Here is a 288,358-nt window from a genome sequence, read left to right as displayed (position 1 = left end):
GCACTGCATGTCCTCAGATACAGCTTAATCTCCAGCAGACAAACAATGAACAACACAATAGTGAAGTCACCAAACTACTTGAGAATAGCAGTCATCGCGGTAGGGCAATCTAAGAATTGATAAGTTACAATATTTTAAAGAAGAAGTTTAGGGTTGTTAAAAAAAAAAATAAAACAAACTTACTGTATATACTTACCTCCATTAGTCTGAAGCTGCATTTGTCCCCCACCAGCTCTAAGCCCAAGAACTGAGTGATCACATGACCACTGATTGCTTAGTTCTAAGTCAACTTTGAGCTTTCTGCTCTGTCCCTCCAGTGCTTATTGAAGTGCCAGACTGGTAAAGGGGGCAAGCACAGCTGGCTTTGGCTCTCAGCCAAGCGTTGAAAGTTTGAACCAGCTGTCAATAAGGCAGCTGGGTAGATCCCAACAATATGGTCAGGATCCTTCCAAAGCCTGAAATGGCTCTGTAACATCACCCAACAGCTTGCTTTAACCTGCTGTCAGCTGATTCAGGGTCACATTTTTTATTTTTGGGTTTTAGTAATGCTTTAACATGTGCAATCTTGTGTGAAATTTTAGTGATTCGGTTTATATTACTTTTAAGCTCATCTAAAGCTGTTTTTTGGTATTAGAGAGCACTAAGAAGATTTTCAATGCTTCCCAAGTTTTCATTGCTGTCCGTGTTTTCTTTTGGCAGATGCTCACTTTTCTTTCTGTTCTGTTGACCTTTGATTATACCCATTCCCTACTATTTTCAAAACTGAAAAAAAAAAAAAGCTTTGGCTTTAGATATACTTTAATGGTTTAACTTTTTCCTCATTAACTTAAGAACAGAGAAAGCAGTGATCCACAAACCCTAAAGGTTGCAAGGATATATAATCCAGTTTAGGTCGCCTTATTCACACACCATAACTAGTTTCTGTCCTACTGCATTTTTCCGTGTGTAGCTGATATTTAGATATCAGGAAATGTAAAGTCTATTGGTGTAAAGCGGAGCACTGTAGTCCCGTGTTTGCAAACAGGTGTACGGGTGCAGAGAAGACAGACTGGATTGTTCCAAAGTACAGAAGAAAAAAAAAGAGGAGGGGAAGGAAAAAAGTTAAAGGGTGAGGCAACAATCACACAAAGGACATACAATTCTCATGGTTAAAACAACGCTGAAAGACAGGAGCAGGAACAAAGTAAGTAGACTGCTGAAAGTTATCTATCCTGTAAGACGTCTATTTGACATTGAACGCATAAAACTATATTCAGACTGCAATATATTCACGTTAAAAGCAAAGTACCGTCTTTATCCCAATAAAGGAATAATGCTCTTATTTCTAAAAAAAATAAGAACATCTTGGATGTAGTCATAGTATTGTTAAGAACCTTTTGTATGTCTAAACCTTTTACAAATTGTTGTCTGGCTTTTTTTTACAAGGCTCATTACGTAGCTTTCATGATCCTTTTTTTCTTGAGAGATTTCAGATTTGTAAAAAAAATAGTTGAAAACTTCTAGTGGAAATGGGGATACTACCTCTGCCAGTTTTTTTTGCATCTGTATTCACATTGAGGAGATTCATAATCATTTCATGTCTTGGTGACAAGAAAGTTAGGGAACATCCCACTATTGACTCCAGAACAAAAGTCGTGGGGAAATCTCTCAACTGTCCAAAGTGGGATTTGTGCCTTCTCTGGACACTTATTTTTCCAAAGTTTGTGGCACAGGAAGTGAGGAGAAATCTTCCCAATTTGGACACATAGATTAAATAGAAAAACACGGCTTACAACTCTATAATAATATGTGTTTCTTGAGGGTTTTTTTGGCCCATTCACACCATATGCGTTGGGCTGCTTTTGGCAGCTTTACCCAATGCAGTCCCAATGCACAGACAAAGCAGTTTGCTTATGCCCTTGTACTTCAGCCCATATAATGAACTATGTTGTTGTGCACTACAAAAAAGTAGGACATGCTGCATTTTTACCCAGCACTGCAGCACACGGAAATTAAATACATTTAATTTCTTAATAAAATTTCATAATGTTGCATTTCAAAAAAGTTTAAAAAAACAGGTTTCCTGAAGATTTTAAGACTTTCTATAACTTTTTTCATATCTTGAAAATATTTACAAAAGGCTCTGCTCTAGACCGATTCCAGCAATATATAGGTCTGCTACAAGAAACAGGTACATTTTTCAATAAGTCGCTTGACTCTTAGACTTTGTGGGAAGGAGAAATTTTGCACAACCATTGTACAGTACTGCACAGAAGGAAGCAGAGAATGTCTATGTAATGACTTATTACTAATGAGTACATGCTATATATGCTTGATTTTTAAAAGTGTTTTGTAGTATTTTGTTGTTCTGTAAAGCATGAAGAAAAAAGGAAATTAAATTAATGTTTATCTACCTAATTTGTAAAAAAAAAAAAATATATATATATATATATATATACAGTGGGGAATATAATTATTTGATCCCCTGCATCTTTGTAAGTTTGCCCACTTACAAAGAAATGAAGGATCTATAATTGTTATCACAGGTGTATTTTAAATGATAGAGACAGAATTATCAACCAAAAAGCCTGAATAAAAATGCAGATACAAATGTTATAAATTGAGTAGCGGTTTAGTGAGTAAAACAGGTATTTGATCCCCAAGCAAAACATGACTTAGTACTTGGTGGAGGAACCCTTACAGAGGTAAGACATTTCTTGGTTACCAGGTTTGCACACATCTCAGGAGAGATTTTGGTCTACTCTTCTCTACAGATCTTCTCTAAATCCTTAAGGTTTCTTGGCTGTTGCTTAGCAACTCAAAGTTTCAGGTCCCTACATAAATTGTCTATATGATTAAGGTCTGGAGACTGGCTAGGCCACTCCATGACCTTTATGTGCTTCTTCTTGAGCCACTCCTTTTTTTGCCTTGGTGGTATTCTTTGGGTCATTGTCATTCTGGAAGACCCATCCACGACCCATCATCAGTGTTTTGGTTGAGGGAAGAAGGTTCTCATCCAAGATTTTACAATACATGGCCCTGTTTATTCACCGCTTAATGCGGTAAAGTCAGCCTGTACCTTTAGCAGTTAAACAGCCCCAAAGCATAATGTTTCCACCTGTTTAACTGTAGGAATTGTATTCTGTTTCTAATGGTTTGGTGACTGTGGTCCTAACTGCTTTGAGATCATTCACAAGCTCCTCCTGTGTAGTTCTGGGCTGATCCCTCATTTTTCTCATGATCATCCTTACCCCATGAGGTGAAATCTTGCATGGAGCTCCAGACCGAGTGGGATTGATGGTAATTTGTATTTCTTCCATTTGTGAAAAATGACTACACCAGTTGTCTCCTTCTCGACTACACCAGTTGTCTCCTTCTCACCAAGCTTCTTGCTGATGGTCTTGTAGCCCATTCCAGCCTTGTGTAGGTCTACAATCTTGTCCCTGGTGTCCTTTGACAGCTCTTTGGTCTTGCCTATGATTGCAGGGTTTGAATGGAAGAAAGAGATTCTGTGGACAGGTGTCTTTTATACACATTACGAGTTGTCGTTAGGAGCACCTTCTTAAATTTACAAGACTAATCTGTGTACCACATGAGCAAATACTGTAGCCAGTCTGTGGGATGCAGAATTATTGTTGGTTGGTAAGAGATCAAATACTTATTCTACTCACTGAACTGCAACTCAATTTATAACATTTGAATCGTGTTTTTTCTAGGGTTTTTGGTTGATATTCTGTCTCTATTATTTAAAATACACCTCTGATAAAAATTATAGTCCCTTCATTTCGTTCTAAGTGGGCAAACTTACAAAATCTTCTGGCGGTAAAATAATTATTTTCCCACTGTGTGTATATATATATATATATATATATATATATATATACACACACACACACACACACTGTATATACAGTACATGAAGCACCCCACATTTAAAAAAAAAACACCATATTGGTTTGGGGTCAATTATATTTTATATTTATATTTTAAGCATTTAATTTTCAAAATAAGGTTTTATATAATTTTTATTATATGTTCTTGTATTAAAGTTCAATGTATGAAATAGAAATTCCAGAACATTAGTTAGCTAAAAAAACAAACAAACAAAAAACAGCACAGCAGTAGGAGTCTGCCTCTTTGTTCACTCTGTCTGAATAATACAGATGAAGCTGTCCAATAATGGAATAGTATAAGGCTAAACTTGTGTTTATACATTTTTGGTTTGAGCTACTGATCTCTGTAAACAATAGGCTTTGTACAAAAAAGTGACAGAGGAAAACATAGAGCTGTGTCTGCTGGTTGGACAAAAGTCCACAAAATATTGTATACAATATTTGATATTTACTTGATTAATAAAAACTATAATGAGCTCCACAGTTGCTAAGTGGTGTCCGCCTAGCAGCACTAGCGCTGATGGTTCGAATTCCAATCATAGCCCTACTTGCATGGAGTTTACATGTTCTCCATGTGCGTGGGTTTCCTCCAGGTACTCCAGTTTTCTCCCATGTTCTAAAGACAAGCTGGTAGGTTAAGTGGCTTCTGTCTAAATTGGCCCTAGTGTGTGTGTATGAATGTGAATTAGAGACCTTAGATTGTAAGCTCCTTGAGAGCAGGGACTGATGTGAATATACAATATAGCGGAGGAAAAGTTCTGCCTAAACTGACAGTTGTATAAGTACCAGTAATAAATACATTTAAAAAAATTGTATGTTTGTTGTATTGACCATAGATAAAAATAAATACAACCTCCCTACTGTATATTCCTATAACTGCAGTGCGTGCAAATCCCTTATTATTCAAGATCCACAGCAATAATAAATATGAACTGTGAATGAATAAAAATAATGAAACCTCAAATTAAAGCTTAGCGCCAAGTAAACATACTTTAATGCGGCTCTCTATTGACAATTGCATCATTATTTTTTTTTTTTTTTTTTGTGCTAGTACATTTGACTTGATATCAGCCTCTTGCAATTCCTGTTCAGCAAAACCCAAATAGGGAGAACACTTCAAAAATGTTGAGCATTTTATGCAACAGCCAACAACTGTTTAGTAGGATAATATTATTATAATCAAACTACAGCCATTTTTTAAATACAGTTACACAATAAAGAATGAACTGCACACTAATGACCACTAATGACCTCAACATTTAGGAAACTTTACTGTTTCGGAAAGCATGCACATTGAAACACCACCTGAGACCCCCCTGTTCTGACAAGTTTTACCCTGGTACAAGCTTAAAACTAGAGATTTTACAATTAAGCCTATCCCAGGGTAAAACTCATCACCCTGGGGGATGTGTAAAGCCAGCCTTCCAAGTGCATGTTTTCCAGAACAATATGGTAGTGTTATTCAATAAGATCATTAGTGTGTGGCTGGTTTCCCATTGCAACTTTTCTTATTTGTTTTTTTTTTTTTCTGTCTGTGACTCAATTGGTCAGATATTACCCCAATTCCTGTCCTGTACCTTCTGGGCAAGAAAGGGGAGGGTGTGGTTGATATCAGGATTGGTAGGTACAGTAATAAAAACATTTTCAGAAATTCAAGCCTTTCCCCTATAGGATGTGATGACCAACCCGTCGATCTACCCCCAACTGGTTGATCTACCCTCCTTACATCAACTGGCTTCTGAAATCTGCCCAGGTTTACTCCGTGACAGCCCACGTGTATAGCACATGTGTATTTTCTGATTGGCTCCTGGTCAAGGTCATCAGATTGGAGGAGAAGTTGATATGGTCTATATATAGTAACACATCCCGAAATGGCACTTGGGTTCTCCACATGCGTGTTACAAGTCAACAGCTGCCATTAAAGCAGGGCCAGGACAAGGGGTGGGCAGGAGAGATGGCTGCCCTGGGCACTGTGGTATCATGTGAGTTGGGGGGCACTGCAAGGAGATTGGGGTGAAGAGATTTTCGTTAGGAGGGGGAATTTGAGAGGCAGCAGGGGGTAAGAATTGTGCTTGGAGGGTAAATTGGGGGGGTGCTAGGAATGGTGATTTAGGGGGATTTGTGTTGGGAGGGGGAATGGGGGAAGAGGATTTGTGCTAGTAGCGGAAATTGGGAGTTTTTTTTTCTAAAAGAGATATGGAAAAAGGTGGGAAGGGAATTGCGCTAGGTGGGGAATATTTGTTTTAGAAGGGGGGGTTTGTACCTAGTAGGGATAAATGGGGGGTGTTTGTGCTAAAAGCAATACATTGGGGGGGGGAATTTGTGCTGGGAGAGGGGATTTGGAGTGGGGTGCGGGAGCGGATGTGTACTCGGAGGGGAAATTTGAGGGATTTGAAGGAAAGAGGATTTATTCTTGGAGGGGCGATTTTTTGATTGGGAATTGTGCTGGGAGAGTTGGGGGGGGGGGGCAAGGATTTGTGCTGGGAGGGGGGATCTCAACTGGGAGTGGATTTGTACTGGGAGGAGGGGGAATTTTTGCTCAGAGGGTAAGCATGCACATTTGTGCTCAATTTTTCTTTTTTTGGAGGGGGATTTTTGCTGACACATAGTGCTCATGCATCTCGGGGGGCACCGTTTGGAAAATTTGTCTTGGGTTCTAGATAACCTTGCCCCAGCACTGCATGAAATAATCTGTCTATCACTGACACCAGGGCTCAGTACATACCTGCAGTAGTGTTCGCCCAGTGTCGCATGGGCACCCACGAAGATCTGCGGGTCATCTGCCCCACCTGTTGGAGATGCCTGTTCCACCTCCACCCACAGGCTCGCTGTCAGACCCTGGAACATGGACTTCTCTGTTGGAGCACTGCCAAGCATGAACTTTCCTCAAAGAGACTTACCTGTGCAGGTAACCTGGGGCAGTCACAGTTAGGTACAGTTAGGAAAGGAACATTATTGCATGTTTTACATTTTTTGCCAAGTTTACAGTAAAAGTTGATTCAACGGTTTAAAGCCTGGTCTGAAGTTATTCAAGGAGTGCATGTGAGGATTTGGCATATCATCAAAGAACTTGAGTACATAACCACAATATGGGTTATGTGTAACATCACTACGACAGAGGTTCAGAAATAATCGCAAGGAGAAACAGAAACCAGAATCCCTCCTTAGCTGTCTGTCTCTGCCAGTCACCCGGGATGGACTAGCCTTATGGACATCTATTGCCAGGGTAATAGATGTTAAGTGAGAGCATGTATGAGGTCTGCTCTTTGTGTGCAGCGGAACCCCATTCTGTTACTGGGAGTGAGATAAAAGAGGCACACTGACTGGTGGAGTGGGCAGATGCTCAGCCTGTCCCTCCGAATGCAACACATATATCAGTACAATTGTGTAGGACATGGAACAAAGCAGTTAAAGGAGTACCTCTGTACTTTGGGTATTGCACGTGGCTCATCTCTGATCTCTATGTTAAATGCACATTTAGACTTATGGAACTTTTTTTGTTGAAATAAATGGTCTGGTGACAGGGTTTTTTTAATTATGAAATGCAACATCTGGTATTATCACCTATATGCCACCTATTTTTGGAAAATGGATGTACTGCAGCCTCCTGTACTGCGGTATTCAGCATGGCCAATAGGATAGGTTCAAGTTTTGATATGTATTCTAGTTAGAGCAATGCAGTTGTCCAATGATGTATATATATATAAACCCCAAAACTGTACAGTCTAGCTTACAGTCACATTTGTCACAATTTAATAAAGGTCAAAGAATACTTTGGCCTTAGATTTAACTACAAAGCAGGTTTTCCCTGCCCATTTGCTTATCTGTAAAACATACAATCAAACATCCCCTGTCCACACCTTAAAATACTATTCAACTAGCAATTCATTATGAGTGCATGTCATAAGACTCGTAACCACCATTGTACTATGATCTATTGACTTACTAAGCACATAAACTGTTATGTATATTTGTTTTTCTATATACGCAATGAATGCATGCCACATATTCCTTTTGTAGTAAATATGCAAATTTTTAATATGTTTTACCTATCATTTAAAAGAAGGAGAGTAAATACTGTTTGAAGATTTCTTGAATGCCAATGTGCTTAACACTCTTGGTATTGCATTCACTAACCCTGCATCTCTCTAATACAGAAATGTAAAGAAGCTCATAAAATAAAATATGGATTTTACTCTTTTCACAAGCGAGAAAGGGGAAATGCCCAAGACCTACCTCCCAGTGGGGTCAAGGGAATTGGGGGAATAGGAATTGAAGGGGGACTTTCTCGATACAGTACAGATAAGATAATCCAAGGATAAAATACAAATTTTTATTTGATACACAAATTAAAAACAATGAGGACATATATTGCATACAGGTATTGTAACAGAGTGTTGAAACACTTATATGAGCATCAATGTAGTTATATAAACCCAAACCGGATTTTTCAAACTTCCAGATGTGTGTACCTCGACATGTTTCGTGGCGAACCACTTCTTTGGGAGGATATTTTACACACTATGCTCTTTCTAAGAGAATGATAATCAATTAGAAATAATGTAATACAATGTACATGATGACATAATATGTATACACAATTAGTATCTAAATATGGGAGGGCTATCTTACCTAGTGTTCAAGACTCGAATGGATCACAAACCCCTGTGCATGGCCACCAAATCCTCTCACCGGCGGACAAGGGAGACACTGGATTTTTTAATCAATTAAGAGGGTATCAAATAGTATGTAATTAGACTTCATAATAAAGGTTATCTTTCTATTTAATCCTATATAGAAACAGGAGAAGGCCAGAGGGGAAAACTCCAGTGGATTTGATGATATGGAAATATGACACCAGAATGGAAAAAGCTGGTGGATGAAAGAAGGAAAGGTAGGGAATAAAAGGGAAGAAAGGGAACAAAAGGGGGGAAAGGGGGGGGAATAGGAGGGAGGGAGGGAGGGAGGGAGGGAAGGGAAGGGAAAGGAGAGGAGGGGAGGGGAAGGGGGGGGCGGAGGAGGGGAAAAAAGGGGAGGAGGAGGAGGGGAGGGAGGAAAAAGGGGGGGCAAATGGAAAGAAGAGGGGAGGAGGGGGAGGAAGAATGATAATGGATTGAGGCCCAAACCTCTAGTGAATAGCCCACTGGTAATGAAGGTCCACAAAGTCCAAAAAAGGTGATATAAGGAGAAAAGGATTAGAGGAGGATCAACCTACCAAGATTTTAGACGATGATAAGATGGCTTATAGAATTCAAGGTCCCCATAAGACTCCACGAGGGCTCGTACAGAGAGAAAGAATTCCCTGACTGGGAGTAGCTATTGACGCCACCTGAGCATATAAAGCCTGTGGTGCGGATCAAAAGTGCTAATATATTCCAAGAATGGCAAAAACAGCGGTAAGCTGGATAATCTGTTCAGAAGATAAGGAGTGTATCAATATATAACTCTATAGCCGACATTGCCTGATCAAAGTCAGCCTTTAAACTGCGTCAAATAATGGAGTGCTTACCCGCCAGTAGTGGAACCAAACGTGAGCCCGAGTGGAGTAGGGGGATCGATAGCGTTTGCCGCCATGACTGGCAGCGGACGCTATTTCAGTGTCTGCCGAGCGCCCTGCGTCATCACGTTCCCGGAAGGGGCGTGACCACTAGCCGCCCAGACCATCAAGACCGCGCATGCACGAATCATCGCGCAGGCGCGGTATCGCCATGTAATCAAGAATATGGCGATGGTGAATGGCGTCATCAGATGCCGTCCACCTCGAGGTCACATGTCCGCCGGCTGAGTATCGGCCGCACCCCATGGGGAGGATCCAAATGAGTCCGATCTAGGGAAAGATAATAAATGCAATATGAATGACATAAATAACTTGAAATAATAAAGCCCATTACAAGGTTACAAATATGCAAATATAGAACAATATACAACAACATCAATATTTATTTGGTAATACACATTTTATATATAAACAAATGCCACAGTAGTGGCTGTTTTACAATTTGATTCATCTAAGACTCTATAGAATAAAATAAAAAGGAAAAATAAAATAAAAAGGAAAAATAAAAATAAAAGGGGGACATAAAGGGGATGGAAGGGAGGTGACAGGAAAGACAAGAAGAGGAGACAAAGAGGGAAAATGGAACAAGAACATAGAAGAAGAAATAATGTTGTTAGATATTTAGAAAAGGTTTATAGCTGTTAACCTCATTGATACCAGGTGGGATTACTGCATTTAATCTTTCGATCCAGCGAGTTTCGCATTGCAGAAGCTCCCTATCCCAGTTGCCACCCCTGGGGTTCGCTGGGATGACGTCCAGGACAAAGAACTTTACTACTTCAGGTTGGAATCTATGATGTAATCCAATGTGTCTTCCCACAGCTGGGAGTTTGCCACTATTGGAACAATATAGATGTTTATCAATTCCTATTCCCCCAATTCCGTTGACCCCACTGGGAGGTAGGCCTTGGGCATTTCCCCTTTCTCTCATGTTTCAACCCTATAGGGATGTTGGTACTATAGACCCTTGATTTCACCCACAGGCTACCCACATATTTACTCTTTTCACAAGCATTGTGCTCTATTGATGACAACTAAAGCTTTATATTAAAATGGACCTGAACGTTGTTATGGAGAACATCTAGAAAGTTAATTATGCCTAAGCAATACCCTGCAAGTCTACATTTTGTCTTGAATCCCTGCTGAAAAATAGTAGTGCAATGCCAAGTACAAAGGGGTATCTAGGCACTCTTGTGCCTGTTCTACAGCTTACAGTCATGAGGAAAGGTATTATAAACTCAAGAAGGCGGGCAGGAGTCATGTAGCAAAAGAACCTCTTGTTAAAGAGGAGCTTTAGTCTCTGTCCAAATCCTGTAGCTGCAGACTTTGAATATAAGAAAACTTCCCTGTCCAGGGGTCCAGCACTATCCTCACCCAAGCTAGTTTTTCACTGGGCTTTGAGTCCTTAGTGGCGGCATCTTAACTAAGGAAAAATGGCTGTGAAGTCCTGCAGCTTCACAGCCAGCTTCCTACTGCACATGTGCGAGCCGTGCTGCACTTTTTTAATGGTCCCACAGTCTTTTAGGACCTGTGATGTGTTCCAAAATGTTGCGGTCAAAGGCGGGGGGTGAACTTCTGTTTGGATCACCTAGGAGATCAAGGTAGAAGTGGAAGCGGGTATCTGTCATAACTAGGTGCCCACTCCCCCCCCCCCCCGCCCAAAAAAATATAACTGCCAAATGTTTAAGAAGGGGGAGGAGGAAAACAAGCAGAACTTCCCCTTTTGGTCGAAGCTGTGCTTTAAGGACCCTCGGATAGTGCCACAAAAAGTTAGATTCTGGGCATTGATTCTCCCATATAGCTCCGTTCATGTGTATTGAATCACCTCTAAACAATAAACTAGGGCTTTGCAAGCATTGCATACTGTGTTATAACAAATCTCATACATGTAGGAGAGGGAGAAGTTCAAGTGAAACTCAGGAAAAAAAAAGTGGAATGAGAGAGGAAGGGTCGGAACAGCTGTTTTTATTTTGCTGTGTATGTCCCTATTGGTGAGATTTCCTCTCACTTCCTGCCCCTGAAAGTGAGGTAGGAAGAAATCTCCCCGGGGGTAACAGATGTAACACTTAACTCCTTTTCCTGTAGTAACTGTAAACTTTAAATTGCATGCAATGACTGCCACCATATTTTTTTAGCCCACAGTTTAAAAGATCAGTAAAACAATAAATATCCTTGGCCAGATTAATAAACTATTACAATTCAATTCTACATATAATCCTAATTCAGAGCTAACATTTAAAAAGCTGTCAAACTTTAAAACATTATCTACAATTCATGAGGCAGAAACACATTTCAGGGCCACCAAACCCTCTAGCAAACAATTCTGTACAGAGCTCCAGGGCCACGGCTCAGTTTTGTCTATTTTACGCAGTCTTTCATTGTAAAATATCAGTTTAATGGTACACCAGTATTTTCTACACAGCAATAAAATCTGCTTGGCTGCCGATAAATTAATCTAATGAATTCAGAAGAAGAATGAGCAATCAATGGGAAGAAAGAAGTGTAATTTGTTGAGCAGGGAGTTCAGTGTGATAGATGACCTATATATCATGAACTGTCACTTCTACCCAAACTATTCCTGAATTCCTAATTCCAATACTCTATATTAAATAATATATTCAAACTTAAAGTGGAAATCTGGTTATTGCTATTTTGTGCTCACTCTATGCCATTTGAGTTTTTGTGAAATTATTGCTCTTCATTGAAACGTATAGTCCGTTTCTTATAGATGTCATCATCCATGACCGTTAAGTGACCCTCATAAATCATGGTATTATTCTAGGATAAAAGGTTTAAAGGTCTAAACAAGGGCACAGAAAAATCATTTTTTGCAAGTATGTATATTTACATACTTATGGTCAAATCTGCACAGTCTAGATCAGGGGTGTTGAACTCAATTTTACTGCGGTCCGCATGAGAAGTATGGTTGCCCAAAAAGGGCAGTTGTATCTGTAAGACTGTGTATCTACTCAGAGTTCAGGAGTGTGTTACGTACAGAGTGCAGGGTTTAGGGGTGCGCTACATACAGATTGCAGAGTTCAGGGATGTGCTATGTACAGAGTACAGAGTTCAGGAGTGGATAACGTACAGTGCAGTGCCTAGGAGTGCTCTATGCACAGTGTGAAACACCAAATCCCTCTCCCCAAAGCTTTGTTGCGTTTCTAGTCACTCCTACCTCTCCCTATGTAGACGGCTCTAGTACCTCCAATGTAGTCGGCTCTCTGTACTACACGTGTATTTGGTTCTTTATACCTCCCTGTGTAGGCAGCGCTGCCTTTCAGGGATATCTTTCTCGCTCTCACTTACAGGAGAGCTGTCTCCTACATGCCCTGGCATTAGGGATCTGCAGAAATCACTGAAAACAAAGCTGTTCTTTGTAAACACAGAAGGTTTCTGAATTTACAAGTGACAGCGGGGAGTGGGAGCAGAGGGTGAGAGATGGAGGTGGCAGAATAGAGTTCCACCACAATCCGGCTGCAAAACTGGGTGAGAGGGCTACATGACAAGACCTGGAGGGCAGGATTCAGCCCAAGGGTCTTGTGTTTGACATATGTGGTCTAGATGCTCAGTATGCAGACTGAATGTTATAAATCGCGAGTATACAGTGAAAGGGGTTGCATGTCACAGAAATAATATTTCCACAATACTTTTCACCTTGGGGGACCCAAAGTCCTAATCAAATTGGTGTTGGGGTCTTTGAAAAGAAGGATTTGTCAGGTGTTGCTATAAACCTGAACGAATAAATGTGTCTTGTGTCTTGTTTTGAAAACATCCAAAGAGGGTGCTTCCTGGATGATAGATGGAAGTGAGTTCCATATGGTGGATGCTGCAGGAAAGAATACACAAGGTCCAAAAGATTTTTGGATGACTAAGGAGCGAAGGGAGCATGTGGGAGTGTGGGTAACAAGCCATTCTGTCAGATAAATGGGGCCCAAGTTATTTAAAGCTGTACTGGTAAGTAGGCTCTTGAAGGCTATCCTCTATCGATGGCAGCTGATTGATACATTTTGCTTAATTGATAGGTCAGTTCACACCCAAGCTACAAACATGGTCTGAAGACATACGATTTTTATTCCAAAAATTTAAATCTGGGTCCAGTTTTAGACAGATACAGTTCATCCACTCTTGTATGTCAGTAAGATACGTATTGATCTTGGTCACAGGTGTCTGGTTTGAAAAGGAAGTAAATTTATGTTTCATCTGCATAGCACTGGTAGCTAAGACCTTGGTGTTAAGTGATATTTCCCAGAAGGATTCTGGATATAGCAAATAACAACAGTGACAGAATTGAGCCCTGCGGCATTCCATAATGTAGAGTGTGTAAAGTGAAGACCTGCTCCTCCTGTGCAGGTATGGAGGGGAGCCGAACGGCTCTATGAAGCATCTGGCCCAGTCCCAATGATGACCCCTGCGACCTGTGTAGTTACGCCCCTGATGTAGGCATCAGAGAGCAGCTTTAGGATATCCCTTGGTCACGGGCGACCATCCAATCGATATTTTACTCTTATTGTTATTTAACAAGAGGGTTAATGCTATCTTGTGAGTGGGGACCTTTACTTCACACATAGTGATTTAAAGACACCGAGTGATTATTACTGTTGCAGACACAGCACGGCATTATTTCATATGTTAAAAAGATTTTTTATCTCGGATACTACTACTACACCCTGTTGGGACTGAGCACTTTTTCATTTGGACTTTAATTACCTTTTTCTAGTTTAGAACCGTATGTTGATTCGTTATTTGTGTATGAATTTTTTACATGCAAGCGCTGTTTATCTCTGAGCCCAGTGATGGAAAGCCAGGGCCAAGTCGTAAGTATGACCTTTGCGATTCTGGAAGTTCTGCCACTGGTGTAAGTAGTCTTTATTTTTTTTTTACCATTTTATTTATATACAGTGGGTACGGAAAGTATTCAGACCCCCTTAAATTTTTCACTCTTTGTTATATTGCAGCCATTTGCTAAAATCATTTAAGTTCATTCTTCTTCCTCATGAATGTACACGTAGCACCCCATACTGACAGAAAAACACAGAATTGTTGACATTGTTGCAGATTTATTAAAAAAGAAAAACTGAAATATCACATGGTCCTAAGTATTCAGACCCTTTGCTGTGACACTCATATATTTAACTCAGGTGCTTTCCATTTCTTCTGATCATCCTTGAGATGGTTCTACACCTTCATTTGAGTCCAGCTGTGTTTGATTATACTGATTGGACTTGATTAGGAAAGCCACACACCTGTCTATATAATGCCCCGTACACACGTGCAGATTGTCGGCCGAAAAGATTCGGCCGACGACCGATCGGCCGATTTTCGGCTTGTTAGTATGATGCTTCCGACAGCGCACTTTCAGCCGAAAAGAATCTGTCGTGCAAGCATTAAAATTTTTGTATGCTGACACCAGAGCGGCCGATTGTTCGCCAGTCAATACAGAATTCGGCCGACAGACAGCAGATTTGCAAGACTGGGCATGCTCAGAAAAGAAAAAACACACGGAAAGTTAACCATCACATGACATCACTTCTGCAGTCGGCTGTAGTCGGTGGACAAAATTCTTGTGCAGTCTTTTGCACTTTTCAACAGACACGACAGCCCGGGGAAAAAAGACGGCCGATCGTTGGGCCGACGATCTGCACGTGTGTACGAGGCATAAGACCTTCCAGATCACAATGCATGTCAGAGCAAATGAGAATCATGAGGTCAAAGGAACTGCCTGAAGAGTTCAGAGACAGAATTGTGGCAAGGCACAGATCTGGCCAAGGTTACAAAAAGATTTCTGCTGCACTTAAGGTTCCTAAGAGCACAGTGGCCTCCATAATCCTCAAATGGAAGACGTTTGGGACGACCAGAACCCTTCCTAGAGCTGGCCGTCCGGCCAAACTGAGCTATCGGGGGAGAAGAGCCTTGGTGAGAGAGGTAAAGAAGAACCCAAAGATCACTGTGGCTGAGCTCCAGAGATGCAGTCAGGAGATGGGAGAAAGTTGTAGAAAGTCAACCATCACTGCAGCCCTCCACCAGTCGGGGCTTTATGGCAGAGTGGCCCGACGGAAGCCTCTCCTCAGTGTAAGACACATGAAAGCCCGCATGGAGTTTGCTAAAAAACACCTGAAGGACTCCAAGATGGTGAGAAATAAGATTCTCTGGTCTGATGAGACCAAAATAGAACTTTTTGGCCTTAATTCTAAGCGGTATGTGTGGAGAAAACCAGGCACTGCTCATCACCTGTCCAATACAGTCTCAACAGTGAAGCATGGTGGTGGCAGCATCATGCTGTGGGGGTGTTTTTCAGCTGCAGGGACAGGACGACTGGTTGCAATCGAGGGAAAGATGAATGTGGCCAAGTACAGGGATATCCTGGACAAAAACCTTCTCCAGAGTGCTCTGGACCTCAGACTGGGCCGAAGGTTTACCTTCCAACAAGACAATGACCCTAAGCACACAGCTAAAATAACGAAGGAGTGGCTTCACAACAACTCAGTGACTGTTCTTGAATGGCCCAGCCAGAGCCCTGACTTAAACCCAATTGAGCATCTCTGGAGAGACCCAAAAATGGCTGTCCACCAACGTTTACCATCCAACCGGACAGAACTGGAGAGGATCTGCAAGGAGGAATGGCAGAGGATCCCCAAATCCAGGTGTGAAAGACTTGTTGCATCTTTCCCAAAAAGACTCCTGGCTGTATTAGATCAAAAGGGGGCTTCTACTAAATACTGAGCAAAGGGTCTGAATACTTAGGACCATGTGATATTTCAGTTTTTCTTTTTTAATAAATCTGCAACAATGTCAACAATTCTGTGTTTTTCTGTAAGTATGGGGTGCTATGTGTACATTCATGAGGAAGAAGAATGAACTTAAATGATTTTAGCAAATTGCTGCAATATAACAAAGAGTGAAAAATTTAAGGGGGTCTGAATACTTTCTGTACCCACTATATATATATATATATATATATATATATATATACTATATATATATATATATATATATAAAACCCCTGTCAGTTTATTTTTTTGCCATCTGCATCCCTTGGGGAAAATTTATCTTCACTTCCTGTCTCTTAGCCAAAGCAGGACATGAGAGAAAATCCCTGCAACTGAAAGGAATTCCATGGGAACCCCCAGGTCACCAGAACTTGTGTCCCCATTGGAAAATCTCCCCCTCCATTACTTTTCTGGGGACAACCCAACATTTTCAGTCTTAAAGTGGTTGTAAAGGCAGAAGGCTTTTTATCCTAATGCATTCTATGCATTAAGATAAAAAGCCTTCTGGGTGCAGCAGCCCCCCTCAGTCCCCCTAATACACACCTGAGGTCCATCTAGATCCAGCGATGTTGCAAAAGTGTCTCAACTGTCCGGGACTCCCCTTCTTATTTGCTGAGACAGCGGCAAGGCGCCAGTGGCTCCTGCTGCTGTCAATCAAGGTCAGTCAGCCAATAAGGAGAGAAAGGGGCAGGACCAGGCCACGGCTTTGAATGGACACAGGGAGCTGTGGCTCAGCTTGGGTGCCCCCATAGCAAGCTGCTTACTGTGGGGGCACTCAACAGGAGGGAGAGGCCAGGAGCAGAGGAACCTGAGAAGAGGAGAATCTGGGCTGCTTTGTGCAAAACCAAAAAAAATGTACAACAAAAGGGGCGCTGTTCTTTAAAATTTCAATCCAACGACATCAAGGCAGTCATATGAAAAGCACCCTTTAGGGTGGAGAGCAGGTGTGACATCATTGCGGCTGGCTGGATGGGTGACACCACGGCTGGCTCAACTTACATGCTTTATTTCTTTGCCTTATTGTAAGGGTAGTTTTAATATTCCCAATAAATGTATCATACTGGTTACACTATGAGGTATTTCCCAATCTTTTTTATGTTACCTCTGTGAGTAATTCAAGTAGATATTTTCATTTGAAGACACGCTTTTGGTGATATTTCCGCTGTGGAGATACAATACAAGCTTTGGGGGGGGGGGGGGGGGGGTAAGCAATACAGGCTGTCTGAGATCTCTGAAATGGAGATTCATGTGGTGTGGTGAGAGGCCATACTTTTTGGAGCAAAATTGCCACATTTGGAGCACCTTTATGCTGATTTGGATCATGAAGCACTGAGCACTTTGGGCACTTCTTTATGGACTTTATATACATTTATGATTTGTTTAAATGATTGCTTTATATATATATATATATTTTTTTTTAATTTTTGCATTTGTTCGCACTTTACTGATTCCCTTGTGTATAGCAAGATTAATCCTGAAATGTATATCACATTTATTGGATTTAAAGGAACAGTACCTTATTTGTACTACCATTTTATTTCTTTTCATGACTGCCTTTATGTCGTCGGATTAAAATTTAAAAGAACAGTGCACCTTTTTTGTAAATTTTTTTTTCACTTTATTCATGTTTCCAGGATTTTTGGTTGCAGCAGTTCACATTATATACAGGGGTCTAGCACAAAATATGTTTTGATTTAACGTTCTGTGCAAAACCACTGGACAGAGCAGGTAAGTATAACATGTTTGTTATTTTTGCCTAAAAAAAAAAAAAACACTTTAAATTGAATGTATCTTGGGAAATAATATTTTGTCAGCCATCATCTGCCATCATTTTGGTGAGAACCACACATACTGCAGTTCGACTGTGTGTGTGTGTGCAAGCATGACCTCAGAATGATATTGTATCATGAAATTTAAAAATGTGTGACTGTCAGTGAGAATGTAAACCAACTCTGTATATGCAAGGTCTAAATCTGGCCCTGCAATGTATAAATCTGGCTCTACCTAGAGTTCCCCTTTAATATCTTTTAGTAAAGTATCTCTTTTAGAGCCTAAAAACGTTGGAATGCCACTTTTGAAGCGAAATAGCTCAAATATCAGATTGCATAACACCGTCTCCCTATAGAGATATAATACCTAATAATATTTGTTGCTTAGCAACATCATTCCCCTATTTTCAGAGTTCTCAAGGAAAAGCAGAAAATCCTTAGAAACAAATTCAGTAAGGATCATAACATATGCTCTCTCCTCATTCAGCACTAGTAATCTAAAATTAGAAATTCAGTAAGATAATTTACTGAATTAAAATAAATGGAATAGAAAAAAATCAAGTCTATACATTATGCAAATGAAAAATAAGATCACCTTATATGTTCCAGCTTTCCACAAAAAAAATCATTTGATTGAGAAAAAAAAAGTGAAATTTAGTGTTTCCTTATTGCTAATATGGCTCTGTCTTCAATGTTGTGCCAGGAACCCTTACTTCCCCATGGTATTGCTGGTCACATGTCTCTAAGATGGTGGTATAAAATATAGAAACATAATAACAACCAAATAATCAAATTTACTAGTACAAAAAGAATGTAGTATCTAGCATACGGCCAGATGATGGTCTTTGTTAGTACATTGAGCCAGCTTAAAGAAAAAATTCTAGGTATGGCATTTTTTACATAGCTGCATTGGTTGCATTGCATAAATAACACCTGTGGGATTTCTCTAGAACGGGGGTTTCCAAACTTTCTAAACAAAGGGCCAGTTTACTGTCTTTCAGATTTAGAGTGGCCAGAGTGGCCATTGGGAGTAGAAAATGCCCCAGCGTCAGCAGTGGGAGTAAAAAAAATTACATAGTGCCTGTAGTGAGTAGAAGGAGGAATAGTACACCCAACCATTGGTATTAGTTGGAGAAATAGTGCCCCATCATTGGTATTATTTGGATGAATAGGGCCCCATCATTGGTATTATTTGGAGAAATAGTGCCTATCATTGGTATTAGTTGGAAAAATAGTGCCCCATCATTGGAATTAGTTAGAGCAATAGTACCCCATCATTGATATTAGTTGGAGAAATAGTCTTTGGTATTAGCAAGAGGAATAGTTCCCCGCTGTTGGTGTCAGTGGAAGTAATGGTGCCTCCTTGTTGGTGTCATTTGGAGAAGTAGTGCCCCAAGGGCTGATAAGGGGCCACATTCGGCCCACGGGCCACAGTTTGGGGACCACTGCTCTAGAAGCTGGAAATCACTAGCTTCTGGGTCCTGTGAACAGCATGGGCGTCATTAGGGGAATGTTTTGCATTTTTTCAGTGAATGTAAAGCATTCTTTGATTGGTCCAGGTGGAGAGCCAAGGCAGTGACATCACACTCTCCACCTAGTCTAATTGGAGAACGCTGATAGAATTAAGGGAATTCAAAGCATTCTCTGAATGTAACTGGGGCCAAGCGGCTGCCCTACTGTGTCCACACTTCATCAGGACAGCTGCTTGACACAGGATCTGGGAAGCTAGTGGAGATCACAGCAGTAGTGGTGTATTCTACAGATATTTCCAGCTTCTATGGGAATCCCACAGGTATGGTACATGTTGTATTATGTCAAGGTAGTTAAACAAAGCATAAATCCATAAACAGACAATGTGAAAACTGACCCAAAGGATGACAATCAGCTGAACTGTAGTAAAAATGAAACCTTTTATAACTGATGCAAACGGGGTATCAGCTAACCCAAAAATAAAGGTACTCATGTGCACACTACACATATAGCCACAATAGTGGGTGGGTATTTACATCTCTGACAAAGAGGTAGCTCTGGAGGTGACTACAATTAACTGGCGCCTAATTGTCAGTATTAGCCCATGAAGCTTTCCCTTTAACAGTGTGTAGTGGAAAACTGCTAAGCTGATGAACAAGAAGCTGTCTCTACAACTTACTAAGTGAAAAATTTTAACCTCTGGATTTTTAGAGTACATTGTTTTTACAGTTTTTGCGTACCTTCAGTTTTCACCATTTCACCAAAAAAAAAAAAAAAACGCAATTTAAAATTTACAAATATTTGTTATTTATTAACTCAATAAAGTTTTAGCTTTTTTCTTTAGTAGGAATTTAGCAGGAATTCTGTAAATTTTGCCATGTATGTATTCACTAATAATGATGTTAGTGTATTTTTTAATGAAAATTGCAATTCGATGAACATTTATCCAACTATTGCGGGGCTTAAAAAAAACAGTAGCACATTTTTTAAAATTCTATAGGCCATGTGCTTTTAGATAATCTATGGTTTGGGGTGTCTTTTACAAATTCACCTCATACCTCCATTTGAAACATCAGAAATAAAGGATGACAGAAGTGTTATGATTTGTCTAACATAGAAGCCGTGGTCAGGTCTGCCAACCATTTAGATCATACGATATTACGATATCATATTTCTTTGGATAGCCCCCATTAACATATGTTTCTTTATATAAAGGCAGGTTAACACTGACCAAATGTTTCCAGAAGGTAAAGGAGGGAGAACCAGCCTTCTTCCAAGACATAGTTATGGCCTTGCGGGCATAGAAAAGTAGTAATCTAAGCATGGTACACCTGCCACCATGGGAACCAATGCCTCCACTAACCCCAACAGACACAGACTAACAGAAGGTTTTAAAGAAATCTTAGCAATAGAGTTGATAATAGAAATCCCTTCCTCCCAATAGTTGACTATAACCGGGCATCTCCAAAAACATGCAAAAAGTCAGCAGGGGAGTGATCACACCTCCAACATTCCTAAGAAATCGAAGGGTTCGATGTATGCAGCCTATGCGGAGTAAAGTAAGCCGTATGCACATTTTTAAATTGAATGAACTTGTCTCTTTGGGAGACCCGATGATGAAAAAGGAAGATCCCAAATATCCTCATCATCGAGCTCGGGCATATCTCTCTGCCATCTCTGCCAAAGATCGCAAAGGTCTGGGAGGGAGATCAACAGAAGGTGGTTATGTAACACAGAGGTAGATTTCTCTGAGCGTTCTGTTCGAATTACATGTTCTAACTCAGACTGTTTCAACCTTGGGGAGACAGTAGAAAACTGGCTACTGAAAGCATGGGACAACTGAAGGTATCTGAACAAGTGGGAGGCCGGGAAATTATAATCAGCAGAAAGGGATGCAAAGGACCGCAGGGAGCCATTAGCTACAATATGGGAGTTAAGCCTAATGTTATACTTAGCACACGCCTGTGGGTCTGTCAGATTACCCAAGTGTGTTAGAGTTGGATTGCACCACAGAGGGCTATTTGGGGAAATAATTTCCTGTGATATTACTTCATATGTTAACCCTGCTGCCCACGCCTCAATAGTGATGGCCATGGAAGGAGTCAGGAAGGAAGGGACCTTGAGACTTCTGAAAAGAAGGTGTTGCAGGGCCTCCAGGGAGTTTAATACTGCTGCCTCCAAAACTGTGGAGGTATTATTTCTGTCAGGGCACAGCCACCATCTAGCAGTGACCAGCTGTGATGCCAAGTAGTACATGTAACAATTCGGAAAGGCTAAACTCCCCCCTGGATGTAGGTCTCATGAGAGTTGTCAATTTGTACGTCAGTGGTTGAGATCCCCATATGAAGGAAGAGAAAAGTTGATTTAACTGTGAAAAGAAGGATCTTAGGATCCATTGGGGCGAATATCTAAAAAGATAAGTACGTTTTGAGAGTATTTTAATTTTTATTAAATTTATGCGTCTCAGAAGGGACAAAGGTAAGTTCTCAGCTGAGTCTTTGTAGCCTGGTACACTGGAAGGAGATTGAGCCCAAGATAATCCGCAGGGTCCTGAGACACCATCACACCTAAATATTTAAATTGCTTCACCCTCTACAACTCCAATGCTGGTGAAGCAGATTTATGGGCATCAGGGTCAATCGGGAACACCAGAGGCTTGGACCAATTAACCTTCAGTCCCGTAATGGAACAGAATGCTTCCAAAATCTGAAGTCCCCCTCCAAGAAGGGACCCGCATTTTTTACAAACAATAGCAAGTTGTCCGCATATAGGGTTACCCTTTCCAGCCAGGCAACTCTCAAACCACGAATGAGTAGGGATACCCGTAGGGCCTTGGCTCCATCGCAAATCCAAAAAGGGCTGGAGAGACAGGGCAGCCCTGAATGGTGCCTCTGTACAGGGCAACTTTTGCTGACAGGCCTCCACCCAACCTAATTACTGCTGTAGGGTGCTGATATATCGCTTTCAACCACCGTATAAAAAGAAGGGGAAATCCCATCCTCTGTAGTACTTTCCACAAATATGACCACTCAACGGTATTAAAGGCCTTCTCTATGTCTGAGGAGACAACCACTCTGGAGCTTATATTGTTATGTGGGGCATAGATATTTGCAAATCATCTCACAAGTTGACATCTGTGGCCCTGTGAGCCATGAACCCAGTTTGATTAGCATCAATCACTTAATGTAGAAGAGAAGAGAGTTCAATCGGCAAGCAAGAAGTTTGGTAAGTATTTTAAGATTGCAGTTCAATAAAGCAATCGGCCGATAAGAGGCACATGGGGGAATTTATATACAAGAATGACATAAGCCTCTCTCATGAAAGAAGAGAATGTATCTTTTGCTAGATATTTTGTAAATAGGGACACCAGAAGCGGGGCAAGAAGGTCTACATTGGCTTTGTAAAACTCTACTGGCAGACCGTCCGGTCCAGGTGCTTTTCCATTAGAAAAGGACTGTATGACTACACAAACCTCTTGTTTGTGGGTGAACTAGGATGGAACGTTCCTCATCAGAGAGACAGCCAAGGGACACAGTATCTAATAGAGAGGTAAGGCCTGGTGGATCAACATTCATTGGAGAGAAGGAGGTATACAAATTAGCATAGTATCTTCTAAATTCCTCTAATATGTTCTCTGAATAGTTTAGTATATTGGCAGAGAGGGATTTCATTTCAGGAATCAGCGTAAAGGGAACGTCATGTTAAGACAACAACGCTAAGAACCGACTAATTTTGTCTCCTTGTTCAAAGAATGTTTGTCTACAATTTAGGAGATTCAATCTAGTGATTTCGGCCAAATGTAAATGTAGTTCCCTTTTAACCGTTTCAGGAGAGTCAACGCTATCAGCGTTAGGGTTAGAGTTATAATGGCCTGTTTTCTCAAGTACCTTTTTTTTTGTAGAGACTGCACCTCAGAGGCCTGGTCTTGTTTAACAGCAGCTATGGAAGAGATATAATGACCCCTCATAAAGGCTTTAAAAGCATCCCATTCCATGTCCAGAGAGGATGTTCCCAAATTGATTTCCCAATTGATGGGGGGGTGTCTTCTCAGAAATGTCTGAGCGGGAAACCTAGTGGGCTCCCAATCGCCACAGGGACCCGTTAGGATGGGGTCTAGTACGAATGGGCAGTGGTCTACTGATCTACTGCTAAGGGACAGTGGTCAGACAACCTACTAGGCAGATAAGCAGCACTTAAAACATCAACCAAGAGGGAGGTATTGGCAAAGGCTAGGTCAATGTGGAAGAATGTTTTGTATGAGGAAGAAAAGCAGGAGTATGTTTTCATGGTAGGATATTTCCACCTCCACACATCTGTGCGGCCAGCTGCCAGTGCCCAATCAGACAAGTCCCCCGAGAATTGTTTAACTGAAGTGGGTCTATCTAAGGTAGGAGACATAGTAGAATTGAAATCACCCATGATCAACAATTTGGCCAGACAATGGGGGACAATCCTCTCCAGAATGGTATACAGAATAGCAGATAAAACAGGAGGGGGAACATACAAGCCAGTTATTACATATTTGTGTTGCCCTAATGTCATCTTCACAATCACATATTTCCCATAGGTATCCATATGGACATGGTCAATGACACAGGGCAATTGTTTATTGAGGAGCACTGAGACTCCTCTGGCAGAATTTGAGAACGTGGCATGAAAGGCCCTTTGAATCCAGGGCTTCTTCAATGTCATAATATGGCTGCACGTGAGATGCGTTTCTTGCAGTAGGATTATTTCGGGGGCCTGAAGCTTAAGGTATGGGAACATTAGTGCCCGTTTAAATTTAGATTTTAGACCTCTGACATTCCATGATATAAATTTGAACTCTTCAAAAGTGTGTGAAGTCATGATGGAATAGGGAGAAAGAAATGTGAGGTATGAGTGAGCCAGAGACAGGGAAGCATCCGAAAGGCAGCAAAATAGACATGAGCCATCGCCATACCAATATAATGACAAGTACCAAAACAGAAGAAGAAAAAGAAAAGAAAAAAAAACAACAAGGAAACCCAAACAAATTGGCACTGTGGTGCCAGCCCTATCCATTCCTGAACCTCCCAACATGAGGAGGAACAGGTAGGGACCTAATCCCAGAACAGTCAAACAAACTTAACTGGTTACATCCAATACACTACTGTATGTCCAGTGGCAGTAGGGGAGGAGGACCAAAGCCCAAGTGGGCAACACTGTCAGTCAAGAGGAAAAAAATAATTAAATAAATACATTTTTATAATAAGGGAGATGTCTGTATTGTCCCAGGCGATTTAACTTGTAATAAAAGTAAAAATAGTAATGATAGTTCTGGGGAGGCACAGTACCAAGCTCCTGAAATTTGGGCTCTCCACATGTCAGGACATAGAGAAGTAGAGCATGAGCCCGCAGATGTGGACACAAAAGGAATATGGCCAGGAATCATGGGCTCAAAAAGTAGTTCCTCCATGGGCAAATAGTGCCAAAAGAATGAGTATGCTCCTCAAAGATAACAAAAAAAATAGAGAGATTAAAAGCAACTGAGACATGCAAAATGAATGCGAAGGTAGCAAAGATGACAACAGGACATCACCAAGCACAATAGGCAGCCCAAGGCTCAACGAGTATCCAGCCAGGTGGAAGTATTTTCAGGGGATTCAAAGAAGCATGTACGATCTCCATCCACAACTCTGAGCCTGCTAGGGTACAACAGGCTGAACTTGATAGCTTTTTCCCGAAGGCGCCTGTGGACCTCCGTGATTGACTTGCGGAGTTGCTGGTTCTCTGGGGAGTAATCCGGAAAAAGAAGAATTTTGGAATTTTCATACTGAAGATCCGGTTTGTTCCTGGCAGTCGCGAGTACCCAAGCCCAATCTCTGTAATTCAGCAGATGAAGTAGGAAAGACCACGCTGAAGCTTTTGGGATCGTTGGAATGGGGGGGGGGGGGCCCTATGGGCCCTTTCTACCACAAATGTAGGTTGGAGATCTTGTAGGCCTAGTAGTTTTGCCAGGAAGGTTTCAGCAAACTCCGCTGATCTGGAGCTCTCTGCACGTTCCGGCAGGCCCAGGATCCAGACTTAGCTGCGGCGTAAGCAGTTTTCAGTAGCCAAGATCTTTTCCTGGAGCGCTCTCACCTGCAGCTGTAAGGCATGAAGTTCAGTGGAGTCAGACCGGACCAGATCTTCCACCAGCGAAATACGATTCTCTGCTTCTGACACATGAGAACGGAACTTATCCCGGAGGATGTCTGCGTAGCTGTCAACATAGTTTGTGGCCTTGTGCCCAAGATGGCCACGGAGGGAGAGGAGCAGGAAGTACCGACCTGAGATCATGTGGCTCGTGGCTTGCCCTGAGTGATCTGGTCGCTGGAGAAGAGAGATTCCACTGGGGGGTCCCACTGTGAAGACTGAGGCAACAAGAGAGGAGGAAAAGAGCCCAGATGATATGGTAGGATGTCGGCAGGATCAGAGCTGAAGTGCCATACATGTGTCCTCGATCACATCCCAGGTACGCCCTGCTAATAATGATTTGTAGCGAATACATTTTTTTTGGTAAACATTTGTACAAATATCATGGGGCCTTAAAAAACTGTAGCACCTGCGCGGTCAGGAAGTGGTTAAGTAATTAGGAAAGCAAGCAGATATTCGCTTCACTAATCCCCTGTTGTAAAATGCTCAACTGTAGTAGTCAGTAACTATACATTGCTGTCTATCTTTTCTTGTAGAATCAAAAACGTCAGTGTATTTCATAAGTTCCAGGCTAATAATGGTACAACCAGAAAAAGGACATATTTATCTGTATCAGTTAATTAGAAGCATTTTAAGCCCGAACACTACTATCCTAAGAGGTACTGGAGCAAATTATGCCCATAACCTCGCCTAGGTGAAGTCCCTATATAATACCCATCATATTTGAATTCATTTAAAAGGAAATTTCATGTTGGAAAGTAAATATACCAGTTACCAGAATGCAACCTGTACGAATTTGAAGATAATAATATCTGTAAAAAACAGTATTGTAGGGATTGCCACTTGGTCATGGACACAGTGACATCCTGTCTGCCACCCCTCAGACCTCTTAATTGGTCAGATACTTTTTGTCAACACCCTTCTCACAGACAGGAAAAGAAAAGCTTAATTCACAGTCTTTAGCTCTCCTTTACCATCAAATCAAGCAACACCTGTCAAGACTTATGAGAGACACTGAGCCTTCTTGCTTATTGGTTGCACTTTGCTGAACCAGGACTTATTATGTATTTTTAATTCTTCAACCCTTTTTGTTTTCTGGTATGGTAAATCTCTGGATATACCTGTCTGTGGTGACAGTGATGTTTATTTTTAAGTCATAATTGCTACTGCTAATATTGTGAATGTTTGATTTTTTTAAATAAAAATATCTGGTGGCAGAGTAAAGGGTTACTTGCTTAGCTAACAAAACCCAGTGGCAGTCAAGCTCTCTCAGTCTGTTGGCACTTGGATTGTAGTCCAATGAGCTGGAAAATCTTCAGGGTGCAGGGTGAGGCTGAGAATGGCATTGTTGTGTAAGGTTGACCAGCCATTTTTCACAAGTTGGCGAAGGTGGCAGTGGTCTAATGCCGTGTCACGTACCTGACAGGAGGCTGAAGTGACAAGAGGGCTTCCCTTGTGGCTGAGTGCAGAGTACCCCTCAAGGTTGTGACAGAGGGTGCTATGCCCAAAGATGCAGGTGTTGCCTGAAGGTAAAGCTGCCTGATGGTTCCAGATGTGAGGACACCCAAGAGCAGAAAAGTAGTAATAGCAAATAATTCTCTGGAGGTGCTGGCAGATGGGTAAAGCAGGAAACAAGGTCAGAAACCAGACCAGGGGTTAAACACAGGAAGTCAGTCAGGAGCAGAGGCAGAAACATGGTGGAGATCAAGTTGGGGGTTAAACACAGGATGTCAATCAGGAACAAGGCAGAACCTAGAGGGAAGCCAGAGCAGGTCAGGAGTAAGCTGGGTCAGTAACGTGTAATCAAGCAGATGCACAAGGCACAGGAACAGGAACAAAAGATACAAGGCTGATGATAATTTCTGCAATTTGTGAGAGGAGCTGCTGTCCTTATATAGGCCAGTGGACGCTGGCAATCTGTTCGCTAATGTGCATGAGCAAATTAGCGCAGCCATACTGAATATTTTCATATTTCCTAGGTCTTCTCAGAATTCTTCCCTGACATGCCGCAACCATCACACCAGTGTTTTGAGGCTTCATTCACACAGTGCAGCAGTTGAATAACTGAGTAATGGATTTAAGTGCTGTTTGACACACATTTGACACATTCTGTATGATAGCTTTTTGCTTGTACAAATTATCCAGAAATCAATTAAAATTATGAAATTATGGGAAAAAAAATTCTGTTTAAAACTAGCTGGATTCCGCCATCCACACAAGCAAGATGGATAGAGGAATCTTTCCAACTGAGACATTGTATTCTGACAGCAGGGAGTCCCTGCAGCCCATTGGCTTCAGCTGCTGATCAAGAATAGTTTTCCAACAAGTGCGTTCAAGTTGCTCATTGAGTGCCAGTTGTCACATATGGGTTAAATTCAGCCGATCCCTGTGAAACCGGGCAAATTTGTATCCATCTATGACCAGCTTAGGACATGACAATTATGAAGTTCTTTAGCAGGGACACCTACATCAATAAAAAACTGGCTGAGGTTCTTTCCTTCTGCCAATTTACTAAAAAAGTTTTTTTTTTTTTTATATGTGTCCATGTTTGAGATTTTTCTGTGCTAATGACAATACTATCATTGGAAGAGGAAGTGAGGTGAAATAATCCCCAGTGCAGTCACAGATAGCAGAAAAATAAGACTACTTTCCTATCATTGTTTTGATACAGTTTTATATAGCAACTTTGCATGTGTACAGATTTTTCAGTAGATAAGGTTTCAATTATTTTTGCAGAATTGTTTTTGTGTGAAGGATCTTTCACAAGTCTGGTGAGCAGTGACTTCTGCTAACCACAGGCCCTACAATTCGCTGAGAAACCCCTGTTAAAATTATTACATAAATATACACAAGAGAATCTTATATGGCCAGTGTAATATTCATTCTAAGCTCAGTACAATTATTTGCTTGCAGGCAATTTTGAAAGAACAGCTTCCACTTCTCATAATGGAAATACTGTATATGTTGGGTGCTTGCCTATATGCTCCACTCGTTGCACTAAATAATTAAAGTATGAGCACTTAGCTCATTTGGTCTGATGAAAAAAAAAAATCACTTAATTCCCTGGTAACGCCATTTCCAGAAATCTTTTAGGATAGTGCGCTAGAAAAAAAAGACTCACTTACTAGATAGGAAACTCAACCCCTAGAATACTTTAAAAAAGACATCTTATCAATATAGTCTTAGCCTAAGAAACATATAATCATAAGCAGGAAAACACAAACATATCCAACTTAAAGTGGTTGCAGAGGGTGAAGGCCTTTTACCTTCATGCATGCTATACATAAAGCAATGGACATGCAGGATTTCTTTTTCAAGGCAGAGTGATGTTCAAAGGTGTGCTGGTGAAGATCCCTATTTTCCTATGATTGCATGATGGAGCCATCCACCGATTCACTAACAGCACCATATACAAACTGGAGGTGGTGCTGTAAGAAGTGTGACAGATACAATACAACTTCTTTGTAATTCACTTAAATTAGGCGCATATGGCAGTGGTACCACCTGCCAAGTGCAAAATGCTGTTTAAATTTCACCAATGTGTACAGACATGTCAGCCACCAATTGTAAAGTGGTTGTAAAACTCAGTTATGAAATATTAACCACTTAAGCCCCAGCCCTATTTCGGACACTTTTTGTTCACAAATTAAAACCAGTATTTTTTCCTAGAAAACTACTTAGAACCCGAAAACATTATATATATTTTTTTAGCAAAGACTCTGGAGAATAAAATGTCGGTCATTGCAATATTTTTTTTCACGCGGTATTTGCGCAGCGGTCTTTAAAACGCCATTTTGTTTGAAAAATTTTGAAAAATCACATTTCACTGCATTTAAAAAATACTAAACAGTACAGTTAGCCCATTTTTTTTGTATATTGTGAAAGATGATGTCACGCCGAGTAAATAGATACCCAACATGTTACGGTTTAAAATTGCGCCCCCCCGTGGGATGGCGACAAACTACGGTCAATAGAGATCTCAATAGGCGACCCTTTAAATTTATTTAATGGTTACCAGTTTAGAGTTAGAGTGTAGCTCTTTTTTTTAATTATTGCTCACGCTCTGGCGATCGCGGCGATACCTCACATGTGTGGTTTGAACAGCGATTTCATTTGCTGCTCGACTTCCGTATACGTTTTTTTTTTGTGTGCGAGCTAACGGTGACGGGGGCGGCTAAATTTTTTTTTCCCATTTATTTTATTTATTTTTTTAACTTTATTACAGTTTTTAAAAAAAAAAAAAAATCTGATCACTTTTATTGCTGTCACAAGCAATGTAAACATCCCTTGTGACAGCAATATGCAGTGACAGGTACACTTTATGGAGGGATCGAGGGTCTAAAAGACCCTCGACCCCTCCACTACACTTCCATGTATGCAAAACGCCGAAAATGGCGTTTTTGCATACAGCCGTTTTTCAAATTTGCCGCCTTTTGCAGCACAGTAACCCAGAAGTGACGTCATGGACGCCGCCTCCGGGTTACATCATCGGAGACCCGATCAAAGCCGTTTCCAGTATTGATCGGGACTCCATCCAGCTGGCGGACGTGTCGGCTGGGTGCTCGGGGCTCCCGGTGGGACGGAAGCCCCGGTAAAAGCCACGGAAGGCGGCGGGAGGGGGGGGGACGTCCCTTCCCACCCCCCTGGGTAACGATCGAGCGGCTCCTGAGCCGCATCGGTCGGTACCGACGGAAAGCCAACCGTCGGCTCTAAACCACGGTACTAGGATGATGCCTCTAGCTAGAGGCATCATCCAGGTACACTTCCGCAAAGTTTACAGACGTAGTACTACGTTAGTATGCGGTAAGTGGTTAACAAAACACAGGGTGGATAAAAATCAATGATTTTTTTTTTTTTTTTAAATCGAAAAAATCTGTTTTTTTTTTTTAATATTTTATTTTTTTTAAATTAGATTTTTGATTTTTATCAAATTTTTTTTTCTTAAAATGCTTTTGGAATATAAATCTATCTAAAGATAGATTTCTATTTAGGATACATTAATAATTTTGCTTATTCAGCATGAAATGGAGCTTAGGTATGTAGCATGAGGCTGTATATACTACAATATTTACATTTTTGGTAAACTCATTTAATGAATCCAAGCTCTGCAAGCTAAGATAACATGCACTGCATTGATGCATTGACACAATTTCACAGTAACCAATCGATTGTGATATCGCTGTTTTACTAACCTGACAGCTTAATATTCTAAATAGGAAACCGTCATTTTGTTTGCAAATATTAAAGATTCTAACTACCAACAAGAATAAGGCTTTACATTTAACCACTTAAGGACCAAGCCTATTTCTGACACATGTTGTTTACAAGTTAAACTCAGTATTTTTTGCTAGAAAATTACTTAGAACCCCCGAACATTATATACTGTATATATATATATATATATATATATATATATATATAGATATAGATATAGATATATTTTAGCAAAGACTCTGGAGAATCAAAAGGCGGTCATAGCAATATTTTTTGTCACATGGTATTTGCGCAAACTCAATTTTTTGGGAAAAAATACACTTCATTGAATTTGAAAAAAGCTAAACAGTAAAGTTAGCCCAATTTTTTTGTATATTGTGAAAGATAATGTAAATAGATACCTAACATGTTATGGTTTAAAATTGCGCACACTCTTGGAATGCTGACAAACTACTCCATAGGCGACGCGTTAAAAAAATTTAACAGTTACCAGTTTAGAGTTACAGAGGAGGTCTTTTGCTGGAATTATTGCTCTCACTCTGACGATCGCAGTGATACCTCACATGTGTGATTTGAACACAGACCTAAAAGACCCCAAACCCCTCCACTGCACTAAAAAGTATTCAAAACGCCAAAATCGCATTTTGAATACTGTCACTTTTTTTAGATTGGCGCCATTGGCAGCCGAGTAAACTGGATCCGGGTTACTTCATCGGAGACCTGATCGAAGCCGAATCCGGCTACGTTCGGAACTCTAACCAGCCGGCAGATGTGCCAGCTGGTCGCTTGGGTCTTCAAGCCGACGCATAGGTACATCGATTTGCGGAAACTGGTTAACCACTTCAGCTCCGGAAGGTTTTACCCCCGTAATGATCAGGCCATTTTTTGTGATTCGGCACTGCGTTATTTTAACAAAAAATTGCACGGTCGTGCGATGCTGAACCCAAATACAATTGATGTCCTTCCCCACAAATAGAGCTTCCTTTTGGTGGTATTTGATCACCTCTGCGGTTTTTAGATTTTGCATTATAAACAAAAAAAGAGCGACAATTTTGAAAAAAACGCCATATTTTTCACATTCTGCTATAAAACATTCCCAATAAAAAAAATAAAAAAATCCAATTTTTTTATCAGTTTAGGCCAATTTGTATTCTGCTACATATGTTTGGTAAAACAAATCCCAAAAAGCTTATTTTAACTGGTTTGCGCAAAAGTTATAGCGTTTACAAACTATGGGATAGTTTTTTGGACTTTTTATTTATTTTTTTGCTTTTATTAGTAATGGTAGCGATCAGCATTTTTAGCGGGACTGCGACATTGCGGCAGATACATCGGGCCCCTAACTGACATTTTTGACACTTTTCGGGGACCAGTGTCATTAATACAAGTAATCAGTACTAAATAATATGCACTGTTACTGTATAAATGACACTGGCAGGGAAGGGGTTGACACTGGGGGTGATCAAAGGGGTTAATGTATGCATAAATATGCCTGTTGACTGTGGGGGATTGGTTCTGTGACAGGCACAGAGAGATCGCGGTTTCAGCTTAGCTGAAACTCCTGATTAGGGATGATCGAACGGTTCGGGTCCACCATCGGTTCGGCCCGAACATTGGGTGTTCGAGGTTCGGCCGAATTTAGAACTTTTTGCCCAAAAAGTTCGGAATTCGGCAGCCAGAACCGACCAAAATGCAATGCTTCAGGAAATGGGCTTTAAAAGCCCGTGATTGGACCAGAACCATTAGTAAAAGCCAATTGAGGGGGCAGAAGAATGCTAGGAATGTGATTGGAGTGACTAGGGGGTCCCTAGACCAATCATTAGTGAATACGCCCCCCAGTATATAAGATCGCCCCCGCCATATTCCTAGCATTGTTATACAGGACATGGAAGAGAATGGAAGCAGTTCTGTTAATTTTACTTAAAAAGTGTCATTTAGCTATTTTTAGTGTGAGGAAAGGGATATCTAGTGTAGTTAGAGTGCTCCTTTTACACTTTAGTTAGCTTCAAAAATTTAGTTTCTGTAGGGAAAGTGTTAAGTGTAAGGGGACCGTAGTGTAGTGTAGGGTTAACTGACAGTGACTGCTATGGAAGGGTGACAAAACCCTTCCATAGCAGGGTGACCGCTATAGAGAAATGATCATTTCTCTGAGTTGCTTCGGCACAGGCATATGGCTTCTCACCAAGCAAGCATTTTTTATGCTGCAGGGGTTTCCACTGCCAGTGCTTTTTTGAGGACATGTTTGATGTCAGACATGACATCTGAACATGTGTATAGGGGGTATATATACACATATATGTCTGTATATATACCCCTAGACATATATAGGTGTGATAGTAGCAGAAATATATGCTTGCGCTAATGAAATCATTTACAGTAATATATTTCTGCTACTATCACACCTATATATGTCTAGGGGTATATATACAGACATATATGTGTATATATACCCCCTATACACATGTTCAGATGTTTTGCCTGCCTCAAAAGAACCCAAAAAAATGCCCCAAAAAACACTAGCGTCAAAAAAAAATGCCCAGGTGTATTTTTGCTGGCATTTTTTGGGGGTTTTTGGAGGCAGGCAAAACATCTGAACTTGTGTATAGTGGTGTATATACACACATACATATATTTATATACACACCTAGACATATATAGGTGTGATAGTAGCAGAAATATATTAGTGTAAATGATTTCATTAGCGCAAGCATATATTTCTACTACTATCACACCTATATATGTCTAGGTGTGTATATAAATATATGTATGTGTGTATATACACCACTATACACAAGTTCAGATGTTTTGCCTGCCTCAAAAGAACCCAAAAAAATGCCAAAAAAAACGCTAGCGTCAAAAAAAAATGCCCAGGTGTGTTTTTGCTGGCATTTTTTGTGGGTTTTTGGAGGCAGGCAAAACGTCAGAACTTGTGCACAGTACCACTATACACAAGTTCAGATGTTTTTCCTGACTGCAAAGAACCCAAAAAAATGCCTGCTATTAAACCGGCAAGGTGTGAAAACCGAGAAGCCAACCTCCTGTGCTGAAAGTGTTCTAATACAAACAATCTTTTTTTTTTATGGTTCTGGACATGCTACAGAGCTGAAACTTCACATGTACACTTTTTAGACCCCCCAGATACTAAATCCAAAGTCAAAAATTAAAAAATCTCTCTCTTTTTTTTTTTTTTTTTCAATAATTGGCTTTTTTTTATCAAAAATGACAATTTTTAAGAACTTTTTTTTGTGTGATTAATAGTTAATGGGGCATGACCCAGAACCCTAGGCACTTTTTAGGGGCATTTATTGGGTTTTAGGGCTTAAAAATGGTGTTTTTTGATTACCGAAGTTCGGGTCCCATTGATTTCAATGGGGTTCTGAAATCCGGGCCGAACTTTCGGGAAGTTCGGATGTTCTGGCCGAACCGAACTTTTCAAAAGTTCGATCATCCTTACTCCTGATCTCTCTCTGCCTGTGTGACAGAAGACCAGTCTGCTTTGCTTACATAAGCAGACGGGTCTTCTGTCAGTTTATCTGACGATTGCGGGAGGACGGCGGCAATTGCCGCTGCTCCTCCCATGGCCTGCCTCCTGCTGTGTTTAAACACAGCGGGAGTGCGGCACTGGCACACGTGTCGCCGATACCTCGTGCACGAAATCACGTAGTACTACGTGATTTTGCACAGCCGAGTCGCCCTGCTGCAGTAATACTATGGTGGGCGGTCGGCAAGAGGTTAAAGAGCCCCTGTCATTTCAGCTGCGTCATGGCAACGTCTGTTAGCGGGCATCCACTCACCTGCTGCCGCCACATCCCTCACCTTGTTGTGTCACTGCCACATCACCAGCCATCCAATAAAGTGAATGGGACTGTTGGTGAGTCAACAGCGGGTCAGAGGAGAAGCCGTTGCGAGAAGAGATGACAGTTGCTCTTTAAAAATTACGATTTAAATTGAGTTGATTTAAATCAAGCCTTTTTACTAGTGATTTAAATCCTCCGTGACAAAACATAACCCTCTATAGTGTGTACTTGTCTCAATTAAAAGCACTAAGTGTAATTTCTGTCTGCTGCTTTGTTCCTCTGCTATCAGCATAAATCTCCCCTGACAAGTTTTTCTGACACCAAGAGAACAAAGGTAACAGGAAGGGAGCTCCAGCTGATCGACAACCTCAGCTATGTTCCTGTGTGCTGTGTGGAGGGGGTGTGTCTCTGTCCTCCAATCAGCTCTCAGAGTTCTCCTCACTGAGCTCTGCAGAGTATAACTTTGGAACTCTCATACACACTTAGAAATTCAGCAATTTGAATGGCAGTAGGGAAGAGAAGAGCGCAAATAGATACAACTTCTGTACTGTAGAATGATTTGTTTAATCTCCATGTATCACCTGAGGATATTCTCTTCTCTGGGTATGGTATATGTGAGGGTTTACAATCACTTTAACTTGCTAGTGGGCAGTTGAGGGGGTTTGGAGAGTAGTAAAAATGTGGCTCAACCACCTGTTATATATCTGCCACCTGTGTGAATAAGGAATAAATGAACATTGTGATCTGCATTCTAAAACCTGTCAAGAGAGGCGCAGGATCACTGTACATAAAGCTCCATCTCTTGAGTGGCATGCGGACGCGGTTGACATTCATGCTGGCATGCTGACTTTTTTAGGATCACAAGTGTGACATGGGCCTTAATTCAAACACTGACATGATGAACATACAGTAAATATGTCAATTTATTAAACCACTGCATCTTGCATTTGAAACTATAAATGTAACCCCAATATTTTTTATTCTCAACAAAAAATAGCATTATTATAGAGCAGCTGTTACAAATGTGTTACAAGGAAACAGCTTATTTGGCTAATAATACAATTAGTTATTGTTATATCTCAGGTATACAGTCTGAATCATAATCCTTTGCCATCAGCAGTAATTTACATGACATGGTCCAAACATGGATCATTTTAGGCAACAGGAATGGTTAAAGAACACAAACAACAAAGTCAGTAAAGCCATACAGCAAACAAATTGGAATGATTGATTATACTCTTTTCTCATCACCCCTGGAATCACCTGTGAAATATTGGATGCATTTTTTTTAACAGCATGTGTTATTTATCATAAGATCATTTTCTAATTATAACCTTCAATTCACATACAGAAATACTTATAAACTATATTAGTTTGGAATTATTAATACTGCATATGTACAGTATAGGATTATTACTAAAAGCCTTTATAGCTAGTGAATCTGTATTTCATCTCACTAATTTATATTTTTATATTGTTGCTTAGAAATGCTTCCTTGTGCTTTCCATAACACGCACCTCATCATACCACACAGTTAAAGAGGTTGTAAACTTGTTTAAAATTTTTTTTTTTTTTAAAACCTGCAAGAGAAAGACATAATGAGCTAGTATGCATCGCATACTAGCTCATTATGAAATACTTACCTTAGAACGAGCCCCCGCCGTGCCGCTCTCTTACCTGTATGACGGGCGACATGACATGTCGCTCGTCTTCCGGGATCGCGGCATCCGGTCATCTGATTGGCCGGAGCCGCGGTGACGTCACTCCCGCGCACGCGCGCGGGAGCCGACGGTCACGGCACGGGGCTCTGAAGGAACGGCACGATCAGCCGTTCCTTCAGAGCGCATGCGCCAGTGACGTCACTGGCTGCATTAAAGGTAAATATCTCCTAAACGGTACATGTTTAGGAGATATTTACAGTACCTATAGGTAAGCCTTATCATAGGCTTACCTATAGGTACAACTTCCTGAGGAGGGTTTACTTCCTCTTTAAAGTAAATTAAATGTATTTTGGCAAAGTAATATGTATTTTTTTTTTTTTTAATAGAACATACTGTAGTACTGATTTTCCATCTTCTTTTTACCCGAGTGCTCCAGCCCCTTTAATTGGCTTCCTGTCTACGAGCACTTGCTACAGCAGATTGTATAGCGTTCTTCAGACAGAGTTTCTTTATGGCAACAATGGTAGAGTATGCCTGCTTATTAAAACGGAGTTCCACCCAAAAGTGGAACTTCTGCTCTTTTGCACCCCCCCGGTGCCACACTTGGGACCCTTCAGGGGGGAATTCCCCACTTCTGGAATACGGCGCCGTGGCGCCGTCCCTCTGAAGTTTGGCCCCCTCCTCCTTCCCCTGCCGTCGAGCCGATAGGAATGCGCAGCATGCTTCGCGCATGCGCAGTAGGGACCCGCCTGTGAAGCCGCAAGGCTTCACTGCAGGATTCCCTTACCGTCAATGGCAGCGGCAGCACCCAACAGCCGATGGAATCATCGGTTGTGGTGCTGACATCGCTGGACTCCAAGACAGGTAAGTGTCCTAATATTAAAAGTCAGCAGCTACAGTATGTGTCGCTACTGACTTTTAATTTTTGGAGGGGGTGGAGGGGAATGTGGAACTCCACTTTAACTGTATGCTAGGCAACTTACAGTTTCTACTGTGAGCTCATTTGACAGGGTGCCAACACAGGAGCACAGGGATATAATGTTAAAGAGTTACTAAACCAGCAGTTACAGCAGTAAAATATGTGCATATGCAGTAAAGCATGCTTGTTATACTCACTGTGGAACCTAAGGGGTTAAACCTCTGCATTGTGCAAAAAGGGTGTTCTTCCTGTCCTCTCTGATCATCCCCTTCTTCCGCTGACTCCAATATAAATCCTGATATTTACAGAGCCAGGGGACAGGCTGCACATGCTCAGTTTGGTATGTATTGCTAGAGAGTTTTTTTTTCCTTAGAAGGATGCATGTGATCAGCACAGGACCAATCAGCACTGTCCAGAGAGTAAGGGGTCCTGCATCCTGATAGTACAATCATGGGAGAATTAAAAGTCCTCCTACAAACTTTAACCAGGCATTGATAGAAGTCACAAGACTGCTATATACTGCTGATGAGAAAAGGTATTTAGCAGTTTTTTATTTACTAAAATATTTGCATTTCCATGTTCTGTGTACTGTGTTGGTGTATACAATCCCATTTTTGTTTCATTGATATTTTTATTTTCATTTTTTTTTTCAGCATTAGGTTCTGTTGCTGCAATATAAGTACTCCCCCTTCTGTGTCGCAGGTGCTATTAGTTCTGCGTCAGCAGTGGGTTTTTTATTTTGTGGTGCAGCAGCACTTTTAATAAGGGCGAAATTGCTGTCCCTCCTTTTGTGTCACAGGTGTTATTCCTTCTGCGTCAGCATTGGGGGTTTTTTGTGGCGCAGTCGCACTAATTGTATTTAGGGCATAATTGCTGTCCCTCTTTTTGAGTCGTCGGTGCTATTCCTTCTGTGTCAGCAGTATATATATATTTTTTTTTTGGCGCAGTAGCACTAATTGTATTTAGAGCATACTTGCTGTCCCCCCTTTTGTGTCACCAGTGCTATTCCTTCTGCGTCAGCAGTGGGTTTTTTCTTTTTGTGGCGCAGAAGCACTAATTGTATTTAGGGCATAATTGCTGCCCCACCCCCTTTTGTGCCGCAGGTGCTATTCCTTCTGCGTCAGCAGTAGGATTTTTTTTGGGTGCAGCAGCACTAATTCTATTTAGTGCATAATTGCTGTCCCCCCTTTTGTGTCACAGGTGCTATTCCTTCTGCATCAGCATTGGGTTTTTTTTGTGGCACAGTAGCACTAATTGTATTTAGGGCATAATTGTAGTGGAGCCATATCAATTAAAAAAAAATGGGATTGTATACACCAACACTTCAGTGGCCCCACTACACTGTGTTGCACAAGAATCACAGCACAGCAATACACTGACTGCACTACACTGTGTTATACAAAAAATCAGCCCTACACTACACTGCACTCCAGTACACTGTGTCATACAGGATGAATCAGCACAGTACTACACTACACTACACTGACTGCCCTACACACAAGAATCAGCACAGTACTACACTACACTGACTGCAGTACACTGTGTTATACAAGAATCAGCCCTACACTACACTGCACTGACTTAAATAAATATGAAAGCACAATCCACAAATTACCTACCTAATCTCCACTCCTAATCTCCACTAACACACTACACACGGCCTCCGTCTAAGCAGCCTTATATCGTGTGGGGCGTGGACTTAGCCCCTGAGCCATCCTGCCTTTGGCCAACCATGGCTCTGACAGGACATTGTGCTGTGATTGGCCAAAGCATACAGGTCAGGGGCATGCTTTGGCCAATCACAAGCACTTAATGCACTGCAATCGCGCAGTGCATTATGGGGCGCTCATCGGCTGGCGAACTTCTCGCCAAGCGCCACATTTGTTCATGTGTTCAGCGAATCCCATCCCTATTTGTTACCATTAAAGTGATTAAGTCATTAAATATGCAAGCTTTCGGGATAACATATCCTATCTTTAGGATTTCTATAAAGTCTGAGAGAGGGGTCTACATTATCAAAAAGCTTGCATCTTTAATATTTAAGTTAGCCAATAATGGGTATCACTTAAACTCAAAGTTCTTCCATAAAATATATTGCAAAAAATGATAATATACCATGCATATGGTAAATTTAGCTAATACACATCATAAAATACCATTAAAGAAAAAAAAGATTGTGTTATGCTTTAGTAAATTGACCCTAAAGTCTTATTTATCAGTGTAAGCTACATATGCAGAGTTTGTATCAACCCAATCAGATTCAGACTTGTACTAGAAAACAAGACTTGGAGAATGAATGTTGAATCTGATTGGCGGATGTGGGGCAATGATGATAGTACAACACACATGGATGACTAAATCGGATCCTTATGCTAGCATTGACTGGTTTAACAAGTCAGAGAAGGGTGGAGAGCAGAAACGAGTGACCCCTCTGGTTTCCACCAATCTTCTTGGGTATACTAAAGAGAGGTAATACTTACAGTAGATAAGGCATTTGTCAGGAGGTGGCACAGAGAAAGCACATAGAAAAGCATTTCTGCCTAAGGAAACAGCGTCATGTACAAGGACCATCAGAACAGAGAAATAGATTACCGACAAGGTATACATTAACTATTATAACTGATTGGAAAAGTTTATTGTTTTGACTGGGAGCTGCTATAAAATAGCAATAATAAACTGTTCATCTTATTTCTTCCAGCAGGAAACAAAAGTCATACAGTCAATGTGTCAAGGTTGCAAGCATATTTGATGTTATGTGAACAACGACTATGTGAAAACCTTTTTTTGGACTAGGCACCTGTAAAATGGACCAGGCAGCAAAGAAAAAAAAGGTATGAAACTAAAAAATGTTTACTGGGAAACTTGAAGGGAAGGGTCATACAAATATGAATATAAAATATGTATGCCTTTTAAAGTGGTCCTTTTTTTTTACCTTAAAGTGGTTGTAAACCTTTGGGTTTTTTTTTAATAAAAAATAACAAACATGCCTAATAGTTTTGCACAGAACATCCCCGATCCTCCTTTTCTGGGCTCCCCCGCTGGCGCTCAAAGCCCCTCCTCTTCATCAGGTGCCCCAAAGGAAAGCCACTTTCCCTGGGGGCACCCGTGCTGGCCCACTCTGCTTCTCAGGTCCTGCCGCCGCCATCCAGGGTAAGGAAACCCAGCAGTGAAGCCTACTGCACATGCGCAAACCACGCTGCGCTTTGTAATTGGCCCGGCGGCGGAGGAAAAAGGAGGGGGCCTAACTTCCGTGAGACAGCGCCGTGGTGCTGTCTCCCGGAAGTGGGCAAGGGTACCTGTCAAAAACAGGTACCCGTTCCCCCCTCCCCCCTGAAAGGTGCCAAATGCGCAGGAGGGGGGGGAGGAAGCATAAAGGTAAAAAAAACTTCTGCAAGGTATATTTATGTTTAACTGAGCTCAATCCAGAGATGTGCACGAGAGCAAAGGCTTTGTTGGCTCTCTCTCTCCTCATTAGACATAGAGGGAGCAGTGGGAGCAATTGGCTATTGCTGTTGTCAATCACAGCCATTAAGGAGGGAGCGGTGGGCGGGACTGAGCCACACTCTGCATGTCCCATAGACACACATTGCCAGCTCAGGAGCAAGCAAGTGGTTTGCAATGGGGGCATTCGGCAGAGGGTAGGGGCCATGAACACCGGCGAGGACCTGAGAACAGGAGGATTGCACAGTAAGTATGACACGCTTGTTATTTTTGAAAAGAAAAAATAGCCTTCAGAATAACTTGGCTAACAACAGCTAACTTACCTTTAGAATAACTTGGCTAACAACAGCCAACTTTTTTTTAAGTTTGTATAGAGTAAAGCCCCGTACACACGTACTGATCGTCGGCCGAACGATCGGCCGTCTTTTGTCCAGGGCTGTCGTGTCTGTTGAAAACTGCAAAAGACTGCACACAAAGTTTGTCGGCCAACAACAGCCGACTGCAGAAGTGATGTCATGTGATGGTTAACTTTCCCTGTGTTTTTTCTTTTCTGAGCATGCCCAGTCTTGCTAATCTGCTGTCTGTCGGCCGAAATCTGTACTGACTGGCGAACAATCGGCCGTTCTGGTGACGGCCAACAAATATTTTAAAGTCTGCACGACAGATTCTGTTCGGCCGAAAATGCGCTGTCGGCTGTCGGAAGCATCATACTAACAAGCCTACAATCGGCCGATCGGTCGGTGGCCGAATATTTACGGCCGACAATCGGTACGTGTGTACGGGGCTTAAGAGCTCAATTTGTTGTTAGTTTTTTTTTCACTTCTTGTCTCCGTAATGCTCGTACATAGAAAAATTAGGGGAGTCATTGTTACTTGGATAGGAAGGCACTTAAAAACTCTTCACTGCTATACTAAAGACCTATCCTTTAGGGCATGTTAACACAGAAGCTGGCACTCAATGTTGTGGCCTGTGATGCGAAGCACTGTAAACAATGCACCACACTTGTTGTTAGAGCTTTATTAAAATGTTAAAAAGTGACAACTGATTTAGTCATATTGGCCACAGTGTGGTGCAATGCAATGGCTTGCGTCACACCACGCTGTGCTGAAATAAACAGTACTGCATGCTGTACTTTTCTTCAATGCATACCACCGCAGCACATAAATGGGCTGTAGACAGCTGAGACTAATAATGAGCTCTATCTATCAGTAAGATATGGACCTAGGAATGAGGCCTACACCTCCACACTTCAGGACCCAGAACAGAACTATCAAGATTAAGAAAATACAAAAAGTTTGTTTTTTCAACGTCAACCATAAGGCCCCGTTCACATAGGGGCGACGCTACTTCACACCGCGACCTCCGAGGTCGCGGTTGCGAGCAGCGCACCGCGACCTCGGAGCGGCCGCCACGGACTTCATAACATTGAAGTCTATGGCGGTCGCCTCCTGGTCGCCCCAAAGAAGCTCCGGACCCTTTTTCTAAGTCGGAGCGACTTGCGTCGCTCCTATTAGAACGGGTCCGCAGCTTCCCTATGGGAGGCGACCTACGGCGACCTGTGAGGCGACCAGGTCGCCTCACAGGTCGCCTTAGTGTGAACGGGGGCTAAACCCTGCTGCCCCCCCACCATGAGTATGCGAGAAACCTAGGTGACACCTATACACCATCCTCAATCCTGCCAGCCAGTGCCTCACATAACCTTCCCCTCTGCTCAGACCTGTGGGACATTTTTCCAATATACTGTGGATGTGTGACAGTCCATTTGCATTCCCCTGCTAGTTCCCTGGTCAGTGTTTTATATAGAAGTTAAAAGCCTTACAGAGCCAGAGACCATCTTGTGAAACTTGCATTGTTCCCTCTGTTACAATCAATGTAGAGGAGAATGATCTGTAATCAAAAGGAACTGTTTCCCGAAAAAGGTAATACCTTAACCATCTGACCTCCCAAAGGTTTTACCCTCTTTATGACCAGCGCATTTTCTGCTATTCAGCACTGTGCCACTTGGCAATTGCTTGGTCAGGCAACACTGTATGCAAAGGAAATTTATATCATTTTTTTCTCACAAATAGAGTTTTCTTTTGGTGGTATTTTATTTTTTGCAATATAAATGAAAAAATACCAAAACTTTTGAAAAAAATGTGCTACATTTCTTTGGTAAAAAATAATCCAAATCAGTGTACAGTAGATCACAAAAGTGAGTACATCCCTCACATTTTTGTAAATATTTTATTATGTATTTTCATGTGAAAACACTGAAGAAATGACACTTTGCCACAATGTAAAGTAGTGAGTGTACAGCTTGTATAGGTGCCCATTCACACTACTGCGACTTGTCCGGCGACTGGTCAGCCTGACAAGTTGCGATCCATGCAGTGCTACTGGAACCATTCTAATAGGAGCGACTCAAGTCGCTCCGACTTAGAAAATAGTTCCTGTTCTACTTCGGGGAGACATCGGAGCGACTTGCATTGACATTCATTATATGAAGTCCGTGCAAGTCGCGCCGAAGTCGCGGTGCACGCGACTTCACAGGTCGCCCCCGAAGTCGTGCCGCGGTAGTGTGAACCGGCACTAACAGTGTAAATTTGCTGTCCCCTCTAAATAACTCAACACACAGCCATTAATGTCTAAACCATTGGCAACAAAAGTGAGTACACCCTTAAGTGGAAATGTCCAAATTGGACCCAAAGTGTCAATATTTTGTGTGGCCACCATTATTTTCCAGCACTGCCTTAACCCTCTCTTGAGCATGGAGTTCACCAGAGCTTTACAGGTTGTCACTGGAGTCCTCTTCCACTCCTCCGTGTCAACATCACGGAGCTGGTGGATGTTAGAGACCTCGCGCTCTTCCCCCTTCCGTTTGAGGATGCTCCACAGATGCTCAATAGGGTATAGGTCTGGAGACATGCCTGGCCAGTCCATCACCTTTACCCTCAGCTTCTTTGGTAAGGCTGGCCATACACCATACAATTTTCTTATTCAATTTCCTTTAGATTTACCTTCAACTATGTAGTGCAAGGGCCTGTCTGATTGCATACAAATTGAAAGTGTTCAGGTTTGAACTTATATTATATGGTTTTGGTAAATCTAAAGGAAAGTTGAACAAGAAAATTGTATAGTGTATGGCCAGCCTAAGGTAGTGGTTGTCTTGGAGGTGTGTTTGGGGTCGTTATCATGGTGGAATACTGCCCTGCGGCCCTGTCTCCAAAGGGAGGGGATCATGCTCTGCTTCAGTATGTCACAGAAAATGCTAGAAGAGCTGACTTCAAAGCATGGCGCTGTTGACCTCTGCATACAACAGTCGGCGGCTCTTAAGGATTTGTGCAAAGCCACCGACATTTCAATGTACTTCCTGGTGGAAAAGCTGGCAGCTGGGCAGAATGCTACTGGCCTCTGCCCACAACAATCAACTCTGCAGGAGCTCCAGGGTGAGAATGCAATCTGCACCTCACAACTGCAGCTTGAGCTGATATCAGTGGATGGGACTGCGGTATTCACTGACAGCAATTCAGCAGAAGAGCTGGCAACAGGGCAGAGTGCTGCTGGCCTCTGCCCCCAACTACAGAAGATGGATTTTCTCTGATAGTGGATGGGACATTGGTTTCCACTAACACAACCCCAGAAAAAGGTCTGGCATTGGGACAGGAGGATGTCAGCCTTGTTGTACAATCACTGGCGGATTTTCATCAAGAAAAAGTGTATGAGACTACGGTCTCGACCTGGATACCCCAGGGATGCTGGGTAGTCGGCCCAGACCCCAAACAGCATGATGGTGTGAGCCCAGCCACTCTGTCTTCTCTCCAGCGGCTAAATGGACTCCAGGGAGAAGGACCAGTCCACACTTCTCCCCAGCAGGGCTTATGTTCTACGAGAGAGGCAGAGGTTGGCTGGGTGAGTAATGATCTGTTCCGGACAATTTGTTTGGGGTACTGTGTGGGTGCAGACATTGGGGGACTGGAACTACGGGCTAACTTCAAAGTCAACCCGTTTGGGTTCTCCTGTGTTAGTCTCCTGCCGAAAGGGGAGATATGTGACGTGAGTCACTTTGGCTGGGGGGCTTGTGGAACCCAGATTACTTTAAAGAGGTCAGGAAACTCCTTGTCCAGCTTCCCCAGCCCCTCTTATGTGTATGTCTCTCCCTTCGCCCCCCCCCCCCCCCCCGCACCAGAATACAATACACATGCTAATCAAATGCTGGTTTTCCCGTAGGAACGTTCAACAGAAGCCAGCTGTTGACCCGGCTTCTGATGAACAGATAGCGTTACACATGCACATGTACGTGTGTACCGGTCTTTCATTTCCGGCTGAGACAGCTCCCATGCATCAGAGGCATCAGTTTTGTACAATGAATTATTGACTGAAGTTTTAGGGTAGTTATAGCACTAACCATTCACACAATACTACCTTTAGCTCTTGAAATGATCTTTCTAGCTCATCGTTCAATTTCACCATGTTGGACCTGGCCCCTTTGGTGGTGGGATCTGTAAGTGGAGGCTCTAAAGTATCAAAATTAGGCACAAACATTTAGAAGTATCCTACAATGCCTAGAAAGGATCTAACGGGTTTCTTTGATACTGGCTGGGTCCATCATCTTGTCCATTAGAGGCAACCACCTCTCCTGTAAATATCTGCTTCTTCCTTGTGTATTGACTTTTTTATTTTAATGGAATCTAAAACTGTCTGGACCTTCTGTAGCTTGGAATCTCAGTCAAGAATAAAAATAGTACGGTACCATCATCTATGTATGCTGAAGCATTGGGGCCCCTTGTAAGCCCCTTGGTAAGATTCAGGGTGGTAATGTATACCTGGCCAGAAAGCCTTTCTATTAAAGTATAAGTAAAGGCAAAACTTTTTTTTTTCTTTATTTACTACACTGGAGATGGAATTCAATACCTGTCAGGTTTTTATTGCCACCCCTGCCCCCGTTAGGGTGATTCCCTCTCTCTAGTTGTCCTGTTTACCCTTACCATCAAAAATGAAAATAAAAGACAATCCCACATTTTGGGTTGCCCCCAGAACAGTGGTAAATGGGGAAATCTTTCCATGGGCGCACTAGTAGGGGCCCCAATGAATTCCCCTAATTTTCATGGATTTCCTCTTACTTCCTGTTTCAGCTATGGGACAGGAAGTGAAGGAAAATCTCCCCAATGGGACACAGATAGCAAGAAAAGCTGTCAGGGATATAAACCTCCCTTACAGTAATCAAAATGAAAAAAACATTTTACCTAAAGTCCTACTTTAACTTATTCACTTGGGGCTTGGGATAAGAATCAAATGTAGATATTCAATTTAGTTTCCCTAAAATCATTGCAGAACCTCAGGCTGTCATTCAACTTATGAATCAGCACTTAACCTCTAGCTGTTACATTCCCCTTTACCTCAAGGACCAACATTTTATGTGCCTCTGTTGAAAATGCTGTTCTCTGAGCTTCAGCATCTTTCTTCGCCATAAGTTTCAGTCACAATGTCATGCTAAAATATGTTATTTTGGATTGATAATTCTAAAAACACCTCTTGGTTTTTGTACAAGAATTCTCTCAACTCCTGAATCAGAGTCTCTGTAGACAAGGTCTCTGTCATCTCTGTGCATGCGCAGCTCAGTGTATAATTTCGACATCTGCCGAGATAAATGAGCTCCCGCGCGTGAAGACCGGCTGAAGATGTCAGTGCCCGGTAAAGGGGCTCCAGGACACTGCAGTAAGTATAGTTGTACTTTAGACCCCGTATACATTGGTGCACTTTTCCAGTGCTAAAACTCATCTTTTAACCACTTGCCGACCAGTCACGTTGACTGTACTGCGGCAAAGTGGCTCGTTCCCGTCCAGCGACGTAGACCTACGTCGCTGGACTCCTCCCCTTGTGGGCGGCGCGCGCGCGCCGCCGGAGGCTCGCTCCCGCTGTATTCAGTCACAGCGGGAGTCGGGCCAGGGGAAGAGCGGCGGGGATCACCGCTGCTCTTGCCCGATCATCGGGGAATCGAGTCTGGAGATCCGCCCGCTTGTGTAAACAAAGCGGGCGGATCTCCTAAGTGACAGACAGGGTCAGATTGCAGGGTTCAGCATAGCTGAACCTGCGATCCATCCCTGTGTCACTCAGTCACCTCCCCCCACACACGTCAGTAAGCACCAGGCATACATTAACCTCTCCCTCTCCAATAAAATTAACCCCTTCCCTGCCAGTGTCATTTTTACAGTATCAGTGCATATTTATAGCACTGATTACTGTAGTAATGTCACTGGTACCCCCAAAAGTGTCAAAAATGTCAGTCAAGGGTCCGATCTGTCCGCCGCATTGTCGCAGTCCCGCAAAAAAAAATGCAGATCGCCGCCATTACTCGTTAAAAAAGCCCACCAAAAATGACAGAAATTTTTCCCTTAGTTAGTAAACACAATAACTTTTGCGCAAACCAATCAAAATATGCTTATTGTGATTTTTTTTTACCAAACATAGGTAGCAGAAAACAAATTGGCCAAAAATTTAAAAAAATTTTGATTTTTACATTTTTTGGGGGGAATTTCACATAAAAAAATGTGAAAAATATTGTTATTTTTTCAAAATTTAAGCTCTTTTTTTGTTAATAGCGCAAAAAGTAAAAATCGCACAGGTGATCAAATACCACCAAAAGAAAGCTCTGTTTGTGGGAAAAAAAGGACGTAAATTTCGTTTGGGTATGGCGTCATACGACCGCGCAATTGTCAGTTAAAGTCGCACAGAGCCGAATCGCAAAAAGTGGCCTGGACGTAAGACAGCAAAATCCTCCGGTGGTAAAGTGGTTAAATGCAGCAAAAGCGCAGGAAAAATAGTCCTTTTTACATCCTATGTAACTGTTCACATCACTGAGCTGTAGGTCCTCTGCATTTTAAAAAGTCACCGGTTTAAAAACCGCAGCAAAAAAGCACCTGCTATTGAAATGTTTAGAAACATGTGCATTTTTTGAGTCACATGTCAATTTTTACTCACGTAATCAGGGATGAAGATACATGCAAAACCAATCTAAAACCTTTAAGCGTTTTAACGCAATGCATTATTATGCATATTTAAGCGCAACAGTGTGAATGAGCCCCTCGAGTTTCTGATTTTAGCAAACCAGTTATAAATTCTGGCCTGCGCCTCTTTGGCTTGCTGCATATGTAATAGTGATGAGCTTGGATGTGTTTGGACAAGGATCTGAATCCACATGTGCTAGCCTGCTAGGAAGCTATCATCTGTGTGAGTCAATCATCTGCACCAGAGCATTCCCTTCCCCCCTGCATGTAGGAGTGCGGCTGCAGGGCGGGGAATGCTACAGTGCAGATGATTGGCCCACACAGGTGACAGCTTCCTGGCAGGCTAGCACATGTGGATTCAGATTCTCGTCCAAACACATCCAAATTCATCACTGTTCCTAGTCTATGGGCATGACTGCTGCTATCCTATCCTGCATCTGAGCAATGTGTTTGATGACACTTGTAGGGTGTGACCTTCTTCTCTCATGTGTCCTGGGCTATTTTAAGGAGTTTCTGGGGACGTCCACCATACAAAAGTAGAAACTCGGTGGGGCAGTTCACTTACTAAAAACGTTAAGGGCTCTTTCACACAGGCGATCCGATCAGAGCCGCCTGACAGTTTTTTAGGCGGATCTGATCGGATCCTCCATGCAGCTCTATGGAGCAGCGGATGTCAGCGGAGACACCTCCGCTGACACCCGCTGACATCCCTATCCGATCCTGTCCATGAAATCCGTTCAGGAATCGGATCGGATGAGAGCGGACAGGCGGTCCGCTCTCATCCGATCCCCCATAGAGAGCAGCAGGGGCTGTGACACCTCCCTCTCCGCACTGCAAGCGGAGACGGAGCTGTCATCCACCGGCTCAGCGGGGATCGGCGGATCCATCCCCGCTGAGCAGCACGGATCCGCCTACGGAGGCGGACCATGTGAAAGAGCCCAAAGGGTCAATTTGCACTGAAAAGCCATCCACAAATCTTCCTCCAGCTAGATCACTAATAGGGATGGGCTCAGGCATGTTCGGATCCTAGTCCTAACCCGCTAAGAAGCTGTCACTGCAGACCACCAATCATAGGCAGCGTGTGTGTGTGCAGCTGTGGGTCGGAAATGCCTCACTGCCTATGATTGGCGGTGTGCAGTGAGGGCTTCCTGGCGGGATTGTTCAGGTGGGTTGGGACTACGGATCTGCACACGCCTGAGCACACCTCTAATCACTAACCTAGTCTCAAAATACCAACCTAACCATTCTCTTCGTTCCTCCCAAGACCTCCTGCTCTCTAGCAGCCTTGTCACCTCCTCCCATGCTCATCTCCAGGACTTCTGCTGAGTCTCTCCAATCCTCTGGAAATACCTACCCAATCTGTTTGACTATCTCCTACTCTGTCCACTTTTAGAGGATCCCTGAAAACCCTTCTCTTTAGAGAAATCTATCCTGCCTCTACCTAATACTGTACTTTTATTTTCTCCATTAGCTCATTCCCTACAGCTATTGCCTTTTGTATGTCTTGACCCTCCCTCTTGAGGGCTCATGCACACTGCAGATATGCAGATAAAAAAAAGCTGCTTTTACAGGCATTTGAGCCTTTATTTCAGCTTGAGGAAGCTTGTGCTTTTTTGTGCTCTTTTGTTTGTATTTATTGATCTTCTTCAAGTTATTTTGAGCTCCTTTGAGCTTTTTTAGAGCATGAGCATTTTTTTCCACAAACCCTCCTAGATAGTATTTTCTTAACCACTGTATAAACAAAACAAAAAGCTGGAACATTTTTGCGTGTTTTCAAGCTTCTTTGAGCTTTTTTTTTTTAGCTCTTTTGAGTTTTTTGGGGCACTAGCTCCTCTAAAAAATGCGAGTTTGGTGTTTTTTTTTTCTGCCTGTAGGAGTAAATGCCTGAAAAATCCTTAAAAAAAAAAAGCCAAAGTGTGCATGGACACATTGGCTAACATGTTGGGGGAGTTTCTAGGCAGAAAGAAATGAGAGCTCAAAAGCCAGTAGGAGCCACTCCTTTGAGCTGCAGTGTGCATGAACCCTAATGCCTCATACACACGATCAGCTAATCGTAAGAAAAAAATCGCTTTCGAGTTGATCGCACGATAATCTGATCGTTAGTACAAAGCTTTTGACAGCCGATCATGATATTTCTTCCAACAAAATCTGAAGGGACAAACACAAAACCTTTGTCGTACAGTAGCCTAGCGAACGACAGTGGTTTAATCAGTACAGTATGCGTTCCCTAAAAATCGATAGACAAAGACCACACATGATCAGAAACATAACCTGGAAAAAGCCTGGCTACCATTGTTTTTGTTTTTCACTATCTGATACGTAGCTACGCAACCAGGAAGCTTTTCCAGAATCGTACGAAAAAAAAATCATACGTTTAGTACGCATTATTGAATTTGATATTAGTATCATGCAACAAAATGCGAAAGATAAGTCGTCCGATTTTCTGATCGTGTGTACGAGGCATTAGATTGTAAACTCTAACAAGCAGGGCCCTCTGACTCCTCCTGTATTGAATTGTATTGTAACTGTACTGTCTGCCCTTATGCTGTAAAGCGCTGTGTAAACTGTTGGTGCTATATAAATCCTGTATGATAACAAATGAATGGGTTCCAACACGCATGTTCCTGTGCAATTCCTGTGATGTCCGCCGGTCACTTGCGATTGTGCGCCGTGAAGGGAGAAAGGCAGACGACTAATGTAAACAAAGCCGCCTGTCATTCTCCCTGGTGTAAAAATGGAGATCACACGGTTCTATGTAGGACCATTGATTTCTGTTCTTACACCAGTAGCCATGTCCAATGACAGTTAGAAACACGCTCCTAGGGACATACTTAACTCCTCCTTCCCCAATAAAGTTAACCCCTTCCCTGCCAGTGTCATTTTTACAGTAACAGTGCATATTTATAGCACTGATTACTGTAGTAATGTCACTGGTACCCCCAAAAGTGTCAAAAATGTCAGTCAAGGGTCTGATCTGTCCGCTGCATTGTCGCAGTGCCGCAAAAAAAACGCAGATCACCGCCATTACTCGTTAAAAAAAACCAACAAAAATCACAAAAATCTTTCCCTTAGTTAGTAAACGCAATAACTTTTGTGCAAACCAATCAAAATACGCTTATTGTGATTTTTTTTACCAAGCATAGGTAGCAGAAAACAAATTGGCCAAAAATGTTAAAAAATTTAGATTTTTACATTTTTTTGGGGGGAATTTCATATAAAATATGTGAAAAATATTATTTTTGCTAAATTTTCGCTCTTTTTTTGTTTATAGCGCATGATCAAAAAATCGCACAGGTGATCAAATACCACCAAAAGAAAGCTCTGTTTGTGGGAAAAAAAGGACGTCAAATTCGTTTAGGTACAGCGTCGCACGGCCGCGCAATTGTCCGTTAAAGTCACGCAGTGCCGAATCGCAAAATACCCCCTGGTCAGCAAGGGGGTAAAATCTTCCGGGGCTTAAGTGGTTAAAATGCGCCACACCAAATGGTACTGCGGCACTGCGTTTGGATGCTGTTAACATGACATTGGTACCCGCATGCAGATCTCAAGAACAGTGCGACTGAACGTGGTGCCAAAATACGCACAAAATGCACTTTTCCTGCACGGCGTTCTGGTGTGAACCGGCCCTAAAGCTGAACGCCAGAAATTAGACGCAAGCACAGCTAAGTATACATTCTAAAGGAAACAGTGATCAGGCAGGTTAGTTTGTTTTATTACAGGAGGGACATAGCTTGTGTCTCATCAGCAATAATCAACCCGCTCACATTTTTGGGGATTTTTAACCCCAGTTCCCTTTTTTACACACATGACCAGCAGACCACCGCTACAATATTAAGCCTAACAAGACTACATGCATAAACCTATTTGCAAACTGCTATTGTTACCTATTGTATATAGCTGATATCTATGCTACAAATAATAAAAAAAAACTTTTCAGTAACAGTTAGAGTTTTGCCCTCAACAATCATGGCGCCTGCGCACCTGCCAGCTCTTCCTTTCTTACGCCGACACCGTAATGACGACAGCGCGCCCCTATGGGTGAGGCGACGTTTCGCTAAACGACAGTAGACCCCGCCCAGCTCCGTGTGACGACAAGGAGGCTCCGCCCGTTCCCTCCCCGTCGTTCGCTGCTCGCTGTCCCCCTAGTACGAGGCTGCAGCGGGTCAGTGTTGGAGCGTCCTCCTCCTTCCAGCCGGAGTGTGTAGTCAGCGGACCAGCCAAGGCAGCTCAACCCTCGTTCTTACCAGACAAACCGACCGCCGGACACCATGGTGAGCATGTCAGGCACCGCCGTGTCAGGGCCGCATTGCAGAGGCGGCTGAGGGGGTGCTCGGGCTGTGCGTGCACCTGGCAGACTGGGCCCCGGGGAAGCCGAGGAAACCCTGCCTGTCTCTTCCCGTCACCTGAGAGACTACAACTCCCAGCATGCCACGCCAGCCTACACCACAACAGCTCGGAGTGTGTAGGCCTGGGGGAGGGGAGTGGGGTTGTTACCTGTGGTAACCAATCCTCCTCTGCACCCCCCCCCCCCATGTCTGTGTACACTGCCAGGACATAGGCTGATCCTATGGGTGACCCCCCCCCCCCACCCCCCACCCCCCACCCCCCACAGCCGTGTGCCTCCGATCACAAGGCTCCTCCAATATGTATTCTATTATCTCCATGTTATATCATGGGGGGAGGGGATCATGTATTATATCTCCATGTTATATCATGGGGGGAGGGGATCATGTATTATATCTCCATGTTATATCATGGGGGGAGGGGATCATGCATTATATCTCCATGTTATATCATGGGGGGAGGGGATCATGTATTATATCTCCATGTTATATGATGGGGGGAGGGGATCATGTATTATGTCTCCATGTTATATGATGGGGGGAGGGGATCATGTATTATGTCTCCATGTTATATGATGGGGGGAGGGGATCATGTATTCTGTCTCCATGTTATATGATGGGGGGAGGGGATCATGTATTATGTCTCCATGTTATATGATGGGGGGAGGGGATCATGTATTCTGTCTCCATGTTATATGATGGGGGGAGGGGATCATGTATTATGTCTCCATGTTATATGATGGGGGGAGGGGATCATGTATTCTGTCTCCATGTTATATGATGGGGGGAGGGGATCATGTATTATGTCTCCATGTTATATGATGGGGGGAGGGGATCATGTATTGTCTCCATGTTATATGATGGGGGGAGGGGATCATGTATTATGTCTCCATGTTATATGATGGGGGGAGGGGATCATGTATTATGTCTCCATGTTATATGATGGGGGGAGGGGATCATGTATTGTGTCTCCATGTTACATGCCCCCCACCCCCATCATATAACATGGAGACACAATACATGATCCCCTCCCCCCATCATATAACATGGAGACATAATACATGATCCCCCCCAATCATATAACATGGAGACATATCTCCATGTTATATGATGGGGGGGAGGGGGATCATGTATTGTGTTAACATGTTATATGATGGGGGGGAGGGGATCACGTATTATATCTCCATGTTATATGATGTGGGGGAGGGGATCACGTATTATATCTCCATGTTATATGATGGGGGGGGAGGGGGATCACGTATTATATCTCCATGTTATATGATGGGGGGGGGAGGGGGATCACGTATTATATCTCCATGTTATATGATGGGGGGAGGGGATCACGTATTATGTCTCCATGTTATATGAGAGAGTCACTTGCAGAAGCCGGGCTGGGAATGACTGCAGATTGTCAGCCCATTGGGAGATATTGGGTGCCGCTGCCCTGTATATACTGTACATCAATATTTATATACGAGGGGTCCCAGATATACAATATATATATATATATATATATATATATATATATATATATATATATATATATATATATATATATGTGTATGTACTGTATATTAATATGAATGTATGGTATGAGGGGGCCCAGTATATACTGTACATTCATATTTATATACAAGGGGGCCTGGTATATACTATAGATACATATTTATGAGGGGGCCTGGTATATACTATACGTCTGTAATATATACGAGGAGGGCCCAGTAATATAAAAAAAAATATATATGTGTGTGTCAGGGGGTGGAGTGTATTCCATACATTCCTATTTATGAGAGGCGCCCAATATTTACAATAATCCATATTTATATATATGAGGGGGGCTGAATATATACCATAAATTCCTATTTATGTACAAGGGAGGCCCAGTATATACTATACATCTGTATTTCTATACTGTATGTAGACTGTCAGTAAGGGGCTCCATATATACCATAAATCCCTATACTAGGGGGGCCCAATATTTACCATAATCCCTTTTTCTATACTAGGGGGCCCCAGTATTTACAATCTCTATTTATATACGAGGTGGGGGGGGCAGTATAATACCATACATGCCTAATTTATATACAAGGGGGTCCAATATATACCACAATCCTTTTTTGTGTATGAGGGGGTCCAATATATACCATACATCTCTATGTGCGAGGGGGGGCCCTGTTATATACCATACACCCGTATTTATGTGATGAGACAAATGGGGTGGGTTAGTATATAGATCCTTTTTTCTTCTTTTACAGCCGGATCACATTTATGCGGCTGCGGCGTTCGCATGTAATGTCGGAGCGCACTGCTCCTTCATTACATGCGATCTGCTGTGCGGTGCGAGTTTAGCCATAAAGTTTGTATGGCTAAATTCGCACCGCACCCGCAGCAAACACGCACAGGGACCCTTTTTTGCAGCCGCATCAGGATCGGATCGCACATCGGTTCACACTTGTGCGATCCGATCCTGTGCGAACTGTAAGATCGCACTGCGATATGCGATCAAACTGGGGGTGTCGTTAAGATTACATTGACACCCCCAGCGTATGGCAGTGTGAACTGCCAGGGGTGCGTTTGCGATGCGGGAACAGGCTGCAAATTCGCAGCCTTCCCGCATCGCATAAGTGTGAACCGGGGCTAAACGAAGGTGCTCTGTATATACTGTATGTGTGTATATGTGTGTGTATGTATGTATATATATATATATATATATATATATATATATATATATATATATATATATATATATATATATATTTTATAATGTGTGTGTGTGTGTGTGTGTGTGTATATATATGTATATATATATATATATATATATATATATATATATATATATATATATATATATATATATATATATATATTACTTACGACAGGTCTGAGGAGAGGAAACTCGTATACCATGCATTTGTATTTTATATATGCAGGGAGCCCACTATATGCTATAAATCTGTATATACCATAGATCTGTTTGTATGGTGAGAATGGGGGCCCTGTATATACCATAGATCTGTATTTATATACAGGGGGGCAGTATATACTATAGTTTTGTGTTTATATACTGGGGGGGGCAGTATATACCATGTATCTGATGTCACCCATGGAGCCTTTTCCTATGTAGAACGTTATTTACTGCAGGCCGCCGCAGCCTCCACTTTATACTGATGTATAGAATAAAATAGATCTGTTACCTATAGGAACCAGTCTGTGCCTCCTGAGTCCTTTGGGGGGATTTGTAGTGAGGTATCCTGGTGTATATAGTATGGATCTGTATTTATGAGACCAATCTGACAAGCCTGTTGTTCTTTTTTTTTTTTTTACGTTTTCTCATCTTAAATAATATACGCATGTTCTCATTACTGTAGGGAGTGGCTTCCTATTAATACTGATGAAAATCTGCAGAATGGATGTCACCTGTAGGATCCAATCTGGAAGTTGTAGCTACTCAGCCCATTGGGGGAGGGGGTTGGATTGCAGCTGCCTGGTGTATAGTATGGCTATGTAATGTGTATATACACTGTACTATCCAACTGATAAGACAAGTGCAGTCTTTTCCTGTAAAAGATTCTCCCATATTTAATACAATGGTTTTTGCTGTGTTATATTACTGATATAAAGGAATACAATTGGGTCTTGCCTGTCTCTAAATCATAGTTTCTCTGTTCATTGTGATTTGCTAGTGTATACTATGGATCTGCATTTCTATACTGTGAGACTAATATGACAAAGGCAGCCAATAGGATTTAATTTTGTCTTGATGAGATAAGAATTTTATGAGTTGCTATGGGCATCGTCTCCATTCTTGTTCTTTTGCACCCATGCACTCCATGCCTCCAGTCTCTGAAAGCTGATCTATGAACCCCATTTTCCTGTTATTGGGTTGTTTATTGTGGATCGGTCTTCAGGAATTAGTGGCAGGTGACAGCTTTGTTTCTCTATTCTGTGTTTTAGACAGATCATCCTGGTGTGTGTAGACTGGTGCAGTGTATGTGGAGAAGTTGGCTCAGCCCATGTCTCCCACTCACAGGCGGGGCGCTGGGTCATGTGGATGATGCTTTGCAGTAATCTACACCCTGTCCGTGTTGATGTTATTTGCTTCAGTATGCCTTTATAGAAGCCCTCCTCTCCTTGATTGACATGGACTCTGGATGCACTCGCTGCTCAGGGTTGGCTGGAGGGGGTATTCCCCTCTTCTCAGTCTCCCTCAGTGTCAGCCAATATGCTGTCAAAGGATTTAAGCACTGAAATGTTAAAGGATTATATAAAAATGAGGCTTATTTGCTGGTTCTGTAACCTATATATGGGTCAGTCCTTTTTATGGAACCAGTGTGATGCAACTGAACGTTTCATATTAATTTTTGATGTCCAGGAGCATTAAACGAGAAAATTTTGTCTTGATGATTGTATGACAGCATTGCATCTACGGACCCCGCTTGATTCCAATCTGATATTTAGAGAGCTAACAAAGGGAATACCTCAATTGACATTGGACAGGGAGCTTGTTTCTCCTCCTGTCAAGCTTGCAGTCTGTACTGTGAAAGGGTTAATCAGTAAAATGGCGCAGGATTTGTGAACAGAGGATGCAGGAGAACACAGTAATGAGGCTTATTTGCTGATTAGTCCTGATGTCCCTCCCATTAACCTGAGGGGCTTTAATTATCGCCACGCTTGAGTGACAGCCCCCCCCCCCCCTTCTTCGTGAATGCGCATAGAAACAGGACTGCAGTCTGCATGCTCAGGGATATCCTCTCTGATCTGTCACCTATTGATTGGGCTTTACCCTGTCACTTGGTGCAGACCCCCTCCCCCCACCTCCTCCTGGCTATGTAATGCTAGGAAATTAGGCTGTAGTCTGTATAAATCTAAATGCATGTGGGTGGGGAGGATATTGTAGCTGCATATGTCTGGGATTGCAAGAGCAGTGTTTCAACATGTTCATTCTGTCACTCTTTAGTGTGAATTGAATATTTAAAAACGGAAATAGCTGATAAAGCTCGTGCAGAATTCAGATATGTAATGGTGATTGCTACTGTACATGTTATAAATTGCAGAAGCTAATACCAGAGTGTAGAAGCAGTCTGTACTCTCATATAGGTGAATATAAAACTCAGTGCTGAGAAATCCGAAGAAATCTTCTCAGTCATACCATTACTGAGAAGTTGTTTTATTGGTATGTAAAGGTCCAATACACATTCAGCTCATGAATCAGGCATGTTAGTGCACTGTTACCTCTGACGCAGCAATTACATAATGTAGTTAATAATATAATTACTATTGCTCTGAAAAAGTAGTGGTTTTAAGGCTTGAAGAATCAAATGGATCTTATAGTTTTTATATAGCTTTGTTGCTTCCTACAGTACTAATTATTTACACATTAATTGGTGTGACGCCGACATCTTTGTTTGGTCTTTATATTTTTTTATGTAGTCAGGCAGCATTATATGTGTGTGTGTGTGTATATGTATATGTGTATATATATATATATATATATAATTTATTTATTTTTTTTTTTTTTTGCTATGTTATCATGGTTATCTACCCCGGTTGGCCATTGTAGATAAGGATGTTTCTTAATCAGGTTTCAGACTTCCGCCTGCAAATTTAGCATTGATAATGTTTTTCGATTTGACATCCTTTCTTAGACCCCTTTCACACTGGGGCGACCTGACTTTCGGTGGCGACCTGTGAAGTCGCGGTGCCCAGCTCGCACCGCGACCTCGGAGCGGCCGGCACGGACTTCATATCATTGAAGTCAATGCAGGTCGCCCCAAAGAAGCTCCGGACCCTTTTTCTAAGTCGGAGCGACTTGTGTCGCTCCTATTAGAACGGGTCCACAGCTACTCTATGGCAGGCGACCTACGGAGACCAGGTCGCCTGACAGGTCGCCCCAGTGTGAACAGGGTCTTATTGTTAGGTTTAGAAATTGATACAGTTTGACTGTTGAGGGTGTAAAGTGGTTGTAAGCCCCCGTTCACACTGAATCCGACATTGAAATTGTGTGACTTCAGTTGAAGCTGCAAGATTTCAATGGTGCAGGTCAGTGCGACTTCAGGTGCAACTTTGCTGACATCTATGCGGCTTCATGCACATATGCCTATGCATTTTGCACCTGAAATTGCAAAAAATAGTGCAGGAACATTTTTTTATAAATTGGTGCTGTACCGCAAAGTTGGAGTTGCACCGATTTTAAACAGTTGTATTGCCGATAATAGGGTGCGACTTGTCATGGGATTTGGACCTGTCAAATCGCATGACAAGTTGCACCAGTGTGAACAATGTGCATGGGAGCCTCAGCTATCCCAGGTCTCTCCTACTGCTGTCAATCGCATCCAGTGAACCAATGAGCAGATGTATAGAGCGGGCTCAGGAGCAAGCATGCACCAGTGCCCGCATAGCAAGCAGCTTGCCATATGGTCGACTGGTCAATGGGGAGGAGCCAGGAGCTTATGAGGGGGACCCGAGGAGAAGAGGACTGGGGCTGCAAAACCATTGCACAGAGAAGGTAAGTATAACATGTTTGTTAATAAATAAACCTTTTATCACTTTAAGGTGATCCTAAACATACATGTTTTAACTGCCGTTATTCCTATTATTTATGAATAAAAATCATCCCACTGTATTTAATATAAAAAAGCATCTTGGTGCCCTATTTAATCATTGCTGTTCAGAGATCACATGACATCTCCCAGGTTTCTTCCCATCCTCAGGGAAAGATTGAGGGGGGAGTTTTTTTTTAGTACTCTGTTGGTGTATGCTCTACAGCAGCAGGACGTCTGGACTCTGAATCTGTGTCTGCACAATGCTGATTGGTCACATGACATAAAAAAGAACAACACTTCTCTTAGAATACAGAATCAAAATCTTATCAATGTGTTTAACACTCATTACAAATCTACATTAAGAGCCCATTCCGACTAGCGAGACACGACTTTGGGGGGCGACCTGTGAAGTCGCGTGTACCACGACTTCGGCGCGACTTGCAGAGACTTCACATAATGGAAGTCTATGCAAGTCGCCTCCAGGTCGCCCCAAAGTAGTACAGGACCCTTTTTCTAAGTCGCGCTAATGTGAATGGGCTCTAATACAAATGTTTATCATTGTTTGGGAATCCCTGGTCTACACCATGTTCTTGCAAACTACGGCCCTGCAGTTGTTCAGGAACTACAATTCCCATCATGCCATTGCCTAGTCATGTATGTGAATGTCAGTTTTTTAAAGCCTCATGGGATGTGTAGTTCTGCAACAGCTGCAGGGCCATAGTTTGGGAGTCCCTGGTGTAGACAGTCTGACTGACAATGGCTTTAACTTGGTCACACACATGTGGAGAAGGTTCTGCCAATCACAGGCTGTGTCACACCACTCCAGCCTATGTCTATGGTGCATGTGCTGGGACTGACAGGGAGGTGAAGCCTTAAATCCTGCCCCATAGTGTTTAGCAATATGAGGACATGGAGGAGGGTCAGTCATTCAGTTAAACGCCTCGCGAGGTTGCATACTACCGGGTCTCGGCCGGAGTCGCATTGTTCCTCCTGGCCAACGCCCCCTCGCCCCCATTTAGATTAAGAGGGGTTCTGTCTGGAGCAGTGCCCGCCTGGTTTCTGGTTTGGCGAGTAACTGTCCCCTCTCCCACTGGAGGGTTTTGGGGCGGACGTGGCCCCTTCTTTAGGACCGTTGGACCCCCTGGTTCCCCCCCCCCCCCCTTGCTGAGTCCTCCGTCTTGCCCCCCCCCCCCTCCACATACACTGGGGTTGCTTGGTGTTCTGGCTACTTTCCAGGGGTGGGGGTAGGGCGCTGACTGGCGATGGGGGGATGCACTGCTGGCGACCGGGCGATCGACTGTGCAGGGGGTGGGTTATACCTGGCAGGGGCTCCTGCCAGGGCCTCCCTGGATTTCTCCTTGACGCCTGGTCCCCCAATCCTGGGTCCCTAATTGCCTTGTAATGCTGCCATTTTTTTGTAGCCTGTGTGTTCTATATACAGTGGCCATGTTTGTGTAGTCCAGCAGCCATTTTTCTGTGGTTTGCCATTGAAAATAGCGGCGGCCGTGACAGTGGAGCCCTGTGGGCGGGGATTTTCGGCGGTGGGAGCCCCCCTCATCCCCTGGTGCTGACTACTGGATCATTTTACTTCCTGATCGCCACACGTGTAGTGCAGCTTATCCTGGGGCTGCAGGCGCTTGTCTCTGCGGGTGGTGAGTCTGGTGGGGTCCTCTCGCTTGGTGCTTTGTGCCTGGCGGCCGGGTGGTGCTGCCAGCACAGTAGAGATTGTCCCTTTAGTAGTGTTAAACTGTTTTGTAGGGTCCCTCTGGTGACTCAGTCTTTGGAGCACATTTTCCCACCTGGTCCCTTCTCTGAGGCTGCGGGTCCCAACCGTCCATCCATGCACTGACGGCGGTCCTGGGGTCACTTGTGTCCTGGGTGGAGGTGGCTAGCGGGCAAAGGGCTGGCAAAAAGCAACCTCCGTCTTCCTCTGCCTCAACTGTCTCATCAGATCCTGAATCAGATTCAGCCGCTGCGGGTCACCCTTCAGGATCTGAAACCATGTGCCTGGAATCCTCTGAGAGGATGATTTCTCCACATCTGCGACTGTGCACCATAAGGCTTGGTGGATGCACTGATTGTGTCTCTGCGTGAGACCCTGAAGATGGAGGATGAAGCTGTGATAGAGGCGCAGGTATCTTTTGACACTTACAAGCCATCCAGAGCGGCAAATGTGTTTCCTTTCCCTGCCTATTTAGGCAGACTTGTCGCTAAAGAGTGGGGACAACTAAAGCGTCGTCCATTTACTAGGCGTTACCCCTTTTTGGGGAGTCCCTCCTTAAGAAGTGGACTGTACCCCCCCGGTAGTGGACCCTCCTTTTTCCAGATTAAACAAGGCACCCATGATTCCGGTTGAAGAGTCCCCAGCCTTTAAGGATCCGGCTGACCGAAAGGCAGAGGCTGTGGCCCACCATATATTCACTCTGGTTGCTTTGGCAATAAAGCTGGGATTCACCATTGCCCTAGTGTTGCAAACTCTGACCGAGTGGGCGAAGCTGTTACTCCGTGACCTGGAGGGGGAACAGCTCCCCCCCTGCCTTTTGCCGAGCTGGGGGACCAGCTGGTCCAGAACTGCAGTTTATTTGTGATGCCTCTTTGAATGCGGCTCCCCTGATGGCTCACCTTTCTGTTTTGGTGATGGTCCTTCGGTGTGTCTTTTTGGCTCAAGTGTCTGCGGTGCAGACTTCAAAAAAGATCCTCCTTTCCAAGGAGATCGCCTGTTTAGCGCTAACCTGGATGACCTCATTAAAGGTCTCACAGGGAGGGAAGAGTACATTGACGGGCACAGCTCCTATCATTCTTGACCATTGGGCTATACTGCCCACTGCAGAAGCAGGACACTGGGCAGAAAAAACTTGCGTAGCTACACCCATGGGCAGTCCCAGGGGGCATACTCCCTCTACCTGCTACAGTCACTCAGTTTTTTTTGTTTTTCTGCCTAGTCAGGAGTAAGCACCTAGTTCCTTGCTGGGATCTTTGGTCCTGGCAAAAAATTTTTTCCTGTGAGATCTATCAACTGCCAGACTGGGGAATGGGCTGGATAATCTAGATCCAGTGGTCATCCCAGTTTGGCCAGCGCAGGCCGCGGCATAGCCCCACTGGAAGGAGGCTGGCCCTGGGAGTTAAACATCTTGTAAGGTCGCATACGGCCTAGCCTCAGCATGAGTCGCAGCGTTCCTCCCGGGCCGACAGCCCTTCTCTTTAGATGAAGAGGGGTTCTGTCTGGAGCGGTGCCAGTCTGGTTCCTGGAATGGTGAGTAGCTGTTCCCCCCTCTGCCCCTGGAGGGTTTTGGGGTAGATGTGGGCCCCTTCCTGGGACTGTCGGGCCTCCAGGTCCCTCTCCTTCACGCAGGCATAGTCCCCTCAGCAGCCAATAGGCAACCATTAATTTTGAAATAGAGGCAAAAAAACGCTGCTAAAAGCGAACGCGCATTAATGCCAATGGAGAAAGCTACTAAAACATGGTTTTACAGCTGCTTTTTCCTGCCGTTAGTAGTAGTGGCTCTGCAGCTTTTTTTTTTTTTTTTTTTTTTTTTTTTTTTTTTTTTTTTTTTACTCCGTGTGCATGAGGGTTTAAAATCTGACTTGAGCACTAATGTGAGGTTTGTAACAATTTGATAAGACTTCAGTGCTTCTTTAGTGAGACGGGCTGTCCTTATCACATTGAGGAGCAGTGATGTTATGAACAAAAGTTTAACTAGCAAAGGGTTAATATTTACCTTCTTTTAGGGCTCAAGTAATGCTGATATAGACACAGGTATGATTTTCCAGCACAATTTACTTTATAGTCTATGGCAGTGAAATTGCACCGAAGTCCTGAAAAAGTAATACATGAACTACTTTTTAAATCGTACTACTTAAAATTAAATTTCTTAAGGCACTGCCATAGAAACACAGATGCTACTACAGACATGATTTTGTAAATCATGTCGTGATCGATGGGTCGTACCGGTGTGACCGACGGGTTAATACCCTTTCTCATCAACAGTATATAGCAGTCCTATTACTTTTCATCAGTGTCTGGTTAAAACTTGTAGGAGGAGTTTTCATTTTACTCTGACTGTCCTATGAGAGGCCGCTGGACCCCTGACTGTGTGTGGACAGTGCTGATTGGCCCAAAAACTATTTAGCAGTACACACCAAACTGTGCCGAGTGCCCCCCAAGGCCCTGTTATATCAGGAGATGGTTTGGGGACTGTGGAAGAAGGGGAGGATCAGAGAAGACAGGATAAAACTGCCTTTTTTATACAATGCGCAGGATTATCCCATTGGGTTCCACAGTGAGTATGGCGAGCATGCTTTACGGCAAATACAGATTGATTTTACTGTTGTGGGTTTAGTAACAATTTAACTGTTTTCCTGTCCGTGCTATAGCTGTAAAAACAGCTACAGCGCTGGCTTAGTTTGCCAGGAGGGCGTATGTAGTCACCTTCCCCTGCTGCATGGTCTTTGATTGCTGAGTCCTTCGGACTCAGCTAATTAAAGATCTGGCTTAAAGCGGAGTTCCGGGCACAGAAGTCATTTTTTACTAAACGTACCCCCGGGACAGTCAGGGCTAGCACATTCCACAATGGCTAGCCTCTGATCTGTCCTGGTTCGCACTTACCTTTTAGAAGAAATACTTATAAAATTTCTTCCACAGCGTTTCCATCTCTCTTGTGGGCAGCTGAAGCCGGCGCGGTCCTCTTCTGTGTCTTCTTCCGCGTCTTCTTGTCCCATAATGCGCCTGCACCGGTCCCTCTCGTCACTTCCGGTGCGGCGCCGCATTCCTCCACAGCTTCTGGGCATGCCCAGAAGCTGTTTAGCAGGGGAATGCGGCGTCGCCCGGAAATGACGAGCGGGGCCGGTGCCGTCGCATTGATTCCTGGGAGCTATGACGTTCAGCTCCCAGGAATCATAGCGAGACAGGAAGTGACGGGGTGAGCCGCGGCTCCGAGGGAGGAAGTACTCTGAGGTGAGTATCTTCGATCTTCAATTGCAAGGTAAGTAAACAAAAAAAATAAAAAATAACTATCAAATTCCTTTTCAGGTGAGGTCTACCTAGCGGAGGGGCACAAAAAAAATATAGTTTTTGTGCCCGGAACTCCGCTTTAAGGGCCTTTACCACCTGATCAGCTGTGTCCAGTGACCTCTGATCACGGATGTTAACACAAGCTACTCTGACAGCATTTGAGAAAGGGAGCCGATAACCGGCTTGTGTTAGAGGGACATTAGCACTGGTTATGAGTGCACATCAGTGAAGGAGAAAAATTACCCATTTGCAAAATTATATAACAAAATTATGAGACCCCGTTCAGACAGGGGCGACGCGACTTGCTGGGGCGACCTGTGAAGTCACGGTGCACAGCGTGCACCGAGACCTCAGCGCGACATGCACGGACTTCATATCATTGAAATCAATGCAGGTCGCCTCCAGGTCGTCCCAAAGTAGTACAGGACCCTTTTTCTAAGTCGGAGCGACTTGTGTCGCTCCTATTAGAACGGGTCCTGTGCTAATCAATGGCAGGCGACCCACTGCGACTTGTCAGGCGACCAAGTCGCCTGACAAGTCGCACTAGTGTGAATGGGGTCTTAAAATGTGTGGGTTTTTTTTTTTTTTTTTTGTGGTTTATGAAAAAAAAAAAACCCAGCGGTAATTTAACTACTTGCTGCCAAATCATGTAGCTGTAAATAGGGCTGGGCGATATGGCTGAAAACTGTATCACGATATCGGTGTTTCATATCGGTCGATATCGATAATTATTGATATTTTTTATTACCCATTTAAAATAAGGACCCTAGGGTGAGAATGCAGGGCACTGGCATGGTGCAGGAGATGCAGTGCTGTGGGCATGGTACAGGTAGACCATGCCCGCAGCATTGCATCCCTTGTAGTGTGCCCGCAGCCCTGCATAATGGCAGGTAGTGAAGCTGTTTCACTTACCTGTTCCAGAGGTGCCTTCATTTTAAAAATAGCGCCGCCACGTCATTGCGCACGCGCCGCCACCGCTCGTGTAATTTCGGCTATTCCCGGCCTCTCCCGAGCGGCGGCGGCGCGTGCATACACGTCACCGCGCACGCGCCGCCGCCGCTCGGGAGAGGCCGAGAATAGCCGAAATTACACGAGCGGTGGCGGCGCGTGCGCAATGACGTGGCGGCGCAATTTTTAAAGCTTAAACCCGTCAGAGCGGACTTATCGTTCAAAGTCTTTTATTGCTATCGAAAATGTCACTATCGCGATACATATCGGTATCGTTTTATCGCCCAGCCCTAGCTGTACATCATTGGTTTCGAGTAGTTGTACCATTTTTCTAGAGCAGATGGTCAGCTTTCTAGTTATAACAACCAATGCAGCTAGGCAGCTGCTTGGCTGTTATTACAAGCAGCGGGAGGGGACGATCGGGTCTTGGATGTAGTAATCACAAAGTGACATCATGTCACTTGAATTTTACTCTGGAACCAAGGGCGCCAGTTTTCAAAAACGCAGATCCTGTTGTGTTTGAATACTTTTTTATAGACCCCAGATGCCTCCATAAAGAGTACCTGTCACTGCCTAATATTGTCACAAGGGATGTTTTACATTCCTTGTGACGGCAATAAAAATGATAAAAAAAAATTTCAAGTGAAGAAACTTTTTTAAAGCGCCCCATCCCTCCGTGCACCCTAAAGCGGACGCAAATGTAAACCTTGTTCAAACCACACGTACGGTATAGCCACAGTCGTTGGAGTGAGAGCAAAAATTCTAGCACAAGATCTCCTCTGTAACTCTAAACCGGTAATTTAGAAAAAAAATTTAACAAGTGTCGCCTACGGAGATTTTCAAGTATCCTAGTTTGTCACCATTCCATGACTGTGCGCAGTTTTTACAGTATGACATGTTTTGTATTTATTTACTCGGCATAACCTCATCGTTCACATTATGCAAAAAAATTAGGCTAACTTTACTCGCCCACCGCAGATATACGTCAGTACTTTGATGTTAAATACCGGGGTTATGGCAGCAGATAGCTTCTGGGTTCAAATGCTCTGGCCGTCTCTTCCGGCCTGACATCTCTTCTGTGCATGGCAGTCATGGCAGAAGCCCTGCTGTTTCTTAGTGTGAATATCTCCTTGAGGGCTCTTTCACACTGTCCGTCGGACAGACTCCGTGTATCTCAGCGGGGGATCGATCCGCCGATCCCCCGCTGAGCATGAGGGTCACAGCTGTCAGTTCCCCATACATCTCTATGGGGGAATCGGTCTGTTCTCATCTGATCCGATACTCTGGACAGATGAAAAATAGGGTTTCCATCCATCCAGATTTGATGAATCTGATCGCTGACATCTGATGCACCATAGAGAGGCATGGGGGGACCGGACCGTTCAGATTCGCCAAAAAAAACTGACGGGGAGATCTGAACGGTCCGCCTGTGTGAAAGAGCCCTAACTGTGCAGGTTTAGGAGATATTCACTGCACCTACAGGTAAACCTTATAGGCCCTAAAAAAGACTTCCAATTTAAGGTGGTGATGATCGTGTGGAGATATATATGCTTATGAAGGCATTTGATGCTTAGATGGCACAGTTTAGGCCATTTCTTTTTTTGCGTCTGATTTTTGGCTAGGAAAAGTTGTTTATCTTTTAAGGATTGTAATCTCCTATTCTTCATGGCTGGACATTGCAGTATGCACATTGTCCATCTGTGGTCCTCATGCTGATCCTCCTGTATTTTATCTTCAGAGAATGGGGTAGGCTGTGAGGGATAGTGATCTGCCGATGCCATCTTGGCCCCAGCCAAGACAGCTTTTGATTAACCTGTTTTGTTTGCTTTGGGAGTTGAGAAGCACCATAGCTTTTTGGGAACTCATTAGGGCTGCTGGTGTGTGTGTGTGTGTGTGTTCAGGTGGGGGAAAGTCAATTATTTCTTTAGTGCTATAGCCGGGGCATTATGGAGCTCATCTCAGATTCATCTGGTATCGGTGGCTGCTTTCATGCACCCCCCTCTGTATTCTTTCAAATGTTTTTTTTTTTTTTTTCTTTTTTTTACAAACTCTAAGGAATAAAATGGTGATGGTTACAATTTGTCGTATGGCAATTAGCGATTTTGCAAACACAATTTTTTTTTTTTTTGGAAAAAAATACACTCTAAGCTGGGTTCATATATATATGCCAATTGGATGCGTTTTACACAGCATCCAATTGGACTGGCTTTCAGTGGAGCTGGTTTACACATGTCTGGGGTGGCTGCATTGCAAATTTCAAAAGGATCCCCTGCGTATTTGTGTCCGGTTCAGATGCGAATTCAGGGAAAAATTTTGCCCTGAATTGCTCCTGAACCTGTGAACAAAGTGCACTGGACTTCGGACTGCAAATCGCAGCTGATCATATGTGAACCCTGCCTAAATTAATAAAAAACACAATGTATACCCCAATTTTTTTGCAAGATGTGAAAGTGGTTCATGGAATGGCGAAAAACGATGGTACTTAAAAAAAATAAATAAAATAAAATCTGCTCTGACTCCATCCAACGATTGTACTACCTGGGCCTGACTTTTGGATTCAGCCTGTGTGTTCGGGAGGCGAAACTGCTGAAGTTGCAACATGCGATTCTGCTCCTGTTATCCAACCATCGGTCATCTCTCAGGGCTTGCATGCAAGTGCTGGGTTTGATGGTCTCCACCTTCGAGACCTTCCATTTGCTCAGTTCCATAACAGACCTCTGCAAAAGGAGATTTCCAAGTGGGACAAGATTCCTGAATCCCTGGAAATCGGATCTTGTCGGGCCAGGGTGCGAGGGGCTCCATGATATGGTGGCTCTATTCCCCGATGCTTCGGCAGGGTATGTTCTTTTTCCGCTTGTACTGTACAGTGGTCTACGTTGAAGCCTGATTGTCCAAGTGGGAAGGTGTCTTGGGCTCCTGGAGATTCGGGCGAAAAGGCTTTGCCTGTCCCTGTGGACGGATCCTCTGCCGGTAAGGATTAAATCGGACAATGCCACGGCCGTGGCATATGTCAATCATCAAGGAGACACAAAGTGCCTGGCATTCTAAGGTGGACAGAACGATATGTTCCAGCCTACTCTGCTGTGCACATTCCAGGGGTGGAAAATTGTCAGTCCAACTACCTTAGTTGGATGCGGGCGAATGGTCTCTTCACCCAGAAGTGTTACAACAGTCTCTGGTGGGGGACCCCCGATGTGGACTTATTGGCCTTTCGTCTCAACCGGAAGGTTCGGAGGTTTGTGGCAGGGTCTCAGGATCCTTTGGCTGACACCACCGATGCTCTGTTGGCCCTGTGGGGTCAGTATCATCTGATTTACGCTTTCCCTCCAATACAACTACTGTCAAGACTTCTGCCTCGATTCTGTGCAGAAGGGATTCTGGTGGCTCCAGAGGGGCCTCGTCTGTCTTGGTACACAGGCCTAGTAAGGCTGGTAGCTGATGCTCCTTGGAGACTCCCTCTCAGAGCAGGTCAGGTCTCAAGGACCAATCTTCCATCCTGCTTTACGGTCGCTGGCTTTATCGGCTTGGCTATTGAAAGCCAGGTACTGAAGGAAAGAGGGTTTTCGGATTCGGTGATTCCTACGCTGGTAAAGGCTAGAAAATCTAGTTCAAGGAAAATTGATCATCAAGTCTGGAGGGCATACAGTTGAGTTCTTGGTGTGAGTCTCGGGGGTTTCTCCCCATTCCTTTTCAGTGTCCCGTCTGCTGGAGTTTCAACAAAAGGGTGTAGATCAGTGCTTAGCTCTGGGCACCATAAAGGGCCATATTTCAGCTTTGTCAATTTTTTTTTTCCAACTGCCGTTGGCTGCAAATTCCTTGGTTCACACTTTCGTCCAGGGTGTTTGCCATTTGGCTCCTCCGGTGAGGTCCCTGGTACCTCTGTGGGAATCTTAATTTTGGTGCTATCAGTTCTTCAAAAAATGCCTTTTAAAAATATTTGTGACCTTCGTCTGCTTACTCTGTCACAGAAGGTGGCTTTCTTGGTGGCGATTACTTCTGCACGCAGCGTGTCGGAGTTGGCTGCATTGTCCTGTCGGTCACCTTACTTGGTAGTTCACAGGGACAAATCGATGTTGCATCCCTGTCAGTCGTTCCTTCCTTCCTAAGGTTGTCTCGGGTTTCCACCTAAATTGTGTTGCCTTCTTTGTGCCCGAAGCCGAAACATCCTAAAGAAATTGCCTTACATTCCCTTGATGTGGTCTGGGCAATCAGGGTGTACTTGGCGGTGATTCGAAAATCAGATTCTTTGTTTGTCCTTACGGATGGATCTCATAAGGGGCAGGCCGTATCTGCTGTGACCATTTCCAGATGCATCAGGCAGACGGTGGTGCAGGCCTATTCTATCAGGGGTCAGGTTCCCCCTTTCCCTGTTAAGGGGCATTCTACAAGGGAGCTTAGTGCCTCCTATGCCTTCCCTCATCAGGCGTCAGTGGTCGAGGTGTGCAAGGCGGCCACATGGTCATCTGTACACACATTCACAAAGTTTTTCAAGGTAAATGGATGTACTTGCATCTGCGGATGCTGTGTTCGGCCACAAAGTTTTGCAGGCTGCTGCTGCAGAGGCCCCTGCCTCTTGAGGGTGTATTTTTCCAACAAGCTCCAGCTTGTTACTGGTCGAGCTTCTGGTTTACCTGGTTGGCTATGTTTAGCCTTTTTGGAAATTATGTGTGTTGCTGTGTTTCCCACCGCTCATATTGAGACTGCTTTGGAACGTCCCAAGGGTCAAAGAAGATATGTAGCGGTCAGTGCACGAAAGAGAACTGGATTTTTAAAATCCTTTCGTAAAATCCTTTTCTCTGATGTTCATTGACAGACACAACACACACCCCTGTGAGTTGGATTATGTATTCTTCTGACACTGCTTGTTACAAAACTGAAGTCCTATAGCAGGAATTGGGAGTATACCCCCTAGGACTGCCCTATGGATGTAGTCAAACTTGCTTCCTCCTACTCCTATGGAGCGCAGCATAACCCATGGGTCAAAGAAGATATAGAGCTGTGTCAGTCAATGAACATCAGAGAAAAGGGTTTTTACGGTATGACAAAAATCGTTTTTTTTTTTTTTTTTTTTTTGCTTTGAGAAGCATTAGCACATCATTCTGCTGCCCCATACACAACAAACTGATGCCAATTTTTTTTTGTCTGCTTTTGATACCAGCTTCAGGGACAACATGCTTACTAGCTGCCTAATATATCCCAATAACTTTCAGATGCCATTGTAACAAGCTGATCCATGTTATTCACTTGTCAGCGTTCATAAAGTTATGGCTGATCCATGTGTGTTTTGCTGTACAAGGAATTGCAAGACACTGATACTAGGACTAAATAGGAAACCTGCAAGAAAAGACATTTAAAGGAGAAGTGTGTGTGTGTGTTTGTTTTTTTTTTTTTTTTCCCCTTTTGAGTTATACTTGGGTTATCCTAGGTGGATTCTGCATCTGTCCCCTGCCGACTCTTAAGACTTGGAATGGAGCGATCAAACACTGCTGATTGCTTAGTTCTCAGAGCTCCCTGAGCAGACTGCTTGTTTCCATTAGTCACTGGCTTTCTGCTCTGTGCTCACTGGAGCACTGGGCTATGGAGGGAGCGGGAGCAGCTGGCTCAGGTTTTCTGACGCTCGCTGAGAAGCTGAGCCACCTAACGGTCCAGGCATGTAGGTGGATCCCGACCATATGGTTGTGATCTTGCTGAGCCTGGACCAGCTCAGTGACATCAGCCGACAGCAGGCTTAAGCCTGCTGTCTGCTGAAAACAGGTCACAGGAGTGCTCGCGTGCACAGTCCACATAAGTACAGCCAAGGAGCTGTGTGTGTGTGTATGTGTGTGTGTGTGTGTGTGTGTGTATATACACTATATTATCAAAAGAATTTGGGAGGCCTGCCTTTACACTAATATGAACTTTAATGGCATCCCAGTCTTCGTCCGTAGGGTTCAATATTGAGTTGGCCCACCCTTAGCAACTATAACGGCTTCCACTCCTCTGGGAAGGCTGTCCACAATGTTTAGGGAGTGTCTATGGGAATGTTCGACCATTCTTCCAGAAGCGCATTTGTGAGGTCAGGCACTGATGTTGGATAAGAAGGCCTGGCTCGCAGTCTCCACTCTTAATTCATCCCAAAGGTGTTCTAAATCGGGTTGTGCAGGCCAGTCAAGTTCCTCCACTCCAAATTCACTCATCCATGTCTTTATGGACCTTGCTTTGTGCACTGGTGTACAGCCATGTTGGAAGAGGAAAGGGCCATCCCTTAACTGTTCCCACAAAGTTGGTAGCATGAAAATGTCTTGGTATGCTGACGTCATTAAGCGTTCCCTTGACTGGAGCTAAGGGGCCAAGCCCAACCTCTGAAAAACACCCCACACCATAATCCCTCCTCCACCAAATGATATTTGTAGGGGTTGCTCAATACTTTTGGCAATATAGTGTGGAGTGAGTGAGTTTGGGGGGGGGGGGGGGGGGGAACTTGACTGACCTGCACAGTGTACAGCCTTCCCAGAAGAGTTGAAGCTTTTATAGCAGCAAAGGGTGGGCCAACTCAATATTGAACCATACAGACTAAGATCCGGACGCCATTAAAGTTTGCGTGTGTAAAGGCAGGTGTCCCAATACTTTTGACAATATAGTGTATATGTATACTGTACATATACCTATGGAGGTATGTATATGTGTATGTATGTGTGTGTGTGTGTATATATATATATATATATATATATATATATGCATACATACACTAGAACTGCACTATTAATAGTTCTAGAATCGCAATCCCAATTAACCCCCCATAAGGAATCTCCATTCCGAATATCGGCGATTCTGGGGAAAGGGTAGGGGAAGCCGTCAGCTTTGGTGGAGCCAGCCCGGAACGCAAATGGCGCCGCCGTTAGAGAAACGGACGTCAGCAGTGAGAGACCACATCCACTGATGGGGTGGTACCTTCAGAGGCCCCATGGACGCTGCACTCCAGCCCTCACATGGCATGATTAGCTTTCTGTCACGTGAGGTACTTAACGGGGGGGGTGATGATCCCTAAAACATAAATAGTATATTATAATGAATGATATATAGATCTATCATTCATTCTAATATACATTTCATTATAGTTTAGGGAGTGAATATAAGTGTGTGTGTGTGTGTGTGTGTATATAATATATATATATATATATATATAATTAGTAAAGCCTTGGTTTGAGAGTAACTTGGTTTGAGAGCGCTTTGCAAGACCAGCAAAATTTTCAAATAAATTTTGACTTGATATACAAGTAGCCTCAAGTCACAGCTAAGTATAAAAGAGAAGAGAGGCGCCTCTAAGTGTAGCAATATGGTTAAAATTAATGAAGGTACAACATTTAGCAACTCGCATGGTTGATGATTGGAACAGGCACATCTAAGGATGCAGACATCCAGGCTAAAGCTGTCCACATAGTCCATCCTCCGCACCGTCATCTCATCATCCTTTCCATGCTGCCCCTCGCTTTCAGATCGCTTTACTGCAGGGTGGTCTTCCCGGTCAGGATTACAGACTGACAGCTGGCGGTGCAGAAGATAGTCTATGTGGACAGCTTTACCCCAGAAGCCTGCATACTTAGATGTGCCTGTTTTATTCATCAACCATGTGAGTTGCTAAATGTTGTACCTTCATTAAATGTAACCATATTGCTACACTTAGAGGCGCCTCTCTTCTCTTTGATACTCTGTAGCTCCTGCTGGATTTTGCTTCTAATCCCCTTATGGAAGCGGCTATTTGTGGATGGACATTTTATGCAACCTATCGCAATGCTATAATCTTTTTATATGGACTATAAACTGAAGGACTTATGAATAAATGGTTGTGGAACGAATCATCTGAGTTTCTATTATTTCTTATGGGGAAATTCGCTTTGATATAAGAGTGCTTTGGATTACAAGCATGGTTCCGGAACGAATTATGCTCGCAATCCAAGGTTTTACTGTATGTATATATATATATATATATATATGTGTGTGTGTGTGTGTGTGTGTGTGTGTGTGTGTATATATATATATATATATATATATGTGTGTGTGTGTGTGTGTGTGTGTGTACATATGTATATGTGTGTGTATATATATATATATAATATATACACACACACACACACACACACACACACACACACACACACACACACACACACACACACGTGCGTGGTTCTCCCACTTTTTTTTTTTTTTGGAAGTGTCATTACAAGATAATGCTTCAATCAAGTTAATGTACAATGACATGCTGTGAAGTGTGCGGTGACTGTGATACAAATATCTTTTTTTTTTTTTTTCTTTTTTTTGCACAAAGCACCACAACCTACCTCATCACAATGTTATGGTGGGTACAGACCAGGACACACAGAAAATAAATGTGGTCTGGGTGCCTTTGCGTTAGGCCTGCAGTGCACCACTTACGGACCATCCACTGGTCAACAGTATTGACGTTAAATACCGGGGTTATGGCAGTAGATAGCTGCCATAACCCCAGTATTTTTTTTAAAATGGCGGGCAGTCTGCTTTAACATAAGTTTTGGTCCCAGCGGCGGATTCACTGCGGGATCACCCTTATGGTCAGCAGGAGAGGTGCCCCCTTCGCGGTCGTTCTCTGCGCTTCCCGGACCCATCGGTAGCGGGGAAAACGATCCGGTCCACTGTCCTCGCAGGCAGGAAGTCGAGTGAGGGCAAGATGGCCCTCACTTGACTCTATGGCCTTGGAGGACTGGAGCGACGTCGTTTGTTTGAAGCAAAGAGTGTTTTGGCTTATTTCATTGCCATCTTGTTCGATAACCATTAATGTTCAAAGGTTGTAAATCTTTAAAATAAATTAAAATTTTGAGAATCGTGATTTTCATTCTAAGCCAAAAAATCGTGATTCTCATTTTTGCCAGAATTGTGCAGCTCTCACACACACACCTCAAAAAAATTAAAGGAACGCTTTTTTAATCAGTATAGTATCAAGTCAAACTTCCTGGGATCTTGATTGATACATGTGGAGGCCACTGAAATTTTTTTTCCCTAATCTTTTCAGATTTTCTTTAGTTTAGTTTAGCATTTGGCTAGGGTCAGTGTCACAATTGGTAGCATGAGGCAAAACTGGACCCTATAGAGGGTTGCACAGGCATTCCAACTCCTTCAGGATGGCACATTAATGTGTGTCTTTGCCAGAAGGTTTGCTCTTTCTCACCACAGTCTCAAGAGCATGGAGGAGATTCTAGGAGACAGGCAGTTACTCTAGAAGAGCTGGACAGGGCCAAACAAGGTCCTTAACCCATTAGCAGGACCGGTATCTGCTCCTTTGTGCAAGGAGGAACAGGATGAGCACTGCCACAGCCCTACACAATTGCCTCCAGCAGGCCACTGGTGTGAATGTCTCAGACCAAACAATCAGAAACAGACTTCATAAGGCAGGCCTGAGGGCCCATGTCCTTTAGTGGGCCCTGTGCTGACGGCCCGGCACCATGGAGCTCGATTGGCATTTGCCATTGAACACCAGAATTGGCAGGTCTGCCACTGGCACCCTGTGCTTTTCACAGATGAGCGCAGGTTCACCCTGAGCACATGTGACAAACGTTAAAGGATCTGGAGAAGCCGTAGAAAATGTTATGCTGCCTGTAACATCGTTCAGCATGACCATTTTGGTGGTGGATCAGTGATGGTCTGGGGAGGCATATCCATGGAGGGGGGGGGGACAAAGACCTCTACAGGCTAGACAATGACACCCTGACTGCCATTTGGTATTGGGATGAAATCTTTGGACCCATTGTCAGACCCTACGCTGGTGCAGTGGGCTGTGTGTTCCTCCTGGTGCACAACAATGCCTGGCTTAATGTGGCGAGAGTATGCAGCCAGTTCCTGGAGGATGAAGGAATTGATACTATTGAATGGCCCCCACACCCGTCTGACCTAAATCCAATAGAACACCTCTGGAACATTGTTTTAGTCCATTTGACGCCACCAGGTTGCACCTCAGTCTGTTCAGGAGCTCAGTGATGCCCTGGTCCAGATCTGGGAGGAAATACCCCAGGACACCGTCCGTCCTCTCAAAAGCAGCATGCCCCGACGGCATGGGTACAAGCATGTGGGGGGCCATACAATTTGATTTGCTGCAATTTCAGCAAAATGGACTAACCTGCTGCATCATTTTTTCTCTTTTGATTTTGAGGGTGTATTTGAATTCAGCCCTCCTGTAGGTTAATAATTTAATAATCTTTCCATTAAACAATGTGGCATCTTTTCGTTAAACGTTACCCAGTCCATATCAGTATAGATATCCAGCATGATATTTTTCTCCCATGAGATCTCGTGTGTTTTTCAAATGAGTTTCTTTAATTTTTTTTTTTTTTTGAGCAGTGTATACAGGTGCATGTTTTTAAATTTTATATGAATGTATACACACAGAGTGATATATTTTAAGCATTTCCTTCTTTAAATTTTGATTTATGGCTTACAGCTAGTGAAAACTCAAAATTCAGTATCTCAGAAAATTAGACTATTACATAAGACCAATAAAAAATAGGTTAAGGTAAGGTTTTCATATTGCATGGTCCACAGTTATACCAAGCATTGGGAGCCTAGAAGAAAAGATTTGATAGGGAGATAACTTACATTTAAAATCTAACCAAAGGCTAAACTTCTTTTTTTTTTTTTTTTTTTTTTGGATAATGTGTAGTGCTTTTTGTTCTCTTGACCGTAATGTTCAAGAACTGAATAGGGTAAAAAAACTTCAAAAATAGTGTTTTTTTTTTTGGCCTTGCTGGAGTGGTGCCAGGAAATAATTAGTAGTGCCCATTGTTATCTTGCACACCTTTCAGAGTGTAAATGATAAACGGTAAACATCCCAAGGCCTGCACTCTCCTGCCTCCTGTGTTTACTTTGTTAGGATAATACCAAGGTCGATGAGCTCACGTTTCCTTAACAAACCACACTTGCTATTTGAAGCCATTGAACCCTGTTTTTAGATTTCTTTGTGACCGTACAGGTTTAAAAACAGAACCACAAATGTATAATATTCCATGTTTGCACACCGTATTCAGAACTGATCTGTTCACATTAATCAAACACTCAGTTTTAAAGCGGTATCAACCACTTGACCTCCAGAAGATACACCCCCTTCATGACAGGCCATTTTTTTGCAATATGGTACTGCATTACTTTAACTGACAATTGCGCGGCCATGCAACACTGTGCATAAATGTCCTTGGAGGAAGCATACAGACCCACTGCTCCCTGTATCTCTTCTCTCACAGGCGGGAGTGCATTTGATATCACTCCGCCTGTGACAGGACAGAGCCGGAACTACACAGGAAGCATCGGCTCCGTTCTGTCACAGCTGACAGACACTGTTCTTTAGCCTGACATCCAAAGGCTCCTGTGAGGTGTGGGAGTGGCACTTGCGGGTGTCAGAGAGCCGCAGCCTTCATGCGGGAGACTCCCACGACTCGCAGGAGACTTGGGATGTCTGCCGTCAAAACCCCTCCGGCAGTGAAACCCAGCCACCAAGCCGCTAATTCTAGTCGCCAATGGGACCTGGCGCCCGAGAGTTGTCGAGCCCTGGTGTAAAAGTTCTAACCTCTGCAAATATGTGATATATATATATATATATATATATATATATATATATATATATATATATATATATTTTGTATATGTGTGTGTGTGTGTGTGTGTGTGTATATATATATATATATATATATATATATATATATATATATATATATATAGTATATGTGTGTGTATATATATATTGTATATGTGTGTGTGTGTATGTATATATATATATATATATATATATATATATATATATATATATATATATATATATAGTATATATATTTATTTATCTTTTCATGTGACCACACTGAAGAAATTACACTTTGCTACAATGTAAAGTAGTGAGTGTACAGCTTGTATAACAGTGTAAATTTTTTGTCCCCTCAAAATAACTCAACACACAGCCATTAATGTCTAAACCGCTGGCAACAAAATTGCGTACATCCCTAAGTCAAAATGTCCAAACTGGGCCCAAAGTGTCAATATTTTATGTGGCCACCATTATTTTCCAGCACTGCCTTAACCCTCTTGGGCATGGAGTTCACCAGAGCTTCACAGGTTGCCAATGGAGTCCTCTTCCACTCCTCCATGACGAGCTGGTGGATGTGACCTTGCGCTCCTCCACCTTCCATTTGAGGATGCCCCACAGATGCTCAATAGGGTTTAGGTCTGGAGACATGCTTAGCCAGTCCATCACCTTTACCCTCAGCTTCTTTAGCAAGGAAGTGGTCGTCTTGCAGGTGCGTTTATGGTCATTATCATGTTGAAATACTGCCCCGCGGCCCAGTCTCCGAAGTTAGGGGATCATGCTCTGCTTCAGTATGTCACAGTACATGTTGGCATTCATGGTTCCCTCAGTGAACTGTAGCTCCCCAGTGCCGGCCGCACTCATGCAGCCCCAGACCATGACACTCCCACCACCATTCTTGACTGTAGGCAAGACACACTTGTCTTTGTACTCCTCACCTGGTTGCTGCCAAACACGCTTGACACCATCTGGACCAAATAATTTTATCTTGGTCTCATCAGACCACAGGACATGGTTCCAGTAATCCATGTCCTAAGTCTGCTTGTCTCAAGCAAACTGTTTGCAGGCTTTCTCGTACATTATCTTTAAAAGAGGCTTCTTTCTGGGACGACAGCCGTGCAGACCAATTTGATGCAGTGTGCGGCGTATGGTCTGTGCACTGACCGGCTGCAGTAATGCTGGCTGCATTTGTACATCTATTTCCCAAAGGCAACCTCTGGATATAACGCTGAGCACGTGCACTCAACTTCTTTGATCGACCATGGCGAGGCCTGTTCTGAGTGGAACCTGTCCTATTAAACGGATGTATGGGTCTTGGCCACTGTGCTGCAGCTGTTTCAGGATCTTGGCAATCTTCTTGTAGTCTAGGCTATCTTTATGTAGAGCAACAATTCTTTTTTTTTTTTTTTTTTTTTTTTTAGATCCTCAGAGTTCTTTGCCATGTTGAACTTCCAGTGACCCAGTATGAGTGAGTGAGAGAGATAACACCAAATTTAACACACCTGCTCCCCATTCACATCTGAAACCTTGTAACACTAACGAGTCACATGACATTGGGGAGGAAAATGGCTAATTGAGCCCAATTTGGACATGTTCACTTAGGGGTGTACTCACTTTTTTTTGCTAGCAGTTTAGACATTAATGGCTGTGTATTGAGTTATTTTGAGGGGACAGCAAATTTACAGTGTTATACGAGCTGTACACTCACTACATTGTAGCAAAGTGTAAATCATTTAAAAACTTTTTTCACCTTTTTAATGTGACTTATAAACTGTATAACTCTATTGAACAACAAACTGAAATCTGTTTGATGGAGGGAAGTAAAAATAAACTAAAATAAAATAATAATGGTTGCATAAGTGTGCACACCCTTAAACGAATACTTTTGTTGAAGCACATTTTGATTTTATTACAGCACTGTCTTTTTGAGTATGAGTCTTATCAGCATGGCACATCTTGACTTGGCAATATTTGCCCACTCTTTGCAAAAGCTCCAAATCTGTCAGATTGTGAGGGTATCTCCTGTGCACAGCCCTCTTCAGATCACCCCACAGATTTTCAATTGGATTCAGGTCTGGGCTCTGGCTGGGCCATTCCAAATATTTCATCTGCTTCTGAGGAAGACATTCCTTTGTTGATTTGGATGTATGCTTTGGGTCGTTGTCATGCTGAAAGATGAAGTTCCTCTTCATGTTCAGCTTTCTAGCAGAAGCCTGAAGGTTTTGTGTCATTTCGTATTTGGATTTGTTCAGAATTCCCTCTACCTTGAATAAGGCCCCTGTTCCAGCTGAAGATAAATGACCCCAAAGCATGATGCTGCCACCCCTATGCTTCACTGTGGGTATGGTGTTCTTTTGGTGATGTGCAGTGTTGTGTTTGTGCCAAACATATCTTTTGGAATTATGGCCTAAAAGTTCAACCTTGGTTTCATAATACTATTACACATTTTTCCACATGGATTTGGGAGACTTAAAGCGCAGTTCCGGCCTCAAAATGCAGTTTGGGCCATCCACTTGCTCAGTGTCACCTGTAAAATAAACGAATAGTCACGATTTTTGTTTTTTTTTTTTTTTTCTAGTTTCAATGATTTTTATTGAATTTTAAGAAACAATACAAACATGAACATTTAAGCGATTTCGACACAGCATTTCAAGTAAGGTCAGAATGCAAGGGACAACATAAAAGAAAACCTGGTTAACAACATACCATTACATTAACTTTATATGTGGATAATGATATCAAGTACAAAGAAAAAAAAAAAAAAGGTACCATCACCACACCTAGTGCACCCAAAAGGGAACAAACTGTGCCCCTTGGGGGGTGGGTGACAGCCGACATTAGCACCAGAATCCACACTGTTATATTAATTGCGGTTGGAGTTTGTCAGAGACATAAACCGAAGTGATCAAGCATAGTAAACGAGACACCTCAAACTGTATTACAGGACCATTAATCACAAGTATAGGAAAAAAAAAACAACAAGACAATAGAATTAGAGCAACATGCACCCTATTGGACAAGTCTAAAAGACAGCTAATTTCATTCATTAGATTTTTATTTTTTTTGTTTACTTACCTTGTTATTGAAGAAAATATATATTTGCCTTTCTTCCACTTCCTCCCTCTGCGGCCCACGCAGTCACTTTCTGCTTGTATTGATTCCTGGGGGCCGAACGTCATCGCTCCCAGGAATCAATGCACCGGCCCCACCCGTCACTTCCGGTGCAGGCACGTCATTCCCTGCTAAACAGCTTTTGGTACGGCTGGTCACTGATGCTCCTTGGAGACTTCCTCTTAACACCTGCTGTCCCAAAGGCCAATCTTCCATCCTGCTTTACGGCCAGTCTTCCATTCTGCTTTACTGTCACTGGCTTTAACGGCTTAGCTGTTGAAAGCCAGGTGCTAAAGGATAGATGTTCGTCTGAATCTGTGATTCCTATGCTGTTAAAGGCCGGAAAATCTAGGAAGATCTGCCATCGTACTTTGAAAGATGTACATTGCGTTGTGTGAGTCTATTAGGGTTTACCCTTGCTCCTTTTTGGTGGCTAGGATATTGGCTTTCCTCCAATGGGGGGTTGATCAGTGCCTAATCTGGAGTACCATCAAGGGCCAGGTTTCCGCTTTAGCGGTTTTCCTTCAATGTCCATTGGCCACACATTCCTTGGTACGCCCCTTTATCCAGGGAGTTTGGACACTAGGCTCCTCCAGTGTGGTCTCCATTACTGCCGTGGGACCTCAATTTGATGCTGTCTGTTCTTCAGTAGCTTCCCTTTGAAAATCTTCTGGAGGTTCCCCCTGCTTACGTAGTCTCAGAAGGTGGCCTTTTTGGTGGTTATTCTGTGCGTAGGGTGTCGGAGCTGGCGACGTTGTTTTGTCCCTTACCTGGTGGTACACAGACATAAAGTGGTTCTTCGTCGTCGTCCTCCGCCGTGTGCCTTCCTTCCAAAGGTTGTCTGATTTCCATTTGAATGAAATGTTGCCTTCCCTATGTCACAGGCCTAAACATCCTGCGGAAATTGCCTTGCATGCCTTGGACGTAGTTCAGGCAATCGGGGTATACCTAGCAGCTACAGAGTCTTTTTGGAAGTCACACTCACTAGTTGTACTCACGGAGGGCCCTCAAAGGGTTGGCTGCTTCTGCTGATACCATTTCCAGATGGATCAGACAGACAGTGATTTAGGCCTATTCACTTAAGGGTCAGATTCCTCCTTTCCCTGTTAAAGGCGCACTCTACTTGGGTGATTAATGCCTCCTGGACCTTCCGTCAACAGGCGTCAGTGCTGCAGGTTTGTAAGGCGGCTACCTGGTCGTCTGTGCACACTTTCAAAATGATTTATAAGGTGGATGTGTTGGCATCTGCGGATGCTTCTTTTGGGTGCAAGGGTTTGCAGGCTGCTGTTTAGAGGACCTGGTCCTCTTTGAAGGTGTTTTTTTTTTTTTTTTTTTTTTTCCGGGTGAGCTCCAGTTGTTTATGGTTGATGGTTATGGTTACTCCATGTTACCTGGTTGGCTACAGTTTTAGCTTTGGGAATTTATTTCTTGCTGTTCCCACCCCCCATGTTTGACACTTCTTTTGGGACGTCCCAACTGTTAAGAAGATAAGAAGCTGTATCTGTCAATGAACGAAAGAGAAAATGGGATTTTTGACTTACCGTACAATCCATTTATCTGATGTTCATTGACTGACACAGCACCGACACAGGGTGGGAGTATAACCCAACTGTCGAAGATAAGGAGCTGTGTCCGTCAATGAACATCGGAGAAATGAATTTTACTGTAAGCCTAAAATACCCCCCCCCCTTTTAGGTGAACAAGGTAGGGTTAGAACCCCTGTCAATTTTTTTTTTTTTTTTGCCCTCTGTATCCCATTGCAGAGATTTCCTGTTACTTCCTGTCCCAAGGCCAAACAGGAAGTTAGAGGAGATCTCTGTGAATTAGGGGAATTTCTTGGGTCCCCCAGGTGTCCCTAGAACTAGTATCCCCATTGGAAGATTTCCCCCTTTATTACTTTTCTAGAGACAACCCACAATTTTTTAATTTTCTTTTGCATTTACTTTCAAGAATAATGGTACACAGGACAAATAGAGAGGGTACTTCTCCCTATTGGGGGCACAGACGGCAATAACAAACCTGACAGGTGTTCTAACCCCTCTCCACTCTATCCAAAACTTAAAAAAAAAAAAAAAAAAAAAAAAAAAATTGCCTTTTAGTTATACTTTAATCTCTCAACCTCATGTCCATAGGTGCCTACGCATACCTGCAGCTGCCTGGAGAGCTGCCACTATACCTTTTTGATGGTTGTAAAGCTTGGTCATCCTGTTAAGCCTCATGCATATTCCTGTTGCCCAGTAAGTAAAGCCCATCAAGGTGAAGGAAGAATAGAACCATGTGAGAGATGGGAGTGGGCAAGCTTCAACACTACCCGGTAAGGCCCCTTTCACACTATCTGTACGTCCGGATGGACTCCGTTTATCTCAGCGGGGGATCGATCCGCCGATCCCCCGTTGAGCAGGAGAATGACAGCTGTTCTCCGCGCTGTGCGCGGAGACACAGCTGTCAGAGCCCCATACATCTCTATGGGGGTATCAGATGGGAACGGACCGTCGGTCCGTTCTCATCCGATCCGCTGGACGGATGGAAAATAGGGTTTCCATCCGTCCAGATTTGACGGATCGGATAGCGGACATGTCTCCGCTGACATCCGATGCCCCATAGGGATGCATGGGGGGACAGTTTTTTTTGGCGGATCTGAATGGTCCGCCTGTGTGAAAGAGCCCTAATATTTGAGCTTTGTTATCAATATGACGGCATTTGGGCATTGCAGCCAAATGACTGCAGGTTGCTTCAGATATTAAACTTTTTACAGGGTCACTTTAGTGTTAGTGACAGTGTTTAATTGTAGTATGCTTTCAGCACTTGTCAGATGTATGTGCTGAATATTTTGCCACCGATGCGGTTGATCCAATTATCAGAAACCATCATTACCGTGCCTCACAAAAGCCTTCGGAATGTGTAACCTATCAAATGATTAGTAGAAATATTTAGTCTGATCAGAATCGTGAAGTTGGTTATAGATGAAATTCGTTTGCATGGTGCCATGATGGATATAAATGACAAACGACCTCCACATTAGTTCAGATTCCCCCTACCTTCAGCTGACTGTACGTGATTTCCTTTGACAACAGTCTCAATTCTATTATGTCTGCAAAGTAACATTTTTCCATTGTGTATTGCTGGATCACTACAGTGCTGCTGTATAAAGCTGTCTTCTCTCATTAGGTTGAATAAGGCAGCAGGGAGTGCTCGGTATTAAACTAGTAATGTGCGTTGGTGGAGCAATTCCTTTGCAGTGTACTGTTATATTGCAGTTTTTATTGTCTCTACACCCACCTGCAGGACAGCAATAATAAACCTTGTGCAATGCCCTACGCAACTTCACAAAGGCAACACAGAGCATTTTTGCTCTCAGAACCCAGATTAGTTCTAGCTTCAGCTGCAATTGTGTTTTAATTTTTGTTTATTTAGATGACTGTAGACCTGACTTACTAGGTCTTCTCTAGCATCTCTTTTGCACTCCAATGGCAAAGTATCTGTTTTCCCAATTTGGCCATGACACATTTATCATGTCCTTCTACATGGGGGGGGGGGGGGGGGGGGAGCGCATGGATGACACTAGGACTTTTTTCACCTATGTGTTCTCTGAGAAATACAATAATTTAGCTGATTTAGCCAGAGCTGAAATTTTTGACTGGAGTTAGTCTTTAGAATGAAGATAGCGTTGGGAAGCTAAACGTCAGGAAAATTTGCAAACTACATGATTGGGATGCATGTATTGGTGTTCTTTACCTTTCATAAAATGTAAACCTGAGATGTTCAGAGCCCTGCCAGATAGCACAACCTTCCTAGTGCAAGAGAATCAGCACTTTGACTCTATGGCACCCAGGGATACTCGAGACGTCAGAAAGATAGTGTAGGACTTGCATTGGCGGCCACTTTCCTGTAGTCTGAGACAGTGCTGAGGCTGTGGGGGCCTATAGTGTCAGGTCAGCGTTTCCTCTTCCTATTTCCAGCAGTGTGGCAGATCGTATTTTTTTTTTTTTTTAATAAAATGTTCTATGCCAGGGCTTCCCAAACTTTTTTGGGCCGAGACCCACTTCTGAATACAGTTATTTTTTGGGACCCACTTGCTTGTAATTGAATATTGTAAAGCGCTACGGAATTTGTTGGCGCTATATAAATGCAAATATTAATAATAATGCATATTTTAAAGGGAGGGGGATGTTAAATTAGAAATATCAATCAATTTATTTTTGAATATACTTTATTTAAATATAAGGCTATATAGCACTCACCCTCCTTCCTCTCCCAGCGGTCCATAGTGAAGGTGAAGCCCCTGTTTGCCCTCTCCAGGGCCCAGCATACCTCACCCAGTCTCCATGATCAGGAGCTCTATGCTTGTCTTGGTGTCCTGGCTCTTCTCCTACAGATCCTCTACTGGCTCACAGAAGCTGCCATGAACTCCTGACCCCGCCAGGCCACCTGGTCCTCCTATGGCACCAAGGCTGCTGTCTCTGTCCGCTATAGCTGAGAGAATCCTGCCGACAGTCTAGCCACCACCGCTGCTGCCAGCAGGACTGAGGAGCTGGCTCTGCACCCCTTGAACATATCCTACATAACAGCCCACAGACGTACTCACTGATGCAAGCATTCTCCTCGTGGGAAATGCAGACCAGCCTCCATAAACTGCATAGGCGGGGTTCTGAATCCATCGAGATTTGACTGTTCTGGCTCTCTGTAATTTGCGCAGGCTCGCACAGCAAAATTTAAGCAGGCCCGCTCTTAGTGATTTCCAGCTCATCGCGACCCACTCAAATGCAGCTCGCGACCCACCAGTGGGTCCCGACCCACAGTTTGGGAACTCCTGTTCTATGCACAGCGCGGTTCTGCTTCACCCTTTATGGTCATGGAGCCTGGGGAGCTTGTTTCACCACCCGATCCACTCCTGGAAGCTGCGGGACCCTTTGGGTCTCAGTCTGTCCCCAGTCTCAGCCCATGATAGCAGCCCTGCAGTCACTATTATCCAAAGTAGATATGGCCCTGCAAAGGAGATCTGGCAAGAAGCACCCCCCCCCCCTCACCTTCACCTGAATCCTCTGCTTCCTTGCGCTGGTGGAGGCCAGCAGGAAACTTTAAAGTTGGAGGACTCAGCTGCTGCTGAGTCGGCGACACTGGTGCAATTTGACACCCGCAAATCTTCCTAGGTGAAAAGGTTTTTCCCTTTCCTGCCTATTTTGACAAGATTGTCACTAGTCAGCGGGGTTCCCCTGAAACGCATGGTTGGAATATCAAAGCATTTTGCTAGAAGACATCCCTTTAAGGAGTCTTCTTAGGAAACTGACGGTTCCACTGTCGAACTCTGATTTCCAGGCTGAATAAGACCACACTTTTGCCGATGGAATATTCCCTGTCTTTTAAGGACCCCGTGGACAAAAGAGCTGAGGCTCTGGTTCAGTACTTTTTTTTTTTTTTTTTTTTTTTTCCCCCACTGTGGCTGGTCCAGTTTTAGGACTGGTGTTTGCGATCACCTTGATATCTCAGACCTTAACGGAATGGGCTAAGGTTTTGCGCCAGGCTCTGGAGGGGAGTCAACATCCTTCTGAGCTGGCGGATCAGTTGATCCAAGGGTACAGTATATTTGTGATGTGGTCCACCTGGCCGGCAGGGTTTCTGTGACAGCAGTGATCCTTCGTCGCATGAACCTGGTAGAAGTACAGGCCAGCTGATCAGGCTTCTAAAAAGGTACTGAGCGATTTTCCCTTTTTGTAGGTGACCGTTTGTTCGGTGCCTAAATGGAAGAGATCATTAAGGGCCTTACGGGAGACAAGAGTACCTTGCTCTTCCTCGGGCTGCTAAGGGCAAGAAACTTTGCAGTAAGTGGAGTCCCTTCTTTTCGGCTCATAAGCAGCCCTTGCGTCCAGCTGGCTCAGGAAAGGGGCTTAAGATCCACCCGTAACTTCGCGGGAGGCTCCAAGAGACCCTGGAACGGTAAGTCCAAATTGGGCGCTTCTAGTTCCGCAGACAAGCCTTCCCCAGTCTGAAGGGGAGCCCTTACCCGCGTCTTGGGTGGGGGGACGTCTTTGCTTCTTTCTTGATCCGTGGCCCTTGCTCATTCAGGACAAATGGCTCCACAAACTGATTTGGTTCGGTTACAAGATTGAGTTTCATTTCTTGCTTCCGGCAAGTCTCTTTCCTTCCAACTTATGCCTGCCTGGCTGCAGAGCCTTTACGGAGCAGTGCAGGACCTTTTTAGCACAAAGAGTTATTGTGCCGGTTCCAGAGTAGGAATGTTTCCAGGGTTTTTATTCAAATCTGTTCACCTTTCTCAGGAAGAAAAGCAAGGTTCGTCTGATCTTGGATCTCAAGGCTCTGAACCACTTTGTGCGGGTTCAGAAATTTAGCATAGAATCCATCCGCACAGTAGTAGCTTTCCTTTATCAAGGAGATCTGATGGCTTCTATCTATCTAGAGGACGCTTACCTTCATATTCCAATACGTCAGGCATCAGCATTTTCTTCGTTTTGCCATTGGCGAGGAGCACTTTCAATTCGTGGCGTTACCCTTTGGTCTGGCCTCAGCTCCTCAAGTGTTCACAATGGTTTTGGCCCCATTGTTGGCCTTATTACGGCAGAATTGGATCACGGTACTGGGTTACCTGGACGATCTGCTTCTGTGTGCAGTGTCTTCCTCGGCTCTAGAAGCCGACTTTGAGGTTACGATGCAAACTCTGGAGGAGTTCAGGTGGACACTGAATTTTTCAGAAATCTGCATTTACTCTGTCCACAAAGCTGGACTACTGGGGTCTGACGCTGGACTCGGCGTCAGCCTGGGTGTTTCTTCTTTAAACAAAACTGCTGAAGCTACAGGAGGCTGTTCGGCTCCTGCTGTCCAACCATCGATTATCTCTCAGGACTTGCATGCCAGTGCTGGGTCTGATGGTCTCCACCTTCGAGGCGGTTCCATTTGTGTAATTCCACACCAGACATTTGCAAAGGGAGATTCTGATCAAATGGAACAATGATCTGCCGTCATTGGACAGTCTGATTCGGTATTGTTGGGGTTCCAGGGAGTCTCTCCTATGGTGGCTTCACTCCCCAGCCCTTCATCTGGGAAAATCCTTTCTTTCCCTGTATTGGACTGTAATCACCACGGATGCCAGTCTGTCCCGATGAGGAGGTGTCTTTGGGGTTGTGTTCGGCCCAAGGTGTCTGGACTCAGGAGGAGTCCAGTTTGCCGATCAGCATCCTAGAAATTCGGGCAATCAGACTTTCTCAATGGGCGGATAGTCTGCAGGGACGCCCTGTGCGGATACAATCTGACAATGCTACGGCTGTGGCATATGTCAATCAAGGGGGCACAGTGTCCTGGTGGCCCGGCAAGTGGCCGGCATCTTGAGGTGGGTAGAACAATATGCGCTGGCCCCCTCTGCTGTGCACATTCTGGGGGTAGGGAATTGGCAAGCTGACCATCTCACTCAGCAGGCGTTGGATCTGGTAAAATAGTCTCTTTACCCGGAGGTATTTCATCTGTGTCTTCGGTGGAGGACCCCCGATGTGGACCTGCTGGCTTCCCGTCTCAACAGGAAGGTGCAGAGGCTCGTGTCAAGGTCTCAGGATCCTCTGGCTGACGCCGCAGACTCCCTGGTGGCCCCTTGGGTTCTGGATTGTCTGCTTTACGCCTTTCCTCCAATACAACTTCTGTCGAGACTGCTACGCAGAATCGAGGTAGAAGGGATTCCAGTCATTCTGGTGGCGCCAGACTGACATCGCCTGTCTGGGTACGCAGGCCTAGAAAGGCTGGTAGCAGACGTCCCTTGGAAACTTTCTCTCAGGGAAGATCTGTCTCAGGACCAATCTTCCATCCTGCTTTACAGTCGCTGGCTTTAACGGCTTGCTATTGAAAGCTGGGTGCTGAAAGACACGGGAGTCAGGGAATCCTATGCTGTTGAAGGCTAGGAAATCTACTTCCAAGAAGGTTTATCATAGTTTGAAAGGCGTACATTACCTGGTGTGAGTCGCGGGGGTTTTCTCCTTGCTCCTTTTCCGTGTCTCTCGTGTTGGAGTTTCTACAATTGGGTGTAGATCAACGTTTGGCTCTAGGCACCATCAAGGGCCAGATTTCCGCCTTGGCTATTTTTTTTCCAAAGGCCGTTGGCGACGAAGTCCTTGGTTCACACTTTTGTGCAGGGAGTTCGCCATCTGACTCCTCCGGTGCGATCCCTGGTTCCTCCGTGAAATCTCAATTTGTTTCCATCGGTGCTTCAAAGGCCTTCCTTTTGAAAATATTTGAGAAAACCCTCTGCTCACTTTGTCACAGAAGGTGGCTTTCTTGGTAGCTAACTTCCGCACGTCGTGTGTCTGAGTTGACTGCGTTGTCCTGTCGGTCACCTTACTTGGTGATTCATAGGGACAAAGTGGTTTTGGGACACTGTCTGGCGTTCCTTTCCAAGGTTGTCTCGGGGGGGGGGGGGGGTTCATTTGAATGAAGACGTGCTACCGTCCCTATGTCCTAAGCCTAAACATCCTAAGGAAATTGCTTTGCATTCTTTAGATGTGGTAAGGGTGATTCGGGTGTACCTGGTGGTAATTGAACCGATTTAAGAAATCTGATTCCTTGTTTGTTCTTACGGATGGACCTCGTAAGGGACAGGCCGCATCTGCTGTGACCATTTCCAAGTGGATCAGGCACATGGTGGTGCAGGTATACTCCATTAAGGGTCAGGTTCCTCCTTTCTGTTAAAGCGCATTCTTCGAGGATGCTTAGTGCCTCCTGGGCCTTCAGTCATCAGGAGTCAGTGATTCAGGTGTCCAAGGCAACTACTTGGTCGTCTTTAAACACATTCACAAAATTTTATAAAGTGGATGTACTTGCATCTTCGAGTGTGGCATTTTGCAAGCTGCGGTTGCGGAGGCTTACGCTTCCTGGGGGAAAAATGTTTTCCTGGTGCTGAGCTCCAGTTGTTCCTAGTTGAGCTCCTGTTACCTGGTTGGCTATGTTTAGCCGTGTTGGGAATTCTATGTTTGCTGTGTTTTTTTTTTTTTTTTTCCCATCCCTCATGTTGCACTGCTTTGGGAAATCCTAATGGTCTGAAGACTTGAAGCTGTGTCGGTCAGTGAACGAAAGAGAAAACTAGGTTTTTGTCTTACCGTAAAATCCTTTTCTCTGAGGTTCACTGACAGACACAGTACCCGCCTCTCTGTTGGAGTTATTTGTTCTTCTGACACTGCTTGTTACAAACTGGAAGTCCTACAGCAAGAAGTGATGGTATACCCTCTGGGACTGCCCCAGGGGGGTAACCAAAAATGTTTCCGCCTAGTCCTACTCCTAGAAAGGGAGAGCATAAGCCCAATGGTCTGAAGACTTGAAGCTGTGTCTGTCAGTGAACCTCAGAGAAAAGGATTTTACGGGAAGACAATCCAGTTTTAGTTTTTATAGTTCTTCCACATCAAGTGTTGCACTTTAATGTGCAGCTCCACTTTGAGTAAGAATGCCAAGCCATGGGTGGCCCTCTCCGACACCTGGCTTGAAAAGTTAAATCTGATCAAAGGAGCCGGGCAGCCAGAACCATAACTGCAACCAATTTGATGCACTCACTGTTCGGGTGTTCTGAATATAGAATACAAAAACATCCTAATTTAGTACAGTCTTGGAATATCTCAGGAGTCTGGTAGGCAGCTTAGTTTGGTTGGCTGGTGAGCAGCTGTCTTAAAGAGCCAGCACATGAATACCAGCACCAACCAACTGTAACGATTTAATTTTGATCAACAATCTGAACTTTTATTGAACTTGTGTTGATCCTTCCATTTTTATCTCATTACCTAGGAGGATTAGCCCCTTTCTTCATTGCACCAGTATAATAAAACAACCAAACTTAGTTAAAAACATAAAATAATCAGAGTCTAATTGTACCTAAATGCATCAGATCCAGATTCCAATATATTCTGTTCTATGGAAGTTTTTTTTTTTTTTTAAATCTTCAAAATAAAAATAGGTACAAAACCACTATACTTTCCTTTTTAATGGACAGAGCAACTGAAATAATGGCTCTTTCACACTGATCAGTTTTTCAGTCAAAAAAAGGAAGAAAAATGCATCCCTTTTTTAAATCTAATGGAACTCTTCACACCGGTTAGTTGCATTTTTTAAAGTCCTGCTTGCTGCATTTTTGGTGCATGTTTAAAAAACATACTTCCCTATTGAAATAAATGAAAAATGCTTGTTGGATCTTTGGTGCATTTTTTTTTTGTCACATGTCCATGTTTCACAGGTGCATGCTGGGAGTCAGGCAACTAAAAAATGTATGGTTTTTGATGCATTTTTTTAAGTGAAGCAGTGTAAAAGCCATGTGGGACGTCCCAATGGTCAAGAAGATTCTGGAGCTGTCTGTCAATGAACGGAAGAGAAAGTTGGATTTTTGTCTGTGAAAAAAACCTTTTCTGTTTGACACACAGCACCCACCCCTCTATTGAGTGGGGTTATGTTTCTTCTGACACTGCTTGCAAGTTGCTACAAAACGGAGTGCCTATAGCAGGGAGAGGAAGTAAATCCCCTGGTGTGGTAAGGGTTTTTTTTTTTTTTTTTTTATCCTGCCTAGTGTCCGACTCTTGTAGGGGGCAGCAAAACCCAATGGTCAACAAGATTCTGGAGCTCTGTGTCCATCGCTAAACATCAGCGAAAAATTATTTTACGGTAAGACAAAAATCCAATTTTTTTTTTCTTCTATATAGAATCAGTATAGCCGCTGTGGGTAGCTGCTGCACTTTTGTTACTTTTTTTTTTTCTTTTTTAATGTAGCCGTTATATATTTCCCATACTCAACAATTTTCCAGATATAGGAAAATGGCATTTGTTACTCGAATTGGGTTTCTTTTTAAAGTTACTGCATCTTTAAACCGAGACATTACAGCATGCCTGGAGAATCTCCCCTGAGCCTGAAACACGTGTTCCAGATATGTCGGCTTGAACAGGATACTTGAGAATGGTGAGGGGGTTCCCTGAGATGTAATGCGCTGTTAAGTCTGAGCCTTCACCTCTCCAACACAGTATACATGTCTCTTGTGTGAGGCCACAGCCTCTTTCATAACATGGATCACTTTAACGTGCTTATTTATATAATGTTTTTGAGTGGGCGATCAGACCATTTGGGTGTTTTACAGCTGAAAATTCCATTTAACATGCTGCCTGCAGGGCGGTTCTCTTGGGCTAAAACAAAGGTGCTTTCATTGCTGAATGATGTCAGTTAAGTAGAATTACAAAACTGCACTGTCTTCATTTTGTCTTTGAACGTGTGCAGATATCTCTCTAGTACGCTCCTTGTGCGCTGTGCTGACTTCCCACCGGCTGATGTGGCCTTTGGTGGAATGCACTACTCAGTGTTTGCCATTCTTCAAATGATGGCCAGACACCATATGGAGAATGTTTCACATCTTCTGATCTGATAGATTGAATCACCCTTTGGTAGTGTTAAATACGTGTGCACATATAAAAGGTAATGTAAGACTTTTAGGACCCTTTAGATGACTACAGACTTTGTGGTAACCAACCATGCTTTCCCTATAAAGGCAAACTGTATCTGTGCCTCTAAAGGAGGGAGTTGTAAGGGAAAGCAGAAACAACTGACCAGGAATATTCCTCTTGGCCAGTTGGCTACATCTGCAATGGCTTTGCCCAGCCATGTCTGCTGGAGATGTGGATAACCTATATTTTCTGCTGCAACTGCAATACATCTGGAAAGATTGAATTTGGTCTTATCAGCTTGTCACCCATTCTTGTGGCTAACCTTAAATGAATCTGGTGTTTTAGCTGTAAAGTTTTGATTATTATACAGGATTTATATAGCGCCAAACCGTTTACACAGTGCTTTACAATATACAAAGGGAGACAGTACAGTTGCAATACAATAAAATTCCAGGGGTTTAAGCCCCCATTCACACTAGCCTGACAAGTCGCGGTGGGTCGCTCGCCATTGATTAGCACAGGACCCGTTCTAATAGGAGCGACACAAGTCGCTCCGACTTAGAAAAAGGGTCCTGTACTACTTTGGGGAGACCTGGAGGCGACTTGCATTGACTTCATTGATATGAAGTCCGTGCAAGTCGCGCCGAGGCACCGTGACTTCACAGGTCGCCCCACCAAGTCGTGTCGCCCCTGTCTGAACAGGGTCTTAGAGGTCCCTGCTCATAAAAACTTACAATCTATTAGGGTGGGGCAAGTGGTACAAAAAGTTATAACTGGGGGGGATGAGCTGATGGAAGTAATATTAGTTGAAGGCGTGATAGGCTTCCCTAAAGAAATGAGATTCCAGGGATCGCCAAATGGCAGAGTAGGAGATAGCCGGACAGATTTAGATAGAGTTCTAAAGGATAGCAGAGGCTCCGGAGTAGTCCTGGTGACAAGCATGGGAGCTTGAGAGGAGCGGAGAGGACTGTTTGGGTCATTATTTGGAGACAAGATTGGGGATGTAGCTTGGGCAGAGTTGTGAATGGCTTTGTATGTTAGTATTTTGAATTTAATTTGCTGGGCAATTGGAAGCCTGTGTAGGGATTGGTGGAGAGGAGTGGTTAGTAAGGTAGAGGAGTCTGGCAGCAGCATTCATGATTGACTGAATAATGTATAGCCTTTGGATAAGTAGGCCTATGAGAAGGGAGTTGCAATAGTCAAGGTAAGATATAACAAGGGAGTGAATTAGTAGCTTGGTGGTTTCATTAGTTTAAAAGGGGTGAATTTTGGTGATGTTACGGTGGTGAAGTCTACAAGCTTTTAATTAGATTTGGTGCTGAATGGACAGGTCAGAGTCAAATACACCTAGTACCCTGGCATGAAGGGAGGGATTAATGGTGGCGTTATTGATTTTGATGGAAAAGTCATGGAAGGGGGCAGGGCGGAGAGGAATATTATCAGCTCAGTTTTAGAAATATTTAGTCTAAGAAAGTGGTGCGACATCCATGCTGATATGCCAATAAGTTGATAGTGTGAGAGGAGACTGAAGGGGTGAGGTGAGGAGTAGAAAGATGTATTAGGGTGTCATTGGTGTAAAGAATGGTATTGGAAGCCGTGGGAGGTTAAAAGTGGCCAATGGAGGAGGTGTAGCAAGAGAAGGGGTACAAGAACAGTGCCTTGGGGGAGCCCTACCAAAAGAGGAAATGGAGAGGAGGAGACAGTTGTAGGTAACACTGAAGGAGTGATATGATAGGAGAACCAGGCTATATTATCGTACCACAATGTATAGCATGTGCATGGTATTGCTCTGTAGCAGAAGTGCTTTACCATATATTGTATGCATTTAGCAGCACAAAATGCATATACCCTAGTAGTTTTATTGGGCTTTTAAAGAAGAAAAGTTTGATGCTATCATCGATCAAGTTTCATGAGATTCTCTATATAAACTGTTGTTGCTCCTATCAAACAGTCCACAGAGTGGCATATACCTTGTTGGACTTTACCCATGTAAGCAGCACATTTTAAATGGTGAATAAATCCTAGAATTTCTAAGACCGTGGTTGTCAGCTTACAAGGTTACACTTGCAGCCCATGGCATAGCAATAGGGACACTAGTTTTGGTGACCCCCCCCCCCCCCCAGGTTTCCCTAAGATTGGAGGGATTTCCTCTTGCTTCCGATTTTGGCTATGGGACAGGAAGTGAAGAGGCTCCACAAAGGGACACAGGTGGCAAAGAAAAAAGAATGTCCAAGGTTACCTTCTCCATCTTTATCTAAAATGAAAAAAAAAAGGTTTTACCTTTTAGTGACACCTTAACCACTTACCCACAGGGCGCTTAAACCCCCTTACTAACCAGACCAATTTTACATTTTTAGTGCGCTCACATTTTGAATGACAATTACTCAGTCATGCAACACTGTACTCATATGAGATTTTCGTCTTTTTTTTTTTCACACAGATTTATTTTGGTGGTATTTATTCATCATTGGGTTTTTTTTTTTTTTTTTTTTTGCGCTATAAAACAAAAAAAAGAAAAGACCGAACATTTTGTAAAAAAAAAAAAAAAAAAAATGCATTTTTCTTCGTTTGCAAATTTTTAGTAATTTTTCTTCATAAATTTTGGCCAAAATTTATACTGCTACATATCTTTGGTAAAAAAAATAACCCAAATAAGTATAAATTATTTGGTCTTTGTGAAGGATAAAGACTTAGAGTCTTCAAGCTATGGTGCTAATCATTGAAAATTGACCATACCTGATGTACTGACGGCCTATCTCATTTCTTGAGACCCTAACAAGCCAGTAAAGCACAAATACCCCCCCCCCCAAATGACCCCTTTTTGTAAAGCAGACATTCTAATGTATTTAGTAAGAGGCATTGTGAGTTTTTATTTTGAAGTTGTAATTTTTTTTCACAATTCTTTGCAAAATGAATATTTTTTTTTTTCCTCTTTTCACAAAATGGTCATATTACCAAGTTATTTCTCGCACGCTGTATAGACATACTTGCAACTACACCCCAAAATACATCCTGCTACTCTTCCGGAGTATGGTGATGCCACATGTGTGGGACTTTTTCACAGCTTGACCTCATACAGAGGTCCAACATCCAAGTAGCACCTCCAGGTGTTCTAGGAGCAAAAATTACACAACCTATCACTTTTGAAGGCCCCGAAGCACCAGGACAATGGAAACACCCACAAAATGACCCCATTTTGGAAAGCATACACCCAAACACATAATCTAGGTAAGATTATGCATCTTTTGAATATGTAATTTTTTTTCCACAAGATTTTACACAAAGTTGTCCATTTATAAGATATTTCTAACACATAGCATGTACATAGCAAAAATGACACCCTAAAATGCATTCTATTACTGGTATGGTGATACCACATGTGTGAGAACTTTTCCACAGCCTAGCCACATACAGAGGCCCAACCTTCAGGGAGCCCCATCTTCTAATTTCCCATTACAATTTTGTGAGGCACTGTAGTGGCACGGAGGAGCACTGAGATGGTATGGAGAAGGCAGGGGATGGGTGCAGCTGCAGTCTCTCTCCTCACACGCTGTACCGATCGCTGTGTACAGCATGCGAGGAGAGATCTAAACCGGACGTGCTGGGTTGTTAAGTGCTCCACATGATCGCTCCATCATTGGATGGAGCGATCATGTGGTAAAGGGCCGCTGTCAGTGGTCCTTTACCACGATCCGTGATGCGCCTGGGACTGGGTGAGCACCGACACTTCCCGTGTGCACGCCCCAGGGGATGAATGAGCAGGAAGCACGATTCTGGGAGCACATCGTAGTACGCCCTCCCAGAAAAAAGCCGAAGGCGCTGTAGCCGTCATTCGGCTATGGCCCGGTCTGCAAGTGGTTAATACATTTTTACAGCAATGTTTTGCATTGAAGTACCCAGTAACTAAATAGCCATGAGTACATAAAATGCAAACGACCATCAGGATTCACATGTAAACTGCTTTGTTTACAATGCCTGTAAATCATGAAACCGTAGGAAGGAGCTTGGACTTGAGATGACCACCTTACCCACATTTAACCACAGGAAGCAGGCAGAACTGGAGTTTTGCAACAAACATTTTTATTGGTCGCTAAAATCCCCCTCTGAGGGATGCCGCCACCCAACTATTTGATATATAGAGCTGCCAAATCTTCATAATACAGGGAAAACTGGCCCTACAGGACTAGCAACTTATCTGAGCATAGGACAAGCTGCCAGATTCGTCCATCAATTTGTTTATAGATGCATACTGAAGAAGAACTTCGGAAATGCCTGCTAAAAGCTAAATTATTAAAATGGAAGAAGTACGACTTGGGCCCCTTTCACACTTATGCGACACAATTTTACAGCAATTTTGCTGCGCGATTTTGATGCGACTTTGCAGCGATTTTGAAAGCAATGGCTCAAAATGCAATCAAATTGTGGCAAAGTAGTGCAGGAACTACTTTGAAGTCGGTGCGACTTCAAAACGCACTGATATGAATGGGGCTCATTGAAAATAATGGAAAACGACTTGTCATGCGATTTTGCGGTCCAAAATCGCGGGACAAGTCACACTAGTGTGAATGGGGCCTAACCTCAAATTATTTATTTTTTTAATCCGGTTTCAAAAAAACATACAAGTCAATTACTTAAAATTGTGCAGAACTAAATGCAAAATACATAAACTAATCCTGTAAAAAAACATCAAACATGTCTAACAAAAATCACATCTCTAACAAAAATGAAAATTAAGTGAAAAATTATGCAAAATATGTAATAAATCAGTGTCCAAAGTGTTCAAAAATAATGACCGTATCCCAAACTGTGAATCCACCATGTTGATTTCTTCTTTCACAAACTTTGCCTATTCTGAAGCAGCAAGTCAAAAAAAAAATGGGCTTTTTTTTTTTGATCGTCCATGAAGTGGCATATGTCTCTTTGGACTTAACCCATTGTAAGCCAGAACATTTTAAGGTGACTTAAGTTTTAGCGTTCATTATAAACACAAATACCATATGCTTTAGTGGTTCTACAGACTCCTCTCGCTTGCTGTGAGGGGAAGCAGGTGGAGCTCTGTGGAAACTTGAGGTTTCAAGAGTAAATGTCCCTGCTTCACATTCTTGGTTAGTTCATTAATGAAAATGGACATGATTTTTGGCAGTGGGCGAAAATGTGGTATACTTTTTGTTTCATTTTTGTCACTGTAAAAATGCCGCTGACGAAAACCTTGACAAATGTTTTTGTTGACGAAATTAACACTGGTTGAGAGACAAATCTGATGCAGTTTTTTGCATTAACACAGCATTTTTTTTTTTTGTAGTTTCCCTGTAAAAATTTTTTTTTTAAGGGTCCATTTACACTAGCGTGACTTTTCAGGCGACTTGGTCACCTGACAAGTCGCGGTCGCTCGCCATTGAATAGTACAGGAACCGTTCTAATAGGAGCGACACAAGTCGCTCCGACTTAGAAAAAGGGTCCTGTACAACTTTGGGGCGACCTGGAGGCGACTTGCATTGACTTCAATTATATGAAGTCCGTGCAAGTCGCGCTGTGCACCGCGACTTCACAGGTCGCCCCACAAAATCCTGTCGTGGCAGTGTGAATGGGCTGTTAAGCTTGTCATTTTTTTCTACTTCCTATAATAGGGTGTCAGTACTGTTCTGTAGAAAACACACAGCAGAATTGTCACCCTGTAACGACAAAGTTTACATTTGTGATATTAAAGTTCAGAACATGTAAAAACATGAATGTGTTGAATTTGGATAGTCTGGGCACAGACCTTTTTAGAGCAGATGACTGTAACATTCAAAAGTACTTTCCTTACAAAGTTTATTGGCAAGCTATTAGGAATGGAGCATTGTTTTGCTGGGTAGGAAGTCATGTATGTATGTGGAGCTATAGGTGTGAGGGATGCATGAAGTTCTGTAGTCCAGCCGGACGCACTTGTTGAGATTACAGACAATAAGTTGGAAGCATACTACATTTTGTGACAGCTCCGCAGCTATTCAGTTCTTGCTGTGTATATAAAGAGAATAAAACATGGAAATGTGCTTGTATTACAGTGGTGGTCTGAATGTGTGTCCCAGTCAGAACATGGCTCTGAAGAGGCTCCATATAGGTGGTAGGTGTAGGCGTCTGTCCTTAGAACTTGCTGTGTATGTGCAATCCCTTGGCCTTTTGCACAGATATGAAAAGTGATATGCTGGGGGAATCCTTTTCACATAAGAGGATCGATCTTGTCAGCTGGGTAGAGAGGCAGTGTCTGCTCAGACATCTGTTAAGTCAGTTAAACATAAGTTTGCTTGTAGGCCCTCCTGAAGCAAATAGAAATATGTACAGAATGCTTATTCCCAGAACATATTCTTTATAAACACAATTTACATTTTTTTTATAGGACTGCATGCATGCAATTGCAGCCTTCTGGCATTAAGCTGACTTATGTTTTTTTCCTACCGTGGCATTTTTTGTATATATTTTAATTTGCATAGAATCGGGTTACATTGTTGCAGAATTTTGATGCTTGGTCATAAAAGTTCAATGTTTAAATAGGAGGAACCTGATCTCTAAAACATTTAAAAACTAACCAAGTTTCTCTGTTCTCTTTAGATTTGTCCCAGTATCCCAGGAAGCCCCCATGTATCTTGCATGCACAGGCATATGAGAAAACAGATAGTGGAGGCATTGGGGGCCAAATAGGGACAGCCAAAGGGCCACAATTTGCCCAGGTCCGGTGTATGGTGTGCTTTAGTTTTCTGACTTGCACTCCACAAAAACTATATATATATATATATATATATATATATATATATATATATATATATATATATATATATATATATATATATATATATATATATATATATATATATATATATAGTAAAACCTTGGTTTGAGAGCGCTTTGCAAGACAAGCACATTTTTTAAATACATTTTGACTTGATATACAAGCGATGTCTTGATATACAAGTAGTGTCATGTATAAAAAAGAAGAGGAGCCTCTAAAGTGTAGCAATATGGTTACATTTAATGAAGGTTTAATATTTAGCAACTCACATGGTTGATGATTAAAATAGGCACATCTAAGTATGCAGGCATCTGGGGTAAAGCTGTCCACATAGACCACCCTCTGCACAGCCATCTCCATCATCCTTTCCCCGCTGCACTCCATGAGTGATTCAAAGCCTCACTTTCAGATCACTCTACTGCAGGCTATTCTTCCCAGTTATGATTGCAGACTGACAGTGGTGAAAGCTGGTGGTTCAGAAGATGGTCTCTGTGGACAGCTTTACCCCGGATGCCTGCATACCTAGGTGTGCCTATTTTAATCATCAACCATGTGAGTTGCTAAATGTTGAACCTTTATTAAATGTAACCATATTGCTACACTCTCATCTCTCTTATATTCTGTAGCTCTGCTAGATTTTGCTTCTAATCCCCTTGGGAAGGCTGCATATTGTGGATGGACATTTTATGGTTACACAATTTATCACATTGCTATAATCTTTGTATATAGACTATAAACTGAAGGACTTGTGGAACGAATCATCTGAGTTTCCATTATTTCTTATGGGGAAATTTGCTTTAAGACTGCTTTGGATTACAAGCATGTTTCCAGAACGAATTATGCTCGCAATCCAAGGTTTTACTGTGTGTGTATGTGTATATATAATATTTTTTTTGTTTTTTTTTTTTTTTTTAAGGAGCCTGGAAAGAATTGCACTATAATCGCAGGTGGCATGCAGTACTCCTGCGGACTGTCAGTGTAAGCTGTGTGCCCGTACATGGTACATCATACGTTGTGCCTCGTGCGGGCAGGTAGAATTTGTGAACTAACTTGTTCTCAACTAACACTGCTCAACATCGTTGTGGTAGTTCATTAAAAACTACAAGCCGACGGCCACAAAGATGTCGGTACTTATAGTGCATTCATTCACAGAACTCTGAATGAACGACAGCCATGTGGGCAGAGCCCTGCATGGTCACCCTCTTTTCAAAAAGTGACAGCGGGTGTGGATAGCTTCTCCCCGTACTGCTGTCACACCAGGTGCTTGGATCCTGAGCAGCTGCAGGAGCGGTAACATATTACATTTTCCACCCTAAAAAACAGGTGGAACATTTCCCTGAAGGTGAACTTATCCCTTAAGAACTCAATTATATTTGCCTTCCTCTGAAGATCGATCCATGGTGGGAGGGCATTTGAACAGACAAGGACTCCTGCTCGAGGTGGTGTAATTGCCTGATTACTCACACAGGTGCATGCCCCGGCTCGCCTCCGTGAAAACTTGATAAAAGAAAAGGAATTGGCAGCACTCCAGGTTGAGTCAAAATCCAGATTTATTGACTGGACATCCAAATATGACAATCGTGACAAGGTAGACGCGTTTCACACACTGACTGTGTGCTTAATCATTACCTGTGGGAGGGCATTTGATGGGCAGTGAACTGCCTATTTTACCCCATTAACCCCTGCACTAGTGCAGGGTTAGTAATAATGGTGTCTGCATTTGACTTCTGTGACACAAACTAGATTTGTGATAGTAAACTTTTTCTATTCTATAAAATTGTATCTGTGTGATTGTGATGACTACTTACGGACCACCCACAGTGTATTTACATCGGTACTTTGACGTTAAATAGCGGGGTTATGGTATTTTTTTAAACGCGGGCGGTCCGCTTTTACTTTAAGGGTGATTCGCCGCAGGATCACCCTTATGGGTGGTGGGATATAAAGAGCCCATTTTTTTTTTTTTTTGTGTAGATGTGAGATCTGAGGTCTTTTTAACCCCAGATCTCACATTAAAGAGGCCCTGTCATGCTTATTTCTATTACAAGGGATGTTTTAGATTCCTTGTAATACGAATAAAAATTATTAAAAAAAAAACAAAAAACTGTAAAGATAAAATAGGAAAAAAAATTAACCGCCCCCGTCCTCATTAGCTCGCATGCAGAAAGGAATGCATACCCAAGTCATGCCCACATGTGTAAACGGTGTACAAACCACCCATGTGAGGTATCACCGCGATTGTTAGAGCGAGAGCAATATTTTGAGCCCTAGACCACCCCTGTAACTCTAAACTGGTAGTGTGTAGAAATTTTTAAAGCGTCACCTATGGGGATTTTTAGGTACCAATGTTTGTCGCCATTCCACGAGCGTGCGAAAATTTGAAGCATGGCGTGTTTGGTATCTATTTACTTGGCGGAACATTAGCTTTCACATCATAGAAACAAATTGGGCAACTTTTTTTTTTTCTTATTTTTTAATTCAAAAAGATGGATTTTTTTTTTTTTAAATTGCGTTTGGAAGACCGCTGGGCAAATTCTATTAAAGGCCTCCATTTTATTCTCAAGGGTCTCTGCTAAAAGAAAATAGTGTTTGGGGGTTTAAGTAATTTTCTAGCAAAAAATACTGATTTTTAACTTGTAAACAACAAGTATCAGAAAAAAGGCCTGGTCCAGAAGTGACTAAACAAATCCAGTTATGTCAGAACTTCGTGCCCTGCTCTACCAATGTAGGTTTTGTTTATACACTAGACACCTGTGTTCCTTGGAGGCTCTGTGATTCATTCCTACCGCTGGGCAACTCCATTAGTGGCTGTTGGCCTGTTGTGGCCAAACTAAATAAAAGTTTGGCAAGCAACCCTTCCAAGCAGACTTATGTATGTGTGTTCAGCTGAAGAGCCTGCTTTGTTAACTTAGCTTTGGCCACAATTCCTAACAGTTTTCTTTTTCTTCTGTTTACAGGGAAATGAGGCAAGCTACCCGTTGGAAATGTGCTCACATTGTAAGTCATTTTGTTTCAAACATCTATACAGTAATGACTGGAACTGTGTGATTGGTTATGATACAAAAGCACATGAATGCAAAAATGAATAGTGGTATAGAGTTGTTGTGTGTGTTCATGCATCTGTTTGTGGTGTGATGGCCATCCTGGGACTGGAGGCCTTTAACAGAGCTGCAACCGTTAATATAAGACTGTGATCTGTCCATGAACAAAACCTTTTTATTTAAATTATTTTTCTGGGTACCTAATGGAGAAGTATGACCAAAGTTTTTTTGACTATACTATAGATCATAGGAGTACAAGTTCGTTTTGGCAACGGGCTTAAGTCTGCTGTCGAATGACCTCGGAGCCAGTCCAGGCTCTGAAAAGATCTCGACCATATGGTCAGTATCCACCCAGAAAACTGGATCCGTAGCTGCTTCCGTCCAGTGAGTGCTGAATGGACAGAGCAGAGAGCTGGTGACTTGACAGTCACCAACTCTCTGTTGACTGATTACTTGAGCAATCAGCTGTCAATCTTCTAGATGACGGGTAATAGATGCAGCATTGGAATGATGCTGCTTCCACCTAGGTATCATAATTCTTTGTTTTTTTTTTTGTTTTTTTTTTATAATTGGTGTAAAAGCTTAGAATGTACACATTTTTACAGATTTGTGACCCTCTGTTAGACACTTAACCCCATTTCCGGTCTCCATGACTAATGGCAGGAAGCGAGGGACATTTCTAAGCGGAGAGCAATAAAAAATACAAAATAAAACCCCCCCCCAAAAAAACAGGCAGTCTAGCCTACCCTACCCTAGAAATTATGAGTTTTTGGGTGCATTTTCACCTGAAAATGCACCCTGCCTCCAATTAGAAGCGAGAATCCTAGTGGTTAGCTGAAAGGCAGCCTCATTGAAGCAATGGGAGACCGCTGGCCCTCGCAGTTAATCGTGGCCGCTCGCATGTAATCGCTCACGCAATGATCACATACGACACTGATTGGAGGCATGGTGCATTCACAAGTGTGAATGCACATTTTATCCCTGCAATACATTGATGTGCCAAACAAATTTTGTTTGGGGTTTTTTTTTTTTGGGGGGTTGCACTTTTTAAGCCATTATATTAAGTGGGCTGTCTTTTTAAAAAAAAAAAAAAAAAATGCATCAACATGCAAACAAAGCAAACATTGAATTACTTCAAAGCTGAGGAAAACTGCAAACACATCTAAGGCCTCATGTACACTGCGGCTGCTAAACTCACGTGTAGGAGCAGTTGGGTTTCTTTTTTTTTTCAGCAGCCCTTGAACTCTCCTCAATGTTATCTTATGTGTACATGTACACTCAGTCATTAATAGTACTTTAGACGCAAGTTGAGATTACTGGCATTTTTATTTTAATGCAGAAAAATCACGTTTAGGACTGTGGTTTACTGGCATTTCAAATGCTAAATGCTTGTAAACGTGATAACCCGGGTTTTAACCACTTACCCCAAACTGACGTACCCGTACGTCGGCTGCCTTTGGGGGGTTTTACCGGGGTAATGCCTCTAGCTAGAGGCATCATCCCGGTATTGTTTAGAGTCGGCTTTCTTGCGGTAACGACCGATGCGGCTCGGGTGCTGCTCGATCGTTACCCCGGCGAGCGGGAGGGAACCCCCTTCCGTGGCTCTGCCGGGTCTCCAGTCCCACCGGGAGACCCGAGCACCCAGCCGGCACGTCCGTTGGCTGGATGGAGTCCCGATAAAAGCCAGAAGCGGCTTCGATCGGGTCTCCGATGACGTAACCCGGAGTTGGCGTCCATGACGTCACGTCCGGGTTACTCTGCTGCTAAAGGCGGCACATTTAAAAAACAAATGTATTCAAAAATGCAGTTTTCGGTGTTTTGAATACATAGAAGTGTAGTGGAAGGGTCTAGGGTCTTTTAGACCCCCCTCTCCCTTCATAAAGAGTACCTGTCACTGCATGTTGCTGTCACAAGGGATGTTTACATTGCTTGTGACAGCAATAAAAGTGATCCGATTTTTAAAAAAAAATAAATAAATAAATTTTTAGCCGCCCCGTCGCCGTTGGCTCGCGCACGAAAGAAAACGTATATCGAAGTTGAGCCACGAATGAAATCACTGTTCAAAGCACACGTGTGGGGTATCGCCACGATCGCCAGAGCGTGAGCAATAATTAAAAAAAAAAAAGAGCTACACTCTAACTCTACACTGGTAACCGTTAAAAAAAATTAAAGCGTCGCCTATTGAGATTTCTATTGACCATAGTTTGTCGCCTTTCCACGGGTGTGCGCAATTTTAAACCGTAACATGTTGGGTAACTATTTGCTCGGCGTGACATCTTTCACAATATACAAAAAAATGGGCTAACTTTACCGTTTAGTTTTTTTTAAATGCAGTGAAATGTGATTTTTCGTAATTTTTCCAAAAAAATGTCGTTTTAAAGACTGCTGCGCAAATGCCGCGTGACAAAAAATATTGCAATGACTGCCATTATATTCTCCAGAGTCTTTGCTAAAAAAAAAATATATATATATATATATATATATATATATATTTGGGGGTTCGAAGTAATTTTCTAGCAAAAAATACTGATTTTAACTTGTAAACAAAGTGTAAGAGGAAAACATTTCTGATAATTTTTTTAACATATAAAAATTTTGAAAAAAATACAAATTTCACCACATGCTTTTGCCTGCATCAATGGAGAGGAGTCCAACAGCGATGAACTTTGGTCCTCTCACTTTCGAAGCAACACCAGGAGCATTTTCTCACACATGCTCATGATAGGATCTATGAGCAAAACAAAAAAAGGTGGCTAGCTACACGCTCTCTGCTGCTGCTCTCTTCTCTCACAGAATAGCCTAAAGTTGTTGTAAAGTCACTTTTTCTACTTACTAGAATCCCCTTTGTTATATCCGGTTATATTGCTCAGTGCCTTTGTTTTTTTAAAAAATGATGTGGCGCAATACCTCTTTTTGCAGTGCCCCTGTGTAGTCAGCTGATGTCTCAGCGCTCTCCTGCCCCGCTCCTAGGACTACAGAGAGGGGCTGATTTTCCCTCTATCACTGGGAGGAGAGCCTCGGGCAGTCACGTGACCACTTAGCACCGGTCTTCAATAAGGTATTGCGCCGCATAATTTTTATAAACCCAAAGACACTGAACGATATAACCAGACCTAACAATATTTTATATATATATATATATTATTATAAAATTTTGGATTTGGGTTACAGACACTTCAAAAAGTAATTTGTTTTTCATGCATTGGCACATTTGGGAGGGTCTCCTGAGGTTCTCTTTTAAAATGCTTCTGACCTCGTATGCTCATAACTGCTGCTTAACTGGCATATAAACTCAGTATGTAACAGTTGTAAAACCAACTTTTTTCACCTTCGATTTCTAGCTGCGTTCAGAAGAGGTTTTCAACTGCCCTTTGTACATGAGCCCTAAAGCTAATATGATGGTGCCTGGAGTTTTGCTTTAAGATGTGCTACTTATGGGTTCCTTTAAACCAGAAATCCCTACTATTGTAGCTCCCCACTTACACAGTACATCTTGGCATGTATTCCCATAATTCTTCTGTTGTCTGAAATCCTCAAAGCACTGTGGTTGTTTTGAAGGTCCTATGTTTTGACAAATATTTACCATTTGATTAGTGCATTCCAAAATGTTGAATGGATTTGTCAGTTTTGTACATAATTTAGATTTTTGGTCCTTTTGCTGACGCCAGAAAGAGGGTTTTCATTGTTAAAAAAAAAAATGCTTCCAAATTACTTTTTTATTAATTTTTTTTTTTTTTTAACTAGAGTTTTAGGATTTGTTCTTCCATCTTTCCATGCAGGGAGGTTCTGCCCCCTCTATTCAGCCTGTTTACTGTTTTTATAAATCAAAAGTGAAAGTAAAATGATCTCAAATTTTGGGTTGACCTCAGAACAGTAGTAGAGGGGAAATCTTCCAATACGGACACTAGTTCTGGAGACACCATGGGATTTCACTTTGAAAGAATTTTCTCTCGCTTCCTGTTTTTCTGCTTATTCTATTCAAAATAAGGGGGAAAAACGTTGCCTTCAGTTACACTTTAATGTGCTAATGCCTCCTTCCTCATTTCGTTGGCTGAAATATAGTAAGCGTAGTGAGTGGGTGCTCTCTGGCTGCCTAGTTCTCAGATACTATGAAGTGAAACGTTTTGTCCTGCAATGGTTGTATCAGTTGCAAGCACACCCAGTGTATAATGTGGTTCTAAAGGCAGAACATTTTTTTTTTTATCTTAATGCATTCAGTCATAGGAGTGGCAGCAATGACAGTGGAGCCTCTGGGGCAGCAATTTATGGGCTGTGGGGGCCCCTCCTTTTTCCCTGGGTTTCCTTTTCCCCTGGACGCCGCACATGGATGCCTGGCTATCTCTGATGCAGATAGGCCCTCCTCTAGTGGGGTGATGAATTCTGCATTCCTCTCTCTGCTGCAAGTTGCGGTGTTCTCTGTTTTCAGTGCCCTTGTGGTGATCTGGGTGCGGTGTCTTTGGTGGGTGAGCAGTGCTGGACCCTTTTTTTCAATGGGTTCTCGTTTTGAAATCATTGAGTTTCAGGAGCATGTTTTCCCACCTGACACCCTCTGAGACAGCAGGTCTCTCAGGGTCCCAGCCTTCTATTGATGCACTGACGGCGCTCCTGGGGTCCTTTATTTCCCGGAAAGCCCCCCCACCCTTACCTGCCTCATTTGTCTTGTCCGATCCTAAATCTTGCTTTGCCGCCATAGAAGTGGCCCATCCTTTTGGGGCTTGTAGCTACGCTCCCTGATCTCTCAGATAGTGAGAAGGATTCCTCCACAGTTGTAGCTGCGCACAAGAAGGCGCTGGTTGACGTACTGATTACATCTGTGTGGGATACTTTGAAGATGGAGGATGCAGCTGAGGCGGCTGCGGAGGTAGCCATCCTTCTTGGCACTCACAAGACATCTCACAAGGCAAAAGTGTTCCCCTATCCCTCCTATTTTGACTTTGTCTACGAAGATTGGGAGTGTCCAAAACGCCCTTTTGTGGTTCCTAAACACTTTGCGCTGAGGTACCCCTCTGAAGAGCACCCATCCCTCTATGGAGTTTGATACTTCTGACACTGCTTGTTATTAAACTGAAGGCCTATAGCAGAGAGGGAGAAATATTCCAGCTAGGACTGCCCATAGCATAGCCAAGTTTTTTTTTTTTTATTTTTTTTTTTTATTTCTGCCTAGTGTCCTCCTCCTGTAGGGGGCGATATACCCTACGGTTCTGAATATGAAGCGCTGTCTGTAAAACTATTGTTACCAGTGAAAAGTGCATTCATTTATTTTCTTTTTCCTCAAGCACACGTATGCAACCTGTTCACCGATCAAGGAGCTTTGAACAGGTTGTCCTTTGGAATGAATGTAGTTTGCTCTCTGCAGCCATTAATAAGCAGGCTATTGGTGTTTTGAGAGGAAGACTGAACCCTAAAAGTTGTCACTTACAATACCCTCTAAACAAAAACCTTAATCTTTAAAGCATACACAGGCTTATTAGTGTATATTTCCAAATGCAAGCCTACACCTGTGCTCAGACTCATAGCCCATACACCTTACAAGAATGCATATGAGCAGCATGCACCTAATAGGCCTTCCATTGTAGTGATTAGTGGCCACACATACACGGTGTTCTCCCTGATCGGCTAGAAAGATTTTGGAGAAAGATTGTATGGTCAGGTCACCAAGGGAATCCCTGCAGAAAAGTATATCCTGTTTAAGAAATGCTGAGCGCAAAAAAGGTGGCCACAAAGGATAAATGCTATTTAAACGTATCCATTAAGGTTTTAGGGTAGATTTAGGGAGCATTTTCATACTACTTAGGTTTCTATGATAGGGTATAACAATAAATGTCAAGTAACGAAAATTGTGAGACTGTCAAAATAAATACAGTAATCTGTTCAGTCTGATCATACATCAGAGGGGGTTATTCATTATCCATCAAATAACAATTGATTCATTATATCACTATCAATTGAGCAATGTATGCACTCCATTTAGGAAGCATTTTAATGTCAAAGTGCTACATTTAGTTTGATTTAGATGAAGGGTTGATTTTAATGAGTCTTTAAGGCTTTAAACTATTACGATATGGATTCACATATGCATGCCATCCTGTTCACTCTGAATATCACCCCAGTGCACCTTCCAAATGCACCAGAGTTGCAGCTCACTGCAACACACTACCGTTTTCTATGCACTAGATCCCCTAGGGGGGTCCCATAAGGATTTCAAATATGTAATGAGACTTTTCATGTTAGGATAAATTATATTTAAACCCTTGGTGTGGGTACAGTACGTCAGTACTGCAGTACAATACATGTTAATGTAAAAATAAAACTTTCCACATACCTGCTTTTACACAACCTCCTACTGTTCCCCTTGCACCTGGGTTCACACTTGTGCGATCAGACATCGACTGTGATTCGCACTGCATTGCTGTGCAGATCACATGCAATGTCTGTGCGATAATATACAAGGATATTGGCACAAAACTGGGAGTACTGATGGACCCAAATGGTTCTGAGTACAATCTGTGGGTTAAAAACCGTCTATAAAAAGTCCATATGTAGGCTCACTTGAAAGGCAGCTGTGTGGAAGCAAGAAGGGACTTGGAGATGGCTAAGGAGAGAAGGCAAGCTCCGTACGAAGTGCAGCATATATGGGGTTTAATGGAAATCACAAGAATGTTACTCACAAAACATCAAAGGCATGTAGTTAGCACTGCAAATTCATCCCTGTCAGTGGAGCGATAGGTCAGGATGGCCTCTTGCGGCTGAAGCTCACGGGGACGCTGCCGGTGGATGCCAGCACTTCCTGGGGCCCTGCTATGCACGGGCGACTCGTCCTGACGTCACTTCCAGGATATGATGGGATGTTGTGGGCGACGTGTTTGTGGAGCATGTGCTCCTTCTTCAGGTCTATTGCAGCACCATTTTTTAGATGAGGGCTTATATGGAGATGGAAGGTAGCAGTTGGGTCCTGCAGTTCCGGCAGCTCCTCCGGGTATTGGAAAATTCATGACGCGAAGGTCACTATAATCAAGGAATCCATAATTTTTTACATAGTTACATAGCAGGCGAGGTTGAATAAAGACAATAGTCCATCCAGTTCAACCTGTGTAGGTGTGTGCGGCCGTAATCATCTTGCATACCCCTGAATGTTCTGATTCTTGAGATGTACGTCTAAGAGTCTTTTGAAAGCCACCATACTTCCCGCAGAAACCACCTCTTGTGGTAGAGAATTCCATAATCTTGTAGCTCTAACAGTAAAGAACCCCCCTCGTTGCCTGAGGTTAAAACGTTTCTCCTCCAGACGCATTGTATGCCCTCATGCAGTCCTTCCGACTGAATAGCTTTTTTTCTATGCTGAGATCACCATTGAGATATTTATAAATTGCTATCATGTCCCCTCTCAGGCGTCTCTTCTCCAGGGAGAATAAATCAAGCGATTGCAGACGCTCTTCATAATTAAGGTCCTCCAATCCCCTAATTAGTTTAGTTGCCCTTCTCTGGACCTTCTCAAGCTCCAACACATCCCTCCTGAGGACCGGCGACCAGAACTGGACAGAATACTCCAGATATGGTCGGACCAGAGTTTTATAAAGTGGAAGGATTATAGTTTTATGTCTGGAATACATCCCTTTCTTTATGCATGCTAATATTCTGCTGGCTTTGGCAGCTGCTCCTTGACATTGCATGCTATTGCTTAGTCTATCCTCTACCAGGACTCCCAGATCCTTCTCCATTTTTGATTCCCCCAAAGGTTCCCCCCCTAAAGTGTATTGTGCTTTTATGTTTTTAGTCCCCAAGTGCAAAACCTTACACTTCTCCACATTAAACCTCATTTACCATGTTGTTGCCCACTCTGTTATTTTGTCCAGGTCATTCTGTAGGATATCGGTTTCATGCTGTGCAGTTATTGCCCTGCCCAATTATGTGTCATCTGCAAAAACTGATATAGAGCTACTTCAATGCTGTTTATGAATAAATTGAACTTGATTGGTCCCAGGAATGAGCCTTGGGGGACCCCACTTACCACCTTTAGACCAGTCTGAGTATGCGCTATTTATTACCACCCTTTGGACACGCCCTTTTAGCCAGTTCCGTATCCAAGAGCAAACCTTGCGGTCGATGCGTGCAGACCTTATTTTATAAATTAAGCGCTTGTGGGTAACTGTATCAAACGCCTTAGCGAAATCCAGGTACACCACATCCACTGGTCTCCCCCTATCTAGCTCACGGCTCACCTCCTCGTAGAATGTTAAGAGATTGGTTTGACATGAATGCCCATTTGTAAACCCGTGCTGGTTACTGCTGATGATTTTGTTGTCTTTAGCAAACTCTACGATATAGTCACTTATCATCCCCTTCAGAAGTTTACATACTATCGATGTCAGACTGACAGGCCTATAATTTCCCGGGATATGCCTCTGCCCTTTTTTGAATATCGGTATCACGTTAGCTTTCCTCCAATCCCCTGGTACATTTCCCATCATAATACTGTCAGCAAAGATCAGGAACAGTGGTCTAGATATAGACTTACTAAGTTCTTTGAGTACTCTCGGATGTACGTCACCCGGGCCTGGTGATTTATTTGTGTTAATTTTATCCGGCATTTCCCTAATTTCACCCTCTGTTAGCCATAGCGGCAAGTCCTGTGTACTACTACTAACCATACAGTCGTGGTCAGTGTACCCCTCCTTTTCCTAAGTAAAAACTGACGTTCAGCACGGAAAAGGCGTTCAGCACGGTTGCCTTTTCAGTGTCCTCTGTAACCATCTTCCCATCATCGTTAATTGTGTGCAATATGCTCTCCCCTAGTTTTTTTGCTGTTGATATATTTAAAGAATTTCTTTGGGTTCTTTTTACTGTCCTCCGCTATTTGTCTCTCAAAGCTGATTTTAGCCATTTTGATTTTGTTTACATTTCTTATTTGCCTCCTTGTATTGCTTGAAAGCCGATACTGTGCCCTTTGATTTATAATTCTTGAAGGCCAATTTTTTTCCCTAAATACGTTTTTTTAACATTACGGTTTAGCCAGCCAGGTTTTGCTTTGTCTCTTCTAAATTTATTTCCCATAGGAATGCACTGCGAGATGCATTTGTTTAATATGTTCCTAAAGCATTCCCATTTTTCCTCCGTGGTCAGTGTTCCCAGGGTTTGGTCCCAGTTTACCCTTTCCATCATGGAGCACAATTTGGGAAAGTTTGCCCTTCTGAAGTTTAGGGTTCTTAAGTTCCCCACTTGCCTTGTTATATTGTTATTTACGCTAAATGTGATCATCCTGTGATCGCTAGAGCCCAGGTTGTTCGTGACTCCTACCTCCGAGATTAGGTCTGGGTCATTGGTGATCAATAGATCCAGGACTGCATTTTCTCTAGTAGGAGAATCCACCAACTGTGACATGTAGTTATCCTGTAAGGTTTCCAGGAATAGACGGGCCTCCTGTGAGTGTGTAGTCCCCTCTTCCCAGTCAATGTCGGGATAATTGAAGAAAATATTTTGAAAATATATAGTAAAAAATAAAGAATATATATGAGCCCATTCACACTAGCGCGATTTGTGAGGCAACTTGTGTTGCCCCAGGTAGCTTGACATAACAAAAGCAATGTTAATCAATCAGTGCCGTCTTAATTGGCACTACTGAAGTTGCTCCGACTTCAGAAAAGGGTCCTGTACTACTTTGAGGCGACCTGTGATCCGACTGTCCCATATACTTCAATGGGAGTCGCCTCCTTATCTTAATTGACACGACTTGTTATCAGACTTTCCAGGAAGAAGAAAGAGATTAGCCAGGCATTCCCCACAGACAAAGTCGCCTGTCTCTTCCCAAGTCTCTTCCCAAGTCTCTTCCCAAGTCTCTTCCCAAGTCTCTTCCCAAGTCTCTTCCCAAGTCTCTTCCCAAGTCTCTTCCCAAGTCTCTTCCCAAGTCTCTTCCCAAGTCTCTTCCCAAGTCTCTTCCCAAGTCTCTTCCCAAGTCTCTTCCCAAGTCTCTTCCCAAGTCTCTTCCCAAGTCTCTTCCCAAGTCTCTTCCCAAGTCTCTTCCCAAGTCTCTTCCCAAGTCTCTTCCCAAGTCTCTTCCCAAGTCTCTTCCCGTCACGGGGCGACTTTCTGCTAGTGGTAGTGTGAACCAGCTCTAAATCATATAAACCACTCTACGACCGCTCACAGTAATACTACTGCGGCAGAGTGGTTCGTTATCGTCCAGCCACGTAGTATTAACGTGACTGGACACTCCCCCCTTCTGGGCGGCGCTTGCGCGCCGCCGGAGGCTCGCTCCCGCTGTTTTCATTCACAGCGGGAGTCGGGCCAGGGGAGGAGCAGCGGCGATTGCCGCTGCTCTTACCCGATCGTCGGGGATCGAGTCTGGAGATCCGCCCGCTGTGTGTAAACACAGCGGGCGGATCTCCATAGTGACAGGGAGTGACAGATCGGACTGTTCAGCATAGCTGGACATCCGATCTGTCCATGACTCACATAGTCACCTCCCCCCCTACACGTCAGTAAGCACCAGGCATACATTAACCCCTCCCTCTCCAATAAAATTAACCCCTTCCCTGCCAGTGTCATTTTTACAGTAACAGTGCATATTTATAGCACTGATTACTGCAGTAATGTCACTGGTACCCCCAAAAGTGTCAATGTCAGTCAGGGGTCCGGTCTGTCCGCCACAATGTCGCAGTCCCGCAAAAAAAATCGCAGATCGCCGCCATTACGCGTTAAAAAAAAAACACCAAAAATGACAGAAATCTTTCCCTTTGTTAGTAAACGCAATAACTTTTGCGCAAACCAATCAAAATACGCTTATTGCGATTTTTTTTTTACCAAACATATGTAGCATAAAACAAATTGGCCAAAAATTTTTAAAAAAATTGGTTTTTACATCTTTTTTGGGGGGAATTTCATATAAAAAAATGTTAAAAATATTGTTATTTTTTCAAAATAAACGCTCTTTTTTTGTTTATAGCGCAAAAAGTAAAAATCGCACAGGTGATCAAATACCACCAAAAGAAAGCTCTGTTTGTGGGAAAAAAAGGACGTAAATTTCGTTTGGGTACGGCGTCGCACGACCGCGCAATTGTCAGTTGAAGTCGCACAGCGCCGAATCGCAAAAAGTGGCCTGGACGGAAGACAGCAAAATCCTCCGGTGGTAAAGTGGTTAAAGTGCAGCATAAATAAAATTTAGGGATACCATTATACACACTGAGAATATATATGATGGTGTAACAAGATATCATAGACAACAATTGATAATAAAATAGGATTACTCTGAATCCAATTTTAAAAGTTGTTCACAATTGTAAACATAATAATTTTTGATAACAAAAAATTGAACATTACGGTTTAGAATAACCGATTAAAGAAAAAAAAAATTAAATAAAAATTCTCAGTTTGAATGCTCTTTTATAGGACTTGTATAATATATGGAAATATTTTAAAAAATTGGGGCTCCTAGGTGGTGTGCATAGATGGGAGGGAGATATGGATTGTGGAAGAAAGGGAGAAAAAAGAGAAATGGGGTTCAGATTAGCGTATTGACCTCTATCTCCTCATTGAGCCCATCTGGCAAGAGAGTATCTAGGGTGTAAATCCAAAAAGTTTCCCTCTGACAGAGATGTTTGAAACGCTCTGTCATTGGGAAAGTGCCTTGTATGGATTTGATGACCCACACTCAAGTCCTGTTGAGGATTTCGTGGTGTTCTAAAAAGTGTCGGGAACGCTGTGCTTGTCATCACCACCCTCTACGAAGCGACGGTGTTCCCCCGAACCTCTTTGTCAAGGTACGGATAGTATTCCCTACTTAATATAGGCCACAAGGACAAGCCAGGCCATAGACTATAAATGATGTGGAACAATTAAAGTTCTTAATGGAATAAGGTTCGTCTTTTTGATGGTGAACTCTTTTTGGCCGTCAGTGAAATGTTTACACGTTAGGCATAAAGCATTGCGGCATTAGTACATGCCTGTTAACAAAATGAGGCATCATTTTTGTGTAAGTGGCTTTGCTGTACGTTTTGCGCTTGCTGGGGGCCACTATACTTTTTACGTTCCTAGCTTTCCTATAGGCAATCTTGGGTTTCGATGGCAGGATGGTTTTAAGGTGTGGATCTTCCAAAAGGATTGGCCAGTGTTTGATCAGTACCTGTTCCATTCTTTTAAATTTTGTATGGAATGGAGTCACAAGCTTGCCCCACCCAATCTTGCCCCACCCAAGTGTTCTTGAGAGTCTGTGTTTGACCTGTCAAGTATGTGGTACAAGCTTCATCTAAAATGGGTTCAGCAAAATCTTCTTTTTCAACAAGTTTTTGTTCCAGTAGAGCACTTTGTTATACGTAGTTTTTATCACTGGTACAATTCCTACGCAATCGGCAGAACTGGCTCTTAGGAATATTGTTGAGCCATCGGGGGTGATGGCAACTTTAATAGTGCAAAAATGAGTTGCCGGCCGTGGGTTTCCTGTAATTTTTGGCTTGAATTTTACCTTCTTGGTGGTAAAGCATAAGGTTCAAGAAGGCTAATTGAACTGAATTGTGTACAGAGGTAAATGACTGACCATATTTATTGGCATTGCAATGAGTCACAATCTAAAAAGATGGGCTCTGGGTCATCCCAGATGACAATGATGTCCTCTATATATCTCCCATAAAAAATATTGGAGGTATGTGTGTTATGCCAGATGTAATTGGCCTCCCAGAACCCCATGGTGAGGTTGGCATAGCTGGGGAGCAGAATTGGCCCCCATTGCTGTGACATTTACCTGTAAGTAAAAGTCTAAATGTGGGTTAGGCAGAACTTGGTGGCTTCCACTACAAATTGTGTCTGCTGTGAATTGAGTAATAGATCTTCCATAAGGAATTGGGAAACAGCTCGGAGACCTACTGTATGGGGGGATGGATGTGTACAATGAATTTAATTCCAAAGAGGCCCACATGTAGGTGGGTTCTCACGTGTAATGTGCTAGTTGTTCTAAAAGATGAACTCCATCCCTAATGTATGAGGGAAGGCACATTGGCATAAATTCAGCCATACAAACTGTATGGCTGAAGTCGCATTTGCACTATTAACTTTACATTGAGTCCTGGTTCACACTTGTGCAATATGGGAAACCCCGCGATTCAGTGCCGGTCAATGTAAAGTTAATGACACCCCATATCGGTTCGCAGATCAGTGCGAACTGTCAAATGGTCCAGGAATCGGATCACATAGGTGTGAACACACATGCGATCTGATTCCAGTACGGACCAAAAAAAGGGTCCTGTACCATTTTGGTGCGAATGCGATGCAAGTTCATCCATACAGTTTGCATGGCTGAATTCGCATCACACAGGCATCACGTGTTCTGCGCAGTAGTGTAGTGAAAATCACGTGTGGTGTTTGTGATTTCACAAGTCTGTACCCAGGTTGACACCCCCAGCAGTTTGCTGATGTCAGTGAACCAGTGTTCAAAACTGGTGCGATGCGGGAAACGGCACTGAATTGCAGGGTTTCCCCGCATTGCACCAGTGTGAACTGGGACTGAAAGTTCAACTGCAAATGTCTGTCAACGCTACCAGGGTCTGAACTCCTGGATAGTGTTGACAGAACAGGGCAGGAAGCTAGGAAAGAAGGAAGGAGACTGTCCGAATCCAAGGAAATTCTGGCTTCATTTCAAGCTACAGGAAAAAAAAAAAAAAGCTAAGATAGGTTAGAAAAATATTTTAAATTTTAAAATGTATTTTTATTTATTTATTTTTTTTCCATTTGCTTTTACTGCTAAGTTAAGCTAAAATGAAAAATGTACCAGTGAGTAGGTCTCCTGTGTTGGATTCTTTTTATTTCAGGAGAAACCTTTCTCTGTCCATTGCTTCATTTTAGGTAAATTAAGGGCTCAATCACACTGCCAACACACTAAACGCTGACTGTTTTGGGCTGCAGTGAGGCGTGGTAGGGCCGGTGTAATGCACGTTTTAGATCATCACAGGGTGGATTTGATTAAAAAAAAAAAATTGGATTTAAATCACTTGTAAAAAGGCTTAAATTTAAATCAACTTGATTTAAATCATTTTTAAAGAGCAACTGTAATCTGTCCCTCGGCGGCTCCTCCTCTGACCTGCTGTTGACTTACCGACCGTCCCATTCACTTTAATGGGATGCCTGGTGATGCAGCAGTGACACAACAAGGTGAGGGACGTGGCGGTAACAGGTGAGTTGATGCCTGCTAACGGGCGCTGCCATGATGGAGCTGAAATGACAGGTGCTCTTTAATGTAAGGACTCATTCTTGTTGGTGGTTTGGTGTGAAATTGTGTGAATGCTTTTATGCAGCGCTTGGATTCATTGAATGAGTTTACCAAAAATGTAAATGTTGCAGAATATACAGCCTCATATAGGTAAGCTCCATTTCATGCTGAATAAACTAAATTAATAATGCATCTTAAATTGAAAACTAGGGAAGCACTGATACCATTTTTTTTATTTTAATACCGAGTACTGATACTTTTTTTTTTTTTTAATGTACTCGCCAATAACCATTACTGATACCCATCGCCTAAAAGATGAGGGGAGAAGCGCCACTGGAGTGCAGTATAAAAAGGTTTTATTGATTAAGAACAAGCAGGATTCATAACTCACATCTGGGATCGAGTAAAAACAATCACTGTGGTGCCCTCCGTGGGATGGTCAGATGGCTGGTCGCCTTCTCTGTGTCCTGGTGCGGTCCGATCGTCCGGGAGGGGTCCGAGGCTGATCTCAGGCTTCCGAGTCGGAACAGCTGAGGAGATGCAGAGAGCTGTGGTGGCGGCGGCCGGCAGCGTCTGACGTCACGGGCAGTCTGGGCTTAGTGGGCGTATCCGGGCATCACTACATGTTTCGGAGCATGCGCAACATGCCGTGGTCGAGCATGCGCACTCCTTTGTAAAGTGTCATTATCAAGACACTTGACAAAGGAGTGTCAAGTGGGCCCAGATACGCCCACTAAGCCCAGACCGCCCCACCCCCCAGGTTTAACCCTTACAGTGGCAGCTCATGCATTCGCCATACACTATGGCCCCTCCATTCTCATGCAGAAGCCTAAAGAGCCAGATGGTAGAGGATGAGCAGAAAAGTTGAAGACCAGCAGCTCCAGCACTCCTTGATGCTGGAGGAGCTCCAGAGTCTGGGAAGACATTGCTGTCCTGCCCTGCCCTGCCCCATCTCTGCCAGCGCTGCCCTCACTCCAGACCACACTTCAGGCTCACTTTCATAGCCCCGCTACAGCAGTCATAGCCAGCAATGAGCTCCAAGGAGGGGCCTCCCGCCCACTTGCTCAATAACTAGGAAGCTCGCTCTCATCTTGAGGCCCGTGCTACATGGTGGGAGCTGTAGTTCTCAGCTGCCTGTTGGTGCACAGCTGGTCTATGAGCATAGGTTGGGATCCCCCCTCCAAACCTACCACAGTGCTACTTAATATTGTCACCGTATGACAGGTGGCTGAAATTTCTTTGGTTAGGAAAGCAGCCAACAACCAATCATTTGCCAGCATTCTTTTCATTTCAGCTGTTAGCAGGGAAATCACGCTGACTGTTGAAGGAAAAAAAGAACCCAGAAGGTATCGGTATATTTGCACGAGTCCTGATACCCATGCAAATGCCTAGTATCGGCACTGATACTGGTATTGGTGCAACCCTATAGAAAAGGATCTTTTAGATAGATTTTTATTCCAAAAGCATTTTTATTAAAATTGGATAAAAAAAAAAAAGTTGTTTTCCACCCTGGATCATCGCATCATTTTTTTCTCTTTTAATTAGAAGTGCACAAAGTGATACTTCATTCATGTCTCCACACATCAGCACTAATGTTGCAATGTGCTGCTGTCTGGTGATGTGCCTAACTGTGTGCTATTATAAAATGTAGCATGTCTGCATTTTGACGCAGCTCTGGGCTTCTTTGCAGTGGGAGCATGGCACATAGAAAACAGTTGATTCTATGTGCCCTAGCAGTGACTAGCATTCATCCAGTGCAGAAAAACTCCAGTTAGCGCACTGTGTAAACACATTAGTCTTTAAATGTTTGGCAGGAGTTAACTTATAAGGCAAGCACAATGCAAGTAGCTCTTGGCAAGGTAAAAAATACTTTGGAGGTTTAGCTGTCATCAGTACAAACCTAAAGAGGGCATTTACAAAACACATGCACGTGGAAAATGTAAAAGGAAACCATCTATTTCAACAGTTACTTTAATGTTCTACAGCTTTTTAGCTATTCTGTTCAGCACAAGACAGAGGTTCTTTAATCACGACTACTGCAGGTTATATGCAACAACCTAAAAGCGATTGGGCACTGTCAGAAGGCTGCAGGGACACCCCCTCCCCAATGTAAATCGTCCCACTTCTAGCTAGCTTCAGTTTTGTGTCAAGCAATCGTGAGATCCACAAGAACATAGGGCAGTGACCTGAGTCTTGTACGATAGAACATAAAATGGATTTTGAGAAGAAAAAGCTTACAGGACATGAGCTCTTTAATCATTTGTCTTGGACATCCCAAAGCAATCCAACTGAGGGGTGGGCAGCATAACAAACAACGCCAATAGGCCTGGATAATGAATCAAGAAAGGCTCAACAGACTCCAAGTGTAGCACATTGAGCTTGAAACTGCCATCAGAGGAGGTCTGAATCACACACACGCGTGTTAAGTTCTGCCAGATGAATAAAGAGCCAGAGTCCTTTTCTATACTCCTTAGCAACAGATTTTACTAGTGAGTAAAAAATCCTTATGAATAAAGCATTGTTTTGATGCCAGGGTATGACTTTTGACTTGAAGCCCAGAGAGTTCCAGGAGATTGTATGAGGTGGTGGGTTGTATGACAAGGTGGTCAAAACAGTCTTGCATCTTAAAGAGGAGCTCCAGGCACCTATAAAAATATAAATAAATAAGTCGGCAGCTTCAAAAAGTGTAGCTGCTGACTTTTAAAAAACAGCCACTCGCCTGTCCCACGGTCCAGCGGTGAGCTCACCCCAGCAGTCTTCCTCCCCTGTCCTCCCTCGACGGCGCCAGCATCTTCACTTGGCTGTGACAGCTTGCAGCTTCACAGCCGGGCACCCACTGCTCATGCACGAATCGCGTAGCGCATCCTGGATTGGTGGACGCAGTCTTCTGGGACCGGTCTGTCCCAGAAGACTGCAGAGGGTTGAAGGAGTACTTCAGAACTGAAGTGGGATCAGGTACCTGTCAAAATTGGGTACCTGGTCCCCCCCTCTCAAAAGTTTCAATTGTGCAATAGGAGCAGGGGAGGAGTCCTTAAAGTGGAACTTCCCCTTTTTGGTGGAGTTCCACTTTAAGGCTCCTGTGTTAGTGTGAGCATGTCCCAAACCCATTTACTATATGATGCACAAGCCTCACAAAGTGAAGAAAAATAAATTTTTTAGCTCCTTTGAGTCAAATCTTTTTTCCTTTGTGCTTTACTGTACATCCTTCACCAGAACAGACACTGCACCTCAGTTTGCAGAAAAGGGCAGTGCTGCCAATCCGGATTAAGTGTGGTCAGGTGCCGGTGGACAAGCTACATGCTGGTGATTCAACAGTGCCAATACCCCCTGTGACCTCTTATTCCACTATAGCACAAGCAGACGCCACCTACACGAGTGTCAACTCTGCTCTTAGAGGGGCAAAGAGTAAACACAGATACAAGGCCATAGTTCTATTTTAATCCTTAAAGTGCAACTTTATGCCAAAATTAAAAATGGACAGAGGCAGGAATTTAAATGGAGAAGAGGCATGCTTTGTCTCTTCTGCGTTAGTTACCCCTGTGCAGTGAGCAGCGCACATGCTGCTCACTGTACCTATTTAGCAATGCCAAATCTGACAGGGCCCTCATGCATGTGCAGGAGTGACATTGCCCCCGCCCACCGATCGAGACCTAGAAGCCAGCTGCTGTAAGATGTCAGTGGCCGGGCAGGGAGCTTGGGGATGCCACATCGCTGGAAAAAGTGAGTATAGTTCTGCTGGGCGCAAAAACTTCCAAAAAGCTTCCATTTACTCCAACTTCCTGCTATATGCACTCATTCTTTTTTTTCCCTGTCTAGTCAGGAGTAAGGAACTAGTTCCTTGCTGGGATGTCTGGTCCTAGCATTTTTTTTTTTTTTTAATTGATTTTTTTCTTTTTATTTTCTGTTCCTGTGAGAGCTACAATCAACTGCTGGACTGGGCAACACACTGGATATTGTAGATCCTTACGATCTCCCCAGTCCGGCCAGCGAGTGCGACCTGATCTCAGCTCCATGCTAGGTCAGCTGTGACATGGCCCCACTGGACGGGGGCTGGATGGCGAGTTATTCTTCTCGCAAGGACACTCAGACCTGGTCGCAGCATACCTCAGGCACACAGCACTCCCATTCCAAGATGGTGCAGTGGTCTGCCTGGAGTGATGACCACCTGGTTTCCATTGTGCGGTTAGTGTCCCCCCTTTTACTGGTAGCCTGTTGGGGGTGGATATGGGCTCCTCCCTCCCCCGATTTCCCGTCCTTCTCACTGTGGACCATCCCCTATTTATGTAAAAGAAAGTGGCACTTCCAGACCCAGGAACTTGGAAACTTGAGTTTTATTATTCAAATCAAAGGTACAACATCAGACAGGAACACAAAACAAACTGGACAGCAGACGCGTTTCACACCTTGTGTTTATTCATTGCCACTTTCTTTTCTACTTACATGGACTTCTCAGGTTGCGGACCTTGGTGAGCACCCATTCCTGCAGGACTGCCACAGTTGCTCGGGATCCATTCGGCTCAGCTGGCTGCTTTCAGAGCGGTGATTTGTTTTTTTGACCATCCCCTATTTGCCCACACCCAGCGGCACATGAAAAGCTGCTAGTGGATGCACTGATTATAGCAATGCAGGAAACTTTCAAACTGAAGGACACCGATGTGGCGTCGGATGAGCCGTTACATTTCGGTACCCGCAAATCCTCTAAGACGACAAGAAAAAGCACAAAGGGGGGGGGGGGGGGGGGACAAGCATGGGGATTTTAATGGTACCGTCCTAGGACCAATAATGTTTAAGTAAGGAGTCATTTAATTGTATAAAACTGTTTCAAAATGTTATTACAAAAAGTTGCATAGACAAACCAGGTATACAAAACAGTATATGTGTATACAGTAGTGTGAACAAGACCTTTTGGTCTGTCTTCTGGTCGCTGACAATTACAGTCCCCCCAGTTTGTGACTTTCAAACCATGTGAGTTTGCTCCACCCTCCGCCTTGTCTTTCATACGCCCGCCTCCTAGATGGTAGGCGTTATCCATCTTCATAAAGGATCCCCTATTAATACTTGTCATTAAATTATCCTATTTTGGCGACCATATAAAATATTTTTTTGCAAATCCTTACAGATTTTATTGTAGCAAGTGTTGATGCCCTCGGTACCTTTGGATTAGTGGTGACTACTGTTTTTATAAGGTAGGGACTCCCTGGCTGCACGGTACAAAAAGTAATAGGATACACACATCTTTGTGTGATTTATTTGGGTTTAGAATGTCAATTGAGTGTATTGTTTGCTTTATTTTTTGCATATTTTTTTTTTCTACATCTTTGTATATGTACAGTCAGGTCCATAAATATTGGGACATCAACAGCACAATTCTAATCTTTTTGGCTCTATACACCACTACAATGGATTTAAAATTCAGCTTTAATTTGAGGGTATTTACATCCAAATTGGGTAAATGGTGTAGGAATTACAACAGTTTGTATATGTGCCTCCCACTTTTTAAGGGACCAAAAGTAATGGGACAGAATAACAATCATAAATCAAACTTTCACTTTTAATACTTGCAAATTCTTTGCAGTCAATTACAGCCTGAACTCTGGAACGCATAGACATCACCAGACGCTGGGTTTCATCCCTGGTGATGCTCTGCCAGGCCTCTACTGCAACTGTCTTCAGTTCCTGCTTGTTCTTGAAGGGGCATTTTCCCTTCAGTTTTGTCTTCAGCAAGTGAAATGCATGCTCAATCGGATTCAGGTCAGGTGATTGACTTTGCCATTGCATAACATTCCACTTCTTTCCCTTAAACTCTTTGGTTGCTTTCGCAGTATGCTTCGGGTCATTGTCCATCTGCACTGTGAAGCGCTGTCCAATGAGTTCTGAAGCATTTGGCTGAATATGAGCAGATAATATTGCCTGAAACACTTCAGAATTCATCCTGCTGCTTTTGTCAGCAGTCACATCATCAATACAAGAGAACCAGTTCCATTGGCAGCCATACATGCCCACGCCATGACACTACCATTACCATGCTTCACTGATGAGGTGGTATGCTTTAGATCATGAGCAGTTCCTTTCCTTCTCCATACTCTTCTCTTCCCATCACTATGGTACAAGTTGATCTTGGTCTCATCTGTCCATAGGATGTTGTTCCAGAACTGTGAAGGATTTTTTAGATGTTGTTTGGCAAGCTCTAATCTGGCCTTCCTGTTTGTGAGGCTCACCAATGGTTTACATCTTGTGGTAAACCCTCTGTATTCACTCTGGTGAAGTCTTCTCTTGATTGTTGTCTTTGACACACATACACCTACCTCCTGGAGAGTGTTCTTGATCTGGCCAACCATTGTGAAGGGTGTTTTATTCACCAGGGAAAGAATTCTTTGGTCATCCACCACAGTTGTTTTCCGTGGTCTTCCGGTTCTTTTTGTGTTGCTGAGCTCACAGTGCGTTTTTTTTTTTTTTTTTTTTTCCTTTTTAACCGGTTGCCGACCGCCGCACGACTATATACTGCGGCGGTCAGCCCCGGCCAGGCAGAGTGACGTATCGGTACGTCACTCGCCTGTCACTGACTTGCGAGCCTATCGCGGGCGGGCGCGCGCCCGCCGCGGCTCGTTCACAGGCAAGTCAGTGCGTGGGACCGGCGGACTCTATGTCCGCCAGTCACACTGCGATCGCTCCTGTGAAGGGAGAAAGACAGAGCAGCTTGTGTAAACAAGCTGCCTGTCAGTTCTCCCTGTGTAAAAGTGAAGATCTGTCCGTTCTACTATGTAGAACAGTTGATCTTACTTTTACACCAATAGGAATGTCCCTACACAGTTAGAATCACGCCCCTAGGACACACTTAACCCCTCCCTGTCCAATAAAGTTAACCCCTTCTCTGCCAGTGTCATTTTTGCAGTAACAGTGCATATGTATAGCACTGATTACTGCAGTAATGTCACTGGTAACCCCAAAAGTGTCAAAAATGTCAGTCAAGGGTCCGATCTGTCCGCCGCAATGTCGCAGTACCGCAAAAAAAAAATCGCAGATCGCCGCCATTATTCGTTAAAAAAAAACACCAAAAATGACAAAAATCTTTCCCTTTGTTAGTAAACGCGATAACTTTTGCGCAAACCAATCAAAATACGCTTTTTGCGATTTTTTTTTTTTTTTTTTTTTTTTACCAAACATAGGTAGCATAAAACAAATTGGCCGAAAAATGTTAAAAAATTTTGATTTTTACTTTTTTTTTTTTGGGGAATTTCATATAAAAAAATGTGAAAAATATTGTTATTTTTGCAAAATTTACGTTTTTTTTTTTTTGTTTATAGCGCGTGATCAAAAAATCGCACAGGTGATCAAATACCACCAAAAGAAAGCTCTGTTTGTGGGAAAAAAAGGACGTCAAATTCGTTTAGTTACAGCGTCGCACGACCGCACAATTGTCCGTTAAAGTCACGCAGTAAAAAATCGCAAAAAAACCCCTGGTCCTTTAGCAGCCAAATCCTCCGGGGCTTAAGTGGTTAAGAATGTTCCAAACAGTTGATTTGGCCACACCTAATGTTTTTGCCATCTCTCTGATGGGTTTGTTTTGTTTTTTCAGCCTAATGATGGCTTGCTTCACTGATAGTGACAGCTCTTTGGATCTCCTATTGAGAGTTGACAGCAACAGATTCCAAATGCAAATAGCACACTTCAAATTAACTCTGGACCTTTTTATCTGCTCCTTGTAAATGAGATAATGAGGGGATAACACACACCTCTGGCCATGGAACAGCTGAGCAGCCAATTGTCCCATTACTTTTGGTCCCTTAAAGTGGGAGGCACATATACAAACTGTTGCAATTCCTACACCATTCACCTGATTGTATGTAAATACTCTCAAATTAAAGCTGGAAGTCTGCAGTTAAAGCACATCTTGTTTGTTTCATTTCAAATCCATTGTGCTGGTGTATAGAGCCAAAAAGATTATAATTGTGTAGATGTCCCAATATTTATTGACCTGACTGTATGTTTTCCAATACTGCACCACCCCACGCCCCTGAAGAAGCTGATTTCCACTAAACATGTCGGGTATCATGGGAATCACAGCAGTTATATCTACCCAACTCAACAATCGAGCCAGTTAGGGTATCGTTCTGTGTTATGAGCCTATTGGTGTAGTCTGTGAATCGATAACAATCAATTCTGGTTCACACTACTGTATACACATATACTGTTTTATTGTATATCTTTTTGTATATCTGGTTTGTCTATGCAACTTTTTGTAATAAAATTTTGAAATGGTTTTATACAATTAAACGAGTCCTTACTTGAACATTATCGGTCCTAGTACGGTACCATTAAAATCCCCATGCTTGCCTTACCACCACCCCCCCCCCCCTCCCCCTTTCTCGTGTGTGCTTTTTCTAGTTCATTTTCTTGGGATGTAGGTACCTGTATACATTTTTATGATTTGACCTGAGCTTTTTCTAAGATTTCCCCTAACCTCGTGGAGCTGGTGGATCAGTTGGTCCAGGGTTTGCAGTTCCATCTGTGATGCCTCTCTGGTTGCGGCTCCTTTAGTCTGTAGGGTATCTGTAACAGCAGTGACGCTGAGGCGCATGATATGGCTTAAACATTGGTCTGCGGACCAGACTTTCAAGAAGCTCCTGTCTGATCTCACCTTTGTAGGAGATGGCCTGTTTGGAGCTTCCATGAATTAGATCATTAAGGGTCTTACGGGACACTCTTCTCCCACAGGCCACCAGGAGGCAAATTTGGCCCGCCCTTCTTTGCTCACAAGCAGCCTTTTCATTCCTCAGGATCTCGGGACAAGGGATCGAAATCCCCCTCGGGAGGTTTGAAGAGGCCCTGGTCTGGTAAGCCAAGAGCGGGTCCCTTCAGACCCGCAGACCCGCTCTCTTCTGCCTGAAGGGGTGCCCTCATCTGTATCTGGGGTGAGGGGACTTCTTCGCTTTTTTACAGACCCGTGGACCTCCTTGATTCAAAACGGGTGGGTCCACAAGCTGATCCAGTCTGGTTACAAGACCGAGTTTCGGTCTTCGCCTCCGGCAAGGTTCTTCTCTTCCAGCCTGCGTTTGTCCCCAGATTGCCTGCGCGGTCTCCTTAGGACAGTGCAAGATTTACTTCTACTAGGTCATTGTACCGGTTCCCAATTCAGAACGTTTTCAGGGGTTTTACTCCAAACTGTTTACTGTTCCCAGGGAGGAGGGAAAGGTTCATCCAATGTTGGACCTCAAGGCCTTGAACCGCTTTGTGCTGGTACAAAAATGCTGGATGGAGTCCATTTGCATGGTAGTGGCATCCCTTCATCGAGGTAATCTTCTGGCCTCCGTAGATATCAAGGATACTTACCTTCATATCCCAATATATATGTCGGGCATCAGCGTGGGCGAGGAGCATTATCACTTTGTGACATTACCTTTCGGTCTAGCCTCAGCTCCTCGGGTGTACACAAGTGTTGTACCCGGTGTTAGCCTTGTTGCGTCAGCGGGGGGATTGCGTTACTGGGGTACCTGGATAATCTCCTTCTGCGAGCAGAGTCTCCTACTGCCTTGAAGGACAACCTGGACATCACTGTGAGAACCTTGCAAGAGTTTGGATGAAAACTGAATTTCCAAAAATCTGCTCTGGTTCCGTCCACCAAGTTGGACTACCTGGGCCTGACCTTGGACTCTGCCTCAGCCCGGGTGTTTCTTCTGGGGGGGGGGGGGGAAGAACTCCAGAATTTGCAGGATGGGATTCATTCCGCTCCTGTTCAAAAGGTCTTCTCTCAGGACTTGTATGCAAGTGCTGGGCCTGATGGTTTCAACCTTTAAGGCGGTTCTATTTGCAGAGGTCTCATGTGGAACTGTGCAAAGGGAGATTCTTGCCAAGTGGGACATGAACAAACAGTCCCTAGATAATGTAATCCTGTTTGAGACGTACTTTTTTTGCAAGCAGTGTCAGAGGAATACATAACCCAACTCAATAGAAGGGTGGGTGCTGTGTCCGTCAATGAACATCAGAGAAAAGGACCTCTGAAGGAACCCTGCTTGAGAATGGCTGCCCTATAGGTATGGTATCTGTTGTGCATAACAAGAGTACTTATGCTTCTTGTGTTTAGGTGATATGTGTATATCCCAGTTTTTGGCTTTAATAATCTAACCCCGTTACATTTTAAAAAACCTCAATTCATTATAGCCGTTCCCCAAGTGTGGAATGTACTACTGGCAGTTCGCCTCTGACCTATCTAAGCAAAGTAAGGCAAGCAGTGCTTTATTGAAACTAGTAATGAGAATAATATATGGGCTGCCATGGCTGCTGGAGTTTTAAATTCAATGGCAACATGGTTGTTTTAGGTCAGAGACCTTGAAATTAATGAAGCAACAGAATTATTAAAACCGCCAAGGGGTTGGCATTCTTTGCATTGTAATCCTAAATATTTTTTAGATGTCTTCTGTAAAGGCTTTAGTTATTTTACCATAACCTTGCTTTGTGTCATTCGTGTTCCACTGTCAGAGCCCATGTAGAGAAGTTTGAATATTTCTGTATGTGGCTGGCAGTGCTTCTCCGGCTGTTCTCGCTCATTGTACCTGTACTAGGGAAACAAATCTATCACACAAGGGAATTATTTACTGCCTTGTGTGGAAGCTGTGCTATGGGTGGGCTGTAGTGTTAGTCCACAGTTGACTACCAGTTGCAACTAGGGATGCACCGAAATGAAATTCTTGGCCGAAGCCGAATAATAATGAAATGCTTGGCCGAAGGCCGAATACCGAACGTGGTGTTTCACATTTTTTCCATTTATTTTGCCAATTTTGTGTGTCTCTCTCTCTCTTGTCCTCTCGTGTCTCTCTCTCTTGTCCTCTCGTGTCTCTCTCTCTTGTCCTCTCGTGTCTCTCTATCTTGTCCTCTCGTGTCTCTCTCTCTCTTGTCCTCTCGTGTCTCTCTCTCTTGTCCTCTCGTGTCTCTCTCTCTCTTGTCCTCTCGTGTCTCTCTCTCTCTTGTCCTCTCGTGTCTCTCTCTCTCTTGTCCTCTCGTGTCTCTCTCTCTCTTGTCCTCTCGTGTCTCTCTCTCTTGTCCTCTCGTGTCTCTCTCTCTCTCTTGTCCTCTCGTGTCTCTCTCTCTCTCTTGTCCTCTCGTGTCTCTCTCTCTCTCTTGTCCTCTCGTGTCTCTCTCTCTCTCTTGTCCTCTCGTGTCTCTCTCTCTCTCTTGTCCTCTCGTGTCTCTCTCTCTCTCTTGTCCTCTCGTGTCTCTCTCTCTCTCTTGTCCTCTCGTGTCTCTCTCTCTCTCTTGTCCTCTCGTGTCTCTCTCTCTCTTGTCCTCTCGTGTCTCTCTCTCTCTCTTGTCCTCTCGTGTCTCTCTCTCTCTCTTGTCCTCTCGTGTCTCTCTCTCTCTCTTGTCCTCTCGTGTCTCTCTCTCTCTCTTGTCCTCTCGTGTCTCTCTCTCTCTCTTGTCCTCTCGTGTCTCTCTCTCTCTCGTCCTCTCGTGTCTCTCTCTCTCTCGTCCTCTCGTGTCTCTCTCTCTCTCTCGTCCTCTCGTGTCTCTCTCTCTCTCTCGTCCTCTTGTGTCTCTCTCTCTCTCGTCCTCTCGTGTCTCTCTCTCTCTCTCTCTCTCTCTCTCTCTCTCTCGTGTGTCTCTCTCTCTCTTGTCCTCTCGTGTGTCTCTCTCTCTCTTGTCCTCTCGTGTGTCTCTCTCTCTCTTGTCCTCTCGTGTGTCTCTCTCTCTCTTGTCCTCTCGTGTGTCTCTCTCTCTCTTGTCCTCTCGTGTGTCTCTCTCTCTTGTCCTCTCGTGTCTCTCTCTCTCTCTTGTCCTCTCGTGTCTCTCTCTCTCTCTCTTGTCCTCTCGTGTGTCTCTCTCTCTCTCTTGTCCTCTCGTGTCTCTCTCTCTCTCTTGTCCTCTCGTGTGTCTCTCTCTCTCTCTTGTCCTCTCGTGTCTCTCTCTCTCTCTCTTGTCCTCTCGTGTGTCTCTCTCTCTCTTGTCCTCTCGTGTGTCTCTCTCTCTCTTGTCCTCTCGTGTCTCTCTCTCTCTCTTTTGTCCTCTCGTGTCTCTCTCTCTCTCTTTTGTCCTCTCGTGTCTCTCTCTCTCTCTTGTCCTCTCGTGTCTCTCTCTCTCTCTTGTCCTCTCGTGTCTCTCTCTCTCTCTCCTGTCCTCTCGTGTCTCTCTCTCTCTCTCTCTCTTGTCCTCTCGTGTCTCTCTCTCTCTCTCTCTCTTGTCCTCTCGTGTCTCTCTCTCTCTCTCTCTTGTCCTCTCGTGTCTCTCTCTCTCTCTTGTCCTCTCGTGTCTCTCTCTCTCTCTTGTCCTCTCGTGTCTCTCTCTCTCTCTTGTCCTCTCGTGTCTCTCTCTCTCTCTTGTCCTCTCGTGTCTCTCTCTCTCTCTTGTCCTCTCGTGTCTCTCTCTCTCTCTCTCTTGTCCTCTCGTGTCTCTCTCTCTCTCTCTCTTGTCCTCTCGTGTCTCTCTCTCTCTCTCTCTTGTCCTCTCGTGTCTCTCTCTCTCTCTCTCTCTCTTGTCCTCTCGTGTCTCTCTCTCTCTCTCTCTTGTCCTCTCGTGTCTCTCTCTCTCTCTCTCTTGTCCTCTCGTGTCTCTCTCTCTCTCTCTCTCTTGTCGTCTCGTGTCTCTCTCTCTCTCTCTCTTGTCCTCTCGTGTCTCTCTCTCTCTCTCTTGTCGTCTCGTGTGTCTCTCTCTCTCTCTCTTGTCCTCTCGTGTGTCTCTCTCTCTCTTGTCCTCTCGTGTGTCTCTCTCTCTCTTGTCCTCTCGTGTGTCTGTCTCTCTCTCTCTTGTCCACTCGTGTGTCTCTCTCTCTTGTCCACTCGTGTGTCTCTCTCTCTCTCTCTCTTGTCCTCTCGTGTCCTCTCATGTCTCTCTCTCCCTAAATGTTACTGTAGGGAATGGGATTCGGTGCACACTGCAGCCTTGTACCATAGGGTTAATGTTAGTGACACTGTAGGGATTGGGAAGGATGCTGGGAATGGAAATCAGGAAGCATGCCCGCAGCCTTGTAAATTTTAATTGCAGATACAGGGCACTGGGCAGGTCAGGGTTAATATGGTAACATCAATTACTCAGTGACAGTCAGTGTCAGTGTGGACTCGATCAGATTATACAGTGACACAGTCTCTCATAGTGGTGGTAGTAGGAGGCTGGAGGTGGACTAGTAGGAGCCTGGAAAGGAGCACAGCCGCATACATACATTACTCACTCGTGCACTGCAGCCCGCCCCACACATTCAGTGAGTCTTACTCTCCTCCCTAGTTTTTTCAATGGCACATTCAGGAAGCCAATCACGCCGTGAGTAGCGGCACAGCGGAACCAATCAGGTGTGCAGGCACGTGTGATTGGTTCGCTGTGCAGCTAATCACGGCGTGATTGGCTCCCTGAATGTGCCATTGAAAAAACTAGGGAGGAGAGTAAGACTCACTGAATGTGTGGGGTGGGCTGCAGTGCACGAGTGAGTAATGTATGTATGCTCACCGCTGAAGTGTCCTGGCTTCCCCTGCCTAACACGGAAGTCTGTGAGTCCTCCTGTCCTCCGAGTCCCTTCCCCCTGCCTATGTAAATATCGTAACCTCGGCGATATGAATATCGCCTACGGCCACAGAACGATAGTCGATATCTCGACTATCGTTCAGCCCTATTGTTCGGCACAAATTTATTCGGCCTTTTTACTTATTCAGCCGAACACCGAAAGTGCTTTTTTTGCTATTTTCGGCCGAATAATCGGTTGCCGAACATTCGGTGCATCCCTAGTTGCAACAAATGTAGCACGTGTTTGACAATGTCCACACATGTTGCCATCTTTTTACCATTAGGCCTCTTTCACACGGTCCGCCTCCGTAGGCGGATCCGTGTTGCTCAGCGGGGATCGATCCGCCATCCCCGCTGAGGCGGCGGATGACCGCTCCGTCTCCGCTTGCAGAGCGGAGAGGGAGGTGTCTCAGCCCCCGCTGCCCTCTATGGGGGATCGGATGAGAGCGGACCGCCTGTCCGCTCTCATCCGATCACTGAACGGATGGAAAAATAGGGTTTCCATCCATCCAGATTTCATGGACAGGATTGGATACGGATGGTAGCGGGTGTCAGCGGAGGTGTCTCCGCTGACATCCGCTGCCCCATAGAGCTGCATGGAGGAACTGACAGGCGGATCTGATCGGATCGCCCATGTGAAAGAGCCCTTATAGTTTTATTGGAAGGTAATTCCACACATTGCTACACAAGACATAAAATAAAATATATTGAACAATCCCACTCCTCAACTTAAACATTCTGGTTGTATTGTCCAAACTGATTTCCCCAGAAAACATAACGTGGCAATGTCCAAGCACAACACGCAGGATATAGTCTGCTTAGACCAAATAAAACCAAATCCATCCCATCTAGGTATTGTCTCTTATAGCCTCACTTTGATTTATGGACATATGGGTTCTAAGTAAAGACTTCTGTTTATCCCTTTTGCCAGTAGAATGATTGAAATTAATGGAGGGAAATAGTTTCAGTATATATTGTAGAAGTGCGAGGCCCTGCCATTATAGGAATTATACAGGGTTCGCACTAATGCAGAGTGCGGAGCGCCGAAGTGTTAGTGAAGAAAACCGTTTACAGCTTTCTCCAGGTTTTGTGATCCTGGATCGGAGCCTTGAGCTTGAAAGTTTCAAAGTCTATTGGGTGGGACAAAGCTTTCAATCATGTCCAGGTCTTGCTGGAGATCTGCAGGCTGTGCGAGTACACAGGTGTTCATATTAGTTATAAACCAGGAGCTGGCACAGCTCAGGGCCTTTGGTGTGTGCTCCAGCCAGGAGAAGTAAACCACTCGGGAGACATTATTCCATATGTGAGAGACTCCTTATCACATGACTGGGAAAGTTCGGTCAACAGAGTTGGCAGGACTAAGAGAGCTTAGGCAGCTAGCAAGTACAGGGGGCTGGAGGGGGTAGGGTTGCCATCTCATCCCTTTAAACCTAAAAACACAATAATTACACAGGTTCTGAGGCTAATTTAATGCAGATAAGGCACAAAAGTTTAATCACCACCTTGATTAACCACAGAACCAGTGTAATGTGTTCAGGTGTAAAGGGATGAGGTGGCAACCCTAGGAGGGGGTCTGTACAACTTAGAAGGGTGGGAGACCCAGAGGTTGTAGGAGATTCCTATCTAAAGGCCAGCTGTGAGCCCACACAGCGAGGTGCTGCAACGTAGGCTGAGTGAACCTGAAGGCCCCATTCACACCTGAGCAGAGCGATTTTTCAGGCGTTTATTTGCGTATTTTCACATGTGTGTTCAAGCTTCAGGTGTTTTTAACAGATAGCATTAGGGAGTTATTGAGTGTTTTTCCAGGGGTTCTAATTGAAGTCTAAAAAGAAAAAAAGAGGTTGAAGGATTGTAAGAGGTGCATGAAAGTCAGCCAGCCCCCAGTCTGATGTACTCACCCTCCAGTCTGTCACCAACCAAATATAACCTGTCTCTTGGTACAAAGAACAGGGGTTTAGTTGACACACATTTGCAAACGCATGTGAAAGCTGCAGAGCCACTTCACGGCACCCTGTTTTATCTGCAGTCCTAAGGGCTCTTTCACACGGTCCGCCTTTGTAGGCGGATCCGTGTTGCTCAGCGGGGATCGATCCGTGATCCCCACAGAGCCGGCGGATCACGGATCATATATATGTTCTATGATTTGGCTGAGAGATGCAATGTTTGTGTCACTAAAGGAACAAAAGTGACCATTTTCAAATAGCTACTATAAGGTCCCTCTTAGATGGGTGGTCAGAACGGATGGTTGAGCCGCAGTTTTACTGGCCAACTGAACAGTAAAATAACAGGTGGACAGGGCTGTTCACATGCACAGCTGTGACATTTTTTACTTGGAGTAGAGATTGAGAAGTGGCACTGCATGTAAAACTGTCCTATTAAGTTTAATGGGGCCATGCTGCAACTGTGTGAAATGCACACAGGGCAGTAGTGTGGGATTATAAGGTTAAGTTGGGCTTTGAGGTGATTGCCTCCTCACCACCTGTTAAATGCCCTCTGAAAAACACTTTAGTCACAAATCACTCTTCAGAGGGCACCTCACTCCCCTGGGAGTGTGAAAGAGCCCAAAGAAAGATCATCCTTTGTATGTGTAGAAGGTATAACTAGTTTGGGAACAGTATGGCAGGAGGACCAGTGATGACATGACAGACTCCTCTAACATGCCACTTCTCATCACTTTTGCTGTGTGTGCTATGCTCTGTGCTATAAAGAGAACAAGATGGTTAACCTTTCTTTCAGGCGAAGCTGGAAAACCCCTTGAATATTAATATTTCATTGGATATTCTATAAAAGGTCCCTCCTTAATCTTGACCTTGGAAGACTGTTTTCCCAGGGAAATCCTTAGTCCAATCCACCTGTGCCGTTATTCTTTCTGATTTTCTGTAGTATGTTGAAATTAAAGTGTCTATGTATATCTTCAAGGGCACGGTCTGTGTAATGTGAGCCAAGAGATGGAAATAGATGCCTTGTCTCTTGCCTTCAGCACTGTGCTTATGAATCAAATACTCTTAAAGTGGACCTGTCATTAAAAGTCACACTTCACATGAATCAATAGGAGTGCCTACTAGCCTTACCAAATTATTTTGTGCAAAAAGCGCTCCTTGACATGAATAAAACTACTGAACTCTTAAGTGACCTAAAGCTGACAAGATCATTGTCTGGCCATTAGGGGAATTGTGGGTCTTTAGGTCATTGGATACTGTAAAGAATGTATTTTTGCTCAGACATGCTGCTGTTGGGTCTTGCAGTGAGACTGTAGCATCAAGGTAAATTGAGGCAGCACTTTTAGGCTTAGTTAACGCATGCGAAACCTAGACCAGGGTTTCTCAACCTCGGTCTCCATGGGTTTTGCTGCAGTCTACCAGTTAGTCGCAGGTAAGCGAACTGGTAGATTGCATCCTCGCTGCTGACACTCTAGCATCACAAGAGTCTCCGCTGTTTCCAACTGCCTCGCTCCCTCCCCTCGCTCCATCCCTCCCTCGCTCCATCCCTCCCTCGCTCCATCCCTCCCTCGCTCCATCCCTCCCTCGCTCCATCCCTCCCTCGCTCCATCCCTCCCTCGCTCCCTCGCTCCATCGCTCCCTCGCTCCCTCGCTCCCTCCATCCCTCGCTCCCTCCATCCCTCGCTCCCTCCATCCCTCGCTCCCTCCATCCCTCGCTCCCTCCATCCCTCGCTCCCTCCATCCCTCGCTCCCTCCATCCCTCGCTCCCTCCATCCCTCGCTCCCTCCATCCCTCGCTCCCTCCATCCCTCGCTCCCTCCATCCCTCGCTCCCTCCATCCCTCGCTCCCTCCATCCCTCGCTCCCTCCATCCCTCGCTCCCTCCATCCCTCGGCCAATACGGAATGGCACCCTGGAACCAGGACTATCACATCTACTTCCCTGCGTCACTTGCCTGCATCACTCTGCATGAATTAGCAGAATTCGCTACCGCAATGTGCCCTACTATCCCCCCATGTACAGTACCCTTCTCCACCCCCACCACTCTGCCATTTGCAAACCGCCCCCCCCCCATTTATGTGCTCTGCCATGCTGACCCCCCCTCCTTGCTATGCCCTGCCGATTCAGCCTGCTCTTGGGGTAATTCAATCAACATTTGCTTTAAGGTCCTGTGCCATATTCAGAAAGTCCCACAGCTTTTTGACGGACAATGTGAAGCTCTGCCATACCAAGCTAGTCATCCAAGACTGCCATGCACAAGCCTCTATGGAACCCTCAAGGAATATGTATTTTATTGTGGAATGCTGGATGAGCGGATATGCTGGAGCTCCTAACAGTCCCCCATCCACACACTTGATGCAGATGGAGGTATCGTTCCCGCTAAACCTTTGTATTCGGAAAACGGGGAGCCTTTCCCACTGTCTGAATACAGTTGTCAATTTTTCTGGCTATAGGGAAAAAACCTCACAGGCTGTTTGTACACAAGTCGATCAATACAACCAGCGTGCCCATACACAGATCAAAATTGGTCTGATTCCTCCATGTATGGTCACCTTAAAAATTTTGGAATTGTCAATCATATCCTTTTGATGATTTTTAACAAAATATTCCTCACCTTTGTAGTCCCACTTCTGTCTTGTAAAAATTTGCTCCTGTCTAGGTTCCCAGAAGCTGCATAATACTGATTCACTGTGGTTTTCAGTGTGGCTTCCTGTTCATTTTAAACTTTAATGTGGTCTGCTTTTGCTTGGCTGTTGCATTCTTTAATTTAGAGAGACTTCAGTATGAGGTCTATTTTTCTTTTTCTTTCTTTTTTTTCTTTTGGAGTGCATAACTTGATTTTGCAACAAAAAAGTTACACCAATTGAGAACAAAATAAACAAATGTGTAACTACTTGATCTCCAGGAGATGTTACCCCCTTCATGACCAGGGTGTTTTTGTTTTTTGTTTTTTTTTGCTATTCAGCACTGTGCTACTTTAGCAGACCATTGCTCTTGTCATGCAAATGACATGTATAGCATTTTTTTCTCCACACAAATAGAGCTTTCTTTCAGTGGTATTTTATCACCATTGGGTTTTTATTATAAAAACAAAACTTTGGCAAAAATGTATTCTGCTACATTTCTGGTTAAAAATATAAATAAAATATCCCAATAAGGCTCCATGTACACGGGACGCTAAAAAAAGTCCCTTTAAAAATGCTGGAATTTTTAGGACGTTTAAAACGTCCGTTGTGTCGCGTTTGCACCCGCGTTTAGCGGTTGTTTGCTTTTAAAATCGTTCCTAGAGGCAGAAAAAAATCATTCCCCTTTAAAATGGAAAAACGCGAGCGCTAAACGCGGGTCATCGCGTTCTGCCGCATTTTTGCGTTTGAAATGCCGGGAAACACACGTTCAAACGCAAATAATTGCTTTCCAAAAAACATCCCTGAACTCAACTGCCTGCAAATGACTGTAAACGACCCTGTGTACATGGACAGATAAGATAACATAGAGGTGGGTTCAGGGGCTTCTGAAAAAAACGCCCAACTGCTCCTAAACGGCCGTTTACAAGTTGCAGTGTACATGGACCCTAAGTGTAAATTAATTGGTTTGTGTGAAAGTTCTAGCATTTACAAACGATATAAACTATACTAGAATTTATGCAGCTTTGATGCTATACTGGTAATGGCGGTGACTTATAATGGGACTGTGATAGTGTGGTGGACAATCAGGTGCTAAATAGACGATCGCTGGGAGGTACACTGACATCAATAGTGTCACTAATACAGTAATCTGATATAAAACCATACGCTATCACTGTACTAATTGCACTGGCTGGGAAGGGGTTAACTGTGCCTTACAAGTGTAATATGTGCTGCTTTTACTAGGAAATACAGCTGTTTTTTTTTTTTTCCCTGCTTTGCAAGAAAAAGAAACGGCCAGACTGCTGCTCTGTGCACAGTCCTGTGTGTTTGTTAAAACAGGACTCTATGCTGTGATTGGACACCGCTGATCAGCAGATCTTGGCCATAAATCATTGGCTGACACATGCTGACAAAGCCCTGCGGTGTTCAACCGCAGCTTGAGTAGGCAGGGGGTGCGCGCAACAAACCTGGAGGCAAGTTGGCAACATTTATAGTTAATGATGTGTATACATGAAGATGCACTCTGCTGACAAATTGCCTAGTCCGTGAAAATAGCTCTGCTGGTGTTTGTGTTTTTTTTTTTTTTGTCATCACAGAAGAGGACTAGTTGCCATACCCAAAAATATTGGCATTAAACTTGAAACACACCCCCTCATGATGTACTATTTTAATTAGATTTTCTTTTTAGCTTTTAACTGCATTATCAGTTTAGCATAATAAAGAAAACTTCAACTACTTTTACATATACACAAACTCTCACATATGCAGTCTGCACCATGTACAGGTACACCTGGAGGGTGCTGGCCTTGCAGTGTGGCAGTGATGTGGATGGGTTTATTATGAGCATTTGCCACTAACTTCCAATGCTGGGTTATTTTGCGATTGCTGCCACTGACACCAATGATGGGAGTTTATTTTACACCCTTTCTTTTCAGTGTGCCCCCATGGTCTATTTTGTCTAAAACACTGGAAAAAGTGTCACTCTATACACCATGAAGCAACACCTACTTTATTAGCCACACCTTTGGGATCAGTTGCATTTTTTTCTTTCCAGTCCCTTCAATGTGTTCCTTCTATTTTCAGTTGTTGGAAACAAGGAGGTTGCATCTTTGAGCTACTGAATTTTGTGCAGATAGGCTAAGGTCACTCTGCAAAAAATTGTAGCTTTACTTGCAGCTGCTGCTTCCCCTCTTCCCCCAGCCAACTCTGCTTCCACCCCTAGCATTCGTTACATTTAATATTGGGATCAATACTGTTAACTATTTTAATGTATGGGGGTATGTATCCCTTTGCTGTCCAGCCATGGTAAATAAATGTGCAAATGGTTGCCTCGTGAGGGTGCGAAGTTGCTTTAAAATGGCCTTCCCTTTGCGCTGCTCCTGCACGCTCACTAGTGTACCCATCAACGAGCTCTGTGATTGCTGTGTCAATCTGTGCAACCAGCCAGTGTTGCTAAATTTTAGCCACCCCAGTACAGTATCACCAGGCAGCCAGCCAATGTTCCTGATCACTAGCTACACTGGTAAATTGTCACCATACCAGTTTAGCCAACGAGTGTCCCTGGTGGCCACCACCAGTACATGGTCACCAGACCATTGCAGCCAGCACACAATACAGTATCACTAGGCCAGTGGAAACTAGCAAAAATGTTCCTGATCGCTAGCCAGACCAGTTCAGTTGTCACCAGAACAGTGTAATCCAGCAACCATATTCTTGATCACCCCCACACCAATGTGTTGCCTCTGTCTGCCCCCTGAACTGACACTGGCCTATTTAATGACCATGTATCTGCCTGCTGCCTGGACCAATCTTTTGCCTGTTTTCTGGCCAAATCTCTAAACTGATCTTGGTTGGCTTATTGCGTTTCTGCCTGCCCCCTGGACCCATCATTTGCTTGTTGACCACGTCTCTGCTTCCCACCTTAATTGACACATCTACTCATCCCACTGGCTGTTTCAGTGAGACACCAGTCCCAGCTATCTTCTTTGGGATGACTGTATTTCTGGAAACACAAACTCTTGTGTTCACCTTTTTGTTCAGACTTCTGGCCAGTGAACCTTGCTGCGGACACGTACCAGTAGGCTAGGCTCGATGTGTAGGAACAGGGACCACTGTTGGCGTTGATGCACTAAGCCATGTTCCCTGGCCATTCATACAGACGAGCATTCCAGTATGCGGTTTTTATACAATATTGGTTGATTTTTGTGATATACATGATGTAATGTCCGATACATAATCAGTCCAAACGTTGATGGTCTCGCACGTGTTGTATCCATACTCGGGAGGAGTAACGGAATGCGTTTTGTGGCGTAATACTAAGTATACCTATGCTGTGTGGGAATAGCTTATTCAATTTACAACATTGTGTAAAAAAAAAAATTGTGTCAAAAAACTGCTGTGCCTCTTAAAAAATACCATGGGGTATCTTTTCAAAATGTGCTCTTTTTGTGGGTATTTCTACTGTCCTGGTACTCTAGGGCCTCAAGACGTGATAGGTAGTCAGAAAATTAGATGCATACTATATACCCCTTGAAAGTACTCCCTAGAATTTTTGGGCCACTTTATTTGACTAGGTTGCTAAAAATCTCTTGTGTAGTTTCGCCATACTCGGGAAGAGAAGAAAAAAAAAAACAATTTTTGGGGTGTAATTGTAAGTATACAAGAATAGCAGAGGGTGTTTTGGGTTGTATTGGTAATACATTTCTCCTTCGTTCATTGATGGACTCCTCTCCTGATACTAGGCAGGAAAAAAACATGACTACGCCTATGGGGCAGTCCCAGGGGGTATACTCCCACTTCAGGTATTCAGTTTTTTTTTCTCTGCCTAGTCAGGGTTAAGGACCTAGTTCCTTGCTGGGATCTCTGGTCCTGGCATTTTTCATTTTAAATGAAATTTCTTTTCCTTTTTTTTTTTTTAATTATTTATGTTCCTGTGAGAACTACAATTAAGTGCCGGACTGGGCAACGAGCTGGATAATATAGATCCTTAGGGTCCCCCCAGTCTGGCCAGCGAGGGCCTCATGCGGCTTTGTGGCCACTACTTGGAAACTACGTGGGGCAGCCCCTGTGAACATGGCTGAAGCCACTGCCTCCCGTTTGGGCATTCGCCTTCCCTTCCGCTGCTCCTGGGTGGTCGACTCTGCTGGTGTTCGTGTCCTGGCGGCAGGAAGCCCTCAAAAATTTTAGGTCGCTTGGGGGACGGCCCCAGTGTGTCGCTGAAGCTCTCTTCCTTTGGGCACGAGGATCCGTGCAATTGCGGCTGGGCCCCCACAAAAAATTTAGGCCGCGGCCTGCTGGGCTATATAGTCAGCTTGGCACATCTCTTGGACCAGATGGCGCAACTTCATTTTGTAATGAGTTTTTCCCCCATTGTGTGGGGCACCTGCCTTGTTTCAGTGAGATTACCATGCCTGCACATCCGCGTCACGGCAGGCGGCCCCGTTTGAAGGGGGCTATGTCCTATTATGTCCTCCTATGGAGGGTGACCCCCCCCCCCCCTTTTTTGTTTTTTTGCGGGGTCCAATAGGTGGTCCATTTGTGGACCCTTGGTCGGTGTCCCCTTTGCGGGATCGCAGTCGGCGGTCTCCCTTGATTGTTTTCGAGGTGAGCTGAATATATAGTGACCCTACTGAGTCTGCGTCCACGCACCCTGAGTGCTCAGATAGTGCTGATGATGCCTCTGCACCTCTAGCCATACTTAATTAGGCACTGGTGTATGCACGGTTTGTGTCAGTGTGTGAAACTTTAAAAATGGAGGTTGCGGCTGACGCTGTGTCAGAGGCACCGATTCCTTTTGGCACCCACAGGCCCTCCAAAGCGGTGAGGGTGTTCCTCTTTACGCTTACCTTGACAACATTGTCAGAAAACAGTGGAGCTGTCCAAAACGCAGTGGTAGCTAGGCAGTTTTCCTTTGTGGTATCCTTATGAGGATTTACTGCATAAAAGGTGGACGATCCCACCTGTAGTGGACTCGCCGGTTTCCAGGTCAAATTGAGTTACCGTCATCCTGGTTGAGGAGTAGGCCGATAATTACTATGGCCTTGGTGTCGCAAACTCTAACCTAGTGGGCTAAGCTTTTTACGTCAGGACCTGGAGGGAGAATAGCTCCCCCCTGTCTTTGTGGAGTTGGCGGACCGGTTGATCTTTGCTAGAGAGTTTCTGGTGAAATGGATCAAGGATCCACAGTCTCTAGAGGTGGCTTCGCTCTCCGCCTCTTCGATGGGGACAATCCTTCTCCACCTCTACTTGACAGTTGTCTCCACCGAAGCCAGTCTGTCCGGGTGAGCAGGCATCCTCAGCACAGATGTGCTCAGGGGGTCTGGGCTCTGGCAGAGCCCACACTGCCGATTTAGTGTACTGGAACTCTGGGCGATCAGACTTTGTCTCTCTCATTGGACAATTGTCCTCAGGGCTGTCCGGTACTAATTAATTTGGACAATGCCACAGCTGTGGTCTGTCTATCGCCAAGGAGGCACAAGAAGTGACCTGTCGGCTTGGTAAGTAGCCGGAATTCTAAGGTGGTCTGACTGATTTCGTTCCAGCCCCCTCAAACTTCTGCCACAACTCCTGTGCAGGATTCAGGCAGAAGGGATTTCTGTCATTATTTAGTGCCCCAAGACTGACCTCGCCGTCTTGGTATGCTAATCTGTTACCGCTGGTCGCCAATGCTCCTTGGACTTCCTCTCTGGGAGGATCTGTTGTCCCAAGGACCAATCTTCCATCCAGCTTTACAGTCGCTGGCTTTAACAGCTTGGCTGTTTAACGCCATGTGCTAAAGGATGGAGATTTGTTTGAATAAGTGATTCCTACGCTGTTAAAAGCTAGTAAATCTGCCTCTAGGAAGATCTACCATCCTACGTGGAAGACGTACATTGCATGGTGGGAGTCTCTTGGGGTTCATCCTCGCTCCTTCTCGGTGGATCTGATCTTAACCCTTCAACGGGGGTGGAACAGAATTTGGCCTTGCGTACCATCAAGGGCCAGGTGTCAGGTTTTGGCGGTCTTTTTCCAATGACCTTTAGCTACACACTCCCTTGTGCTTAGCTTTTCTTCAGGGTGTCCGACATTTGGTTCCTCCAGTGCGGGCTCCGTTGCTGCCCTGGAATCCTAATGTGTTGCTTTCAGCTCTACTGAAGCTTCTCCTTGAAAATATTTGAAATGTTTCCCTGTTATGCTGCCCCAGAAGGTGACCACCTTGGTGGCCATCACCTCTGCATGCAGGGTGTCTGATCTGACGTCGTTATCCTGTCGTTCACCTTATAGTGGTTCATAAGGATAAGGTGATGCTTTGCTTCTGTCAGTCATTCCTTCCTAAGGTGGTCTCTGACTGTCTTTTGAATGAAGACCTTGTGTTGTCTTCCCTGTGTCCCAGGCCTAAACATCCGAAGGAAATTGCCTTGCATGTCTAGGATGTGGTCTGGGCAATTAGGGTGTACCTGGCAGCTACGGAGTCTTTTAGGAAGTCACTCTATTTGTGGTCACAGTCGGACCTCACAAAGGGTTCTTCGCTTCTTCTGTGACCATTTCCAGTTGGATCAGATGTTGGTTCAGAGGCCTATTGCATCAGGGGTCAGGTTCCTCCTTTCCCTGTCTAGGAGCACTCTACTAGGGCGCTTAGTGTCTCCTGGGCTTTCCGTCATCAAGCATCAGTGACTCAGGTTTGCAAGGCGGCCCCCTGGTCGTAAGGGCGCGCTTTTACAAAGTTTTTGTAAAGTGGTTGTGTTGACATCTGCGCATGCTTCTTTTGGCCGCAAGGTTTTTGCTGGCTGCTGTTTAGAGGACCTGGTCCTCTTTGAGAGTGTATTTTTTTTTTTTTTTTGGTGAGCTCCAATTGTTTATGGTTGAGCTCCATGTTACCTGGTTGGCTATGGTTAGCCTTGGCAATTTTTTTCTGCTCTTTCCCACCCCTCATGTTTGACACTGCTTTGGGATGTCCCAATGGTTAAGAGGTATCAGGAGCTGTGTCCGTAAATGAACGAAATAGGAAATGGGATTCTTGACTTACTGTAAAACCCATTTCTCTGATAATTTATGCATACAGCACCCATCTCTCTATGGAGCTGTTTTTTTTTGTTTTTTTTTTGTTTTTTTTTCTGACCCAGCTTGTAACAAAACAGAGTACCTAAAGCAGGAAGTGGGAGTATACCCCCTGGGACCCCATATGATGACATATGCGTCATCATTTTTTTTTTTTTTTCTGCTTAGTGTCCTACTCCTGTAAGGGACAGCATACACCCCATGGTTAAAAGGTTTCAGGAGCTGTGTCAGTCAATGACCATTAGAGAAATGGATTTTACGGTAGGTCATAAAAAAAAAAAAAACTTGTGACCAAAAAAATGAAAAATTATTTTTAAATGACTCGCCATGCTGATAATAAAATACATTGGAGGGTCTACTCTTCCACATGTGGTCATTTTATGGATCTTGTAAACAATTTGTGGAAGTGTAAACAGTAGTCAGGAAATCAAATGCAAAACATTTCAGGTGCTTGTTAGATTTTGGGCCCATCTATACATCTAGGCAGTGAAAAGCCTCACATGTGGTATCTGCATCCTCAGGAAGAGCGGAAAAATGTGTTTTGGGGGTGTAACTGTATGTATGCCTATGCCATGTTGTGCGAGAAATAACTTGTTAGAAGAAAAAAATACGTTTTTTTGATTTTCTTTTTCAAAAAAATTGTGGCAAAAAATTCCAACTTCAAAAAAACCCCATACTTCTTACTAAATACTTTGCAAATTGGTCATTTTGGTTGCTTTGTACATTTTTGGCATTTATTTTAAGGCCTCCAAGTAATGTGATGGGTGGTCGGAACATCAGGATGTCTTACTATCCTATTTGGTAGACCCTAATGTTACACAGACTGCTGGTTCACATTGGTGTGATTTTCTTATTTTTCGCATAAGGGAAATCAGTCAATGGTGCCTGTTAACATCAATGCAACTCTGTGCGTTGGGATTTTTGGAAATGGTTCCTGTGCTACTATGGTGCGATTTCAGAGCAATTCGACTCCATAGAACATGTTATCACATTTAAAGTCGCACTACATAATTACACTGAAAAGTGCATCTAGAGCACATCGCAGTAGTGAAAACCGAGCCTAAATAATTTACACTTTTTTTGTGTAATGTATAATCCTCAAACTTTTCAAGAGTTTTGATGACCTGAGGAGTTCAAGATTAATGCGCCTCCCCCTGAAATACAATTTTGTAATCTGCAGCACAGTAACATGCACAGTATGGTCCAGTTTGAGGGACATTCCAGATTTAGTGCCGGTTCACATTTTTGCGATCAACAGAGATTGCATGTAATTCGGAGCGCACTGCTCATAAAATTACATGCAATCTCTGTGCGGTGCAAATTCAGCCTAACAGTTTATATGGCTGAGTTCGCACTGCAATCGCACCTAACACGCACATGACGCTTTTTTTGGTCCGCAGCAGAATCTGATCGCATGGTGGTTCACACCAGTGTGATTCAATTCTGTGCGAACTTTCAGATCGCACTGCGATATGCGAACTGATCTGGGGGTGTCGTTAACTTTTAATTGACACCCCCAGCGTATCGCATATGGCAGTGTGAACTGCCAGGGGTGCGGTTGCGATGCGGGAACATGCTGTATATTCGCAGTGTTCCCGCATCGCACAAATGTGAACCGGGACTTGAGTTTGAATCTTGTTTTCAAAACAAGCTAATGAAAAAAAAAACCTCATAAAACCCCCACGACAGACCAAATAGTGTTGTAAAATCTTCTTGCACTCATTCAGTACCCTCCAACTGTGCCTGCATAGAATGACCGATGATCTGCTTAGCTTGTCCACATTAATTATGCCATGTGATCATGTGGAATTAAGCAAGCATTAGTGGTTGCCTGTCTGCTTAGTCTAGGGGTTAGCGTAGTTCCAAGTGAGCCTCAGTTTTTACTGTTATGGCTGGCACTGGCAGAAAACTAGGTAATTGGACTTATTTAACGTTTTGTCTCTGTCTGCACATACTTAAACAGCCGGTCAGTACGAGCAGCAGAAACGTTTTTTGTTGCTTTTTAGCTTTGGTCCTGATTTTTCTAATTTTTTACGGCTGCATAAACATTCCATAGTAATATGTACATTTCTTTTTTTCTTGTAGTCGATGCTGATGAGATCAAAAGGCTAGGAAAGAGGTTTAAGAAGCTTGATTTGGACAACTCCGGATCTCTGAGTGTGGAGGAATTCATGTCTTTACCTGAACTGCAACAGAACCCTCTCGTGCAGCGAGTAATAGACATATTTGACACTGATGGAAATGGAGAGGTAGACTTTAAAGGTAAGATGTTTTTACTGCTATGTTTTAGCCCTTTTTAATGTAATCTGTACAGATGTAAACATAAGAAGTCTGGTTTATTGAAGTTTATATAATACCTTTTTTATAATGTGATTTTGATTTCTTTTTTAATGTTTTGCTGGTAAGTTTTGTATTTTTCTTTAAATTATCATACAGAAAAAAGTTGTGGCTGCCTTCAGAAAAGGCAACCTTAACCTGAACAAATTAGTGTCATAGCATGCTGTAGATTAGGTTAGAGGAAAAAGGCCAAGGTGATTTACCGCCTAAGAGTCTTTACACGTAAGACCTATTTGCTACTTTGTTAATGCGCACATCTTTGTAATTACGTTTGCCTGCAAAGACTAGTATAATTCTTGGACCTATGTGGCATCATTTAACCCCTTTGTTTGAAGTGCACCTGGAAATATTTTTACACAACTATCGAATGTACAGATTGCTGCTTTTATATAGTAAGGTTTTGGGCTGCTTTGGGTTGATATTTGGTTAAAAAGCAAAGCTTCTCTTGTTGGGGGGGGGGGGGGGGGTGGGACATTCCCCTCTGGGTGATCGATGTACTTTTTAGGAATTTTAACAAACTGTTGCGGCTTCCGACTTGAAGAAATAGCTGTTGGTGCATCATAAATATGAATGGGAGTGACTTTCATTATTGAACAGTTGCTGCATTTGTAGGGTTCTAATAAGGAAAGTGGCGGGGTCTGAATCTCTTTAGATGGGATTACCCTAAGAGTATTGCGACAAAAGTAAGATTTCTGTTGCAGAGGATGCCTAAAATTTGATTTGTATCATTGAGTAAATCACACAAGCAGGAAATTACATTTCTAGGGGCGTTCATTCATACACTATCTGTGTACAAAGCACCTCCAGGTAGCCATATTGCATTTTGTAGAAAATTACATCGCTGCAGATTGTGACGAAAGTGGGTGTCTGACCCCTGCCCTTCTCACCAACCCATGACAAAGGACTGGCCAATCTCAAACCGCTCTTGTCACTTTCGTAACAATGCCACTCTCAGCTGTACCCTGCGCAAATATTTTCCAGCTTGTGGGACCACAATGTAGGTGCCAGCAGCCTGAGGGCGGTTGTCACTGGGTTAAAGTGGTTCTAAAGTCAGAAGGCTTTTTTTCTTTAGTGCATTCTATGCATTCACAGAAACTTACAGTGACTTACCTTATTTAATATTGTAAAAAAATTGAAGTTCATTTTAAAAGTAACAAGTTATTTAACAACTTCCTTACCGCTGGACGTCATATGACGTCCAGGGCTTTAAGTAGGGATATCTGAATGATGCCTGCATTTTCTTCACCTTAAGAACAAGCATGATCGTTCTTACAGGCGGGGGGAGGGAGGGGACTCCCCCCCCGCCCTCCAGTGCTTCTGCCGTGCAAGCCGGAGAAGGAATCGGCCTCCGCCGGAAGTGTACCATAGAGACTGCGAGGACCAGATGGTCCCCGGTAATCTCTGACTCTCGGAGGCCCGGGTGCGAAGTGATGACGTCACGCCTGGCCTGGCAGTTTCAGTACTGCACTGTTCACGGCATTCAGCTGAGATCTTTTTTTTTTTTTTTTCTTTCTCTCTTCTTTAGGCTTTCTAGCCTGTAGGAGAGATCTGAGGTCTTATTGGCCTCAGATCTCCCTATAAGAGGACCTGTCATTCACTGATCCTATTACAAGGGATGTTTACATTACATTGTTTTATTCTGTGTTTATTCTTTAGGTCACTGGTAGCTAAAGTGCCTGTTCACACATATGCGATGTCAGACATTGCATGTGATTCGGAGCGCACTGCTCTGCAAACCACATGCAATGTCTGTGCATTGCGAATTCAGCCATACAGATTGTATGGCTAAATTTGCAATCGCATTCCAACCAAAGTTGCACAGGACCCTTTTTTGGTCCGCAAATGCGATCAGATTCATGTGCGAACTGACAGTTCGCACTGCGATATGCCAACTGATCTGGGGGTGTCGTTAACATTGTATTGTTTTAAATAACAAACATGTTATACTTACCTGGTCTGTGTAATGGTTTTGCACAGAGTAGCCCAAATCCTCCCTTTCTCTGGTCCCTCTTCGGTTCTCCTGGCCTCTCCCTCCTGTGGAGTGCCCCTACAGTAAGCAGCTTGCTATGGGGGCACCCAAGCTGCTGCTCTGTGTCCATTCAGACAAGGATCTGTGGTTCGGCCCCACCCCTCCCTCTCCTCATTGGCTAACTGACTCTGACAGCAGCGGGAGCCAATGGCGCCGCTGCTGTCTCAGCCAATGAGGGAGAGTCCCGGACAGCCGAGGCACTCGTGTACATCGCTGGATCGAGATGGGGCTCAGTTAAGTGTTAGGGGGGTTGCTGCACATAGAAGGTTTTTTATTTTAATGCATTAAGATAAAAAAAAAAACTTTTGCCTTTTAGAATCCCTTTAATCTAAAACACAGGACTGGCATTATGTTAGACCGAATGAGAATATACAGAAATAGGACATTTCTTTGTGTCTGAAGGTCTCATTTATTCCTGGTATAGCAAATAGCTGGTCACATTTAACTGGACTTTTTCATCGCTTGTCCAATCCAGTTCTGAGTGTCAGGAAAATACCCCAGCATAATCCAATCGCTGTAGGATGTGTCAAGGCCGATGATCAATATCACATTCCATGGTAAGTAGATTGTGTTGCAGCTACCTGTGTGGATATAAATGCTGGAGTATCTTCCAGATACTTATTAGACCGAAAACAAAAGTGGCTTGGGGTGCCTGCAAAATGTCTTCAACATTACAGAAGTCGTCTGTGTGACTACTATAACCGACATTTAAGGTGAAATCACACTTTATGCAGTGACATATGTTTTACTGCATGGTAAAACGTTTGTCACCACAGGGAAACACAGGATACAATTGTTTCCTATGTGTCACATTCACACTGCACTGCTACTGTAGACTCCAATTCAGGCGCTAAAATGACAGCACCTACGCCCCCTCTATAATGAAGGGCAAATTACACATGGGGGTCATAGAGCAGCTCTGTGGGAATGATGCACAAGGATGGGTGCTCAATATATTATCACACATACAATAACCACATATAAACGCTAGACATATGCCGGTTTTCGGTAATTCGATATATCGCGGTATTGCATAGCCACGGTATTGTTATTGTAGCATTTTTAAAATACCGAGTTTATCTGCTCCTCAGTCTGACTTGTGAATTGATACATTTCAGTGAGCTGGATGACTCATTCACTCACACAGCTCTCCCAGTAACTATAAACAAAAATGTTTACATTGTATCTTTTCCTTCCCTCTGCCAGGGAGAAAGGAAGTTTAACCTCTTAAAGACTGGACCTTTTTCTGACAATTGTTGCTTGCAAGTTAAAATCAGTTTTTTTTGCTAGAAACGTACTTAGAACCCCCAAACATTTTATATATTTTTTTAGCAGAGACCCTACAGAAAAAAAATGGCGATTGTTGTAATATTTTATGTCACACTGTATTTGCGCAGCAGTCTTTCAAACGACTTTAATGAATAAAAAAAAAAAAAAAAACGTAACAGTAAAGTTATCCCAATTTTTTTTTTTGTTACACAGAGAATCGTGAGAGAATCATGATCTTTATTCCAAGCTAAAAAATCGTGATTCTCATTTTGGCCAGAATCGTGCAGCTCTAATATATATATATATACACACGCGCATAGCAGCCCACATTACATTATTATATAGCCATCAAGCAGTGTCTGGCCTACCTGGTGATGACTGGTCCTGGCGCTCTGATCCGATGGCCTGGTCTTTAAAGGGGCAATTCCTTGCGATCCAGAAGTGGTTAAACCTGCAGGAGGACCGGTGTTTTTATCTATTAATGACTTTACTATTGCTTTAGGCCTGGTTCACATGTATGCGGGTTGGTGGTTCACATGTATGCGGGTTGGCGGCCCACATTTGCACAGGCATAGCAGCCCATTGATGTGAATGGGCTTGAGCTGCTATGCCTGCGTTTTCAGCTGAAAAAAGGTGCATGCAGAATTTAAAAAAATGCAGTGGCCATGAAATCCATCCTTCTTTTGCACCATGCGACTTACCTGCCGTTGCTGCACACACAAACTGTTTTTAAATGCCGTGCCCACGTATACAAAAAATGCAGAAAGCTTGCCAGAGCAGGAACTGCAGGTTAGTCGCATGGTGCAAAAGCAGGATGGATTTCAAGGCCACTGAATTTTAAAAAAATGCTGCATGCACCTTTTTTCTGCGGAAAATGAAGGCATAGCAGCCCGTTCAAATCAATGGGCTGCTATGCCTGTGCAAATGTGGGCCGCCAACCCGCATACATGTGAACCGCCAACCCGCATACATGTGAACCACCAACCCGCATACATGTGAACCAGGCCTAAAGCGATAGTAAAGTAATTTATAAACAACACCTCCTTCAGGTTTAACCACTTCTTGACCACAAGGATTTGCCCTCTTAATGACCAGGCCATCGGATCGGAGCCGAGCGCCAGGACCAGTTATCACCAGTTAGGCTAGACACTGCTTGATGACCTATTTTAGGCCTGGTTTACAGAGTCTGTACTGATTGACTATATAATAATGTGCATAAAGCCCCGTACACACGTACCGATGGTCGGCTTACAAATGTTCCTCTTTTCTCCCCGGGATGTCGGTGTCTGCTGAAAAGTGCAAAGACAGCACAAGGACAGCACAAGAATTTTGTCCGCCGACTGCAGAAGTGATGTCATGTAATGGTTAACTTTCCCTGTGTTTTCTATTTTCTGAGCATGCCCAGTCTTGCAAATCTGCGGTCTGTCGGCCGAATTCTGTACTGACAGGCGAACAATCGTCCGTTCTGGTGTCGGCATACAAATATTTTCATGTTTGCACGAAAGACTTTTGTCCGCGGATTGTGCGCAGACATCTGTCGGAGGCACCATACTAACACGCGTACAATCGGCAGATCCTTCGTCCACCGACGTTTGTATGCCGACGATCGGTACGTGTGTACGGGCCTTAAGTGAACCAAAGCCCCTAAATTCAGCAATGAAATTGAAGTGAGGTGGAAATTTAATAATTTAAATTTAATAGAATACCGTGATAATACCGTATACCGTGGCAAAACCTTAATCAATTAATCGCAGCATGAAAATCTGATACCGTCACAAGCCTAATAAACGCTGAATGGTCCCACCAGGTGATGAGTAATGGCGACAACAAATGTCATAGATGGTGCAAGACACTGTTTAATGAAATAGTAAAACGTTTTATTAAGGACAAATCCATAAATTATGCATCTGTGATAGTAAGCCTTATGCAAAAAACCCCAGACTTTTTCTGTAAAGCCCAAAAGGGAAGAAAACTTTAAGTATGGTTTCCATCCGACGCACTGTTGAAGGCATGAAACCAGTCAGGACGGTGCAGCAGTGCAGGCAGCTGTGCTGTACTCCATGCAGTGAAATGATGGTGGAGGGGTGTCCCAGTGATTCGTGGAGGACGACGGGAAAGGGTCACGTAGTGCCAGGTGGAGAAAAGGCAGGAGGGGTGTGCAACGACAGTGGTGTCACCGTGACAAGCCAAAAAGGGCCCGCCCGCGTAGATGCACAGTGGGGAAATGTCCCAGTCGTTATGTCAGACTCTGAGAGTGGCCATCCAAAGCTAGGGTTGAGCTGCTGGTGGTTGGCAGCTTGATCTGCTAGTAAAGTGCAGGAGGAATTACTGCTGTCATCTGTTGTCCTGACAACTGGTTTTGAGCGTGGCCCTTCCTGAAGATGACTTCCGGGACATTCCCCCATTGTGCATCTGCACCGTCCTGACTGGTTTCATGCCTTCAACAGCGTGTCGGATGGGAACTATCCTGTGAGTTTTCTACCCTTTTGGGCTTTACAGCGCAGGTCTGGTGGCTTTTGCATATGGCTTACTTATTGTCTTACATCACAGATGCATATTTATGGATTTGTCCTTAATAAAACTTTAATATATCTAATATACAGTGTCTTGCACCATCTATGACATTTGTTGCTGCCATTGCTCATCAGGTGGGCCCATTCAGTGCTTTTATGTGGTTATTGTATGTGTGACTGAATTTCTCTTTTGCGGTGTGAATTCATCCTTCTATAACTTTGATTTGCAGTCTTTTCTAGTCTTTTCAAAATATGACTACCTGTTATGGTCACCTTAAACAGCACCTGCCCCCCGACAGCAGTCATGACCTGAGTCGCAGCGTACCTCAGGCTGCAGCACCCCCATTCTAAGATGGTGCGGTGAACTGCTGGGAGTGGCGCCCGTCTGGTGACTGTGTTATCTTGAGTAGTGTCCCCCCTCCTTTCCTGTGGAATTGTTGGGGTGGTCGTGGCCCCCCCCTGCGGGGATGGTAGTCCCCCCCTGTGTCTTTACTCCCCCTTGTGCTTCCCTGTCCTCGCTGGGTTAAACCTTTAAAGTTGGATGCCCTTCCCTGGCTGGGGACATGGGTTAAAATGGGTAGGGGGGCTACATGGTACTGGGCTGGAGGAGCGGGGGGTGATGCCGCTATTGGTCCCGGTTAGAGGTGTCTGTACCTGGGTGCTGCAGGGGGGGTCCTCTCCTGGGGTCTGTAAACTTTTTCCCTGGGTTCCATGCGGCACCACGTGGTATCGCCATTTTTTCGTTCTGTGATTCCCGGTTTCTGTAGTTCAACGGCCATGTTTTTGGTTTCCCCAAAAACTTGCATTGGCGCCAATTTTCCTGTAGTCTGAGACAGTGCTGAAGGCTGTGGGGGCCTCTAGTGTCAGGTCAGTGTTTCCTCTTTCTAGCAGTGTGGCAGATCGTTTGGCGCTTTCCAGACCGGGTTGTGAGTCTCTGGGGGGTACACTATCCTTCCTTGCTGTATACAGCATCGCGGGTGCGCTTCTTGCAGTGCTACAGCGGTGCATGTGGGAGGGGCCTCCCTGTTTTTTTCTTTGCTGCCGCTTAACCCTTTATGGTCATGGATCCTGGGTAGCTTGTTTCACCACCTGATCCACTCATGGAAGCTGTGGGTCTTCCCGGGTCTCCTTCTGCCCTGACAGCCATGACATGACGCAAGCCCTGCAGTCACTAGTAGCCAAAGTAGATATGGCCCTGCAAAGGAGACCTGGCAAGAAGCGCCCCCCGCCTTCACCTGTAGCCTCTGCTTCCTCAGATTCTGAGGTGGATTTGGCCACCGCAGACAAGAGTCAGCCTTGTGGGTCTGCGTCCACGCACGCTGAGTGCTCTAATAGTGAGTATGAGTCCTTTCCCACTCTGTAGCCATGCATGAAAAAGCACTGGTGGAGGCCCTGATTGTATCAGTGCAGGAAACTTTAAAGTTGGAGGACTCGGCTGCTCCTGAGTCAGCGACACCGGTGCAATTTGGCACTCGTAAATCTACCAAGGTTAATTAGGTTTTTTCCTTTCCTGCCTATTTTGACAAGATTGTCACTAGTCAGTGGGGTTCCCCGAAACACAAGGTTGGAATATCAAAGCGTTTCGCTAGAAGATATAGGGATATCAAAGGGTTGAGGAATCTCTTCTGAAGAAAGTAACGGTTCCACCGTCGGTAGACTCTCAGGTTTCTAGGCTGAATAAGACCACTCTTTTGAAGGTGGAAGATTATCCATCTTTTAAGGGCTCCCTGGACAAAACAGCTGAGGCTCTGGTTCCAGTACCTTTTCACTGTGACTGGTTCAATTTTGAGAACGGTATTTGCTATCACCTTGGTATCCCAGACCATAACGGAATGGGCTAAGATTTTGTGCCAGGATCTGGAGGGGAGTCAATACCCTTCTGAGCTGGTGGATCTGGCAGATCAGTTGATCCAAGGGTTACAGTATATTTGTGATGCATCCCTGTATGCGGCTCCCCTGGCCGGCAGGGTTTCTGTGACGACGGTGATACTTCGCCGCATGTTTTGAGTGAAGTACTGGTCAGCTGATCAGGCTTCTAAAAAGGTACTGACTGATCTTCCCTTTGTAGATGACTGTTCGGTGCTTCCTTGGGAGAGATCATTAAGAGCCTTACGGGAGGCAAGAGTACTTTACTTCAACATGCTACTAAGGGCAAGGAACCTCGTCGTAAGAGAGGTCTCTTCTTTTCGGCTCACAAGCAGCCCTTTCGTCCGTCTGGATCACAGGAAAAGGGCTTGAGATCCACTCGAAACTTTGCGGGAGGCTCCAAGAGACCCTGGAATGGTAAGTCCCAAAGCTTGCACGTCTTGTTCCGCAGACAAGCCTTTCGCAGCCTGAAGGGGTGCCCTCACCCACATCTGGGGTGGGGGGACGTCTTTGTCTTTTTCCGGATTCGTGGACCTTGCGCATTCAGGACAAATGATTCCACGAACTAATTAGGTTCGGTTATGGGATCGAGTTACTTTCCTTCCAACTCTTAAGCCGGTCTCCAGAGCGGCTACAGAAGGCCTCTGTAACAGTGCAGGACCTGTTAGTACAAGGAGGTATTGTGCCGGTTCCGGAGTCTGAACGTTTCCAAAGTTTTTTTTTTTTAAATCTGTTTACAGTTCCCAGGAAGGAAGGCAAGGTTCCTCCGATCTTGGATCTCAAGGCTCTGAACCACTTTGTGCTGGTTCAGAAATTTCGGATGAAGTCCATCTGCACAGTAGTAGCTTTCCTTCATCAAGGAAATCTGATGGCTTCTATCGATCTCAAGTACCTTCATATTCCACTATGTCAGGCATTAGCATTTTCTTTGTTTTAACATGGGCAAGGAGAACTTTCAATTAGTGGTGTTAACCCTTTGGTCTCGCTTCAGCTCCTCCAGTGTTCACAAAGGTTTTGGCCCCAGTGTTGGCCTTGTTACAGCTGAAGGGAATTGCGATACTGTTACCTGGACGATCTGCTTCTGCGCGTAGTCGTCTTCGGCTCTAGAAGCCGACTTGGAGGTTACGGGGCAAACTCTGCAGGAGTTCGGGTGGACACTGAATTTTCAGAAATTGGCACCATCCGCAAAGCTGGACTATTTTGGTCCGACGCTGGACTTAGCGTCAGCCCGGGTGTTTCTTCCTCAGACAAAGCTACTGAAGCTACAGAAGGCATTTCGGCTCCTGTTGTCCAACCGTCGAATGTCTCTCAGGACTTGCATGCAAGTACTAGGTCTGATGGTCTCCACCTTCGGGGCAGTTCTGTTTGGGCAGTTCCACACCAGACCTTTGCAAAGGGAGATTCTGATCAAATGGAATAAGGATCCGCTGTCATTGGACATTCTGATTCTGTTGAGTCTGTGTTCGAGGGAGTCTCTCTCATATGATGGCTCCGCTCCCCAGCCCTACGTCTGGAAAAATCTTTTCTTCCTCTGTTTTGGACCGTAATCACCACAGATGCCAATCTGTCCAGATGGGGAGGTGTTTTAGGAGTGTGTTCGGCCCAAGGTGTCTGGTCTCGGGAGGATTCCAGGTTGCCAATCAATACCCTGGAAGTTCGGGCGATAAGGCTTTGTCTGTTTCAGTGGACGGATCGTCTGCAAGGATCGCCCTGTGTGGATATAATCAGACAATGCTGCGACGTGTCAATCATCAAGGGGGCACAAAAAATCCCCTGGCGGCCAGCGAAGTGGCCGCATCTTGAGGTGGGCAGAACAATATGTTCTGGCCCTCACTGCTGCGTACATTCCGGGGGTGGAAAATTGGGAAGCGGACTATCTCTGTCGGCAGACGTTGGATCTGGGAGAATGGTCTCGTCACCCGGAGGTGTTTAATAATCTGTATCTTCGTGGGGGACCCCCGATGTGGACCTGCTGGCTTCCCGTCTCTGGTGCAGAGGTTTCTGTCAAGTTCCTGGGGCTCCTCTGGCCGATGCCGCGGAACCTCTGGTGGCCCCTTTTGGGTCAGTATCATGTAATTTACATATGAAAGAATTCCAGTCATTCTGGTGGCGCCAGACTGGTCTTGCCGGGCCTGGTACGCAGGCCTGGTAAGGCTGGTAGACGTCCCTTGGAAACTTCTCTCAGGGAAGATCTTCTGTCTCAGGGACCAATCTTCCATCCTGCTTTACGGTCGCTGGCTTTAACGGCGTGGCTTTTGAAAGGCAGGCGATGGAAATTGGGTTTGGCTGTGGGTACAATCAAGGGCCAGATTTCCACCTCGGCTATTTTTTTTCCAAAGGTTGTTGGCGCAAAGTCCTTGGTTCACACTCCCCTAAAGGCTTGACTCTGTCTTGGCGGTGGTCCTTCGGCGTGTCTTTTGGCTCAAGTGCTGGTCTGCGACTCAGACTTCTTGAAAAGGAAGATCAGTCAAGGTCTTTTTTGGAGATCGCCTGTTCGAAGCTACCCTGGATGACTTCCATTAAAGGTCTCAGGGGAGAAGAGTAATTTCTTCTGCAGGCTACTAACGGCAAGGAACCTCGTTGTAGATGTTGGCCTTCCTTCTCCGCTCATAAGTTTTTTTTTTTTTTTTTTTTCCGTCCCTCAGGGTCGACTGAAAAGGGCTCAAAGCCTTTGAGGGCCTCTTCTGGAGGATTCAGATGACTCTGGTCTGGCAAGCCAAGATCGGGCTTCTCCAGACCCGTGGACAAGGCTTCTTCTGCATTAAGATGCTCCCTCACCCATATTGGAGGTGGGGGAACGTCTTCGCTGGTTTCTGGATTCGTGGACTTCCTGGGTGCAAGACAAGTGGGTCCACTTAGTCATTTGGTCCGACTAAAAGATCGAGTTTCGCTCTTGTCCGCCGGCAAAGTTTTTTCCTTCCAACTTACGCCTGTCCCCAGCCTGCTTACAGGGCCTGTTTGGGGCAGTACAAGACCTGTTGCTTTAAGGGGTGATTGTCCCGGTTCCGACTTAGGAAAGTTTTCAGAGTTTTTAGTCAACTTGTTCACCGTTCCCAGGAATGAAGGCAAAGTGTGTGCAATCCTGGATCTCAAGGCGCAAAACTGCTTTGTACGGGTACAGAAGTTCAGAATGGAGTCCAAATCGGGAGGATTTCCTCACCTCTATCGATATCAAGGATGCCTACCTTCACATTGTAATGTGCCAGTCACCAGCGTTTTCGCCGCTTTGCTGTGGGAGAGGAGCATTATCAGTTTGTGGCATTACCCTTTGGTCTCGCATCTGCTCCTTGGGTCTTCCCAAAAGTGTTAGCCCTGGTGCTAGCTTTGCTACGCCAACTGGGGATCGCAATACTGGCTACTTTGTCGATCTCATTCTGTGAGTGGAGTCTTCCTCTGCTCTGGTGGACAGCCTGGAGATTACAATATGAACTCTGCGGGAGTTCGGCTGAATTCTGAAATTTCAGAAATCTGCTATGGTTTCGCCCACAAAGCTGGACTATCTGGGCCTGACTCTGGACTCGGCCTTAGGCAGAGTGCTCCTTCCTCTGGACAAACTCCAGAATCGCAGGCTGCAGTTCGCCTCCTGCTGTCCCACTGATGGTCTTCCCTCCAGACTTGCATATGTGGGTGCTGTCCCTGATGGTGTCTACCTTCGAGGTGGTTCCGTTTTCACAGTTCCATACGAGGTCCCTCCAAGGAAAATTCTGACCAAATGGGACAAGACTCTGCAGTCTCTGGACAATCCGATCTGGTGGAGTCGGGGCACGAAGGAGTCCCTGATATGGTAGCTTCGTTCTCCGGCGCTTCGGCTGGGAAAATCCTTCCTCCCCTTGTATTGGAGGGTGGTCACCACGGATGCCTGCCTGTCTGGCTGGAGAGGCTTCCTCGGCAATCATTCTGCTAAGGGGATCTGGACACTGAAAGAGTCCAGACTCCTATCAATGTCTTGGAACTCTGAGTGATCAGGCTGTCTGGATCATTGGACAGATCGTCTTCAGGGTTGTCCAGTGGGCATTCAATCAGACAATGCCATGGCCTATGTCAATCGCCAAGGGGGCACAAGAAGTGTCCTGGCGGCTCTGGAGGTAGCCGGCATGCTAAGGTGGTCAAAACGGTTTGTTCCAGCCCCCTCCGCCATACACATTCCCCGGTGGATAATTGACAGGCGGATTACCTCAGTCTGCATGCCTTGGACCACGGGGAGTGGTCCCTTCATCCAGAGGTGTTTAATCAGCTTTGTCTCCAGTGAGGCACAAACAAGGTGGATATGCTAGCATCTTGGTTCAACAAAGGTTCAGAGGTTTGTGGCTCAGATAAGGGATCCTCTACCGGACACCACAGACGTGCGCTGGTGGCCCCGTTGGGAAAATCTTGCTTCTTTATGCCTTCTTCTGCCCAGACTTCTACACAGGATCGAGGAAGAAGGGATTCTGGTCATCTTAGTGGCTCTAGACTGGTCTCGCCGGGCTTGGTATGCCGATCTGGTAAAGCTGCTCGCTGACAATCCTTGGCAGCTTCCTCTCAGAGGATCTGCTGTCCCAAGGACCGATCTTCCATCCTTCTTTAGTCACTGGATTTGACGGCTTGGCTGTTGAATGCCAGGTGCTGAAGGATAGGGGTTTATCTGACTTAGTGATTCCTACACTGTTGAAAGCTAGGAAATCTACCTCTAGGAAGATCTACCATTGTACGTGGAAGACGTACATTGTGTGGTGTGATACTCCTGGGGTTCTTCCTCGCTCCTTCTCTGTGGCTCAGATCTTCAGTGGATTGAACAGAAATTGGCCTTGAGTTCCATCATGGGCCAGGTGTCAGCTTTGGCAGTCTTCAAACGACCTTTGGCCACACACTCACTGGTGCGTACCTTTCTTCAGGGTGTCTGACATTTTGGTTCCTCCAGTGCAGGCTCCGTTGTTGCCTTGCGATCCTTTTTCAGCACTACAGAAGCCTCCCTTGGAAAATATTCAGAAGATTCCCCTGCTTAGGCTGTCCCAGAAGGTGGCCTTTTTAGTGGCTATCACCTCTGCGTGCAGGGTGTCTGAATTGGCGGCGTATCCTGTTGTTAACCTTACCTGGTGATTCACAGAGATAAGGTGGTTCTTCGCCCCTGTCCGTCAATCCTTCCAAAGGTTGTCTGTGATTTTCATTTGAATGAAGACATTGTGTTGCCTTCCCTGTGTCCCAGGTTTAAATATCCGAAGGAAATTGCCTTGCATGCCTTGGATGTAGTCTGGGCAGTCGGGGTGTACTGGGCAGTTAGGGTGTACCTGGCAGCTACTGAATCTTTCAGGAAGTCAGACTTTGTGCTCACGAATGCACCTCAAAGGGTGGTCCGCTTCCTCTGCGACCATTTCCAGATGGATCAGACAGACGGTGGGTCAGGTTCCTCTTTTCCCTGTCAAGGTGCACTCTACTAGGGCTCTAGTGCCTCCTGGGCCTTCCGTCATCGGGTGTCAGTGACGCAGGTTTGCATGGCGGCCACCTAGTCGTCGGTGCACACTTTTACAAAGTATTACAAAGTAGATGTGTTGGCATCTGCGGATGCTCTTTTTTGGCTGCAAGTTTTTGCAGGCTGCTGTTAGAGTACCTTCTCTTTTAGGGTGGGCTGTTTTTTGCAGGTGGGCTCCAGTTGTTTGGTTGAGCTCCCGTTGGCTAATGTTTAGCTTTGGGAATTTTTTTGTTATTCCCATCCCTCATGTTTAACACTGCTATGGGACGTTCCAATGGTTATGCATATCAGAAGCTGTGAATGTCAATGAATGAAAGAGAAAATGGGATTTTTTACTTACTGTAAAAATCCATTTCTCTGATCATTGACGCACCCAGCACCCACCCCTCTATGGAGTTATAATTCTCCTGACACTGCTTGCAACAAAACTGAGTGGCTATAGCAGTGAGGGAGTATACCTTCTGGGACTGCCCATGGGTGTTGCCAGAATTCTTTTCTGCCTAGTGTCCTACTCCTGTAGGGGGTAGTATAACCCAATGGTTATGAATATCAGGAGCTGTGTCCATCAATGAACATCAGAGAAATGGATTTTACGATAAGTCAAAAATCCATTTTTTTTTCATGTACAGTGTTGCATGACCGCGCAATTGTCATTCAAAGTGTGACAGCACTGAAAGATGAAAATTGACCTGGTCAGAAAGGAGATAAAAGTGGTTAAAATGGAAAGTTAAATAGAAGAAAAGCTGCAAAGCATGCAGGGAATTCAGGAAGTTATGGAACAAGGTGACCAAAAAACAGGCAGAATTCACAGCATGAAAGATTTTTTTTTTTTTTTTAGCAAGCTTTTATTGGATTATCAAACTATTTTGTATTTCTAATACAATGATGATATAAAAGGGAAAGTATAGGGCGTGACAATATGGTAGATCTAATAAAAATGATGGCGGCAGGATTCCAGTCCTGCGATCCACTAAAGTTCCACTTTAATAAAGGCCTCAATTACATGGCTGCAATGGGCTGTACTTGACCAAAGAGGAGTGTGTGTCTGCTCCTGGGTGTTTCAGATGTTCATATTAGTGACAGGCTGACACACTGGGGGTTATTTACTAAAACTATATGGTGCACAATCTGGTGCAGCTGTGCATAAAAACCAACCAGTTTGCAACTTTTATTGCCAAAGCTTAATTGAGCAAGCTGAAACTGGGAGCGGATTGGCTACCATGCACAGCTCCACCAGATTCTGAGTTCTCTGGTTTTAGTAAATCTTCTCACTGTGGCTGTACACATATTGGTGTCTGTCAGCCTGTAATTGATTTGTTTAGGCTTCTGGTCCTTGCAGTACTCAAACACCTGTGACATTCGGGTGCAGAAATAAGCACCTTGCCAGTGGATGGGCATCTGTGGTCAAGTAGATGAGGCCTTCCTCTTCAAGAAGTATGCCAATACAATAACTTGACTATTCATATTGATGTACATTGACTTTCTTTAAAAGGAGTGTTTAGTACACTTAGTGAGTTGTGCTTATGTTACAATTTTAATGGCTTTGACATTTTTACACACTTGCTCTTGTATATCTTTATTTATTTTTATTTTTTTCACCTTAAGGCTACACTCTCACTGGTGGGTTAGGCCAGTGCAAATTATAGCAGCAGGAATCCTCTCCACCAGTCCCATTTACTATGACTGGCTGTCCGCACAGCCAGTGATTTACCTGTAATGATCGCTGCTGTATGCACTCAAAGGGAATTACCTCCCACACGTGTGTAGGTGTTTTGTCATTATGGCCCAGGCAAAACAAGGTGGCTGAATACTCCCAACCTGAAAGAAAACTGGTAAGGATGTCGGGGCCGATGAGGAACCGAGAAGAGGCCAATTAGATTTTATTTTTTTTTCAATTCTACTTACCTAGGTGAATGCAGCATTGGTCTTTCCCTTGCTGGCTCTAAGACTGAGAACCGAGTAACCTGATCACTCGGTTCTCAGAGCTCCGTGAGCAGAAAGCTGGTGACTTTTGCATACTTTGGCTGTACTTCTCCTTTAACTTCAGCTTTAGGGCTCTTTCACACGGTCCGCTCCGTAGGCGGATCCGTGTTGCTCAGCGGGGATCGATCCACTATCCCCGCTGAGCCGGGCGGGTGACAGCTCCGTCTCCGCTTGCAGAGCGGAGAGGGAGGTGTCTCAGCCCCCGCTGCCCTCTATGGGGGATCGGATGAGAGCGGACCGCTTGTCCGCTCTCATCAGATCCGATCCGCTCCGATTACTGAACGGATGGAAAAATAGGGTTTCCATCCGTCCAGATTTCACGCACAGGATAGGATGCGGATGGCAGCGGGCGTCAGCGGAGGTGTCTCCGCTGACACCCGCTGCCCCATAGAGCTGCATGGAGGATCCGATCAGATCCGCCTAAAAAACTGACAGGCGGATCTGATCGGATCGCCCGTGTGAAAGAGCCCTTAAATGAGTTTTTAGGCCCGGAGTTCAGTTTTAACTGACAGGTTTTTGTGTTTATCTTCCTCCAGTATCTCAATGTCTGTCTATAAGCCTGAGCTCAAACAGGAGATAGGTTATCCTCCCTGGGATTCATAAAGCTTGACAATTGGGTACTAATTTATAAAGCAGCAATATAGCCCTGCCATGGCCATGCCGTTTTTTTTTTTTTTTTTTTTTGATTTTTTTTTTGTTTTTTTTTAAAGAAGAAATAATATTCCACCACATTTAAAATGAACAGCTTTGTGCTTTAGATATGTGTCTTGCTTTGGGGTTCTGGAACAAAGCCATTCATTTAAATATTGGGTGGTGGAGTGCCTAAAGAAGGAAACCGGTCACATGGCCCTGACGATTCAAATGACCGAATGGTTCTCCAGCAGTGTTTTTTGCAGCTATTCAGAGAACAGTAAAATCAATAGTGTAGCGCTAGAAACACATGTAAATAATGAGCTATATATAGGAAAAAGTCCATAGCAAATAAGGCTATAAAAAGTCTATGCAAACAGCCCTCTGGTGCAAGAAATAGTGGCACAAAGTCCTGATATGGAGATACAGGCAGTACCAGGGGTAGATAAAGACAGGTGCTCTTCAGTGTAGAGACACACAGCCCACCACCTTAAAGAATGGCCTCTCACCTCAGCCTGATTGAAATCAGGCAATTAAATCGCCAATCAGGCTGAGGTGAGAGGCCATTCTTTAAGGTGGTGGGCTGTGTGTCTCTACACTGAAGAGCACCGGTCTTTATCTACCCCTGGTACTGCCTGTATCTCCATATTAGGACTTTGTGCCACTATTTCTTGCACCAGAGGGCTGTTTGCATGGACTTTTTATAGCCTTATTTGCTATGGACTTTTTCCTATATATAGCTCATTATTTACATGTGTTTCTAGCGCTACACTATTGATTTTACGGTTATTATGCTGTTTTTTATATTGAACCTGAGTGTATAGCTACTTAGCATTTAGTCTTTTGAAGCGCTGATTATTATTTTTTTCCATTTATCTTATTCAGAGAACACCCCACTATGGCATGACAATCTCAGCACCATGCACTTCTTTTATTTAAGGGCTTGTGATCAAATGCTTACGTGCTTATATAAAATGCAAGGCTAATAGCCCTGCATTGTACGTGACAATGCTGAGGGACCGTTAACAGCTCGAAACATCAGGGAGTAGAGCAGAGTGCAGGAGTGAGTAATACAGCCTCTTCCATACCCTCTAGATGTAATAAGCCCATTTTCAGAGTGTGGATAAAAACCACTTGCAGTAGAGCCTGCACTTCGGAAATAAGCTTTATATATTTAGTCCGATCGCCCTTGTGCTTCCAACCACCATCTGGTGTCCATGGCTAGCCTCAGGCTGATTTTTGAGTGGTTACCAACTAAGTTGATAACCCTGCTTGTTTTAGTTTCCATGTATTACTGGTACTTTTACTCATGAGCAGATTTGGATTTTAGCTATAAGGTATTAGGTGAATAAAGTAAATTGGGTATTAACCTAAATTTGTATGACTGCATATGGAATGTGGCTGTTTGTTAATGTCTGTTAAAGGGGATGCAGAAAGGCCAGCAACTCTTGAACCTAAGAAATGCAATGTTACATACTCTGTGGGAGCCATATAACCTGTGGTGCACTGTTATTATTGAGCTGTGCACAGTTCAGGCATTCATTTTAATTAATTCACTAAGTAATTGCTTGCCGATGGTGAGCCTGTACAATGTGCATGCTGGATCCTCTGCTTCCAGTGTCAACGTGAACTGCTCTGAGTATATGTAAGATTCGGGTCACTCATCGCTTTGCTTTTTATATTGCTATGTAGGCCTCTTGCACACTGCAAATTGAAACCGCCGAGGGCAGCATTTTTTTTTTTTTTTCTGATCTAAAAAGCAGCCCATTGTTAATAATGTGCCTGTACACACAGACGTGTAAACAAGCACTGCAGATTGATCAGCAAAAAAAATGCAGAAATCTGAGTAGCCAGTCAGTATTTTTGTGTTTACTGACAAATACATACAAATCTGCAGGAATGCCATGCTTCTGGCTTGTGTGTGCATACTCTCAAATGATGTAAAAGTCACACCTTTTTTTCTGCCAGGCATGTCTGATGCTCACACATCAGTTTTTTGGCCTTCGTAGGGCCTTTTGCACACTGTACTGACCAACTACAGTTTTACCTTTCTTTACATGCTTTACAGGGAGTGCAGAATTATTAGGCAAATTAGTAGTATTTTTGAGGATTAATTTTATTATTGAACAACCATGTTCTCAATGAACCCAAAAAACTCATTAATATCAAAGCTGACTATTTTTGGAAGTAGTTTTTAGTTTGTTTTTAGTTTTAGCTATTTTAGGGGGATATCTGTGTGTGCAGGTGACTATTACTGTGCATAATTATTAGGCAAATTAACAAAAATCAAATATACAGTATACCCATTTCAATTATTTATTTTTACCAGTGAAACCAATATAACATCTCAACATTCACAAATATACATTTCTGACATTCAAAAACAAATCAGTGACCAATATAGCCACCTTTCTTTGCAAGGACACTCAAAAGCCTGCCATCCATGGATTCTGTCAGTGTTTTGATCTGTTCACCATCAACATTGCGTGCAGCAGCAACCACAGCCTCCCAGACACTGTTCAGAGAGGTGTACTGTTTTCCCTCCTTGTAAATCTCACATTTGATGATGGACCACAGGTTCTCAATGGGGTTCAGATCAGGTGAACAAGGAGGCCATGTCATTAGCTTTTCTTCTTTTATACCCTTTCTTGCCAACCACGCTGTGGAGTACTTGGACGCGTGTGATGGAGCATTGTCCTGCATGAAAATCATGTTTTTCTTGAAGGATGCAGACTTCTTCCTGTACCACTGCTTGAAGGTGTCTTCCAGAAACTGGCAGTAGGACTGGGAGTTGAGCTTGACTCCATCCTCAACCCGAAAAGGCCCCACAAGCTCATCTTTGATACCAGCCCAAACCAGTACTCCACCTCCACCTTGCTGGCGTCTGAGTCGGACTGGAGCTCTCTGCCCTTTACCAATCCAGCCACGGGCCCATCCATCTGGCCCATCAAGACTCCCTCTCATTTCATCAGTCCATACCAACCTTTGAAAAATCAGTCTTGAGATATTTCTTGGCCCAGTCTTGACGTTTCAGCTTGTGTGTCTTGTTCAGTGGTGGTCGTCTTTCAGCCTTTCTTACCTTGGCCATGTCTCTGAGTATTGCACACCTTGTGCTTTTGGGCACTCCAGTGATGTTGCAGCTCTGCAATATGGCCAAACTGGTGGCAAGTGGCATCTTGGCAGCTGCACGCTTGACTTTTCTCAGTTCATGGGCTGTTATTTTGAGCCTTGGTTTTTCCACACGCTTCTTGCGACCCTGTTGACTATTTTGAATTAAATGCTTGATTGATGATCACGCTTCAGAAGCTTTGCAATTTTAAGAGTGCTGCATCCCTCTGCAAGATATCTCACTATTTCTGACTTTTCTGAGCCTGTCAAGTCCTTCTTTTGACCCATTTTGCCCAAGGAAAGGAAGTTGCCTAATAATTATGCACACCTGATATAGGGTGTTGATGTCATTAGACCACACCCCTTCTCATTACACAGATGCACATCGCCTAATATGCTTAATTGGTAGTAGGCTTTCGAGCCTATACAGCTTGGAATAAGACAACATGCATAAAGAGGATGATGTGGTCAAAATACTCATTTGCCTAATAATTCTGCACTCCTTGTATAGTGGTTTTAAAGGCTCAAGGTTTTTTACCTTTATGCTTTCTATGCATGGGGGAAAGGGGCACCCTCCTAACCCTATTGTAAATGTACTGTTTCCCTTATATTATAAAAAAAACTGCACATATTGTTGGTGCTATATAAATCCTGTTTAATAATTAAAAAGCAGTGGTTGTTGGACAGATAAATGCTCTGAGTAACCACGAGCCAGTCGCTGGAAGTCACTATCCCACAAGGCTATGTGATGCCTATAGTGGGCTCCAATTATGAATGGGTCTGAGGGAAGGGTTTACTCCAATTGCTTGCCAGACAGATTCCACTTTGCTTTCCTACATGCAGTGTACAGTAGAAATGTCTTATTTATTGGTCTTTTTTTTTTTTTTTTATGTTATGTTTTTTTTTTGTTTTTTTTTTTTTTAACTCTACACCCATTGGCAATAAATGTCAGTGTTCAAGATTTGTCAACAATTTTAAAATTGTGATCCATTTTTTATTTTTTGCAGAATTTATTGAAGGAGTTTCTCAGTTCAGTGTAAAGGGTGACAAGGAACAGAAACTGAGGTGTAAGTATTACATGTAATGTGTAGGAATGTTTGTGGATAGTCATGTGAAAACATCTGACATCTTTTTATTTCAGACATGAGGACATTATGTGCTTCTGGTTTTTAGAGGTTGTCCTGCAGCACTCCTTTGTCAAACGTAATGCTACAAGCATTGTAGAGGCAGTTTTATACAAAACATGTTTCTTAGTATACGGCAAACGCCCCCTCTGATCTTATGATTATTAAAATATTTCTTTGCTTATGTATCTTCACTGCAAAAATTTAATTTCCCTTATGCTGATAAAAGTTAAATTTCCCTTATGCTGATAAAAGTTAATCACATAGGAGGTGAATCAGGGGTGAAATCGTCATCAGGGCAACAAGTTTTTGCAGAGGGTTTTTTTTTTTTTTTTATATCTTGATTTGAATCTACCAGCACAATGATTATTTAAATTCTTCTTCTCCATAGAAAATGGAAATATTAATTTGGTTCCAAAGATATTTTCCAACATGTCAGTGGAGAGGGATTAGAACATCTGTCAGGTTTTTGTTACCGTTGGGGAGATCCACCTTACCGGTTTGTCCTGTTTATCATTACAAGTAAAAGAAAATCCCAAATTTTGGGCCGTTTCCAGAAATGTAATAGTTGTGGAAACCTGAGGGGGGGGGGGGGGGGTTCCAAAAGATTCCCATAATTTACAGGGATTTCCTTTCACCTCTGTTTTGGCTATGTGACAGGAAGTAAAGGTAAATCTCCCCAATGGGACACAGATGGCAAAAAACGGGTTAAAACCCTCCCTTATTCTATCTAAAATGGAAGAAAATTGCCTATTCCACTTTTAACTTTTGGAAGCACTTTGCTGTAACCCTTTATATGGCCTTAATATAACAAGCCGATTCTGAAAATTTGGGTTGCTTGCTTTTTAGTAAGATTTGTCGTCATAATGTGTGAGTGTGGTAGAGATGGTAGATGAGCCTTTTTTGTAGACTGATTTGAATGGTTAAAAATATGCAATTTAAAGTGGACATGTGATCGGGGCAGACTATACAAAATAATTGCTGCAGATTGTTTACATGCAGCACTGGTGCTATCACAGTGCCACTCGCCTCCCTGATCCTCTGCCAGTTTACCCTTGAGGACTTCAGATGAGATTTCTGTAGTCAAGTTTCCAGGAGGTTTACCAACTCCAAGCATAAGGGAAAGACAGTATCCAATTGGATAAATAGCCCTCTGCACTTTTTCATAAAATAAATAAATAATTAATTTCAGTTGAACAGTCTTTTGATATAATCTGTCTACGTTGGGCTTTTGTTGAACTAGAGCCCAGAGAGTTTTGTGAGGCTTTGGAATGCAGCTCTGGGTCTAGATTTCAACATATTTGGTATTTCTGGCCCATTTAGGTTGTGTGATGTAAAATAGATTGGTTCTTGTGCACCTGAATGTCAGAAGGGAATATTGGAGCCTAAACTCAAGCCTTTTTTCTTTGCTGGTGCCTAGTCAAAGTAGTCAAACAATTAGGTCCACAATGGAGCCAGTGTGTAACCAATCCCCATGCGTGAACATTCCCATTTTGCATTTAATGGCAGTAAAAACATCTTTAAATTGTCCAGATATTAGTGCAAGTGGTAAAATGGGCTACCTTCTCTTTTCAGCACACTTTTTGCATTCCTCTTAGTCTCAGGAGAGACTCTTGCCTCGGAGCAGCACCTGTAATAAAACATAAGCCCTGTAAAAAAGTGTTGTAAGAATTGTCCCATAGCCAGAAGTCAAATTCAGAATAGAATGAAGGTCTTAGTTTGGTTACTTCAGAGCAATAGAGACACCTTTACTATTGACACTTTTAAACATGAGGCACATTGTGCATTTGTTATCCTCCAATTTCCTAGTTTTTAGGCATAACTATATACACCAATCACCCACCTAATATTGAGTAGGTCCCCTTTTACCATCAAAACTGCTCCCTTTTCTTGCCAAAATAGCCCTGACTCAGTCAGTGCCACTAGACTGCTGGCTGTACTGGCAGCAAGTCGTAAGTAGCATATCACTCAACGTGATTGTATATGCTTTTTTTCCTTCTTTCGTTCATTGATGGACACAGCTCCAGAATCTTCTTGACAATTGGGTTATGCTGCCCTCTACAGAAGTAGGACACTAGGCAGGAATAAGCTTCTCCAGGCCTATGGGGCATACTTCCACTTCCTGCTATAGGCGTTCCATTTTTTTTTTATCTGCCTAGTCAGGAGTAGGGACCTACTTCCTTGCTGAGGTCTCTGATCCTGGCATTTTTTCATTTTTAAAAAAGATTTTTTTTTTCCTATTTTGTTTTCTGTTTCTGTCAGATCTACAATCAACTGCTGGACTGGGTGAAGGACTGGATATTCTAGATCTTTAATCTCCCCAGTCCAGCCAGCGAGCGCGTGCAGACCTCAGTTCTGCGTTAGGCTGGCCTGCGAGTTAAACGTCTCGCGAGGGCGCACAAGACCTGGTCCAGGCCTGAGTTGCATCGTGCTTCATGGCCGCAGCACCCCAATTCCGATAGGGAGGTGGTCTGCCTGGAGCGGTGTCCACCCGAAGGTATGGTGAGTAGTGTCCCCCCCCCTTCCCTGGTGGCCTGCAGGGGTGGACGTGAGCCCCTCCCTGGGTCGGTCGGACCCCCGGGTTCCCCTCCTTACCACATAGCGATGACCACCCCCATCTACCCACACCTCATTTCACCCCCCCCCCCAGGGGTGGCCATCCTTGAACCAGACCACCTGTGGAGTGTTGAGCAGGCAATAGTGGGTGGTGCAATTTTATGGGGGCTGTCCTGGTCGGGGCTCGACTAAAGCGGCAGCCATGTTTTTGGAGCCTTGGGGGGCGGTGATTGTGGCGGTGGACCTCTAGTGACTGACTCCTGGACTTCCTCTTCCTTTCTGAATGGTGTACAGCATAAAGCGCTCTGTTCTGTGCTGACCGGAATGGTGAGTGATTGTGGGGATACTCCTCTCTGCTATAGTAGCAATTCAGCTGTGCTGGGAATTGTAGTGCCGCTAGGGGCAGGGGTCACTTAGCGCAGTGTGTTTGGTTTTTTTTTTTTTCTTCTTTCTTTTGTGTTTTCATTGGGACGTCCCAATGGTCAATAAAATTCTGGAGCGGTGTCCATCAGTGAACATCAGAGAAAATAATTTTACAGTAAGACAAAAATCCAATTGTTCTCTTTTAAATAACAGGTTTATGCTTACCTGCCCTGTGCAATGAAATTGTTGCATAGTTGGGCCTCTGTTTTTTAAGCACATCCCACAAATAGTTCTTTTCTCTGGCTTCTGCACTTTGCTCTGGCTTCTGCACTGGAGAGGGTGAAGTAACGTTGTAGTCATTCTGATGAGGCCATGTAAATGCTGAGTAGACCAAATTTCAACTGGGTTGCTGCAAGAGCATAAGGTCCGTTTTAATAGGAATGTAAACACTTTAAAAACCGAACTAAGCACACAAATATGAATTTTAGTTTTCTATTTAGCTGGTGCCTTAAAATAAACGAACACTAACCTTTTTCATTAAAAATAAAACCGGAGGCTGCCATTACACACCACCTTCTTAAAATGCAAAGTGCCTGGCCATCATGCTGTTTCCCTAGCTTTAATCCTTTCAGTTGATGACTGGGAGTTAGAATGCAGATCAGTTAAAAGACAGAAATCCTTATCTGCATAAATATACTGGGTTTTGTTTAAAGCGATTAGAAAGGGTCAGCTTGACAGGTAGTCAACATGCATTTGCATAAGGCCTCAAAAGTGGCAGCCATTGTGCTTGTTTCAGGAAAGGTTTCCTGTAATAGACTAGTATAGATAGTATAGATAATATATAGTAACTGTTTAAGTTGACCTTAGGAAAAGTTATGCTTGCAAGAGTATGGGCACTTGGGAGCGTTGCATTGGTATCGGTGAAAGAATTTTGAAGTTTTTTGTTTTCTCCTCTACCAGTTGCTTTCCGTATATATGACATGGACAAGGATGGCTATATCTCAAACGGTGAGCTTTTCCAGGTGTTGAAGATGATGGTCGGAAACAACCTCAAGGACACGCAGTTACAACAAATAGTAGATAAAACGATTATCAATGCAGATAAAGATGGCGATGGGAGAATATCTTTTGAAGAATTCTGTGCTGTGAGTATGGGTTAGGAATATTCTTGTCCATGCTTTTTATTTCTAGTGAATGCAGTCAGCTATCCCTAGCCAAAAGTTCATCTACTTTAACTGCTGAGTGACAGGGAACACTCTGAAAAGAGCTGAACTCTTAAGGAATTTGCCACCTCTCCGATTTTAAGATACTGATAGTTTTTGTTTTTTTATTTTTTTTGTTTCCTTAAGCTGTGAAATGACAGGGGAAAATATTTTTAAACCTATTTTATCTGGTGTGTAAATGTAAAATTGCAAGGTTGCTGTTTACAGTATTTTTGTCTGATGTATTTGCCAGAACAGGATGAAGTACGGGCAGGAAGGTAGATTTGCACAGAGGGATTTATCTACAAAGTGTTTTATTTTAATAAATCAGGTCAGGCTGTTGAACATTGTGCCCTTATTATCTATTACCATGTATTGTAGAGGTGCTTTCAACAGGCATATAACTGAAAAGAACCCAAGATATTTGTGAGCAAATTGTATTCCAAGACATTATTTGTTGGTTGGCCCTTTTCATGTTTAAAAGGGTGTTTTTGAATAAAAATATAAAACATATATTACACACACACACCTGTGTTCTTAATGCTTGTGTGTCTGTGCCTGGAGGGGTCTTTTTACTTTTAAATTGAAAAAAAAGTTTTGTGCAAAATTTCATTAAAATTACAAAGCTTGCTTTCCTAGGGAAAGAGCAGCGAGAAAAGTAATATGTAGTATAGTAGCAAGCTAATACAAGTAATAGATTATATTAAGTATTGGGCACAGTTCACACTGTTGTGACTTAGGATCTGACTTGTAAGACCCAAAGTCGCAGGACAAGTGAAGTGCAATGTACAGCTGGTAAAATAAGTATTTGAACAAGTCATTATTTTTATAGGTAAATATATTTACGTGCTATTGACATGAAATTTTCAGCACACGTTGGTAACAACCCATGCAATTCATACAAGAAACCAAAACAAATAAGTTCAGAAATTAAGTTTTATGTGTAATAAAATGGAAAGACACAAAGAAAAAGTATTGAACATATGACGAAAGGGATGTGCAAAAAGGCATGGAAAGCCAAGACACTAGCTGAAATCTATCAGTTTTTAGAAAGAAATCGTGCCCCTTGTTAGTGCAAATTAATTTAAACTGGTTTAGTCTCGACTGATGGCCTATAAAAAGGTGTCCTATTGCCAAAGTGTCATACAAGAAACCTCTTGTGATGGGTAAAAGCAAAGAGCTCTCTCAAGACCTTTGCAACCTTATTGTTACAAAGCATACTGATTACATTGGTTACAGAAGAGTTTCTAAACTTCTGCTTGTCCCAGTGAGCACTGTTAGGGCCATAAACCGGAAGTGGAAAGAACATAATTTCACCATAAACCAGCCACGACCAGGTGCTCCTTGCAAAATTTCTGACTGAGTGAAAAGAATTATCAGAAGAGTTGTCCAAGAGCCAAGCACCACTTGTAGAGTGCTTCAGAAAACCTGGAATTAGCAGGTACAATTGTTTTAAAGAAAACAATAAATAATGCATTCAACCGCCATTGCCTGCATGCATGCTCACCACACAAGACTCAATGGCTGAAGAGAAAGCGTGTTGAAGTCCATTTAAAGTTTTCTGCGCAAAATTTACACAAACCTGTGAAATACTGGGAGAATATAGTCTGGTCAGATGAGACCAAAATTGAACTTTTTGGATGCCATAATACACACAATGTTTGGAGGTCAAATGGCACTGCACCTCACCCCAAAAACACCATACCAACAGTTTGGAAGTCAGAAAAATCATGATGTGGGGCTGCTTTTCAGCATATGGTACTGGCAAACTTTTATTTAATTGAAGGAAGGATGAATGGAAAAATATACCAAGACAATCTGCTGCCATCTACCAGGATGATGAAATGAGGGTAGACATTTCAGCAAGACAATGATTCCAAACAGAAAGCCAAGGAAACTTTCAATTGATTATAAATAAAGCTGCTACAATGGCCCAGACAATCTTCTGACTTGAATCCAATAAAAAAATCTATGGAAAGAACTAAAGATCAGCATTCACAGAAGAGGCCCTTGGAACATTCAAAATATAAAGACTGTGTGGGAGAATGGGCCAACATCACACCTGAGAAATGCATGCGACTAGTTTCTCCATACAGGAGGCATGTTGAAGCTGTCATTACCAACAAAGGATTTTGTACCAAGTATTAAATACATTTCAGTTAGCGTGTTTAATACTATTTCCCTGTGTCATTCCATTTTATTACACATAACTTCATTTCTGAACTTATTTATTTTGGTTTCTTTGTATGTATGGACTGCATGGGTTGTTGGCAACATGTGGGAAGAATTTTGTCAATAGCACCTTTTAGAAATCAGTTTACCTAGAAAACAAGTGCTTGTTTACTTTTACCCACTGTATCTCCAGGTCTCATTCCAATTGACACTACTGCAGTCCCCCGCAAATTCTGAAAAGGTACCTGCACTACTTTGATGCAACTTTGATACGGCTTTAGTGCCAGAGAGCATAAAAGTCGGACTCCCAAAGTTGCACTGAAGACTACGTGACTTGAGCCTAAAAGTTTTGTTTTTCTTTGAGAAATTTTTGGACCCCCCCCCCCCCCCCCCCAATACCAATATATAATAAGAAATATTTTAGAAAGTTCTTTTTTTCAACTCATGCAGCATACCATACTTACAAATATGTTGGTTTGGAACAGGTCAATCCATAGGCATCTTCTTGTGTATAGAATAGCAGCTTGCACTGTGTAATTAGACGACGTATTTCGTTTAGTAAAAATAAAATACAATGTACCTTGAAAAGTGTTCACCTTTAAAAAAAAAAAGTGAACACTGTACATCTCCCCCACCACCATTGGTGTCCACTGTACTCTTCCGGGGTTACTAAGCTGTCAGTGCCGATGCAGCCAGTCTAGCAGTCTGGGATTTGAAATCCCAGTTTATCCCCCTCTCCTCTGTGCAGCACTTGCTGAATGTACACTGTTTTCTTCAGATCTATACGTTTCCAGAGTCAGGGTAACACCTGTGGTGATTGATCAAAGCCTATAACACTAATCTGTTGTCCATTGACCAAGCAGGGTTTGATGTATGTCAAGCAGCACTGGGTAAACGGCCAAAGAAAGTTGGGACTGCCACCGACCTCTCATCGAAGGGTATGGGGCTTCGTGGGTGCAGCTAGCAGCTCATGAATGGCGAAACATGGTCGCCTGTGCGAATGTAGCCCTAAAGCTTAACAGATGTGCTTGGTTTGGCTATAGTTTTTTTTTTTTTTTTTAAGAATGTACTGCTATATTTGCTCAAGTCCAGCACAAGCCTTAATTTATTGTTCTAAACATATCGTCTAGTTTTTCTGACATCCCTGTTGTCCTCTCCTCTGCAGGTCGTAGGTGGTTTAGATATCCACAAAAAGATGGTGGTCGATGTGTGATTCTTCAGAACAACATCCAACACTTATGCTTTCTTCTCCATCTCTGAAGATCTGCTCAAGACGTCCAGCAACGCTCTCTGTGTATTTTAAATGGAAGTATTTTTCTCTGTGAAGCCACATTTTCCAACATGAGCCTCATGAAGCCAACTTAAGTGTTATTGAACTTTTTTATTCTCTCAATAACTTGGTGTAGCACTTTAAAGTCTGAAGGACAGCACAGTGGGGAGGAGCATATCAGTGTGATGGAGAAAAAGAAGGGAGTTGGCTTTTTTTTTCTATTTATTTTGTTTCCTCATCTTTTATAAACAAGAATTATATATAAAACTTTCTATGTGGTCATTAGGTGGGCTTTAATTTAATTACTTGAGTAAAAGCAACAACAAAATAAAAACTAGAGTGCCAAGCAGAACATAAGCCGTTCAATACGTGAATATAAATCCTTACTTTTATTTCACACAGTTTTATAAATATATATATATTGTAGAAGAATGTATACTTTGAACTGGGTGTCTGGTCAATGTGTTTCGTATCTTGTGATCTTTTTTTTTTTTTTTTTTTTTTTTGTACATTAACTGGCTGATCAACTCTGTTGCATCCTGTTAATCTACTTAAGTTTTTTTTTTTTTTTTTTTTTAAACACAGGAAATTTGTATGTTAATTTATACATGTTAATATATTACCAGGGACTGTGTCTCTTGCTTTTTCTTTTTTTTAAATAGTTGAATGTTACTGCCAAGTGAAGAACTGTTAATGCATATAGCAACTGCACAGAACCTATATCTCCTGCTTTCCAGAGTTGCTGAAGCAAGTCACCCAAATTGTACTATTCTATCAGTTGCAGCAGCTGCAATAGGTATAGAACACCTCGAGGACCCCTGTCCCCTTTTAAAGCCGATTTGACAGAAGTCCGAATTTATTCACTCATATCTGCCAACTGAATTGAACAGACTACTGCAGGCAGCATGACTGATAGCGATATATGTACATTGGTTATAGGAGAGGTTCTTTGTCCTGGTGGAATGTTTTCTGTTACCTTTTCGTGAAAATAAGACATTTTGTTCTGCTCTGTCCGTAATTTCTCCCATCATGTGTGATATAAAAGTAGTGAGACACTCTAATTTTTTCCACCTCTCCTTTTTTCTGCTGTGGTACTATTGGATGGAAAACAAATAAAACCAAACCGAGACATAAATATATATATATTTTTTTTGTTTGTTTTGCTCTTGAAAGCATATCCATTTTTAGTGATTTAGTTAAGGGCAGGTAAAAGTATTGCCTGCTTGCCATAGCTGTTCCTTCAACTGAGTGCTGCACACCATGGGCTCTGTCTGTGCGAGAGAAATCAAGGTGCTTGGTGTCCTTGCATGACATGGAGTTTTGCATGTAGATCGATTTTTTGAAATGTTCCTCTTGTTTACATAATTTGCATTATATATAAATATATATATATAAATATTAAACTTAAAAAAAAAGTAAAAAAAAAAAAAGAAATTGCCAAACTTTGGTACATGTTGATGTTCAATAACATAAAAAAAAATCTCCACTACACATTAAGTTTGTTCCTCTGGATCAGTCCGTGGTTCATTATCGGTCTTCTGTTCCAGTGTTAGCTGCCATGTGCTCTGCTACAAGGGGGATTTTTGTGAATTTATTATTTTTTGTACATACATTGTGTTTAAAAATTTTAGCAGATGCTATCTATTTCTAATGCTTGTGCATACCTTGGCTGACTTTCAGATAGCAAGCATTTCTTTATTGGAGATTTTTTTTTTTTTTTTAATTTGTGTGAGGGGAATGGTTTAATGTTGAATGTTTTTTTTTTTTTTCTTTTTGTTTGTTTCCTTTGCATGCTATATAACTTGTAGGAACTGTAGAAATCTTCATACTGTATGAATAAAAAGATGGAACTTGTTATTCTGTGTTTGGTTGTAAGTCCTCTGTTGACAAAGCTGAACATGTCTACAAATGGTCTCACCATTGTGTAAAACACACAAAGTTAAAGTTGTTAAAGTGATTAAAGTTATTAGGAACACATGTCAACAGAAGTTTTTATGTGCACTGAAAAACAGATTGCAGCGTGCACTATTGCAGGTTTTCATGCGTTTCCATTAATTGTAATGGAAAATGTATGTGCTTAGACACAGGTAAACACAGCCTAAAGGGCCAAGCTTGCCTAAAAATCTGGTACACAATATTTTAGTTTTTCAAAGCTGCCCATCGATATCAGACATTTGTCATTCGCAACTCATTTAACCACTTGACCTCCGGAAGGTTTGATCAGGCCATTTTTTTGCGATATGGCACTGCGTTACTTAAAATGACAATTGCGCGGTCGTGTGACAATATACCCAAATAAAATTTATCTCTTTCATTTTCCCCCACGTATTTTTTTGGGGATATCTGACCACCTCAGTTTTTTTTTTTTTCTGCTATAAACAGACAATTTTGAGGAAAAATATTTTTTTTCTCTTACGTCCTCCGACAGTCGCCGCCTCTTCATATTCGTCACATATGGGGTATTAGACTTTGCTCCGAAGGAGTAGCTAGGCAACAGAATATGTTAACATTAAAGCTTTTAACATATCCCACGCTCAAGGGGTGGTCCCCTCAGTCAATACCCTCCTACTTCCTGCAACCATATCTCAGTTTTAATGTCTAGCTTGTCAGGAGTGGCTGGCTCTCTCTGTGCTGGGGCTTTGTGCCCCAGACTCTTTCTTCTTTTTTTGATTTTTTGTTTGAGTTTTCTCTCTACCTTTACTTAGCTGTTCTTTTTGTCAGCATTAGTTAGTTCTTCTGATGAAGAGGATCATGCGGGCTGGGTCTCGGGCTGATCCCCCTGGTCGCAGGTCGTGGGTCAGTGGCTTCCCAGCCTGCCATCGAGCGTTCAGCCAGGTAACGCTCCTGGCACAGTGAACGACCCATCCCTGTTCGGTGCAGGGATGATTGGTGAGGTGGCTACCTCACTGGACGCTGTGCGGTTTCTTAACCCCCATTCTGTGCGTCTTGTATGCGACTCTCCCTGCCTCATGTGCAGCGGCTTGTTCGCCTGTGCGGGTCCCCCACGCCACTGTGAGGTAAGTGTATTTATGTGGGGACCTGTCTGTCTGGGGGGGTGTCAGTCTGGGACTGTGTAACCTGCCTCTATTCACACGGTTTGTCTCCCCATCTCTCGGCTGCATGCTGTGGGCTGCAAGGGGGGGGGGGGGGGAGCTGTGTGACACTGTGTGTGTCAGCCTTGTCAGTGTGAGAAGCTGTGTGCTGTGGGGCATGTTTTGTGGCATGTTTGGGCATTATACAGCGATCGCTGCAGCGATCTGACATGTTTTTTTATATACAGACATGTGTGCATTACTGTACTGTGGAGCGGCGGTTTCGGCGCCAAACGGCGCCATTTTGCCTACACTCGCTCCGGCCGCATGTTCTACATGCATGGCGGCCATTTTCTTGTAGCCTCCCATAGGCTTTAATAGAGCGCCCTGGCAGCATCACTTCCTCTTCTCCAGGAACACCGATCGAGGCAGCAGCAGCGGCGAGGGTCTCCTCAGGTTATATCCTTCCTATCCATTGCCTGTGTCAGTTTTATTGTCCCTGTGGGGGTCTCATTGTGCTTGTGTGTGGTGCGGTGGGCTGCGCTCGCCGCGCTTGTTAAAGGGGCAGTTAACCCTTTATTATCCGGCAGTTGTTATAGGGGCAATGGTTTCTCAGGAGGGCAAATTTCCTACCGCCTTGGTGGAAAGCCAGGGGGCCGCTGTTTCCCCCCCAGGGGGGGATTTAGCCACTATTGTGGCTGGCCTTGCTGCTCAGGTGCAGATGCTGGTGGCTGCTCAATCTACTAAAAGACCCAGAGTTGCTCTTTCCTCTGATTCTGAGGGTGAAGGTGATGGGGTTGTTATGGCGGGGGCCTCCTTATCGGGGTCCCGCTCCTCCCTGGATCTAGTGGGGTCCGAGGTGGAGGCTGAAGTTGAAGGTTGATAATTCTCCCCCTGGCTCGCCTGAAGAGCTTGCAATCATGGATGAATTGATTGCTTCCATAAAACAAACGCTGCGCTTGCAGGATGAAGTGTGTCCCCCCGCTGCCTTGGCGGCTTATGGGACGCAGAGAAAACGCAGGACGCCGCAGGTTTTTCCCTGCAATGATGATTTTCAGCGCGCTGTTAAGGAACAATGGCGCAATCTACGCAAACCTTTTGCTGTACCAAGTAGGTTCAAGCTGCGTTATCCTTTCTCGCCTTCCACTGATGAAAGGTGGTGTGTGCCACCCCCAGTGGATCACGCAATTGCGGTTTTAAACAAATCCACTGCGATTCCTGCAGAGGATTCCCCTGTGTTCCGTGATGCCACGGATAGGAGATTGGAGTCTCTTGCCCGTCATACTTATTCTGTTACGGGTTCTATGCTTAAGGCTCTGTTTGCCTCTCTCATGGCAGCCCAGGCGGTCGCAAGTTGGACGCAGATGCTTAGGCGCGTCCTAGTGGCCGATTCGGCCTCGCCGGCGACCCTGGATATGGTGGATCAAATCCACCAGGGTGTCATGTATCTGTGTGATGCGGACTTGGACCTAGTCCCGTTGGCTGCACGTGTGCACAGCGTGGCGGTGTTGTCTCGCCGCCTGGTTTGGTTAAAATGTTGGTCGGTGGACCAGTCTTCACGTAAGACCTTAGCCAATCTGCCTTATGATGGGTCTCGCCTTTTTGGGGAGTCCTTGGATGTGTTGATTAAGGGGATCACCGGAGGTAAGAGCACTCTCTTGCCCCATTTCCCCAAGGCTAAGGGGGCTTCTGGGAAGAAGCATGCTAATTTTCGGCCCCCTCAGGGGTCCTTTCGTGCCTTTCGGTCGCACTACAAGGGCAAACCGTTCAAAGGTCAAGGCTCTCAGAAGAAGCCCTGGTCTGGTAAACAGAAGTCCGGTCAATCCGGATCCGCAGCCCATAACAGTGCGGCCTGAAGGGGCGCCCTCACCCAGTTTTGGGGTGGGGGGACGCTTGCTCGGTTTTCTTCAGCCCTGGTTGGCCCGCGTACGGGACAGGTGGGTTCAGGAGATCGTTCGATCTGGTTACAAGATCGAGTTTCTCTCTCGGCCGGAGAGCAGATTTTTTCCCTCAAATCTTCAACTGTCTCCAGAGCGTTTACGGGACCTGCACCTGGCGGTGCGGGACCTGAGGGCTCAGGGAGTGGTAGTTCCGGTGCCTCATCGGGACAGGTTTCGGGGGTTTTATTCCAATCTGTTCACCGTGCCCAGAAAGGAGGGCAAGGTTCGTCCAATTCTGGACTTGAAGGCTCTGAACCGCTCTGTGCGGGTTCGCAAGTTCCGCATGGAATCCCTGCGGTCGGTGGTGGCTGCCCTGGTTCCGGGGGAATTCATGGCCTCCATCGATTTGAAGGATGCGTATCTTCACATCCCCATTTTCGAGGGTCACCAGAAGTTCCTTCGATTTGCCATTGCGGGGGATCACTACCAGTTCGTGGCGTTGCCTTTTGGTCTCGGCTCCGCGGGTCTTCACCAAGGTGCTTGCACCGGTTCTGGCATTGAGAGCCCAGGGCATTTCTGTCCTGGGGTATCTGGACGACATTCTGGTTCGGTCTGCGACCAGCCAGGGTCTGGAGAAGGACCTGTCTGTCACGATGCAAACTCTGCAGGAGTTTGGTTGGACGATAAATTTTCCAAAGTCGACACTGAGTCCGTCGGTTCGTCTTCCCTACCTGGGAATGATTCTGGACTCGGTGCAGGCGAAGGTCTTCCTGCCCGAAGACAAACTCAGAACTCTTCAGGAGGAAGTCAGGTCCCTCAGGGACGTTCCGCACTCGTCTCTGCGGACGTGCATGAGATGTCTGGGATTGATGGTCTCGGCCTTCGAGGCGATCCCCTTCGCCCAGTTTCACACGCGGGGTCTCCAAGCGGAGATCCTGTCCATGTGGGACGGGCGACCTCAATCTCTGGATCTTCAAATCTTGTTGAGTCATCGCACCAGAAGAGACCTTCTGTGGTGGCTCCAGTCCCCGATGGTGTCCGGGGGCAAGTCGTTTCGTCCTATCTCGTGGACGGTGATCACCACGGATGCCAGCCTGTCGGGCTGGGGTGGTGTTCTGGGCGTTCTGTCCGCCCAGGGCACTTGGTCGGAGGGGGAGTCTTCCCTTCCGATCAACATTCTGGAATTGCGTGCGATTAAATCTGTCTTCATCGCTGGACGGACCGGCTGCAGGGCTGCCCGATTCGGGTGCAGACGGACAATGCCACGGCGGTGGCCTACATCAACCACCAAGGGGGCACCAGGAGTGCCCGAGCGGCTCGAAGTGGCTGACATTCTGTCTTGGGCCGAGACTCATGTCCCAGCGATAACGGCGGTTCACATTCCGGGGGTGGAGAACTGGCAGGCGGACTATCTGAGTCGCCAGACCCTGGATCAGGGGGAATGGTCTCTCCACCCGGCTGTCTTCCAGATGTGGACCTGTTCGCGTCTCGTCTCAACAACAAGGTGAGAAGGTTCGTGGCAAGGACGCGCGACCCTCGGGCAGACGCGTCTGACGCGTTAGTGGCCCCGTGGCATCAGTACAGACTGATGTACGCGTTTCCACCGATTCAGTTGCTGTCCAGGTTCCTTCGCAGGTTACACTCGGAACGCAGCACGTGATTCTTGTGGCACCGGACTGGCCTCGCCGGTCCTGGTACGCAGACCTCGTGAATCTGGCGGTCGACGCCCCGTGGCGTCTGCCTCTTCGAGACGATCTCCTGTCTCAAGGACCGATATACCATCCTGCTTTACAGTCTCTGGCTTTGACGGCCTGGCTGTTGAGACCGAGGTCCTGAAGGAGAAGGGTCTCTCCCCAGAGGTCGTTCATACTTTGATCAACGCGAGGAAGTCTTCCTCTGGGAAGGTTTATTACCGTACTTGGAAGGCCTATTTTGCCTGGTGTGAGTCCAGGGGGTTTTCACCCCGCACGTACTCTGTTTCCCGAGTGCTGTCCTTCCTTCAAACGGGTGTCGATCAGCGTTTGGCGCTGGCTACGATAAAGGGTCAGGTGTCTGCGCTGGCCGTTCTGTTTCAACGTCCCGTGGCTTCCAACTCCTTGGTTGGCACTTTTGTTCAGGGTGTGCGGCATCTGGTTCCTCCTAGGAGGGATCCTTTGCCCCCGTGGGACTTGAATCTCGTTCTGTCTGTGTTGCAACGTGCTCCTTTTGAACAGATCAGGGAGATCTCGTTGTCTATGTTGTCCAAAAAGGTCGCCTTTTTGGTGGCGATCACTTCGGCTCGCAGAGTGTCGGAGCTGGCAGCTTTGTCCTGCAAGTCTCCGTATCTGGTTGTTCATTTGGATAAGGTGGTCTTGCGACATAATCCTTCTTTTCTTCCGAAACGAGTTTCGGAATTCCATCTTAATGAGGATATTGTCTTGCCTTCGCTGTGCGCGAAGCCTAAACATCCAAAGGAGGTGAGATTGCATTCTCTGGATGTTGTTCGGGCGATAAGGGTTTACCTTAAATCGACTGAGTCTTTTCGAAAGACGGACTCCTTGTTTGTTCTTCCAGAGGGTCCTCGGAAGGGCATGGCGGCGTCGGCCTCTACCATCGCCAAATGGATCAGGCAGACCATTGAACAGGCCTATGCCTTGCAGGGGAAGGTTCCCCCTGTGCCTGTGAAGGCGCACTCTACTAGATCTCTGAGTACATCTTGGGCCTGTCGTCATGGGGCTTCTGTAGCCCAGGTATGTAAGGCGGCGACTTGGTCGACCGTGCACACTTTCACAAAATTCTACAAAGTAGATGTTCAGGCATCGGCGGATGCTTCCTTTGGCCGCAAGGTTCTTAGTGCGGCAATTCCCTAGGGTCCCTTGTTGGGGACCTCTGGCTGTTGGGATAAGTTTTTTATCCCCTGGTTATTTGTCTTTTCCTGGGTTGTTGCTCCTGTTGAGCACTTGTTTTTCCTGTTGCCCAGCTGGTTTCCTTCCTTTGGTAAGGTTCCTTTCTTTGATGCGGAGACTGCGTTGCCTTTTCGGCGCGGATGCGTTTCCCACCCCTCATGTTTGCACTGCTTTGGGACGTCCCCATATGTGACGAATATGAAGAGGCGGCGACTGTCGGAGGACGTAAGAGAAAACGGAATTTTTGTAAAATCTTACCTGTAAAATTCCTTTCTCTGAGTCCTCCGACAGTCGCCGCCCCCGCCCCTCTTTTGGGGTTTGGTTGTATACTCCACTGCTATTCCACTAAAACTGAGATATGGTTGCAGGAAGTAGGAGGGTATTGACTGAGGGGACCACCCCTTGAGGGTGGGATATGTTAAAAGCTTTAATGTTAACATATTCTGTTGCCTAGCTACTCCTTTGGAGCAAAGTCTAATACCCCATATGTGACGAATATGAAGAGGCGGCGACTGTCGGAGGACTCAGAGAAAGGAATTTTACAGGTAAGATTTTACAAAAATTCCGTTTTACTTTCTGCTATAAAACATTCAATAAAAAAAAAATGTATTTCAAATTTCTTCATCAATTTAGGCCAAAATGTAATCTGCTACGTCTTTTGTTAAAAAAAAAAAAAAAACCCAAAAGGGGAATATTTGTGCAAAAGTTATAGTGCCAAAAAACAATTGCATATTATTTTTATGGAAATGTTCTTTCTCTTTCGTTCGACGGACACAGCTCCATATCTTTTTGACCGATGGGTTTTTTGCTGCTCTCCATTGCAGTAGGACATTAAGCGAAAAAAAGTTACCATGCCTATAGGGCGTGTTTACTTCCACTTCCTGCTATAGGACTTTTTTTTTTTTTTTGTGCCTTGTCAGGAGTAAGGACCTAGTTCCTTGCTGGGATAACGGGTTCTAGCATTTTTCCCTTTTTAAATAAAGTTTTTTCTTTTATTATTTTCTGTTCCTGTGAGAACTACAATCAACTGCCGGGAGGGGGAGTGGCCTGCACATGGCGTGTGCAGCAAGTGGTGGCTACCAGCTCCGGGAGGTGCCTTTCAGGAGCGGTGTATGGCTGGACGCTATCCCAGAGTGGTGAGTAGCCAGTACGAGAAGGGGGCAATGTAGCGGCTTTCAGAAACAATGACTCAGAGCCGGTGGAGACAGGAGGTGCAGGGAGAGGCAGTGGAAGGAGATCTAGACTGAGGCCTCGGATATGGAGGTGGGTGGTAAGAAGCAAGAGGAGTGGATGCAAGGCGTGGAGATAGCTATACAGCTGGGCTGTGCCCTCTTCTCTTTTCTGGGGCCAAATGTAGGCAATAGACAGTGCTGAGCTTAAGACTGTTGCTACACTGCACAGTTCTGCCACAGTTTGGGGTACCTGATCCCATGCAGTTAAGCGGCTCCCTAGCCCGCTGAACAAATAAACTTTTGTGCCATAAAATAGCAATCACGTGTGGCTCTAAGACCCCAGCTGGGAATTGGGTGTATATACACCAGACCTGGAAAAGGAGAAATTGGTGGCCAGGTGGGGGTGAGTCAAAACTTTAGCAATAAATCATCGCTTTAGATCATATTTTAAAGCCTACAGTTAAAGCTCATAGTGGTAATATACCCCCTGCATACAGCTCACATACAGTTAAAATTATGGAACTGTTGTGAGGAGATCTATTTATTGTACAGTGCTGAAGCATTATTAAAGCTGAGGAAAAGGGGAAAACAGGTGGATGTTTGTATGAGATAATAAATTGGGGATGATGACCCCTATTGTTTCTATAAAGAGATCTAATGAGACTTGGGACTGAATATCGATGAAATATATGTGCCCTAAAATCGCCCAGTTTTAAAAGGGAAAAGAAAAAGCGAAGGAAAAAAGACTATGGACTGTGTGACTCCAAAATTGAATAAGGCAACAAGAGTTGAGAGGCTTGGCCCTACCTAGAGAAGACCGCTACCCCCTCTCCAGAACCGGCTCCCCGGTGTCTGATCTCTATGACCTTTAGGAAACCCCCTTAGATCTCCCCCCCCCCCCATACCTTTGGTCCCCCCCCTTTTTTTTTTATCTCCCTCTCTGCCCCAAAAAATGAACTTGAAGACAAATAGTAAAACTTTGAAAGTAAATACTGGTGTACTCACGAAATATGGGAATAACTATTGGGTCTGGTGCTGCTGGATACCATATGCAGTTCGGCAAAAAAGTATTTAGTCAGCCACTAATTGTGCAAATTCTCCCACCTAAAAAGATGAGAGGCCTGTAATTTTAGTCATAGGTACACTTTAACTATGAGAGAGAGAATAGGTGGAAAGAATCCAGGAAATCACATTGTAGAATTTCTAATCAATTGGTAAATTCCTCTGTAAAATAAGTATTTGGTCACCTACAAACAAGCAAGATTTCTGGCTCTCACAGACCTGTAACTTCTTTAAAAGGCTCCTCTGTCCTCCACTTGTTACCTGTAATAATGGCACCTGTTTTAACTTGTTATAAGTTTAAAAGACACCTGTCCACAACCTCTAACAGTCACACTCCAAACTCCACTATGCCCAAGACCATGGAGCTGTCGAAGGACACCAGAAACAAAATTGTAGACCTGCACCAGGCTGGGAAGACTGAATCTGCAATAGGCGAGCAGCTTGGTGTGAAGAAATCAACTGTGGGAGCAATTAATAGAAAATGGAAGACATACAAGACCACTGATAATCTCCCTCGATCTGGGACTCCACGCAAGATCTCACCCCGTGGGGTCAAAATGATCTCAAAGGTTAGCAAAAATCCCAGAACCACACAGGGGGACCTAGTTAATGAACTGCAGAGAGCTGGGATCAAAGTAACAAAGGCTACCATCAGCAACACACTATGCCGCCAGAGACTCATCCTGCAGTGCCAGACGTGTCCCCTGCTAAAGCCAGTACATGTCCGGGCCCGTCTGAAGTTCGCTAGAGAGCATTTGGATGATCCAGAAGAGGATTCAGAGAATGTCAGATGAAACCAAAGTTGAACTTTTTGGTAAAAACTCAACTCGTCGTGTTTGGAGGAGAAAATGCGAAGTTGGGGGTGGAAACAATCATGCTTTGGGGCTGTTTTTCTGCAAAGGGATCAGAATGACTGATCCGTGCAAAGGAAAGAATGAATAGGTCATGTATCGTGAGATTTTGAGTGAAAACCTCCTTCCATCAGCAAGGGCATTGAAGATGAAACGTGGCTGGGTCTTTTAGCATGACAATGATCCCAAACACACCGCCCGGGCAATGAAGGAGTGGCTTCGTAAGATGCATTTCAAGGTCCTGGAGTGGCCTAGCCAGTCTCCATATCGCAACCCCATAGAAAACCTTTGGAGGGAGTTAAAGTCTGTGTTGCCCACCGACAGTCCCAAAACATCACTGCTCTAGAGCAGTGGTCCCCAACCCTGGTCCTCAGGGCCCACTAACAGGCCAGGTTTGCAGAATAACTGAAATACATCCCAGGTGATATAATTTGGTGCTCAGTGATTGCAGGACTTTAGTCTGCATCTCCCCAAGGTAATACTTAAAATCTGGCCTGTTAGTGGTCCCTTAGGACCGGAGTTGAGGACCACTGCTCTAGAGGAGATCTGCATAGAGGAATGGGCCAAAATACCAGCAACAGTGTGTGAAAACCTTGTGAAGACTTACAGAAAACGTTTTTTCAAATATTTTCCACCCTAATTTGCAAATGAATTCTTTAAAATCAGACAGTGATTTTCTGGATTTTCTTTTCTCATTTTGTCTCTCATAGTTGAAGTATACCTATGATGACAATTACAGGCCTCCATCATCTTTGTAAGTGGGGGAACTTGCACAATTGGTTGCTGACTAAATACTTTTTTTGCCTAACTGTGCAGGGAAAAATATGTTATATTTACTAGATATGTGTTAATTGATCTTATTATTTTACGGAATATCTTCTCCACATCTCACTGTCTTTTATGAACTAATATTGCATATTGTCAGAAAATATTTTAGCACTATTGTTTATTATAGCAATATATATATATAAATATATAAATATATATATATATATATATATATATATATATATATATATATAATGTGTGTACACACACATATTAGTCAGCTTTTTAATATTTCCCATATATTTTTATACATTGGTTTTATACACTTTTTAGCACTGGAGCAATTGATATATATGGACACAGTGAGATGTGTAGAAGACATGCCCTAAAATATTAACACACACACACACACATCTACTAACACACACATATTTAGTAACTATAACATATATTTTTCTCTGTATATGGTATCCAGCAGCGCCAGACCCAATAGTTATTCCCATATTTCCATACTTCCCTTTTAGGGTAAGTAACCGAGTGGGCAGCAGCACCATTTTCTATCTCCTTGCACACTTTGCGTGGGATTATATTCATTCTCTTGCACTCAAATATCTGACCCAGGGACTGAAACTACTAGGGGCAAATAATAGGAAATCAGGGAGGCAAGATGAAACACAGGAAAGACAATCTATGGGAGAACCCTAAAATCAAACTGAGGATATTGAAATAGAAAACGAGATCGAAGTAACCAGGATGGAGGAATTGAAGAGAAGTCCCCAGTTTCCAACTGAAGGGGAAATAGCTGAGATGTTTAAAAAAACTGGAGAACATAAAACGGAATTGTCAACGCTGCATAAACATTTGGGACAGATGTTGGTTCGGTTAGAAGAAGCCGAAGACAAAATAGAGACTCACGCGGAGGAAATTGTAGAATTGAAAAATCAAGTGAAGTACTTACAATTGGAACAAAAAAAGATTATCCTATAATGTTGAGGACCAGGAAAGCTGTAACGGGAGACAAAACTTAAGGATTTGTGGTCTACAAGAGGAAGAAAGGGAAGAACTAAGGGATAAGATGGGTAAAGTCTTCAATCCACTCTTTAGTCGCCCAGCAGAGTCCACATTGAAAATAGGATTAGGAAACCCGCAAATATATGATCGGAAGCTCTCAGAGACATAATTGTGAGATTTCAGTGTTGCGGGAAAAAAGCAAGGATCTGGGAAAAGTTGAGCGGAATAACCGCAATGGAGCACGGAAGGGAAAAGCTGCACATATATGCAGATCTTGCCCCTGAAACCCTGGCTAGAAGACGACTCCTGAAACTGCTTCTTGACCAGATGAGGACAAAAAATATAAAATATAGTTTGGGATTTCCAGCATGGTCTTATAGGACAAAAAGAAGAGCTGACTGAGTTCTGCAACAGATTGGACTTCACAAGTTCCACAGCTCCCTGGATGGAGTGAAGACTTATCAAACAGGAACCCTGAGAGATGGCAAAAAACCCCAATAAACTCAAAAATTAGAACTTTATAGGGACATTGGGGGGAATGTTTTTGTGTTAGCCTCAGATTCCCTAGACAGACTTCAATATTGTCAGAAATTGGGGAATGGGAGGGGAAGGAAAGAAAAGGGGGAATAGCCATAGGGAAGGTAAAAAATAAAGTGAACAAAACCTGACAATCCACTCGGACCATGGCGGGACTTCTGGACCTGTTTCCTATGTTTAAGGGAGGGGCACCGGCAAGCGTATGTAAGCAGAGTCCGACTCTGTAAGCAGAACTGTGCTGTGCACTTCGATTGGGAGATCCATAACCTGGGTGAAATAGAAGGCTTCCTCTTATATTGGACTCCAGCCATCCAAAAGATTGGCAATGTGTGATGCTTTCCCTGACCTAATGCTGTGGTTCCATCGCTCTAAAATCATATGGTGATTTCCCTGATCCATCAGGCAGAATGTCTCTTGGACCTCTTGTTTTTAAAGCAGCAATGCCAATTTCTCAGTCATGCAGTGAATAGAGTAACCAGAGATTTACCCTTGAAAAATAAGTCATTTTACTTCTAAATGCATCGGGTTCCAATCGCTGTGATCTCTTTTTCTGATCAACATTCTGTATAACTGGCACACACTGCTTGTGAAATTTTTAATTTTTTTAAAATTTATTCATATTTGTTTTTGATTTTCTTTACAATAAAATTTACTTATGTTTATAATACTTTTTTGTGAATTTCTAAGTGCCTTGAAAGTCCCAATATTAGGGTATTTTTCTTGTTCTTCACTGACATTAGGGATGTGGCACGCATCTCAGGGACCCCAATGAGAGCAATCTCTGTTTTAGATGGAAGGATAATTTTAAATATTTGGGCGTGAATTTGATGGCTACCAGGGGAGATTTATATCACCTGAATTATATTTCATTGTTAAATGTAGTTCAAGAAGATTTGAGAGGACTTGTTAATAGACCTTTCTCTTGGATAGGACGTATTCATATATTCAAAATGAGTATTTTACCAAAGGTACTCTAAGTTCCAGATGCTCCCGATTTAAATACCACAAAGTTTTTCCGATATACTGAAGAAAATAACATTGAGATTTATATGGAAATATAAAAAACCTAGAATTCTAGCGGTTGTATTAAGTAAAGAGAAGAAACAGGGGGACTGCCAGACTTTAAAAGGTATTTTAGAGCAGTTTTATAAGCACGGGCCACAGATTGGACCTAAAACTTGAATGAAAAAAGTTGGGTAAATATAGAAAATAGTCTTAGTAAGACTCCACTACACAAGGTGATTTGGGTACCACAACAATATCATCACTTTTCAAAAAACATTAGTTCACTAACATTACAGATTTGTAAAATATGGGATTTAATTCACAAACAGAAGAATTGGGAAATTAATTCCCCATTAATACCTTTTGACAGGGATGGATTTTTCTTTACCTGGGAATAATGCACTGTTAGGGGGATGGATTAAAGATAGGGATGTACAATTGAAAGACATAATGAAAAAGGGGGAGATTTGCAGATTATAAGAGTTGTGACAAAAAAAAAAGAAACCCTGTTAATAAAATTAGATATCACCAATTTAAGTACTTTATAAACACACTACCTCTCCCAATAAGGTCAAAAGAAAATTTGCTACCATTTGATAAATGTCTTGACCTTCATGTGAATATCCCAGGTATATAGGATCCTAACTAGGATGGTGGACCCTGGGATCCCATCCTAAATGGGGAAATGGGAGACGGAGCTTAGTGTTACCTGGAGTGAGCAAGAAAGAGTAAAGATATTGAATTTGGCAGATGGGACAACAATAGATGTAAATACAGTAGAGTTACATAGTTACATAGTTACATAGTAGGTGAGGTTGAATAAAGACAATAGTCCATCCAGTTCAACCTGTGTAGGCATGTGTGGCTGTAATCATCTCCCATACCCCTGAATGTTCTGATCCTTGAGATGTAAGTCTAAGAGTCTTTTGAAAGCCACCATACTACCCGCAGAAACCACCTCTTGTGGTAGAGAATTCCACAATCTTGTTGCCCTAACAGTAAAGAACCCCCCGCGTTGCCTGAGGTTAAAACGCTTCTCCTCTAATCGCATTGTATGCCCTCGAGTCCTCATGCAATCCCTTCGAATGAACAGCTTTTTTTCTAAGCTGGGATCCCCATTAAGATATTTATAAATTGCTATCATGTCCCCCCTCAGACGTCTCTTCTCCAGGGAGAATAAATCGAGCGATTGTAGACGCTCTTCATAGTCAAGGTCCTCCAATCCCCTAATTAGTTTAGTTGCCCTTCTCTGGACTCTCTCCAGCTCCAACACATCCCTCCTGAGGACTGGCGACCAGAACTGGACGGAATACTCCAGATGCGGTCGGACCAGAGTTTTATAAAGTGGAAGGATTATAGTCTTATCTCTGGAATGCATCCCTTTCTTTATGCATGCTAATATTCTGTTGGCTTTGGAAGCTGCCGCTTGACATTGCATGCTGTTTCCTAATCTATCATCAACCAATACTCCCAGATCCTTCTCCATTTTTGATTCCCCCAAGGGCTCCCCTCCTAACGTGTATTGTGATTTTATGTTTTTAGTCCCCAAGTGCAAAACCTTACACTTCTCCACGTTAAACCTCATTTGCCATGTCGTAGCCCACTCTGTTATTTTGTCCAGGTCATTCTGCAGGATATCTGCTTCATGTTGTGAAGTTATTGCCCTGCCCAATTTTGTGTCATCTGCAAAAACTGATATCGAACTACTGATCCCGACCTCAATGTTGTTTATGAATAAATTGAACAAGGTTGGTCCCAGGACTGAGCCTTGGGGGACCCCGCTTACCACCTCAGACCAGTCTGAGTATGCGCTGTTTATTACTACCCTTTGGACCCGCCTTTTTAGCCAGTTCCGTATCCAAGAGCAAACCCTGCTATCGATACCTGCAGACCTTATTTTATAAATTAAGCGCTTGTGGGGAACTGTATCAAACGCCTTAGCGAAATCCAAGTACACCACATCCACTGGTCTCCCCCTATCTAGCTCACAGCTCACCTCCTCGTAGAATGTAAGGAGATTGGTTTGACAAGAACGCCCATTTGTAAACCCGTGCTGATTACTGCTGATGATGTTGTTGTCCTTAGCAAACTCTACAATATAGTCCCTTATCATCCCCTCCAGAAGTTTACATACTACTGATGTCAAACTGACAGGCCTATAATTTCCCGGGATATGCCTCTGGCCCTTTTTGAATATTGGAATCACGTTAGCTTTCTTCCAATCCCCTGGTACATCTCCTGTCCTAATACTGTCAGCAAAGATCAGGAACAGTGGTCTCGATATAACTTTACTGAGTTCCTTGAGTACTCTCGGATGTATGCCATCCGGTCCTGGCGATTTGTTTGTGTTAAGTTTATCCAGCCTTTCCCTGATTTCCCCCTCTGTTAGCCATGGTGGCAAGTCCTGTTTATTACTACTAACCATACAGTCATGGTCAGTGTACCCCTCCTTTTCCTGTGTAAAGACTGACGAGAAAAAAGCATTTAGCACGGTTGCTTTTTCAGTGTCCTCTGTAACCATCCTCCCATCATTGTTAATTATGTGTGCAATATGCTCTGCCTTAGTTTTTTTGCTGTTGATATATTTAAAGAATTTCTTTGGGTTTTTTTTACTATCCTCCGCTATTTGTCTCTCAAAGTTGATTTTAGCCATCTTGATTTCTTGTTTACTTTTCTTATTTGCCTCCTTGTATTGCTCGAAAGCCGATACTGTGCCCTCTGATTTATACTTCTTGAAGGCCAATTTTTTCCCCCTAATAAGTTTTATGACGCTACAGTTTAGCCAGCCAGGTTTGGCTTTGTCTCTTCTAAATTTATTTCCCATAGGAATGCACTGCAAGATGCCTTTGCCTAATATGTTCCTAAAGCATTCCCATTTTTCCTCTGTGGTCAGGGATCCCAGGGTTTGGTCCCAGTTTACCTTTTCCATCATTGAGTACAATTTTGGAAAGTTTGCCCTTCTGAAGTTTAGGGTTCTTATGTTCCCCACTTGTCTTGTTATGTTGTTATTTACACTAAATGTGATCATCCTGTGATCGCTAGAGCCCAGGTTGTCCTGGACTCCTACCTCCGAGATTATGTCTGGGTCATTAGTGAGCAATAGATCCAGGACTGCGTTTTCTCTGGTGGGGGAATCCACCAACTGTGACATGTAATTATCCAGTAAGGTTTCCGTGAATAGGCGGGCCTTCTGTGAGTGTGCAGTCCCCTCTTCCCAGTCAATGTCGGGGTAATTGAAGTCCCCCAATACGATGACTGATCCCAATTTTGCCACTTTACCCATTAGTGCTAAAAATTCCAGCTCTACCTCCTCCCCTTGGTTAGGTGGCCTATAGCAAACCCCCACAATTACTTTCCCCTTTTCTCCTTCCCTATGGAGTTCAACCCACACAGATTCTAAATCCATGCTCATCCCATCCGTAATGTCACTCCTTTCTGTCACCTTTATATTGTTCTTGACATAGAGACATACCCCTCCCCCTCTTTTTCCTACCCTGTCCTTCCGGTACACCGAATACCCTTGGATATTGGCCAGCCAGTCATGTGAGGGGTCGAACCAAGTCTCTGTTATTCCCACAAGGTCTATGTCCTCCTCATGTACTAACATTTCCAACTCATCCATTTTATTAGCTAGGCTCCTGGCATTAGCATATACCCCTCTTAGTTTTAAGGAAGTTAAGCGCAATTGGCGGTTATGTTTATTCCTGTTTGGTCTGAGGTTCTCCCGCACAGACCCGCCAATTGACCTTGTGGACCTACTGTCGCTGCTGACACTACAGCTGCCTTCAGTCCTCTGCTTCCTCCTGACTGACTCTACTTCTGAGCCCTCCCCCCCGTCTCCTAGTTTAAAAGCCCCTCCAACTTGGTGGCCATCTTTCTCCCCAAAAGAGCTGTACCGTCCCCATTAAGGTGCAGCCCATCCTTACTAAAGAGCCGGTAGCCGACTGAGAAGTCAGCCCAGTTCTCCAGGAACCCAAACCCCTCCTTCCTACACCAATTCCTCAGCCACTTGTTAAGTTCCCTAATCTCCTTCTGCCTCTCCTGTGTGGCTCGAGGTACAGGCAGTATTTCAGAGAAAACCACCTTGGAGGTCCTTTTCCTCAATCTATTACCTAAGTCCCTGAAATCGTTCTTAAGGATCCTCCACCTACCTTTAACTTTGTCATTAGTGCCCACATGCACCATGACCGCTGGGTCATCCCCAGCCCCGCACAACAATCTGTCTGCCAGATCTGCGATGTGCCGAACTCGGGCGCCCGGTAAACAGCAAACTGTTCGGTTCACGAGATCTTTTTTACAGATTTCCCTCTCTGTCCTCTTGATAATTGAGTCCCCAACTACCACAACCTTTCTAACCTTTCCTGAGTTACGGCCCCCCTTCTTCCTGGAGGCGTCCCTCCCCTGGCAGCTGGGGGAGGGTGCATGCTCCAGCTCTGCCACCCCTGAGCTGATATCCCCCTCAACCTGCAACTCGACAGATTTGTTAGGGTGTACCAACTCAGGATTGGCCTCCCTGGCTCTCCTCCCTCTACCCTTCCTAACAGTCACCCAGCTGCGTACCTCTGCTTCTTGCGTCTCCTCTGTTCCTCCCTCCTCTATGCTGGCCCCTACCAGCGCCTGATAGGTAATGTCCAAGCTCCTTTCCAGGTTGTTGATGCCACGCAGTGTTGCCACTGTGTTCTGTAGGTCCAGGATCTGGTCTACCAGAGCAACAAGTTGCTCACATCTTGCACAGCAGTATTCGCCCTCGAATGGTTCATCAAGGAACGCATACATGCAGCAAGAAGTGCACTGAGTGGCATCCGCAATCCTGTCGGACATTATTACCCTCTACTCTATGGGGATAATGTTAACGACCTGCTCTTCCTTACCTACCCTACCTCTAACTTCCCTGGTACTAAACCTGGGGTACTCACCAGTCGCTAATATACTAACCAGTCGCTAAGATACTCACCAGTCGCAAAGATCCAACAGACGCAAGATACTCACCAGTCGCAAAGATCCAACAGACGCAAAGATACTCACCAGTCGCAAAGATCCAACAGACGCAAAGATACTCACCAGTCGCAACGATACTCACCAGTCGCAACGATACTCACTAACCGCAACGATACTCACCAGTCGCAAAGATCCAACAGACACAAGATACTCACCAGTCGCAAAGATACTCACCAGTCGCAAGGATACTCACCAGTCGCAAGGATACTCACCAGTCGCAAGGATACTCACCAGTCGCAAGGATACTCACCAGTCGCAAGGATACTCACCAGTCGCAAGATACTCACCCGATACACACCAGTTGCAAATATACTCACCAGTCGCAAGATGCTAACCCTCGCAAGATGCTAACCAGTCGCAAAATGCTCACTAGTCGCTAAGATACTCACCAGTCTCTAAAATACTCACGGTCGATCAGTCAAGAGCGCCGTCGGTCGGTCGCAGAACAGTCTTGTCGGTCGCAGAACAGTCTTGTCGGTCGCAGAACAGTCTTGTCGGTCGCAGAACAGTCTTGTCGGTCGCAGAACAGTCTTGTCGGTCGCAGAACAGTCTTGTCAGTCGCAGAACAGTCTTGTCAGTCGCAGAACAGTCTTGTCAGTCGCAGAACAGTCTTGTCAGTCGCAGAACAGTCTTGTCAGTCGCAGAACAGTCTTGTCAGTCGTTGACGGTCGCAAGCAAGGTCAGTCAGTCACAGATCCCTATGGTCAGTCAGTCACAGATCCCTATGGTCAGTCAGTCACAGATCCCTATGGTCAGTCAGTCACAGGATGGTCTGTCAGTCCGTCAGTCACAGGTCCCCAAAGCACGTCACACAGCTGCAGGGAGATACTCACCAGTCGCCGCTGCTCCTCCTCCCCTGCTTCCGTGAACCTCCCTCCTCAATACTGTGTGGTGTCCGTTCACCGCCGCAGCCGCCGCTCCGCCGTCTACGGCCGCGGCTTCCAGTCCCGGTCCTTCACGTCCTGGTCCCGCTCTCTGTTCCGGTCTCTCTGTCCCCTGTCCCCTGCACTCGCGCCGGCTTCTGGTGACCTAGTGACCTAGTGCGGCTCCCCCGCACGTGTCACCCGGCTCTCCTCCACGCTCTCCTCTACACACACTCCTCCGGCTGCTCGCTGCTGCTTGCTCCTCCCACTTCCGGCTCAATCAGATCACCTTCCAGTTGAATTACAAATGTTTATCTAGGTGGTATATAACTCCCATAAATGTCAACTAGATAAATCATTGCTCTGCTGGAGAGGATGTGGCTTGATAGGAACAATGGCACACATATGGTGGGAATGCTTAAAAATCCAGGGATTTTGGGAAGAGATTAGACCACAGATTCAGGGAATTACTAGAGTGGAGATACCTAAAACCTTTGATGCTTTTCTATTTCATAAAACCAATCTGACTAATAAACAATATAAAAAGACGGTCATACCACACTTGATAAACGTCGCCAAGTCTCTGATACCTGGTTAGCTATGGAAATTCCAGCAATAAGAGACTGGATATTAAAAGTAGAAAAGACCTATTACAATGAAGAATTATGTCATAATGAAGAGGAAATGGGAAAATTTAGAAATATATGGAAATGTTGGCTAGAATTTAAGACCACAAATAAATACAGCAAATTAAAGGGAACTTAAAAGGAAACTGAAGAATAATGGAGGGAAGGAGTGGGGTCTAGATGGGGGGGAGAAAAGGGGGAATGGGGTAGAAGTGGGAGGGAATAATGCATTGTAATTTTTAAAACGTGTATTTTGAAAACTAATATCTAAATAAAAAAAAAATAATAAATAACTGCCGGACTGGGCAACGGACTGGATATCCTAGATCCTTACGGTCTTCCCAGTCTGGCCAGCGAGCGCGACCCGACCTTAGCTTAGCGCTGGGTTGGCCGCGACATAGCCCCACTGGACGGGGGCTGGCCAGCGAGTTAAACGTCTCGTTAGGACGCATAGCTCTGGTCACGATCCATGACCTGAGTCGCAGTGTATCTCTGGCCCACAACAGCACCCCCATGCCAAGATGGTGGGAGGTCTGCCTGGAGTTGTGCCTGCCTGGTCCCATGGTGCGGTAAGTAGTATCCCCCTGCCCCTCGGGGTGGACGTGGGCCCCTCCCTGGGTTGGTCGGATCCCCGAGTGCCCTTCCCGTTTTTACGCTCCCCCACAATATTGGGGTCCCTCTGCAGACCACCCCCTATTCACCCAAACCTAGCTCCCCCCCCCTGGGAGGCCATGCCTGATTTATATGGTGGGGGTGTTGAGTGGGTGCTGGGGGCCAGGAGGAAGGGGCGCGGTGGCAAAAACTGTTATTTTTTTTGGGGGGGGGGGGTCCTAGCGGGGCCCCCACCCTGCTGTCCAACTGTACCTGGTGGTCCTTGGAGGGTTCTGGGAGCCGCTTGAAGCCGCCATTTAGTTGTGGATGACTGCTGAATCTGTCGGCGGCCATGTTTGTGTAGTCAGGCAGCCATTTTCTTGTAGTTTCTCCATTACTATCAATCAGCAGCCATGTTTTTGGAGAAAATGGGGAGGTGATTCAGCGGTGGACCTCTAGTGGCAGTTCTACAAACTTCCTCTTCCTCTCTGATCACTGTACGGTGTGCAGCCTGACACTGCATCAGCATCTGTGAAGGGGGTGAGAAGTCCCTGCAGGGGTAATTTTGGCTCTTTCTTGCTGCTATAGTGACTTTGGTGCGCTGGGACTTGTCATACCACTGGTGCAGCGGTGGGTTGGAATTTTTTTCACAGCAATTTTACACTTTTTGCTGGTGGTTCTAGGTTAACCCATGGAGTCCCTGGAGCACGTCACCACCTGACCCCCTCTCTGTGACTGGGCGGGTCCCAGTCTGCCTTATCTGCTGTGACAGCGGTCCTGCTTCATGACTGGGGTCTAAAATCGATTTGACCCTCCAAAATAGAACTACTAAAAAGCGTCCTCTGCCTTCACCTGCATCCTCTGCCTCCTCAGATTCTGTGGGTGGATTTGGTCCCTGCGAACGCAAGTCACCCTACTAGGTCTGTGTCCACGCACTCTGAGTGTTCTGATAGTGAGGATGATTCCTCTTCCACTACAGTCGTGCATGAAAAGGCAATGGTGGATGCATTGATTGTATCAGTGTGGGAAACATTAAAATTGGAAGAAACAGTTACTACTGCGCCGACTGCGAGTCCTTCCGGTGGAGGATTCTGTCCTTTATGGACCCCTTTGACGAGAGCTGAATATCTGGTATGGCTATTATATTATAGAATATTCTGCGGCCAATGTTTGCCATAACCTTGGTTTCACAGCCATTAACGGAATGGGCTAAGCTCCTGTGCCAGGTTTTGGAAGGTGGACAACCTCCTCCTGACCTGGCGGACCAGTTGGTCCAGGGGTTGCAGTATATCTGGGATGCCTCTCTGAATGCAGCCCCCTTAGCCTGTATGTTTTCCATCATGGTGGTAACTCTACGCCGTATGATATGGCTGAAATACTGGTCTGCAGCCCAGGTTTCCAAGAAGGTATTTACTGATCTCCCTTTTATAGGAGACCGCTTGTTCAGGAGCTTCCATGGAGGAGATCATTTAAGGGCCTTACAGGAGGTTAGAGTACTGTTTCCACAGTCTGCCAGGTGTAAAGAGACTTGTCCCAACCATGGTCCTTTCTTCTCGGCCCATAGGTGGTCCTTTCGTCCTTTGGTATCTAAGGACCAGGGATCAAAATCCACCCATAACCCCGCAGCGGGTTCCAAGAGGCCGTGGCCGGATAAGTCAAGAGCGGGCCCCTCCGGGACCGCAGACAAGCTCACTTCTGCCTGAAGGGACGCCCTCACCCGTACTGGATTCAAGACAAATGGGTCCATGAGTTGATTCAGTTTCACGTTACAAGATCTAGGTTCTTTCCTTCCAATATGCGTTTGTTCCCAGATCGTCTACAAGTCTTCTTGGTGCGGTTCAGGATCTGCTCTCACATAGGGTCATTGTACCGGTTCTGGAATCTGAACGATTTTAGGGTTGTTCAAACCTGTTTACTGTTCCCAGGAAGGAAGGCAAGGTCCGTCCCATTCTGGATCTCAAGGCTTTGAACCGCTTTGTGCGGGTTCAGAAATTTAAAATGGCCTCTATCGATATCAAGGATGCTTCTCTTCATATCCCAATATGTCGGGCATCAGCGTTTCCTTCGTTTTACCGTGGGCGAGGAGCACTATCAATTCGTGGCATTACCCTTTGGTCTGGCCTCGGCTCCTCTGGTGTGTACAAAAGTGTTGGCCCCGGTGTTGGCTTTACTGAGGCAGAAGGGGATTGCGGTGCTGGGGTACCTGGATGATCTACTTCTGCGAGCAGAGTCTCTGAATACTTTGCAAGAGTTTGGATGGAAACTGAATTTCCAAAAATCTGTTCTTGTTCTGTCCACAAAACTGGACTATCTGGGCCTGACCCTGGACACAACCTTAGCACAGTTGTTTCTTCCAGAGGTTAAGCTAAAGAAGTTGCAGGATGCGACACGGCTCCTTTTGCGATCATCCCTCAGGACGTGCTGGGCCTGATGGTCTCCACTTTCGAGGCGGTTCCATTTGCTCAGTTCCATTTGCAAAGGATCTCCTTCTGTAGAGGCCTGGTATGGAACAAGAATCCGCAGGATCTAGATAATCTGATCCTGTTGAGCCGGAGTATGAGGGGATCCCTGATTTGGTGGCTCCCCTCACCGGCACTTAAACAGGGAAAATCCTTTCTCCCCCTGTACTGCACAGTGGTCACAATGGATGCCAGCCTCTCCGGCTAGGGAGGTGTCTTGGGTACGGATCCGAATCAGGGGATTTGGACTCGGAGGAGTCCAATCTGCCGATTTTAATATAATGGAAATTTGGGCAATCAGGCTTTGCCTAATTCATTGGATGGATTGTCTGTATGGGTGCTTTGTGAGGATTCAATCAGATAATGCCACGGCTGTGGCATGTGTCAATCATCAAGGGGGCACCAAAAGTGCCTTAGGTGCCCGGGAAGTAGCCGGCATCATAAGATGGGAAGAATGCTTTGTTCCAGCCATCTCTGCCGTGCATATTCCAGAGGTGGAAAATTGGCAGGCGGATTACCTCAGTCGGCAGAATTTGGATCAGGGAGAATGGTCTCTCCACCAGGAGGTGTTTCATTAACTGTGCCTCAGGTGTTATCATCTTGTCTCAACAGGAAGGTGCAGAGGTTTGTAGTGAGGTTTCGGGATCCTCTGGCTGACACCCTGGATGCCCTTGTAGCTTCTTGGTACATAGACCTAGTACGGCTGGTCACTGATGTCCCTTGGAGACTCCCTCTCAGAGAAGAGCTGTTAACTCAAGGACCGATCTTCCATCCTTTTTTAGTCACTGGCTTTGATGGCCTGGCTATTGAAAGCTGGTGTTCAAGGATAGAGGGGTGTCTGAATCGATTATTCCTATGTTTTTAAAGCTAGAAAATCGACTTCTAGGAAGCTTTATGGAGTCTGGGGGGCATACATTACTTGGTTCCTTCTCTGTGTCTCATGTCTTGGAGTTTTTCCAAAGAGGTGTAAATCAGCGTTTGGCCTTGGGTACTATCAAAGGCCAAATATCGGCCCTGATGATTTACTTTCAACACCCATTGGCCCCAAATTCTTAAGGGGTTGGCTCCCCCTGTGAGCTCTTGGTTGCCTCAATGGGACCTCAATTTGGTGCTGTCCGTTCTTCAAAAACCACTCTTTGAAATTATTTGTGAGATTCCTCTGCTCACTTTGACACAGAAGGTAGCTTTCTTGGTGGCTATTACTTCTTCATGCAGGGTGTCGGAGCTGGCTGCATTGTCCTGTCATTCACCTTACCTGGTGGTTCACTGAGACAAGGTGGTGCTTCGTACTTGTCAGTCTCTGGTTTCCATTTAAATGAAGACATTGTGTTGCCTTCTCGGTGACCTAAGCCTAAGCATCTTGAAGAGATTGCCAGAACCACATCCAAATAACGTAAGGCAATCAGGGTGTACCTGGCGGCGACTGAGTCGTTCCGGAAATTGTATTCTCTGTTTGTCCTTAGGGATGGTCCCCATAAGGGGATGGCCACATCTGCTGCAACCATTTCCAGATGGATCAGACAGATGGTGGTGGAGTATTTACAAACCAGGCGCTCCTGGGATGCTTGTAGGGATAGAAGTAAGCCTGTGAGGCTCCCCAGTGGTTGTTCTGCTGTTAGCCAACTAATGGCTCAGTAAAGAGATTCGCAGCCATAGGAATTATTCCAGTCTAGAAGTCAAAGCAATAATCACAAATCTGGCGCTCCTGGGGTGCCTTTAGGGTGGATGGATAGAAATAAGCCTGTGAGGCTCCCCAGCGGTTTTTCTGCTGCTAGCCAACAAGCATAGGAAGGGTGCTGATATGGATAAAAGTACATGAGGAAGGCAGCGCATGAACCACACCGGGATGCAATATAATATAATGTATCTTCATATGTCCTCACTGAGGTTGAGTCTGACCTCCTTAGGAAAGGTCTTAGTTTTTCTCCCTCTGTTGGACCCAACAATTTTGGTCTCTTTAAAGATCTTAGTAAGTTTGTACGTTTACTTACTCTTAGAAGACATTATGCCAGGGACACAAAGGTAGGTGGGGTCATCATGCCCCACCCCCCCCCTCCACCCAACATGATGATCCTCCGACTGATACGAGTCCTCAGGACGAGTCAATTTTGAACGTCCTGGAGCAAATCTGGTTGGAAAACCATGTAGATGTCTGGCCCTCAAATACATTTCTCGATCCTGAAATCAGACATACAGGCTTGAAACCGCAGTCCACTTTCAATCCGGTCCAATCCAAAGGACCTTACATAGAAACGTTCTATCAAGCCGTGTACAAGGATTTTACACAACTTTGTGAGACTTCCAGGAAGGCCATCCAAAATCTTTCAGGATTAGAAAAACAGGCTCTCAAGGATCTCACCAACAATACTGGATTGGTTATCAAGCAGGCAGACAAGGGTGGCAGTTTGATAGCGCAGGACAAGGCCGACTACCTCAAAGAGGCTAGTCGCCTTCTTTCCGATACAAACACTTATCTAAAACTGACCCATGATCCTTTGGTCGGGTTTCAGTCCGAATTAACGATCTTGATAGAGAGAGCATGGCGTGGGGGGCTTGTGGATGATGGGGAGAAGAAGTTTCTTCTTCCTCCGGTGTGTAGTTTTCCTTATTTTTACCACCTACCCAAAGTCCACAAGTCCCTTGTTAATCCTCCAGGCAGACCCATAGTTGCTGGCACTAACAGTTTCACCAATAGGTTATCTAAATACACTGATTATTTCCTTCAGCCCATTGTCTGTGAACTTCCATCACACATTAGGGACTCCCAACATGTTCTAGAGGTACTCAAACCTTCTGTTTGGGAAGATCATTATATGTGGGCATCATTGGACGTTTCTTCCCTTTACACATCCATCCCCCATGAGGTGGGCCTTGCTGCTCTCCAACATTTCTTGCTAAAGGCCGGTGACATCAACTCAGAATAGGCCATTTTTCTAGCTGATGCCACTGAATTTTGCCTGCGACATAACCATTTCACCTTTCTGGATCAGTTTTTCCTGAAGGTCAAAGGCACCGCCATAGGGGCTAACTTTGCCCCAGGCTATGCCAACCTCACAATGGGTTTTTGGGAGGAGAGGTACATCTGGGCACACAACCCCTTCGCTCAACACAGTGTTTTATGGGCGTTATATAGATGATATACTTTTGATCTGGGACGGTGGCCCAGATGTCTTCTCCTCTTTTGTTAATCATTGTAATGCCAACCCCATGGGCTTATCCTTCACCCATGTGTTAGATCCTCTAGAATTAGTATTTCTAGATCTTGTTTTGTCCCATGAGGGTGGCACCATCATTAGTAGGAATCACACCAAGCCTACCAGTGGCAACTCATCTTCACTACTCTAGTTGCCACCACCCCTCCTGGAAGCAAAACATTCCTGGAGGCCAGTTCAACAGGCTAAGGAGGAATTGCACCAAGGTGGAGGATTACATTGCACATGGCTCGTCTATGACTAACAAATTTATAGACAAAGGGTACCCTCCATCTTTAGTGAAGGAAGCCTTTGATGCCCATTTGATTTCTGCTAAGAATACACGTCGCAAGGCAAATACCCAAGATCAGAGCACAATTAGATTTACTACAGTGTTCAACGACAAATATAGAGCCATATCTAGCATCATAAAGAAGCACTACAAGATCCTCCAGCTCGATCAACATTTAGCCCCTACATTACCTCCTGCTCCCCAGGTGACGTTTAGGAGAGCTCGAACACTTAAAAACATTCTGGCTCCAAGTAAATTACATTCCAACAAAAATAGTTTGCCTCTTGACATAAGATCATATTTTGATAATCGGACCGGAATATTTCAATGCAAAAAAAGAGGGTGTCTCACGTGCCAGTCCATCCCACATGGATTGACTGGCATTAGAGACAATAAAGGGAGATTGTTTAACATCAAACAATTTATTACATGCTCAACTGAGTTTGTGGTCTATGTCCTTAGGTGCCCCTGTGGCCTGCTCTATATAGGGTGCACTATGCGTACATTACGTACACGAGTCAGTGAACACCGCAGACTTATTAAGAAAGGATGTGATAAACATAGCGTTCCCCGGCATTTATTTACACACGCACCAAAAGGACGCCTCTGTTTTAGAAGTTATGGCCATAGAATCAATCCCCAAGGGTACATTGACAGACAATGTGCAGTTTTTACTTCTTTGCAAAAGGGAGGTATTTTGGATATATTGTTTTGGCTCTTTGTCACCCAATGGTCTTAATGAGGACTTGGAGGTTCACAACATAATGTGAATCCTATACCGAGTAGTTCTATTCATGTTGTATATTTGGCTGTTTTTTTACACAAGTACAGTATTCAGCTTTATTTATTTCCCTTTTTGTGCACTACGGCCACATCACCCTGAACATGCCTGATCTTGTCTGATCTTGGAGGCTAAGCATGGTTGGGCCTGGTTAGTACCTGAATGGGAGACTGCCTGGGAATACCAGGTGTTGTAGGCCTTTTTTTTTTTTTTTTTTAATTTATTTTTGCTTGGGTGCATTGGCAATTAGCACCATAATTTCTTAATGCATTCTAATGTGTGCATGTATCACAATTACACACAACAATACTATCAAGTGATATTGCTGACATCTATTTCTAGTGCTATTTAATTTCTGATGTTTCAACTGTGTGTTTATATTCAATACTTTATATAATGCATCCTCCGTTATTATTATTGTCATATTGTTATATTTTTTTAATTGAGAGAATTTGTGCATATTTTAAACTTTTATGTTACCAAGGAGGGAGATAAGGGCACTGAGAGGTTAAAAACGCAATCAAACCTTTTCCTGGTTTGTAATCACAGTCCCGCCCCTTCCCCTATCTTTAAATTTCCCTGTTGCCATTCCTTTCCATGACTTGATAAAGCGCATAGCGCGAAAGATGTAGTCATGGCAACCATATAGCTTGTGGTCCACCCTGGTTCCTGGTACTTCCCCGCAAGTGGCGCCTGTCCGGCTGATGTCACCGCTACTGAACTACAGCAGAGTCCTTTCATCCTTATGCCGGCTGGTTTCCGGCTTTGTCCACACACTGCTCAGCAGTCCTGGGAGACTGACCTCCTCGCACTCGTGTTGCTTGCTGCCAGGTGCCCTTGTCCACTCCAGCCCAGGGGGATATAAGCATTTTATGTACTTTATTGGTATTGATAACCGAAAAACAAACTGTTAACCCTTTCTATACTGGATGTTCACCTGACTTCCTTATCCATTGCATCCCGGTGTGGTTCATGCGCTGCCTTCCTCATGTACTTTTTTTTTAGATGGTGCAGGCCTATTCCATTAAGGGTCAGGATCCTCCTTTCCCTGTTAGGCGCATTCTACGAGGGCGCTTAGTGCCTCCTGGGCCTTCCGTCATCAGGGGTGGGTGATGCAGGTATGCAAGGCGGCCACATGGTCACCTGTGCACTTTCACAAAATTTTATAAGGTGGATGTGTTGACATCTGTGGATGCTTCTTTTGGCTGCAAGGTTTTGCAGGCTGCTGTTGGAGAGGTTTAGTCCTCTTTGAGGGTGTATTTGTTATTTTTGTCAGGTGAACTCCAGTTGTTCCTGGTTGAGCGCTTATTTTGTCTGGTTGGCTATGTTTAGCCTTTGGGAAGTGTGTGTGTGTGTGTGTTTTTTTTTCTTGCTGTGTTATTCCCACCCTCCTATTGACACTGCTTTGGGATGTCCCATTGGTCAAGAAGATATGGAGCTGTGTCAGTCAATGAACGAAAGAGAACACTGGATTTTTGTCTTACTGTAAAATCCTTTTCTCTGATGTTCATTGACATACACAGCACCCGCCCCTCTGAGTTTGTTTTAATGTTCTTTTGGCATTGCTTGTTACAAAACTGAAGTCATATAGCAGGAAGTTGGGGTCTCAGGTCCTTTGCAGGAAGAAAAAAAAAAAACAGCACATTGCTGCTGTCAAAAGAGAGCCTTGTGTGTTTTTTACCTACACGTGGCTCTCTTCTGTAATGGCTGGAGCTGATCAATCAGCGGCAGGCACCCGCTAGTCGGTTCGTGTTGCAGCCAATCGCTGTACAGCTGGGGTAGCACAGGCATGCTCCCTAATCCGGTGTGCGAATGGCGTACTAGGTACGTAATCCGGTGCAGGAGAGCTGCCTTGCCACTGTATATGTACTGTATACGGTCGGCAAGCGGTTAATGTCATCTGGCAGAGCTTCAGCCCAAAACTGTAACTCTCATGTCACATAATTTACTGTTTACACCACATGTGCCACATTTGGCCCAATAAGTAATTTCATGTGACCCTCGCACCTCTCCAGCCGCTGTGACATCCTGCTCATGCAGCTGCAGAGGCTCGTCTCTACTCCCTCCCCCCCCCCGCTCGCTCAGCAGGCAGCAGCAGAGAGGACATAACTCTTCCTACCGATCCTGTACCTCTCTGTGAAGCCACAGCAGCAGACTCTAGCCCTCCTCTGGTCCTCCTCCAGATCCTACAATTTCTGCTTTCCAGCTCCAACATCTCCCTAGCAGCAGCACAAGGTAAGGGGGGGGGGGGTGCGGTGTGATTTAAGGGAGGGTGTGAGACTCTTGACATCTGATGTTGGGGGGGGGGGGGGGTGGTTGGTGATGAAAGGAAAAATGCAGCAATCAGTAGAGAAACAGCACAAGGGGGAAGTGGGATTTCTCCCCACGGCTAGGAACATTCCTAGTTTGTCAACACCACAGTGCTGGCAGCAATAAGGGGAAAATGAGGATAAAATGAGTAAAGTTTGAGGGGATATAAAGGATTTAGGAGTATAAAATAAGAGGAAATGCAGTGGAAGAGCAGTTGGGGTATAGAGGAGAAAATGTGTATGTGAGACTGTAGATGCTAAAATCTGATTGGGACAATGGGGTAGGAAAAGACAATCGGACATGGGTGAAATGAGTGAGTGGAGATACTATAAGTTTGAGTGAGAGTTTGAATGGTGGGGGAAGCAGGAAAAAGAGTAATGTTGTTTTAAGTAAGGACAATAGGAATAAAGAACATTAACTGTTTGTGCAGACTATAGCGCAGGTTTTCTCAATCGGGGTTCTGCAACACATTTTAACAAAACATTTTTCACTGACCACCAAACGGATGATGTGTCTTTTGCCCTTTAGTGTAAAATGTAATATTTTATGCTTTTATTATATTTGCATCTAACTAATCACACAAATGTCCCATGAGCTGTAGATCCTAAAAATGTTTCAAGGGTTCCTCAGGCAGAGAAAGGCAGCACTAGACTATATAAAACAAAAATTCCAATTCCCCGTAATCCTTCTAAAAGTGTATCTAAATCCAAAACTATTTTCCTAAACATACATCAAAGGGAACTTTATTAACTTCTTTCCATAAAGATAAGTAGACCCTGGAAACAAAATGCTGGAGTTTTCCTCAGGCATAACTCCTTCCAATTTGGCTAAGCCTCGGTCTCTTTAGGTGATGGATGTGCCTACAAATGTCTGTCCGACGGTCTACTTTTGTGGGTTTAGTTCCTCATTTCCTGTACAATTCTGAATACCCCTGCTGGGGTAGAGAAGGGCTTTATCTGGAACAATAGCCTACATCTAGAAGGACATGAGGACAACTTGTAATGTTGGTTGATGCTGGATCCTGTGGGCAGTGATCTCAATAGTACTATGTATCGGGTGACTTTGCCTACAGGCCCAGGGCAGTGATCCCGCTGGGGAGGGGGTCGAGTCTAGTCCCTGAAGACCCTGCAGTACATGTCGGTTGCAAAGGTTAAAGGTCTGTAGGCCCTGCAGCATGGACTGTTGTACCTTTGTGGTATAACATATTGTAGCCTTTCCAAAGAGTGTTCCCTATATTTTGGGTCAGTATGGGCTGATTTTTTTTTTTCCCATGCAGAGCAACATACTGCAGGAGCGGTGTTTAAAGGGGCGAATCTGCCGGCTGTGCATGTGCCATTATGTCATCACCATTTTGCTAGTTTTCTGGGTTCAGTGACATGTTTCAGGCTCTAGGACCGCTCCAGCTGCAGCAGCCTACAGCACATTGGAGCCAGGGCACAGCAAGTACTGCGACACTTGTTTATTGGGGGGTGACACTTGGCCACTCCCTTGATTGGTATTGTAGACCTACTAACCCTCAGTAAGCCATGGTCTCAAACAGATTGTAGGAAGGACCCCCTTGCACAATTTGTCCTCTAATGACTCCCTTAACCGGTTGCCGACTGCGCACAGTATATTTAATGCGGCAGTCAGCCCCGGCCAGGCAGAGTGACGTAGGTCTACGTCGCTAGCCTGTCACCGGGTTTTGAGCCAATAGCGGGCGAGCGCACGCCCGCCTCGGCTCGTTCGCAGAGGAGTGCGTGCGTGTGACCGGCAGACCCGATGTCCGCCGGTCACACTACGATCGTAGGTAGAGTGGGAGAAAGGCGGACGGCTTATGTAAACAAGCCGCCTGTCATTCTCCCCTGTGTAAAAATGGAGATCAGACGGTTCTACTATGTAGAACCGTTGATCTGTTTTTACAATAGGAGACATGTCCCACTACAGTTAGAAACTCGCCCCTAGGACACACTTAACCCCTCCCTCTCCAATACAGTTAACCCCTTCCCTGCCAGTGTCATTTTTACAGTAACAGTGCATATGTATAGCACTGATTACTGCAGTAATGTCACTGGTACCCCCAAAAGTGTCAAAAATGTCAGTCAAGGGTCCGATCTGTCCGCCGCAATGTCGCAAAAAAAATCGTTAAAAACAAAAAAACACCAAAAATGACAAAAATCTTTCCCTTTGTTAGTAAACGCGATAACTTTTGCGCAAACCAATCAAAATACGCTTTTTGCGATTTTCTTTACCAAACATATGTAGCATAAAACAAATTGGCCGAAAATGTTAAAAAATTTTGATTTTTACATTTTTTTTGGGGGGGGGGGAATTTCATATAAAAAAAAGTGAAAAATATTGTTATTTTTGCAAAATTTGCGCTTTTTTTGTTTATAGCGCATGATCAAAAAATCGCACAGGTAATCAAATACCACCAAAAGAAAGCTCTGTTTGTGGGAAAAAAAGGACGTGAAATTCGTTTAGGTACAGCGTCGCACGACCGCGCAATTGTCAGTAAAAAATTGAAAAAACCCCCTGGTCAGGAAGGGGGTAAAATCTTCCAGGGCTTAAGTGGTTAAAGGTCAGATTACCTCTGAATCCCTTGCCTTACCTGGTTATTTCCACTGTTTCTTAGCCATACCCTCCGGTTTTTGTGTAAAGGAAGGATTTTTCTGCAGCCGTTTTTAGTTTGTGAATCCGCTCTCACTAGTTTAGAAGACTGTGGGCGTTCTCCTTTTTTGTGAGAGCATTAGACATTGGAGGAACATTATTAAGATGGGGAAGAAGAGAAAGCAGATTGAGAATCCTTTGTAGAGGAGTTTCACGAGGGGGGGGGGGGGGAGTCTCAAGGTCAGGAGTGTCGGACACACAAGAGCACAGTGGGCTCATTTGCAGACATGGTGTGCACTACTTTGAAGTTGCCACTTATGGAGTTCACCCCTCCAAATGTCACTGGATGTGGGTTATAGTGGCAACCCAAATATCCCAGATCTTTTTCAATGCGCCCTCACTTGTAGGAAGCGATGTGTGTGCTAATTGGGCTCACCTGGCGAAGGTATTTTCACTTTTGAAGCAATTCATTGAGCATTACCCTATAGAGTAGGAACTTTATAAGACATGGGGTTCACTGGCTGTTGACCCAGCCATTTCTTACTTGATTAGGACCTTGAAGGTCCCGGTCTTTAGCCCTTTTACTGCCAGGTCTGTATGTCATAGCCACTGGAAATGTTTGTATATCTGACAAGCTGACTGCCGGTTGTCACTTTCACATACCCCTGGTAATGGCACGAGAGGTCTCACGGTTTCTATTCTAACCCTATGGCTCGCAAGCCAAAGACGTCAGGCCTATTTTGGATCCCAAAGGTCTGGAAAGTACAAAAATTCAGATTTGTGTCCACCCTACTTGAGACCAGGGGATAACTAGAGCATCTGAGGCCAGAGTGAGAGGATCCCTGGTTCTGGATACAAACAGGGATGTACACATCTGGAGTTCTCCATTTTTTGGCATATTGGATTGAGCACATCTGCAGGAAGAAACTATTCCCCTTGGTCCAGGTAGTAGACACGGTGGCGGCAGAGATAATGCGCCTGCCAATTGTCCACTTCTGGGATCTGGATTGCAGAAATCATTGGACAGCAAGGGAAGCAAACCAGATTATCTTGTGGACAGAAAAGCAGCCAGGCTCCTCATGCCTCCTTGATTGATATATCACTGTGGTGGCATTGTTTGATTGCTCCTGAATTGGGAGTCCTTTTAGAATGGGTATTCAATGCTGGAGAGACAGCCTGACAGCGCTGGGCTCCAAGATGTTGATGGGGGAATTTGGCCTCCTTCCTTGAGCATGTTCCTTTGAAACCTTTAAGGATTGGAAGATTTCGCCCCGGCCTGACAGACCTCTGTCTGTTTTAAGAACCTTCCAATTGTAGGGAAGGATTTTTTCACCGTCAGTTGAAGTTGTGATCCACCAAGACAAGGAATTTTTGTTTGGGGGAATAGAAACATGGTTAGATCCAGGGAGAGGGGAGCCTACTTTTTCCATACTGATTGAGTGCTTACATGTAAAGCACTTGAATAGAATTGGGATAAGGGTACTGCCTCAAAGGAGGCCACCATTTATCTAGAACTCTAATGGCGACTCTAAAGGCCCGTACACACGTACCGATCGTCGGCATACAAACGTCGGTGGACGAAGGATCTGCCGATTGTACGTGTGTTAGTATGGTGCCTCCGACAGATGTCTGCGCACAATCCGCGGACAAAAGTCTTTCGTGCAAACATGAAAATATTTGTATGCCGACACCAGAACGGACGATTGTTCGCCTGTCAGTACACAATTCGGCCGACAGACCGCAGATTTGCAAGACTGGGCATGCTCAGAAAATAGAAAACACAGGGAAAGTTAACCATTACATGACATCACTTCTGCAGTCGGCGGACAAAATTCTTGTGCTGTCCTTGTGCTGTCTTTGCACTTTTCAGCAGACACCGACATCCCGGGGAGAAAAGAGGAACATTTGTAAGCCGACCATCGGTACGTGTGTACGGGGCTTTACTGTGAGATCTTTTGGATCACAGTTGTCCAGCATGAGCTCTTAGAGAACTTTCTTTTCTAGAAGAATGACCTTTGCCGGAGATGTAGCTAGAATTAGAGCCAGATACTCTAGGTGTATAGAAGGCTGGAGACCAAATTAAAAGACAGTGCAACAAACTGGAAGTGGTTGTCTGTCGCGCACAGAGAAGAAATCGCTGATTAGATGGGTAAATGAGAACATCTTGGACATACATGGATTCTGTGGGTTGTGTTCCTTATGTTCATTTACTGACCTTGCTGACTTCATGTGAAATTTGGCAATATGAAGTAACTTGTGAAGGAATTTTGAAGTCCAGGATAGGATGAATGCCTCTGGATTTTGGCACTGTGTACAGTTTGAGTAGAGTCTCATGAATCTGTCCTGAGGTGGTGCCAGTATCATGATTTCCTGGGACAGAAGGTTTTTCTGGGCCATTTGCAAATCTAACTGCCCTTGGATGGTGTGAGGGTATTCACCATCACTGGGAGTGAAAGACAGATACTTAATGGTTTGGATTGCTTCAACTGGGGTCTGTATTTACACTTTTGCTAATGTGTATTGAACTTCATTATCAGAAACAGGCTCTCCCTATTTGTGTAATGAGGTGGGATGTGTATTCTGTCCAGATGACTGGATAATTAGTTCAGGTTCATTCTATTTCTGTATACAATTTCATCTGCATATAATAATGTAATCAGGCAACCCCTGACCTGATGAGGTAATTTGATCAGGAGGGGAATGTGCTCATGTGTGTATAAATTGAGTGTAAAACTGTTCAATAAAGGAGAAGATTCCAGTACAAGCTAAGTTTTCAGCTAGCTTTGTATGTAGGGTGGCTGTAAAAATCTGATATCTATGTTCACGACTGGGAGAAAGCCATATACTGATGGAAGTCCACAAGTACAGTGTGGGTTGAGGTTTCGTTACATTGGTGGCAAGCAGTGGGATGCTTCATGCAGTCTGGGACATCCAAACCTCCACCGGGATCCAAGGTCTGGATAGCAGAAGAGAAGAGGTACAGATATCAGCCGCCATGGAAGAGAAATTCGGAAGGAGTTTGCGAGAGATGCGGATACAGCACAGGGGACGAGTGTCAGAGAAGGTCCTGCTAGGATGATATGATGTAATCCACTGGGAACTCTGGAAGGAAGCGCTAGCCCCTGAGCAGCGACACCAGGGAAAAAATCCTCCCCTCCCCTTCCATTAAAGGTACTGGTCGCAGTACAAAGTTGGAATGGTGTTTTTGGGGAGACAACTGCACAAGGAATGGAAAGCTGAGTTAAGCAGGCTGGTCCAGGTGGAGATGCTGTTGGACGAGAGCTACAGAGCCCTCCGCTGGTATGTAACCTCCCAGATCTGGACCAAGGCATCACTAAGCTCCTGAACAGACTGAGGTGCAACCTGGCAGCGTCGGATGGACTGAAACTTAATGTCCCAGAGGTGTTCTATTAGACTTGGGTCAGGGGAGTGTGGTGGCAATTTAATGGTATCAATTCCTTTAACCTCCAGGAACTAGCTGCATACTCTTGCCACATTAGGCCGGGCATTGTCATGCACCAGGAGGAACCCAGGACCTACTGCAGCAGTGTAGGATCTGACAATGGGTCCAAGGATTTTATCCCGATATCTATTGGCAGTCAGAGTGTCATTGTCCAGCCTGTGGAGTCTGTGAGTCCCTCCATGGATATGCCTCCCCAGACCATCACTGACCCACCACCAAAATAGTCATGCTGAACCATGTTACAGGCAGCATTACATTCTCCACGGCTTCTCCATACCCTTTCATGTCTGTCACGTGCTCAGGCTGAACCTGCTCCCATCTGTGAAAAGCACAGGGCGCCAGTGTCGGACCTGACAATTCTGATCTTTAATGGCAAATGCCAATTGAGCTCCACAGTGCTGGGCAGTGAGCACAGAGCCCACTAGAGGAGGTCGGGCCCTCAGCCACCCTCATGAAGACTTTCTGATTGTTTGGTCAAAGATATTCACACAAGTGGCCTGCTAGAGGTCATTTTGTAGGGCTCTGGCAGTGGCAGTGCCCATCCTGTTCCTCCTTGCACAAAGAAGATACCGGTCCTGCTGATGGGTTAGGGACTTTCTACAACCCTGTCCAGCTCCTGGAGTAACTTCCTGCCTCCTGAAATCTCCTCCTTGCTCTTGAGACTGTGCTGGGAGACACAGCAAATCTTTTGGCAATAGCATGTATTGATGTGCTATCCTTGAAGAGTTGGACTGCCTGTGCAATTTCTATAGGGTCCAAGTATTGCCTCATGCTACCAGTAGTGACACTGACCTTAGCCAAATGCAAAACTAGTGAAAAACAGTCAGAAAAGATGAGTAGGGGAAAAAAATGCAAGTAGCCTTCACCTGTAAAACCATACCTGATTTGGAGCTTGTCTCATTGTTGCCCATCTAGTGCACCTGTTAATTTAATTAATGCCAAAGCAGCTGACACTGGTTAACAACCCCCTCTGCTACCTAACTGACCAGATCAATATCCCAGAAGTTTACTTGACTTGATGTTATACTCTGATTAAAAAGTGTTAATTTCATTTCTTTTGAGCAGTGTACATGGGAGACCACTGCTTGAACCTGCAGATCTTGTATGTCCGTGATACAGAAAAATGCAAACTGCAACAGACTCTTCCCCCCCACCCCACTCTTAGAAGTGAGGTTGCCCCTTCATTGTTAAGATGGCTTGGTGGCTTTTGTGGGTCAGGCCTTGTACAGAAATGAAGGACTGTGAAGTGTGTAAGTGCTCTGAATTTGAAGTAGGAGCATGTAAAAAGGCGGGTTTGTTACCTTTCTCTGAGGAGGCAAAAATGTTCTACTTGTGCCTCAACAAACATGTGTTTTCCCTGAAAAGGCATCAGTGCGAGGTATCTCTTAGAGAGGAAGGGCCTGCTGTCCAAGCTTTTAGCCAGAGAATCCTGTGGATATGAGTCATTCCTGCCATTTGTCACGTGTTCCAGGATATCTACACAAAAAATAGAGCAGATGGAAGTTGCTGTAATTGCTCTACAATTGCAGGATCCTGAAAGAAAGGGTCATGTTGGTTATTTGGCCTTGTCCAATTAGCTGCAGATTGGCATACTGAAATAACAGCAAGAGCTGGCTGCAGGGTTGAACTGCCAGGGTAAAAAAAAACTTTTAAAAGCGTCCTAAATTTTCTGTCCACAGAATCTTTACAAGATGGAACATCTTCAGTGGGTACAGTAAGAGGTTTTTTTCAGGACAGAAATGTGAGTCGACAGTAATAGTCCACTTTTTTTTGTAAATGCTTTTTCTACTGGATGGAGTTCAAGAAAGCTCTTTCAGCCCTGGTTCACACTGATGAGATGTGGGAAATGTACAAGATTTTCTGCGATTCCCTGCATCACATAGTAATCCCACAGCGTCCACGCGATCTGCTGCAGGTGTCAATGTTAGATTAAGGAAACCCTGAAATAGATTGCGAAGTGCAGTGTGATTGCCAGAATCTCATTGCTTGGCTGTTCACACATAATATGCAATGCAATTCAGGTGTGGGAAAAAAAGGGTCCTGCACCATTTTGGTGCGTATGCGATTTGAGCTATACAAAATATATGGCTCAAATCGCACTGAACAGACATCGCATGTGATGTGCACAGGAATGTGGTGTAAATCACATGCAGTGTTGGGCATCCACCTGTGTGAACCTAGGCTGAGTGAAAATTCTTTCAGGAGTGACCCAGTCATCAAAGACTTCACATTCTATCTGTTCATGAACAGGGAATATTTTGCGTGGCTTAGTAGGTGTCTGTGGCCAAAGGGGAGTGGTGAGACTAAGGAGAGTCCATCCCTACAATTTCAAAGGCTTTTATGCACAGGGCCAATGAGCTTTTTACCATTACCAAGGATAATATGGAAAGCGCCCTCTTCAATATAGTGACAATGAGGGGGAGAGAAACGCACGATTAAGTGTATGACCAAAGACCTTTCTGAAAATGGTAAGTGTAAGTAAGCCTTTAAATTCTCTCCCACCCAACCACATGTGAACATATTTACTATGCCCTGTGACTATGCGCTGCTTGTGTCACACATGTCACAAAGCCTGTCTTCTGGACTACAGAAATGCAGAGTGGAGGAGGCATGGTCAGTACAGAAAACACTGCTCTGGGGAAACACTGGGGAGCAAGGTACCATGGGATGTGTAATGTAAAAATCAAAAATAAACCAAAGGACTGAGCAGAGGAAAGGCTGAAAACAGGCATGCAGGTATCCATGAAGCTGTGGAAAGAGATGCCATCCCTTACAACAAGAAAGGACATTATTTTAAGTGACCTAATATTGTGACACGCACACGTCACAAGCTGTTGGCTTACTAATGAAAGCTGTACAACTGCCTGATCACTTTCTGAGACCCCTATAATCCCCCCCCCCATTTTCTTTTGTGTGCAAGAAAATAACTCACAAAAATTGCTTAGGTAGAAAAAGGGATAAGGATGTGATCCATTCAGACATGGTTTGACAAATTAAAATCACTGCCGACAGAGTCATTCTCATTACATCAAACTGAGATTGAAATAGGTAGTCTAACTGGCTGTTAGTGAAGTCCCTAAAGGTACCGTCAACCAGAGTGAGGAGATCTCCATTATGGTTTGACGAACTGGAGAGTCCAATGAAGGCAAGCACTATTTGTCTGGAGATTTGTTATCAAAGGAATAATAGGATATAGGGAAGGTCTTTGTTAGCAAAAGCTCTAAAAAAAAAAAAAGTTGATGCTCTAAAAGCATAGTAGAGTTTACTGTGTCAGTCAGTTTGGAAACAACAGTTTGCATATTCAAATCATATCATAAGGATAAGGTTTAACTGTGCAGAAGCATGCTGTAGATGCTCTGAATCAGAGATAATGATAGGGCCTTTAGGGTCTGTTGGGGATAAGGACTCAATAGGGTTAGAACTAGGTTCTGTAGTAGATGGCTTTGGAGCATTTGTTAGTCTGCACTATTAAGAGAACAGTTTGTTCACAGACATTCCAAAGTCAGAAGTTGATATAAGAAGCCTGTTAGACACAGCTTAATTCATAGACTCGGTAAGTGGACCTATTGAAGCTGCTAATATTAAAAGGAGTGCCAGGATCCAAAATAAAGGCATTGGTTCCCTTTAGAGCTACCAGAGATTTGCTCCCTAAAATACAAGGGTAGTATAAAACAAGGTTGCCTGGTGACTTTCCTCAGAGTACCGTGTAGTGTTGAGCAACCAACCTAAAGTGAGAGAAAGCTCTGTGTACTCACAAACCAAGTCAGTAATAGGTGGTGAGGGTCTTAGGTGTTCAGAAATAAACAAGTCACTATAGGCAGACAGTGGAAAATTAGCATTTTTGGTTTATCTGTAAAATCCTCTTTTTGGAGTATTGTACATCACAGGATCCAGACGCCTTCATATTCACAATGAATTGCATTATGCTACCTTCAGGTGAATGGACACTCGCCAAAAAAAAGGCAGGGAATCCTGCTCATGCATAAGTTCTCCCAGCACAGCTTGGCCTCAAATATGTCACAAGCATTGAGGAAAATAATAGAGGGGAGGAATCTTTGTGCCTTGTGATGTATTCCAAAAAAAGGGATTTTGCTGGTAACCCGAAAATCCAAATTTTTTAATCATAGGAAATAAAGGATTTCATATTCATCACTACTTGCGATGTTCCAATGCCCTGAACATGAGGGGTGGGCAATAAAGCAAAAAGGCAAACATGGCCAAAAACAGAATAGGGAAAAACGTCATTACAAAGCCACCTGCAAGACCTTTCCCCCATGACTGGCATCCACGGAGGCATGAATGTCTACAGCTACAGCTTTACAGAACTTGAGCAACAGAAGATTTGATGCTGAATCATCCAGGAAGCACTAACACTCTAAGGTAGGGTTCACATATGTGCGGCTGTGGTTTCCAGCCTGGGGTCCAGTGCATTTCTGTTCACTGGTTCAGGTGCGATTCAGGTAAATTTTTGCCTGAATTTACACCTAAACCGCACTCAGAAAAGCACAGGACTCTCTTGGAATCTGCACCGCAGCCGCCCTGGAGGTGTGTGAACCGGCTTCATTGAGAGCCGATCACACTCGCTTGGCATGGGAATTGAATGCAGTGAAAGCTTTATCCAATTCGCACATATGTGAACCCGGCCTTAGTGGAATGAGACTTGACCGGGAAAAAAGGAACTGTGCTCTTTAATCCATAAACCTGAGAGATAATCTGGCAAACCCACCCATAAATTATAACAGTGACTCAGCTAGACCTATAATGCTGTAGACTTCAGATCAGCTTGAACAACATCCAAAGAGTGAGGCTTTTTATGCTTAGGAATTGGACAAAAAAAAATGTCAGCATAATGTCTTGATTTAGTTAAAACGAAGACACTACCTTATGTAAAAAAAGAACAGGCCCCAATACTACCTTGTCCTGGCGGAAAACCAGGAAAGGTTCTTTGCAATAAAGCGCAGGCAGCTCTGGGACCCTGTATACTAAAGTAATGGCAACCAAAAAGGACAACCTTCTGCATAAGAAGCATCAAGAGAATTTGGGTCCCACAGAGACAAAGGGGGCCACACAGAAGGTACGATCTGTGTGACACCCTGCACACAGGCTTTTACGAAGGAACGAGACAGAATAGGTCTCTAAAACTGAATAGCCAAGGCCCATAACTGTCCGTTTGATGGTACCTAAAGTCAGAGACATCCACATACCAGGTTGGAGAAGAGCCTCCACAATCATATACCCATACCGGGTGAACCCCAAAAATCATGTCCTGTACCTACTTGTGACCATACATCCTCACATATGTACATGCTCAGATATATTTTGAAACACCCTGGTAGCGTCACCCACGTATTGCCATACACCTCTTCTGCTTTTCCGGTCACACTCATAACCCCATTGCTATGGTATGCACTGTCCCAGGTGCACCTTGGCATATTATCCTTATAAGTTCAAGTGTTTTCTTTTTTCCTCTCTTGTAATATGATATTCTGTGTTTCCCCACCATTGTATTCATGTATATGCTTTTTATATGGACTTATCATGGCTCCTGTCATGCCTCCAGGGACTTTCCCTGTTAAACCTAATGCAGAGTTTATGTTTGAAGCCACACTAGCACCTCGGCCCGCCTCTTTTGGGACCCACCTCCTCTGGACTTACGCTCCAATGAGCTACTCATAAACAGGGTATATATTCCCTGTCCCTGATAAGCCACCCCCACCGCCTAATGAAGGAGCACAGATGCTCTGAAAGCTAGCAACACCCATCTTTCCCTCCGCCTCACAGGAAGTGATGTCTGGCTGACCGGAAGTAGGAAGTAGAGCCCCACTGAGAGTCCTCCACCACCACAGCACCATCAGACAGGCTGCCAGACAACAGCCTCCATGCACCAACGGCACCCCTACTTTCTGCAACGGTATCCAGGACAAGAAGATGGATGATCCCATTCACCTACCGTACCAGCCTTTACTTACCTAAGAGTAAGTTGGTACGTGTTTTTTGTATTAATAAACCTTATGCTTCACTAAGCTGGCGCTCCTCAGAGCCTCTCCTTGCTCCAGCTGGCAGCCGCTTTTCATGGGCCCCCTCCCCCCTCATCCTTTTTTATATTTTTCTACCCAATTTTTACTTTCTATATTTTTACCTCTTTACCACATAGTATGCCACCCGCTAACATCAGAGAGCGCCATGTAATCATTGACTTTATACTTTTGAAAAGATACATAAACACCAACGCTGATGTCAGCAGTTCAAACTTTTTTTCTTTTCCTTTTGAAAAGATACAGATCACACACACACTAGTGTCATCAGTTCGCACTTTTCACCCTTTTTTTTTTTCCCTGGATTATTTTGTATTTCAATGTTATATATATGTGATTTGTTTTAAGGCACTGCATATCATATGCAGTTTCATTTATCTCTATAACCAATTGTCAACCGCCCCATAGCAGACTTACTGCTACAGGGCAGCCATGCAGAATCACGAGTATATATACGCGATTCTGCATTTTTGGGTATTAGGCACGAATGATCATCACAGGCAGAACTCTGTAAACAAGGCAGATTGCCATTCTGTCAGTATGGAAGGCATTGATCCTGTATTTCTGCAAAGCAGGGACACGGATTTATGCCTCTCATTAGTAAAAGCACCTCCTACACTGTAATAAAACACTGGTAAAGCAGTTAACTATTTCATCGCCCCTGATGTTGACTTCTTCCCAGCCAGTGTCAGTAGTGACAGTGCATGGTTTTAGCACAGATTAGTGTCACTGGTCCCCAAAAAAGTTTTAGCATCTAATTTTCCGCCACCATATTACAGTCCTGCTATAAGCCACTAATAGCTGCCTTTACTATTAAGAAAAAAAAATTCCATACATATATCTTATAGGTGGTAGACGCTATAACTTTTGCACAAACCAACCAATATATGCTTATTGGTATTTTTTTTTTTTTATGTAGCAGAAACATATTGGCCTAAATTGATGACAAAAATTGACTTTTAAAAAAAAAAAAACATTCTTATTGGATGTGTTTTATAGCAGAAAGTAAAAAAAGAAATGGATTTTGAATTCATAATTACCTGTAAAATCCATTTTTTGAAGTACATCACAGGACACAGAGCCATAAATCATAACATATGGGTTATATAGCCACCTATAGGTGAAAGACACTGGCAACCAATCAGAATTGATGACCCCCATATAACCCCTCCCACACAGGAAGTACCTCGGTTTTGTAGAAAGCAATAAAAGACCCCATAGAAGAGGGGAAGGGCCTCTGTGTCCTGTGATGTACTTCAAGAAATGGATTTTACAGGCAAGTATGAATTAAAAATCAAATTTTCTTTGCATACATCACAAGACACAGCCATAATTCATAACATATGGGACATCCCAAAGCAATGCATCTGAGGGGAGGGGGACACCAAAAAACAGAGCCATCTGACCTTTAACAAAAGGATTACACCGCAGCCTGCAGCACACTGCGGCCAAAAGCAGACTCCTCCTGGAACCCAACATCCACTCTATAGAAACAAGTGAACGTGTGCACCAGACGGCCAGGTCACAGCCTTGCAAATCTGTGCCATAGAGGCTTCATGGTGATGTGCCCAAGAGGCACCTACGCCTCTGGTACAATGTGCCTTTACAGGAAAAGGTGGAACCTTTCCTACTAAATCATACGCCTGGGTAATAACCTGGCGAATCCAACAGGAAATCATAGATTTAGATGCTGCCAACCCCTTTCTGGGGCCTTCTGGCAGCACAAACAAGCTCTCGGTCTTACGAATCTGAGCTGTTTCCTGTTAATAAAATTTAAGTGCACGAATTACATCAAGAGAATGCAATAACTTTTCTTCCTCTGGGTGAAGATCTGAAAAAAAAGAAGGTAGTATAATGTCCTGATTCAAATGAAAAAGGCAGACACTACCTTGGGCAATAAAATCTGGGTGAGGACGTAAAATCACCCTATCTTGATAAAATATCAAGAACGGCTCTTTACAAGAAAGAGCTGTTAGTTCCAATACCCTTCTAGCCAAAGTTATCGCAATCAAAAAGGCCAGTTTATTGGTCAAAAGAACCAGGGGAATCTGCTCCAGAGGTTCAAAAGGCTGGTTTTGCAAAACTGCCAACACCAAATTTAAGTCCCAAGGACACAATGGTGGCTTCACTGGTGGAAGCAAATGCAATATTCCCCAGACAAAGTTTTGAACCAACGAATGGGAAGCGATCGGTTCCTGGAAAAGAAAAAAAAAAAAAAAAAAAACACAATAAAGCTGAAATCTGCCCTTTAATCGTGCACAGGGCTAATTTCATATTTACCCCTGCTTGCAGGAAGGATAGAATTCTCCCGATAATATACATACGGGGATGCCATTTTCTGGCTTCACACCAGGCAATGTAGGATTTCCAGAGCCTGTAATAAATATTTCTAGAGACTGGCTTCCTGGTGTTTATCAGTGTTTGAAATGCGGGGCCAGACACACCCTGCTCTTCCAAGATTAAGGCTTCAATAGCCAAGCCGTCAAATTTAGAGACTGTATAGCAGGGTGGAATATCGGACCTTGAGAGAGCAAGTCCAGAGGCAGTGAAAGGATCCAGGGCCTCGTCACTGCCAACCACTGGATTTGTGCATACCAAATCCTCCTCGGCCAAGCCAGAGCTACCAGAATTACTGGTTTCCCCTCCCAGCTGGATCCTGCACAGAAAACGTGATGTCAGCTGTACTGAAAGGCATCAGATCAGGGAATCCTCCTTCCAAGGAGTCACCAAAGCATCCACTCCTACTGCAGAGTGGATCCCTGGTCCTGGACACAAATCTCTCCAATTTGTTGTTGAACCTGGATGCCACCAGAACTACGTCTGAGGCCCCCCAGCATAGGCAGACCAATTGAAAAATCTCAGGATGTAAAGACAATTCCCCCGGAAACATCTGTTTCTGGCTCAAGAAATCTGCCTGCCAGTTCTCTATTCCTGGAATGAACACTGCTGTCAGGCATGGCACAAACTTCTCTGCCCAGGACAGGATAATGGCCACCTCTTTCTGGGCTGATCGACTCCACATCCAGGTCACTGGAAGAAAGGATTTCCCCTTCTCCAGATTTTTGGTCAACAACCACCAATTCAGACTCTGTAGTACTCTTGGTAGCAGAGATATGAACTGGTCCAAAGACTGAATTTTTCCGTTCCACGGAGACAGAGCGTTATTCTTCAAGGGTCTGGCATGAAATTGAGCATAGGGAATTGCATGCTGTTACTGGGGAAGATGGTGTCCACATTCGAGGCAAAGACGTATAGACAGATATCTCAGTCTTACAATAGACCGAACCTGACCCTTCAGGTCTGAGACCCTTCTTGCTGGCAAGAATATCTTTGCATGCACCGTGTCGACAAGAAGCCCCAGGTATTCCAGATGCTGGACTGGCTGTAATGCTGACTTTGCTAAGTTCAGTATCCAACCCAGGCGTTTCAAAAAATGTACAGTCTGAAGGATATTTTGGCTTACAGCCAACGCCAATCGATCTATTAGTAATAGATCATCCAGATATCCTATTACAGATATTTCTCGGGACCTTAGAACAGCCAATACTGCAGCTAGGATCTTTGTGAACACTCTTGGTGCTGTGGCCAACTCTAAGGGCAGGGTCATGAACTGGAAATGATGGCTTCCAATCGCATAACAAAGGAACCTTTGATGGGTCTGAAATATAGGCACATGAAGATATGCATCCTTGATGTTTATGGATGCTAGAAGTTCCTCTCCCTGCAGGGAGGCTTTTACTGAATAAATTGACTCCATACAGAAAGTACGAACGTTCAGAAACTGGTTTAGTTTTGAAATCCAGAATAGGTTTCACATCCCCGTTTGGTTTGGGGATATTAAACAGGTTTGAGTAAAAACCCCTGAACCTTTCGTTCTACGGAACCTCTTATCACTCTTTGAGCCCTCAGCTGGTCCAATGCCAGAAAGGGAGACCTTTTTAGGGGATCTGTCAGTATACTTGACCTTATAAACCGAGGATACGGCCACACCCGAAACTCCAGCTTGTACCCCTGTGAAATGGTGGAGACAACCCAGTTGTCTTGGATCGATTCCACATAAACCCTTGAGAACTGCAGCAGCCTTCCCCCCCACCCAAGTGAGTGGGGGTGCCCCTTCACAGAGTAGGCTTAGAGGAAGACTTTGCTGATCTCTGGGCCCAAGGCTTCTTCTAACCCTGCCCTGAAGGCTTGGTTCCGGATCCAGATGGTTGAGGCTGTTGCCACTGTCTGGAATTAGAAGCACTGGTAGTATAAGTGCTGGGGATCTTAAAAGGACACTTGCTCTTCCTTTTTACAGGTAGCAATGTTCTCTTCCCCCCCGGGATCTTTTAGATTTACTTATCCAGATCACCAAATAGGCGTTCTCCCTGAAAAGGGAAGCCAGCCAGTATTTTTTTACATGATAATTCTGCAGACCAGCTCTTGAACCAAAGGATTCTGCGCATATGAACTGACATCAGATCAAACCGTGACATTTGCCTTATGGAGTCCATAAGAGCATTCACTGCGAAACAAAGTGTGAGGTAGATCTGACAGATTTTCCATGGACTCCCCTTAAGAAGTAACTGTCTTGGCTACTCGCTTTATGCAGTCTTTCAAAGACTGTCACTCCTATGGCTGCTACTGCTGGTTGTACTGCAGAACCTGCAACTGCATAGGAGGCTTTCAATAAAGATTCCAACTTTTTATCCGCTGGATCTTTAAAAACCTGGGCATTATCCACAGGACAGGTTAAATTGTTGTTAACCAAAGAAATGGCTGCATTCACAGTGGGACTTTTCCATCTTTTAGAAAACGTATCCTCCATAGGATGTAACAAGGAAAACAATGAAAACCTTTTAGGAGGAACAAACATCCTATCCGGATGATCCCAGTCATTATACACTTCTTGTTCCAAGAGTGGATGCATGGGAAAGCGAGGACTCTGAGGAGGGTGCAATGAGCCTAGGGAGGAAAAAGAGGTTTCAGTTGTCTCTAAGGGTGAGAGTTTAAACTCAGCCCGGACCATCTCAGCAAGAGACTGGATAAACAATCTCTGGGCTTGAGAGGCTGATAGAGATTTCTCTGACTCCCCAGAAATGGAAATTTCAGCTTGACCTTCCATAGGCTCAGCTACATCTTCCACATCCTCTGCCCAATCCTGAACAGATTCAGGGGGCGGCTCAGGAGAGGGGGCTCTAACCTGCTTCTTTCCTCCATGTGGTGCTGCAATCATGTCAGCAATCCTACCCTCTTAGGCTGGCTAATGCCGATGCAAAATCGTCCTTGGTAACATAGGCTGTGGCAGAAGTACACAGAGTAGCTACTATGCCCGACAACCATAATGGCTCAGATTGGCTAATTGCCTCTGGCTTATCAGGAGTAGACACAGTGGAAGCATGACTAGGACCTTCAGGGCCTGACAGTGGCATCATAGTGCCCTTTCCAATTGTGTTCTCTCCAGCCCTCTTTCGTGCAGACATTGCTTTATTGCAAGACAAACTTGAGGTACTACCTTTTAAAGTGTACACAAGGTCTGTACCAGGCCTGTACAGCCTAATGCACACAACACTGATTACCTAAGATACAGGACCTATTAGTGCCAGTAACATACACCCACAGTGACTCATGCAACCCATCTGCTACTGCTGCTGTGTGTCCCTTTCAGCCTTTGAGAGGCTAGTGTGTTGAAAACAGTTCCTTGCAGCACGTGCCCTTTTATGCATGTGCACGTCTACGTGCACGCCAAATCGGGTTACAACACACCCACCACGAGGCGTACGCCTGTACTTAAGGCGAAGATTCCACGCGAATAGGCGTACGCCATAGAAACGCATTCCAGCAGAAGCGAACATGCGAATGCTTATGCGCCAGGGCAAACCCAACAAATAGGGTGAGAGCAGTTTAGGATGAGTTTTGTTTGTCAAAGCTAATACTTTCCAGGTGATCAGCTCAGGGTAAGAAACAGTGTAACAATATGCTTTAAACATACTTTGCATGAACCTGCTACAATGTAAATACAAGCAGAAATACACTTGGCACAAGTCTCTAATTTTATTTAAAGGGAACAGTGCAAAAAATATATACAATTTTGCAATTTTTAACCCTTTAAGGTTTTTGTTTGCTGTGTAAATATTTAAAATGGACTCACCAATCCTGCCGCAGGAAACTGCTATAAGCAAGAATCCTATCTTCACCCTTCACGGTGAGCATTGCCTTAGAGACCTTCAAGGTTAGGTCCCCTATATAAGAGGGGCCACGGCCTAGGACCTGTAGAGCACCCTCCATGGAGCGCTTTTGGGGTTTGGTATTCCAAGGATCCAGCGCCTAAAAAGGACAGTGTTACAGGCAAACCTTGTAACTGCTTCCCAAGGCTCGGGGGTACCATCCTTTCAGTCCATTGAATATTCTAGATAAATCCGATAGCCAACTGCTTAGATCCAGTGATTTTTGTTTGGGGTATGATCGCATAATCTTCTTTTTTGAAACAAACATAAGGAGCACCTCTCCACAACGACCTTCACCTTTTAGACACTGGCGATAAAACTGAGGTACTTTCTGTGTGGGAGGGGGTTATACAGGGGGTCATCAATTCTGTGCCAGTGTCCTTCACCTATAGGTGGCTATATAACCCATATGTTATGATTAATGGCTCTGTGTCCCGTGGATGTACAAAAAGAAAAGGTTTTTTTCTTTCAAAATTGTCAGCTTTTTTGCTTATAGCAGTTCTCCCTCTAGGTCACGGCATAAAAGCTTAGCCCACTCGGTCAGTTTGCGACACTAGGGCAATGGTGAATACCGGCCTCAGTGCCAAACCAGCCATATATATTTGTATATACAGTGTATATTTTGCGGGCCACAGCATTCGCCTTCCTGTCAGCCGGATCCTTAAAGACCTGGGACTCTTCAACCGGAATCATAGTTGCCTTGTTCAATCTGGAAACCGAAGGGTCCACCACCGGTGGAAGACTCCACTTCTTAATAAGGAAATCCTCACAGGGGTAACGCCTATAAAATCGCTTAGGGGCCCCAAGGGGACGCTTTGGTCACCCCCACTCTTTAGCAGCAATTTTGTCAAAAGTAAACTCCTTTGCCGCTCTGGATGGCTTGTAAGTGACAAAGGAAACCTGCGCCTCCGTTGCAGCTGCATCCTCCATCTTTAAAGGTCTCACGCAGATACAATCGGTTTGTCCACCAGCACCTTTTCGTGCGTGGATGCATATGGGGAGGAATCATCCTATCAGTATTCTGGGCAAGTGGTTGCAGACCCAGCAGGGTGACCCACGTCCACAGTGGCCGAATCAGATTCCAGATCTGATAAGACGGGAGGTGCTTTTGGTTAGCCCGTCGCCCAAAAGCCACCTCCACCTGGGACACAAAGGACTTCAGGACCACCGTCAGTGCATCGATGGATGGTTGCCTCAGAGAGGGGATCAGGTGGGGAGTAGTGCTCCAAAGACTCCATGAGTCAACAGGGGGACCCCACAAAAAAGGTGTAACACTGCAAGGGACAACCCACACCCGCGCAGGTAGCACCACCTGGTCGCCAAGCACCAAGCAATCCACAGCAGAGAGGGAGAGAATCCCACCAGACTCCCCACCCAGCAGAAACAGGCACCTGCAGCCACCAGGATAATCTGCACGCGCGGTGATCAGGGAGTAAAAAGTTCCAGGAGTCAGCACCAGGGGATGAGGAGGGGCTCCCACCGCCGAAATCGCCGCCCACAGGGCTCCACTGTCATGGCCACCGCTATTTTCAATTGCATACCACCACAAAATGGCCGACATAGAAACACACAGGCGCCAACAAATTGATGGCCCTGCCCTGTGTGGCACCCAGTAGGGATCCCTAGGCCTTTAGGGACAGACCGTAGATCTCACAGGAAAGATCCAGGAGAAAAACGTTCTATCTAAAACGAAAAAAAATTGCCAGGACCAGAGATCCCAGCAAGGAACTAGGTACTTACTCTTGACTAAGCACCTGTGTGACTATAGTCACATGGGCTGCTCAAATGTGATAGAGAGGAAATGCTCAGCATAGAAACTCGCTAAAAACAGAGCATGTGCAGAGCAGCTAGAACCGCTCTGCAAAATCCCTAGCTGAATTGGGGATTTGGACAGAAGGGGGGGGGGGGGGGGAGGAATAGAGAGCAGCAGAATCAACCAGGTGTTTTGCAGAATATAGAAAACAAATCTCAGTGACTGAGTATGAACAGCATGTAATAAACCATTTGTTTTTTAGGATGTGGGTTTATTGATACTTTAATGTCAATACCCTGTAGATATACATTTTGTTCCCTTTGGTAACTTCAATTAAGGCCCCTTTCACAGCTGTGCGACTTGTCCTGCGACTTGGGACTGCAAAGTCGCATGACAAGTCATACTCCATGATTTCCAATAAGTACCATCCATTTCTGTGCGACCTAAAGTCACAACGAGGTCAAAGTAGTCCCTGCACTACTTTGGTCTGAGTTTTGAGGTCCATAGGCATTGCTTCAAGTCCAGTCAAAATCGCACGACTTCTAGGTGACACAAGTGTGAAAGGGGCCTGCTGCCATCTAGATTGGTGTACCCTCAGCAACAGCTTTAAAGGCCGTATACCCTGAATGGAGATTGTAGGGCTAGCCCTAAATGCAAACGTCAAGCACGTGCCTCTGCATTCCAATGCTTTCCAGACCCTTATGCATGGTGTTAGTTGAAGTGGACTATCCAAAGCCATTGCACAGCCCATGATGGGACAGTGGAATCAATTCACTAACGTTTATTGTGTGCAAGAGTGTCCTGTGACCTAGTTGCAAAAATGATTGCACGTGAAAACTCAACAAAGCTTCAATAAAGTCAATTTACTAAAAAGGAAAGTTTTTTAGCATAAAGGGCAGTCAGGTCAAGGCACCAGGAGTTACCTCACGAATACATTTTTTTTTTTTTTAACCACTTAAGTTAGTAGACACCAATCCCAACCAACTAAAGGCTGTAATTAAAGCAAAAGGTGGTTCAACAAAATACTGACACAAGGGGGGGGGGGTGATCCTTTTTCCAACTCCGTAAATCTGTTCTCAGTTTTTTATTTTTTTATGATTTGGTGGTGTTCTGTCTTTCACTTGAATGTTATAAGCTGCATTAAATACAGCTGGATAAAACAAAAAGTGTCTTCATTACAGGGTGCAAAGTAACAAAATGTGATTTCAAAAGGGCGGTGATTCTTTTCTATACCCACTGTAGCAGTTACTTGCATTTAAAAAATAAATTTAATTATGTAATAATAAACACATCGGTGCATTCATTTTTTCACATCTCCCAGAAGCTCCGCTACAAATTTGCCATATTTTATACATGTGCTTCGGCAGCATTATCAATGTAGACCTCAGTCTCTGTTCCTCAGGATGACAAAAAGCATTCTTTGTTCCCACCCACACCAAAAAGAAACTGGGAAGTACTGGGTGCATAACATGAAGTTTGCATATTTAAAGTTACATTTTCACGTCCAGCACCATTTATTTAAAATTGGTTCCAAAATTGCACTGGATGAAAATGGCATATTTCAGTTTGTTATTGAATGCCACACAGTCCTTTCATGTGAAGTTTAAATATGGTCACATCTTCATCCACACACTTCTAAAACTTCAGTGCTGAACTGACACAGGCAACACGTGTCCCTCTGCAAACGTTGAGAAGTTAGCAGCAATCCAGACATGACGCCAGCTCCTAAGCCACATTAAAAACGATCCGCTGCTCTGCTTGCCACAGCCCGAATGTTTCCATATACTTTAGATGGTGGACTTCCTGTTGGTTATTAAAGATGCAAAGGTTAACAGTTGTCTTTCAGTAAAGTTTTATCATTTCTCTTGAAACTTTCCCATCTTTACAATGTAGAGTGATAGTAACACTTACCCAGAATGAGGTTACAAATTGCTGTTCTCGCCATCTTAATATTTTGAAACGATCCCAAGATGTGTATTTTCCTGTCCAAACAAAAATGATGAACACAATCAGCTGACTAGACTAGAGTTAAAGGCTCAATTGAATTACTAAGGCTGCATTCACATGTCAGCGTATTGATCGCGGGCAGAATCGCCGCGATTCCGCCCGCGATCCGGAAATCATTGCAAATCGCAGGACGCCTGTGCGTTGCCCGTGATTTGCAATAGCACCCCAAACGCTGAGCGATGTTGCCGCGATTTCCGCCTGCCGAATCGCGGTAACATCGCACAAAAAAAAAAAATTGCGGGACGCATTACGCTCCAAAGAAGCTCTTGTACTTTTTTGGGCGTAATGCGTCCCGCGATTTTTTTTTGCGCGATGTTACCACAATTCGGCAGGCGGAAATCGCGGCAACATCGCACAGCGTTTGGGGTGCTATTGCAAATCACGGGCAACGAACAGGCGTCCCGCGATTTGCAATGATTTCCGGATCGCGGGCGGAATTGCGGCAATTCTGCCCACGATCAATGCGCTGACATGTGAATGCAGCCTAAAGCCTATGCTTGTAGCCAAAAGTAGCATTTAAAAAAAAAAAAACCCAAAAAAACAAAAACAAAAAATATCCAAAAACACACACACTAGCACAAATCCAAAGTCACATGATTTCCAGTGTGACTTTGGTGCGATTTAGGTCCATTGAGTCTAAAGTTTGGTCAAAGTAGTGCAGGCACCTTTTCAAAACCACTGCGACTAAGTCGCACAAATCTGAACAGGTGCCATTGAAAAGAATGGCTGCAACTTGTCATGTGAAGTTGAATGGAGTCTAAAATAGAATCTCAGTTAGGTGTCCTTTAAAGGCCAACTCCATCCTATGGGCCATGTTGTACCACCGTTTTTTCCCTGCAAATATATGTGCATTTATTTTTATGTAAAAGATGGACTTAACCTTTAAAGTTTATGTTACCCCAACATTTTATATTCCTGATGTGTGTGTTGTACCATGATACCAGTTCTCTTTGTATGGCTTCCTTTGTATGAAATACCTGCTAATCCTGCCAGTCTTCCCTGCTTTCCAATTTCAAACTGACCATACTAGACACAGAAGCCCATTCATCTCAGTGTGGTCAGTTTTCAAAAGGGTTGCTATGATACTTCCTTCCTTTGCCCCCTCCCTCACTATCCTCTGGGACAGAACACTGATTACATCATCCTACATTGGTTAGACGGATGGTAATATGTAAAGCAATAAAGCCCCGAATTGCCAGAATACTGATTCTTACTTTCCAAGTTTGAGTGCTGATGTGCACAGGGAGTCTAGGAGACTAACAGTAAGAGACTCATGTACACATGCTGGTTACCATATACATTAGGTTTGGGTACACACTTATGTCTATTAAAGGGGGAAGTACAGCCAAAGCTCATTTGGCTGTACTACTTCTGTGGATCTCAGGAGTACAGATCGTTCTGCACTCCTGTGACCCGTTTTCAGCAGAGAGCGGGATGACTTCACAGAGCTCATCCAGGCTCAGGAAAGATTGCGAACACATGGTCAGGACCCCCACACATGCCTGGACCAGCACCCGGATCTGCCTCTCCGCAAACAGATAAGAGCCTAAGCCAGCCGCTCCTGTCCCCTCCACAGCCCAGCACTCCAGTTAGCGAGAGGTGGGAGGGGCAAAGCTGGCAGCAGTGACTGACAGTCACCAGCTCCCATTTGTATGAAGTTGCGCACAGCAGTATGAAACATTGCAAACATGCAGTGCCATCCAGTGTGTTGCTGACTGCACACCACACCAGCATTGTGGTTTTTATCAGGACACACAGTAAACATTTGTTTTTCTAGGTGCCCTAGCAGTGACCTGCATTTATCCAGTGCTAAAAAACACAGGTGTGCATCAGCCCTTCCTTAGTGATTTGTGGAAAGAATTATATGATGCTATATACTTGCCTGAAAGACTACTTTTTAAAATGCCTTGCTGGGAATCTAAAGAGAAAGGAAAATGCTTCCTTTCTTGTAGAGTACCGTTGTAGGCTCACTCCTGATGACAGGTGATCAAACTGGCTAGACTTTAAAAAAAAAAAAAAAGAAAGAATCTATTTTTTTAACATTTTAGGCCAATTTGTTTTCTGCTACATATTTTGGTAACAAAAAAAAAAAAATCGCAATAAGCATATTTTGATTGGTTTGCGCAAAAGTTATCACGTCTACTAACTACGGGAAAGATTTATGCAATTTTTTATTGTTTTTATTGTTATTGTTTAGTAATGGCGGCGATCTGCAATTTTTTTGCGGGACTGCGACATTGCGGCGGACAGATCGGACCCCTGACATTTGACACTTTTGGGGGGTTCCATTGACATTACTACAGTAATCAGTGCTAAAAATATGCACCGTTACTGTAATAATGCCATTGGCAGGGAAGGGGTTAATACTGTTGGTGATCGAGGGGTTAAATGCAAGCCTAGGGGAGTGATTCTAACGGGGGGGGGGGGGGGGGGGGCTGGTTGGGCTTGTGAGATGATCATAGAGACATGCGATCCTATATAGCAGGATCACATGGTCTCTGATTATCCCAGTGAGGACGGACGGCTGTGTTTACATCAGTTGACCGTCCTCTGTCAGCGGGGAGAGATCGCCAGTGTCAGGTGGCAACCGAGCCGCCTGACACGCACACTGGCTTTCCGGCTCACTAGCGGGGGCAGGGCAGCGCCGCCGGCAGCGCACGCTCGTCCCCCAGCCTCCCAGAGCGAGCGCCGTACATGTACGGCGATTTACCTGTGGGAGCCAGCCTGCTGCAGTACATCTGCGGCGGCTGGTCGGAAAGCGGTTAACTGGCAATTGCATGACCCAAAAAAATTTCTTTTCCCCCCACACAAAGAGCTTTCTTTTGGTGGTATTTGATCACCACTAGGTCTTTTTTTTTCCGCTAAAAACAAAAAAAAAAAATTGTGCTTTCTGCTATAAAACAAATCCAATAAAAAAAATAGGCCAATATGTATTCTGCTACATCGTTTTGGTAAAAACAAATCCCAAAAAGCTAATGATTGGTTTGTGCAAAAGTTATAGCATCTACAAACTGGGATATTTTAATTATCTTTACTAGTAATGGCGGCGATCAGCGATTTACAGCAGAACTGCGATATTGCAGCGGATAATCGGGACACTAACTTTTTGGGGACCAGTGACACTAATACAGTGATCAGTGCTAAAATTATGTGTGGTCACTGTACTAATGACACTGGCTGGGAAGGGGTTAAACATCTTGGGCGATCATAGGGTTAACTGTGTGCCTAACCAGTGTTTTCTCACTGTGGGGGGAGGGGCTTTTTCTACGGGACGGCATAGATCTAGGTTTTTGCTTTGCAGGAGCACAGAATGCATGCCTTTCTTACTAAAGGATATGCCATATCGCCGTCCTGGCTCTCTGCTTAATGATCGGCGGGTGCCGAGTCTGCAGTACCCGCAGATTAGCTCCTGCTGTGTCCAATCACAGCAGGGCGGGGGGTGCCCCAGACCCTGAAGGGTCCGATCACATACTTGGTATAATTATATGTGGACGGTCGTAAAGTGGCTAAATACATTCAGATATATTACACAAGAAAGAGCAAGCAAGTCCCATGTGGGTGAAATTTTTCCCATAATCTTGCTGCTATGGGCAACAACTTCACGTATCTTCTAGTTGTAGGTCACACAGCTCAATAATATTCCCTACTCTAAAGAGGTGATTTAAAAAAATTAAATAAATGAAAACCTATTCTATCTCGAAGTACGTTCTATATGGACCCCCTAGCACTAGATGGAAGAAATATTCTGCAGCCCAGCTAGCCCCTCACCTGCTTCAGATGCTGGGTAGATGTGCATTTACCAAAAGAAACACGTAAGCAGGAGATTATAGCTGCCAATGAAAAAGATTTATGTGGAAAACTAAAAGAATCATGTGGAAAAGTCAGGTCGGTCCAAGGCTTCCTACATGTTTCTGAAAGCTCTCCACACCATTTATGGTCATGGGAATGCTTCCTGCAAGGGATGATTTTCAATCTTCATCAACACGGAACAAGAACAAAAGTTTCTGTACTGACAGCTCTGTGCCTGCGGAAACAGTTACAATGAACTGCCACAAACACCTGATTTTTACAGCACATTTACATGACGATATGCCATGGAACCCAGATACCTGCTGAATGATTCAGGAATCCAAGTGAAAAGCAGACGCTGTCATATTTAAGAATCTGCTCACACTTGTGCGATGCAGGAAAGTGCACAAAATTGCGCACATTCCTGCAATGCACAGCCCTTTTGCAGATGCACAGAAGTGCTATTAACTCTTCTAGGCACCCCATGCATCTTGCTAACGCACATGTCTGGTGTGCCTGGCAAAACAAATAGTAAGGTGCCATGCATGTTGGAGCGATGTCATTTTTAAAAAGGGTCAGGCACTTCTTGAACACACCTCTCGTGCGTTGGGCAGCCCACTGAAATTAATGCCCTAAACATGACAGAAATGTGCCAACATACGCAAGCTCCATTGCACCTGCATAGGTCTGAACAGAGCCTTACAGCCTAACTGAGCAAAAACTGATAAAGTTTATGAAGCAGCTGAATAGTATACGTCCTAAAGTGATTATTCCTAATTTTTTATTTAAATAATAAACATGGTATACTTACCTGATCTGCGCACTGGTATTGCACAAAGTGGCCCCAAACCTCCTCTTCTGGGTCCCCTGCAAGTGTTCGACGACTCTCCTGTGTGCCCCCATAGCAAGCAGCTTGTTATGGGGGCACACCTGCGGGCTCACTCCCAAACTGGGCTGTGAGAGCATCCACAGACACATAGGACTCAGCCTTGCCTGACACATGCAGGAAACGCAATAAGGTTAAAAAAAAAACGTCTTGCCTTTAGAACCACTAACTCGAATGACAAATGCAGATTTGACTTGACCTGAACAGGTAGAGAGGCTAATGGGGCTAAAATTGGGCTCTGGCCACCAGTCATATGACCAGAGGTGGGCGTAGTTGAGTGCCATATGCAGACAGAGCTGGCCAATAACTGCAATTAAGGCTATCTCTGGTGGCTAAATATGTAATTATTGCAGAAGCAGCTTAGTTGAGCGTTACGTATACAGATGCCCAACAACACAAAATGGGGCTCCCTCTGGCAACCAGTCACATGACCAACACAGAGGTGACTGTTGAGTGCCATTGGCAGGCAGTGCTGGCCAAAAATGGATTATTACACTACCTCTGGTGGCTAATCACATGGCCAATGCAGTGGTAGCTTGGTTGAGTTATAAGCAGACAGATAGCCAATACCAGGAATCTGAGTTCCTTCGGACATCTAGTCCAATGACCAACGCAGAGGCAGTTTAGTTGAGTAACATTCTTGCTAACTGGCCAGCTATGCCTGAGCAATGACCTTGGCAAAGCCCAAGTAACCAGTGCCTGCCTCAGCACTGCTAGGTTGACTGCTAGAAGAAGCCCAAATTCAATTTATTAAAGAAACAGGTTCTCAAATTTACAAACCCTTTCACTGACTAATTACAGCAAATCGTGTATGATTATACTCCTTAGTCTGACATGGCAGTTTAAAAACCAATAAAATGAAAAGGCTTGCAGTTCATAGAGTAAACCCAATTTGTTCAAAGAAGAGGTTAAAGGGCAGCTAATTTTATGCAGGAAATGTATATATACGTACGAGTCAGCAAGAACGATCCTGGTTTTCGTTACATTCTCAATGGTGAACTTTGTTTTTCCTCCTTTTCCAGCTATTCTGCCAATTGCACGAGAAAGATGGTCTCCTTTTAAAGGTTTAACTGGAATGGGAAGAAAGCAGGTTGTAACAAAACCTGGAATGCCAACAAGATAAACGGCAGCACCCATCTTCTAAAAGATGAAATAATGATTAACGTGGTTATATTGCAGCCTTTCCATCATAGGTTCAAACCCAACCAGAATTCTGGCAGAAAAGTGTAAGTGTGCTCATCATATGTTTGGATGGGTTACTTCCAAAAAATTTCAAGTATAACTAAAGGCAAAAGATTAATTTTTATTTTTTGAGAAGGATTAGAACACCAGTCAGGTTTTTTTTTTTTTTTCCCCCTTTCATGTCTGTGCCCTTTAAGAAGATTCCCCCTCTCTGTCCGTTTTGCGGTTATCATGAGTGAAAGAAAATCCCAAATTTTCAGTTGTCACCACAACACGAACAGAAGTCCTCCAATCAGGACACTAGTTCTGGTCACCCTGGTGATAACAAGGGATTTCCTCTCACTTGCTGTTTTGGCTATGGGACAGCAGTGATAGGAAATCTTAATGGAAAACAGATTTGGAGAGAAAAAACAAAAAACAGGGGGTTATAACCATCCCTTACTCTGTCAAACTGAATAAACAAAAAAAAGGTTCCGCTTTTAGTTCTACTTTAAGATACACTGGGCCCATCTCTAAGAGCCTCTAGAAGTTGTATGACTGTGCTACATCATAACACAATATATGATTTGTAGCTACTGTGCAATTATGGCAAAGAAATTATCCGCAGCTTACCATCTGTGACTTCAAATGTTTCTAAAAAGAGGTCATCTAATCGAACCAAAGCTAAGGCATCCTAAAAAGGGGGAAAAAAAATAGCAATTAATTCACTTCAGCATGGCTGTGTTCATTAACATGCCCTCACTGATCGATGTAGTTGCAAGCATTGTGGAGCAATTCATTCTTAAAGTTCAGTGTTGAGGAATTGAAGTCATTCACATTGTTCTCTCACCAGCTCTGTCCCCCAGCACATCTGCTCTGTTTTTACATAAGAGATTAGAAGGCTGCCGAGTCACAACAATGAGAGGGGAGCAGAGAACTGAACTGCTGAGAGAAGAATGGAAAACCTTCAGTGCTTCGGCTTTGAAATTTTAGGATGAAGTTCTTCACAATGCCTGCAGATACTAAGGCTGGTGAAGGTTGCTAAGCTTGCTAAGAATACATACATATTTCAATGTCCATAGCTTGGCCATGGGTTCACCTAAAGAAGCATTCCACAGTTCATGTCTGTGAACCACATTCCGATGAGGTACTAGCCTCAACGCAGCAAACTGAGAACTGGCTTTTGCTGTTTACTGCACACAAAGCCGACACACTGCAATATTACATAAAATCAGGATCATGCTGTCCATCATTAAATTAAAGGGGGTTTCACAACAAAGTAAAGTCGATCTTAGGTTTGTACCAGTAACTATTTGGTGCATGCTAAACATACAACCAAATGACCAAATCTATTCAGCTTGGCTTTGAATATTCTACACACAGGCCACCCCAGTGACAAGGTCAGAATGAGTGTAGCTTCTGTTAAATCAGTCTAGGTTCACACTGGGGGGAAACCGGCGCGCTGCGATTGCGTAGCAGCCCATTCATTTGAATAAGCTGCAGTACCTGTGGAAAACATGGGAAAGCAGGCCCTGACCCTTTTTTAATAACGCGGCCGAACGGGTGCTGTGGCACCCTGCTGTTTTGTGTATCTGGAAATGACCCACACATGTGAACAATAAACTTCTTAGGCATTACATTTCCCAATGGAAAAACAAGCTATAAATGGTGCAGTTTTGCCTGGAAATTACTTTATAATAAAAAACATTTTTTGACTTGCTGATAGGTGCAGATAACCAGAGATTCCTGCACAGATCTGCAGCATCTCTAAAGTGGTATTAAAGCCAAAAGCAAAGTATATTGCACCTAACCTAATTTTAGATGCAATGGCTGCATGGTTTTTTTTTTTTCCAGGCTCGGTTTCTTTTATTTTCACCTGGTAATCTGGACAGTTTTTTGTTTTTTTTTTGTTTTTCAACAGAATGAGCTGTCCTGCAGATTTAGCATTAAGAGTGGACACAAACCATTTAACACTGACAGTGATGCTTACAATGATCAGCTTTTATGTAAAACTATTGTCTCAAAAGGAAAAATGGGACTTTTGACTTACCAAAAAATCTATTTCTCTGATGTTCATTGACAGACAACTTCAGATCTTCATGGCTGTTGGGTTATACTTCCCCATACAGGAGGAAGACACTAGGCAGAAAAGGTCTGGCTACGCCCATGGGCAGTCCCAGGGGGTAAACTCCCTCCCTCTGCTATAGGCACTCAGTTTAGTTACAAGCAGTGTCAGAAGAGTTACAACTCCAGAGGGGTGGGTGCTGTGTCCATAAATGGACATCAGAGAAATGGATTTTACGGTAAGTCAAAAATCCCATTTTCACTTTCTTTCATTGACGGACACAGCTTCAGATCTTCATAACCGTTGGGACGTCCCAAAGCAGTGTTAAACATGAGAGGTGGTAACAGCAAAAAAATTTCCAAGGCTAAACAGTACCCAACCAGGCAACAGGAGCTCAACTAAAACTAGAGCCTACCTGAAAAAAAAAAAATAAAATAAATACACCTTCAAAGAGGATCAGGTCCTCTAAACAGCAACCTGCAAAACCTTGCGGCCAAAAGAAGCATCCACAGATGCCAACACATCCACTTTATAAAACTTTGTGAAAGTGTGCACTGACAACCAGGTGGCCGCCTTGCAAACCTGCGTCACTGAAGCCTGATGACGGAAGGCCCAGGAGGCACTAAGCGCCCTAGTAGAGTGCACCCTAACAGGGAAAGGAGGAACCTGATAGGCCTGACCTGTTAGGCCTGAATCACTGTCTGATACATCTGGAAATGGTCGCAGAGGAAGAGGACAACCCTTTCCGATGCCCATTTGTGAGCACAAACAGGGAGTCTGACTTCCTGAAAGACTCCGTAGCTGCCAGGTACACCCTAATTGCCAGACCACGTCCAAAGCATGCAAGGCGATTTCCTTCAAATGTTTAGGCCTGGGAAACAGGGAAGGCAACACAATTTCTTAATTCAAATTAAAATCACAGACAACCCTTGGAAGGAACGATAGGGGCGAAGAACCACCTTCTCTTTGTGAATCACCAGGTTAAGGTGGACAGGATAATGCTGCCAGTTCCGACCTCCTGCACGCAGAGGTGAGAGCAACCAAAAAGGCCACCTTCTGGGACAGCGTAAGCAGGGGAATCTCCCAAAGATTCTCAAAGGGAGGCTTCTGGAGGGCCAAAAGCACCAAATTGAGGTCCCAAGGCGGCAACGGAGACCACACTGAAGGAACCAAATGTCGGACACCCTGAAGAAAGTTACGCACCAGGGAGTGTGTGGCCAAAGGTTGTTGGAAGAAGACCGCCAAAGCCGACACCTGGCCCTTGATGGTACCGACTCAGAAACTTCTATCCTTCAGCACTTGGCATTTAACAGCCAAGCTGTCAAAGCCAGCGACTGTAAAGCAGGATAAAAAATATCGGCCCTTGGGACAGCAGATCCTCCCTGAGAGGAAGCTTCCAAGGAATGTGGGCGAGCAGCCTCACATGATCGGCGTGCCACGCCCGGCGAAGCCAGTCCAGAGCTACTAAGATACCCAGAATCCCTTCTGCCTCGATCCTGCGTAGAAGTCTTGGCAGAAGCTTGAGTTGGAGGGAAGGCAAAAATCAGAGGATACTGATCCCCCACAGGGCCACGAGCCACGAAGGTAGACACCATCAGACCCAGCACCCGAATGCATGTCCGAAGGGATGGCCATCTGTTGGACAGCAGGAGACAAATTGCAGCCTGCAATTTCTGGAGTTTGTCCAGAGGAAGGAGCACTTTGGCTAAGGCTGAGTCCAGAGTCAGGCCCAGATAGTCCAGCTTTGTGGACAGATCTAAGACAGACTTCTGAAAATTTAGAATCCTGCAGAGTTCATATTGTGAGCTCCAGGTTTTCCACCAGAGCAGAAGGAGATCGTCTAAGTAGCCCAGTACCACGATCCCCCGTTGGCACAGCAAAGCTAGCACTGGAGCTAACACTTTTGTGGAGACGAGGAGGAGCAGAGGCGAGACCAAAGAGTAACGCCACAAACTGGTAATGCTCCTCTCCCACAGCAAAACGGAGGAAGCGCTGGTGACTGGCACATATTGGAATGTGAAGGTAAGCATCCTTGATGTCGATCGAGGGGAGGAAATCCCCTGTGTGGAATGCCACCACTGTGCGAATGGACTCCATTCTGAACTTCTGCACCCCCAAAAAAGCAATTCAGCACCTTGAGGTCCAGGATTGGACACACTTTGCCTTCTTCCCTGGGAACTGTAAATGGGTTTGAGTAAAAACTAGGGCTGAAACTAATCGATAACTGATTATGAAAATGGTTTTCAACTATTTTCTCAATCGATTAGTCAGTCGATTAGTTGTCCTGCATACAGAATGCATTATTTGTTTACATATCAGAAAATACATTGCAACGCACATACAGCTCAGTACACCATCCATACATGTCAGTAGATGGCAGAGAATTTGCGAATGTGTGAGAAGCAATGCCTCATGGGAAATGTAGTCCTGGCAAGAGAAGGAACCAAGTGATTCTAAAAGGCAGACTTTTTTTTAACCTTGCTATATATACAGAAACTCTATACTATGCTGCTTCCTATAGGGCACTTTGAAGGCAGGAGGAGCCAGAGGTGCCCTGGGGGGAGGGCAGAATAGGAGAATCAGTGCTGCTCTGTGCAAAACCATTACACAGAGCGGGTAAGTGTGACAAGTTTGTTGTAAAAAGGCATTACAATTAAATTTCAAGTAAAAGTTTACTAGTATTGTGCATTATATTTAAAATAATGTATTCATGAAAAAAGTCTCAGCTTTTGGTACTACTTTAATATAAAAGCTTCATGTCTGACTCCCAGTTAAAATATCTTGCATATCCGACTTCTGGGCATTTATATGCATGAATATGAAATGAAAATTAAGAATATTTGCATGAATATTTGTACATTCACTGAATGGACGAGGGTTTGAAAATTCCACTTGCTTTTAGCATTCAATTTTAAATGGCTAACTTCTGAGCAAAAACCTCATATTCGTTTGATAGAGAAGTTTCCTATTCTGCTTCTTCTAATTTTCCTGTCACTGTGGTTGACAACGAACACCAAATGGATCCCACTAATGGTTAGAAAATCTGATGAATGTTCTTAATTTTCTAAAAAAAAAAAAAAATTTAGTTTTTGTATGGCCAGCATAAGTGACAGCAGGCGCAGGAAACTTTAATCAAGCTACCTGCCTATGACAAGGGAGTGTCATGAATAGTAGAATAATCCGGAGTGAAAATTTGCAAAACAGAGTTTTAGGTCTTTTCAAACTTTAAAAATTTTGATCTCTGGAGTCCGATATATACCACATTTAAACCTCTAATAATACATATCTGTCTCAGAGTGGATTAAATATCCAACTATAAAGCTGGATATTTATATTTACCACTACATATAGATATTCAATAATAACTAAAATATACACCAAATTTTTTTTTTTATTTGAGGTTTTTATCTGCTTAGTCAATTAATCGAAACAATAATTGACCAACTAAATCGATTATGAAAATAGTCATTAGTTGCAACCCTAGTAAAAACCCTGAAAACGTTCCAAAGTTGGAACCGGGTTTATCACCCACTGATGTAACAGGTCTTGTACTGCCCCAAACAGACCCTGTAAGCGTTCCCAGGACAGGTGCAAGTCGAAGGAAAGAACCTTGCCAGGGGACAAGAGCGAAACTCAGTCTTGTAGCCGGACCAAATTACTTTGTGGACCCACTTGTCTTGCACCAGGGAAGTCCATGGTTCCAGGAACCAGAGAAGACGTTCCCACCCACATCCCCCACCCCCGATACTGTTGAGGGAGCACCTTTATGCTGAAGGAGCCTTGTCCGTGGGTCTGGAGAAACCCGCTCTCGGCTTGCCAGTCCAGGTCAGTTTGGATCCTCCAGAGGCGGCCCTGAAAATCTTTGAGCCCCTGTCAGTTGACCCTGAGGGACGAAAAAACGTATGAGCCGAAAAAGGTAGCCCACGTCTACGACTAAGTTCCTTCACCTTAGTAGCCTGTGGAAGAAAGGTACTCTTCTGCCCCCCCCACATGAGAACTTTTGTGTCATCCAGGGTAGCTCCAAACAGGCGATCTCCCTGAAAGGGAAGGTCAGTCAAGGCCTTTGAGCCAAAAGACACGCCGAAGGACTACTGCCAAAACAGAGCCGAGCCTCTAAAGAGGGGGCTCCCATCACCAAAGTCGCCGCCCACAGGGCTCCACTGTCATGGGCACCGTTATTTTTAATGGCAAACCACCGTAAAATGGCTGCCGGACTACACACACAGCCACCGTGTAAATAAACAAGCTACAACAAAATGGCAGGGCCCTGCTCCACCCAAACAGCCCCAACATATGTGGAGGAAGATAGGATGGGGAACAGATGACAAAAAGGGGGGGGTGCCTGACGGAAAGGTGGGGAACCCTGGGGTCCGACCATCCCAAGCAGGGGCCCATGTCAACCCAAAACCCTACAGGGGAGAGGGGGGCAGCTACTTACCATACCAAGAACCAGGTGGGCACCACTCTAGAAAGAACCCCTTTCCATTGAAATGGGAGGGCTGTCAGTTAGGAGGAGCACTGTGACTCGGGCTGAGACCCGGTCGTATGCGACCTCGGGAGGCTTTTACCTAGCAGGCCAGCCCCCATCCAGTGGGTCTATGTCATGGCCGACCTAGCACTGAGCTGAGGTCTGGGAGCGCTTGGGGCCAGACTGGGGTGACCACTGGATCTAGATTATCCAGCCTTTCGCCCAGTCCGTCAGTTGATTGCAAATCGCACAGGAAAAATCTAGAAAAAAAATTTCTATCTAAAAAGAAGAAATTGCCAGGCCCAAAGATCATAGCAAGAAACTAGGTCCCTACTCCTGACTAGGCAGAGAGGGGGAGTATACCCCCTGGGACTGCCCATGGGCATAGCCAGACTTATTTTCTGCCTATTGTCCTATTCCTGTACGGGGCAGTATAACCTAACGGTTATGCAAAACTGAAGCTGTATCCTTCAAACAAGAGATAAATAACTGTTTGCTGTAACTGCTTATAAAGTGTTAGCTGGAGTTTGGCTTCAGTTAGTGTATCTAAATCTGCTCGTACATTTAGCACTCCCCGACCTCCAGACTGACAAATGCAGCCACCACATCTAAGCATTGGCAGCTGCAATACATTACATTTAGTTTTGGCATTAACACCCCTTTACTTACTTCCTGCACACCCAAATGCCAGACACTGTCGTGGTAAAGCTTTCTGGCCCCTTTCAGTTGGAAAGACAGATGCACCGCTCAGAACAGTGGAGCTGTTGAGTGAGTGGGCGACTGAATCGAGAAAACGGGTGCTCAGGCTCAGATGTCCTCTCACCCAAAAATTAGATAACCAAACGAACAATAGAGCCGACAACTCTGAAAATCTTTGCAAATGCTTTATTACATGACAGTGAGGTGCTGTGACCAAGACTTCCTGTCGAAACACGTTAGCCCCTGCTTTTACTCACAGTTATGTAATAAAACATTCACAAGGATTTTCGGAGTTGCCGCCTCTATCATTTGTTTGGTTTCCCTCCCCTTTCCGCAAGTTCCTATAGCCTAGCAAGGCAGCCTACCACAGTGATTTATTTGGATCATAGGGGAATAGGCAAGCCCCAACAGGTGTTGGAGCTTTGTCTGTTCAGATTAGCCTGACATTCAGGCATGCAGAAGGCAATTCAAATATGCTGCAGGTATGTGCAACTGCAGGTACCTGCATGGTATACCAGCTTTATTTAAAGTAACAGTCATTTAAGCACAAACAATGGCATAGCATCCAAGACAAACTTTAACCACTTCCCGCAAACTGATTTACTTTTACATTGGGTTAAAGAATGGTTGTACCGGGTGATGACTCTAGCTGCAGACGTTTAGAGCCAGCGGTTGGCTTTCTGGTGATAACCACCGATGCAGCTCAGCAGCCGCTCAGCCGTTATCACAAAGAATGGGAGGGGACGCCCCCCCCCCCATCTCGCCACCTTCCGCTGTTCCGCCTGGGTCTACCGTGCCACCAGGAGACCAGAGCGACCAGCCAGCACCTCTGCCGGCTGGAGTCCCGAACGTTTCGGCTTCGATCAGGTCTCTGATGCAGTAACCCGGAAGCGACGTCACTTCCGGTGTGCTTGGCTGACAATTAAAAAAAAAATTACCGTATTTAAAAATGAGGAGTTTGGCGCTTTGCACTTAAAAAGTTTTATAAGACTTAAAAGTATTCAAAGGCGGGATTTGGGGTTTTTTAGACACACCCCCCCCCCCCCCAGATCACTCCATAAAGAGTACCGGTCACTGCCTATTACTGTCACAAGGGATGTCTACATTCCTTTGACTGCAATATAAGTGATAAGATTTTTTTTAAATAGGACAAAAAAAAATGTAAAGCTTCCCCCGCCCCGGCATGCTCGCACACCAAAGAAAACGCAATTCAAGCCCTCAAATGTAAACAATGTTCAAATCACACATGCGAGGTATCGCCACAATAGTCAGAGCGAGAGCAATAATTTTAGCAAAAGACATCCTCTAACTCTATACTGGTAAATGTTAACATTTTTTTAAAACGTCGCCTATGAAGATTTTTAAGTATTGCAGTTTGTCACCATTCCACGAGGGTGCGCAATTTTAAACCGTAACATGTTGGGTATCCATTTACTCTGCGGGATATCATCTTTAGCAATATACAAAAAAATTGGACTTTACGTTTTTTTTTTTTTTTTTTAGTTCAGTTATGTGTATTTATTGTTTTCAAACAAACTGCGTTTGAAACATTGCTGCGCAAATACCGTGTGACATAGAATATTACAATGACCGCCATTGTATTCTCCAGAGTCTTTGCTAAATATATAAATGTTTGGTGGTTCTAAGTAATTTTCTAGAAAAATAAATACTGATTTTAACTTGTAAGCAACACGTGTCAGAAATAGGCTTGGTCCTTATGTGGTTAAAGGGATTGTAAAGTCAAAAGGTTTTTTTCATCTTAATGCATTCTTTGCATTAAGATAAAAAAACCTTCTGGGTGCAGAAGCCCCCCCCCCCCCTAACACTTACCTGAGGTCCCTCTCTGTCCACAAGGGACTTCGCCGTCAGATTCTCACTCCTGATTGGCAGAGATTGGTGCCATTGGCTGCTGATGCTGTCAATCAAACTCAGCTAGCCAATCAGGAGAGAGGGGAGGGGGCAGAGGCTCTATGTCTGACTGGATACAGGGAGCTGTGAATAAGCTTGGGTGCCCCCATAGCAAGCTGCTTGCTGTGGGGGCACTGTACAGGAGGGAGGGGCCAGGAGCACAGAGGAGGGACCCGAGAAGAGGAGGCTCCGGGGTGCTCTGTGCAAATCCACTGCAACAGAGCAGGTAAGTATAACAGGTTTGTTATTTTTAGGAGAAAAAAAAAAAACCACAAGACTTTGCGATCACTTTAATCACAACCCCAATGCTCATCAGGGCTTTTTGATTTCTTTACATAGGAATGTTTCTGGCTTCAACAGTCCAGTTACTGACTCAGAACACGTTTACAGCAACTGAAGTCAGAGCTCCTGATCTATACATTTGTAGCAGTGACTACCTCAGAAACCCTGAACCTTAATAGCCAGGACAGTAGCATTTTCCACAGATCATCAGCAACCAACACCTGTATTTCTGGTGTCTTTACACCCATTGTAGAGGATTTCTTATCTAATCTACACAGTATAGGACACAGAAGCACCTGCAGTCTCCAGTAACAATACACAAGAGAACCTACCTCTACCTGGAAGCCCAGGATAAACGCTCTGACAAAATCTGCAGCTTTAGTGAGTGCACCCACATCTGTTGTTTCTTTACAAGTCTGCAAAACAAGGAAGATTTCATTTATTAAAATCAATTAAACAGGAGACATCTGAATCTGCCCTAGACATGGTCCGTGAACCCACATATTGTATAAGCTCTGCCAGTACCAATTTGGTGACGTTCCCAGAAAATAACTACAATGAACAAAGGCAGCATTTACACTGATCACAAAGAAGTGTAGGAAGAGGAAAAAATAAGCTGGAATTTTCAGTACTCAGAGGAATTCAATATCGTGCGATAATAAACTGTAAAGTCAGGCATAGTGTATAATTATTAACCCAGCCAAAATTGTCTTTATTTGGTCATGGATAGAGAAGGGGAGTGTTAGAACCTCTGTTGGGCTTTTATTGCTGTCTGGATGCCCACACCGAGGAAATTTCCTCTCATGTGCAAAAGTCTCCCCAGAGGCTCCTCCAAGATTCCTACCTTTGAAGTGCTGAATGAGGTGACTTAGGGTATACCCCTAAACTTTCGTAAAAGAAATAGCCCAAAAATTTGTGATTAAGTCATATACATAAGCAGCACGTTATGTAGCAAAAGGCTTAACAAATAAACAAGAAAGTGATAATGACTGCGCTTCCAGTGAGCAATGATATCTTAAATATATTACAATTAAAAATGTACAAAATTGTGAAGAGAGAAACAAAGTACTCAAAAGTCCCAGTTATTGCAAGCGACACCATCCCAAATGTGTTCGATCTCCTCCAAGACCATCCAAAGCAAGAAATCTCCCGTGAACTCGTGGGTCCCTTCTCCACCAACATTCACATGCACAAAGCACTCACCAGATGGTTTTGACACCCATTACAGGTAGTCAAACTCAGCATGAATGGTATTCCATAAACATCCTGAAGAGCCTGTCGGTATGGATATAGATGCTCGGGGGAGGGGGGGGGGGGGGGGTACGATATTAAGTGAAAAAAAAAATAAGCCTCTCATAGCGTAATATGGCCAAACAATTTATTGAATTAAAATTACACTTACGACAGATGAATGTTCTCAAGCGTTTTAAAAGCAGGGGACGCCGCACTGTGCTTAAAAAATTGGAATTGGGTGTCACGTCTTAGTCCCACCCTACGCGTTTCATCAGCATGCGTTTGATGTGATCAGGGGTCACGTGATTGTGCACGTCACATCACATTATTTATATACACAACCACTTTACAATGCTCAAATCGGATTCAATCCTTCTGGACCAAATTGACTTTATCACATATAAACTAGCTACATAAACTTCCCACATATGGCTTTAATGTACCTCAATAAATTTAATTTTTTTTTTAAAAAAAACTGAAAAGTTAAAAGGTTTTTAATAAATAAAAAAGGGGTTGAAACTAGCTTGAAGACCTCTAGTGGTTGAAATGTGGTACTATACCCAAATCATTACCATCTAGTTGTATAACTGCATGTGACCACGACGGATAACAATCCAACGTAAAGTCACTAGTGGATTATATGCTAAAACCAGATCGATGCCATCTAGTGGTTATTACACAATTACAAAAAACATCCCATAGGAATAAATCTAATTGGACCATTTCATACTGAGGAAATGCATTACATATTTAAACAACATACTAAAATTTAAATCAGTAATAAAAACTATTTAAATAAATGTCTATATTGATACACATAGGATACATTGTATTTAACCCAAAAATCCATTCTGTTTCATTCTAGATTGTAAGTTCTAACAAGCAGGGTCTTCTAGTTTCTCCTGTTTTGAATTGTATTGTAACTGTATTGTCTTCCCTCACATTGTAAAGCGCTGCGCAAACTGTTGGCGCTATATAAATCCTGTATAATCATTTTTCGAAACCTTTTGGGTTATACTGCCGCCTCTCCAATGTTGCTCAATCCTATCAATGCCACAAAAGACCATAAAACTGGGATCCCTGTTGTGAGGAATTCTAAAATAGTTGGAAAAGACTGTTTTGGAAAACCCTTAATTATATTATTTACATGTTCACTAATCCTAATACCTAGTTTCCTGGTAGTGCGACTGATATACTGTAATCCACATGGACAGGTAATCGGATAAGTTATATGGGTAGACTGGCATGTGATACATTTCTTTATCTTATATGTTCTTTCTGTATTACTGGACTCAAATGAAGTTAACTTCCTGGCTTAATTTTCAGCCCTACAAGCCTTACATCTTTTACAATAAAAGAATCCCGTCTGGTCTAAAAACTTCACTTTCTTCTTCGGTGGGTCAGGAATATTAGGAGGTAAACTATTTCTCAAGTAGTCAGCCCTACGATATATAAATTGTGGTTTCTCTTTCGTTCGACAGACACAGCCCCTGATCTTCTTAACCATTGGACTATACTGCCCCCTACAGGAGTAGGACACTAGGCAGAAAAAAAGTCTGGCTACACCTATGGGCAGTCCTAGGGGGTTATACTCCCTCTCTCTGCTATAGATACTCAGTTAAAGTAGCTGTCCCCCCTCTCCCCCTGGAGGGTTTTGGTGTGGATGTGGGAAGGTCGGACCCCCGGGTTCCCCTCCTTCCCATCAGGCAGGGAGGAAGGGAGAGAGGAAGACCACCAATGCCCCCACACCTTGCAAGCTAAAGCAGTGTACCTCACCACAGCTACCATTAATGACCCCCCCCACCATTGTCGGGTAACAGAGCTGATGACCCTCCCATCACTCGCTTACCTTAGGGCCAGGATCCACATGCGTCCCCTGATCTACCTCCGCTACCGCAGCCACCTCCATTGATGTGCAGAGAGTCTGGGCTTGCAGCATCCCCAGTGCCTAGACTGTTCACTGGCACCGCCCCTTTTTCTGTCCGTTCTTGGAGGTTCCAGAATGACCCTCTGGATTGGGAGCCGTCCAGTGCTGCAGCATCTATCCCTACTTTTGTGGCCGGTTCCCACCGGCAGCCAAGTTACCCGAACGGCGGCGGCCCAAATCCAAAATAACCAATGTGACACTTCTGCCACGTCACTTCCACCGCGCTGGCGCCACTTCTGCCCCACTCCGAGGCCAGGAATGACGCGGGCCCAGCGTTTCTGGCTCCCTCGAGAACCTCCACGCTAGTGATCAACCGATATTGTTTTTTCATTACCGATATTTTGGTCATCGCGTATCGGCCGATATTTTCGTACATTTCAATTTTTTTTACTTGACAGGTACTCTGGTGGAGGGATCTGGGGGTCTAAAAGACCCCAAACCCCTCTTGCACTTAAAAGCATTCAAAACGCCAAGTTGGCTGTTTTGAATGCTGTCTTTTTTTAATCTGGCGCCAGTACCCGGAAGTGATGTCATCACATCACTTCAGGGTTTTTGCATGGAGACCCGATCAGAGCCGAATGCGGCTTTGTGAGGGTCTTTGGAGGCCCAGTGGGACAGGAGACCCAGACGAGCCGCGGAAGGCGGCGGGAGGGGGACGTCCCCTCCTGCTCCTTGTAATGACAGCCAAGTAGCTTCTCAGCAGCATCGGTTGTCATTACAAGACAGCCGACCATCAGCTATGGACGCTGGTACCAGATACAAGCAGTTTCCGAAATATCGGTAATTTCGGCCACCTTGGTGGCCAATTCCGATATATCGGGGAAAGTGCATATCGGCCCTCGATATAGCGGCTTTGCTGATAATCGATCAACCCCTACGCCACGCTGCCAGCACCCAGGAACGCGGCCTGAGACAGACCGATAACACCACTGCACCGGAACCACATCCCTCCAGTAACTGGGTAAGCCTCCATTGTGGCTCCCCCTAAAGGACATTAAGAGAGAGAGGGGTCCCTCCATCCCCCCCACAAAGCAGAGGTACCAGGGACCCCCAAATTCCCCAGCTACACTCCCAAGGGACACTGCCCCAGTTTAGGAAATGCCAGGGTCGGGAGGCTCCTGCCAACTAGCACAGAGGCCTGACAGCATGAATTTTTCTCTTCAAGTGATCCTGTATGGCCGAGGAAACACAAAAGAATAAGGGTCTCTGGCTCTCACCTGTTATATTTAAACAAATGTGGACTTTTTCTTGTGCTAGGTGGGAGGAGCCTATCTGACTAAGCCATCCTGGTAGATGACTGGGGAAAAGATCATTTAAAAAAGTAAAGCATAAAGAATAATTTGTACCTATAGATACTGTAAATATCTGCTAAACGTGTAGGGATATTTACATTGCATGCAGCTGGTGACATCATTAGCACATGCGCTCTGAAGGAACGGCCACCCATGCTCACAGGATATGAGTCTGAGCGGCACTGAACCCCGCCCCCCCTCGGCACCTGCCCCGGTCGGCCGCTTCGGCTTCCGGGAGCTCCTCATGGTGGAGGAGCGAGATGGCGGCGGGACCTAAACATCGCGTCACTTCTGGTGGACGCACTTCCGGTCCGTGGCCATCTTGAAAGAGGGCGAGTTGGTCGCTGGCGTCATTCCGGGCAGCCTGAGAAGCCTCGGCGCGGTTCTCAAACAGTATCTTCGCAAATGGAAACTGACAGACCATATGGGGTCCCCTTCTAAACTTGAAAGGCTGACCATAGGATACCAGGATGGGTCAATACAGGTATGTCTACCAACCTGTATGGGGCAGCTGGGGGGCGGAGCTGGAAAGGAAGCAGTTAAAGGTCCCTATGTTGTGGTTCCCTTTCTGAGACTGACCATGTCAGACGTCTCCCCACCCTGCAGATCCTGCTGGCCAGGACAGCTCCAAGGTAAGCCAGAGCACTCTGGAGTTCCCTCTGTCCTTCCCTCACCAACAAACTGCTTTTTCTTTGTGTATGGCAACTGCCTACCTCACTGGGTCCTTTGTGCTGGATTATTGCTGATCTTGCTTTGTGATGGATTATTTAAAGAACACCTAGCCAAGGGATGATGTATAGAATAACACTTACCCTTATCTCCACATTTCTTGTTTTCAAGTTAAACCGAACCTGAAGCTGCAAGTGTTCTACAATCGGGGTAAATATCTTCATCCAGTTATCTTTCAGTGGTGTATATCGGTGTGAGGGAACAGGAATCTTTCTCATCTCATCCTTATCACCCTGCAAAGAGGTACAGACAGATCCACAATATTATAGGTCCAGGAAACACGTGCAAACCATCTATGTGCTCCCATATTAATACTATCCAGAAAATGTTGCAACTATGCTAAAACCTGAGCATTCACTCAACTTATGTTAACCTGAGATTTTTGTAATTCGTGTCAGCCAGATTCCAAAGTGCACTTTCACACTGCTCTGCTGAGCTTTTGCTTTAATCATAGTCAAAAGTTTTAAAAGCCTTTACTGGTTACGCCTTTAGAGTTAAACATGAGGTCTGGCACCAAAATTATTGCTCTCACAGTGATACCATGTGATAGCTTGAGCAGTGACTCTTTATAGAGAAAACAGGGGTCTATTATACCCCTGATCCCTTCTCTGCTCTCCAAGGAAGCCAATCAAACACAGATCGCTTTGATGACGTTCTTCTCTAGCTGGTACCAAGGCATGTAAACACTGAACCAAAACTAGAAGTGATTAAATTCCTTGTCGTTTCTGGCTTCATTTGTCATGCAGGAGAGGGAGAACATCTCCATGGACGGCCAGCTTATAGCAGTCCTGGGCTCCCCAATGGAACAGGACAGCCTATAAATGGCGGCATGCAAAAGGGCAGGGGAGGCCACTTTCTGGGCCCTGTAAAATTGAATGGACAGCTGTAGAGACATTAGGATCACTTTTATAAGAAAAGTCCCAGTTCAATCTGCTAGCCAGTTTGCTTACCAACCAAATTAACCTGTCTAACAGTTTGCGTCAAAACAGGGGTTTCGTTAGCACACATTTGCAAACGCATGTGAAAGCTGCAGGGCCACGTCACGGCTCCCTGTATTACCTGCAGTCCTACTCTAATGAATTTATAAGAACCTTCACAGTGGAAGCACATGCAAGCGAATGGATAGATATTTTTCATGTGTGGAGCCCTTCCATGTGTTCTTTGCTATGAAGGCCAGTTATAGGTGGGGGCAGAGGCCATTTTGTTTGTTGTTAATGTGTACTGGTGAGTGGACATACTGGATGCCTTTGCTGTAATACTATCAGCTGGGCTTCCATTATGCCCCCAATTACCTTTCAGAGGAGGAATGGGCCACCTCCAGGCTCACCTGCCCCATATCTATCCATTCGCTTGCATGTGCTTCCACTGTGAAGGCTCTTATAAATTCATTAGAGTAGGACTGCAGGTAACACAGGGTGCTGTGAAGTGGCCCTGCAGCTTTCACATGCGTTTGCAAATGTGTGTTAACTAAACCCCTGTTTTGACGCAAACTGTTAAGACAGGTTAATTTGGTTGGTAAGCAAACTGGCTAGCAGATTGAACTGGGAATTTTAACTTTGTTTCATGTGTGGAGCCCTTCCATGTGTTCTTTGCTATGAAGGCCAGTAATAGGTGGGGGCAGTGGCCATTTTGTTTACTTTTATAAGAAACCCTATTGCCAAAACTAAAAAAAATACACCAACATTATGGCTGCAGCTACGATCCTGGTATAATCACTTGTTTCCAAGACTGTATATGTGTATATATATATATATATATATATATATATATATATATATACACACACATACACACACACACAGCCTAATGTTTGGTTCACACGTGTGTGTGTGTGTGTGTGAGGTCACCTCTGCAGGTACGCACCTGTTCCTACATCCGCAACCACCTACACAGAAAAAAGGCAAGAGATGCATGCAGGTGCCATCATTCCTAATGGAACCTGCACGCACTGGAAATCTCACCAGCCACTAGGGCTGAACGATAGTCGATACGATATCGACTATCGTTCTGTGGCCGTAGGCGATATTCATATCGCCGAGGTCAGGATATTTGCATAGGCAGGGGGAGGGACTCTGAGGACTCACAGACTTCTGTGTTAGGCAGGGAGAAGTCGGGACGCTTCAGCGGTGAGCATACACTGACTCACTCGTGCACTGCAGCCCGCCCCACACGTTCAGTGAGTCTTACTCTCCGCCCTAGTTTTCTCAATGGGACATTCAGGGAGCCAATCACGCCGTGATTAGCTGCACAGCTAACCAATCACGCGTGCCTGCACACCTGATTGGTTCCGCTGTGCCGCTACTCACGGCGTGATTGGCTCCCTGAATGTGCCATTGAGAAACTAGGGCGGAGAGTGAGATTCACTGAACGTGTGGGGCGGGCTGCAGTGCACGAGTGAGTAAATGTATGGGGCTGTGCTGTGATCCTTTCCACCGCTCCAGCCTCCTACAACCCCCACTGTCTAATCTGATCGAGTCCACACTGTCACTAATTGATTTTACCATATTAACCCTGACCTGCCCAGTATCTGCAATTAAAATTTAGAAGGCTGCCTGCATGCTTCCTGATTTCCATTCCCAGCATCCTTCCCAATCCCTACAGTGTCAGTAACATTAACCCTATGGTACAAGGCTGCAGTGTGCACTGAATCCCATTCCCTACAGTAACATACATTAACCCTTTATGGTCAGAAAGGCTGGATTGACGGGTCCCTCAATATCGCAATATATATCATTGAAAAAAAAAAAAAAAATCGCAATATATTTTTTTTCCAATATCGTGCAGGCCTACCAGCCACTTCCCGCACTGGGAACCGCACTACACGTGTGGTTTCTGCGAGGGCCATTTAAAAAATGAGGCAGGGACATTTTCCCTGCGTTTTCAGGCGGCACAGCAGCCAATTCAAATGAATAGGCTGTTATGGCCGCGCAAAATGTGGCTCACTGAGCCGCAAAAAGATAAACCAGGCCTTAGTGGTAAAGCGGAACTAAACCCGCCTATCCATTTAACCAAGTAAGCTGCCATTTTAGCCTCTGTTTAAATTGCGCCTGCCATGCTGCTGCATATGTGATCAGTTATGACATAAGCCATTTAATGGTTTGACAGTTTGGTTGAGGACACAAGCAGATGTGACAGTTAGCATTCCTGGCATGCCTTGAATATACCTTTTTAAAACTGTCAAATTGATGGGTTTAGTTCCACTTTAATACTAACCCACAGAGCTTTTCAACTCTCAACATTATAATTTTTTCAAAGTAAACACTTCAGGCCCCCAGGACACTTCGTCAAGAGAATCAGGGAGGCGCCAAGAGGCAAGGGCTGGGACAGGCGGCAGCTCACCTCACAGTGGACCTCACCAGTTTGATCCCAAGATCCAACTACAAGCTTTTTAAAGTGGATGTAAACCCCAGATATAACCAGCAAACATAACAGCCTCAGATAATACACAGAGATTCAACAAATCTCCCTACATAAGTTGTATATGTGTATCGGCTGTCTTAATATATATTCTTTAAAAAGTGCACATTGTGTTAGAGATTTTCTCTTCCTGTTCAGCACTGGAAGGGGATTCTTGGAATACAGCCAAGACAGTCGATTGGAGGAAAGGCACACACCCTTGCTCCACATAGGCAGAGACTTGCAGAGCTGTGCTGTGACAAGACAAGCTCTCTGCTAATCTATTTATAGCAACCTCCCACAACACAAATTTCAGCCTGGTTTTATCTCAGTTGATGGAGAATGTGTCAGACAGCAGAAAGACATGGGATTTAGGGCTTTGGAGGGAGATAAGAAAACACTAAAGATATATGTGCTTAGGTCAAATTTAACGAATCAGGTTTACATCCACTTTAACTGAAACAACTTAATATATGCAATTGGTGCTGGAATTACCGCAGCTGCTGGCACCAGACTTGCTCTCCAATAGATCCTTATTAAAAGATTTAAAGTGTACTCATTCCAATTACAGGGCCTCGAAAGAGTCCTGCATTGTTATTTTTTGTCACTACCTCCCTGAGTCGGGAGTGGGTAATTTGCATACCTGCTGCCTTCTTGGATACAAAGCGGTTAAATTGGAAAAGAAAATTGAAAAGCAGTGTCACAGCGCAGTGTACTTGTGGGTTTTCATGCGGGTTCCCTGCGCTTTCCAAATAAGACTTCTATTAGATTGATTCTGAATGCAGGACTTGGGGTGCGCGTTAAGAAAATGCACCAAAAATGCCCTGATCTAATAGAAGTCGCTGGGAAAGCGCAGAAAACCCACATGAAAACCACAAGTACACTGCATTGTGGCCAAACCACAGCAAATCAGTGTGACACCGGTCTTAACCACTTACCGCATACTAACGTAGGTCTACGTCGGTAAACTTTGCGGTAGTGTACCGGGATGATGCCTCTAGCTAGAGGCACCATCACGGTACCGTGGTTTAGAGCCGACGGTTGGCTTTCCGTCGGTACTGACCGATGCGGCTCGGGAGCCGCTCGATCGGTACCCGGGGGGGCGGGAGGGGACGCCCCCCCCCTCCCGTGGCTTTGCCCGGGGCTCCCGTCCCACCGGGAGCCCCGAGCACCCAGCCGGCACGTCCGCCGGCTGGATGGAGTCCCGATGAATGCCGGAAACGGCATTGATCGGGTCTCCGATGACGTAACCCGGAGGCGGCATCCATGACGTCACTTCCGGGTTACTGTGCTGCAAAAGGCGGCAAATTTGAAAAACGGCTGTATGCAAAAATGCCGTTTTCGGCGTTTTGCATACAGGGAAGTGTAGTGGAGGGGTCTAGGGTCTTTTAGACCCTCGATCCCTCCATAAAGTGTACCTGTCACTACATATTGGTGTTACAAGGGATGTTTACATTGCTTGTGACAGCAATAAAAGTGATCAGATTTTTTTTTTAAAACTTTAATAAAGTTAAAAAAATAAATAAAATAAATGGGAAAAAAAAAAATTTAGCCGCCCCCGTCACCGTTCGCGCACAAAAAAAAACGTATACGGAAGTCGAGCCGCAAATGAAATCGCTGTTCAAACCACACATGTGAGGTATCGCCGCGATCGCCAGAGCGTGAGCAATAATTTAAAAAAAAAAAGAGCTACACTCTAACTCAAAACTGGTAACCGTTAAATAAATTTAAAGCGTCGCAGATTGAGATCTCTATTGACCGTAGTTTGTCGCGATCCCACGGGGGGGCGCAATTTTAAACCGTAACATGTTGGGTATCTATTTACTCGGCGTGACATGTTCTTTCACAATATACAAAAAAAAAATGGGCTAACTTTACTGTTTAGTATTTTTTAAAATTAGTGAAATGTGATTTTTCAAAAATTTTCCAAAAAAAATGGCGCTTTAAAGACCGCTGCGCAAATACCGCGTGATAAAAAATATTACAATGACCGACATTTTATTCTCCAGAGTCTTTGCTAAAAAAATATATATAATGTTTGGGGGTTCCAAGTAGTTTTCTAGGAAAAAATACTGGTTTTAACGCGTGAACAAAAAGTGTCCGAAATAGGGCTGGGGCTTAAGTGGTTAACCACTTGACCTCCGGAAGATTTTCCCCCCTTCATAACCAAGTCATTTTTTTGCGATACAGCACCGCATTACTTTGACAATTAAGCAGTTGTGCAACGCTGTATCCAAATAAAATGTATGTCCTTTTTTTTGGTGGTGTTTGATCACCTATGTGTTTATTTTTTTTGTGCTATAAACAAAAAAAGGCCGACAATTTTGGAAAATAAAAATGTATCTATGTTCTGCTATAAAAAAACAATAAAATAAAAAAAATAGAAAAAAAAAATCTTCATAAATTTAGGCCAATATGTATTCTGCTACATATTTAAAAAAAAGGAATCCCAATAAACGTATATTGATGGGTTTGCACAAAAGTTATAGCGCCCATAAACTATGGGATATATATTGGAATTTTTATTTTTTTACTAGTAGGTTACGGCGACCAGCGACTTATAGCGGGACAGCGATATTGCAGCAAATATTTGCACAATGACACTTTTTGGGAACCAGTGACACTAATACAGTGACCTGTGTGAAAAATATGTTTTTCTTGTATGCTAGTCTCATATCAAAAACCAATATGTTACTAGAGTTAGGAAAATTCTCGCACGACAGAATACAACTTCAGAAGTAATGTCATGTGATGCATTCATGTATTCTTTCATTTCTAAGCATGTGCAGTCTTGGTCACTGTTTTTTTTGGGCTAAAACTGTACTGATTAAACGAAAATCTCATGATCCGTCATCATACGAGAAACATTTTTGTGTTTGTTCCTTCGGATAATTTCCCATGAATGAACTATCCTGATTGGCTCTTGAAAGCTGTGTACTAACAATCAGATTATTGGATAATCGCTTAAAAATCGGTATTTTTCATCTGATTTTCTCACTCAGTATACTGGACATTACTGTGTCCAAAAAAAGTTCTGCCGTTGGTTCTAATTTAACCACCTTAATACCAGGCAATTTCAACCCCTTCCAGCCTAGGCCAATTTTCAGCAGTGTCGCATTTCAAATGACAATTGCGTGGTCATGCAACTCTGTACCCAAATGACATATTTAGGGATGCACCGAAATTTCGGCCACCGAAATTATCGGCCGAAAATGAGCCTCTCTCATTTCGGCCAATAATGGGTTAACAGTGCCGAAAATAAAAATGGCCGCCGTGGGGAAGGAGGAGGGCGCAGCGCAGGGCAGGTTTCAAAAGTCCCGCCTCTGGCCGGCCGTCCGCCTCTTAATAATGTCCCTACTACTCTGTCCATTATGAATGGACATACTAGGCGGGGGGCGGGGCGAGCGGCCGCTATAGAGAGAACTATTGAGATCCTTCACTGTCAGCTCCTCACGTCTATGTATGAATGAGAACTGAACTGAGCTGACACCGGGCGGGGGGGCGGGCGGAGCGGCCGCTATTAGCTGTGACTATGTGAGAGCTTCACTTCCCTGACAGGCACGTATCTCCGCTGACAAGGAAGAGAAGCTCTCACATAGTCACAGCTAATAGCGGCCGCTCCGCCCGCCCCCCCGCCCGGTGTCAGCTCAGTTCAGTTCTCATTCATACATAGACGTGAGGAGCTGACAGTGAAGGATCACAATAGTTCTCTCTATAGCGGCCGCTCGCCCCGCCCCCCGCCTAGTATGTCCATTCATAATGCACAGAGTAGTAGGGACATCATTGAGAGGCGGTGCCGCCGGCCAGAGGCGGGACTTTTGAATGCAGGAGAGGACACCCGAGGAGGAGGACGCTGAGGCAGTGGGGGAGGGGGGAGGGGAGCTGAGGCAGCTTACCAATGCTATTAGTATTATGAGGCATGAGGGGTTAATGTATTGTCACTGCTGGTCACTCATCTATTAGTGACTGACCAGTGGCAGTTAATTAACCCCTTTTGTGCTGCATTAGTGCAACCAGTGTCAGTGTTAATTAACACTGGTTGCACTAATGCAGCACAAAGGGGTTAATTACCTGCCACTGGTCAGTCACTAATAGATGAGTGACCAGCAGTGACAATACATTAACCCCTCATGCCTCATAATACAAATACCATTGGTAATTAAATTAACCTCTTGCCAACCCATCACAGTACATATACTGTGACAGGGTGGCAGCGACAGGTGTAGGTGTACGTCGCTGCCTGTTTTTGGTTTATGTCCCTGTTCTATCCATTTCAAATTTTTTTTGGGGAAAAAGTCATTTTCGGTTTCGGTTTCGGTTTTCGGCCAAGGGCATCCTGCATTTTCGGTTTCGGCCCAAAATTTTCATTTCGGTGCATCCCTAGACATATTTATCATTTTTTGTGACAGAAAGAGCTTTCTTTTGGTGGTATTTATACACCACTGGGGTTTTAATTTTTTGCTAAACAAAAAAAAAAAAAAAAGACAAAAAAAAAAATGTTTTCCCTTGTTTGGGTTCAAAATTTTGTAAATAAGTAATTTTTCTTCTTCATTGATGTGGGCTGATGAGGCTGCACTGATGAGGAGGCACTAATATGCAGCCTTTATGGGCACTGATTGGACCGTATGTGTGAAAGGGGCCTATCAGCTCAGCCTGTCAATTTTTCAGGCGGACCTGATCGGATCCTCCATGCATCTCTATGGGGCAGCGGATGTCAGCGAAGACATGTCTGCTGAAACCCGCTGCCATCCGATCCTGTCCGTCAAATCCAAACGGATGGAAACCCTATTTCGGATGAGAACAGACAGGCGGTCCGTTCTGATCCGATTCCCCCGGAGAGGAGAGCGGGGACCTGACAGCTCTGTCTCTGCACACAGAGCGGAGTCAGAGCTGCCATCCACCTGCTCAGCGGGGAAAACTGAGTCCGCCGACAGAGCAGACAGTGTGAAAGGACCCTTAGGCAGCACTGATGTGGAGGCGCTAACAGGCAGCACTGATGTGGAGGCGCTAACAGGCAGCACTGATGTGGAGGCGCTAACAGGCAGCACTGATGTGGAGGCGCTAACAGGCAGCACTGATGAGGAGGCGCTAACAGGCAGCACTGATGAGGAGGCGCTAACAGGCAGCACTGATGAGGAGGCGCTAACAGGCAGCACTGATGTGGAGGCGCTAACAGGCAGCACTGATGTGGAGGCGCTAACAGGCAGCACTGATGAGGAGGCGCTAACAGGCAGCACTGATGTGGAGGCGCTAACAGGCAGCACTGATGTGGAGGGGCTAACAGGCAGCACTGATGTGGAGGGGCTAACAGGCAGCACTGATGTGGAGGCGCTAACAGGCAGCACTGATGTGGAGGCGCTAACAGGCAGCACTGATGTGGAGGCGCTAACAGGCAGCACTGATGTGGAGGCGCTAACAGGCAGCACTGATGTGGAGGCGCTAACAGGCAGCACTGATGTGGAGGCGCTAACAGGCAGCACTGATGAGGAGGCGCTAACAGGCAGCACTGATGAGGAGGCGCTAACAGGCAGCACTGATGAGGAGGCGCTAACAGGCGGCACTGATGAGGAGGTACCAATAGGCGGCACTGATGAGGAGGTACCAATAGGCGGCACTGATGAGGAGGTACCAATAGGCGGCACTGATGAGGAGGTACCAATAGGCAGCACTGATGAGGAGGTACCAATAGGCAGCACTGATGAGGAGGTACCAATAGGCAGCACTGATGAGGAGGTACCAATAGGCGGCACTGATGAGGAGGTACCAATAGGCGGCACTGATGAGGAGGTACCAATAGGCGGCACTGATGAGGAGGTACCAATAGGCGGCACTGATGAGGAGGTACCAATAGGCGGCACTGATGAGGAGGTACCAATAGGCGGCACTGATGAGGAGGTACCAATAGGCGGCACTGATGAGGAGGTACCAATAGGCGGCACTGATGAGGAGGTACCAATAGGCGGCACTGATGAGGAGGTACCAATAGGCGGCACTGATGAGGAGGTACCAATAGGCAGCACTGATGAGGAGGTACCAATAGGCAGCACTGATGAGGAGGTACCAATAGGCAGCATTTATAAGCATCACTGATGGGTAGTAGTGGGGCTGCATTGATTATCAGTGCAGATCTCCCGTCAGTAAATCGTCTCTCCTCTACTCATTCTCTCAGCGCGAGGAGGAATGCCCATAACCAGCGCTTCCCATCATGATTGGACACAGCTGATCACATGGTAAAGACTCTATACTGTGATCGTAGATGCGGCAGCCTATTCTTTAGGACATCATACGGCATCCAATCAGGATGGGAAAGCCACCTCCGTGTTTGGGGGCACTTTTTACATTTTTCTCACACATGCCAGTTGTGTGTTTTTTTTGCCATCTGTGTCCCATTGGGGGGGGGGTTTCTTGTCACTTCCTGTCCCATAGCCAAAACAGGAAGTGAGCAAATCAGTCCAAAACGAGGTCACCAGAACTCATGTCCCCATTGGAAGATTCCCAGCCTCTTCCTGCTCTGGTGACAACCCAACAATTGTGATTTTCTTTCAATGATAACAGTAAACAGGAGAAATAGAGAGAGTGAATCTCCCTGCTGGGGACACAGCGATATAAACTGGCAGATGGTTCCTCTCCTCTCTATTCACAACTATAAGAAAAGTTTCTCCTTTAGTTACTTTCCCCCATATAAGTAATGAGCAGTCAGCCCCCTGAGAGGAGACACATAAGAGGAGCCCCGGGTGAAGGCCCAGCCTCCCTCTCTCACCATAAGTTTGTCTCCGGAGATCTGCGGGAAGTCGGGCCTCTTACGGGGCTGCTCCCCGGTGTCCATGGCCTTGTCCTCCGGTGCCCTCCTCTTCCTGCTCCTCCTGCCGGTCACACTGGTAAAGGTCTCCTCAGAGGAGGCAGCGGCGGCGCTCTCCGCTTCCATCGTGCCTGCAAAGCTCACACTTCACTCACTCCAACACGTGTGAATCAGCTGCCATCCGGGCAGTCAAAAGGGGCAGGGCCAGGCACGAAGGCGAAAATAGAACCTTTTCAGGATGACGTAACCAAAGAAGCCTGACGCACGCCACGTCCTGTGCGAAGCCATTGCGCCGTCCCATAATGTGCCTGTTTCAAACATTACTAGCTTCTTAAACATAATTACCTCGTAACGTTATCATTTAAGACATAATTTGCTAAAAAAAACTTCTCTGTATTCATTTCGCGCAGAATGAGATATGAGTGATAACGTTGCAGTATTTCGAAGTTCTTCTGAACAGGCGAGTCTGGAACAGCCGTGCGCCCCTCATACGGCGATGGTGACAGTTGAGTTGCCGAGGTGGGCGGGGCCTGTGTGTTTGGGTCAGTTGTACACAGTAACGGTGCAGACATGAGTTCCCCGCTGGAGAAGCCGCAGATCATTGCTCACGTACAGAAGGCGGTGAATTACACGCTGTTCGATTGTAAATGGATCCCGTGCAGCGCCAAGTTCGTGTGCCTGGGGAACCTGGCCAGGGGCAGCGGCATCATGCAGATCTACGAGATACAACACGGGGAGGCCAAACTCATCAGGGAGGTCAGTGTGCACCTGCAGGGGGACTACAAGTCCCAGCATGTCTCTGTGTTGTCCTGCTGGAGCCTCACTTCCCCTGCACTGATCACTATCAGTATGAGTAGTCTATAGTAGACTTGTGTGAATGGCTTTGTATGAGCAGAACTTTTATTTTCAGTTTTAGATGGAGAAGGGAAGATTAGGATTCATCCAGATAGGCGGATAGGCTGCTATGTTCAGATATGGTCAAACTCCGCATAAAGACGCAGCACTTTGTGCTCCAACCGCATGCAAACCGGATGATGTCCAGTTTGCGTGCAAACAGAATGCTATGGATTCAAACTGTGCGTCCAAAGACCGTAATCACATGTTCAATATAAATAGGAAGCGGCGCTAAAGCCTACTAGTGCAATCATGAATAATCATATGGTAAATAACATGCCATGAAAACAACTAAACATGCAGTGAATAAATTATGAGCAATATATATAATTGAAAATAATATGTAGAAAAAAAGCAATCATACGAAAGTGATACAAGTGCAAAATCCAGTGTTAGGTGAACATAAAGTGCTTTCAATTTAAAAAAGTCCTTTTCAATATTAAACAAGAGTGTGCATAAAGTGCAGAAAAGTGTATAAGTTACGTTGATTGATGAAATCCACCACCAAGTACCAACACTTAGCATACGCTTCTTACCAGATAGCGTGGACCATAAATTATAATGGTCATAAAAGCACAAAATAACCCGGCATGGTGGGTGCTCAGCAGCAGCTCCAAATGGATCGGAAATAATAAAAAAAAAAAATGAACAAGCCTGCTAACATTTAAGTAATTTTATTTAAAATGTATAAGATGTACCTTCTATAAGTTATAAATAGGCACAAACCGGCAGACTGTAATCTAATGAGAAAAAAACCCCCCTGTAACTGCTAAGCAAGCGTGATGTCTTCAGTAACAGCCAATCCCGGTGCATTTCGTCCTTGGTGATGTCTTCCCAGGGACAGGCCAAATGTATCTTATTTACAGCTGGTATCATAGTTGGTAAAGTGGCTGCTTACCTTTTCATTCTTTCTTTTTACTTGACCTAGTGTGTATTTTTTCCTGTTTTATAGTGTAATCACGTGTGACCGCCCGAATGATCAACTACATGTGATTGCGGCAACATGTGGCCATTCAGCTTTGTACAGACATGTGCGTGGGACAGATTTGTACTTGCGAATTAGCCCATATACACCTGCACATTCAAGGAATGCTAAAAAAAAAAATGTGGCGATTAATTATTAATGGCATCCCAAATACGGTTATTAGATATATGACAAACGTACAGTAAAGAAAATGCGAAAGGCTCACCACCAGGAAAGGTGCGGCAGCTTTTTTTTTTGCTTGCCAAGGGCAATCCAAGTGAAAAAAAAAACGCAGATGGACCTAAACCCAACAATTTAACTGTTTTCCAAAACTGTTAGGTAATTTCAAGGCATGCTGTGAATGACAACTGAAACAAGTACTGGTGCTCCCTATCCAACTGTCAAGCCATCAACCGATCAAATGTGCAGCACCATCGTATAATGTCCTGATTCAAATGAAAGGCGGACACAACCTTGGACAAAAACCTGGGTGTGGACGCAGAATCATCCTATCTTGGTGAAAAATCAAAAATGGCTCTTTACAAGAAAGAGCTGCTGGTTCCGATACCCTTCCAGCTGAAGTTTTATAGCAATCAAAAAGACCAGTGTCTTGGCCAAAAGAACCTGGGAAACCTGCCCCAGAGGTTCAAAAGGCTGCTTTTGAAAAACTGCCAGCACCAAATTTAAGTCCCAAGGACACAATGGTGGCTTCACAGGCGGAAGCAAACATAACATTCCCCCGGACAAAGGTCTGAACCAACGAATGGGAAGCGATCGGTTCTTGGAAGAAAACCAATAAGGCTGAAATTTGCCCTTTACCCACTTAAGCCCCGGAAGATTTTATCCCCTTCCTGACCAGGGGGTATTTTGCGATTCGGCACTGCGTGACTTTAACGGACAATTGCGCGGTCGTGCGACGCTGTACCTAAACTAATTTGACGTCCTTTTTTTCCCACAGAGCTTTCTTTTGGTGGTATTTGATCACCTGTGCGATTTTTTGATCACGCGCTGTAAACAAAAAAAGAGCGTCAATTTTGCAAAAATAACAATATGTTTCACATTTTTTTATATGAAATTCCCCCCAAAAAAAAAGTAAAAATCAAAATTTTTTAACATTTTCGGCCAATTTGTTTTATGCTACATATGTTTGGTAAAAAAAATCGCAAAAAGCGTATTTTGATTGGTTTGCGCAAAAGTTATCGCGTTTACTAACAAAGGGAAAGATTTTTGTCATTTTTGTTGTTTTTTTTTAACGCGTAATGGCGGCGATCTGCGATTTTTTTTTTTTTTTTTTTTTTTTTTTTTTTTTTGCGGTACTGCGACATTGCGGCGGACAGATCGGACCCTTGACTGATATTTTTGACACTTTTGGGGTTACCAGTGACATTTCTACAGTAATCAGTGCTATATATATGCACTGTTACTGTAAAAATACACTGGCAGTGAAGGTATTAACTTTATTTGAGAGGGAGGGGCTGTGTGTGTCCCTAGGGGCGTGATTCTAACTGTGATTGGCTGTGGCTTGAGGTGTAGTTACACTGATCAACGGTTCTACATAGTAGAACCGTATGATCAGTGTCTCTACACAGGGAGAACTGACAGGCAGCTTGTTTACACAAGCTGCCTGCCTTTCTCCCTCTCCCCCGACGATCGCAGAGTGACAGGCGGACATCGGGTCCGCTGGTCACACGCGCGGGGGGGTGCGTGACCACGCGGGAGCGCGCCGCCGCCAGACCCTCCCAGGCTAGTGACGTACCGATACGTCACTCTGCCTATGAGGGGCTGATATAGTCGTGCAGCGGTCGGCAAGTGGTTAATAGTGCTCAAGGCTAATTTAATATCTACCCCTGCTCGAAGGAAAGCTAGAATTCTCCCGATAATATATTTGCGGGGAAGCCATTTCCTGGCTTCACACCAGGCAATGTAGGATTTCCAGACCCTGTAATAAATATTTCTAGAGACTGGTTTCCTAGCGTTTATCAGCGTATGACCTGCAGGGCCGGATACACCCCGCTCCTTCAAGATTACGGCTTCAATAGCCAAGCCATCAAATTTAGAGACTGTACAGCATGGTGGAAAATCGGACCTTGAGAGAGTAGGTCCAGACACAGTGGAAGAACCCAAGGCCTAATCACTGCCAACCTTTGGATTTGTGCATACCAAACCCTCCTCGGACATGCAGGAGCTACCAGAATTACTGGTTTCCCCTCTAGCTGGATCCTGCGCTACAGACGCGGTATCAGCTGCACTGGAGGAAAGGCATAAATCAGGGAATACTGCTCCCAAAGAGTTACCAAAGCATCCACTCCGACTGCAAGTGGATCCCTGGTCCTGGACACAAACCTCCCCAACTTGTTTTTGAACCTGGATTCCAACAGATCTACATCTGGGACCCCTCAGCTTAGGCAGATTGATTGAAAAATCTCGGGATGTAAGGACCGTTCCCCCAGAAACATCTGTTGATGGCTCAAAAAATCTGCCTGCCAGTTCTCTATTCCTGGAAAAAAATCTGCTGTCAGGCATGGCACAAACCACTCTGCCCAGGATAGGATGATACCCACCTCTTTCTGGGATGACTGACTCATTGTGCCTCCTTCATGGTTGATATAAGCCACGGCTGTGGCATTGTCAGATTGCACCCTGACAGGGTGACCCCGAAGTCTGGGCGTCCAGTAATTCAAAGCACGACTGACTGCTCGGATTTCCAGAATGTTGATGGGGAGAAGTCTCTCTACCCAAGACCATTTCTCCTGGACAGTGGCTTCCTTCAGAACTGTTCCCCAGCCTGAGAGACTGGCATCTGTTGTCACCACTTTCCAGATCACTGGAAGAAAGATTTCCCTTTCTCCAGATTTCTGGTCAACAACCACCAATTCAGACTCTGACGTACTTTTGGCACCAGAGACATGGACCAGTCCAGAGACTGAACCCTCCCGGTCCATGTAGACAGAATGTTGTTCTGTAAGGGTCTGGCATGGAATTGAGCATAGGGAATTGCCTCAAATGCGGACACCATTTTCCCCAGTAACATCATGCAAAGACGTATAGAAGAATATCTCGGCCTTACTACGGAGAGAACCAGGTCCTTCAGGTCTGTGACCTTTCTTGTTGGCAAGAATATCTTTGCCTGCACTGTACCCACAAGAAGACCCAGATATTCCAGAAGCAGGACCGGCTGTAATGCTGACTTTGCTAAGTTCAGTATCCAACCCAGACATTCTAGGAACTGTACTGTCTGGAGGACATTTCAGGTTAGAGCCGAAGCCGACCGATATTAGTAATAGATCGTCCAGATATCCTATTACAGGTACCCATTGGGAACTTAACTAAATACTGGAGCTAAGGATCTTTGCGAACACTCTTGGAGCTGTGGCTAACCCAAAGGGCAGGGCCACAAACTGAAAATGACGGTTTTCTATTGCAAAGCGTAGAAACCTTTTGATGAGCCTGGAATATAGGCACGTAAAGATATGCATCCTTGATGTCTAATGGATGCTAGAAATTCCTCTCCCTGGAGGGAGGCTATTACTGAACAACTTGACTCTATACAGAAAGTACAAACATTCAGAAACTGGTTTTAAGATCCAGAATAGGTCTCGCATCCCAGCTTGGTTTGGGGATTATGAACAGGTTTGAGAAAAAACCCTTGAACTTTTCGTTCCCCAGAACCTCTGTTATCACTGTTATCACTCTTTGAGCCCTCAGCTGATCAAATGCCAGAAAGGGAAACATTATTTTTAGGGTATCTGTCGGTATACTTGACATTATAAACCGAGGATACGGGCACACCCGAAACTCCAGCTTGTACCCTTGCAAAATGGTGGAAACATCCCAGTTGTCTTGGATCAATTTCACCCAAACCCTTGAGAACTGCAGCAGCCCCCCCCCCCCCTCACCCAAGTGAGTGGGGGCTCCCCTTCACAGAGTAGGCTTAGATGAAGACTTTGCTGATCTCTGGCCCAGGGCTTCTTCTGACCCTGCCCTGAAGGCTTGGTTCCGGATCCAGATTGTTGAGGCTGTCACCACTGTCTGGAATTAGAAGCACTGGTAGTATGAGTGCTGGGGATCTTAAAAGAAGGTCATCACCAAAAAGTCGTTCTCCCTGAAAAGGGAGGCCAGCCAGTAATTTTTTTTATATGGTAGTTCTGGAGACCAGCTCTTTTAACCAAAGGATTCTGTGCATATGAACTGTCATCAGATCAAACCATGACATTTTCCTTACGGAGTCTGTAAGAGCATCCACTGCGAAACATAAAGTGTGAGGTAGATCTTCCACAGACTCTCCTTGAGAAGGAACTGTCTTGGACACTCGCTTCATATGGTCTTTTAAAGACTGACAAACTCCTATGGCCACTACTGCTGGTCGTATCGCAGATCCTGCAACCGCAAAGGAGGCTTTCAATAAAGATTCCAACTTCTTATCTGCTGGATCTTTTTAAAAAACCTGGGCATTATCTACAGGGCAGGGTAAACTCTTGTTAACCGAAGAAATTACAGCATCCACAGTGGGTATCTTCCATTTCTTAGTAAACATTTCTTCCATAGGATACAATAGTGAGAACCTTTTAGAAGGAATAAAAATCCTATCAGGATGGTTCCAATCATTATACGTTTCTTGCTCCAAGAGCTGATGTATGGGAAACATCCGAGGACTATGAGGAGGGCGCAATGAGCCTAGAGAGGAAAAGGAGACTTCAGCTGTCTCTAAGGGAGGACATTTGTATCCAGACCGAACCATTTCAGTAAGAGACTGAATAAACAATCTCTGGGTTTGAGAGGCTGAAGGAGACTCCTCTGACCCTGACTCCCCAGAAGTGAAAACCTCAGCTTGACCTTCCATAGGATCACCATCAGGTACTTTTTCCACATCCTCTGCCCAATCCTGAACTTATTCAGGGAGTGGCTCAGGTGAGGGGGATCTATCGCGTTTTCCCTCGTAATGCTGGAATCATACCAGCAATCCTACCCTCAAGGCTGGCTAATGCCGATGGTACGTGGCGTCCAAGTGCACACCATTACGTTCAAACCAGCCCTCCATGCAGCGTATGCCTGTTTTTAAAAGGTGAAGATTCTTGCGTGCTTGAACAGGCCTTCACCACAGACACGCTATCAAGGCAGGAGACGAACATGTGGGCACTTATGTGCCAAGGCGAAAACAGTGACCACATTGGGTGAGAGCAGCTTAGGCTGAATCTTGTTTGTCACAGCTGATACCTCTCAGCTGTGATCAGCCCAGGGCAAGAAAACGGTGTGATAACAATAGGCAAAGAAATAATATTTTAAACAAACTTTGCATCAATCCCACAACTGCCTCAACAAGATGTATCTTGCATAGCTTAACATCCATACATGGCACTTGTCTCTGTTATCTTTTTAAAGGGAACAGTGCATGAACTATTTACAATTTGCAATTATGACAGCAATTTTTGCCTTCAAGGTTTGCTGTATGTGTAAATATTTAAAATTGGACTCACCAGTCCTGCCACAGGATTCTGTTTTGAAACAGGAATCCAATCTTTACTCATCACGGCCAGCTTTGTCTTGGCGACCTTCAAGGACTGGGTCCCCTTGTTTTAGAGGGGCCACGGCCTTGGACCTGTAGAGCCCCCTGCACGGAGGGCCTTTGGGGTTTGGTATTCAAAGGGTTCGGATCCCAGGGTTCAGCTCCTAAAAAAAGACAGCATTACAGGCAAAACCTCGTATCTGCCTCCCGAGGCACAGGTACCTTCCTTTTAGTCCATTGACTGTTTAAGATGGATCTGATAGCTAAACCCTTCGATTTTTTGATCGGGGTATTTAGCATATCTTCTTTTTTCTTTGAAGAGAAATGTGGAGAGACTCTCCACAGTGACCATCACCTTTAGACACTGGCGAAAAACTGAGGTACTTCCTGTGTGGGAGGGGTTATATAGGGGGACATCCTTTTGTGATTGGTTGCCAGTGTCCTCCTGTAGGTGGCCATATGATTTATGGCTCTGTGTCCCGTAATGTACAAAAAGAAACCTTATTTTGTAAAGTGTTAACATTGTCCCTAAGCTCTTATTGCAAGGTAAAAAAAAAGAACCTGTCTCTTGAAGAGTACTACTGTATAGAATAAATCCTATGAACATACCTGTCTGTGGTGACAGTGTGTGTTACAAACGATTATTCTAAAATCATAATTGGTATTGCTAGTATTACAAACTTCCTCATGCTTGGACCAAACGGATTTGATGGCATTTAATTGCTTAAGTAGTCCAGTGACAATCGCTCTCAGCATACTGGCACCTAGATTGTGGTCCCGCAAGTGAGGAGGGCAGGGATAGGGTACCCGCGTCCATCACAGGCAGGGCCGAGAATCCTCCGCTCATGTCAATCGGTAGGAGAAGTGGTGAGAGCAGGCCGGTCACATGGGTGCTTAGCGGCGCTCTGAAATGAGGTATATACTGCATTTTATTTATAAAACACAGACGCAGGAGCACCTATCGTTAGGAGACAAGGAGGATTATATGATATCAAATGTTATTTCAGTAACTAGAAGGGAGGGGGCAGGCCCTGACACAGGAGCCGATAGGGAGAGGAGGACAGGAGAGCTAAAGATGATGGAGGCACGTAAACTGACCACAGTATCAGGGCTTAGCAGCCATGATAAACCAGGATCAACCAGGTATTTCAGGTGATAGAGAGGGCCAAACTACACAGCACAAGCACTGTGCTGTGTAACATGCCTTAACCACTTGCCATGCCTTAACCACTTACCATGTCTTAACAGATTTACTGTGGCAGGGCGGCTCAGTTGCGCATAATCACGTAGATCTACCTAATCATGTTCACGCGGTTTCGGCTGCGCGCGCGTGATTGGACACAGCGGCAGGCAGACCGCGAAAAGAGGGGGCTCGATCGGGGAGAGAGAGAGAGACCCCATTTGACGACTAATGACGTACCCATATTTCTCTGGACTTTGAGTTGTTCGGTTATACTGGGATGATGTCTGCAGCTGCAGGCATCATCCTTGTATTGTTTTTTTCAGCTGGCAGTCTGCTTTCTTGTAAAAGCAATCCTAGCAGGTAATTAGCCACTGGATTGCTTTTAGGACATCCTCTCCTTCCTGCCACCTTCCTCTGATCTCTCGGGCTTTCCTGTCCCACCGAGAGATGAAAGTATTGAAGCCAGAGACTGCCAGGATGGAAGCATGTTTTAACCACTTACCGCAAAGTGACATAGAGCTACGTCGGCAAACTTTGCGGTAGTATACCGGGATGATGCCTCTAGCTAGAGACACCATCCCGGTAACGTGATTTAGAGCCAACGGTTGGCTTTCCGTCGGTAACGACTGATGCGGCTCGGGAGCCACTGGATCGTTACCTGGGTGAGCGGGAGGGGGGGGGATGCCTTCTGTGACTTCCGCCGGCTGGATGGAGTCCCGATCAATGCCGGAAATGGCTTCGATCGGGTATCCGATGACGTAACCTGGAGATGGCGTCCATGACGTCACTTCTGGGTTACTGTGCTGCAAAAGGCGGCAAATTTAAAAAACGGCTGTATGCAAAAACGCCATTTTCTACGTTTTGCATACATGGAAGTGTAGTGGGGAGGGGTCTAGGGTCTTTTAGACCCTCGATCCCTCCATAAAGAGTACATGTCACTGCATATTGGTGTCACAAGGGATGTTTACATTGCTTGTGACAGCAAAAAAAGTGATCAGATTTTTTATTTTATTTTTTAAAACTAATAAAGTTAAAAAATAAATAAATAAAAAAATTTAGCCGCCCCCGACACCGTTAGCTCGCGCACAAAAAAAAACGTATACGCAAGTCGAGCCGCGAATGAAATCGCTGTTCAAACCACACATGTGAGGTATCGCTGCGATCGCCAGAGCGTGGGCAATAATTAAAAAAAAAAAAAAAAAGAGCTCTAACTCTAAACTGGTAACCGTTAAAAAAATTGAAGGCGTCGCCTATTGAGATCTCTATTGTCCCAAGTTTGTCTCCATCCCACGGGAAGGGGGGGCGCAATTTTAAACCGTAACATGTTGGGTCTCTATTTACTCGGCGTGACATCATCTTTCACAATATACAAAAAAAATGGGCTAACTTTACTGTTTAGTATTTTTTAAATGCAGTGAAATGTGATTTTTCAAAATTTTTCCAAAAAAATGGCGTTTTAAAGACCGCTGCGCAAATACCGCGTGACAAAAAATATTGCAATGACCGACATTTTATTCTCCAGAGTCTTTGCTAAAAAATTATATATAATGTTTGGAGGTTCTAAGTAGTTTTCTAGGAAAAAATACTGATTTTACTTGTAAACAAAAAGTGTCCGAAATAGGGCTGGGGCTTAAAGCGGAGTTCCACCCTGGGAAATTTTTTTTTTAATAAAAATACCCCCGGGACAGTCAGGGCTAGTGCATTCCACAATGGCTAGCCTCTGATCTGTCCCAGGTTGCACTTACCTTTTAGAAGAAATACTTACCTTGAAAATGTATTGTCCAGCGCTGCCATCTCAGGTGTGGGCAGCTTGAAGCCAGCGCAATCCTCTTCTGTGTCCTCTTCCGTCTTCTTCGGTCCCACGATGCACTGCACCGGCCCCGCCGTCACTTCTGGTGTCGCAGCGTCATCCCTCCACAGCTTCTGGGCATGCCCAGAACCTGTTTAGCAAGGTATGACGGCGCCTGCACCGGAACTGACTTTGGGGCCGGTGCAGGCGCATTGATTCCTTGGAGCAATGACGTTCAGCTCCCAGGAATCATTGCAAAGCCAGGAAGTGACGAATCGCCGTGGCCGCCGAGGGGAGGAAGAAGGAAGTAAGGTAAGTATATTTTCTTCTAAACCAGGTAAGTAAAAAAAAAATAAAAAATTGCGATTATCCATTTGTTTTTCAGGTGACCCGGAGCGAGAAGATGGAGGTAAGTATAATTTTAGGGTGGAACTCCGCTTTAAGTGGTTAAAAGAGGAAAATGAGTGGCTGTGCACATTTTTTTATGACAGCTGTTTTTTTTACCTGTCCTCGCTAATGGCATCTTTATTGTTTCATATAGAAAGCACCCCCCTTTGTAGAAACCTGGCACAGTGTCACTATTCTACAGATAGGGGCCGTTTACAAAAAAAAACAATTCTTTGTGAATGTCTTAAGCAATCACACAGCTGTCATGAATAATCCCCGTAATTTGTGGAATGTTTGCTTCCTATGATCGTCGGCTCCATCTAGTAGCTGTAACTTGGTATTTTCCTCATTAAAGTATTTTAGAAAAATGCCACATTATGGCCACTAGATGGAGCTGACGGTCATAGGACTTTGCGAGTTCTTAAAACATTTGCCCAACACTTCTTTTTTTTTTTTTTTTATAAATGGACCCCATAGTGTACTTCTTTATATGTAGCGTGGTAGTTCAGTTGTTGTATATGTAGTCACAGGAGGGGACCCCGCTGCATTACAGAATGGAGGGGTCACTCACTATTGCATTCTGTTCAGTGTTTACTTTATACTACTAATATCCTTGAAGAGGTTAAAAGCTGTTGTTGCAGGGTATACTTTTAAACCTGTGTAATTTCAAGTGTCCTTCCCATATCATAGTATTCATTCTCCAGGGATTTTACAAACCTGTTTTGATTTTGTTGTTGGTGGTGCTTTGGGAGGACACAACCCTACAGGGAGAGAGACACTAAACTTTCCTCATTTTGCTGGGCCAGCAGGGACATGAAGAGATATGTAAACACTTTTGATTCATCTGACTTCTAAGAAGATATGTCACCCACTTGTGCCATGTTAAAGTGTACCTGTCACCTCCACACACTGATGAGAAAAGACTGGTTTGATACATTGCAGCCTGGGAATTCTCCAGGAAAATGTTAAGACTATGGCGGTGCTGTTCCAGGATTTCAATAGATATTTAAAGGGATTGTAAAGGCAGTTTTTTTTGTTTTTTTTTTTTATCTTAATGCATTTTTTGCATTCGGATAAAAAAACCTGTGTGCAGCAATCCCTTCTCAGCTCCCCTAATACTTAACTGAGCCTGTCTTTATCCAGCGATGTTGCAGGAGTGTCTCTGCCTGGGACTCCCCTCTTCATTGGCTGGGACAGCAATTGGCCCCCACTGCTGTCAATTAAAATCATTCAGCCAATCAAGAGAGAGAGGGGGCGGGGGCATGTCGCGGCTAAGTGCCTGAATGGATGCACGGAGCTGTGACTCAGCTTGGGTGCTCCCATAGCAAGCTGCTGGCTGGGGGGGGGGGGCACCCAACAGGAGGGAGGGGCTAGGAGAGCCTAAGAGGGACCCAAGGAGAGGAGGATCAGGCCACTTTCTTGTTCCAGCCACTTTCTTGTATTAACAGAGGCATGACTCCAGAGAGAGATGTCATTTTGCCCCTATACAAATCATTAGTAAGACCTCATCTGGAATATCCAGTTCAGTTTTGGGCACCAGATCTTAAAAAGGATATCAGGGAACTGGAGAAAGTGCAGAGAAGGGCAACCATACTGATAAGAGGCATGGAGGAGCTCAGCTATGAGGAAAGATTAGAGGAACTGAATGTATTCTCTCTTGAGAAGAGGAGATTAAGGGGGATATAATCAACATGTATAAATACATAGGTGCACTCTAGGAAAATAAATCAAATAAAACCTCTCAAGAGTCCACTAGCGGCGCTAATGGTGTATTATCCAAATACACCTCTAATCATAACACATATGATGTAACAAGAGAAAGTCCTCAATAAAAACTTTGAATTGAGTCAGATGTTGGGAAATCTTCACGCACGCTATTTCGAATCGGCAAGAAAATACAGTCCAAATATTAACCAGGTAAGTGCATCCAAACACGTGCATACAACAAGCAGAAAGCCTCCACCTCACCGCTGTGCACGCCTTATGGTAATACACTTACCAGAGGCGGCTTAAAATTAAGCCTGTAGTATCAATCCCAGATAGACAAATTCCTCACCAAGATGGATGGACCGCATTCAGCATAGTCAGATGTGCATGTAAATAAATAGCAAAATACACGTAGCGTAATCCTGCTAGTGGCAAAGTTTATTTAAGATAATCCCCAAACATAAATCCCTCAAGTATTACACTCGCGTGTGAACAGATAAAAAACAGCATATAGTAAGGTTACCAAATGCCCGATAATCGTCTCCCCTTCTGTAGCGGTAAACCGCCTGGTACCTTGTCGGCTTCCTTCCGGGTGTGACGTCAGACGTTGATGGTAACCCTGGTGACCGCGTGCTCCCGCCCTTACGCGTTTCGTCATCACAGACTTCAACTGACCCAGGGCTTTTTTACAGCGGGAATGCGGGGGAACGCAGTTCCGGCACCTCAAGAACTGAATGCATATAATTATCTATTTTACTGCTTTTCTTGTTTATAACAAATTACATACAAATTACTTATCACCACAAAGTGATAGTTCTGTATTCTCTAAAAGGGGCAGCACTGGGAGGTGGGTGGGGGTGGAACCAAGGGATGGCGCTCAGAGGTAGGTAGGGAGCAGAGACAAGAAGTGACTCGGGGAGTTCCTGCACCTATTCTCTGAGAAAGAAAAGCCTTGGCAAGACCTGTGTAGAAGGGGCTGATTAGAGGTGTGCCGAAACTGAGAATAACCGTTTTTAAAAAAAAATGTTTTTTTATATATATATAAAATTGTATTATAATTTATATTCGACTTTTATAATATTATGACTTTTAATGAATATGAATTTGTCAGCCATTATCGGCAAGAGGGAATGTGATCACTTAGGGGGAAAAAGGTGTTGTTTTTTTTTTTGTTTTTCTTTTTTATCTATACAAAAATGTTTTGCCTTTCATTTTGATTTTAGTCCCGGTTCACACTAATGCGATGCGGGAATTCTGCGAATATGCAGCGTGTTCCCGCCAGTGTTAATTTTGGCAGCAAATTTCAATTTAGTTTTAGTCTTAGTCTTAGGGCTAAAATAGCATTTTAGTTTTAGTCCCATTTTAGTCTTCTGCAAGTGTTTTAGTTTTAGTTGTATTTAGTCGACTAAAACTCCAGTATATTTTAGTCGACTAAAACGCCCTACATTTTAGTCGACTAAAACTCATTTTAGTCATCTATAATCAAATGGGTGTAGTTCAATTGTAATTTGTAATGCATTATTTAAGCATTTCTCTACAATTTCCAAACTCATTATATACTACTGCTGGTCCTGGAGTGAAAAATCTAATATGTTATTATGTATGCTTTGAGCATGCACCAGTGTTAATTTTTGGCAGCAAATTTCGATTTAGTTTTAGTTATAGTCTTTTGACTAAAATGCCATTTTAGTTTTAGTCGTATTTTAGTCTTAAGACTAAAATGCCATTTTAGTTTTAGTCGTATTTTAGTCCTCTGAATTGTGTTAGTCGACGAAAACGTTTTAGTCGACGAAATTAACACTGGTTCCCGCATCGCATCCGCACCCCTGGCAGTTCACACTGCCATATGCGATACACTGGGGGTGTCGATTGAAAGTTAACGACCCCTCCAGTTGAGATCGCATATCGCAGTGCGATCTGCAAGTTCGCACAGAATCGGATCGCACTAGTGTGAACCACCATGCGATCCGATTCTGCTGCGGATAAAAAAAATGGTCATGTGCGTGTTTAGTGCAATTGCGGGGCGAATTCAGCCATACAAACTGTATGGCTGAAATTTGCACCGCACAGAGATTGCATCCAATTTAGGAGCAGTGCGCTCTGAATTACATGCGATCTTGGAGATCGCACTAATGTGAACCGGCCCTTAAACTGAAAGGGTTGTTTTACAAGGTTAGCATTTACAATCACTTTAGTAAATAAAATGAATTGCATATAAAAAAAAAAAAAAAAAAAAAAGCCCTGACACATTTTAATAAAAGGTGTGGTTTTATGGGGCTTTCTGTACTTTGAACATTATTCTTGTTGTATAGGTTTAGTAGAGTTCTCTTTTGCCAAATTTTATTGTAGCTTCATTTTCTTAATTGGTTTGATGCTGATTCATGCCATTTGTAAGAAAACCTATCTATATTGCCCATCGGGCATTCGAATATTTGATCTATTTTTACTTTGTCAGGAGACCATGATAAGGAATGCTAGATGTGACCCAATTGATTTATATCTCTGCTTATTAATGTCTTCCATAGATTGAAAAACCCAAACCTCTGAAGTGTGGAACATTCGGTGCCAGCTCGTTGCAACAGAGATATTTGGCCACTGGTGACTTTGGAGGCAATCTCAATGTATGGTAAGGTTATATTTCAGGACCACTATTCCCTATATTTCTTTATCACATACAGCCAGGCATAGAAAGAAGTGAGTGCCCCCAGGAAAACACACCCTAAAATATGTGAAGAGATAAACACCAACATGTAAGGACAAGGTTAAACCATACATAAAAAAAAAAAACTGGAAAAAAAAATAGTAATTGTTAGCACATAACCATTACCATCCAGGCACTCAGTGTAGCATTACGCACCATACACTTCGCCTGTGCCAGGCACGCTCACTCTACATCCCTGGAAGAAAGCTAAAAGAAGATTGGGATTCTAATGCTATATAGCTCCACCTGCTGGCTTTACCGGGTGAAACACCAAGCCTGTACAGAAGCTGCTTATAATTTAAAGGGTAATTCCACTTTCCTGGGGAAAAAAAGCAAATCTAAAGAAAAAAAAAAAAAAGCATATATATTTGTTACAGAAGCCATGTTATAAGTTAACCCCTTCGCGCCTAAGGGTAAAAAAAATCGAAATGCCTAAGCCCAATTTTGACATTTGTTAGTAAAACCGTACATATCATCAAAACTACTTTGTGCACTCAGGTGGATTATACTTTGTTTTTATTTATTTTTTTTAGGACAAATTGGGTTTTTATTTGGTGGTAAATGGTAATGAATATCTCCTGATTTTTTTTTTTTTTTGTTTCAATTATAATCAAAGGAAAACTGGCCCAAAATAGTAAAATAAAACAATTTTTTAAAAAAATATATATATATCTGTATACTTCTTGCTACTACTATAAACTACCACCAAAGAATAACCCAAGATAAATTCTCCTGCTCCTGACAGTTGCAGCAATACCACATATGTGTTTGTTGTTGTTTGTACCTGTAGTACAGCTCAGAAACAATAGTGCGTATTTTATTTTTTATTTTTTATCCTACCTAAAACTAACTGACACTAATTAAAAAAAACTAAAATCTTGTACAAAAATATACCGACTTTAGACTTTGACCCTGACCTTGGCCCAAACAATAACCCTGGCACTGACCTAGATTATTTTTTTTAAAATTATTATTCTATATTATTATTTTTTTTCTAACTCTGCAAGGACAGAGAATGATACAATATATCTCTCTCTAGTTCATTCAGAGAAATAGGTGGGCGGGCTTCACATAGTCTGATCACTGTGATAGCCAATCAGCGGCCATCTCAGCGATCAGGTGACCCAGAATTGGACATTTGGCTGTCGGTGAAACCCCAGTCTCTGGCACACTCTCATCACAAAGGGAGATGCGTAAATATGCGGCCCCATGGAAAAAAAGCCCAGTCCAGTGGAGTCGCATATTTGTGTACGGTCGGTGCGAAGGGGTTAAAGTGATGCTAAAGGCTTACATTTTTAAAATTGGGGTAATACTTACCTGCCCTGTGCAATGAAAAGTACCTGTCCTGTGCAGAGAAAGTTCGACTTGGTCCCCTTCTATGTATCCTGTTTACCATTATCATTGAAAGTGAAAGTAAAAGAAAATCCCAAATTTTGGGTTGTCCCCAGAAAAGTAATAGAGGGGAAATCTTCCAATGGGGATACTAGTTCTGATAACCTGGGGGCCCCAAGGAAGTCCCTTAATTTGCAGGGATTTCCTCTCACTTCCTGTTTGGCTATGGGACAGGAAGTGAAGGGAAATCTCCGCAAGGGACACAGATGGCAAAAAATAAACAGACAGGGGTTATGATCCTTCCTTACTCTATCCAAAATGAAAAAAAAAGTTTTTGCCTATGATTCTACTTTAAGACTTTAGAACCACTTTAACGTTTTTAAAAAATATCTTTTTATTTCAATCTGTAGCCATTGTAATTTTCTGTAAAATTCAATGCAATATGGCAACCTGGGAGTGTTCTGTACACCATTGGTAAAACGTAAATTCTTTCTTGTGTGATTGGTTCACTGATTTTCCCAGGAGTCTGTACCAAGATACAAGTCAAATTTTGGGTACCCCCTGTAATAGGAACTTCAGTTTGATACTCCAAATGGGTTAAATAGACCAAAAGGAATGCAAACACTGCAGCTTTTCTCATTAGAACACTGAGAGTGTGCCAGGTGATTACATTAAAGCAGACCTTCCCATTCAGAATTCGCATCAAAGGACATAATGGAACAAACAGCAATTTCTTTAGCACAACAAAAGATAGGAATCAAAGTTTGCTAAAATTCCTGCAATGTAAATTGACCACCCAGAGGGGGATTTTTTTTTTTCTATAACAAAAGTGGAGTAACTCTTTAAAGCGGAGTTCCACCCAAAAGTGGAAATTCCGCTTTAAGTGCTCCTGACCCCCCTGACATGCCACATTTGGCATGTCAGTTTTTTGGAGGGAGGGGAGCGGGTACCTAGCTTTGGCAGGTACCCGCTCCCACTTCTGCTGGGGCCGCCTAGGTGGCTCGAGCAGAAGTTCTTTTATCCCCCTCCCTCCCTGCAATCTTCTGGGACACATCACAGGTCCTAGAAGATTGCCTGGCCACTAAGGAAGCGCAGCGTGACATACGCAGTGTGCAACTGGCCGCAAGCTGTCACAGCCGGGTGCCCACACTTGTGATGCCAGTGCCGCAGGGAGAAGAGGGAGAGAACCGAGACTCCTGCCGGCCACATCGCTGGACTGTAGGACAGGTGAGTGTGTGTTTATTAAAAGTCAGCAGCTGCAATTTTTGTAGCTGCTGACTTTTATTAAACACAAAAACATCTGGAACTCCGCTTTAAAGGAGTTGTAAAGGCAGGAAGGTTTTTTTATCCTAATGCATTCTATGCATTAAGATAAAATCTTCTGTGTGAAGCGGCCTCCCCAGCACCCCCTAATTAGCCGATTTCCTGGACTTAGACAGTGGACTCCAACATTATGGACGTTGCCAGTCGGATTTGATATGCTGGTTTACATCCCTTGTTTGTGAGTAGACACTTTTTAACTGTTTATTAATAAAAGCCTACTGAGGATAATGCGCTCGGCTGGTGCTCCCTCTTTTTTTTGTGTTTGTTTACCCCTTAATACTTACCTGAGCCCCATCTCTGTCCAGTGATGTCCATGAGTCCCTCTGCCTTCTGGGTCTCTCCCTCCTGATTGGCTGAGACACAGCTGCCGCGCCATTGGCATTATTGGCTCCTGCGTCTGTCAATCTAAGTCAGTTAGCCAATCAGGAGGGAGGCGAACCGCAACTCCTTGTCTGAATGGACACATGGAGCTGCAGCTCGGCTCAGGTGGCCCCATAGCAAGCTGTTTGCTGTGGGGGCACTTGACAGGAGGGAAGGGCTAGGAGCAGCAAAGAGGGACCCGAGAAGAAGAGGATCTGGGCTGCTCTATGCAAAAATACTCCACAGAGGAGGTAAGTATGACTAATTTGTTTGTTAATAAAATAAAAAAAAAAGACTTTACAATCTCGGTAACCTCTTGCCAACTGCAAGGTGCAGCAGCAAAAATGGGTTTCAACGCTCAGCCACTGCACATGTGTGCCCACGGGGGGGGGTCTGAGGTTTTTGCTGAGAACACGCTCACAGCACACTGACCAAGCAGTTGCAGCCTCTAATTGGGAGCCAGTGGGATGGGCACATGATTGTGTGACAGCTGAGAGAGCCAGTCATAGCGGTCATGTGGGAGAGAGGATGCTGGGAGGTGGTGTTAGGGGTTAACTGCTTTAGGCTGCATTCACATGTCAGCGTATGATCGCGGGCAGAACCGCCGCGGTTCCGCCCGCTATTCGGAGATTTATTGCAAATCGCGGGACGCCTAGCGTTGCCCGTTGATTTGCAATAGCCCCCCAACCGCTGAGCGATGTTGCCGCGATTTACGCCCGCCGAATCGCAGCAACATTGCGCAAACAAAATCGCGGGACGCAATACGTTCCAAAGAAGCTCTTGTACTTTTTTGGAGCGTATTGCGTCCCGCGATTTTGTTTGCGCGATGTTGCCGCGATTCGGCGGGCGTAAATCGCAGCAACATCGCTCGGCGTTTGGGGGGCTATTGCAAATCAACGGGCAACGCTAGGCGTCCCGCGATTTGCAATAAATCTCCGAATCGCAGGCGGAACCGCGGCGGTTCTGCCCGCGATCATACGCTGACATGTGAATGCAGCCTTACTGTATATTAGTTCCCACAACTTTGTGCATGGCACACTGGAAATGATTTTGCTAATATTTTGCTGTGTGTTTGTATTAGGAACCTGGAAGCTGCTGACACTCCCGTGTATTCTGCGAAAGGGCACAAGGAAATCATTAACTGTATTGATGGAGTTGGGGGGTTAGGCATTGGAGAAGGAGCCCCCGAAATTGTAACAGGAAGTCGTGATGGTAAGATGTCTTTATAATGGATGTATAGGAACAATTTATAGCTGGCAATTCCTGGTAAGATTTTTTTTCTGGCCACATTCAGGCAAAATATTGACAAGTATTTACCAGAGGGGTCATTCATCAATCTGAAAAAAAAAAACAAATAATAATAATGTGGCATTGTGTTAGATAAAAATATAATTACATTTTTGTTTTTTAAATCCAACTGGATTAAAGTGAAAGTTCAGTCTAAAACTATCTAAGCTAAACCTACTCCCACCCCCATTCTAAGACTATTCTACCGGTATCTGATCCTGTAAATAAAAGATCTGTTTACCTACCTATTCGGAAACCACTCTGGTCCGGTCACATGATCTCTCCAGCGGCGGCTTCCGTGTAAAGGAGAGATCACCCATAGGCTTACTATGGGACATCCGCTGGCAGCTGTCCCTCCTCTACCCTGGACCTGCTGCTGACAGCTGATCATGGGACCAGACCAGAGCGAATATAGATTAGGTAAGTATACAGATCTTTTCTTTATAGGGTTAGATAGAATAGTCTTATAATGGGGGTGTTAGTAGGTTTATTCTTAGTTAGCTTTTGACTGTAGTTACACTTTTAATACTACTTTTTAATTTCCTGTAGCATGATCACTGCCCTATGTAGCTGGCTGGTAAAGATCATTATGTGTGTTTACCTCCAGCCTGCTGTTCTCAGTTGAACAGAATGGAATATTTTTATTCCACCACCAGATAAGCCCAATGTTCCTAGCATCTGGCCATTGTCCCCTATTTTGTTCATTCTTAAAAAGAATCATTTGGAGGTTAAATTCAGAATTTTTGTAAAGCCAAAATCTGATTTCGACAGCTAGCTGTTACTCGGTGACGCCATAAACATGAAATACAAAGAAACAAAAATCTTAGAGGTATTTTACTTCAGTGGACAAACCTCTGCAAGTTTGTGCCAAGTGCTGTAAACAGAAGTGGAGACCTATGTTCCTTATAGGTTTGCTACAGCTGGGGACTTTTCCAAGTTACCACCCAGAGGAGTCCCAGGATAACGACTGGAAAATATTATTATGATCAGATGTCCACATGAGTTATTAATGACCAACCAGTAGTAAAACAACAAAAAACTGTAAATCTTTGCTCTTCCTTCTCAAAAAAGTATACTTTCCAACCACAAATTCATGTCTGGTGTGCCACACCATATACAGAATATAGGCACTGCCACCCCACTTATGTTTACAGCACATGGCATACTGAAGTTTGATCATGTTTAATAGTTCACATAGCATTGCCTGTTTATATTCATGCGTGTGGAGTCACCAATTAGGAATTTCAGAAAAAATACTGGAAGAATTGAAGGAGACTGCTTGTTGTAAGATCTTCCAGTAGGATTTATCCCAGTATTTTCATCATCTGTCAGAGCTAGTTTCCATTTGTTCAGTCATTTTGAGTAGAAAGAAATCAGAAATCTTCCTTCCCTGAATTCTTCTTGGATGGCTAGAGCTGTGCAGTTACCAAAAAGACCTAACAAGTGCTTGGTGTATACTTTCATGGCTTTCTACTGGTACCTGGCTTTTTCTTGCACATGCAATACAGTATACACATAGAGGATCATTAATGAAACCTTGACATTGGTGTAATTCCAGGTACAGTAAAAGTATGGGACACAAGGCAGAAAGACACTCCAGTTGCTAATATGGAACCAGCTGAAGGAGAAAACAAGAGAGATTGCTGGACAGTGGCTTTTGGTAAGTATGTAACTGCTGAAATTGCAATAAAATAAACAGCGTCGCTTTAGATAAAAAATGTAGAATGGATGAAAAGCAGATAAGTTCCTGCAGAGGGCTTTTTGGTCCAATTGAGAGGCTTTACTATTGGTGCCATAGATTTTAGCACATAGTTTTTCCATAACCTTTAGGTTAAGATTTAGGGTGATCTTAAACCGAGCCAACACTTATACACCGAGCGCTCAGGGATACTTGAGAAGCTGACCAAATATAAAAATATAAACCATCAAATAAAGATCGGAGCGGGAATGGGAACCAATGCTGCCCTCTTAAAGCAGTAGTATACCCCTTTTTTTCACTTTTAACTACAGGTAAGCCTATAATAAGGCTTACCTGTAGTTACAATTATTATCTCCTAAACCGGCACGGTTTAGGAGATATTACCACTGCATGAAGCCGCTGACGAGTGCCGGGAATTGCCAGAAAATCGCTCCCACGCGCATGCGTGGGAGTGACGTTATCGCGGCTCCGGCCAATCACAGCGCCGGAGCCGCCGAACCCGGAAGAGACGCCGAGGGATCATGTCAGCGCCCACAGCGATGTCTGGGGGTCCGTGTCGGGGCTTCGTTCTAAGGTAAGTGTTTCATTAAGAGCTAGTATGCGATGCATACTAGCTCATTATGCCTTTGTCTTGCAGGTTTTTTTTATTTTTTTATTTTTTTCTTGGATGAGTTTACTACAGCTTTAACATGGGGGAATCTTAAAAACATAAATGAACAAAGGGCGCAAAGGCCTAGAGTATTACCGTCCTAATCAAATAAAAACAAGTGAGTGCATGCTTCCAGAAGCCAAGTAAAGGAATTGTAGTATAAAACCCAGAAACCTCAATGATGATCCAAAAGACAGAAGTCACAGGCTTCTCGCATTAATCAGATTACCTCTGACGTGTTTCGAGAGACATGTTCTCTTCTTCAGAGTACGATTCAAAGGTTTTTCCCTGTAGAAGAGGGCATTCCCCTTGAAACGCATCAGAAGTATCCTGATTCATGTGAGGACCCTGTTACTTGGGTCTTCTGGATCATCATCATGGTTTCTAGGTTTGGTACTACACTTCCATTTCTTGGCTTTTGTGAGTATGCACTCACTTGTTTTTATTCAATAAATTATGACGGTAGGGCACTAGGCCTTTGTGCTCTTTTGTTTGTTAATTTAAGAGCTTGGGTGAACCTGTGCTTAGTCCATTCAAATGTGCTTATATTTATATGTCCTTCACTCCCCTGCAGCTCTGTTCACCCAGGGAGGCAAAGCAACATACTTGGTACTTCTGGCTATGGGGTAGCATGTGAATCACTCCCATTCCTTCAATATCACATTGTTGGTGCTTGATGATTAGCTGATCAGACACCAGAACTGTTACTGCAGCAACTGGGAGAAAGGTGCGACCGAGCGCGTTTGCTTTTTTTTAAGTGTTTCCAAGAGGCCTATTTTTATGCGGTGCAGGAAAATGCGCAGCTGCGCATCCGTTCCCTGTACTACAAAGGTTTGAGTTTCCAGAACCATGATTCCTTTTGCAGTTTGTTATTAAAGTGGTGGTAAAGGCTAAAGGTTTTTTTTTCCTTAATGCATTCTCTGCATTAAGGTAAAAAACTGTCCATGATCAGCCCCCCCTCTAAATATTTATCTGAGCCTGATCTCGATCCAGTGCTGCTCACTCTCCTCACAGGACTCAGAGGCAGCAGTTGGAGCCATTGGCTCCTGCTACTGTCAATCATCCTGTGATGAGGGAGCAGGGGGCGTGGCTGAGACGTGCAGTGTGTGTCAATAGATGCACACAGCCTGGCTCCGGATTGAACCGAACAAGTTGCTTGCTATAGTGGCACTCAGAAGGGAGGAGGAGCCGAGAGCATCGGCAGGGGACTCCAGAAGAGAAGGTCTGGGGCCACTTTGTGCAAAGCCATTGCACAGAACAGGTAAGTATAACATCTTTATTATTATAAGGAAAAAAAACAAAAACCTTTACAATCACTTTAAACAACGGGTAACGTCATTACTTTGCTTTGTAAATGATCACTTGCATTCTTTGTGTTTGAAAGAAGATTATCTATTGGCATCTTCTGTGAGTCCAAAAAAATGAATGAAACCAAAGTTAAATACCCTCAATGATTAACTGTAGTGGCAAAGAATAGCAAGCTTTAAAGGCAAAATAATGGCGAAGTCATGTTTTAGAGATGGACATAAATGGTGCTGAGCTTGTTTCTGATTTTAATGCCTGTTTCTCTGAAATTTGTTTTATTCGAGGTAATGCTTGCAATCAGGAGGAGCGTGTTGTATGTGCCGGATACGACAATGGGGACATTAAGCTGTTTGACTTAAGAAACATGTCATTACGATGGGAGACAAACATTAGAAATGGGGTATGACTATTGTTTTTATATATTTTTAAAGAGTTGTTCAAACCCAAGCTGATATTTAAACTCCTTGTTCAAAATCTCCTAGCCAGCATTCTCCTACTGCACAGGAATTACCACAACCACCACCACCATGGAATGCTAATAATTGAACTGCATTTCTTGTCATTTGAGTGCCAAGGTCTAATTGTCATGGTTAGACCTTTTTATCTCATTCTCTTTCCTCCACAATAGTTTGTCTTGTGGCTTCCTGTAGAAGTATGATTTTACTGTGATAATCCTTCTCTTTGTTCTCAGGTCTGCTCCCTGGAATTTGATAGAAAGGACATCATTATGAATAAATTAGTTGCCACTTCCCTGGAAGGCAAATTTCATGTTTATGATCTGCGGACTCAGCACCCCACTAAGGGATTTGCGTCAGTGGTAGAAAAGGTAAAGTCCTCTCATTATTCCACATGTATTTCTCAGTACTGAGTGGGGTGGGACAGGTTTTATTCTGTTGCAGGGTCTTCATTTGTGTCTGTAGCCCTATTACTAAGCCGTTCACAGCAGCAGAGCACAACATTTAAGCCAAACATTGGTTGTCATTGACCATAGGGATTTAGAGCTGAACTATGTAACTATGGTATCAGCAGGGAGCATCGATAGTTTCAAAAAACTATTAGATGGGCACCTTAAAGATCACAACATACAGGGGTATACAATGTACGGTTAACAGCAAACAAACCCACACATCATAGGTTTAACTGGATGGACTGATGTCTTTTTTCAACCTCACTAACTATGTAATATGTAACTATGGACTCTTTTGCATAGTTACATTGGTCCAGCTGGACCAATGTAAGGCAGGCCACAGACTATGCAATTTTCTTTATTTCCACCACAGGTGGAAGGAAGGAAAATTGCTTGATTCCCTCATCAACACAGTAATTTGATGGGGGAATCCCCCCCCCCCCTGCAGCACTTTTGTATTCTGCAGGGAAAATCAGAAAGGCTGGTTGTACACAAGTTGATTTAGTGGATTGTAAATAAAATAGGTGATACTGCTGTACTACCACTGCTGGTGATGTATGTGTGTAGATAGATTCTTACAACTATGTAAACCGTGACTTATAGACGTCACTTCCGGTGTCTCGTCTTCCTCTGCTCACGCCCTATGCGTTACGTCACTAACACGTGACTTCATTAGTTGCAAGCTATGAATTTTAAATGTTTGTGATTTATTGAAATGCGTATATAGCATCCACGTTCATATTGTATTGCATGGTTTGCACATTTATATGGTCCATTTGCACTTGCTGCACTATTTGCACATCTAGATGCTTGATTGCACGTTTAATATTTTTTTATACGTATATTGGCAGCACAGCACCATTTGTTTAATCTATTGATTAATAGATTGATTGGTGTACAACCAGCATGCTCATACATGGAGTCCTTGCTGAACCACCCAAATTTCGATCCATTTATGGGTGGCTTAAGCTTGCATGTGGTGAATAAATGAAAAAGGTGCGCTGCTGTGGTATAACAACAATATTGATAATTATGTAATGTGAATTGCTACTCTCACCGTGTACAAGTACTCAAACTTGATATGATCAGTAGTTTGTTAATGGATAGTGGTGCACTATTCATGTGTGTTCACTATAAGCATAAATTAACTAAAATTAACAAAATAATAATCAAAATCTTTCCTTCGCGAGCAATATATTAATAGTGATCAGTATCAAAGTCCGTGATTTTGCATGCAGTGCCTCTTCATTATAACCAAACAAAAAAACTTTTGTAACAAAGTGCCTCTTCTTCACATACAGACAGACAGGGTGCCGTTGTGCCAAACACTTCCACCTAGGCACCTTTAAGGGCAGAGCGCGCTCACCTGCAGCACAGCAAATGTGTGCAATAAGATGTCGGAGTCCTCCACCTGAAGGACTAATCAGCTTTGCATGAAATCTTTTCCCTATGTCAGTCGACCAGCTCCATGATTATGAAAAATAGAGAAGCAAATTTGGAGGAGCTAGTGATGTCTGAATGCAATACGAGCCGGGAAGCCAGTAGGCGGGGCTCCGTCAGGCTAGATTGAATCAAGACAGCCTATAATACTGCTTTTAATGCATGTTTATACCTCCATAAATGTGAGTGTTCTGGATTACTTTTTATGTAGAATTAAACGTTTTTAAGGATTGCTGCACTATGGGATTTCCTTCTCCTATTTTTCATAATTGTGGAGCTGGTCCACTGACATAAGGAAAAGATTTCATGCAAAGTTGATTAGTCCTTCAGGTGGAGGACTCTGACATTTTATTAAAAGAAGTGTGAAGATTGGTGGTGGCGCTACCTATGAAATAAAAGCAACCGTATATAATGCCCCTTGTGACGTGAAAGGGGAAATATATTGGTAAAAATAACCCACAAATGGTGCAATATCTAAAAAATAATAATAAATCGTGGATAAAAAGTGAGAAAAGAGATTTATTCAAATCAAACAATAAATGCAGGAAAAAAATAAACTGATGGCGTGACAAAAGACCTACAACCGGAAATATGTGAGTGGTTTCCAAATAAACTATAAATGTGCCACGTACATATGTGTCAACGTAGGTGATAAAAATTATTTATGGTGAAAAAGTGGATAGGTGAAATTCCACGAGTGGCCACTAAGTGGCGCAAAATGGTTAGTACAACCTGTATGCTGATGTATGGGGATGTTCCTCTTCGTGATAAGCGAGCAGTCAGAAAGGTCAGCGGCGGGTGCCCTGAGTGCTCACATAAAAGGGAAAAATACCCCATGGTGAATAGTAGTAACACACAGTTATACAAAAGCGGCATAGTAGACTCACTCGTACAGTAGATCAGGATCAGAATAGTCGTGTTCGCCGGGAGGCTTCCGCGTTCCACGGCCGACAACCGGAAGTGACGTTTGACGTCGGAGACTCTGCCCTACGCGTTTCGTCACAATGACGTCAACTGGAGCGGCGTCAACATAGCGTACTCCCGGAATATTTATAGCCGCCCGTATCCAGGCAACGGAGGGGACGGAACAACACCGCCATCTTGCTACTCCCTCTCCGGAAGCCATATTACTCAGCCACTAGCTTCATTCTGGATGTGCAGGGGAACGGCCATACTTCATCATATCTGATCTATTTAATTAGTCCGAGTGTGCTACGAGCCTTTAGCATTCTAAAACATAACTTTATTGTGATCATATAAAAAACATGCTAAAAAAGCCCAGATTATGAAAAAATATAAAAAAGGTTAAAAACAAAAAATAAAAACAAGAGGGCCATATCTGTGTATATATCATCATAAAACATAAAAAATGTAAAGGAGAAGAAAAAATAAAAACTGAAAAATATATATGAGACATATATATATATATATAAATATATATAAAAAATTCCTCGAACCATACAGGACAGGTCTTATGCAGTCTATGTAAACAAGCAGGAAGCATAATCAAAAATAGATGTCATAATAGTGTAGCATCATAAGTGAGGATGGTTTAATACGGATAAGAACCATATCATTTAATAATAACTGTACAGAGGATTCAGGACATGGAAAAGTGTGTACATATACGTGTGTCAATGTTACTGGATGGGGAGGAAAAACACACGGAGAAAAATGCTACCAGAAAAGATGGTATATACCAATGTGTCAGTGATCAGTGATGTTGGATGAGAAGGTCAGATGACATGAGAAGAGGGGAAAAAACGAAAAGTCTGGATATATATCCAAAGGTGGGTACTAATGTGAAAGGAAAGTGTAATAAATACATTGAAAAAAATACGTGCAGTGCGGAGCATAATGCATAAAACCTAAAAGAGTAACAAAGTAAAAAGTGAAAAAGTATAAACCTTTTTTGGGTTAAAACTGATTAGCTAAAAGACCAAGAGAATATATATTATGTATAGTTTAAAAAGAAAAAAATTATAAATAAAAAGATGAATCCATATAAATATATCGAGGAGGGCATAGATGTGATATTAGGAGGAAGTCAAAGATGTGTTCAAAAAATGAGGATGAAGCACTAAAATATATGTACTTTTAGATTGTAAAAAAAGGGGAATCCCGTTGATGCTGGATGAGAAGGGTATTCAAAACATACCTGTGTGTAAAAAATTATAAGAAACAGTATGTTTTACGATTAAAAGACATTGATTAAAATCAATAAACAACTGATAGAAAGCCAAAAACCATTTTTCATCTGTAAAAACGTCTAGTTGTAAAAAAGACTGGTTTTAAAAAAGACTTTCTTTAAAAAGGACTTTATAAAAGGACTGGTTTTAAAAAAAAGTTTAAAAAATGAGTAGGGAGGATAAAAGATAAAAAATTGGATGTTTATGTATCTGTAATAAAGCAGTTCAGGTCTATGTCAGTATTTAATCCTTCGGGCCGGAGAGATCTCATCAAATAAATCCACTTGGTTTCATTACGTGAAACCATTCTGCGTTTATTACTACCTCTCCAGTCGTCTTTGATCTTGTCTATCCCATAGAATATAAGGCCCGAGGGATCCTGAGCATGTGCCTCTTTAAAGTGCCTGGAAAGAGTGTGTTTCTCAAACCCCTTTCTAATGTTTTTGACATGTTCACGTATCCTAACGTACAACTGTTGGGTAGTTCTTCCGATGTACTGTAAGTGACATGGGCACTCAGTGACATATGCCACATAGGAGCTGGTACACGTGATAGTATCTTTTATCCTAAACACCTCTCCTGTAGTGTTGGAAGTAAAGTTGGTGATCTTTCTCGGCTGCTTTTTGTTCGTTCTACACGGTAGACATTTCTTACATCTGAAAAAGCCATTAAGGCTAGTCGGAAGGGTGATCCGTTTTGGAGGGTTAATCACATTTTTCACCAATCTGTCTCTTAGAGTTGGGGCTCTTCTATATATGAAGGTAGGTTTCCTTGGTAGAATTTTCTTTAGTGTTTTGTCTGCTGCAAGAATGGGCCAGTGTTTTTTGATTATTCTCTCGACCTCTTTGTGCTGTCTATTAAAGCCGGTGATAAAGGCAAGTTCATAGTTGTTCTTCTTTTCTTTTTCATCTTTATCCCTTATGAGTTCCTCCCTGTTCATATCTCTCACTATTTCCTTAAGGTTTCTCATTTCCTTCTTGTTGTATCCCTTCTCAATAAATCTCTCTAGAAGGAGATCAGCTTGTATATCATAATCCCGGGCATTACTACAGTTCCTACGTATACGTAGCAACTGTCCCTTGGGGATATTCCCCAACCATTGAGGATGGTGACAGCTCCTCTTTGGTATGTAGCCGTTCTTATCGGTCTTTTTAAAAAATGTCTTGCTGTAAATATTTCCATCCTGTTTGAACAGCTCTAGGTCCAGATAGGATATTTTTTGTTTGTCCCAGTTCCCTGTGAACGATAATCCATATCTGTTTCCACTAATTTCGTCAAAGAAAGTCTGTAAACTTTCAGCATCCCCTCGCCAAATCAGGATAATGTCATCTATATATCTCTTATAGTATTGCAAGTTGGGTCTTTCTACACTAAACATAGTACACTGTATGAGTGAGTCTACTACGCCGCTTTTGTATAACTGTGTGTTACTACTATTCACCATGGGGTATTTTTCCTTTTATGTGAGCACTCAGGGCACCCGCCGCTGACCTTTCTGACTGCTCGCTTATCACGAAGAGGAACATCCCCATACATCAGCATACAGGTTGTACTAACCATTTTGCGCCACTTAGTGGCCACTCGTGGAATTTCACCTATCCACTTTTTCACCATAAATAATTTTTATCACCTACGTTGACACATATGTACGTGGCACATTTATAGTTTATTTGGAAACCACTCACATATTTCCGGTTGTGGGTCTTTTGTCACGCCATCAGTTTATTTTTTTCCTGCATTTATTGTTTGATTTGAATAAATCTCTGTTCTCACTTTTTATCCACGATTTATTATTATTTTTTAGATATTGCACCATTTGTGGGTTATTTTTACCAATATATTTCCCCTTTCACGTCACAAGGGGCATTATATACGGTTGCTTTTATTTCATAGGTAGCGCCACCACCAATCTTCACACTTCTTTTAACACTTGCACCTTACACTTAAGGTTTGATTGGGGCAGCTTACACCTCTATCTTTATTATCTTCCTCCCAAACATTTAGTCCGTAGCGCTGGTCATATTTCTTTATTACTGACATTTTATTGCACACGTTTGCTGTGCTGCAGGTGATCGCGCACTGCACTTAAAGGTGCCTAGGTGGAAGTTTTTGGCACAACAGCACCCTGTCTGTATATGAAGAAGAGGCACTTTGTTACAAAAGTTTTTTGTTTGGTTATAATGAAGAAGCACTGCATGCAAAATCACGGCCTTTAATACTGATCCCTATTAATATATTGCTTGTTAAGGAAAGAGTTTGATTATTGTTTTATTAATTTTAGTTAATTTATGTTTATAGTGAACACACATGAATAGCCACCACTATCCATGCACATACTATTAAGCTTGCATGTGCCATACCTGACCGATCCCCATGGAAGCTAGAAATCATTGCAATAGGCACCGCTACTACAGCGATGGCCACTAGCTTCCTGTGCCAAACAGCTGCTTAGTGAATACAGGGGGTCACTCACACCGCACAGATGCCGCTTAGAGAACACTTTACATTTTCTCAGTGAATGCAAAGTATTCTTTGGATAAGGTGAAGATTGGGACATTACTACACCTACCTTTCCACCTCCTCCAATCGGAGAACGCTTTGCATTAATTGTGAAACTGCAAGATGTTTTCTGAATGGCTCCAAGCCAATTGAGCAATTTCCTGTGTTCACTAAGCAGCAGGGCAGCCACTCAGAACAGGACCTGGCAGATAGTGGAGATCACTGTAGTAATGGTGCCTACCGAAGTGATTTCCAACTTCCAAAGGGGTTGGTCAGCTATGGCAAATACATACTTTAGTCCAAGCTGGACCAATGTAACGATCTAAAGAAAAAAAAAAAAAATCCATACCTAATCTTCAGCTTTAAGGCACAGAAATGCTGGACTACAAGCCCTGTACCGAATTCATAGTATGAATGTATGGAGAACAGACTGGTGAAGAGTACAACACCCTCTGCTTGTCACAGCCACATGGGTGATTGGAGGGAGATCTCCCAGTAGATCTGGTGGGGAATCACACCATTCAAAATAAAACTGAGAAGTATTTAGGTAGATTTCTTTTTTGACATTAACCGTTCATTTTTCAAACTAATATGTGCCAAGAAAGTATGAGGAAGAGGACTGAATGGTCTACTATTGAATTCATTTTGATGCTGTTTTTACTTTTTTACTTCGGACATAGAGGGACCAGATCAAAGGTTGAGAAATGATGTCAAAGTTGATTAGAGACATAGATGAGGACATAATTGACCTGTAGTGGAAATTCCTTCCTAACAGTACATAGAGTACATACAGTATAACAAACCTAGGAAAATACATGTTATTGAAAATAACACAAATATGTGCAAACCCCCATCACAGTACCCAGCCTCCCAATTACAGTACTCCGCTCCCCCACATTATTGTTCCCAGCCCCCTTATACAGTATTCAGTTCCCCCCACATTACTGGCCTTAGACCCCACATTATTGTTCTTAGTCCCCCCCCCCCTTCATTACAGTCCTCAGTCCCCCACATTACTGTCCTAAGACCCCCCCCCCCCAATTACAGTACTCAGTTCCCCTTGTTACTGTCTTCAGCCCCCCTCTTCACAGTACTCAGCCTTAACCCCCCCACATTACAGTACTTAGCCCCCACACACATTAGAGTAGTCCTCATAGCCGTGCTCAGCGCCTCTCCCCCTTCCCGTATTACATCTCCCCTAGCTTACGAGGACGGGAGGCACAGCAGGTCTGAATGGAGAATGGAAGCTGCAAGCTGGTGATTGGTTGTTTGGACTGCCCTTCATCTTAGCAACCAATGACTGGCTTGTTTACCTCAACGGGCTCCCGCCCTCCCTCCAGAACTGTCCTGCCTCCTGCTGTTGGCTCCGCGAAGATGAAAGCGTGACGGCTGAAAGAAGAACTGGCTTTTCTAAATGGCGCAACCACTGCGGTCCGGGTGGGAGAGTGATTGGGGCTAGACCAGGATCGCGGGCCGCCATTTAGTGATGCCTGCCCTACACCCTCCCCACCTCAGTCCCCGCTGCACTTACCTCCGTGGATTTGAAAGCCATGGTCATCTTCCCCTTCTTTCCTCAGAAAGGCTGGGATGGATCAGAGCAATTCAGAATCACTCTGATCTGTCCCAGAAGAAGACTGCAGCTTTTAAATTACCAGAGGCCTGCATCGGCTGTGTGGGCAGTGAAAGCGCATCATCCATCCAAGTGGAGTGGGGGCTGAGGTAGGGAGGGTGTGTGTTCACCTTTTCCAAGTAAATGTACACTTTAGGATTTTGTTTCAGCATTACATAACCAGTCTAGTTGGATGTGACTAATTATTACTAGCTACACAATGATGCGATAAATGAGAACCTTAACAGACAATATTCTGTGTACTTACCCCTAACCATAGTCTCAGTGAGAAACTCTGGGCAAATCGCTTCTATAAGTACACAATGAAATGACATATTTTTACTGTGCTATCTCCCAAAGATCTGTACAGCCAGATTTATGATTTACAGACAGGGAGAAGTCACAGAAGGCAGTAGTGCAGTGATCTTCATGACAAAAATTACAAAATCCTCGGCAGGCAAAACCATAAACATATGTTTTTGAGCAATGCGTTTAGCTGTGTGCCTAGAATTCCACTTTAGCTCGTCTTTAGTACAACAGGCTATAAAAAAAAAATAAAAAAATGCAGAGCTGCCGGGTCCATGCTGTTGCTGGGATACCGCAGGAACTCTGGCTTCTAACGGCTGGTTTTTAACTGAAATATAATCAATTTATCTACTAATCTTTTCAGGGTTGGATATATTTAACTCTATTCTGATTTTTCCAGGCACACAAATCTACTATTTGGCAAGTACGGCATCTGCCGCAAAACAGGGACATCTTTATGACGACAGGAGGAGCTGGGGGCCTCCATCTTTGGAAATAGTAAGAGTGTTACCTTTTCTATTCTAAGAATATTTGCACTATACACCAGAACTTGGCTGATCTAAAGGAATGTTTTGCATGATTTCATCCATTGTTCTGAAATAAGGAAAAGTCCTTGTATTTTTCAGATATGTGATAGAATGAGACATGTGAATACTTTCTGTTCTATTGTAAGCTTTCATAAGCAGGGCTCTTCTAGCCCCTTATTGAATTGCTTTGTAAGTGTATTGCATTGATTCATTCACTCCTTTCTCGGTTTAAACCAGTATGGTTTCACTGTCTCGTTTACTCCATAGAACATACTAGAAATAGCGCTGGCAGATGTAAAATTAGCTGCTGGCAAAAAATAATAATAACCTATATACTGTCTATTCCAGCCTTTCTGAACCAAATGCCCTTATATTGGCGGTCATTGAGAAGAAGTTAGCTGAATTAGTCAATAATGTCATGCTACTGGCTCTGCCAAGTGATGATGGCCCTGGGACTATGCAGGCACCATTAGATGGGAGGTCAATTAGCCACAAGTCAAGGAACCCCTAGCAACCTCTGGAGAAACCCTTGTTGAGAGCGGCGGGTTTATTCTAACAAAAATAAATATTGAGATAATATTGACTTTACAGAGATCCTACCTCTTAGTATACAATGGGGATGATTTTATTAAATTGGAGAGTGCAAAATCTAGTGCAGCTGTGCATGGTAGCCAATTAGCTTCTAACTTCAGCTGTTTAATTAAGCTTTGACAAAAAAAAACTGGAAGCTGATTGGTTTCTATACAGAGCTGCACCAGATTTTGCGCACTCCAGTTTCAGAATACCAACCCCAAATGGGTATAGTGTAGGGATAGACCGATATGGTTTTTTCTGGGCCGATACCGATGTGTTGGTCACAACGTGTCGATATTTTGTACATTTAAAGTTTTGAAAAATAAAGACAATTTTTGACACAAATCTTGTACTGAACATGTTAATTTTTGTGTAATGTTTAATGGCTGGCTGGCTGGCACCCTGTGGTGGGTGGCTGGCTGGCAGCCTGTGGGGGGTGACTGGCTGGCTGGCACTCTGTGGTGGGTGGCTGGCTGGTACAGGGCTTGTGGGCAGCTGGACGGTACAGGGCCTGTGTGTGGCTGGCTGGCTCGCTGGTACAGGGCCTGTGGGTGGGTGGCTGGCTGGCACCGGGCTGCTGTGGGTGGGTGTATGGCTGTGGTACACTCCCGCGAGACTAGTCCGGACTCCAGATGAGGCTGTCCAAGGCGAGGGAGGCGGCCTAAGAAAGCAGAATGACGTCACGAAAATATTGGTAATATCGGCCAGTTCCGGGGCCAATACCGATATATCAGGAAAAGTTGATATCGGCCCTCGGATAATCGGTCGATCCCTAGTATAGTGTGATTTAAGTAACCTATCCAAACTCTGACTAGTGACATCACCAGATCCTAGCAGTTTGGTTACATTCCTATTGGACAGGTAAGGATGAACTAACATTTGCCAACTCCAGTGATCGAGACCAGGGCAGGGCTTTAGTAGCTTAGTAGCTCTTTGCTTTATAGATGTTAAATAGATAAATAAAAAAAGTTGCTTTTTTAACCAATATCCCTAAAGCTGACCATCTTTGGTATTTGAATCCTTTTATGCCTGAGTGTGTGTAGTCACTTCCATATTTATGATTATTATTGGTTCATTCCACAAAATAGATTTCACGAAAATAAAACTGATGCACATTATAGAAATAAAGTATTTGGATGATGTTTGATTTACCGTACCACTTATATCTTTGTTTTAGACCATTTTTATTCCTGTGCCACCAGGACAAGAAGGTAACGGGGGGGTCCCCAGGACAGACAGCAATAGAAACCTTATAGAGGCCCTGCCTTTCCACATTCTAGTTTGTTAAAAAAATGTTGCTGTCTGTGTTCCTTTGAGAGATTTCTCTGAACTTCCTGCCCCATGACACTCTGTTACCAGGACAGGAAGTTAAGAAAAATGTCTCAAATTGATCTACGGTCAGGAAAAAAGTTTACAGGTTTGTTAACACCATGTCTGCTGAGCTGTGTTTTTTTGCACACTACTGGAAAATATAAAAATGTTCATTTTGTACCTGTGCTTAAACAATGGAGCTTGCATAAGTGACATTTCAAATATGGAGTTTTCTTGCCTTTTTATGTAAATTTGTTAGGGAAGTTGCAGGTTTTATTGAGGATGTAAAACATGGTGTAGAAAGATAAAGGGGATACTAAAGGGCCATACACACTATATGATTTTCTGAAGACTTTTTCCTTCAGAGTTACCTTTTCTATGTAGTACAAGGGCCTGCCAGATTGCATACAAATTGAAAGTGTTTAGGTTTGACCTCATATTATATGGTTTTGGTAAATCTAAAGGAAAAAGTCTTCAGAAAATCTTATAGTGTGTATGGCCCATAAGCAAACCAAAGACTGAAAAAAAACTGTATATCTGTTTTAAAAGGTTTCTTTTTACAAGAGTAAAATAGTGATTGACAAGAATGCTTGTTTTTTTTTTTTTTTTTTTTTTCTTCACAGTGAATACCCAGCACAGCGGACAAAAAAAGACTCGGATGGGATTGATATGGGTGTAGCAGGAACTGTCAGTCTCCTACAGAACGTTACACTATCAACACAGCCCATCTCTAGCATAGATTGGAGTCCGGATAAGAAAGGACTGTGCGTTTCCACAGCGTTTGACCAGACTATTAGAGTGCTGATTGTCACAAAGCTCAATAAACTTTAATTTCCTATTTTTGTGACAATTAAAACCCAATATTCTGGAAACCAGCAAATTTACCAAATCATTATCTCACCACTTCAGCCAGTTCTAGTCTACCTCTACCGGATGCAGTCACTATTCCTGTTCACTGAAGCGTCCTGCAGTAACATCTGATCACTGCTCCTGCCTTTTATTACCAGCTTCCCTATAGTAATTGTGTAGATTTGTCCATACAACTGTAGTGACAAAAGAATGGAAGTGGAGGCAGGAGCAGCATCAGCAGGCCTTGGAGTCCTTTGGAACTGGATGTCTCAAAAAAATAATACGAAAGACCTCCACCCACAACTGTAACTTAGGTTTGCTAGATGCGACCGCTTAGATCTAGTACCGTGACATTCTTTTTTAAATTTATTTATATATCAGTCTGCTGTTGGGGCAGTTGGCATGCTGGGAAGGCAGGATGCCAACTGCAGGCAGCCAACATGGGCACACTCAGTAGTATGTTATAAAATTCTAGGCAAGAGCCAAATAACCTGCCAGCAAATCATTGCAGTGTGTAAAGCCTCATACACACGCAACGATTTTCAGCCGACTGATCGGCCGTCTTTTGTCC

The 288,358-nt window shown here is 44.0% G+C and overlaps 3 protein-coding genes across 3 annotated transcripts; 2 read left to right on the top strand and 1 right to left on the bottom strand.

The window, feature by feature from the left end:
• The first annotated feature begins 51,692 nt into the window (after positions 1-51,692).
• Positions 51,693-171,348, top strand: PPP3R1 (protein phosphatase 3 regulatory subunit B, alpha). Its single transcript, XM_082251361.1, has 6 exons — positions 51,693-51,880; positions 100,266-100,305; positions 141,708-141,884; positions 161,814-161,873; positions 165,810-165,994; positions 169,389-171,348. The coding sequence occupies exons 1-6, from the start codon at positions 51,878-51,880 to the stop codon at positions 169,434-169,436; spliced, it is 513 nt and encodes a 170-aa protein (XP_082107487.1). The 5' UTR covers positions 51,693-51,877; the 3' UTR covers positions 169,437-171,348.
• Positions 171,349-221,316: 49,968 nt separating this feature from the next.
• PNO1 (partner of NOB1 homolog) lies at positions 221,317-252,715 on the bottom strand. Its single transcript, XM_082252073.1, has 7 exons — positions 252,456-252,715; positions 242,383-242,532; positions 237,451-237,534; positions 228,330-228,390; positions 227,488-227,605; positions 221,765-221,835; positions 221,317-221,656 (listed from the first exon to the last, which is right to left on the bottom strand). The coding sequence occupies exons 1-7, from the start codon at positions 252,618-252,620 to the stop codon at positions 221,589-221,591; spliced, it is 717 nt and encodes a 238-aa protein (XP_082108199.1). The 5' UTR covers positions 252,621-252,715; the 3' UTR covers positions 221,317-221,588.
• Positions 252,716-253,006: 291 nt separating this feature from the next.
• DNAAF10 (dynein axonemal assembly factor 10) lies at positions 253,007-288,086 on the top strand. The gene is made up of 8 exons (XM_082251424.1): positions 253,007-253,250; positions 267,447-267,547; positions 271,719-271,849; positions 273,483-273,584; positions 275,862-275,977; positions 276,269-276,403; positions 284,928-285,025; positions 287,562-288,086. The coding sequence occupies exons 1-8, from the start codon at positions 253,065-253,067 to the stop codon at positions 287,767-287,769; spliced, it is 1,077 nt and encodes a 358-aa protein (XP_082107550.1). The 5' UTR covers positions 253,007-253,064; the 3' UTR covers positions 287,770-288,086.
• Positions 288,087-288,358: the final 272 nt, after the last annotated feature.

This window comes from Pelophylax lessonae, assembly GCF_965119305.1.
Source record: "Pelophylax lessonae genome assembly, chromosome: 3".
Lineage (NCBI taxonomy): Eukaryota > Metazoa > Chordata > Amphibia > Anura > Ranidae > Pelophylax > Pelophylax lessonae.
Note: the sequence above shows the minus strand (reverse complement) of the source record. Positions and strands in the feature narration are given on the sequence as shown.

What these genes read in the sequence shown, in the direction of transcription:
- DNAAF10 (XM_082251424.1), top strand. Translation starts at nt 253,065, where the DNA reads ATGAGTTCCCCGCTGGAGAAGCCGCAGATCATTGCTCACGTACAGAAG. An exon ending in AGGCCAAACTCATCAGGGAG is followed by an intron (nt 253,251 to 267,446) that starts GTCAGTGTGCAC and finishes TGTCTTCCATAG; the next exon opens with ATTGAAAAACCCAAACCTCT. An exon ending in TGTAACAGGAAGTCGTGATG is followed by an intron (nt 271,850 to 273,482) that starts GTAAGATGTCTT and finishes GTGTAATTCCAG; the next exon opens with GTACAGTAAAAGTATGGGAC.
- PPP3R1 (XM_082251361.1), top strand. An exon ending in GTTGGAAATGTGCTCACATT is followed by an intron (nt 100,306 to 141,707) that starts GTAAGTCATTTT and finishes TTTTTCTTGTAG; the next exon opens with TCGATGCTGATGAGATCAAA. An exon ending in CTTTTGAAGAATTCTGTGCT is followed by an intron (nt 165,995 to 169,388) that starts GTGAGTATGGGT and finishes TCTCCTCTGCAG; the next exon opens with GTCGTAGGTGGTTTAGATAT.
- PNO1 (XM_082252073.1), bottom strand. Translation starts at nt 252,620, where the DNA reads ATGGAAGCGGAGAGCGCCGCCGCTGCCTCCTCTGAGGAGACCTTTACC. An exon ending in TCCTGGGCTTCCAGGTAGAG is followed by an intron (nt 228,391 to 237,450) that starts GTAGGTTCTCTT and finishes CCCCCTTTTTAG; the next exon opens with GATGCCTTAGCTTTGGTTCG. An exon ending in AGGATCGTTCTTGCTGACTC is followed by an intron (nt 221,836 to 227,487) that starts GTACGTATATAT and finishes TTGTTTGGACAG; the next exon opens with GAAAATACACATCTTGGGAT.